General features: G+C 45.1%; 8 protein-coding genes across 19 annotated transcripts; 4 read left to right on the top strand and 4 right to left on the bottom strand.

Moving 5' to 3' along the window:
* Positions 1 to 1,872: 1,872 nt before the first annotated feature.
* LOC121458975 (aldehyde oxidase 2) lies at positions 1,873 to 72,371 on the top strand. Its single transcript, XM_041668422.1, has 36 exons — positions 1,873 to 1,929; positions 4,944 to 5,001; positions 5,947 to 6,043; positions 7,299 to 7,407; positions 9,035 to 9,161; positions 11,403 to 11,464; positions 13,811 to 13,894; positions 15,354 to 15,434; positions 17,645 to 17,789; positions 20,291 to 20,383; positions 25,061 to 25,212; positions 25,968 to 26,061; positions 28,431 to 28,540; positions 30,213 to 30,397; positions 31,476 to 31,662; positions 33,427 to 33,519; positions 34,730 to 34,899; positions 35,690 to 35,804; positions 37,390 to 37,512; positions 38,532 to 38,628; positions 39,011 to 39,135; positions 39,669 to 39,802; positions 40,450 to 40,537; positions 42,792 to 42,878; positions 43,001 to 43,192; positions 44,670 to 44,897; positions 45,597 to 45,692; positions 47,727 to 47,855; positions 48,637 to 48,711; positions 50,236 to 50,288; positions 51,632 to 51,746; positions 55,306 to 55,371; positions 55,471 to 55,659; positions 59,838 to 60,005; positions 70,188 to 70,262; positions 72,318 to 72,371. The coding sequence occupies exons 1-35, from the start codon at positions 1,873 to 1,875 to the stop codon at positions 70,239 to 70,241; spliced, it is 4,038 nt and encodes a 1,345-aa protein (XP_041524356.1). The 3' UTR covers positions 70,242 to 70,262; positions 72,318 to 72,371.
* Positions 72,372 to 85,860: 13,489 nt separating this feature from the next.
* On the top strand, positions 85,861 to 99,320 carry LOC121459010 (basic leucine zipper and W2 domain-containing protein 1). Of its 2 annotated transcripts, XM_041668469.1 has the most exons (11): positions 85,861 to 85,976; positions 86,954 to 87,027; positions 90,816 to 90,992; positions 91,600 to 91,694; positions 93,239 to 93,304; positions 94,051 to 94,186; positions 94,815 to 95,095; positions 95,977 to 96,123; positions 96,729 to 96,867; positions 97,286 to 97,408; positions 97,934 to 99,320. In XM_041668469.1, exons 2-11 carry the CDS (start codon positions 86,964 to 86,966, stop codon positions 97,963 to 97,965), a joined length of 1,260 nt encoding a protein of 419 aa, XP_041524403.1. In that variant the 5' UTR covers positions 85,861 to 85,976; positions 86,954 to 86,963; the 3' UTR covers positions 97,966 to 99,320. The 2 variants fall into 2 exon arrangements, with proteins under 2 accessions (XP_041524403.1, XP_041524404.1); XM_041668470.1 differs by lacking the exons at positions 85,861 to 85,976; positions 86,954 to 87,027; positions 91,600 to 91,694 and having other exon boundaries at positions 90,915 to 90,998.
* Positions 99,321 to 101,279: 1,959 nt separating this feature from the next.
* Positions 101,280 to 110,966, bottom strand: LOC121459026 (dual specificity protein kinase CLK1). 2 transcript variants are annotated; one of them, XM_041668512.1, is made up of 13 exons: positions 110,839 to 110,966; positions 108,861 to 109,015; positions 108,109 to 108,334; positions 107,086 to 107,176; positions 106,629 to 106,695; positions 105,914 to 106,030; positions 105,655 to 105,821; positions 103,782 to 103,876; positions 103,507 to 103,636; positions 102,681 to 102,763; positions 102,266 to 102,345; positions 101,917 to 102,007; positions 101,280 to 101,617 (listed from the first exon to the last, which is right to left on the bottom strand). In XM_041668512.1, exons 2-13 carry the CDS (start codon positions 109,013 to 109,015, stop codon positions 101,474 to 101,476), a joined length of 1,446 nt encoding a protein of 481 aa, XP_041524446.1. In that variant the 5' UTR covers positions 110,839 to 110,966; the 3' UTR covers positions 101,280 to 101,473. The 2 variants fall into 2 exon arrangements, with proteins under 2 accessions (XP_041524446.1, XP_041524447.1); XM_041668513.1 differs by lacking the exons at positions 107,086 to 107,176; positions 108,861 to 109,015; positions 110,839 to 110,966 and having other exon boundaries at positions 108,109 to 108,246.
* Positions 110,967 to 112,335: 1,369 nt separating this feature from the next.
* LOC121458968 (peptidyl-prolyl cis-trans isomerase-like 3) lies at positions 112,336 to 122,803 on the bottom strand. Its single transcript, XM_041668415.1, has 7 exons — positions 122,648 to 122,803; positions 122,236 to 122,300; positions 120,896 to 120,970; positions 119,671 to 119,764; positions 118,430 to 118,497; positions 115,409 to 115,527; positions 112,336 to 112,671 (listed from the first exon to the last, which is right to left on the bottom strand). The coding sequence occupies exons 2-7, from the start codon at positions 122,236 to 122,238 to the stop codon at positions 112,545 to 112,547; spliced, it is 486 nt and encodes a 161-aa protein (XP_041524349.1). The 5' UTR covers positions 122,239 to 122,300; positions 122,648 to 122,803; the 3' UTR covers positions 112,336 to 112,544.
* A 33-nt stretch (positions 122,804 to 122,836) lies between these two features.
* Positions 122,837 to 135,320, top strand: LOC121458871 (NIF3-like protein 1). 2 transcript variants are annotated; one of them, XM_041668208.1, is made up of 7 exons: positions 122,837 to 122,884; positions 124,748 to 125,203; positions 128,219 to 128,381; positions 129,045 to 129,171; positions 131,866 to 132,004; positions 133,020 to 133,103; positions 134,091 to 135,320. In XM_041668208.1, the coding sequence occupies exons 2-7, from the start codon at positions 124,771 to 124,773 to the stop codon at positions 134,273 to 134,275; spliced, it is 1,131 nt and encodes a 376-aa protein (XP_041524142.1). In that variant the 5' UTR covers positions 122,837 to 122,884; positions 124,748 to 124,770; the 3' UTR covers positions 134,276 to 135,320. The 2 variants fall into 2 exon arrangements, with proteins under 2 accessions (XP_041524142.1, XP_041524143.1); XM_041668209.1 differs by lacking the exon at positions 131,866 to 132,004 and having other exon boundaries at positions 134,091 to 134,170.
* Positions 135,321 to 136,848: 1,528 nt separating this feature from the next.
* Positions 136,849 to 167,656, bottom strand: LOC121458870 (origin recognition complex subunit 2-like). 4 transcript variants are annotated; one of them, XM_041668206.1, is made up of 19 exons: positions 167,503 to 167,550; positions 164,952 to 165,027; positions 163,469 to 163,517; positions 162,607 to 162,713; positions 161,513 to 161,656; positions 158,790 to 158,876; positions 155,640 to 155,732; positions 154,955 to 154,986; positions 152,379 to 152,439; positions 150,151 to 150,326; positions 149,462 to 149,560; positions 146,900 to 147,009; positions 145,998 to 146,130; positions 144,396 to 144,492; positions 143,153 to 143,299; positions 142,117 to 142,288; positions 140,033 to 140,094; positions 139,494 to 139,612; positions 136,849 to 138,142 (listed from the first exon to the last, which is right to left on the bottom strand). In XM_041668206.1, exons 4-19 carry the CDS (start codon positions 162,704 to 162,706, stop codon positions 138,056 to 138,058), a joined length of 1,719 nt encoding a protein of 572 aa, XP_041524140.1. In that variant the 5' UTR covers positions 162,707 to 162,713; positions 163,469 to 163,517; positions 164,952 to 165,027; positions 167,503 to 167,550; the 3' UTR covers positions 136,849 to 138,055. The 4 variants fall into 4 exon arrangements, with proteins under 4 accessions (XP_041524140.1, XP_041524138.1, XP_041524139.1 ...); XM_041668204.1 differs by lacking the exon at positions 164,952 to 165,027 and having other exon boundaries at positions 167,503 to 167,656; XM_041668205.1 differs by lacking the exon at positions 164,952 to 165,027 and having other exon boundaries at positions 163,469 to 163,511; positions 167,503 to 167,614.
* A 5,987-nt stretch (positions 167,657 to 173,643) lies between these two features.
* LOC121458869 (protein FAM126B-like) lies at positions 173,644 to 230,484 on the bottom strand. Of its 3 annotated transcripts, XM_041668200.1 has the most exons (13): positions 230,368 to 230,484; positions 213,985 to 214,081; positions 207,160 to 207,231; positions 205,370 to 205,471; positions 199,883 to 200,062; positions 197,286 to 197,366; positions 193,864 to 193,979; positions 192,452 to 192,547; positions 189,169 to 189,285; positions 188,510 to 188,597; positions 186,620 to 186,779; positions 185,736 to 185,897; positions 173,644 to 181,865 (listed from the first exon to the last, which is right to left on the bottom strand). In XM_041668200.1, exons 3-13 carry the CDS (start codon positions 207,208 to 207,210, stop codon positions 181,264 to 181,266), a joined length of 1,755 nt encoding a protein of 584 aa, XP_041524134.1. In that variant the 5' UTR covers positions 207,211 to 207,231; positions 213,985 to 214,081; positions 230,368 to 230,484; the 3' UTR covers positions 173,644 to 181,263. The 3 variants fall into 3 exon arrangements, with proteins under 3 accessions (XP_041524134.1, XP_041524136.1, XP_041524137.1); XM_041668202.1 differs by lacking the exon at positions 185,736 to 185,897; XM_041668203.1 differs by lacking the exons at positions 213,985 to 214,081; positions 230,368 to 230,484 and adding an exon at positions 204,674 to 204,732 and having other exon boundaries at positions 207,160 to 207,196.
* A 168-nt stretch (positions 230,485 to 230,652) lies between these two features.
* Positions 230,653 to 236,964, top strand: LOC121458872 (NADH dehydrogenase [ubiquinone] 1 beta subcomplex subunit 3-like). Of its 4 annotated transcripts, none has more exons than XM_041668213.1 (3): positions 230,653 to 230,791; positions 233,948 to 234,107; positions 236,667 to 236,964. In XM_041668213.1, the coding sequence occupies exons 2-3, from the start codon at positions 233,950 to 233,952 to the stop codon at positions 236,821 to 236,823; spliced, it is 315 nt and encodes a 104-aa protein (XP_041524147.1). In that variant the 5' UTR covers positions 230,653 to 230,791; positions 233,948 to 233,949; the 3' UTR covers positions 236,824 to 236,964. The 4 variants fall into 4 exon arrangements, with proteins under 4 accessions (XP_041524147.1, XP_041524148.1, XP_041524146.1 ...); XM_041668214.1 differs by having other exon boundaries at positions 230,671 to 230,807; XM_041668212.1 differs by having other exon boundaries at positions 230,685 to 230,823.
* The last annotated feature ends 21,978 nt before the right edge of the window (positions 236,965 to 258,942 follow it).

Below are 258,942 nucleotides of genomic sequence, written 5' to 3' on the forward strand. Positions count from 1 at the left end.
GCCGAACCCCGAGAGAGAAGTTGAGTCCAAGGGAACAAGATATACCAAGGCCCTAGGGCAGAAAAGAGTTAAGCATTCCCCATAAGCAGGAAAGGGGCCAACAGGGCAAAGAGCGTGAACGAGGGAAGGAGTGGGTTAAGAGACATTCTGAGAGGTGAGCGAGGCCAATCCACAGGCTCTCCATGACAGGTGTATGGAGTTTTGCTAAATGTAATAGGAAGCCATTAGAAGAGACTAGAGAAATTCCTCCCTAAGCAGAAAGGGGGTGAGTGCTTGGGCTGCTTGGGAGGACCCCCAATCCCCCAGAACAAGAGCATTCTGAGTACAGAAATAAAGCAGGCTGGGTGCTTAGCACACCTACTGAGTTTGGATCTTATATCCCAGGCCTCAGGGAGCTATGGGGTTTTTTGAACAGCAGGACATGACCAAACAGCCAGACTAAAGGTCCTGTCTCTCTAATTCACAGAGATCTCCAACTTCCCCTCCCAAGATCTTAGGCCAATTTGTTCAGCAAATCTTAATCCGTGTGACACACACACGCACACCCATGCATCTATGTAAACTGGGAAACTTGGGGAGCAGGCCTTTCAAACTGTGAAATGTGAGTGCTGACAGCCACATTCAATCTGGAGTGTTTTCTGGAGTGTTTTCTGTGGCTGGAGGAAGTCACACGTGAAGAGACTGAGAAGGAGGAAGTTCTCAGTCAGCTAGGCGCAGAGGAGCTGAATGCTTCTGACCTAAAGCCACGTCACACAGTCAATGTTCATCTTAGCATCGAGGTTTTACTTTAATGATGGTGCTGGGGCTCACGACCTCGTGAAGGGTGTTCTAGAATAGAGAACACTCCTCAACTCTCCCAAAACCAGACCACAGAAGCAGCTGCTTGCTTTATCCACATGCAGCAAGCCTTGGGCGTCACTTTAGCTAACCAATGAAATCAACATAATTTTATAGGTAGATGCACAGTTGGAGAGGATTTGTGTAAGCATGATATCTCCTCATCGTGGGCTGGGGGCTTCTTATTACTCGGTACTGAATGCTTCCTGATCCCCTTGTCCTTATGGGTCCTCCAACCTGCTTTTTTTTCATGGGCAGCACTCATTGTTACTGCTACTCTTCCTCTGTTTCCTCCTTTTCCTCTTCTCAACAAAATCTCACTGCATCTTAGCCTTGTCTCAAACCAGGAGGCCTTGGCTCAGTTCTGGGTCACTTCTGAGACACCGAACTGCTAGCCTTGGCTCTGCTAGCCTTGGGACATCTTCAAAGAATGTACTTTTTTTACAGAGTGAACTTGAGCAGAAAGAAGCAGCAGAAAGCATGTAGAGGGGCCAATTGGGGGGGATGGAGACACCTCACACCTTCACCTCAACTTAAGCACAGACTGAATCCAACTGCGCATTTTCCTGCGAAGTATCCTTTACCCGTAAAGAACGAGGAAGAAGCTGGGGAAAGTGGGGCATGGGGATCTTGGGAGGCCTACTGCTCACTTTCTGAGAAGGGTGGGATACATCCAGGATGGAGGCAGGGTGCCAGGTTGAGGTGGCACCTAGTGGGTTTAAGCTCAGGTGGTTGTGGATGTCACACCAAGCTCTCAGATTTCAGAGAAAGCAAACAAGAAGGGGTTGAGGCAGCCTCCTGAGCCAGCTTCAAAGCCAGGGTTGGTGGGAGGTGAGGGACTGGATTAGAGGGGGCCACACAGGGGTCTGGACTTAAAAAGCCTCAAAGCAAAAGCTCCCCACCCCCAGTTGCTCCTGCCAGGACTGTGGGCTGCCTGCTTCTACTCAGGGAGAAATTCTTTTGGTTCACTTCTGTAGCTGGCATTGGGAAGTGTTTCTGCCCAGAGCCAGGAGGCCAGACTTACTCACCAGAGTCATGCCTTGCCCATCCCAGAGCTCGGATGAACTGGTGTTCTTTGTGAATGGAAAGAAGGTAAGGGGTGGGTAGAGTGAGCGCTGCTGCTGTGGCTTGCAGTGGGGAACCCAACCTAATTTGCCTTTTCTCCTCTTGGCCAACAAGGGTCCTAGCAATGAATCGGGGGAGTGGGGAAAAGAAAGCAGGATAGTCTTGGGATTCTTTGCACAGCCCTGATACTGTCAATCAATTCACTGCCCTCTCTTGCATAACTTGACAAATGATTTCACCTCCCTGAGCTCGGAGGCCTCCTGTCTGTCATCTGCTTTACACAGCTATTGTAAAAAATGGGAAGAACGAGGGTCAGGACCTGGCATGCTGGGATTTGGAGTCCAGACCAATGCAACTCCCAGGCCAGGGGGCTAGGATGGATGCCAGGGACCACGGCTATGCACCCAACTAAAACACTATCATTGGTAGGAAACAGTACAGAAGCCATGGACCCTGTAACATGGTTCGCGGCTCAAACGCCATTTTAAATGGAAATGGATCCATCTTTGTTTTTCTATTTATCACATTAATTTCTCTAGGGCAGCCATTCTCCACCTTCCTAACGGTGCGGTCCTTTAAGACAGTTCCTCATGTTATGGTGACCCCCAACCATAACGTTATTTTCGTTGCTATTTCATAGCTGTAAGTTTGATTCTGTTTATGCATCGTAGTGTACGTATCTGTGTTTTCCGATGATTTGAGGGGATCCCTGTGAAAAGGGTCATTTGGCAAACCCTGTGGCAGATAAACTTCAACAAAAATACTACTCATCAGGGTAGGGGGCATTAGGATTTATAAATATTAGTAAAGAATATGAAGATGCGAAAATATTAAGACAAAAAAACATAGACTAGTACTGGAAGGGAGTGCCGGGGGATATTGAAATCGCCTGTGTTTAATTTCCAACTGTTTAAAATGCTCTTGACCCCAAAAGGTAGGAGTAAGACAAATAACTGTATTAACACGCACAAGGAAATGAACAGACCAATTGAAGGTTGCAGGCTGCATTCATAGTTAAGCATTCTGTTGCTAGAACAAAACAAGTCACGCTCACACCCTAGACTAAAACATTCCGTAAGCAAACCCATTCCCTGGGTGGAATCCAATGTTATCTCCTTCAGGGAACTGGAACTTAATTGGATTCTTAGACTTTTGTTTGAGGTAGAAACACATCTACTTCTCTATTCCTGAAACACAAGGTTTATTAGCCACACCTGTTGGCAAGCACCTTGAGAGAGCAGAACTCTCTGGTCTACATCTAGGTGGGACCTTTGTCTGAGGTAGAAACACAATAACTTTGAAGGACTAGAGGTAAGTTCCAACTCTTTGACAGTTGGTCAAGGTGAAAATAGGCTCACATTTTTGGGCCTCCATAAAACTCCCCCAAGGGATCACAGCCCACAGGTTCCAAACGGCTGCCCTGTGGAGTCCCCACTATACAGAAGGGTGCACATCTGAGTGCTGTCAGCCTGCAGATCACCTCCCTCCCTGGGTGGCAGCCTGTTCTGAGGGGATTTATGGACATATGAACAAGGACAGAGTCTCTCAGTTGCTAGTCTCTGAGAGCCTCCTTCCTGGCCTCACCACCCCCTCACACAGGACGCTCGTTACTTTTAAAGAGTCCAGGCCCTTCTCATCATGAGCTCCGTTCTGCCTTCCAAGAGCACATAGCTATTCTGGAGTCTTTCCACCTTCCCCCAAGAGCCTTTCAAACCTCAGACCCAGCGACCCTAACCAGGACACAATCACGCCAACTGTACCTCAGGTGCCGACCCAATGAGGCAGTCAGAGCTTCCTGCCGGGCTTCTCGCTGACCTGCACACCTTCCCTCCTGAATAGACTCCCCAGGCAGCCACACCACGTCCTTCTGCGGCTGTCACTCACGAGCTGAGTTATAAGTGGCTTTTCCATTGGCCGAGGCTTTGGAGACCCAAAGGCCAGAGGGGGTTCCTTCCTCTATCAGCCCCAGATTGAATTATGAGCCCAGAGTAACATGGTGTAGTCAGAACCAAGAATAAGAGATAGACAGACAGGAGGAGAGGGAGGAGGAAACTCTGTGTGGTAGGAGTCTGTGGATAGTTTGTATGGGGGTGGGGGTGGGTGATCACATTCTCCCTAGCTGTTTGTAAAGGGCCTGGGGTGAGAGAAAGGGCCACAGAGGAGAGGTTTTGTTGTTTTTCCATCCATGGGGCACCTTCCCCAGCTCCAGGGAAGAGTTTTCACCTTAGAAGTATCTTCCTACAAATTACTCTTCGTTGAGGTACATACTATTCTTTGAGGTGCGCAAAAGTGCTTGTCTCCCTTCTGGGGAGAAAGGAAGAAGATAGTGTTGCCCAATAAACCTTCCTTTCTGGTCCTGTGACATCCCACTCTCCTGTCACACAGCAGAGCAGAGAGAGGTGTTCCCATGGCATCCCAAGGCGAAAGCAAAGTGACCTAAATGGGAAAAAAAAAAAAAGGAAACGAGAAAGTTCCCAGGTGACTTTCCGTGTGAACTCCCCACTTTCCAAAGGAAGATATGGGGTTAATCTAGCCCCACTCTGGGACTTGAGAGGGTCTCAAGGCGGGGAACCAGCAGGCCCCAGAACCTCCCCAAGATAACAATAACTGTTCCCAGTGACTTCCTGCGGCCCCTGAGGTCATCAAATGTGTCCTACGGCTGTCCCAGAGATGGCAAAAATGTCCCACCCAGTCTTCCTCCCTGTGGGACAGTTCTAAGCAAACACAATCCAAGTTTAAAACACTTCCAAAGACTCCGTTGGGAGGTTCCATGAGGGCAGAGCAAACGTGGAAAACACAGAGTGCGCGTCCCAAGATACCGTCACACCGCAGTGAGTGGCTCCTGACGCCTGCCCCACAGGAAAGTCCATTGCTACACTGGCCGCGTGAGGCTCCTGCGCTGGGAAAGACCATGAACACCGTTTCCCCTCAGAGCAGGTCAGCTACAACCGTCTCCTACATCAAACAGATCAAACAGATGACCACAGCCGTTCCGCTGAGTCATCCACCCAACCCCATAATCCCTCCTGTTTCCAATGCAGGTGACTGAGAAGAATGTGGACCCCGAAGTCACTCTGCTGGCCTTCCTGAGGAGGAACTGGATCCTTTTGATTGACATCTCAAGCACGCCCATGCATGCCTTACAGAGTTTAAGAACTTAGCTAATATGGCTGCCAGAGGTGACTGGGCTCTCCCGAGCCTTTGACCCTGGCTTGTTATTCGCTTTTGGCAATGGCTTGAAGAATATCAGATTAATCGGGCGTGGTTTAGAGAGGAGAAAAGTTTCCCAGCATTGCTTGTGTGTGATTGAATAGCATGAAATAGAAGCTAACCGATTTGCTTTAGCTCTGCTGTGTCACAGGAGTGTTATGTAATAGAGACTACAAATTCTCGGGCTGGAGAGATGGCTCAGCCCTTAAAGGCTAGGCTCACCCAGGGCTGTCTCTCCAGTCACTTAAAAAAAAGAAAGAAAGAAACCAAATTTTCAGATCGGAGGTCTGGAGTCATCACCACTTTCAAACGCAATGCAGCCAGAGGAAGGTTGGGTGCCAACGCCTTGCTTATTACAGGACAAAACGAGCAATGTGTTATTATTAAAGATAGCTCTTCTCAGGGCTGGGGAGGTGGCTCAGGGGTTAAAAGCATTATCTGCTCTTCTAGAGGACCTGAGTTCAATTCCCAGCAACCACATGGTGGCTCACTTTCATCTGTAATGAGATCTGGTGCCCTCTTCTGGCCTGCAGGCATACATGCAGACAGAACACAGTATACATAAGAAATAAATCTTTAAGAAAAATAGTTCTTCTCCCCCCGTTACATGATTAGAACCAGAAGAAGACATAAGACTACCTCCTCCCTCTCCACAAATGGAAACAAGCCAGAACGGACTAGTATGTCCAGGGCCACACTGCTGATCTAATCTAATGGCTTCTCTGACGACGTCTCAACCCACAAGACATCTCACACTCGGGACACCCTAGGGGGGCAGATACCTCAGAGGCAAAATCTCTGCTTTGCATCTTTTCTTGACTTCTCCCTCTCCAGTGCGTCTCACAGGAGCCAAGTACGCCTGTGGCACAGGAGGCTGTGGGGCTTGCACCGTGATGGTGTCCAGGCACGACCCAGGATCCAGGAAGACAAGGTAGCTCCCCAGGTCCAGAAGCCAGAAGAGGGATCTGTCTCTGTCTGGCTTCTGATCTATCCTGTAACTATCAAAGGCCAGATCCTCAGTGTCTCCCCTTCTTAGATTCCAACGAAAATCCCCACAAATGTCGTGAGCCCTCTGCTATGATCACGTATGAACTAACAGCCCTCGGCTATGGTCATGTATGAACTAACAGCCCTCTGCTATGATCACGTATGAACTAACAGCCCTCTGCTATGATCATGTATGAACTAACAGCCCTCTGCTATGATCATGTATGAATTAACAGCCCTCGGCTATGGTCATGTATGAACTAACAGCTCTCTGCTATAATCATGTATGAACTAATAGCCCTCGGCTATGGTCATGTATGAACTAACAATCCTCTGGTATGATCATGTATGAACTAATAGTCCTCTACATATCACATGTCAGGGACTATGATCCTCCCAAGGCTCATCCATGTTCTCCAGGCTAAGAACCAAGACAAGCCAATGGTTTACTTCCTACTTAAGGAAACGAAGGCTCAAATTGAAAAGGAGATGTGTTCAAGGCCATATAACCCCGCTGATCAACAACTTGAATACATAGTTTTTCTGACCTGGAAGCTAATGCTCTCTCTCTCTTTTTTTCTTTCCTTTTTTTTTCTTTTGCTTGTTTGTTTGTTTCTGTTTTTTGTTGTTGTTTTGGACTGGGATCAGTCTTTCAAAGGAAGCATCTGAGCCATGATCTCACCCCTTAAGAGTCAGATTCTAGAACTTGGGCTCCATCCACATCATCGGTCCATACCGAGATTGCTTCAGAACATCACCCCACACTGTTAAATGATTTTACGGAGAGTATTTAAATTAATAAGGAAATGAATTAAAATGTGTTGATACGGGCAAAAGGCAAATAACCTTTGCTTGTGATAAGGTCATTGCTCTAACGAAGACTAATAGAAGCCCAGCCACCCTTCTGGTGGCCCGGGACCATTCCCACTGCTTCTAGGTGAATCTGTTTTAAGACTGTAAAGATTTCCCGAGGTTCAGAACATCTGAGTTCACACTGAGGACCCCCAGTTCTCATAGACGGCATAGAGTGAGCAGAGAGGGCTCCCACCCCTGTGGTCCCCCAAATCTGTCATTACCCTACAGTCCCCCAGTCATCCGTCAAAGACTCGGGAGGATCTCCACCGCCCTTCACAGTTCCTGGTTCTCCACAGGGCAGTACCACCTCTTCACCCGGTTTTCTTTGTGTTTCTCATACAAAGACACTTCTCTGTCACGGCATGTCTGGTGCCCCTGTGCTCCCTGCATGGGGCTGCTGTCACCACCGTGGAAGGCGTAGGAAGCATCAAAACCAGGCTCCACCCAGTGCAGGTAAGCATACATTCTAACCTCCTCGTTTCTTAGCTTCATCTTACCAAATGAGTGCAGACTGTGCCACCTCCTCCTTCGAGGCTGCGGAGTTGGGAACTCTTGATGTTCAGAGAGATGACATCCACTCAGTGACTTCAGAGAAAGCTGAGAACCCACCTACTTTTAATTAAATGCATCTCTCATTACTGTTTTCTACCTATAGAAATATAATAGTATTAATATAATATAATAGTATCAAGATTTTAAAAACGTTGCCTGATACCTATTATACTACAAAATGGAGTAGATATTGAACACAAGCTATAGCATAAATGCCTCTGAGAGGCTGGGAACATAACTGTTGATAGGGTGTGTGCCCAGCATGAAATCCTTGGGACGACATACAAACCTAGCATAAGTTACATATTTGCAACTCCAGTGCTGGGGAAGTAGAGACAGAAGGGTCAGGAGGTCCAGGTCATCTTCTACTACCCAGAGAGCGCAAGCACAGCCTGAAATACAAGAAATGTTGTATCCAAAAAGCCACACCAGGGCTGGAGAGATGGCTCAGTGGTTAAGAGCACTGGTTACTCTCCCAGAGGACCTGAGGTCAATTCCCAGCACCCCACATGGCAGCTTAATCAGCCTCTAACAGCAGTTCCTGGGACTCTTGTGCCCTCTTCTGGCCTCTATAGGTACTACACACACATGATGCACATGCTTTTACTCAGACACACACAGGCACATCAAATTTATATATATAATATATACATATGGAGAGAGGGAGAGAGACAGAGACAGACAGACAGACAGACAGAGTCACACTAAAAAGTAAGTCTCCAAGGCTAAGAGGATAAAATTTGGGAACTGTTTCCTGTAGCATAGAGGTTTTAGGAGTAAAATCAGAATTTGCATATGAGGTGGGCCAATCACTCCCCCCACCACACACACACACACACACACACACACACAAAAAAAACCCACTTAGCAGCCCAAGTGTCCCTTGGATTAACCATGTGGGATTTGATGCCAAAGAGGGCAGCTAAGATGAAGGACCCAGAAAAGTCTCCCCAAATCTGCTAGGAAGTCATATAAGACACAGCAAAGTCAACACGCTGGAATCCTGGGCATTTTACTCTAAACCTAGTGGTTCCAGACCATAGACCACACTTTAAATAACAGAGACCCAAATCCTCAGGCTTTGGAAGCTGAGCTTCCTTTGAGCCAATGCAAAAAAACATTAAAGAAGGGGACGTGGGGTCAGCAATGGTCTCCAAGTCAATCAAAACCACACAGCCTGTGTGAACTTAAGTGGTGAAAGATGCAGGTACTCGCGAAAACCAGTTTTGAAACTTACCCACACTATAGTTAGAGAACTAATGGTTCTCTCCTTCCTGGAGAACTCTTCCCACGGGGAGAGCAGGCTGCACACTGCTAACTCCCAAATAGAAGGGTCAGAGTATTTGACCCTGAAAATCAATTAAAATGATAAGATGGGGCTTCTGAGTCAATGCCTTTGGGATGCCTGAGAAAGGGGTGTACAGAAATAAACAGAGGGGAGGCACATTTGCCCAGAAGGACACAAGCTGTGGACCCTGGAGATAACTGGTGACACCAGGAACACAGGGCTGTTCTCTTACCCCTCCAGGAGAGAATCGCCAAGAGCCACGGCACCCAGTGTGGATTCTGCACCCCCGGGATGGTGATGTCCATGTACGCCCTGCTCAGGAACCACCCACAGCCCTCAGAGGAACAGCTCATGGAAGCCCTGGGGGGTAAGTCTGACCCAGGAGGCAGGCAGAAGGGAAAAGTACTTCCGGAAGGGAAAAGTACTTCCGGCTTCCCCTCCACCATCTCCAACATCGTCCCAGCTCCGCTCAAGTTCCAAACCACGGTTATTTCTAAAACAGGCCATGGAGAAACAGCAAAAGGTGTCATCTCTGCACACAGCACGGGGCCACCATGCTTCTCTCTCTCATGACACAGCACCTGCTTCCCAAGGGCCTGAATCCATTTCATGAGCTTGCCCAAAGCAGAACAAACCGGCCAACTTGAAACAGGAAATTCTCCCGCAGTTCTGGAAGCCTTAAGGCTGCGGTCAAGCTTTCCTTCCTGGCTGTGCTGGCTGTCAGCTCAGAGGAGAAGCCTTCCTTCTTCACCCCTAGCCTCAGAGGATGACGGCGACTAAACCTTGGCGCTTCTGGGCTTGTGGCTGCAAAACTCTAATCTTTCTCTCTCACCTTTCTGCCTTGGGTCTCTGTGTCACGAATCTCCCTCTTTTTCAAAGGCATCAGCCACTGGTTTAGACCCATCCCAATCCAGGACAACATCATCACAGCCTGATTCCATCGGGAAAGATCTTATTTTCCCAATAAGGTTCTGGGGATCAGAACTTTGTGTGTCTTTTGGGGGGCATATTTCAATTCATAATAAGCCTCTCATCTGAAAGAATCTTGTAGATCTGCAACAATTTTTTTAATTTGTTTATTTTTATTTTAAGGGCATTGGTGTTTTGCCTGCGTGTACATCTGTGTGAGTGTGTCAGATCTTGGAGTCACGGTTGTGAGCTGCCGTGTGAGTGCTGGGAGTTGAACCCAGGTCCTCTGGAAGCCCAGTCAGTGCTCTTAGCTGCTGAGCCACCTCTCAGATTTCTAAGTTTTAAGTTCATAAACATACTGGATTAATAAGCATCACCTTCGTGTGTGTCCCTAAACAATCGTCAGTTTGTAGGTTAAAGACAGACAGGTGAGGTGAGGGCAGATGTGTTTCTTATCTCTCTCTCTCTCTCTCTCTCTCTCTCTCTCTCTGCTTCTCCCTCTCCCCCTCTCCCTCCCTCTCTCCCTCTCTCTTTCTCTCTCTCCCTTCCCCCCTCCTTATGTGTCAGCTGCTGATGGGCATTCCTGCTCTTTCTCTCTTTTTCTCTCTTTCTCCTGCTCTTCCTCTCTCTCTCTCTCCCTTGTTCTTCCCAGTGCTCTCCTTCTATCTCTTCTTTCAAGTGGAGAAACTCAGAGCTGAGCACAAGCTCAGAGAGTGGGTGACGGCCATGTGCAAAGGCCCAGGGCTCAATCCTCAGCAAAATAATAATTAATAACGAGAATCATATTAACTCCCCTAGCCCCGCATTCCTTGGGTCCCTCTTCGGCAGCCCCTCAGTCCTAAAACATGGACAAGCCCAACTTATCATTCTTCCTGTTCTACATGACTCCTTCCAGACCAGGCTCCACTCCATCCCGAAATCCTACCGCTCTGAGAATTCTATCCGTTCTTTACTAACCCAATAGCTTTCACATCCTTTGAGCCTAAACTTCTCAGTCAGCCCACTCTAGATGAACTCTGGTCTACACTGACTGTCCTACCCCGTGACCCTCAGGCCTTCATCCTTGGAAACAGAAGGAGTCCAGACTTTGTCATTCAACAGATTGGCCCTCTGGCCTCTTCAATGTAGGGTCTCGCCTGTCTCCAGATATGCAGGCTCCAGTCATAAACATGTCCCTACCCAATCTATCCAGGTGAGCTGGAGGCAATGACTTAGCCACACCAGACAGACCATCTATCGGCACCTTCGGAATTGCCTGGATTTTCTGTTTTAGGATCTCACTGTCTTACATAATTTGAAATACAGTTATTGTCAGTAGCTAGACATCAGGGCTAGAGTCATAGCTCAGAAGCAGAATGTTATCCTAGGATGCCCAAGACCCTGAGTTCTATTCCCCAGGACTGGATCTATCTTAACTTTTAAAAGAAGCCAGTAGTGTGGCTGGAATTATGAGTCAGTCATTGAAAATGCTGACTGCTTGCTCTTCCAGAGGACCTGAGTTCAGTTCTCGGTGCCCACATGGGGTGGTTTAGAACCACCTATAACTCCAGCCCCAGGAAATCCAGCACCCTCTTCTCGCCGCCTCCAACCAAGGACATCCACACACAGACACACACACACAAATAAATAAATAAACAATAATCTAAAACACAAGCCGGTAGAAACAAGAAGCTCACAGCCATGCTTCTCCTCCAATCAGGTAACCTCTGCCGCTGCACTGGGTATCGGCCGATTCTGGACAGCGGCAGAACCTTCTGCACGGTGAGTACGCAAGAACAGGTAGGTGGAGACATGTCCTACAGAGCAAGAATGAGAAGGGCCAGTGGCCAAAGCTGGGGACGCAAGAGTGAGGTTTGTAAAGACCATCACAACCGACTATAAGACAGACAAACTCATGAGGCAGGAGGAGGAGGCTCACTGGAACATTGAATCTTCCTGAAAACCAGGTGGGCGTTACCACCACCTTTGATGTGGTCTAGATCCATAGAGGGAAGTCAGCTGGCAAAGGCATCTATCCAAGGCAGGCGACAGGATGCCTACAAACGCTTGGAGTCAATCAAAGATGTGTTTTGATGAAGAAAGTTCCTTCCAAAAAACCCAACCAACTAGGAATTCGTGAACAGATAAGGAAGCTGAAATTGCAGCGTCGAAGCCAAAATCCACTCCAACCAAGATCACAGGGTGTGGCCTCCAGAAGTGAGGGTGCTTCCCCGGTAAAAATCAAATGGGTCTCGTTTGGCAGTTAGTAAGAGTTCAACAGATAATTATTAAGGTTGATAATGCTGTCGGCAGTATGGCTAGCATTTGACAGACACTCAAGACAGGCATATCCGATGACCCTCTGCGGAGAACAGGATGGGGTGGGCAGGAAACTTTAGACAAAAGGAAAGACATCTTGGAGGAGCCCCCTGTGGTTCTTATCCAGCTATTCTCGAGAGTCCATAGGAACAGATGATAAGTTTTTTTCTGGACAATTCTCCATACAGGGCTTCGACTCCACCTTTAGGCCAGGTGCAGCCCTTTCTGAGATATCAAGGGATAATCTTAGGAGCGAGCGTCTGCACACAAGATCAGAGGGTGGTCATCAAGCAACACCTTGTGGAGAAAATAGACATTGGCATCACACAGGTATCTGAGGCCCCTGAAGAGATGTATAGGAAGATAAATCAGAAGCCACAAGTCAAGATTTCTGTTTATATTTTCCTTAATTCCACACATAATAGAGATACACCTGGAAATGCACAACAGGTTTGTCCCACGTCCCCAAAGTCAAGCAGGTATTCTAGGCATGTGTGTTCCAGATTTCTATTGCCTCAAGAGGAGACCCGATTAGACATGCTAAACAGCGAAAGGAACAGACTTTAAACCCAGCAAATCGCGGCTGTAAGTGTGAAAACATGCATGAAATACCGGGAAACAGGCTGAGTCAACTCCTTTCCCTGAAGGCGTAGCTGTCATCTGCCTCTCCCGGTACACAGATTCTGGAGAAAAAGCCAAAAATGAGTTCCAATAGCTCAGCCTGTAGCCAGACAGCCAGTCTCAGGATACTTTACTGGGTGAAGGAAATCCAGCCAGGTGGGATACCTAAGGCTTTTTATTGCCCACTGAGCCCAAAGAAGCCCAGCTTTCCTTAGCCACCACTGGCCCATGTCCATCCCAGGAACTCTGAGGGTTTAAAGGGAGCGAGAAAATGCTGCTTCCTCGGCCAACTGCTCTTATTTCTTGGGCAGAGTAAGCAAGTAGCTGCTCAAAACACCAGGGAATTCAAAGTTGGGAGGAAGTGCTTCACAAGGGGCAAGGAGGGAGAAGCTGTCCGAGGAAGAAGATGCAAGGGATGGAAGTGGAGGCGCTAAGTGGGAACCCCTTTAAAAACTGCCGTCTGCTCTTCCAAGCGATCTCCCCTTTTGCATGTTGCCTCTCTCTCTCTGGGAGGCTCCATATGAATGATAGAGAACAATGTTGCAAACCGTATATGTGCTATAGTGACTGTGCTGTGGTCATCCTGAAAAATACCATAAAAATGTATTCTACCACTAGAAATTACCCTAAAATGACTCAGATGCGAACATGGTGTTCTGATTGCAACAAACGATGTTCACCTAGTGATTACGCTATAGAAATGTAAGCTGTCAGTACACCTCAATCCCAAATACAAAATGCCAGAGGGCACTGATTGTTTAAGACTTCTGGACATTGTGTTGTTCTATAAAACTTGTTTATATGACATATAGTTTATGTTATTTTATAAAAAATAAACAAGGTGGGCTGGAGAGATGGCTCAGGGGTTAAGAGCACTGACTGTTCTTCCAGAGGTCCTGAGTTCAATTCCCAACAACCGCACGGTGACTCACAAACATCTGTAATGAGATCTGGTGCCCTCTTCTGACATGCAGGTGTACATACAGACAGAATACTGTATACATAATAAATAGATAAATCTTAAAAAAAATAAACGAACAAAGCAAAGGGAGAATTGCCTTGTGTTATCCGTCTAAGCAGAAAGTGGCTTCAGAGGCTGAAGTCTCATATATATTATTCACACCTTCAAGGAACATCCTTAATTGCCTATCAAAAGTATTGCTCATATAAAGCACTTCATGTTCTCAGGAGCCAAATGGTTGTCAGCAGAAAGGAACAGAAAAATGCTGCTTGGATCAGAAAGAAGACGATTCCCTTGGAGCCAAAAGCAACGTGAGTCCCCCAGTTTTATTCTCTCGCTGTGTGTTTCTTAAGACTGACCCAGCTCTGGGAGCGGGCGTGTGCATTCGAGGGGCCGCTCCCCTCTTTGTTTGCAGCCTTCCCAAGTACGGACAGGAACCAGGCCCTTTGCAGAGTGCTCACACAAAGACCGCAATCTGATTTTCCCCATCATAGTCTGAAAGGCTGGCACCAAAGGGAAACAGAAACCTCATGGATGGCAGAAAAGAACTTCTACTGCTTGAGGGATGAGTCGCCCCCTCAGCTAGAAACGGAGTTCTAAAGCTGTCCCTGCTCACACGGCTCTCCTCTGTCCCTGAGCTGAGGCAGAGACAGCATTGCCACCTCAGGAAGCTAAGGGCAAGATAATGCCAGCCACCCAGAAGTCCAGCTCAGTATCCCAGCTCCGGCTTTACCCTCTGAGAGGTTGCTCATTTTCACAAAGGTCCATAGCTGAGTTCTCGCAGGCATCAAGTAGAGCAGGTGATGAGCGCCTAACTGCCCACCCCACAGGCTGTGAGAGACCTCAGAGCAGCCCCGGGAAAACCGCCCCTCGTCCTCTCCCTCTGTGTTCGTGTCCTTTAGATCTGCTTGTCCACACTCACCTCTCTAAAGAAGGTGTGTGGTGGAATAAAGGGGTGTTACCCCAAGGAGGTGAGATGCGCACCCCCATAATGGCTCACAGATCAACACTTGGTAGAGCCAATACAACCCAAAAATCGACTCCCAACCTTGAAGACTTGGGCATTCAATTTGAGCATCCCACTCGGATACCACTTGGCTTACATGAAGCCCAGTGACTCTAGATGTATTTAAACGGACACCCACCTGCACCACGTCCCACAGTCCCGTTCTCTTATCTCCTCGCGAATGTTTCCTGGCAACAAGTGTCCCTCGAAGCTGAGGCAGATGTGAGTGAGGCAGGATGCCAGATGGGTCCATTTTGGTCCTGCCTTCATTTCCTGGTAGACAAAAAGGAGATTATAACTTTCTTTATACAATTATCGTGAAGATTAAATAACATAATAGGTGTAAAAAAAACATTCAGTAAACAGTGGTGCCTGTGTGTTTACACAGAAAGGTACGTTAGAGTAATTTTCCCTGAAACTGTGGGCTTTCCCCCCAGAGCGTTCTTTAGGTTGTGAAGGAGGGGACAGTAAGTACAGTGGAGGTTCCCAAGCTTCTTTAACATCTGGTCATCTTCACAGATGTCTTGGCATTTCCCAGGATGCTCTCTGCAAGAGCTAATGACCTTCCTTCTTTCCTTCAGTATCAGATGAGTGGCTAGTTAGTCTCTCCCTGGCAATCACATTCCCCCTTTAATCTGCGATTAAGCTCCCCGCTCGGAGGAAAATGAGAGACCCGTGCATCTTGTCTAATTCTGTCAAGAATTCCAGTGTTCTTTCCAGTTGAGCTGAGCCGACACAACCGTCTGCTTCTTTCTCTTTTGAAGATCTGCACAGAGCTATTTGCGAAAGAGGAGTTCCAGCCCTTGGACCCGACCCAGGAGCCCATATTTCCCCCAGAACTCCTGGTAAGACAACATGGGTATTTCACGTTTGTTTAAACACATCCGATTATAAGCCCAGTTCTGTAAATCTACTATATCAGATGGTATGTCAAATTTCTGGCTAGGATCCAGAAACCTGCTTCTTCCCAGCCCTGGCTGACCTCCCCTAGGCCTTAGCTGGGACTTTTTAAACATCATCCCACCAATATTTCCATCACTGTGTCCCTGTTGGCTGTCCAGGCTATTCGGCTTTGCTAAGCATCTGCCATGTTTTTCCAGGAACAACACTACCCTTAGTTCAAGAAGCAGCTTCCTCTCTTCTTCCCCTGCCCCCTGTTTTGAGGGCAGTTTCTTCACGGCCAGAAACAGGGGCGCCCCACTCCATGCTACCTTCATGTGTGTGTTGACCCTCCTTCTCAGGCATCCGCACCTCTTTCTATAAAATGCTTTCCTCTCTCTTATTAAATGTTGGTTTCTGATTTTAATGATGTCTTTGCCGGTGTGTCTGTGCACGAGTGTGTACACCTAAGTGTCCTTATAGAGGTGTAGATCCCTGGAGCTGGTATTACAGGCAGTTATGAGCCACTCTATATGGGTCCTAAGAACCAAAGTAAGGTCCCCAGCAAGAGCAGTGCATGTTCCTAGCCCTCTCCAGCACCCTTTTCTGGGAGAGCTCTGGCATGCTTACTCATTCATATATGTGTGTGTGTGTGTGTGTGTGTGTGTGTGTATGTATATATATATATTGCATTGCATATATTCATATATATTAATTATATATTTGTATTCCTATATATTATATAATCATACATTATATATTATACATGATATATTTATATATTTTATATGAATATATATATATTTGAATGAATATATGTATAATACAAGTGTGTGTGCGTATATCCATTCAGCTACATGCCAACACTGTCCTAAGTACCAACTATACAGCGAGAAACAAAGCTAACAAAAACACTGCCCTATGGGAGTTTATAATCTGGTAAGAGACGGGTGATACTCAAAATAAGAGGTGAAAGATAGAATTTGTAAGATGGACACAATGGCACAAGCCTTTAATCCTAGCACTCCTGAGGCAGAGAAAGGTTGATCTTTGTGAGTTCAAGGCCAGATAAATAGATAGGAGAAACGAAACATCACCGAGCAGATAACGAAGCTAGGCTACAGCTGGTCTCACTTTTCGGTGATGTGGCCATAGAAGCCACCTCTGAGGAGGCAATGTTTGAAGAAATTCTAGAAGGAAGGATGGAGCCAGTCGTGAGGAGATGAGATGGAAGTACTATCTGGGCAGTGGAGGATGAGTGTGAAGGAACCAGAAGCAAGAGAACAGCTGGCCTGATACCCAAGGACCGCGCTGAGCCAGCCAGGACAGAGCAGAGGGAGAAGGGATGGTCAGGAGCTGTTGGGGCAGGTCATGCTGGACTTCCCACTGCTTGGCTTCCTCTCTATGGAAGAGCCACTGTGAGGGAGGTTGCCTAGAGGAGGGACAAGCTCTTACAGAGACATCTTATCAGGATCCTTCAAGCTGCTGAGCCAAGAAGCACCTAAAGCAGGAGGCAAAGGAAGGGAAGAAGGGTTGTGCCCCATCAGGGGATGAACGCCATGCAGAAGGGCAGTGGCTAGACTAGGCTAGACCTCTGGTACAGGACCAGCTTGCTAGTGGATGTGACGTGATGTGGAGAAAACAGGAGTCCAGCCTGACCCCGGAGCTGTGCATAGCTAGAGGGTACCAGTTACAACAACGGATAGACCTCCAGAGTGATGGAGGTTCTTTTGGGGGTTCCATTCCACGGGCCAAGGGAAGGGCTGGGCAGGGGGACCTCGGTTTGGAGAAAATTAAATGTGGGATACCCCCGACACATCTAAGAAGGGGCAGACATCAAGAACTCACTAAGGAATGATTTGAATAGTAGAGGGAAAATCCAGACTGAGGTTAACTTAGGATCATTAGTGCAGCTGCAGTCTTAAAGTCAGGAAACTGGATGAATGCTGAATTAGCCCACGCTAGGCGGACCGTGGCAGGCGCCAGTTCACAGTGTCGCTTGTTCCTCAAAGACCATCTACTTACAAGCATCCAGGCTTTAGCCAGGGGGCACAAAGAGTGTCTTTCTGGGTAAGTGGACCCGAAACCCTGAAGTCTTCCTAAAGAGACACAACCCACCCAGGACCTGATGTGGTCCAGGGTGACTGCCATCCATTATCCTGTCATTTGTCCTCAGAGGATGGCCGAGAACCCAGAAAAACAAACCCTGACCTTTTATGGGGAGAGAATTACCTGGATCTCTCCAGGAACCCTCCAAGACCTCTTGGCGCTGAAGGCAAAGTACCCCGAAGCCCCTGTTGTTTCAGGCAGCACATCTCTGGGTAAGTGACAATGGTCTTACTTATTCCGTGGTTGAGTGGTTGAAGCCTGGCCGAGCTTCCCGGTCCCTGCTCCATCCCTGGTTGGGTAAGTGACAATGGTCCTACTTATTCCATGGTTGAGTGGTTGAAGCCTGGCCGAGCTTCCCGGTCCCTGCTCCATCCCTGGTCTACATTTTAGACATGAAAGTTTTGTCCTGTTTCATGAATCCAGTGATCTCTAAAGTTGATTGGCACATACCCTAGTTGTATTCAGGATGACCGGGGGTGGGTAACGTATAAGAGGGTTTCTCTGTGTAGTACTGGTTCTCCTGAAACTCTCTTTGTAGACCAGGCTAGCCTTGAATTCAGAAACCCATCTGCCTCTGCCTCTGCCTCCCTAGGACTGGGATTAAGGGTGTGTGCTACCACCACCCAGCTGTCCCTTGTTATCTTATTAAGGTTAAATATTGAGTAGGCATAAGAGAATGTTATAAAATACCTGTGGATGTGTTAATAAACACACTTTGAGAACACCTACATTCATTTTAATAACTTTGCTTCATATACACATCCGTAACCCAGTGGGAGAATGCTAGCCTAGCCTGTCCAAGCTCTGGGTTTGTTCCTCAGCATTCCCCACAAACTTGTAGTCCTCTGTGATAAAAAGAAGAGTACCCCACTACTCCTACTCTCTCTTCCCTCTTGATGGTGCCCTACAGCTGAACTGTTTTGGTCCATTGGCTAGTCTCTTCCTCATGTCTGAACCCCTAAACAACATGGCTACTAGTTTTGTACATACTGCATAGAGACTGTCACTATTCTCATGAAATTCGTGTTTTTAATCAATATTCTTTTTTAAAGATTTGTTTATTTATTATGTATGCAGTGTCCCATCTGCGTGCATGCCTGCAGGCCAAAAGAGAGCACCAGATTGCACATACTCATGAGCCACCATGTGGTTGCTAGGAATTGAACTCAGAACCTCTGGAAGAACAGCCAGTGCTCTTAACCTCTGAGCCATCTCTCCGGTACAATTCAACCAACATTCTTGACCTGAGACTCATCCCCTCATTTTGCACGTACCTGAGTCCTCCATTATAAAGCACAGGATGGTTTTCCCTGCCATTTTTCATGGGAAGGCAGCTATTAAAATAGCTTCAGCTATTGTCAGCCTCCCAAGGTTTTATAAACGCCATCCTTTTTTTTTAATTGATTTTATTGAGCTCTACATTTTTCTCTGCTCCCCTCCTTTCCTCTGCCCTCCCCTTCTACCCTCTCCCATGGTCCCCATGCTCCCAATTTACTCAGGAGAGCTTGTCTTTTTATACTTTCCATATAGAGTAGATCCATGTATGTCTCTCTTAGGGTCCTCATTGTTGTCTAGGTTCTCTGGGATTGAAAATTGTAGGCTGGTTTTCTTTGCTTTATGTCTAAAAGCCACTTATGAGAGAGTACATGTGATATTTGTCTTTCTGGGTCTGGGTTACCTCACTCAAAATGATGTTTTCTAGATCCATCCATTTGCCTGAAAATGTTAAGGTGTCATTATTTTTTCTGCTGTGTAGTACTCCATTGTGTAAATGTACCACATTTCCCTTATCCATTCTTTGGTCGATGGGCATTTAAGTTGTTTCCAGGTTCTGGCTCTGACAAACAAAGCTGCTATGAACATAGTTGAGCACATGTCCTTGTGGCACGATTCAGCATCCTTTGGGTATAGACCCAGCAGTGTATTGCTGGGTCTTGAGGAAGGTTGTTTCCTAATCTTCTGAGAAATCACCATACTGATATCCAAAGCAGCTGTACCAGCTTGCATTCCCACCAGCAATGCAGGAGTGTTACCTTTACCCAACATCCTCTCCAGCATAAGTTGTCATCAGTGTTTTTGATCTTGGCCATTCTTACAGGTGTAAGATGGAATCTCAGAGTTGTTTTGATTTGCATTTCTCGAATGGCTACGGATGTTGAGCATTTCCTTAAGTGTCTTTCAGCCCATAAATGCCGTTTTTTTTTTCCATGCTGGGGATCAAACCCAGAGCCTCACATAAGCTCAGCTAATTTTTACCACTGAGTCATGCAAACATTCTCTGTTTTGTTTTGATTTGGCTTTTTGATTGCCGCTTTTGAGACAGGGTCTCTCTGTGTCACCTTAGCTGGCCCGGAATTTACTATGTAGGCCAGGCTGGCCTCTCACAGATTTTGAACTCACCTAGCTTCCTCCTGAGTGCTGGGATTAAAGGTGTGCACCACCATGCCCAGTAATATTGTTATATGAAGTTCCAAATATCTTATATGCCTCTGTGAAAGAGCATTTTAAAAGCTTCCCCTTTTGGTTACAATGTAGCAAGAATATAAGTAAATGAATCCATACATTGGGCAAAGGGATATATGAGTCATTGCTTTCATATCCATAGACATTAATTATCAAAGTTTAAGCTTTATATCTGAATGTTTTTATGTTTTCAAAGTAAAAGAAAAGGCATTTTTCTCTTTCTCTAAAACTCATTTTTTTTTCCAATCAGGACCAGCCATGAAGTCTCAAGGACACTTTTACCCAATTCTCCTCTCTCCTGCTAGAGTTCCTGATCTAAGAACGGTCACTAAAAGCAGTGACGGTGAGTTCCTCATCTTCTAGTAAGAGATTAGCGCCTTGAGTCCCTCACTCGCTGAATCCGCCCGCGTGCGCATGCATCTATCTTATCTCACGAGGCCCATGTCTAACTAATCGTTCCTCCGCTAACGTGGAAGTGTATCTCCACTGCCAACCTCACTCTCAGAGCTCCAGGGAGGAGAAGAAGAGCTTTCTAATGGTTACCATTAGAAACGGGGTGCTCACTCGTAGGGTTCTGGCAAGTGCCATGGTGTCCCAGAGACGACAAAGTGCAAGAGAGGAGAGATGGAGAATATCATTTGATGCTCATATCCTCCGTGTGTTTGGCGAGGAGTCGAAGGGGACAAAGACCTACAAGCAAGCACTCCTATCTATTGATGACATCCTCAAATGCCCCCTAGTACGGAGTAAAGTCAAACCCACAAAGTAGACAGGAGTGTGTAAGATTTTAATTCAAGATACACGGCAAACCTTTGAGCAAATGGGCCTTACTCTTTTCCATTCTTCATCACCCAGAGCTTAGTCTTGGGCATGCACACTTATCCCGTGGCTAACAGATTAATTCAGGGTGGAGTAGGGGGTGGAGATGAATGAGTTGGTCAGGAATTTGAATGTGAGGAATTATAACAGTAGCGATGACACCCTTAGCTTGAGCAACAGGGACTCCATCAGAACTAACAACTCAGTCAAGAATGGCTTGTAGGTCACTGTGTGTTTATGAGGGTCTTTGGTGGACAGGGAAGGGGCTGAAGACAGCCCAGCCACTGTCACCCAGGCGTCCTACATTCTGGCTTCTCTCAACAGCCATGAAAGGCAGATTTCAGTGAAAACCATGAGCCTGCTAATCCCTGCTTCAACCTAGATATTCACAAGCTATGGGTTCCCTTCGTGAGTTTTGCCAGCTTCCATGTAGAACAACCCAGGTAGTGCGTTAGGTGGGCAGAGAGGAGACAGAAGGACACACAGACTGGGGCCCAGATAATCAGCCTAAGCCGACGACAATTACTGCAGGAGAATGCTCTCTAGCTGAGGGCTGGTTAGCCTTCCTGATCCCAGCTTTCTCTAACATCAAGAATCGAGTCTCCAAGCCTTATAAAAGAAATAATGAAAGAAAAATAGCCGTGTTAAAGGAGAGGGTCACTTTACCCACCCCTCCTGTCCCTGAGCGCCTTATATGAGTCCCCAAAGGGGCCTTAAATCTTCACTTTAACCCAATCCTTCCTCTGTAGATGAAGAACGTGAGCTGCAAAAAGAAAACGCACTCGCCCAAGGTCATCAGGTTACAAGGTCACCCACTCCCAGTTCAGAAGCCCCACTGCCCTGGCCACTCTTTTCTCCAGAGCAGGGGTGGCCTTGCCCAGTGTGGTCCCTCAGCCAAAGGAAAGCCCCACAGACTATGATGTCTGAATAACGCACTGTCCCTGCCTCGCTTAAAGCTGAACTACGACTGCCCTCCAGTGGCCATGAGGAAACTTCCTGAGGTGCAGGGTGTGCACTAAAATCAGCAGTGTCCAAACCAGCACGCCCCCTCTCCCCAACGCCGGGATCAAATCTCTGTGGCGGACAGCGCCACTTGGTGAAGGTTTCTTTAAACTACACGTGTGTCCATATCCCACCCACGGTTGGTTCGGTCTGTCTTTACTATGGACAGTCCCGGCATCGCTGTCTTTCTACCTGATGGGCCCACGCAGCACAGAGTTAAATTTTATTTTTTTTATTTCATTTTTTTATTTTTCCATTCAAAAATTTACACTTCCTCCCCTCCTCCCATTCCCCTCCTGTTTCCCACTCACCCTCCTCCTCCCTCCTTAAGAGAGGGCAGGGTACCCAGCCCTGTGGGAAGTCCAAGGCCCTCCCCCCTTCATTCAGGCCTAGGAAGGTGTGCATCCAAATAGACTGGAGTACCAAAAAGCCAGTACGTGCAGTAGAAACAGGTCCCAGTGCCATTATCGATGGCCTCTCAGTCCGCCCCCATTGGCAGCCACATTCAAAACTCTGAGAATCGAAACAAGTTGAAGAGCTTTCCAACGCCACCAGAACGCAAGTTAAGTTCTGTAACCAGAAAGAAAATCAAACAGAAATCCTGTGGAGGGGAAAGGTGTATGATAAAAATGGCCCAGACGGCCGGTCTGGCCTCAGCTGGAGTCTGAACTCTTGTGGAGACAGAGCAATAGAGAAGGCAGCTGGCATTCCACGCCCCAGTGGAGGGTTGAAAGGTCTCTTTTTCCATCTGTGTGAAAACCAGAAGCAGGGAGCAGGGTGTGGCGGCTCATGGGCTCACGCCTGTAATCCCAACACTTGAACACTTGGAACGAGGGAAAACGAGGATCATGAATTCCAGGCTACAAGCTTCAACTGACTCAAAACCAAAAACAAGCAAAAAGCCAAAAGAGGTGGTGATGATCCACTCTGGTCTCTGTGCAAAACCTCTGGCCTAAATAATAGCGAGATGTTTGTGTCTGGTTTCTTCCCCAACAAGGACCAGGGCCTTCTTAGGGACAAGTCTTTTGCTCTGCTAGGCTCCTCCAAAAGTATGGTAGGAATTTGGGGTTTGAGCTTTAGTTTATTGTTAAAAAGACTTTTTTTTTTTTTTTTTTTTTTTTTTTTTAGAGGCACAATCTCCTTAGATAGCCCAGATGGGTCTCAAAACCATGATCACATTGCCTCGGCCTCCTAAGTTCTGGGATCACAGGCATGCACCACTGTCTCTGGCTACAGAAAGTAAGGAGTAGGTGCCAGTCAAACTCATAGGGATAAGGAATCAACAGGATACTGGTGGAGGGGTCTGAGATAGGACTGGATCTCGTTAGAGCATCTTTTGATGAGAGGCTGGAACAGGAGACAGATACTTCAGGCTGACATTCTGGAAAGGAGGGACGATTTAGTGAACAGTTTTCAGGTGAGATTTGTTTGGCATGTGGATAATAATAATAATAATAAAAGCTGCTAGTCTTCTCCCCTCCGGGAAGTGAGCTGAAGTTAGTGAAACAGGGAGAGAGATGGGGTGTGTTGACAAAGACAGAGAAATACTGTGTCAAGAATATTCAATCTTGATAAAATATAGCTATGTAGGAGGGTGGGGTACCCTCAAAGATGAATCAGCAAGAGAAAAATCAAAGCCCAATCTGAAGCCTGCTATAAAAAACAGACTCGGGACTATTAGTGTCCAACGAGCGGGGTCAACTCAAACCTGTACACTAAAGTTTCATTATGAAAACTGAGAGCAGTGATGGATTCATTTTAAAAGGTCAGCTCGGGGCGGATTGGGGGTCACACAGTTTCCTGTTGGTTTGACCCCTTTCCTCCTACGGAGGAGAAGTCCTGAGGCTCTTGCTCACATCCTACCAGTCCTCATGGGTTTCATCCCAACCACCGTCAAAGCGTTGGATTACTTTCTGGTCAGTTGGCAAAAGGCATGATCCCAGTCCTCCTGGGTGCTGACCCATGGCTGCCTTCACCCCTTCCTGTGAGTCCCGCACATCCCCACACCCAACAACGCCAACCAATGGGAAGCCTGGGGCAGTCATGTCCTTGGAATATGTTGGTTTTGATTGGCCTGTGTCCCTCTTGGAGGTTACAATTATCAGAGTTGGAAGATCTGAATCCAAAACATGGCTGATTTTGATTCCTATTCAGGTCTTCTTGGACTAAATTCTTGGCTGTTAAATTTTGAGATGTCGTCATACCAGAGTATACTGAAGGAACACACGGCACGGGGGTAGTTTGCATTAAGGGGCATACACAGACTATTTCGTCTCTTGGCTTTGTGGAGACAAGTAAATAGAAACTTGGTTTGTTCGTTACTTGGGTTGAGGATTCATGTGCTTTTGGCTAGAAGGTCATCAGTTAGTAGTTCCTCTAGGGAGGTCTTGGGGTGGTGGCATCATGTCACCCCGGGACATGGCATCACCGTAAACCCTGTGAGAACAGTGAAGCTAGGGAGAGGTCACCATTTTCCCTCACTTTTGGTCTCCTCCCTCTAATTTGCGCGAAAACTCTTTCCTACCCAAAAAAATAGCTTCTGATTTATTTGAATTTGGAACCCATGACCTAGGGATTCAATCTTTGCCACTGTGTTAATGCTGTCAGATTCATTCCCCTCAATCACATAGTAATTCTGGTCACTCAGGAGAATCATGGGAGGCTCAAATAGAGTCTACCACCAGCATTTCTCTTCTATCTCTATTTCTTCACACCTGTCCAAAGATAAGTGTGGCCCCAGGTCCCCTCCCTGGCTACACAGGAGATTACCTTGGGGCCTTTAAAATCCCTGTGCCTGGGATTGGGGAACTTTTCTCTGCTATCTGGGTCTTGCAAGCATAAAGACCTAAGTTTGATCACCAGGATACACCAAGAAAATCTGGGCAAGGTAGGACACCTAGGAATCACAATATTTGGGTGGTGAAGACAGGCAGACCCCTGGGGCTCATGGGCATGGGCCCAGTCTACTTAATAGGCTCCAAGCCAGTGAGAGACTTTGGCTCAATCAATCAATCAATAAAAATAAGAGAGGGAGAAAGCCCAACTCCCAGAGACTGACTTAGCCAGTCTGGTAGCTCCTGGTGACCCCCTGAGCAGCCACAATAGAAAGCACCACTAACCAAATGGTAAATGAGACCCTACCGCAGTGATGCCGGCTCTGCTCCTTCCATATCACCGATGAAAAAAACCTGTTTTCCAGGACTGACCATTGGCGCCTGCTGCAGCCTGGCTCAGCTGAAGGACATCTTGGCTGAGAGCATCTCTGAGCTCCCAAAGGAGAAAACTCAGACTTACCAAGCTCTCCTGAAACACCTTCGGAGCCTGGCGGGGCAGCAGATCCGGAACATGGCGGTGGGTTTCCTGCCGTCCATCACTGGGCTCACACTTGTTCCTCCTTCTCATTGAGACGTCAAGATAAGCACAGGCAGAAGTAGCATGCCAAATGGGTCAAAATAACAGGCCAACTGGCAAATATTTTTAAATCAACAAATGATAGTGAAATGTTCAGTAAAATTCTGGATGAAATTCAACACCATAGCTAAGCCACAAAGGGCATCATGGTCTTGCTAATTTTCTGACAAGTCTATCAAAAAGTCTGATTTAATCTTAGGCTCCATTAACAGAAGTCTAGTATCTAAAGCAAGCTGGGCAACCTTTTACTTTGTGCTAGTCAAACCACAGCTGGAGAACCATTGTCATAAGGAGGGAAATGAGTCTTGGTTGGTTTTCCAAACACACATACGCGTCATACATCTGTTGAGCAGTGTGGTGGACATCCTTGCAGCCTGGGGAGTCTGCAGAGAACCTTGTCTTTGTGAAAAACTCTCAAGACATTCCAGATGACCATACTCACGAGAGCCTACCAAGGAGAGGGTGACAGTTGCATTTAGGGGTTGGAAGCAGAACCCAAGGAGTGGTGGGGGTCAGACAAACCAAGCCTAAGAGCTGCCTTCTAATATTCATGGATCCCCGAGTATCGATGATGGCCAAGACTCCTCTTGAGTCTTCCAACACCCTTAGAGGATCCGAGGCAGATGTCTATAATCTTAGGCTGGTAGAAGAAGGTAGAAGACCTGAGACACTAACTAAGCTGTCTCTCTCCTCAGACCTTAGGTGGACACGTTATAAGCCGGCATTGCTACTCAGACCTGAATCCTATTCTCTCTGTGGGCAAAGCCATGCTCAACCTGCTGTCAGAAGGTAAACTATGTTCTGAGAAGTTCTTAGAGAGCTTTTTGTCTCTTTTCACTACATTCCTTGGGTTTTATTTTTGTGGTTGTTGTTTGTTTTTCAAACAAGCTTTCTCTGTAGCTTTGGGGCCTCTCCTGGAACTAGCTCTTGTAGACCAGGCTGGCCTTGAACTCACAGAGATCCGCCTGCCTCTGCCTCCCGAGTGCTGGGATTAAAGGCGTGCGTCACCACCGCCCGGCTATGCTTTTACATTTTCTTAAAGAATTTTATTGAATAGTAGCCTGGATCACAGGCTCTCAGTTCTCCAGCAGGGAGTCCCTGTCATGAAGAAAATACATTGTAACAACAGGCAGAGGTACTTCCTGTTGAACACACGCGCGCGCACACACACACACACACACACACACACACGCACAACCATGTGCTCAAAGCTCATGTGCTAGTTGATGTGTTCTTGCTTGACCAGGGGTGACAAACAAGAGCTGACTTGAGCGTAGGGTTCAGAGTGCTGGCGAGATGGTTCAGAGGGTGACAGGACAGTCCGCTCTTACAGAGGACCAGAGCTCGGTTCCTAGCACCCACACGAGGTGGCTCACAACTGCCTACAACTCTGGTCCCTGGGGGACTCAACATCTCTAGCTTCTCTGGAGACCAGCACCCACGGCACAGACCCACAGAGATGGACAGTTATTTTTAAAAATAAAAACCAATCTTCTAAAGGAAAGAGGATGTGATGGAAAAATGGCTCCGTAGTTTTAAGAGCGTGTCCCGCTGTGGCGAAGGGCCTGAGTTTGCTTCCCAGCACCCATGTTGGACAGCTCACAACTGCCTGTAACCCCAACTCCAGGGAATCGGACCTCCGTGGTCACCTACATTCACACAAACATAACCACATATAGATACCTGTACATAACTAAATATAATAAAAATCAATCTTTTTGAAAAAGAGAATGAGGTGTGAGCGTGGTGGCGCACACCTTTAATCCCAGCACTCAGGAGGTAGGAGAAGCAGGATCTCTGTGAGTTCGAGGCCAGCCTGGTCTACATAGTGAGTTCCAAGACAGCTAGGATTATGTAGAAAAACCCTGTCTTGAGGGTGAACACACTAAAGGGGGACCCAGCCTGTTGCAGAGGGTGCATTCCTATAGCCTAAGGGAGCAAGACTCCTGTCTTCATTCTACATCCAATCTATGCGCGCACACACACACACACACACACACACACACAAACACACTACCCTCTATGGCACTCTTCTTCAAATACCCCTCCTCTTCCCTCTGGACTACCTGACCACCCATCCAATGTTCCACCTCTGTCCCACCCACCCCCTCAAGAGATCTGGACTACTGCCACCTCCCAGGCGCAGGGATGCAGAAGCAGCAGCCACACCTCTGCTGCTGCGAACTTCCAGGCTCGCTGCATGAGGGGGTGGGGAAAAACTTAGGGGCTGAGAGGCTGGCCAATGGCCTTCACTTGAAGACTGTTAGGAGGGAGGGCACAGAAGGTTAAGGATGCTGGCTGACCCAGGCTTTTCTCTGAGGTCATCAGGCCTGTAGTTTGGGATGACTCCAATTTAACCCACAAAATGGTCAAAAGGCCGAGACTCTGGGGATACCAGGCTGGTGAGGTCCCTGCCCAGGGCCTTCTGCTCTCGTTCTACTGGATGCTTGTAGTTACTGTTGATTTACAGTTTCTGCTCTCCCAATTCTGCCAGAGCTAACGCAGACCTCCGTCACTCCAGAGGTCTCAACTCACTGGCATAGCAGCGAGACAGGTGGACAGTGATCAGCAGGGTTTTCCACCCATTTATGACAATACTGGCATTCCAACCAACACAGTGCCAATTGTGCAGAGGTTGGGGGAGGGGTGGAAATAGAACTCAAATTATCCCTCAGCTATGGATTGATCTCTTCAGGACACATCCTGTACCCTAAAACTTGCAATCCATATGTTAAAAGCCAGAGGATAGTGCTGTGGTCTCCCAAAGGGGACTAGCTGAGCCCAGGGCAGATTTGACAAGCTGTTCTTTAAAGGTGGTGTCTGTGTCGGGAACACAAAACTGCGGCGAGCGTGATCTGAACTCTGCTAGCAGCAAAAGTAAATCCAGTGCTAGCTTAAGTTTCACCGCAGCCTCGACCTCAGTTCACATCCTTGGCTAAAGGATGAAAACCCACAGGGGTAGCAGGCACGGCGTGAGCGTTGATGGGAGAGCAAGTGCCACGCACAGTGGAGGAAAAGGGGATGCCTTAGCAGAGTCACAGACCTCTGCATCTGTCACTCTGAGCAGAGGGCACACATCTCCACTGGCAGCCAGCCTCCGAAAGTACAGATCTGGTTTGCTTTCCTCCTGACCGCAGAAATGCCGTTTCTTTCCACAGATGGCGCACGGCAGATTCCCCTTGATGGATCTTTTCTTGCTGGGTTGGCGAGTGCAGACCTGAAGCCAGAGGAGATTTTGACATCTGTGTACATCCCTCACTCTCGAAAGGTAAGAAACCGGCTGGTTTGTTTCTCCCAGTCAGACTGGATCCCGGTCACCCCTAATGTCTAAAGCCAGGTAGAAGGAAAGAAATGGTGTCCCCTGAAACTGTTTCCTGACCCACCACAAACTGGTTCAGCCACAAGCCTCTGGGACTATCCTGAACAAGTGGCTCCAGGATGTGGATTTTGGCAGTTGCCTCAACTGTGGGGTGTGACCGGCAGAAGGCTCCCTGGCTGAAGATGGAGCTTCTCTACCTGACACACAGGAAGCTGGAGTCCTAGCTTGGCTTTCCCACCCCCAAATTCCTGTCAACCCCAAGAGCTCTACAGGAACACATGGCCTCCAGATGTTCCCTGACCCAGCATACTGGGCTGCTGTGGTCACCCAGCCAACTATGGAGGTGGCCTAATGCCCTCACTCTCTGTTCCTTAGGCCTCTCTCCGAAGCTGTGCTTGACTCCAGAGGAGTAGCAATACCACACACACGCACACACACATATGCGCACACACATATGCACACACACATGCACACACGCACACATATGCACACACACACGCACATACAAAGCAGTGGCAGGTCATAATGACGTCTTAAGTTACGTCCCAGCTATGGATGGTCTTTGAGTCCTCCCTTCAGAACAGAAACTTTGACGTGCCTTCCCATCCAAAAGTGCAAAGGCAGAAGCTAGCAAACTGGTATAGCGTTGGGCTGGAGAGAAGGCTCAGCAGCTGAGAGCATTTACTGCTCTTGCAGAGGATCTAGGTTCAATTCCTAGCACCCATGTGGATTCTCACAACCATCTGTAACTCTAGTTCCAGGGATCTCACAGCCTTTCCTCGTCTTTATGGGAACCTGGTTCGCACATGGCACACAGACATCTACCTGCCTCTGCCTCCCAAGTGCTGGGACGAAAAGTGTGCGCCACCATACCCAGCTCCAACTTTCTTTTAAGGGTATCTAGAGATACTGCTCAGTTAAGAATACTTATACCCAGGGCACGTAACTGTCTGTAACTCCAGCTCTGAGGCCTTGCATGCCCTCCTCTGGCCTCCAAGGGTTCCTGGACACATGTGGAGCAAATAATTCACAAGGCTTATATACAAAAATAAAAATATAAATAAATGAATTTTTTTGGGGGGAGGGTGTTTCGAGACAGGGTTTCTCTGTGGTTTTGGAGCCTGTCCTGGAACTAGCTCTTGTAGACCAGGCTGGTCTCGAACTCACAGAGATCCACCTGCCTCTGCCTCCCGAGTGCTGGGATTAAAGACATGTGCCACCACCGCCCGGCTTTTTTTTTTTATAAATGAATTTTTTTAAAAAACATTCTCAGGGCTGGAGAGATGGCTCAGAGGTTAAGAGCACAGGCTGTTCTTCCAGAGGTCCTGAGTTCAATTCCCAGCAACCACATGGTGGCTCACAACCACCTGTAATGAGATCTGGTACCCTCCATGCCAGAATACTGTATATATAATAAATAAATAAATCTTTAAAAAAAAGAATTAAAAAAAAAAACATTCTCATTCTGCAAGGAGGCAGCCCAAGGGTCTCTCGTTTAGCCAACTGCCCTCTGTGTCCCATTACATCCGTCTAAGTGGTTAATTAGTTAGAGACACCAAGAGGGAACCCAGCTCTTTATCCTGACATATCCGATATCCCCGAACGGCTTCTGTCTCCGCAGTGGGAGTTTGTGTCTGCCTTCCGTCAGGCCCAGTGCCCTCAAAACACTTTGCCTGACGTGAATGCTGGCATGAGAGTCCTGTTCAGCGAGGGCACAGACACCATCGAGGACCTGAGCATCGCCTTTGGTGGGGTGGGGCCCACCACCGTCAGTGCACACCGATCCTGCCAGCAGCTCCTCGGCAGGTCAGTGATGAACGCTGTGCTTTAGAGGGAGCCTTGATGATGGGAAAAACGAATTGACCCTGACAGTTGTTGATAAACCCAGATTTATTGGGGAAAAATATCACTGCTTGTTCCTTCTTTAATTTTGTTGAGTTAATTGTAATTGAACGTTTCTCTCCTGCCCACCTATTCCCAAACACCTGGCAGCTACTTCCCAAATAATTGACCCAGAGGTTTATATGCATTATAAATGCTTGGCCAATAGCTCAGGTTTATTACGAATTAGCTCTTACTTTTGGGGTTTTTTGTTTGTTTGTTTGTTTGTTGTTGTTTTTTGAGACAGGATTTCTCTGTAGCTTTGGAGCCTGTCCTGGAACTAGCTCCTCTAGACCTCGAACTCACAGAGATCTACCTGCCTCTGCCTTCCCAGTGCTGGGATTAAAAGCATGCACCACCACTGTCCAGCTAGCTCTTACTTTTAAGTTAACTCATATTCCTTATTTGCGCTTAACCACGTGGCGGTACCTTTATTACCATGGCATGTTCATCTCCTGTTCCCTCTGTGTCTGGCTGGAGAGCCCGGACTCCACCCTTCCCATCATCCTAAATTTGGTCACCCTGCCTGTACTGCCTGCCTGGCTACTGGCTGATCGGTGTTTTATTAAACCAATTCAAGTGACAAATCTTTGCAGTGTACAAGAGGATTATTCCACAGCAATTAATTCCACATTATTTGGCTTCAATTAAGCCACTTTTTTGGTGAGAGACACAACAGCCCAGGCCTGAGTCCATTCAGCAAGTGATGTTTTTCTCAAATATGTCCCTTTTCTCCTGCAAATGAACACTCAGCGGCCCTCTCCAAGTAGCCCCTATTCTGTTCTAGAATATTCTGATTCTAGAACACTCTCGCAGTGGGGAAGGTTCCTTTCTCACCCAGCCACGATTCTTGTGCCTCTTGGAGCAGATTCCCAGGTTTTGATTTTTCCAAACACCTTGTTAACACGATTTCTAAGGAAAATCCTGGGAACTCTAAAATGTTGGTTTCTGTGTAATTAGACCGCCCTTTAACCGGGGTCCTTCTCGCCTCCCACGGTACCAGGCACTGGAATGCGCTCCTGCTAGACGAGGCTTGCAGGCACCTTCTGGAAGAAATCTCACTCCCGGGATCAGCTCTAGGAGGCAAAGTGGAGTTCAAGAGGACTCTGATGGTCAGCTTCCTCTTCAAGTTCTACCTGGAGGTTCTGCAGGGACTGAGGAGAAAACTAAAGCTGTCCTCGGAGTCTGCCGTAAGTGCGGTGGAGGACAGTGACGACCGTCCTCACGCGTGGTCATGGGCTCACAGTTCTGCCGCCAGACGGCCTCGCCCAAAGTGCCATCGGAAAGCAGGGTGAAGTCTCCTGACTCACCCCTGTGATCCCAGCGCGCAGGAGGCTGAGTCAGGGAGATCACAATGAGTGCAAGGCTTGCCTGAGCTGCAGAGTGAGACCTGTATCAAACTGAATAATAAATTAGAAAAGAGAGGCACCGTCAGAGTTGGTTCCTCCTGAGTGCTGTGAGGCCCTATTCCATACCTTGTGCATGGCTCCTGGTGGCACGGCCTAGCTTCTGGGGGCTTGCCGGCGACCTTGCCGGAATCAGCCTGCCATTGCCTTTACACAGAGCTGCCCCCGTGTGAGTGTTTAGGCCCAAACTTCTCCTTCCAAGAGGACGCCAGCCATAATGACAACCAATTCTAATTCTAACCCTCCCCCCCACACCCGCCATGGTCACATCCCATCCTGTTTGGAGAGGTCACACTCTGAGTTTCTAAAGGCTTGGATTTCAACATAGCGATCCAGGAAGATGAAATTCAAACCATAATACTGGCTTCTCTCAGCTCCTTGCTGCCAGGAGCTCCTAGCTTAGCGGAACCAATTATCCTGTGGGGAGCCTGTTATCATTGTCTAGAAGCCCTTGATCTGGGATAGTCTTTGTCAGCCCAGCATTCCTCCTGGGATCTGGCCCTGATGGAGCTGATAAACCACCATCAGCTCTCAGTGTTTATTGTGCCCCAGCACAGAAACGGTACCCAGTCTCTCTCTCCACTCTTTGTTTTTTTTTTCTCTTAAAAAAAACTTTATTGAGGCATAATTTACAGTAACACAGGAGACAAATAATAAATTATAATGTAACCCACCCTTTTTAACTTAGTACACAAGTGTCTACCTGTGGAGCCCAACGCTAACTAAATGTAGCACATTTTCATCAGCCTGAAGAACTCCCTCGCCCCCTCCGTGTCCTCATCCCCACCCCATCCAGACAAACACTGGTCTGGTTTGTGGACCTGAGGCTTCAATTTGCTTAGTCTAGAATTTCGTGATCAAGATGAAATATAACGTCAAATTTTTATGCTTCAAAACATACGTATATGAATACCTTGATGGCTTCGTAGATTTTCTAATTGCAACCTTCCAGAAGAAGTTAAAATATTCACGGCCACGCTTGTTCCCCCTGCCTTGCCCTCCCAGTCTCAGCCCTTCCCTGACTGCGAGCACAGGTCTCACCCTTCCCTATACTCTGTTCCTCAGCCACCCCTGCCCCATGGCCACTATCCCCAAAGATGCTGTCCCCAACCTCTGAATTTGAGATGGAGACCTGCACTTCATTTCTCTGTCAGGACACCAGAGTGGTCTTCCTGCCTCAGAAAAAAAGATCCTGGAACAAAAACATGCAGATTTTTCTTCATTTTGTGAACTATAGCTTCAAACTTATTCTGGGATGACTTATCCAGCCTAAACACACACACACACACACACACACACACACACACCACCTCTGAACTCATTGGCAGCCCTTCCATCCAGGGACATGAAGATCAGATTCAAACCAGTCAGTCATCCAAGCTCTGGCTTGGATAGGGAGTGAGAGGGTACCAGGGTCATAAAACGTGAAACCCTGAGGGGTGGAGGGTAACTAAGCCGCCCCGCGATACATTAGGAGCCGTTCTACACAATCCAAACCCAGCTCGATCCAGACTGACCAGTCTGTCTCACTGTGCTGAGTCTTTCCAGGACAGCCAGCGCTATCCAGCGATTGCAGACCGGTTCCTGAGTGCTCTGGAAGATTTCCAGGTCACACTACCCCAGGGAGTCCAAACATACCAGGTCAGTGCCTTTGAGTTCACTGAAACCCACACCAAGAGATAAGCTGATAAGAAATCACTATTCACAGGGAGTCAGGAGCCTCTGAACCCCAAGAGCTGGCGCTGGAGAAGCACAGGACTGCTCCACCAGAGGGATTCAAGGGCAGTCATCATCTCTTTAAAGAGATGTTCTGCTGGGCTTTGTTTAGTGCCTACCAGAGCCCAGGGGCTCCGTCTCTAGCCGGAACTGCAAATGTTTAATCAGTCAGTAAATAAGAGACCTGCAAGGAAGGACAACAGCTTAGAAACGAGCTGTTCTTGCTGGTACACAGCCCTCCCCTCCCTACACACACACACACACACACACACACACACACACACACACACACACCACTGAATGAAAAATTAATAAATAAAGGCATGACACTCAAAAATGTGGTTGAGGAGAAGGTTTACTGTAGCTATGAGGGAGACCTCAGCCAGAGGCATCTGGAAACATCCAGACTGAACCAGGCCATGGGGGTGGAGGGGGGAGCACTCAGAGAGAAGAGGAGAGCTGAGAGACCAAGAGCCAAGATGGCTGAGGTTATATAGGAATCAGAGAAGTTGGGGGAGGGAAGTGAAGCTTAGGGGCTGGAGGAGTTGGGGGCAGGGAGGTGCCTGCTGGGATGAAGCTGAGGGAACCTGAAGGCCAGAGCCTGCTACATTATATAGGCTCCTCAGTTAGCCATTTGTCCTGCGTTTGAGACCTAACACACACACACACACACACACACACACACACACACACCAGTGCAGCCTCAGAGAAAGGCTCCAGAACAAACTCCACATCAATCTGGGCCTGGAGAATTCCTTTCCCGTTCCCACCCTCTGCCAGAGGCCCCAGGAGTCACCACTCAGAGTTCTTACTCAGAGTTTGGTCTGTCTCTGTGGGGCACGCCATATCATGGAGGCTTCATATCCGTTGGAAGGGTGAGCAAGCAGGACAGAAAGGCCGAAATTGTCGAGCAGAGGGGAGGGATTCAGGGATACCACAGATGGAGGAAGCAGAGGGTCCATTCACCGATTTCAGAGGGGTTGCCGCACAACTGAAATGACATCATGACGAGGTCATGATGCTTGTCATCCCACCGGCTCCACCGTTTGTCCAAGGGAACTGTCCTGCTACGCCCTGAGCCACCCAGGCCAACTGAGCTGGAAGGTTCCTGGTCTAACTCTGCCTTGCTCTGTAGAGAGTGGATCCCCGCCAGCCTCTCCAAGATCCAGTTGGCCGTCCCATCATGCATCTGTCAGGTCTTAAACATGCCACAGGGGAAGCCACATTTTGTGACGACATCCCCAGAGTGGATGAAGAACTTTTCATGGCTTTGGTGACCAGTACCAGGGCTCATGCAAGAATCATGTAAGTAAAGGAAAACTTTTCAAAAACCCTTTTAAAGGATGCCTCAACTGTACCCTCTTCTGCAGTGAATGCCCTGACCCAGAAAGCCCCACAGGAGGAAGAGCGCATATCTAGAAATGACCGTCGGGGTGAGGAGAGAGCACAGGCGCTGCAGATATAGCTCAATCAGTGAACTGATGGAACAATACCATGCGCAAAGCCTGGGGTTCGATCCCAGCACCATATAAAACCAGCGCAGCTGTAAACCCTGTAATCCCAGCAGGTAGAGGCGAGAGGATCAGGGGTTCAAGATCCTCCTCACTTACATAGCTAGGTCCAGCCCCAGGTGGACTACATGCGACTGTCTCAAACACACACACACACACACACACACACACACACACACACAAAAGTTATGGTTCTTTTGTTTGCCTTCTAAGTCATAAAGCTTCATGCCCGGCAGCCCCATGCATGGCTCAGAGCCACTCTGGTAACACGGAAACACCAACTTCATTATTGAATAGGATACAAATTCTGTCCCACGCTTCCAAAGTCTTGTCTCCACGCCCCTCTTTGGCAGCTAAGTGTCACCTCCCGGCCCTGCAGCAGGTCTCCCGGATTCTACTCCGGATACATTGTTCCCTGTTTTTATTTTCAAGGATACTAGATTCTTCTCCATGACTGTCTGCGCTGGTTGTTCAGGCTGGATACATTGTTCCATGTTTTCATTTTTCAACAATACTCTATGCCTTCCCTTGACTTGGAGGGAAGTTTTCTGATGTCTCCTTCTTAATCGTCTCCTTATCTTCAGCTCCATCGATTCTTCTGAGGCCTTTACCCTACCTGGCGTGGTGGATGTGATAACAGCTGAGGACATTCCGGGTGCCAATGGTGCCGACGATGACAAGTTACTGGCTGTAGATGAGGTAGGAATGGGACACGTTTCCCCAGATGCCTGTGCAAATCGTCACCCCAGGACCCCTGGCGGTCAACTGCCCTTGTCTCCAGGCCTTTTCTACTACTGAGATGCAGAAGTACCAGGGCCCTGGCTCCTCTCTACCCTGATGCCTTTATCAACCTTGCCTTTCTGAAGTTAGGAAATAACACATTAAACAAAAACGAATCGTAAATCTGATTTAGCCACTATGTGCTTTGGGGTTTATTTACTTGATAAAGAATTGCTCCTATCAAGATAGAATGCTCTAGAAACATCTAGAAAGGAGGAAGAGGGCCCAGAGCAACACCCTCTTATTTATATGGAATTCTAACCAGGTCTCGTTCTCCTTCATTCGCTCTGTTTTTATTAAGTTGTCTTGGCTGTCGTTGGTCTTGTAATTCCAATTCAACAATCACTTACTGACCCCCCGACTTAGGGCCAGAGCACCTCGGCTTCTGTCCCAGCATTTCCAATTACCATGTACCCTTAGGGGCCATCATCTTTAAGGGAGGAATGATCATAGCACGCTTCACCATAGCACAGGAGTTAAACAAGTGGATACCAAGGTGCCTAGCACAGAGGTTGGCATAGGAAGACTCTCGCTGAGTTCTGCTTAGTCTCACACCTCAGTGAATCCCACACACTTTCTCCTCCTGTCGTGAAGATCAGTGGGGCTTTCTGTTTTGTTTGGTTAGGTTGGTTTTTGTTTTTTGGTGTTTTGTTTTTTTTTTTTTTTTTTTTTTTTTTTTTTTTTTTTTGATTTTTCGAGACAGGGTTTCTCCGTAGCTTTTGGTTCCTGTCCTGGAACTAGCTCTTGTAGACCAGGCTGGCCTCGAACTCACAGAGATCCGCCTGCCTCTGCCTCCCGAGTGCTGGGATTAAAGGCGTGCGCCACCACCGCCCGGCTGGTGTTTTGTTTTTTAATCCATCAGAAGAGGTTGACTGTCATTTATCAGTCTATTAAAGCTCCCGTAATAAAACTGTCTAAACATGGGGCTGGAGAGATGGCTCAGTTCTTAAGAGCATCAGCTGCTCTTCCAGAAGACCTGAGTTCGATTCCCAGCACCCACAAAGCAGCTCACAACCATCTGTAACTCCTGTCCCCCAGTATCCAGTGCCCTCTGCTGGCCACTGTGGGCACTACATGCATGTGATACAGACAGGCAGGCGAAATACCCACACACATAAAATAAAAATAAATAAATCTCGAAAATATCTTCCTTTATTATTATTATTATTAAATTTTTACCCAAGTACATCTGACTCCAGTGTGGCTATTTCTGTTCAACAAGGACATCGAAGATGCCAGCCCCTGGTGAGGTTGAGTCTGGCTTCTGTTCTCTTCACTTTAAAATTATTTAAATTAGTTCATTTATCATGGTTATGGTGTAGAGTGTGAGAGGCATGGAGGCCAATGTGGTGGTCAGAGGACAGCTTTATGGAGGCATGTCTCTCTCCACCTACCTTTACATGGGTTCCAGGATTGAACTCATATCCCCAAGCCTGTACGGCAATCGCCATTGCACACTGAGCCGTGTCCCTGTCCTCTCCTGCTCTACTTATGTACTTTACAGGTGCTCTGTGTGGGCCAGATCATCTGTGCCGTGGTTGCAGAGACTGATGTTCAGGCAAAACGAGCAACCGAGAAGATAAAAATCACCTACGAGGACCTGGAACCTATGATTTTCACCATCGAGGTAGGTAGGGCCGGTCAGTCTCCCTTTGGAATGGGAAAGTTGGGCTGGAGAGATGTTTCCGTGGTTAAGATGGTTCAATGATTCTCTTTCCAGCACCCACATGATGTTCCGAGACAGGGTGTATATATATGGCTGTTCTGGAACTATATAGACCAGGCTGACCTCAAACTCACAGAGATCTACCTGCCTTTGCCTCTCAAGTGCTGGCATTAAAGGCATGTGCTCCTATGTCCCACTAACTCCTTGAGTCTCAACGAGCCTCACTTAGAGTGTCCCAAGCTTCTCCACAGTGTGGCATGTATCAACGCAGAAGAAACTGCTATGTGATTTGCCACAAAGCAAACGCTCAATTAAAAAGTAGCCACTCTCACTGTAACCCATTAAAAGACTGCGAACCCTAAGGCTTTGGGGGTCCAAGAATCCAAGAGAGATTCTTTCTGAAGTACAGAAGGACATAGGGGTTCAGGGGTGTTAGCAAGATCAGCGATGGCAGATAAGTCGCTCCACAGATCCCAAGAGCTCCACGTGGGGGTCGGTTCATGCTCATGTCAGAAAGCTGGTGGGGAAAGAAGAAGGGGAGGGGGAAGAACAAAGGTCTAGAAAGGCCCTGTTGAAATATGTCACATCCCCAAAGGAATGACAATGTGACTGTCTTGCCCCTATCAGAATGCCTCAGCCTTCTCAAACTCCTGAGTGAAGAAGAGGCTCGTGCACATAGATCCCTAAGTATCTCGGGAGAAGTGGAAAAGGGGAGCCTTCCTGGCACCTCGCACTGCATCTTGCCATCCCGAGCCACCCCTCTGAGTCTAGACCTCAGTTCTGAACATGCTTCCTTCTTGATGTTTTCTTCCTCCTTCTGGACTGATTTCTGTACATGTGGAAGACATTTCCTCCGATCTCTTGTTTACTCTGGAGCTCGTCAATGCTCTTTGTCCCACAAGACAACAATACGGGGAGTATTAGCAGCCAGCAGTAAAAATAAAGGATGACAGGCTTCGTGTTTTCGTCCTTTTACGTAGGACGCCATAAAACACAATTCGTTCCTGTGCCCTGAAAAGAAGCTCGAACAAGGGAACATCGAGGAGGCGTTTGAAAACGTGGATCAGATAGTTGAAGGTAAACAGCCTGGAAGAACCATTCGGATCCAGCCATCAAGGGTGTGTATGATTGCCCCTTGGGAGGCTTGCCCTCTGAAGTCCCGGAGCTTCCCCAAACTTAGACTCCTTCTCAGAAGCCCCGTGCATCCATGCACCTGTGTATCCATGCTGTCTCTGGAGGTGAGAAACCAGTAACAGACTAAGTAGGAGAAAATTCCTAAAGTTTGATTCGTCAAGGCAGAGCTATGAGACAGGTCCCCTTGATCTTCACGAGGTAAAGCTTCCTCAGTGGGTAGCGCTGCAGGCGGGCGGTTCACATTCCACTTCCGTGATGCCATGAGGCCCCGTGATGGCAGCTTCCGACCAGCATGCACCTCCAGGCGTGTCCTCGCCCTTCCCAGGAGAGGTCCATGTTGGAGGGCAAGAACACTTCTACATGGAAACCCAGAGAGCGCTCGTTATCCCGAAGACAGAAGACCAGGAACTGGACGTGTACGTGTCCACCCAGGATCCAGCTCACGTGCAGGTAAGCTCCTGCGGAACCCCACCAGCGCCGGTCTACCGCCACCATGGCCGTCAGTCTCCGTAGCGAAGGGGCCGCCACTGCACTAACAGAAACTTAGAATCTAAATGTTGGATATCTATGATGCAGCTAAGACCCCGGAGCCGTTTTAAATTTTTCCTGTTCTCATCAACAATAAAAAGAACGATCCTGAGGCCAGGAGGTGGTGGCGCATGCCTTTAATCCTAGCACTCGGGAGGCAGAGGCAGGCGGATCTCTGTGAGTTCGAGGCCAGCCTGGTCTACAAAAGCTAGTTCCAGGACAGGCTCCAACACTACAGAGAAATCCTGTCTCGAAAAAAACAAAAAAAAATCACAGAAGAGAAAAGAGGAAGAAAGGAAGGAACAAAAGGAAAGAAAGAGGGAGAAAGAAGAAATGAGCGGACTCTCCACTCCCACACTGTAGCAGATGTGACTGGCTGCTGCCGTGTGTAGCTGTAGCTCAGAAACCGGAACACTTTGCCGTCATTTTTCTCTAAACCTCCTTGTCTCTCACAGAAAACAGTGTCCTCTACCTTAAACATCCCCAGCAACAAGATCACCTGCCACGTCAAACGCGTGGGCGGAGGTTTTGGAGGAAAGGTGGGGAGACCAGCTGTGTTTGGGGCAATTGCTGCCGTGGGGGCTGTCAAGTAAGTCTACCTCTGAGAAGCCGGAAGTGTGGGAGAGGCCAAGCTCAGAGGAAATCAACGGCCACAGGCATACCTTCAAACACTGAGTTGCAAAGCACAAAGACAGTCATAACTCAGTCGGGCGATAATTCACATCTATCATGCCTAGAAGACTTTGTGCAGATTAGTAGAGACATGTGAGGTGGATGGATGGATGGATGGGTGGATGGATGATGGATGGATGGATGGGTGCGTGGATGGATGGATGGATGGACGGGTGGGTGGACGGGTGGGTGGGTGGGTGGATAGATGATGATGGATGGGTGGGTGGGTGGATGGATGGAAAGATGATGATGGATGGATGGATGGATGGATGGATGGATGGATGGACAGATGGACAGATGGGCGGGCAGATGGATGGATGGATGGATGGATGGATGGATGGACAGATGGGCGGGCAGATGGATGTATGGAGAATTAAATAAGTGGTACAAATGGATGGGAGGGTGGACGGTGGATTAGTGGGTTTCACATGTTGTAAACAGATGAGGGTAGATGGGAAAATAAGGAGCTGAATGAACAGGTGGAAAGATGGGTAGCTTAACAGACAGATGCGTGGATGGACAGAAGAGTGGGAGTGACGAAGAATGAAAACTCGTTTTCTGCAGAACTGGCCGTCCCATTCGTCTTGTTCTGGACCGAGAAGATGACATGCTAATAACTGGGGGAAGGCATCCATTGTTTGGAAAATATAAAGTGAGTACCACCCATGAAATTGTTAACATGCCTCATTTTGTTTGCATGACTCTCCCCCTTTTCTATCATTTTGATTTTGTGAATTCTAAAAACAATCGGTATCTAAAATAGCAAATGAAGATGGTACATGTTTTGGATACCCGTGGCACTTTTAATGTATAGGTGTAAAAAAATGTAGTGATGAAAATAAAATCTTAAATAATGACTAAAAGACACTGTTTGAGGGACTGGGGCTATGGTTCAGTAGAGAGATCATTCACCATGCAAACCTGAGTACTGGAAATGGGATCCCCAAGATCCACATAAAAGCTTGAGAGAGTGGCGTTGTCCACCTGTAGCAATGCCCAGGTGGAGGAGACAGGGGATCCCTAGCCTTGCCAGATCTGTGAGGTCTAGGTTTGTCAAGAAGCCTGCCTTGGTAAGCAAATTGGAGTGCAATCAAGAAAGATATCTAAACCAGGTGGTACAGGATTAATCCCAGCACTCAGGAGGCAGAGGCAGGCAGATCTCTGTGAGTTTGAGATCAGTCTGGTCTATAGAGCAAGTTCCAGGACAGGCTCAAAGGCTATACAGAGAAATTCTGTCACAAAAAGCCAAAATAAGAGAACTGACATTATCCTTTGGCTCCACTCACATGTGGGCACACATACACATCCAAAAAAAAAAAAAAGCACTGTTATATGGAATAAGGATTTATATATTTTTTTAGTGATTACTCAAAGACAAAGAAAAAGAAAAAGAGGGATACCCAAACTATAAGAATAACACTTTAGCGGGGCAGTGGTGATGTCACACACCTTTTAATCCCAGCACTCAGGAAGCAGAGGCAGGCGGATCTCTGTGAGTTCAAGGCCATACTGGCCTACAAGAGCTAGTTCCGGGACAGCCAGGACTATTTATTACCCAGAGAAATCCTGTGGGAAGGAAGAGAGGGAGAATAACACTTTGTACTAAAAATGTTTCAAAACAATTTGACCATTTTTTGTGGCAAAATAACCTTTAACAGAAACCCAAGAACAGGCAAATTTAAATCCTACAAATCACACTCCCTCCCTTTTTCTTCAGTTGCAATAGAAAAGCCATTAAAAATGTTGCTAATAGATGATACTATTTTTCAAATTTGTGACTTAGTCCTTAGAACAGTTCTGCTGTGATACAAAGTTGCAAACACACTTTATTTAGGACTTGCTTGAGGCATGTACGTCTGATTTCCCACCCAGTTTTACCATTGCCACACCGTTCTATTACCTAGATTGCTGTTTACAAAGCACCTTGGTCGCCCAGGAAGATGAGTTCAGCTCATAAATTCTCCGACCTCTGTGCCCGAAGCTTTCCCGTAATGAGATATTATGATTCACCATCATGCGTTCTGGGATCCCAAAGGCTTTCCCACGAGGAGAAAACCACAAACTAAACTAGAAAGAAAGCTGGTACAAAATGACAGAGAATAAGCATGACAAGAGTGGCAATTACATTCTGGGAGATGAGCAAGAACTTGAGGATAGCATGCTGTGAAGGCAGAGGCTGCTTGTTCGTTTCCCAGCCGCCCAGACCCGAATAATAATAACACAGAAACTATATTAATTACAACACTGCTTGACCAATAGCTAAGGCTTCTTATTAACTAACTCTTATATCTTAAATGAACTCATTTCTATTCATCTATGTATTGCCTTGAGACTCTTGGTTGACTGGTAAAGTTCTGGCAGCTTTGGCAGCTACATGGCTCTGACTCTCCCTTCTTTTCTCCTCTATCTCTGCTTGGAATTCCCACCTTGCTCTGTTCTGCACTGCCATAGGCCAAAGCAGCTTCTTTATTAACCAATGGTAATAAAACACATTCACAGCCGGGCGGTGGTGGCGCACGCCTTTAATCCCAGCACTCGGGAGGCAGAGGCAGGCGGATCTCTGTGAGTTCGAGACCAGCCTGGTCTACAAGAGCTAGTCCCAGGACAGGAACCAAAAGCTACAGAGAAACCCTGTCTCAAAAAATCCAAAAAAAAAAAAAAACATAAAAAAAAAAACACATTCACAGCATCAAGTATGGAACCAGGGTTGTCCATTGAAAGGAAAGGGCTCACTAAGACATGGGTCAGGAAAGATCTTCCTCAATCGAACAGACAGGTCCATAGCAGGCAGGGTGCCACACCAGAGCAAACTGGGGGCACAGTCTGTCCTTGACATCAGGGGACTGTGGGGTGATGCGTACTTGGCGAGTACATTTTAAGTAAATCAGTACAATGTTTGGTGACAGGCGGGATTCATGAGCAGTGGACGAATCAAAGCCCTAGACATCGAGTGTTACATCAACGGAGGGTGTACCCTAGATGACTCGGAGCTGGTACGTGTACCCGAAACCAACTGTGCTCTTGAGAGTGGGTAAGATGGAAATTGTCTAGATGAATCTTTACGGAAAGGGAGGCGGTGGCCTCTAAAGAATGCGGGTATCTCGTTTTACTTCAGGTCACGGAATTCCTTGTGTTGAAGCTGGAAAATGCGTATAAAATCCGCAACCTCAGACTCCGAGGTCGTGCGTGCATGACCAATTTACCATCCAACACAGCCTTCCGTGGGTTTGGCTTCCCACAGGGAACCCTGGTCACAGAATCCTGTATCACAGCTGTGGCAGCTAAATGTGGGCTTCCACCAGAAAAGGTAAGATGATAACCGGGGTTATAACCAAGGCTGGTGGTAAGGAACCAGAGGAGAAAGGAATTAGCTAGTGGCCCCAGGAAACACTAGAAAACTGTACAAATTAACCCTGGCTCAGAGTTTTTTCGTTTGTCTGTTTTTTGATTTTTCAAGACAGCTGAAAACACCAAGGATATGAAGCAGATCCTGATCCAACGCAAATTTTCAAAGGTTTAGCCATATATTCTAGACGCAAAGGCTTGACGACCTGCTCTTGGCTGTTATCTGTTCTGCGACTTCTTTCTAGCAGAACGAGCCTCACCTATGAGGGTAGAGCCTGGCTTTAACTCACTCTTTACCAGCCCCATTCCAGCCTCTGAACCCTGAAGTTTGAAGAGAAAATGGTGGGCCATGGCTCAGTGGATAAAGACGATGGCTGCCAAGTTTGACAACCTGAGTTTTATCCCTGGGGACGATATGGTAGAAGGAGAGAGCTGACTCTCATGGTTGCCCTCTGACTTCCACATATATGCCATGGCATGTATACATACAGACACACACGGAGGAGGGGGGAGATGCAGGATAGATAGATAGATAGATAGATAGATAGATAGATAGATAGATAGATGATAGATAGATAGATAATTGATAGATAGATAATTGATAGATAGATAGTTTATTGATAGATGATAGATAGATAGATAGATAGATAGATAGATAGATAGATGATAGATAGATAGATAGATAGATAGATAGATAGATAGATGATTGATAGATGATAGATAGATTATAGATGGTAAGTAGATAGATGATAGGTAGAAAGATGATAGATGGATGGATAGATAGATAGATAGATAGATAGATAGATAAATGATAGATGATAGATAGATGATAGATATGTTGATAGATAGATAGATGATAGATAGATAGATATATAGATAGATAAATGGATAGATAGATGATAGATAGATAGATAGATAGATGATAGATAGATATGATTGATAGATAGATAGATGATTGATAGATGATAGATAGATATATAGATAGATAAATGGATAGATAGATGATAGATAGATAGATAGATGATAGATAGATATGATTGATAGATAGATGATTGATAGATGATAGATAGATATATAGATAGATAAATGGATAGATAGATGATAGATAGATAGATAAATGGATAGATAGATAGATGATAGATAGATAGATAGATAGATAGATAGATAGATGATAGATAGATAGCCCAACCTCCCCAGTCCTTCCATCACCTTGCCTTTTAGACTGGCTACTACCTACTGCACTCCACTTCAGACAGAGAGAGACCCTGGTTGGTATATTAATGTGGAGATGAAAACAGCCCTGTCACTCTCTCAGCTGCACAGTGGAGAAACATCTGTCCTCCCCACCAAAGCGGACTCTTCAGAGGAAAGGCTTTCTAAGCCCCCAGATGTCAATCTGTCTCACCACAGGCACTGACGGAATTTCACGCTTGTTTCAGATTAGGGAGAAAAACATGTACAAAACAATCGATAAAACCATCTACAAACAAGCTTTCAGTCCCGAGCCCCTGATCAGGTGTTGGAACGAGTGTCTGGACAAGTCTTCCTTTCACGCCAGAAGGACACAGGTGGAAGAGTTCAATCAGAAGAACTACTGGAAGAAGAGGGGTATTGCTATTATCCCCATGAAGTTTTCAGTTGGCTTTGCTGCAACAAGCTACCACCAGGTAAAATTCACACATGGCACATGCTAAATGACCCTCACATCTAACACAGTCTTGGTCTGACTGGTGTGTGCTTGTGTTCAGAGAATGCTGCATTCCCCAGAGCAAAGGCTACTTAGTCTACTTAGTAAAAGATTTTGAAGAAGGAAGAAAGGAAGAAAGAGAGGGGAGAGGAAGGGAAAAAGGAAGGAAGGAAGGAAGGAGAAAGAAAGAAGAAAGATGGGGGAAGAAGAAAGGAGGGAGGGAGGGAGGGAGGGAGGGAGGGAGGGAGGGAAAAAAAAGCCCAGGTTCCTAAGTAGGAAAGTTCTTTGCAGTCAACTTTTGCATAGAGTAGAACTAAGTCCCAAGGTCCTACTGGGAAACATGGCATCTCTGACCTCACTACTCCAGGAGTATATTTAGAAATTTATTATTTTAAAAGTTTTAAAAATATTTTGAATGTTTTGCCTGCATTCATGTCTTTGCGCCATATGCATGCACTGCACATTAAAACCAAATGAGGATGTCGTCTCTCCTGGAACTGAAGTTATAAACAGTTGCAAACTTCCATGTGGGTGCTGGGAATTGAACCTGAGTCCTCTGGAAGAGCAGCTGATGCCCCTAACCACTGAGCCATCTCTCCAGTCCCCTACCTCATCTCTGATAATGAACCTCCCTAATTGCCAGCCCGCACTGAGCCTGGCCTTCCGGATTGTCTTACAGGCTGCCGCACTGGTCCATATCTACACAGACGGGTCTGTGTTGGTCGCACACGGAGGCAATGAACTGGGACAAGGCATCCACACCAAAATGCTACAGGTAACGTAAATAAAACCCAGCCATCCGCCTCTCCACACACTGTTGACATGATTGGAATCTGGGATATTTTTAAGGCAGACGATGATGGTCCATTCAAATTAAAAAGACCTGCACGAGTTGAGAAAGCTTCTTGCATATAAACTACAATGGACAATGTGACAGAAATCCCACCCATACACAAATGCTCCAGGAACTTGGCCTGGTCTGGGAGGTGGAAGGGGTTATTAGTAAACCCACCACTTATGAGCCTGCAGAATGCCAGTATAGATCACACACACACACACATACACACACGTATACACACATACACACACACATACACACACATATACACACATACACACATACATACACACATATACACACATAAACATACATACGCGCGCACACACACACACACACACACACACACACACACACACACACACAACAGAGAATTGGAACAGGCAAAAGATGCAACTATCAACATCCTGTAACTTCTCTTTCTTTCTCTCCTTCCCACTCCCCTCACTTTTGCTTTCTCTCTCTCTCTCTCTCTCTCTCTCTCTCTCTCTCTCTCTCCCTCTCTCTCTCTCTTTCCAGTAGTTTTGGGACTTGAGTATAGGGTCCTGTGCAAACTGGGCAAGAGATTTAACACTAAGCTATAATAATAAAGAAGCTATGATCCCAGCTTCTTTTTCATTAAAAAAAAAAAAACAATCCATGTCCGGAGTACTTGCACACATCTTTAATCCCAGCACTCTGGATACAGAGGCAGGTGGATCTCTGTGAGTTCGAGGCCAGCCTGGTCTACAGAGGGAGTTCCAGGACAGAGAAACAAACAAAAGGACATATTTGCTTGTGAGTCCTTCTGTATACACACACTCACACACACACTCAGACAGAACATGGTGTGTGTAGAGGGCAGAGGACAGTTTGGGGAAGTCAGCTCTCTCCTCCCACCATGTGGGTGCTGGGTACCAAAGTCAGGTTATCAGGCTGAGTGGCAAGTACATGTATCTGCTGAGCCATCCCACCAGCCCTGGGATCTCAGAAGAAAAACATAGTCCTTTGAATTGGATACCTTGAACGTCATGATGGGCTCTTCAGATTGTTACAGTGCACGGCTGTAACTTCTCACTGCCTGGCCCCTTAGCTCCTCTTAACAACAATCAGCCGGCTTAGTCCAAGGCACAGAATTGCTGCTGGTGACCCCTGACCTCCAGCCTACTTCCTAAACAATCCCTGTGGAAAGGTTCCTTTCTCAGAGCAGCTGCCTGTCTGCTTTAGAAGCCCGTGGCCTTGCATGAGTCTTAGACTTTCTTTCCTGCAGCAGATGGGGCCCAGAATTAATTGGGCCCAGATCTTGCACGTCACCCTGGGTGAGCAAGGAGCTGGAGAGGGCTGGACTTGCCTGCATTGAGTAGGTCCTTTCGGAGCACGTGCAACGTGTGGGGAGGGGGGGTGGACAACATAGCCGTGGGTAATGGCACAGGCACTTGGGGGAGAGAAGTAAATAAATGTTGGTGAGTTCAAGGCCAGCCTAGTACAAAATGAGTTCTGGGACAGCCAGGGCTACCTGGTGAGATCCTGTTTCAAAGAAGAGGAAGGAGGAAGAAAGGAAGAAGGGAAGAGAAGAAGGAAGGAAGGAAGAAGGGAAGAGAAGAAGGAAGGAAGGAAGGAAGAAAAGGAAGGAAGACAGGAAGGAAGGAAGGAAGGAAGGAAGGAAGGAAGACAGGAAGACAGGAAGGAAGACAGGAAGGAAGACAGGAAGGATCCCAATAACGGGCAAGATGTCTCAACAGGTTAAGGGGCTTGTCACCAATCTAACTCTAACCCAGGACCCATGTGGTAGGAGGAGAGAACTGAGTCCTAAAAGCTGTCCTCCCATGTCTACAAGGATGTCACAGCACACTCGTACACTCATACACACAGTCATACAAACTAACTAAAAATATCACAAAAATTCTCTTTAATAGAGATGTTTTCAGTGTGACCAAGATGTCTTAAGTCTTTCTAGAAATGACTGGATTTGAAACGTGTCCCTTCTCACAGGTGGCCAGCCGTGAACTGAAAGTCCCCATGTCTTACATGTACATCTGTGAGACCAGCACCGCCACCGTGCCCAACACAATAGCCACAGCAGCATCCGTCGGCGCGGATGTCAACGGCAGAGCCGTGCAGGTGATTGTGGCCTCTCCTTCCCTGGTGAATTTTATCATGTCTCTGGTTTGCTTATCTGCACACAGACGCAATGTTTCTTTGTTTTTTGGGGTTTTGGTTTTTGTTTGTTTGTTGTTTTGATTTTTGGTTTTTTGAAGCAGGGTTTCTCTGTAGCTTTGGGGCCTGTCCTGGAATTTGCTCTGTAGACCAGGCTGGCCTCGAACTCACAGAGATCCACCTGTCTCTGCCTCCTGAGTGCTGGGATTAAAGGCGTGCTCTACCACCACCCAGCCTTTTAACTCTGCATTTTTAAGATTTGCGTTTTATTTTACATACATGGGTGTTTTGCCTGCGTGTGTGTCTTAAAATCAATTTTCTGAATTTTTTCACGTCAAACCCGAAATAGTGATTTCATAACAGACAGAGGAACAGTTAGACGGGTGGGTGAGAGCTGAATGCTTCAGACCCAGAAGAATAGGGGCCTGTCACTGTAACAAGCACAAATTTGAATGAAAATATGATGTTTATTCCATTTATTTTAAATAACCAAGAAATACAAAATAAAGATCAGAGATGTAATTAAACAAAGAAAAAAGAGAAGTAAAGCCTGGATATTTATGGAAGAGGATCTGAGAGTAGAAATTGGGGTATTTTCATAGGAAGTGAAGCAAGACGGGAGAGCAGGTCCTGTAGCTGATGCCAACCTCAGGGGAGTGAGCTGGGCATCATCGCTGACCTGCGGTCGCTGAAGAGCCTTCACCACGAGTCCTAACCACAGGGCTGTCTTCTTCATTCCTTCTAGAATGCCTGCCAGATCCTTCTGAAACGCCTGGAGCCCATCGTTAAGAAAAACCCAGGTGGAACATGGAGGGACTGGGTAAGCATTCCCCTTTGTCCGTTACCATAGGTGAGATACCGATCGGAAGCATCCCGAGTGCTACAGCAGGGAGCAGACACGACGCTGCGACCCTCTAATACAGTTCCTCATGTTGTGGCGACCATAAAACTGTTTCCTTGCTACTTCATGACTGCAATTTTGTTACTGTTTGAATCATAATGTAAACATCTGTGTTTTCTGATGGTCTTAGGCGACCCCTGTGAAAGGGTCATTTGACCCCTAACGGGTTGTGACCCACAGGTTAAGAACTGCTGCTTTGCCCTGCAGTGGTGGCGCATGCCTTTAATCCCAGCACTCGGGAGGCAGAGGCAGGTGGATCTCTGTGAGCTCGAGGCCAGCCTGGTCTACAAGAGCTGGTTCTAAGACAGGCTCCAAAGCTACAGAGAAACCCTGTCTAAAAAAACAAAAAAAAAAAAAAAACAAACAAACAAAAAAAGCAACCTGCTGCTTTAAGTGTCTATAAATTTGGAAAATTCTCTAAGTGAGTAGGTATCTGTTAAGGTTAAGAGGGCTGTTCCAGGGTGTGTGTGGAGAACTCACACGGGAAAGAACTTCACCCTGGGAAGAGGAGAGGGCATGTGTGAGGAGCATCAGCAGCCTTCCCTCTGCCTGTGGATGGAAGAAGAGGAAAAGGACCTCCAGAAGCCACACAAGAACTGGATGCTTTGATTAGGAAAGAGAACTGAATTTGCCTCAAAGCTAATGACTCATTTAATCCAACTTCACAATAGCCTACACTTTTTCATTAGGATAATTCTCTCTCTCTTTCTCTCTCTCTCTCTCTCTCTCTCTCTCACACACACACACACACACACGTACACACACACACACATCTAATACTGTTAACACTTAAAAATTAACTCCAAATAGCTTTTTTTTAAAAAAAACTTATTTGTTTATTGCCAGATGTAGTGGCACACATCTTTAATCCCAGCACTCGGGATACAGAGACAGGTAGATCTCTGAGTTCAAAGCCAGCCTGGTCTACAAAGTGAATTCCAAGACAGCCAAGGCTATATAGAGAAAACCCTATTGAGAGAGAGAGAGAGAGAGAGAGAGAGAGAGAGAGAGAACAATAAAGATTTATTTGTTTTTATTTTGCTTGTGTGTTTTGTCTGCACATTTATTATTTGTATGCAGTACATGTGGCGGCCAGAAGAGGGCATCAGATCCCTGGAAGTTCAGTTACAGACAGTTGTGAGCTGTCATGGGGCTGCTGGAAACTGAAGTAGGGCCCTCAACAAGAGCAGCAAACGCTGTTAACTCTAAGACGTCTCTCCAGCTACAAAAGTTAAATTTATCACCTCTACCATGGATAAATCACAGGATTTTAATTTCTAGTGTTCACGCCAGGCTTTCAGACCCAACCAGAGGAAGTTTTCAGTCAGAGCAGGGCAACCGCAGCAGAGAGCACGCGTCAAGTTTTACACATGAAATATTCTCATTTTTCACCTAACAAATGGTATGTCTATTCAATCTCTCTTAAATATGCCCGTTCCACAGATAGAAGCAGCATTTGAACAGAGAATCAGTCTTTCGGCCACTGGATACTTCAGGTAAAACTCAAACAGCATCTCGGCTTAGCTACGAGACCATAAGGTGATCGGATTACTTTGGGCCTCAGTCCTTATTCATAAGAAAGAGTGTATTATATAATTATGGGAGTTTATTCTAGTCTCAAAATTCTGTGAATACACATAGGGCTCTGCGTGGTATAGCTAAAGAAATATTGAATAATTAATAACCCATATGGGATTGAAAACACTCTGATTTGTCTAATATTATTTACAATTATTAGCTGTTTGTTCTGGTGCTGGGGATTGAACCTAGGACCTTGTACATGCAAGGCAAGTGTTCTAGCACTGACCTACATCCTCGGTCCTTACTGTTCTTTGTTGTGAATAGCGACATCATCCCCAGAACTAACTTCTCACTCAGTCTTCCCAGTCTCCCTCCTGTGTCATAAAACCCTCCTGCCCGGAGGCAGGCTTTGGGGGGTGGGGTGAAAAATCGCTTATCCTCATATAGGCAATGTTGATCATGAAGCAATGAGAAGAGTTGACTATCAAATTCAAGAAGGATACATGGCACTGTGGTTCCAATTTGGTCTACACACGCCTGCCCAAAAAGAAACGCTTGTGGGGGAAGGGAGAGGAGAGGTGACGACCAGTCCAGTGCAGCCCCAGAAAAGCCCATCCAGCCCTCGTGTGAGCACATCTTCAGGGTGGGAGTGTGGCCCAGTGAGAGAGGCCCTGGGTTCAAACTGCAGCTCTGCAAAAAGTAATACTAGGATAAAAACAAGACCTGAAGCCATCAGCCGCACCTGTAAATGAATGAATAGGATCACCGGGTCCTCTATCTGCCTTGCTATCTTGTCACCAAGTCCCCTGTGGCTTGGGTTAGCACATTCAATGGGCGCTTTCTGGGAACACAACCCCAAATTAATGGGGTTTCCCAATATGCAGATAGGACCCAAGGTCAAAAACTGTCAACGTGGGAGCAAACATCACTGTCTTCTTCGTCTTTGACATCCTTCCCACAGCTCAAGGCACATCCTCTTTAAGAAAGATAAAGAAAGGGGGCTGGAGAGATGGCTCAGAGGTTAAGAACAGCAGCTACTCTCCCAGTGGTCCTGAGTTCAATTCCTAGCAACCACAGGGTGACTTACAACCATCTATAATGAGATCTGGTGCCCTCTTCTGGCCTTCAGGCAGAACACTGTATACATAAAAAAATAAATAAATACAAATCTTTTTTTTTTTAAAAAAAAAAAAGGTAGCTGAAATGAGTATCAGCCAGCTGAAATGCTATTGTAAACTATGGTATATATATTTTTAAAGCTATGGCTATTGTTTGTGGTTTCTGCCCTCCCCTATTCTAAAAGACTTTATCCTCTCAGGGGCTACAAGGCCTTCATGGACTGGGAGAAGCAGGAGGGGGACCCTTTCCCGTACTACGTCTACGGAGCTGCCTGTTCCGAGGTTGAGATTGACTGCCTGACAGGAGCTCACAAGGTCAGTCGGGCTAACACTGCCCCTGCAAGCGAGCAGGAGCAACCAGAGAAAGTGGCCCAGAGTCCTTACCTAACCGACAGGGGAGCAGAGAATTCTTTCAACACCGTGGAGATTGCAAGAGATCCAGTCGTCTCTTGAAACTGTCACGTAAACTAACAGCATTGTAGTCAGAAAGAAGTGTCTACAACTAACTGAATGTGATTACTGCGTTAGGTATCATTTCATTCCAGACGGCAGATTTGCTTTCCCAAGTCTTCCCCAAAAGCGGGTTTTACTCCCCAAGGAAGGACAAGTCGTGATGCCCAACCGTAGCCATCAATCCCCCCAGGGCAGTACAGATGTCCCAAGGAACAGACGGGTGGAGCAGGGTGTGAAAAGGAGATTGTGCCAGCTGTTGATCGTCAAGAAGCCACCTACTAAAGACAGAAAGCGTGTCTAGACAAATTCATCGTACCACAAATGACAAGCCCTGTGACTTATACTTCGGATACCACTCTGGAAATAAAAATGGCAGAAGTATCAAATAGAATAAAATAGGACCCAAGTATAGGAAGTTGTTGCGTTAGGAAAATTATAATGGCTATATCATATCAAAATACTTCTATGTATTTATTGTTAGTTAATTTTTCTTCCACTTTAATATTATATAAGGGGAAAAAATGGTTTTGGAGACAGGGTCTCAGGTAGCCCAGGCTGGCCTTGAACTCGAATTCCCAATCTTACTGCTCCCGTCTCTGAAATGCTGGGCTTCTAAGCATGTGTAGGCATGTCCAGTTTAGGCAGGGCTAGAGACCACACTCAGAACCACGCCCCCAGCCCATGGTTTAAAGAGGCAGGGAACGAAGAGATGTCTGGAAAGAAGTGCCCTCCTAAGTTTCTTTCTGATACATTACATCACCCTGTTTTTGCGTCGCACTGGCATTTATGGAAGTCAGAAGAAGACAGCTTGTGAGAATCAGCACAGTCTTCCACAGAGTCCTAGGGATCAAACTCCCATCGCCAGCAATGGCAGCAAGCACCCTCAACTGCTGAGCCATCTTGCTGGTCTCTGTGGTTCTATTGGTTTTCTTGTTTGTTTGTCTATTTCTTTGTTTGTTGTTGTTTTTTTTTTTCCGAGACAAGGTCCAGACCTAGCTGTCCTGGAACTAGATTTGTAGACCAGGCTAACCTCGAATGCATAGAGATTCATCTACCTCTGCTTCCAGAGTGCTGGGATGAAGGGTGTGTGCCACCACTGCCCATTTTTATTTGAGATCATTTTAAAGAGAAACACTCACATGGTCACAGACTGTCTACGATTAGTTTAGGTTGTTTTCCCAGTGGTTTCCATGCAGAGGCCCACATAGATCATGGTGTTTGTGCAGCAGTCCTGGAGGTGAACCTGGGACCTGCCTCGGGCTCTCCTCAAACACCCAGATGCCAGTGTCCCTGCCTTCCTGAGACTCTGCCTGCTGGTTTGGGTGACAAGCTAGTCATCAGACCTTCCACACTGACAGGTGTGTTGCCAGGTTTAGCAAATAAAAACACGGGTTGGATAATTAAACTTGAATTCCAAGGAAACACCAAATACACTTCCAGCAGAAATATGCCCCATGCAGTCCTTGAGACGTACTTAAATCTGTCAGCTCGACCTAAAGAATCCCTAAAGAAAGGAACACAGGACTAGTCTAGAATTTATGGAGTCAGAAAGTTAAAATCTGGCCTTTTCTGTGCCTTCTAGTTTATATGTATAACTAAAGGTCCAGAAATTTCAGTGTGATGTTAAGCTCTCAAGAACAGTCTGTTCTTTGACGAGACAAAACTTCTTCCATTCACCAACAAGAAACCCTGAGACACTAAATCACCAGCCCACTGTGGTCAGTTCTGTGAGGTGCTGTCCTCTGGGGATATACGGAGTTGGTAAACACAGGTTTTCAAATGCTGAGTGGCCGTCTCCTTCCCTTGTCCCATACCCACAGCAGAAACTACAGCAAGTGTCAGGGTAAATGTACCGTGAGGAGGGCTGAGGCGTCTCCAACCTCCTTTCCTGCCCAGGCTGAGAAGGAAGGCTGGGCCTGAGAGACCAGGGTTCGAGCCAGGAGACAATTACCAACTAGGAGATGGTGGGAAACACCTGTGATCCCAGCATTGCGCAACTGAGGCCAGAAGACCACAAGTTCAAGACCAGCCTCAGTTTCAAAAACAATGAAGAGAGGGGCTGGGTATATAGTCCAGCTGAGAGGATATTCACTTAGCACGAACGAAGCCCTGGACTGCATGCTAATCCCAGTACCGTGTAAAACTAGGTGTGTTGGTCCGTGACTGTAATCGTGGCCCTGTAAAGGGACAGGCAGAAGGATCTGAAGAGGCCATTTACAGCTAGGCTCTGGGCCAACCTGCGTTATGTGAGACCCTGTTAAAGGAAGTGAGGGAGAATGGAAAGACTGAAGGGAGGGAGACAAAGAGGGAGGGAGGGACTTCCAATCCAGAGACTAGAAAGGAAGAAGCCCAGATATTAAACCGAAACAAAGAAAGTTGTTATCAGAATAAATACTTAGGGATGGTAAGCAAAGGAAAGCCCAGCGGTATTCCTGAGATAGCCCAAGGACACTTAGAAGCTTCTGAGGCCCCCAACAATTGTTTGTGTGCATGCGTGTGTGCACACACACACACAGTGCCAAAACAGATGGGCCAGGCAGCTTCACTGTCTCTCGGAGAAGGAAGCAGACCCACAAAGACTGAGAGTCAGAACTGGCCTCAGCACCTACCTTGGCCCCTTCTAAAATCTTGTCCCTAAACTTATACACACAATGTACTAGATGATTTTCTCAGTAAAATGCTGCCCACGTCCAACCCTTTCAAGGACTAGATATGCTCATGAATTCTACTAGAGCAATGAAGTCAGGTAGAGCAGGGTAGCCAAGCAGGCTCAATGATTTACCGGGTGATTCACTCACACACACCAACATGCCCTGGACTTTGGAGTCGCTTAGCAGGAGCCAAAACAATACATGCAGACCTTCCAGGTCATTGCCAGGCCTGGCAACCACATGTGAAGTTTGCCGCTTCTAACGCCGATAAGGCTCAGGGCAATGGTTCTGGACTAGCAAGAAGCTCATTGAAATTTCCTTTTGTTTGTTTGTTTGTTTATTGAAAGGGAGTTTACATGTTTGCCATAGCACACACGTAGAGGTTAGAAGATAACTTTCAGAATTCAGGTCTCTCCTTCTGCCACGTGGGTCCAGGGATTGAACTCAAGGTCACCAACCGGGACAGTAAATGCCTTTATGCTCCGAGCTAACCTAAAGACAGTATGTGTGTGTGTGTGTGTGTGTGTGTGTGTGTGTGTGTGTGCATGTGTGCATGCGTGTGTGTGTGTGTGTGTGTGTGTGTGTGTGTGTGTGTGTGTGAGAGAGAGAGAGAGAGAGAGAGAGAGAGAGAGAGAGAGATTCTAGGGATCAAGCCTCAGGCCTTGTACATACTAAACAAACACGCCAGTACTGAACTATATCCTTCACCCCTTAAAATAGTTTAATTTTAATTCAAGTTTTTATAAAGAGGTAATTTCTGTTTGGCTCAGAAAATCAGAACGGACATTGTCATGGATGCCTGTTGCAGCCTGAATCCAGCCATTGATGTCGGGCAGGTAGGTGCTGGCCCACCTGGGAGTGGTTAAAGGGGAAATAAGGAGCTTCTCACAAGGATACGTTGCCACCAGACTAAAATTCGCCATTCTCCCCTTTAGATAGAAGGCGCATTTATTCAGGGAATGGGTCTTTATACCACGGAAGAGCTGCACTATTCTCCAGAAGGCGTCTTGTACTCTCGGAGCCCGGAGGAGTACAAAATCCCGAGCGTCACTGATGTCCCTCAGCAATTCAACGTGTCCTTGTTGCCCAACTCTGAGACGCCGCTAACCATCTACTCGTCTAAGGTGAGCACATCACTTTAGGTTACCTCCACGCTGCAGCAGCCCAGGGAGCGTGGCCAGCAGAGGCCGCCAGACAAAACAAAAACTGGAGGCACATGGTTATCTGGATCAGGACCCTTGGAGACCAGTCACCTAGAAAAAACTGAGGTCCAAGAAAGAGAAATGAGTCTCCTGGAGCAATCCTGGGCCCAGGTTTCATTAATACCTTCTCTCCTTGAAATATAAATTGCATCCACAGACACATACACACACACACACACACACACACACACACACACATATTTACGTATATACATATATATATATATATATATATATATATATATATATATATGAGCTTGCACTTTTTGGGAGAATAACATTTTTATTTAAAAACTTTGTCTAGTTATTTTTCTTTCTTTCTTCCTTCCTTCCTTTCTTTTTCTTTTCTTTTCTTTCTTTTTTTTTGTTGTTATTTTGGGTATGGGAGTTGTTTTTTTTTTTTTTTTCGAGACAGGATTTCTCTGTGTAGTCCTGGTTGTCTTGGAACTCACGTTTTAGACCAGGCTGGTCTTGAACTCAGAGATCCACCTGCCTCTGCCTCCCCAGTGCTGGGATTAAAGACGTGCGCTACTACTACCCAGATGTCTATTTCTTTCTTGAGTTTTTGAGATGGATTATAGGAGACCAGAATGACCTCAAACTCACTGCATAGGCAAGGATAACCTTGAACTCTTGATCCCCCAAACTCCACCTCCCAAGAGATGACCAGTGTGGGTCACCATGCTCAACTCTCATCACAGAACGAGAATATAACATTGTGATCTTGAGGAAAGATTCCAGCTCCAATAGTAAAGTACTGGCCTTGATAACACAAGAACATGGATTCTATCCCCAGAACCCACATAAAAATTACGAGTGTGGTCGTATACTCTTATAACCCCAGCGCTGGGAAGACAGAGACAAGACAACTTTTGGTGCTCTCTGGTCAGTTGGTCTAGCCTAACTGGTGAGTTCCAGACCAGTGAGAGGTTCAACCTCAAAGGAGGTCAAGAGCATTTACAAGAATGGTAACTTGGGGATATCTTCTGTGAAAGGTCAGAAGTTGGCACAGGACACACAAAGACCAAGTTCCCAACACAGAGGGGATTCATTTGCCCCAGAGGGACAGAGGGCAGGGAATAAGAGACAGGAGACAGAGGGCAGGGAATAAGAGACAGGAGACAGAGGGCAGGGAATAAGAGACAGGAGACAGAGGATGAGGGAGAAGGGGAAGAGAACAAGTGTTGTGAGATATTTGTTCACTATGTTGCTTAATTTAATTTTTAAAAAGCTATATTGATTTGTTTAATAAAAGGTAGAATAGCCAATAACTAGGCAGGAGGTAGAGGTGGGACTTCCAGGAAGAGAGAGGAAGTAGGAGGGGATGATCAAGGCTTGCAAGAGACACAAGGGACATGGAGGAAGCAGGATGGGTGGCACTTGGCAGAACATAGATAAAATATAATACATTTTAATTTAAGTTACAAGAGCTGGTTGAGACAAGCCTAGGCTAAAGCCAAGCTTGAGTAATTAATAATAACGAGTCTCCTTGTCATTACTTGTGAGCTGGAGGCCCAAAGAAAAAGTCTGACTACAAACAAGAGGGTAGGATATTTGCCCAGAAGATGAAGGAAGGATTGTCTCTAGAAGACAGGAGACAGATGTGGCCCACAGGAAAATGGCGTTTTATAAAGGAAAGATGGAACCCCAGGTTAGGATGGATTGGTGTGTTTTGATTGGCCATGTTAATTAGGGCTGACAAAGGGGGCTTTCTGAACTTTGCATTGCTGCACTCTGATAACTAGACGTGTGCACACGCACCCACACGCATACACCCTTAAAAGGGGTGGAGGAAGAATGTAATATTGAGTTGGGTGTGGTGGCTTAAACGAGTTATCCCAGCAGAGGGCAGGTTAACGTCCCCTCGGGTTATATAGAGAGGTCTAGCACATGGTAGCCCTATCTCAAGAAAGAAACAAAACCAAAAGAATGGATGAGATTGAAGACATGATACCATAGAAACCTTAGACCTCAGGGACCTGAACATACTGTTCCTACCCCGGACCACCCTCCTTCTTTACTCTTAGCTAAACTGCCCACCTCTGAGGGATCTGGGGGTCCTCAGTCAGATCCAGAAGCAAACCTAGACTTTAGAACAGCCGGTCCCAACTGTGGTGAGAACGTCCTACCCCTGCCTGGAGACAGACAGGCTCATGCAGAGGGAGACTGATAACGTCTAGATGCTTTTCTGGTCTAAAGGAATCGAAGGATTTCACAGCAAGGCTCAGAGCTGGCTAAACGGCTTTTTCAGCGTGTTAGACAGCCCCCACACCCAAGAATCATGTGGCTTCCGATGCCAGTTGTGTCAGGAAGCAAAGACACCAGCCAGTCTTTATTAGTGACTAAAGGGAAGGGACAGAGAATTAAAGTTCAGCTTTGTGTGTGTCGCTCTGCGCAGATCACAAGCCTCGGATGGAAACGTCACCGAGGTGTGAGACGTGACGTCGTCCTTAAAATCTTCTTTGGGAAGCTTCTAGGTAGGAGTTGTTACCCAACTCCAGACAAATGGCTAACTGGGGTGCTTATTTACGATTTAACATTTAACAGGTGGACCTGGCTGCCAGGTTCCCCCAGCACCCCTCAGCCCCTACATGCTAAGGTGTATGGTTGGCATATACCACCACCCTAAACTTCTCCAGCCCAGGGTCTGGGGTGCCCTTCCTCCAGCAGCCTTTCCTATATAATCCACTCATTTTGGTTACCTGGCCTTTTGGTCTTCCCTTTACCCTCCAGGTCCCCTGGTCTTCTGACCCTGTCTTTCCCCTCCCCCTTCTCCTTACAGGGTCCAGCTCAGTCTGGTCACCTTCCCTCTGGACTCTCCTTTATCTACAACAAACCTTCTCCTCCCCCACACCTAGGAGCAGGCACGGTCTTACTTTGTAATTTCTTCTTGTTCATTCAGGAGCAAATTGATTTTCTTTTTGGAAACAAGAAAAACAACTGCAGGCCGGGCAGTGGTGGCGCACGCCTTTAATCCCAGCACTCGGGAGGCAGAGGCAGTTGGATCTCTGTGAGTTCGAGACCAGCCTGGTCTACAAGAGCTAGTGCCAGGACAGGCTCCAAAACCACAGAAAAATGCTGTCTCGAAAGACCAAAAAACAAAAAACAAAACAAAACAAAAAACAAAAACAAACAACTGCAGGAATTTCATCCGTTTCCAAACTGAATCCCTGATGCCTAGGCATCTCCTCTGGGTTCGTGAGGCCATCACAGATCCAGAGGGAGGAGCATGGACAGGGCCTTCAGACTCTTACTGGGCTGGAAGGCATCTGCAGGGGAGGGAGCCAAAGGCAGCCCAGAGGCTCCAGAGAACAACTTCAGGTTGAGAGTTCCCAGCAGGGCATGAGGATCATGAACTCAATGCCTGCCTAGGCTCCAGAACAAGATTCCTCCGGAAAAAAACAAGGACCAAGAGGGGCATGGTGACATATTCCTATAATATTAACACTCAGGAAATAAAGGCAGAAAGAACATTGGGTTGGATGTTCGTAGCCAGCCTGGTCCACTCCATAGCACACTTCACAGCCTGAGTTCCATAGCAATGCCCTTGTCTCAGAAACCAAACTTAACCCGGGAATCAGGATGAGTTCTTTCCTCTGCTCATGAAGTTGGTGAGTTCAAACCATTGACTGTTCTAATCAGGGTGCCCTTCCCTCACCACACAGAAACACACGTACACCTTGTGTGTGCACATGCATGTAAACACACATGCATTCCTTCCCCTTAGAACAAATACTTAACTCAGAGAGAATTAAAGATCCAGAAAATTCAGGGTTTTTTTTTTTTTAAAGAACTCTAGGGGCTTCACTTGCTTGGCAAGCTGAACGATAAACCTTTGAGATGTTTGAGGAATTAATTATAGGAAACTGTATGCTGGGGACTAAGTACAAACGCTGAACAATGCTGTCCCCAAAGTAGCTTGTTGTCCGCTAGAGAAACCTTTAAAACAAACGTGTTGCAACAACAGGTGCTTTCTGTGAGTTCCACCTGGTCTACAGAGTGGGTTTGGGGCCAGTCAGAGCCACAGAGTGAGACCCTGCCCGAAAACAAACAAGCAAAAATCAAAATCAATAAAAACAGACAAATGTGTTTTCTTGCAGGGCCTGGGGGAGTCTGGGATGTTCCTGGGGTCATCTGTGTTCTTCGCCATTGCCGATGCGGTGGCTGCGGCGCGAAGAGAACGAGACCTCGCGGAGGACTTCACAGTGCAGAGCCCAGCAACGCCAGAGCGGGTGCGCATGGCCTGTGCGGATCGGTTCACAGACATGGTAGGCTGGCGTTCCGTCCCCCACAAGCTCAGTTCTGCTTCCTGAGCCTTTGGCTTCTTGCATAAATCGTGACATCGCCTGTGTCTAGTTGATCGAGCTATCCAATGCCCAGTAAGTAATTCACGCAATCGAGCATGGTGGCGCGCGTTTGTCATCTCAGCAGCTGAGGCAGGAGAGTCGCCAGCAGGGGTTCAGTCATTCATCCCACTCTCCTGAATGAGGCTACAATGCTAGTCATCTGCCTCCGACCCCAGTGTCTCCTCTGTGGGCAGAGGCAGGGACCTGACCCCGGCGCCGACGCCCGTGTTCTGTTCTGATCTTTCTCGTCACGTGGCCACTGCAAGCTCGCCTTGTCTCTTACCCCAAAGCTTGGGCACATGCGACCTTCAAAGCAGTATTCTCGGTCCCGTTTTACAAGAATCAGGTTCCTTTTTCTGGAACGGAAGCATAGCAAGGAAACTAAACACACGTAATAAAGAACTCTTCAGAAACTGCCCTGCTCGTGGAGGGTCCTGTTCTCCCGGCTTCTGACAGCCTGGCTCCCGGAAAATGGGCTCCTGCATCTCCACAGATCTAGACCGTTTTTAGCACCCTGGTTGCTCGGCAAAGCCTACAGTGGGGAGAACTCAATCATGTAGATTACTCACTATTCAGGAAAAGGTGGCTAGGCTCTGAGGCCCAACTTTCTGCCAGGTCTGAGGATTCCTTGTTGAGACCTTGTCAAAATGTCCTCGTGGGCACCAGTGGTTGCCCATGTAAGAGTAGTCTCACGCAGCCTAGTCTGAACTCACATTTGCCGTGGAGTCCAGGGTAGCATGGAACTCCTGATCCTCCTGCCTCTACCTTCCAAGTGCTGGAATTACAGGCCTGTGCCACCATGCTGTTGGCCACAGTTGAAATACGGATGCTGATCTAAAACTGGGGGTGTAATTCCACAATAGCATCTGTCTTTGCCTAGCATACGCAAAGCCTTGGGCTTAGTCCCCAGCACAGAAAGAAGAGGGGGAAAAAAAAGTCAAGGGGGTATATAATGATCCACATCAACACACAATGTTATAACCCTCCCTAAAATAAATAATTTTTGTTTTCACTCAGAAGGCATGGACAGGAGGATTGTTTCAACTTCAAGCCCAGCCTAGTGTACAGAGTGAGTTCTTGGCTAGCCAGAGCTACATAGCAAGACCCTGTATTCAAAAAAAAAAAAAGAAAGAAAGAAAAGAAAAAAGGAAAGAAGAGAAAAATGAAGGCTGAGGTAGCTCAGAGGTTAAGAGTGCTTGCATTTCTAAGAAGCCACATCAGGCAACTCACAACCGCCTTAATGCCAGGTCCAAGAGACACCACACTTCCTCCTGGTTTCTGTGGGCACCTGCACTCATGCACATAGAACAGACATACTAGAGGGGTTCTTAAATTCTGAAATAAGAAAAATACAGCTTGTTCTGATGACTAAGAACGTGAGAAGGTCGGTGTACTAGAACACAGGCCGTCCTCGTTTGGTTACTTCTTCCTCGCCCTTAGAGAAACAACAGCTCACACCTGAATCTTTTTCTAAAACAGAAACGATGGATAAAACACTCAGTACTTTCCCCTTGGAATTAAATGAAATAATACACATAAAAATACCATGTAAATACAAGTTGCTCCATAAACACTAGAGTTAAGTTCTCCCCTAAATACCCGTAACGGTTAATGACCTTCTAAACATGCCTCTCCTAGAAGGCTGAAATAATACCTCCACATTTTAAACCAAGCTGACCTGCTGAGGCCAGAACAAACAGTAATTTACAAAAGAAAAAGCCACATTTTCATGGGTAAACTAGACATTTTGTTACCAAAACACAACAAAACTCCCACTGAGTAAGCTGTTACGGCAGAGAGTTTCGGTTTTCAGGGCATTTGCTTGTGTTGTGCTTTGCTACTTGCTGATTTTGGGTGTGCAGGACGGGAGTCAGGAAAACGTGCAGGACGGGAGTCAGGAAAACGTGCAGGACGGGAGTCAGGAAAACGTGCAGGACGGGAGTCAGGAAAACGTGCAGGACGGGAGTCAGGAAAACGTGCAGGACGGGAGTCAGGAAAACGTGCAGGACGGGAGTCAGGAAAACGTGCAGGACGGGAGTCAGGAAAACGTGCAGGACGGGAGTCAGGAAAACGTGCAGGAAGTCGGGCTTCCTTCACCACGTGGGTACCAGGGATCCAACTTGGGTCCCAGGCCTTGGGCGAGTGAACCTTCATCCAATGAGCCTTCCCCCCAGCCCTACGCAGAACTTTACTTGTTTGAGCATTTGGGTTTGGGGGCCTCTCTTGGAATTAACCTCTGGTGAAAAACAGCGTCAGTGATTCTGTTCTGAGCAGTTCTGAGTGACCTGGCCCAACAGGCGGCATTATCTCTCTGGGGGTGGAAGAAAGAAAAATGTGTTTTGTGTAATCATTTACAATTCCACAAGAAAAAAAAAATCCCTTAGATATATAAAATGAAAGAGACATAAAGTTTCAAATTAGTACTTCTTAGAAACAAGATTTAAAACAAAAATCTTTAAAAGTTTTAACATGAGTTTTTTAATTAACGTTCTCCCGCTCCGTGTGTGTGTGTGCGCGCACACACACATACACATGCACACACGTGCACACACACACACACACACTCTCATGCCATGGCGATTGTGTGGCAGTCGGAGGACAACTCTTAGGAGGGGAATCTCTCTCTCCGTAGGTCCCAGGGACTGACCTGCTAAACCATCTTGCCAGCTTTAACTAAAGATTTAAAAAAGAAAAGTTGTTAAAATTTTCAGACAGACAGAAAGGGTTTCATACCCTTATAAATTAGAGGAAGAAAATTTCTAGCTTGAGGAATTTGGAGATAAGATAGATTCAAAAACAAGCCTGGTTGTAGCGGTGCACATCTTTATTATCAATGCTTGGGAGGCAGAGGCAGGGGGATCTCTGTGAGTTTGAGGCCAGCCTGGTCTACAGAGAGAGTTCCAGGACAGGACAGGCCCCCAAAGTTACAGAAAAACCAAAAAAAAAAAAAAAAAAAAAACAAAAAACAAAGAAGAAAGAAAGAAAGAAAAGACGAAAGGAAGGAAGGAAGGAAGGAAGGAAGAAAAAAAAGAAAAACTTGGGAACCTCAGGGCAGAGGTGGCTCCCAGCATTTGGGAGGCAGAGGCAGGTGGATCTCTATGGGTTCCAGGATAGTCTGGTCTACAGAGCCAGTTCTAGGACAGCCAAGGCTACATAGAAAAATCCTGTCTCGAAAACAAAAAAAAAAAACAAAACAAAACAAAAAACAACAACAACAAACAAACTTGGGACTTATTATCAATAGAGGATAATAATTAAATAGCTACAACGTTGTGACCTGTATGAGGGTTCTGGGTGAGGGGTGGTGGGCTTGCCCAGACTTACAAAGCCCTAAACTCCATCCCCAGCATCAGGGAGAAGGAAAGATGAAAAGAAAGGAAGAAAAGATGAGCTCTGTGGGGTGGCGACGTGGAAACACAAGAAAGGTCAGTTAACAAGTTGTTTCCATTTCCAGGAAGCTAAAATCAACAGCCCAGCCTAGAGACAAGTTTGCAAACAGGGCTTTAGTTCATGCCACGTTCTGAAGAGCAGCCTTGGCCTTGCTGACTCATGGAGGAGCCGCCCAAGCACCGCAGACCGGGGAAGTCTTTTCCTTAGATTAGTTCTCCATTCCAAACAGCCAGGCTGGAGGAGCCATGCTGCTGTGTGAGAGACTGGCCTCGATTCTGAAGGCTCACTCTTCCCCTGCAAACCCTGGGGGGCTCTCCAGGCACCGAGTCCCCTTCCTCTTCTTCAATACGCTCTCTCTCGCCATCCCCGTATCTCATGTTCTCTGCCTGCTTTTCTCTCACGATGCCCAGACTCAGTAACAGTAAACGGGTCACCTGCTTAGTTCACTAAAGGGAGCCCCCTCCTCGCGGATGGCGGAGGAGAGGCGGGTGAGAACGTGACGTCCTCCACAATCCCCATCTACCTACGCCAGGGGCTCAAGGTGAAGGGTGCTGGGCCCTCAGACTGTACCCAGCTCAGACTCCCCTGCACTAGAGGAGTTGGCACTGCCAGTCCTGCAGGACTGCATTCCATTTCCTGGGGCGCATGTAGCGCAACAAGTAGAAACATGCAGCCTCCCGTGTGTTCTGCTACAATCTTAGCCACAGACAATCAGCAGGGCCTTAATCTCGGCCATCTGGATTCGGCGAGCCAGGAAAACCAAACAGACTGCATGACCATGTACAGACATCTCAGGGTAGAGCCTCCCTTGTACTGAAGCTACTCTCCTGAGACATGAATGGACTCATGTATGCACACAGACTCATGTGTGCCCTCAGATGCATGCATGCATACAGACTCATGTGTGCACTCAGATGCATGCATGCATACAGACTCATGTGTGCCCTCAGATGCATGCATGCACACAGACTCATGTGTGCCCTCAGATGCATGCATGCACACAGACTCATGTGTGCACTCAGATGCATGCATGCACACAGACTCATGTGTGCACTTAGATGCATGCATGCACACAGACTCATGTGTGCACTCAGATGCATGCATGCACACAGATTCATGTATGCACACAGGCTCATGTGTGCACTCAGATGCATGTATGCACACAGATTCATGTATGCACACAGAATCATGTATGCACACAGACTCATGTATGCACACAGGCTCATGTATGCACAGACTTATGTATGCACACAGACTCATGTATGCACACAGACTCATGTATGCACACAGAATCATGTATGCACACAGAATCATGTATGCACAGACTCATGTATGCACACAGACTCATGTATGCACACAGGCTCATGTATGCACACAGACTCGTGTATGCACACAGACTCGTGTATGCGCACAGGATCATGTATGCACAGACTCATGTATGCACACAGGATCATGTATGCACAGATTCATGTATACACACAGACTCATGTATGCACACAGATTCATGTATGCACAGGTTCATGTATGCACACAGGCTCATGTATGCACACAGACTCATGTATGCACACAGGCTCATGTATGCACACAGGCTCATGTATGCACACAGACTCATGTATGCACACAGACTCATGTATGCACACAGGCTCATGTATGCACACAGGATCGTGTATGCACAGGATCGTGTATGCACACAGACTCATGTATGCACACAAATTCATGTATGCACAGGTTCATGTATGCACACAGACTCATTCCTCACCACATTCTTCTCCCACCCCTTACGCCGTCTTGGAAGAGGTTGGGCATGTAGCTTGTAATACTGGTTCTGCTTTAATCACGGATATCCAGGATGCAGGGACTGGCTTTGTTCCCTGCAGTGCCTGGTGACAGAAGACGGCTTCTGAACTCTTCTAAGGAACCGTCTCCCCCGGCACTGTTCTTTCTGGTGGTCACGGCGGCGATGGTGCGGCGTGTTTCTGCAGTGCCGGCAATGGGCTGCAGGTCTTCACGCGTGTTCAGTGTGCTTTCTCCATCTGGCTGGCATCCAACCCTCTAATACTGTCATAGAATGGATTTCTCTCCCAATCTAAAAGCTGTCCTTCTGGCAGGAGAATCAGAAGGTCAAGGTCATCCTCAGCCATAAGAGTTGGAGGCAAGCCTGGACTTGACCCTGTCTCAGAGAACAAAGAAAAGTGCCCTACCCTGAGATATACATCTAAAGAACCGCTGATGTGGTCCACACCAGAGGCAGAGGCTGCAGGCTGAGTGCAGAGGTTCTTGTTAGTTCTTGCTGGCCTTGATCTTACTGAAATGACCTTGAAATTGCTGTCTGGATGGGGCAGCTGTCCTAACTCAGAAAGTTCACTCGTCCTCCTGTGCTCTGCTGATCGTCTCCCCCACAGCTTACGTCAGCATCAGCATCACGTGTGAAATAAAGCCATTCAGTGGGGAAAGTCACGTGAGGGGCTGGTGAGATGGCTTCGCAGGTACAGGCCTGTGTGCTTGTATGTCCACCTCTAACAAAGGGCTTTGCTCTCTCTTTTATTGAACAGCCCAGAAAGCGTCATTTGGGGGGAGGAATGGAAGATCTTTTACAGACACCTCTAACTGAGTTTTCACAAGACATTAAGTCGTTGACCCCAGAGGACCCCAACTGACCAAATAAGAAACATTGTTATTTATCAACGCGTTGTTTTCAATGTTTATGGTGGCTAGGCCCTTTAGAAAATCGTTTTCGACTTCTGTATCTGCTGCTTTCGGCACAGAACACGCAGGCATTGTTCTGAGTCAGGAGCATGGAAGAGTACGTGATTTAAGATTACAGCCGTGCATTAGCTTAGAGTGTAAAAATTGACTACATGGGAAATCCAAGGCAAGGTTCACTGTTACGTTGTTCTCTGAGAAGTGGGTGAAACAAACTGGCTGAGTCCATAATAAGGTCTTCAATCAGTTGTCTTCAAGAAGTATTATTAACTCTGGGTGTGAGCTCCTGCAATCATCCCAGTCTCTTAGAACTTAAGAAATATTTTTTACCATAATGCATGGCCACAGGAATATATTAAGGATGCACTAATATACTGTAGGCACTTGCCCTATTACATGTAATTCTACATACAACTTACCTATGTATTAAACGTCTCGCCAACATCTTAAATCTCCACCCGGAGCACTGAGTTGCAGTAGTATAGTGCACCGTAGATCCCCTTGGGACGTCAGGAGTGCCTCTGTAGCTGCACAGGTGGGTAGATTTACTGCAGCCTGGGTCTGTGTGGGTCCAGCCTTCCTCTTGGCTGCTTTGTTTCTCTCGCATGCTAATTTAGCATCCTTCACACATCACACAAGGCCTCTCAGACCTCGCTGTCTATCAGATTCTCTTGCCTCACTTCCCCGTGCAGATTTATTTCCACGTTTATGTATGGATGTGCATGCTTGTAGCGACCATCCTTTACCCCCCGCCCAGCCGTCTCATTAGTCCAAGTGAGTGACACAGGCAAGCAATGACTCTCATAGCTGACCTTGTTCCAGAAATATCGGGTGGGGTGTGCTGAAGACTTAGGAGTTCTCTCCAAGAAACCGCAAGGACAAAACATTTCTTTAGAATAAGTGGGTTTGGATAGCCCAGACCTACTGAGCTGATCCCTCACACAACGATGGTGATGATGAGTCCTGGGCTACAATGTCCATGAACTTAATTGACAGCAACTAGCAAAGGTGCTAGACCATTAAACAAAAGGGACTGACCCCGGACGGCAACTAAGAGGTGGACTTGAAGTATGCGTGAACTTGGCCTTGACTTCTGTAGTGAAGGTGTTGCTTTGAGCAGAGTTATCAAGGACTAGCCAAGTCCAGAGACTAGGAGAGTGCGGCTCGAGGCAGGAGGCAAAGGAGAGTTATCAGCCATGATCAACATGGGGCAATTTAAGTCCCAGACTAAGAAAGGAAGCACTCTCAGCCGAAGAAGCTAGGGGACAGGTTAGATTTCAGACAAGAGGAGGAGGGTAAGGAGTAGGTTAGACCCCAGATACGGGCAGTAGGGTAGGGAACAGGTTAGACCCCAGACAAGGGGAGGAGGGTAGGGAGTAGGTTAGACCCCAGACAAGGGGAGGGAGGGTAGGGAACAGGTTAGACCCCAGTTATGGGGAGGAGGGTAGGGAACAGGTTAGACCCTAGACAAGGGGATGAAGTTAGGGAGTAGGTTAGACCCCAGATACAGGGAGGAGGATAGGGAACAGGGTAGACCCCAGTTATGGGGAGGAGGGTAGGGGACAGGTTATACCCCAGACAAGAGGAGGAGGGTACACTGACTACTGATCTCCACCCTAGAACAAGAAGGCAGCCTAGAAGGTTGGAGAAAGTAAAAAACTGTTTTGTTGTTGTTATTGTTGTTATTGGATTGATTCTGGTTTAAAAATTTTTTTTAATTAAAATTTTTTAAATTCCTGAGTGTGGGTGGAAGTTAGAGGACACCTCAAAGGAACCGGCTCTTCCGCCACGCGCCTAGGGTTCAAATTCAGGTTCTTCTCAAGCTTGGCAACCAAGAGTCTCTATCCACCAAGTCATCTTGCCAGGTGCTCATTATAAGTCCCAGCTGGCCAGGAACTCACCATGTAGACGAGGCTGGCTTCGAACTTGTGATGACCCTCTTGCTTCTGCCTCCCAAGTGTTGGATCCAACTGGGAATTGAGTTTTGAAAATTGAATCTTTACCAGAAGAGTGGATCTACCTCAGACTAGACTGAGGACCTTTGTCTAGTGTCTAGCCCAGCTCAGGCACAAAGTTAGAGCTTGTATACACATCCTGAAAGATAAAATTGCAGCAATCTTTCTTTCTTTCCTTTCTTTCTTCCTTCTTTCCTTCCTTCCTTTCTTTTCCTGAGACAGGGTTTCTCTGTGTAGCCCTGACTGTCCTGGAACTAGCTCTTGTAGACCAGGCTGGTCTCGAACTCACAGAGATCCGCCTGCCTCTGCCTCCCCAGTGCTGGGATTAAAGGTGTGCGCCACCATCAGGCCTATTTTTGTTTGTTTGTTATTTGCAGTTCTAAGATTAAAGCCAAAGACCTTACCTATGAGCTACATTCCCAACATGAATAGAAAAATAAAATGCTCTTGGAAGTCTTTACAACTTTCCATTACTTGGAGAAATCTTTTTTTTTGTTTTGTTTTGTTTTTCGAGACAGGGTTTCTCTGTAGTTTTGGAGCCTGTCCTGGAACTAGCTCTTGTAGACCAGGCTGGTCTCGAACTCACAGAGATCCGCCTGCCTCTGCCTCCCGAGTGCTGGGATTAAAGGCGTGCGCCACCACGGCCCAGCAGAAATCTTTATTTTTAACACATTTGTAGGTTGGGAATACAGCTCAGAGAGAGAGAGCGCACGCTTAGGCTGCATAAACCTTTGATCGTCAGTGCCAGAAATTTAAAACAATGTAAAATGGATAATAAGGTCAGCCGCAGTCTCCCACAAAAGCGTGAGCACAGGAGAGGAACGAATATGTTTGCAGCCTTAGGTCAAAGCTAAGAGGATGAATACTCAGAGGAGACAGATACCAGGGGTGCAAATCAGGGAACCTGTGGCCCACGACAGTAAAGAGAGCTTGGGGTTCATTTTAGGAGCACACACCACCCAAATGTGCCTAAAGCTGCAGACATGGCTGCCGCCATTACAGTGGGAAAGAGTGTCCTCGCTGTCTTCTCATGTCTCCTCCCGGCATATAGTCCAAGGATTTGTTCCTGGGGAGGAAGGAAGGCAGGTGGCTCATGGACGTGTCCTGTTACTTAGTGTGATAGGAGAGATTACACCAATCCACTGACTTCTTCTTCTTCTTCTTCTTCCTCCTCCTCCTCCTCCTCCTCCTCCTCCTCCTTCTCCTCCTCCTTTTCCTACTCTTCTTTCTCTTCTTCCTCTTTCTCCTCCTCCTCCTTCTTCCTCTTCTTCTTTTCTTCTTTTGAGAAAGGGTGTAATAAGTGGGCTATACTAGCTCCAACCTGGACACCCTCTGCTTCAATTTCCTTAGTGTTGAGATTATATGCATGCGCCTCATACCTAACAGTGCTACCCTTTCTGTCTTTTAAAAGCTAATCCCAGCACACAGGAGGCAGAGGCAAGCCTCTTTCTGAATTCAAGGCTAACCTGGTCTACAGAGTGAATTCCAGGACAGCCAGGGCTAAACAGAGAAACCCTGTCTCAAACACACACACACATACACATACACACACACACACACACACACACACACACACACACACACACAGAGAGAGAGAGAGAGAGAGAGAGAGAGAGAGAGAGAGAGAGAAGGAGAGGTTATCTTTTGAAGCTGGCCTTTTAGCTTGGTTGTGTGGAGGAGGATGTTGATAAAAGTTATTATTTGAAAGGAATGCCAGGGTCCAGTTCCTCAGGAACCAGAAAAACCCTGCTTCTCTTATGAGAAGTTTTTGAAACCCTAAGATTTGATATAGCCAGACATGGTGATGGTTGCCTTTAATCCTTTAATCTACACTCAGGATGCAGAGGCAGGTGGATCTCTGTAGGTTCCAGGCCAACCTGATCTATATAGAGTTCCAGGACAGCACATAGTGAGAAAGAAAGAAAGAAAGAAAGAAAGAAAGAAAGAGGAAAGAAAGAAAGATTTGCTATAATTTCTCTGATCAAATATTATAATAGCATATGCATCCTAGTATATGTGTGTTACATTTTGGTCTTTTATTTCTTTTCTTCCTTAGATCCCAAGAGATGACCCGAAGACATTTAAACCTTGGTCTATACCTATAGCTTAGGCTGCCTTCGTTTCCTAAGAGGTAAGATCATTAAACTAAATGATAATCCCTCCAAGACAGGGGAAGGGGATTTTCAAACTATGTTTCACGGCACCCTGGATTTATGCAATGCTTAATCAAATCGCTGTATCTCTGCCAACATTTTAAGTTGCCACACTGTGCACTCATGGCTTTGAATATGATGAGGCCAGTCAGGAGATTATAGCCAATGCAACAGTTTTCCTTTTCCTTTTTAAATCCAGTAAAAAATGAGAATGTAGCAGATCAAGACATTTTCAACATTCTGTTCCTTGATTTGTGTGAGATACTTGCAAAACTAAAGCGCAATCCACTGGTTTCTGCCATTCTGACTACCTGCTGCCCTCTAGAAGAGTCACAGGCGTATTTGGGGACCAGGGGGTTTCAGTTACTTCAATTTTGTGTTGCTACCTGGCGGCTTTGAAGAAGTGGCACTGAGTGTTGTCCTCGTCAGAGAGTCAAACTCTGGGAGCTTAAGAAGATTGCTCCATGGATAAGATGTTTGCTAGACACGCATAGAAATCTGAGTTCAAATCCTCAGCACCCATGTAAAACTGGTGGCATCTATAAGCTTAACACTGAGAGGCTAAAATGGCAAATTCTATTCCATGAAAATTCCTGGGGGTGGGGGGGGTGGAGGTGAAAGGGATGGAGAGATGGCTCAGTGGTGTAAGAGCACTTATTGCTCTTTCTTTCTTTTTGAGATAGGGTCTCACTATGTATCCATATCCATGGTTAGTCTGGAATTCATAGAGATCTGCCTGCCTCTGCCTCCAGAGTGCTGGGATTAAAGGTGTGCACCACCATCCCAGCTCACTTATTGCATATCACACACACACACACACACACACACACACACACACACACACACAGAAGAGGGAGAGTAGCTCTAAAAGGCCTGATATCACATGGCTATCATCCTAGTAATTGAGAAGTGAGGCAGGAGGACCAGGAGCTAGTTTAGGGATAGCCTGAGCTACGTGAGATCCTGTCTTAAAAAGCAAAAGGGAGAAAAGAGGGAGGGGAAAGGAGAGAGATTTCAGTGGTTAAGAGTGTGTGCTTTTATTCCCCAGAGTCGAATTCCCAGCCCTCAATGCCTCTAACTTCAGCTCCAGGGGATCTGTAGCCTCTGGCCTCCACAGGCACATACACGCACACATAAATGCCCATGCGCAAACATATCATTAAAATCAAACCTTGAAAGAAAGAACTATGTCGTCAGTGAACTGCATCGTCAACTTTTGCGCAGTCTTGAAAGTTAGGACCATCTGCAGATGACAAGACAGATGCAGAGAAAAGTCACTGGGGTTGGAGATGTAGCTCAGGGATGAGTTCTTGGTTAGGCAGGAGGTCAAGAGAGATGGAATGGGGAAGCAGGAGGGGAGGGCAAAGAGAGAAACAAAACAAAAATAGAACCTCTCATTATTTTACCATTTACAACTATCTTTGTGTTGGGATTTTTTATACTGTGTAATTAAAATATAGCTACGCATTTCATTCTTAGTATCTCTCACCTGTAATTTCAACTCTCTGAATTCCTCAGAGTAGCTCCTGCGTTTGCTTTAAGGGCAAATATTAAACACTGGCGGTTTACCTCTCTCTGGGTGTGGCTTGTCATCCCAGCGTGTGAAAGATGGGGGACAAGAGGACCTGGAGTTCAAGACCAGCATCAGCAACATATTAAGGTCCAAGCCTGCCAGAGCTACACGAGACCCTGTCTCTAAAAACAGAGTTGGCGAGATGGCTCAGTTCCGTGGGTTAGGGTCCTGTTACGTGAGTTTGACCCCTAGGACAAACGTGGTCGGAGAACAGACTCCATCAGACTGAACCAACAGGTTGTCTTCTCACCTTGAAACCGGTCATCCGGCAAGGTGCCCCCACCACCGGAGCTGTCTCACCAGCTCGCCTCCACAACCCTCTTTTGTTTTTTGTAGACGGGGTCTCTTGTAGCCCAGGCTGGCCATGAACTGCAGCTCCTCTGGCCTCCAAGAATCTTTTCTCTTTAACTTGAGGGAGTTTTTGTGCTGTCAGTAACTATTCTCTTTTCTCCTCTTGTAGATACTTCAGTACTCAAGTGAAAAGAATCCTAACTGGACTCCAGACTGATACTCATATACTATAGGGTGGGAGGGAAGGGTGAGATTGACACAAAGTTTGAAAGTTTAGAAACACTATTCAAACCTAACTGTGTCAGCAAGATGAATCATTTCTTACAAATTAGTTACTTAGTGTCCTCAGCCTAGAGGCTGCCCCGCAAGCACCTCAACGACTGAAGCATGTTTAATGATTTATCTCTAAAAAGACTGAGTATGTGTTGCTGAAGAAGGACCAAAAAGGAGATCAGGTGTGCAGCAGCCATCTTTGCCGGGAAGACCCTCCCTGCAGATAAACAGGTGATGACGTTGGCCGGTGACGTGTTGATGCAGGAGTCACTGAGCCCTAGCAGGGTGTGGTTTCTGCAAGGTTTGGTTTGCTTTTCACCAGGGATCTGCTGTGGGTCTACATACGTACGTTCATTTAACAGAAATGTAGTGGGATTTTCTTGTGTTAGATGATCGTTCAGTAGGTGAGCATTCCCTTTGGAATTTGAAGGAGAAGAAAAAAGATAGTATATAGACTTTTGAAAGGAGTGTCACAAAGTGTTTCCTTTTATTTATTTATTTGGGTTTTTTTGTTTTGTTTTGTTTTTTTGAGGTGGGGAAGGTGTTTGTTTTGTTCTTTGCTTTTTTGCTTTTGCTTTTTTATGGGAAGCATCTGATCTGACACAAGAGCCCGAGAAATACTGGATGACTTGGTTTCCCATGCACTGATATAGGTAACAGACTAAACGGATCATAAATGGGAATCAACCTTGACCTGGGGTTTAAGATATTTGGAGTTAAAATGTAGGTAGGTGATGGGAGGGGGTGGTTGTCTAGTATGTCCTATGTCAGTCCTGAGTTTGATCCCCAGCACAACAACAACAACAAAAAAAAAAAAAAAACTAAAAACGACAAATGATAAAATACTCAGGGTCCATGGTCATCCAATCTGGGTTTTAAGAGCTTTCAAAGGAGGAGAAATAGCATCTAAATTGACCAGAGTTGAGGGGAGGCTGACAGTCAGGATTCTTAGGTCCCAGTGGGCAGTCCAGAAAGGGGCAGAGAAGGTGAGGTTGAGCTGAGAGCAAGGGGTGCGTGGTGGGTGAGAGGTGCAGGGGGCTGGGGAAGGAGGCTTCTGTCACTTAAGGCCACAGAGACTTTGGCTTGCAGGGACCAGGACATAGCTGTCCACAGGCCCATCTGCTGGCTTTAGCGGGTCCCCTGCCGCAGGAGTCCCAGGGAGAAAGCAAGCAGAAGCTCAGGAGATAGACTGAAGCAGGTCAGAGGCAGGGCAAGCTAGGCGCAAGGATACGAGGGACATTGAGATTTTTGGAGGGCTGAAGTGAAAATTCAGAATTAAGAAAACAAATGTAAGCTTTTAAAAAAACAAATACCTTAACTTAAAATCTAATGATAATTTCCAAAAATTGCTTCCTCGTTTATATTATTAAAATGGTTATCCATATAGTTGGGTGTTTGGTTTTTTTTTTTTTTTAAGCTGGTTTCTTGGGGATAAGGGTAGTTACTGGAAATGTGTTTTCTTTGTAATGGGTGAGGACTTCTAAATATTCAAATGAGTAAGATCTTCATACAAATTATTCCTATAAATTGATGTACTAGAAACTGAAGAGTATAAATCTTAATAAAGTACTTTTTAAAATTATATTTGCTTCAATGCCAACCTGGTCTACATAGTGAGTTCTAGGCCAGTTGGGGCTATTTAGTGAAATTATGTCTCAAAAAATGAAAAAAAATCACATTTGAAGTCATATACTTGAAACTTGTTCTCTGAATTTATCAGCAGCCTGGGCACAAGCTGAGACACAGCTGTACATAGCAGTCTGAGACACGGGAGACACAGCCACACACAGCTGCACAGCAACCAGAAAAAAAGCTACACACAGCAACCCAAGACACAGCCGCTCACAACAGCCAGAGACACAGCTGTACACAGTAGCCCATGCATTCTTTCCAAAGACCTCAGCTCAGGGGAAATGAGGATTCTTGATTTTTGCTTCAGAAAGCAATTTAGGATGAACAGCATGAACCAGAGTTGGAGTTTATTAAGTTTTTTTTTTCATTTATTTTTATGCATGAGTGTTTTGCCTTTCTGTATTCCTGTGTATGGCATGCATGTCTACCACACGTGGGAATCAGAAGGCGGCACTGGATCCCCTGGAAATGGGGTCACACATGCTGTGAGCCACCAAGTAAGTGGGCGTTGGGAACCGAACCTGGGTCCTCTGAGAACAGCAAGTGCTCTGAGCCACTGGGCAACCTCTCCAGCCCTATCTTTTACTCTTTGGTACCATCAGAGATCACTCACCCCAGATACCCGCAGAGTACTGTCAAGATCAGAGCACATGGGGGACATTTGCACTTTTGTCTTTCTGAGCCTAGGTTCTCAGAAAGGGTTTTCTCTGTCGAAAGAAAACAGCCTGCTCCCAGCTCCATTCCAGAATAGCAGAAATTAATACTTGATCCATCTTACATAATTGGGCAAGCAACACAAAAGATACGGCTTCCAATTTTTACGATGCCAAAAAGTCAAAGAGACTTGGCAGAAATAGTTGGAGACAGAAAATAATGTTCTTCTCACACAACCTCCGAGTCAGCGCCAAACTCTGAATACAAAACAGGAGCTCCCTTTCCTTGCCAGGGACACCACAACACGGCTCTCCTGTTCTGTTCATTTTTGATATCAGTTTTCAGCCAGTTGGCTTTGCCCCAAGACATTCTGCACATAGCTGCCTGGGTAGCCTTCTTCCAACATATATAGTCACCCACACCCATTGCTACTGGGTGAAAGAGGATGTGTGGGGTGACTTCGTCCAAAGGTGCTGGTCCTGTTGTCTGTGTAGTGGTCGCCAACACAGATGGCTACCCAAAAAGTGAGTTCTTTCCCCCAAAGAGGAGACAAGGGAAGTCACCCACGTTCCGCCCTCCGTGTTCCACTTAGGCTGTTGGGAAAGGGACAGAGGAAGCTGGCCAGGGACTCAATCCTGACAGTTTGGCTCTCGAGCAAGGTGCACAAGGCTAAAGGGAGTGTCTCAAAGGAAACCTCACAGTTCCTGCTGATGAGAGACCCTTGCTGCTGTCTGGGAGGCTCCTGGGCTCTCGTGATTTCGTCCCTGCCAGGCTCCTGTGAGCCTGCATTCATTCCCCACAACTCCCTGCTGTCACCAATGTCCATGTGCTGGGTAGCTTGAACCTTCCTCCCTCCACAGCTGGAGAGGCCAGGAGACTGCCCGCCATGGCCCCTCCCCCCCGGACTGTCAGAGAGACCTTAGGTTCCCAGGCAGCGTCTTTCCCAGCCTCTTCCGGTGGCTCCTCGCACTCCTTGGCATTCTCTTCTCGAGGTTGCATCACCGGTCTCTGTCCCCATTACCACACAGCCGTCCCAGTGTGTCTTTGTGCAATTTCCCCTCCCCCCTTTTCATAAACGCGGCATTCATTGGACTTAAGGCCCGTCCTCATCAGCATGACCTCATCTTGACCATGTCTGCAAAGACCCAGTTTCTGAATAAGGTCACACTCTAAGATTCCAGGTGTTCATTAAGTCTGGGGGTGGGGTGGGACACTTCTATACAATGTATAGACCCTGCTGAGGCCAACCAATACAAGGACAAGTGAACCTCTCTTTTGGCGAGTCTTACAGTGTTCCTGCTGATTCAGGGGCTGAGGACTGTCTGCTCATTCTTCACCAGAATGAGATTTACCATGCTTGATTAAGGAAGGCCAATTGAAGTAGTCCACTATGACACACAATGTTGGTTCAACACATGCCTTTAATCCCAGAACTTGGGAGGCAGAGGTAGGAGGATCCCCGTGAATCAGAGGCCAGCTCAGTCTACATAGTGAGTTCCAGGACAGTTAGGAATGCATAAAGAGACTGTCTCGAAAATAAAACAAAAGTTGGCTCCGGCTTGTGCAATTCACGTTCCAGCGAGCCAGGAGAGCCAAGGAAGATGAAAGGGGAGCGATGGCTGAGAGGAAGAAAACAGGCTCCGGGCAGGGAGTGTGGATTGGCTATAGAGTGCTTGTCAGCACCAAGTAAAACAAGATGTGGGGCCACAGCCTGTAACCCCAGCACCTGGGAGATGGAGGCAGGAAGTTAAGGAGTTCAAGGCTATCCTTAGCTATATAGTGAGCTTGACGCAAGGCCGGGCTACTTGAAACCCTACCTCTAAAAGAAAAAGGAAAAGAAGGAAGGAAAGGGAGGGTCCTAGAACATGTCACTATTACCTCTTCTTCACCTAGAAGGCCAGGCACAGACCCCGCTAGGGAGTTCTTACCGGTGCATTTCCCGACAACACTCAAGTCCGTTCTGTTCACCTTTTTTTTAATGTCGCTCTTCCTGGGCTTCTCAAACACTCTGAAGCCATAAAACCCCAGTGTTCTTCATTTAACAGAGGACTGTAAGTTCTTCACAGAACTCGTGTTAAAGTGTGTTGAAAGTATATGTTGAACTATAGTCTCGTACCCCATAAATATGAGCAATGATGTCTCCTGCAGAGGCGAATATGATCCGAAGTCAGAGTCATAGGCACAGAAAACTAATGGCAGATTTCACTTTAGCACTGATTAATTGCCTGGCGCTGTTCTGGGTGAGACTTACTGGGCAGTGCCCTCCAAATACACAGTTTTCTGCCCTGCTCAGGCTCTTAAAGCACGCAAGTGCCAGAAGATCTGGGAACCCTCCCAGACAGGACTTCGTCTCCGTGTGTATGTGTCTGTGTCTGTGTGTGTCTTACTGGGCATTAAACCTAGGACGGTGTGCATTCCACCCAATGAGCTACAACACCAGCCCCTAAAGACAGCTTTAATACTGCATCCGAGGACGGGAGAGATGGCTCAGACAGTAAAAACCCTGGCTAGACCTGACAAACCTGAATGACTCCCAGTAACTGTGGCGGAAAAAGAGAAGCAGCTCCTTCAAGTTGTCCTCTGACCCCCATAAACATGTCGTCGCTTGTGTGCACACAGACTCTCACATATTCTATTATCCAAACTGTTTATGGGGATGTCTTCTTCCTCCTTCTTAAGCCTTGCTTTTCCTCCTGGAAGCTGGCAGAAGACACTGGAGAAATCCCCACACAAGACTACCTTTTGCGTATAGGTCAAGACCAGGGGGGGTTAGACCATAAGGCATTTCACACCCGTGAAGCAGGAAGCAGGGCCCTGATCTGGCACTTGCCATGTTGCCTCTCCTTCCTCTGGAGAGGAATGAGGAGATCCTTTGCAAGAGGCAAGTTTTCACAAGGAGGTCTCCACCACCATAAAGGTACACATATTTTTTATTGTTGCTATTATTAGTTTGGTTAGAGACAGGGTTTCTCTGTGTAGCCCTGACTGTCGTGGAATTCACTGTGTAGACTATTATATTATTATGATTATTATTCCTATTTGGTTTTTTTGAGACAGGGTTTCTCTGTGTAGGCCTGGCTATCCTGGAACTCATTCTGTAGACCAGGCTGGCCTCAAACTCACAGAGATCTGCCTGCCTCTGCCTCCTGAATGCTGGAATTAAAGAATGCACCACCACCGCCTGGCTGACTATTATGATTTTTTAAAGCTAAAAATATTTATTAAAGGAGAGAGAGAGAGAGAGAGAGAGAGAGAGAGAGAGAGAGAGAGAGAATTATGATTTTTAAAATGAGTGGGACTTAAGCCTGTCATCCCAGCACTCCGGAGGCTGAAGCAGAGCCTGTGACTCACTGTGAGTCTGAGGCCCGCCTGGGCTACATAGTGAGACTCTGTGAACTAACAGACCCTCAAATATCTCTGTTCTTTCTCATCAGACAAATTGGCACTGAATTTACTTAATGGGAATCAAACTCCTTTCGGAACAGAAGGATGTTGATCAAGGACATTGCAGTTATTTCATTCAGGGAAAGACAGCTCTACACACAAAGTTTCATTAAAAAGTATACAATGTATTGAAGCTAATTCAGAAGTGATTGTTTTCTCTGTAGATGTAAGACCTATTGTGATTCCCTGATTACAGGGCCAAGTGGTAGCAGTGATATATACACTATAAATATGTATGTTAGTTTTCTGTTACTGTAACAAGTAGCAAGTTGAGAAGAAAGGTTTTTTTGGCCCAAGATTGTGAAGGTTTCTTTTTTGTTTTGTTTTGAAACCAGGTCTCACATTTAGCTCTTACTGTCCTGGAACTTGCTATGTAGACCTCAAACTTAGAGATCTGCCTGCCTCTCCCTCACTACACCCGGCTAATTGTAAAGGTTTCAATCAGTGGCTGATTGAGACAGTAGTAGGTAAAGAATCAGGGCAGGTGCTATAGTGAAGTTCATTTCCTGGCCACTGGAGAAAGAGAGAGGATGAGAGAGAGAGAGAAAGAAAGAGGAAGAGAGAGAGAGAGAGAGAGAATATATATGGTAGGTTTCCTGAATTTCTAAGCCCCCTCAAATTACTTCAGCCTATTTAAATTCCAAATAAAAATGTACATTTGTTTAACGGACTGTATTAACTGTGGTTGAGGAGATGGTTCTGAAGTTAAGTCTTGTTGCTCTTAAAGAGGGCCTTGGCTCAGTTCTCAGCACCCATGTAGACATTCCTAACCATCTGTAACTCCAGTTCCACGGGATCTGACGCCCTCTCCTGGCCTCTACAAGAAGCGGGCATGCACACAGTGCACATACATACACGTAGGCACATTTAGACATATAAAATAAAGATAAATCTTTTTAAAAGAGGGAATTGAGTTTTACTAGATTGTTCAAGTTATTAAGCAACATTTGGTTTTTGTTATGTCAAATCTTGATAATTATAGTAGAACTATTAGAATCTGATATGGCAAGAGAAAAAAAGGGGTATTTAACATATTTTTTCATTTACATAAAATTCAAAAGCTTGTTGTATTTTAAAGATTTGCATTACAAACATTTTGTGGAAGTGGGCTGAACTGTGACTCCGTAGATAGACTACTTGTTCAGCATACACTAAGTCCTAGGTTCAATCCCAAGCATGGAATAAAACCAGGTATAATAATGCATGTTTGTAATCCCAACCCTGGGGAGGTAGAGGCAGGAGGGTCGGAAGTTCAAAGCCATCCTTTACTCTATAACAAGTTTAAGACCAGACTGATCTCTGTGAGACTTTGTCTTAAAAAAATTTTTTTTTGATGGAGTGGAGCCACCGAATATATTTCTAGCCATAAATTCACATAAAAGTGTTCCTAGTTAGACAGTCAATGAGGCAGTTTTTAAACCAGGGCTATAAGGAATTTTACAGTCTTCCACAAAGTCCAAAATGTAAGTCCTATCCATTTCCCACATCGCAGGGAAGAAACAATGTGTTTTTCCAAAGGAGTACTTGAAGCAATCAACACTGTTACTTGCTTTTGAAAAAGAATCACTTATGTATCCATCATCCCCGCTCCCCAAGTGAAGAAGGGCCATCAGGCTCAGATGTTGCATTAGCACCTTTCATTAAGTAGTTCATAGCTTTTGATCCACGTACCATAGAGACAGCAACAACGCCGAGGGAGGCTGGAAAGCAGCAGCATGGGCGGGAGCCTGGAAACCCACCACTTCAATTTTAGGGGCTGAGGATTATTAGCTCAATGTGGAGCAGTGAGAATCCTGCAAAGAAAAAGGATTAAATCAACTAAAGACAAACAACAAACTGAGACGTGTTTATTCTTGAAATGCTACTAAGCTTAATGGAAGAGCTATGGATCTGAGCCGTTAGTGGTGGCGCATGCATTAAATCCCAGCACTCGGGAGGCAGAGGCAGGCGGATCTCTGTGAGTTCGAGGACAGCCTGGTCTACAAGAGTTAGTTTCCAGGACAGGCTCCAAAGTTACAGAGAAACCTTGTCTCAAAAAAAAAAAAGGAAAAGAGTTATGGATCTGTAGTTCTTTTGTCCAGAAAAAAAAATAAAGGTTTCCCCTTTTGGAGGTGGGAGGGAAAAAGACAAGACAGCTTTGGCTGTCCTGGAACTATATAGACCAGGCTGGCCTCGAACTCACAGAGATCCGCCTGCCTCTGCCTCCCGAGTGCTGGGATTAAAGGCATGTGCCAACACCGCCTGGCAGTATTTTAATTCTTTTTTTTTTTTTTTTTGATTTTTCGAGACAGGGTTTCTCCGTAGCTTTTTGGTTCCTGTCCTGGAACTAGCTCTTGTAGACCAGGCTGGCCTCGAACTCACAGAGATCCGCCTGCCTCTGCCTCCCGAGAGCTGGGATTAAAGGCGTGCGCCACCACCGCCCGGCAGTATTTTAATTCTTAAAATTTTTATAAAGACTGTGCCAATATTTTAAGACTAGGATTTCCATTCATTAAAATTGTATTTTAAGCAGTGGAGGCGGTCTGGCTTTCTCACAATGAAGAAGAGTTCAAGCACACCCACTAAGGATGGGGGATAGCAAGTGGTTGGGCAGGTCACAGGAAGGGACCCTGACACTAAGCAACTCCCTTCTTTTTTTTTTTTTGGTTTTTTGAGACAGGGTTTCTCTGTAGCTTTGGAGCCTGTCCTGGAACTCCCTTTGTAGACCAGGCTGGCTTCGAACTCACAGAGATCCTCCTGCCTCTGCCTCCCAAGTGCTGGGATTAAAGGCGTGCGCCACCACCGCCCGGCAGCAACTCCCTTCTTATCCTTGGCCAAAAACATAGAAGGAAGCTCTGGCTTCTTATCCATCTAAAGGAACCACAGTTGAGGCCGAATTTGAGGGTGTGACCCAATCTGCGGTCCAGACAGGTCTCCCTTCTGGTAAACAGCTTTAGAATTGGATCTGTAGGTGTTTTGTTTTATTTTTTCCCCCCATGGTGAAAAGAAACCATAGCAAAACAAAAATGTTGTGTGACGTTTGTCTTTAACCCCAGTACTTGGGGAGATGAGGTAGGTGAGTTTCTGTGAGTTTGAAAGCAGCCCAGTTACAACTCAATGGTGAATTCCAGGTCAGCTAGGGCTACACTTAGTGAGACCGTATCGCAAAAGGAAAGAGGAGGAGGAAAGGAGAATAAAGAAAAAAGAAAATAGGCTGTATCTGGTCCCTAATTTGAGCCCATCTCCTAAAAGGAAAGTTTTCCCCCAATCAAAAGAATATAATATACTTCTGGCCCTTAGTATGGATGAAACAAACCATTATTCACCTTAAGAGTGAATCCAGAGCTGAGTGTGGTGGCCCATGCCTTTAATTCCAGCGCTTCGGAGGCAGAGGCAGGTGGATCTGTTCCTGGACAGCCAGGGCTACATAAAAAGATCCTGTCTCCGTAAACAAATAAGCAACCAAACAAAGACTTAACCCTTCTGGGCCTGTCGATCCCCTGGACTATCCTTCAGGAAGGCAGCCATACTAAGGAGACTGGAGAAATAGTTATCATTATAATGAGATAGTGTCTTTTCCTTCCCAGGAACCCCACTTCCAGAGCCATTCCTGTGTAGCTCTAAACTTGCCGGCTTCTCTGAGACCAATTTCAGGAAAGTGTATCTCTCTCTCTCCCTCTCCCTCTCCCTCTCCTCTCCTCTCCTCTTCTCTCCTCTCCTCCCCTCTCCTCCCCTCTCCTCTCCTCTCCCTCTCTTTTTCTCCCCCCCCCCCCATACTCACCAGAGCCTAAGCAGGCTTTCTCTGGCATTTAGAGTTTTCTCATGACTTCTCTGAAGCTATCCCCTCTCACCGTGCAGCCAGCTGCTGGCATGCAGCTGCTTGCCCGTCTCCATTGCTGAACATGTTGGCCTAACCAAAAGGCATGGCTTTCTCTCTTCTTCATCTTTCTCCTGCCTGCAGCTGACTGTTGCAGTCTCTAGTAAAACTGTCCCCAAGCTTCCTGCTGAGTTCATTTTTCTATTATGGAGACTAAGAACCCAAAGAGAGAACGCCAGTTTTCCTGGTAACAGATGATGCCCAAAGTGGGACTCTCTAAAATTTCCAGTAACACTGTAATATACAGTTACGAATGTGGCTAATGGTTTTTATCAGAAACTGCATTATTTTCACACTGGAGTAGACGACGTTAAATGTTACAGATCTTTGTGTGCACCTTGCTGTTTTTGTAACTTGGTGCACTGCATATGTGGATATACACCAGTCACAGTGTGCATGTGGAGGCCAGGAAACAACTTCTGATGCCCCTTCCAGCATGTGCGATCTCAGGGTGGAATTCAGTCAGCCTTAGTGGCATACCGGATGAGACATCTCGCCAGATCGAGATCTTTAAATGTTTAGTTTTAAGCTCTCCTATGAGAAATTAGCTCCCCCTTAACCTTCCTTGTCACCTTGGATAAAGTCTGTGGTTGGAATAACTGCGCTGGCTTTCGAGAGAAGGTGTTGCCTGCTGTGCACTTCTGTGCACTGATTTTAACAAGTAAGACTTGGTCATGACCATCAAGACTGTCGGTTTAAGAGAAAGGCCCATTACATACATAGCTGAAATAGCAGAAAGCAAGCACAACTTTCAAAAGTTTGAGAAAGGGATGTATTCAGATTAGATGCAGCCACTAGGGAAGGGCAGGAAGAAAAGAAGTCGCCGAAATAGACAGTAAGCAGAACTTTGACAGAAACCGAGGAACAATCTATCAAGAGGAGGGGAAGATACAGTGTGTCCTGGCTGACAGGCATGGAGTGGAGCTGTTTGGGAAGGTTTTCTACCAGAATATTGTTTATAAACAATATTCCCCACGCTAGCCTTACTAGATGCATATTCCACAGATACAGCTGAAGCCATTCAGACAGGCTGCCTGCAATATCCCAATAAACCTAATCCCCTCCCAGCCTAGGAGATGCATCAGAATATTTTATAATAGGAAACATTTGGGTGTGTTCCAGTGTTTTGGATATGATGTACATGTATGATTATATGCTCCTGAGTGTATGTATGTATGTACATGGGTATGGAGGGTTGCATTCTCCTGGTTTTCCACCCTATTTTCTGATATAGGATCCTAATCTCTTTCTCCTGACAGGAGACAGGATTTCATTGTGTAACTCTGGCTGACTTGAAACTCACTATGTAGACCAGGTTGCCCTGGACCTCACAGATTACCACCTGAGTGCTGGGATAAAGGTGTGCATTACTACACTGGGCAAAGTAGGGTCTCTTAATTGAACATGGAGCCTGAATGCACGGCTTGTCTGGCTGGCCACCCTGCTCTAAGTATTCCCTTCCTCCACTTCCCTGTACTGGGATTATAGGTGGGCTGCCACGGACACCGACTTCTATGTAGTAGGTTCTGAGAGTTTGGATTTGAGTAATCATACTTTGTGGCACATTTTACATCTCCCAAGCCATGTTTTAATTTTTAGTGAACGTAACTTTTTAACTCTCATACGTGTCTTCATCAGATTGTTCCCTGCCTGGGATGATGGTTTTGACTGCTTACTGGACATCAATGGTACAGGAAGTAAGGGTGGAAAATGGTCTTTCATGAAGACATTTGGACACTGATGAGAAAGAATGCGGGCTACACTTAGGAAGATCACCCAGGAATGTAAGGAACCCACAATTAGTTAGTGGGGACAGAAACATGAATCAACCAGACTTGATGACTGGTGCCTATAATCCTAGCACCAGGAAAAGCTGATGGAGGAGGATTACCAGCTCAAGGCCAGCCTTGGCCACGTAGCAAGACCCTGTCTTAAAAATGCAAAGACAGGATGTGATTGCAATGCTACTGGGGAAGACAGAGAATCGGGAATACGGCAAACGCAGACGGAGGCTTTATGAGGATCTGGGCCTGCCTGATTGGTCATCTCTGTCTCCAGCTTTGGTGTGACCAGGCAGTTCATTACACCGGTGGAGCCAGATGGCCAGGTTCCGACTGAGAGCTAGTTCTTCCACTAACAGCTCTATATGACCCCGGGCAAGTTAACCAAACTTCCTGCCTTCTTTTCCCAACGTGGTTAGATGAACCATTGTGTTAAGGTCACGGGGCAATGCAATGGCCTTAGGGACTCAGTGTAATGGATAAAGCACTTAGGAGAATGTCTGATGATACCCAGACACGTACACACTACACACACACAGCTTTTTCATGTCTGGTACACAGACATGTACACATTACACACACACAGCTTCTTCGTGTCTGATACCCAGACATGTAGTACACACTACACACACCGCGTTTTAATTCGTGAAATATTGTAACCTTAACAAATCTGAAACAAAGATAATATGGGGAAGTGGTAGTTTATGACACAGAGCACAAAATGAGATTTCCATTTGTAACGCCAGGGGTCAGAGGGATGAACGGGGTTAGAGGATAAAGGTGCAGAGCCCTGACCCCCATCACTTTCTGCCTGTGCTCCACAGCCTTCTCAGGTTCCACCAAAGTTCAGTTCCACTGGCCCCCGGCAGCAGTACCTCCAAGGGGTTAGGCTCTTCCTGCTAGGTTATCTTCCCACCGCTGCTCCTTCAGTTTGGGGAGAAATAGCGCCTAGATCCAACTAAGAGCAGCTCAATGACTTAGAGGTGAATCCGAAACTTCTCCAAATGCAGTAAATGTTAAGTCCCCCAAGAACGTAGGCGCCTTGTATGTATGAGTAAGAAAGATTGAAGGTGTGAGACAGGAATCGTGGTAGACTATTGAGTAACCCGCATACCCAGAGCAAGGTTTTAAGGAATCCAGGAACACGTTAAATATTAAGAGACTAAGAATGACTGGATTTTTCTATAACTTTAGGAAACGACTCTAAGAAGAAAATGTCCATTCAAGTTGATAGGCAAAGGCTGCGGTCAGAGCAGTAGGAAGGCGAATAATAAATACACGCCGATTTTTATCGATATGTCTGGTAAGAACAAGAAGTTGAGACGGGGAAGGTGATTTTAAGGACAAATTCCGATTTCAGGGTTTCTCTGGCCGGAGAGCGAGGAAGCAGAAGAAAAGGGCACCCAACAGGGTGCAGGCGCACAGTTTCACCTGACGTCCCCGAGAACAAACCTCCCTAGGGTCCTCAGAGTGCAATGCCTGCATCTCGGAGACTCTGGGATGCAGGCACATCCTGGGGTCCTGCCCCAGAACCAGTGACAAAGCCCACGGGTGGGGACCTTGCCATCAGCTTTAACAAGTCTCCAGTCCGCCACGGTCAGGGGACAAGCACCGCTCGCTTGCAAGGCGGGGTGGCGGGCAGGGGTTCAGCCTCGCCCTCAGCCGTCTGCACCGCGGAGCAAGGAGGCCCAGCTCCACACGGGACCCCAGATAACCCCGACCACCTCCACGCATGCAGCCCAGCCATCGACCCCCAACCCCAGGACGGGGCGGACGGGTCCATCACACGCCCGTCGAGGGGCGTCTTCCCCCTTCCATCCCCACCCGGAGCGGAAAGGCCAGACAGAGAGAGAGAGAGAGAGAGAGAGAGAGAGAGAGAGAGAGAGAGGAAACGACCCCGATCCAAGCATCCATCAGGGCGGCGTAGAGCTGCAAAGCGGAACGGAGAATCCTAACCCCTCAGCGCCGGCCACCCGGAATGGGACCGCGTCCCTCCCCCTCCTCACGACCCCCCCACCCCCGGTGCGAACCGGCGCAGGGTCGAAATCTCGCGAGAGCGTGCGGCCGGGGCGGGGGTGGTGCCTCTTCCTCCCCTGCTGCTCGCGTTAGTTCCGGTCGCAGAGGAGACAGCGCCGTAGTCGCCGCCAGCTCGGGGGTTTCTGGCTCTTTTCTCTCCGCCTTAAATTCGGTGAGGCGAGCGCGGCGCAGGGCCGTGCGGGGAGCGGCGGCGGGCGCGGCGCGGCCCGGCGGAGGGCGAAGGGTGGGCGGCGGCGCGGTTCGGCGGGGCCCGGGGAGGCCTGGATTCGTGACCGCCGCCGGGGCGAGCGGGAGGGCGAGCGAGGCCGCGGGGTGCCGGGGTGGCGGGCGCGCCCCTGTGTGCGCCCCGGCCGGCCTGGGTAACAAAGCCACCGCGGCCTCTGTTGGGTGATGTAGGCGTGGGGGGGTTCGGCGGGCGGGGCACAGCCGCCGCCACCACCGCCGCGGCCGCCGCCTCCGCCGCTGCTTTTTTTCGCGGGAGGGCGGGCGGATGTACGGGGCGGCGGGGGCCCCGGCGCGCAGCGCCTCGGCGCCTGTGGTCCGCTCGGCGCGGCGGCCACCACCGCAGGCGACGGGGTCAGTGGAGAAGGGGGTCCCCCCCACCCCAACATGGAGCTTCCCCCCGGAGCCCCAGCCGGTTGGGGCCCTCCGAGGCGGGGAGGCACGGGAAAGGGTGTGGATACGGGGAGACACGTGCCCCGGGGAAGGAGGCGGCGGCTCGGGCCGTAGCGTTTTGCGGCCGGCTCTGGTTTTGCAGCTTGGAGAAGGGTGCAAAGCTCCAGGCGCCACTTTGGAGTGCGGGGTGGTGCGGCCGTGGTGATGGTCCTCAGAGTTCTGATTACTTAGAAAGAAGTGGGCGATCCGAAGGGAAGTGTGGGAGAGACTGAGCAATTAGGCTCGTGATAGGCGATCTGCCACCCTACAGAGTGACAGTGTCGTTCCACGACTTCGTTAAAGGGGTTCTTGGAGAGGGACGCTTCCACTGCACTGGCTCGGTTGCCCATGAACGGAAAGAAAGTGTGCACGGTTTGTTAGCTGTGGTTTTGACCTAAGGTTTGATACTTTGTTTTCGAAGTTAAAACAAAGATGGAACAGACGCTTTTTAAGGCCCTGTTTCTCTTTTCCTAGGGTGTCTTTTATGAATAATCAAAAGCAGCAAAAACCAACGCTATCAGGCCAGCGTTTTAAAACCAGAAAAAGAGGTAAATATTTACAAATCTTCCTTAAGCCTTCAGACATTTTGTATCTCGGTTTCCTCTCACAGTCAACTGCATGTTACTAAATCTCAAGAAAGTAGCAGAAACGAGCTTCTAGTTGGCTGCTTGTAGAATATGGTTCCCATTGTAATTTTTTTAAGTGTTTCATATTTTTCTTTCTTTGTTTTTTTTCATTCATTTATTTATTTATTTAATTTATTTATTTTTGTGTTTTGTTTTTCCAGACAGGGTTTCTCTGTGTTGCTTTGTAGCCAGTCCTGGAACTAGCTCTTGTAGACCAGGCTGGCCTCGAACTCACAGAGATCGGAGTGCTGGGATTAAAGGCATGTGCCACCACTGCCCTGCAAGGGTTTCAGATTGTAGCTCAGGCTGGCCTCCAAATGCTGGCATTAAAGGCATGAGCTCCTGCTGGCAATCCAATTTGAGGATTGAAGTTAGGGCTCTGTCTTTAATCCCAGCACTTAGGGGGCAGAAGCCGGCGGATCTCTTGAGTTCAAGGCCAGCCTGAGCTACAGACTGAGTTGTAGAACAGCCAGGGATAAACAGAGAAACCCTGTTTCAAAAAACCTAATCAACCAAAGGAAAAGTTGAAGTGGTGTTCTTGGAAAACCCACATTGACTAGGCATGGTGGCATACATCTTTAATTCTGGCAGTGGAGAGGCCAGTAAATGGAGATCTGTTTAGTGAGTTCTAGACCAGCTTGGGCAATGTGCTGAGACTCTGTCTCAGGGGAAAAAAATAAATAAATAAAACGAAGCACACATTAACGTGTTGAATGGTTTGGAGGAAATTGAGACTGCACTGACTACTGGTCTTAGGCGTCTGGTTTTCATAGATAGTTTGACATACACGTGACAGTATTTTTTTTTTTTTTTGTAATCTTCATACTGTCCCCCTGTGATAAAGCCAAAGTATATCTTGTTCTAGTCTTTGTAAGTATAGACATTGACTGGATACAGTGAGTGGTCTTTAAAGCAGTTTGTCAGTAATGAAGAACAGTATGTATTCTCAGAGTTTGTAGATTCCTGGCTTCCTCCTAATATAATTGATAGTAACAGATGACTTTTATTAGTAGTATCTGGGAGGTGACACTTCCTTAAGGTCAGATAAAGATCATTCATACCTGGTATGTTGTGGCATATGCCCATAAGACTGAGGCAGAAGTCACCATCAGTGACTGGACGAGCCTAGGATATAAAAGACCCTCTTTTAAGCCCTCCTCCTGCCTCCCCCCAAGAACAAAAGTAACAACAGCGAAAAAAGGGAGGGGGGGATCTTTCATGGCCTCCTGGTTCAGGGTATCTGGGACCTAAGGGAGTTTTGAAGGCAGGGCTTTTAGTAAAATCAAGAAAAAATAATTTCTTTATCTACTAGTATATAAAAAAAGTCAGCTATCTAGCCTTGGCTGGCAAATGTGAGAATTCAGATGCCATTGTCTGGCATAAATTGGCAAAACAAGACATCCCAGGGCAGGGGTCACAGTCAGTGGCAGGGTTAGAGGAGACTCACAGAAACTGAGGCACATGTTGTTTTGTAAGGGAATGTACATATTGAAAATGGCTAATTTGGGCCTGGTGCTGTCCCGGCAGTTAAGTGCACTGTTCTCGTAGAGTGTCTGGGTTTGATTGGCAGCTCATGTCCGCCTGTAACGCCAGTTCTGGGATACAGAATCCACTCCTGGCCTCCTCAGGCTCCAGGCACACGCGTGCACGTAGGTGTTTATATTTAAATGAAGAAAGTGGTTAGTTGCACAAATGCACGGGGTATAGTAGAAGTTGGGATTTCGTTCTGGGTTTTGAGGCAGGGTCTCCATGAAGCCCTGGTTGTCCTCAAGCTCACACATCCTTTTGCCTTTGTCTCCCGAGTGTTGGGGTTAAAGGTGTATGTCACCATGCCCAGCCCAACAATCAAGTGTTTTGACTTCAGGGTGCATAACTGCTCTAAATTACTAGCCAATGTGGTCTTTCAGTTGTGTAATTTCCCTTCCGGAAAGATTGACCTCTTAAGCTTATTACTAGGTTTAAAGCCAGATGAATAGTTAGATTGAAAAGAAAAGCCAAAGTGTTGTGGACACATAAAAGAAAAGGGAAAGGGCTGGAGAGATGGCTCAGCGGTTAAGAGCACTGGCTGCTCTTCCAGAGGACCCAGGTTCAATTCCCAGCCCCACATGGCAGCTCACAACTGTCTGTAACTCCATTTCAAGGGGATCTGACACCTTCACACCAGTGCACATAAAGTTAAATAAATTGTTAAAAGGGGGTGGGGAGAGAGAACCACCAAAAACTTAGAGAGTAGTATGGTCATGCATACAGCTACATAGCAAAACTTTGTCTCAGAAAACAAAGCAGCCAGGCAGTGGTGGTGCACGCCTTTAATCTCTAGTAGAGACTTAATCTGAAGGTAGAGACAGGCAGATCTCTGAGTTTAGGACTAACCTGGTCTACAGGGCGGCCAGGGCTACTAGAGACCCAGTCTGGGTAAAAACCAAAACAGAACTGGGGATGTAGTTTTGTAGAGTGCTTGTTTAGCATTTATAAGGCCCTAGAATCTACCCCAGAGCTTAAGATATGGAAGCTGAAGGATCTTAAATTGAAGGTCATAGTGAGTTTGAGGGCGTCCTGAAGCAAGTGAGATGCTGTCTCAGAAACATCCAGAAAGGGACTGAGGAGAAAACTGAGAAAAGTGCTTTCCACACAGCATGCAGACCTGCACTGCATCCATGACCCACACAGCATGCAGACCTGCACTGCATCCCTAATCACACAGCATGCAGACCTGCACTGCATCCCTGACCCACACAGCATGCAGACCTGCACTGCATCCCTAACCACACAGCATGCAGACCTGCACTGCATCCCTGACCCACACAGCATGCAGACCTGCACTGGATCCCTGACCACACAGCATGCAGACCTGCACTGCATCCCTGATCACACAACGTGCAGACCTGCACTGGATCCCTGACCACACAGCGTGCAGACCTGCACTGGGTCCCTGACCCACACAGCATGCAGACCTGCACTGCATCCCTGACCACACAGCGTGCAGACCTGCACTGGGTCCCTGACCCACATGAAAGCCTGTGACTCATCTTGGGTGAGGCAGAGACAGGAGGATCCTGGAACCTGCTGGCCAGCCACTCTGGCTAAATCAGTGAGCTCTAGGTCCAGCTAGAGACTGTCTTAATAAAATGGATACAAGTTAGGCGGATACTCTGTATCCCCTAGTAGAGCTGGGGCTGGGCTGTGGAGGTAGCTCAGTAGTATAGCAGATACAAGACTGGATTCTGTACCCACTTCTCTAGCAGGTGGAACTATAAAGTTAGGCAGATACCAGTAACCCTGTCCTGTGGAGAGAGTAGGGCGGCTGGGTGGGCACTTGAGTGCACACATTTTCAGAGGAATAAAGTCTACATGGTATAGAAAGGCTGATGTTACAGGATCTCACTAGATAGAGCAGACTGGAACACAGACCACCTGCCTCTGCCTTTCCAGTGCTGGATTAAAGGCGTGTGCCTCCATGGCTGGTACGGTTAGTGCTCAGGAGAGCAGCCTGGTGGAAGTGGAGTGGCCCCCTGGTCCTGGCAAGATGGATTGGCCTTGCAGAGGGGACACTGGGTGTGATTAATCTTTCTCCTATCAAGCTTACTTGTTTCAAGTCTTGGGATACTTACCTTTTCCAGCTATCAAGTTAAACGAAACTCAGTGATTTGGTTACCTAGCTTCATAAGGTACTGGCTGTACCATCTGTGATAACTTTGTTCTCTCTGCAGATGAAAAAGAGAGGTTTGACCCTACTCAGTTTCAAGACTGCATTATTCAAGGCTTAAGTGAAACTGGTACTGACTTGGAAGCAGTAGCTAAGTTTCTTGATGCTTCCGGAGCAAAACTTGACTACCGCCGCTATGCAGAAACACTCTTCGACATCCTGGTGGCTGGCGGAATGCTGGGTAAGTGTCTGGGAGCTGTGGGTGTGACACACAGAGGTAATGGAAAAGCCAGAGAGGGTGGGATTGGTTTCAATGTGTTCTGTTTCGTTTCTACCCCCTCTGGGCTGGGAGTTGGGAATTTTGAAATAGGGCTATTACTTATATATTTTATTTTATGTGCATTGGTGTTTTGCCTGCATGTTTTTCCATGTGAGGCGTCAGATCCCCTGGAACCAAGTTACAGACAGTTGTGATCTGCCATTAAGGTACTGGGGAATTGAGCCCAGTGTACTTAACCACTGAGCAATCTCCAGCCCAGCCCCCAAACCCAAACCTATTAAAGTATTTACTAAAGGAATTTTCTGGTGTGTGCGTGTGTGGAGGAGGAGGAGTCTTTTGATGCTTTTCCTGTGCACCCCTGGCTGACATGGTGGTCACTGTGTAGGTTAGGATGCCCTCGGGTTGACCAGACAGACTTTTCCTCTTTTTAATCCCCTTTGTTTGGGGGCATGTTTTATTTTACGTTGTTACTACTTTGTTTTACATTGGAAACCCTTATTAGTATGTAAGGCTGAAATGATCACCCATTTAAGATGAAGGCCCTGCAATTCACTGTTGGCTGTCTCAGCCCCAGGTGGTACACTGGCAGACGACATGATGCGCACAAATGTCTGCGTGTTCGCAGCACAAGAGGACCTCGAAACCATGCAAGCATTTGCTCAGGTGAGTGAGACTGTCCCTCATAGCTGCCGTCTGTCTGGGGGTGGGTAACAGGTATTAAGTTTTAAGGGTTTAGGTCTTAATAAAATATAGTAGATTAGAAACTTCAGAAGAATAAAATAGAAAAAAAATTTGAGACAAAGTCTTAGTATGTAGCCTTTGCTAGCCTTAAACTCAGATCTGCCTTCCTCAGCAATCCCAGCCTTTGTTCTTTTCTCTCTTTTGGTGGAAAAATTATTATGGTGTGTGCCATTGAGTGCAGTAGCCTTAGAGACCAGCGGCATCAGATGCTCTGAATCCATAGTAACAGGCAGTAGCGAACTTGCCTGTGGTTAGTGCTGGGAACCACACTCTCCAGCCCCAGATGTGTTTCTCTGGAATTACCCTTTAAGAAAGGCGGTAAAGGCCGGGCGGTGGTGGCGCACGCCTTTAATCCCAGCACTTGGGAGGCAGAGGCAGGCGGATCTTTGTGAGTTCGAGACCAGCCTGGTCTACAAGAGCTAGTTCCAGGACAGGCTCCAAAACCACAGAGAAACCCTGTCTCGAAAAACCAAAAAAAAAAAAAAGAAAGGCAGTAAAGTGGCTTGGATAACGCATTCCTATACTCCCAGCACTTGAGAAGTTGAGGCAGGGGCTGGAAAGATGTCTCAGTGGTTAAGAGTACTACTGACTGTTCTTCTAGAGGACCCAGGTTCAGTTTCTAGCACCCACATGGCAGCTCACAACTGTATCTCCCATTCCAGGGGGCCCCGAACCCATGACAAAACACCAATGCACATTAAAAAAGGAAAAAAAAGCCGGGCGGTGGTGGCGCACGCCTTTAATCCCAGCACTTGGGAGACAGAGGCAGGCGGATCTCTGAATTTGAGACCAGCCTGGTCTACAAGAGCTAGTTCCAGGACAGGCTCAAAAACCACAGAGAAACCCTGTCTCGAAAAAACCAAAAAAAAAGGAAAAAAAAATTGAGGCAGAAGAATGGAGGAGAATTCGAGTATACAGTGTGTTCAGTGCCAGCCTAGACAGCATGAACACCTGTTTGAGTCCCCTAGCCCACCTCCACAAGAAGATGCTGACCTGGATGTGGGCATTCGTGCCTGTGTTCCCAGACTCAGGAGACTGAGATCAAAAAAAGCTAGGATGAACAGAAAAGTCAGTTTTCTATTGGAATTGCCATATTGAGCCATTCTTTAGACCGTCTTTGCGTTTTGAAGAAAAGAGATGAGTTCATTGATGCGGATTGGACTGGACTGGAGCTTACTTTATGCCCAGCCTAGGCTTGAACTTCGGAACCCCTGGGCCTCAGCCTTCCCAGTGCATTCAGAGTCATGGTTAAATCTTTGCTGCTTGTCAGCAGAGAACTTGATGTCTCTAGCCTGGAATTTGGTGTCTGTTTAGGGAAAATAGAACTGTATTTTATGATGTTACTGTTTAACATAAAGTGATAAGCTATTGGAGTGGTTTCAAGTGTTCTTAGTTTCAGTATGTGGTGAGATTGTCCAGTAGAGAGGCCTCTTTTTGGTTCTAGAAATGACTTTGATCTCTTCTAGGTTTTTAACAAGTTAATAAGGCGCTACAAATACCTGGAGAAAGGTTTTGAGGATGAAGTTAAAAAGGTACGAGAAGGAGTTGGGTACAGTGCGGCCTGTGCTTAGCATGTGCAAGACCAAGTTCAGTCTTCTAGCCCTGGATCAGAAAGGGAAAAGGACAGATGGGGAAATGTTCCAAGTCAGCCACGTGTTGGGTATAGTTTTAGACATTTAAGTAGGCTATTATTGAAATACAATTTGGGGGAGTATATCTGTTAGTATGCTGAAATATTTGAAATTCACACATTGTCACTTAGTGTTTGAAACAAATGGGTGTTGTGTTGAAACAAATGGCAGTTAAAAAATCTATGGATTAGCTGGGGGGTGGTGGCTCACGCCTTTAATCCCAGCTCTCGGGTGAATCTCTGTGAGTCTGAGGAGAGCCAGGGTTACACAGAGAGAGACCCTATCTGAAAAAAAACTAAAGCAAATCTAGGGATGTTTAGAAGCTGGAGGGTGAAGGACCAGGGCATAAGATCTAAAGAGATTGCTTGTATTTGGGTCCTAATGCCAGATGTTTCATAATGAAGGCAGCAGGAAGAAGTCTGACAGAGTTGGTAGGCTCTGTTGTAGCTCTTCAGTGTTGATACAAACAGTGTAGGGCGAGTATGTGATGAGACCAGGACACAGACATTAAGGAATTGCCCAGGACTAGGGTTAATGAGTTGTAACAGATCCAAATCTGAATGGGTAGGCCTCAGAGCTGGTGTAGTTTCTTTTACTGCTTCTAGCAGAATGCAAGGCTTTCTAACCCTCACATTTTCCTCTTACAGTTACTGCTCTTCCTGAAGGGGTTTTCAGAGTCGGAGAGGAACAAGCTCGCCATGTTGACTGGGGTTCTTCTGGCTAATGGAACCCTTAACGCATCCATTCTTAACAGCCTTTATAATGAGAATCTGGTTAAAGAAGGTATTAGCTCCTGAGCTGCTGCGAAAGCCTGCCTTCCTGTTGGTGTGTGTGTGAGGGTCTGTGGACAGAGTGTGTGCTTGGAGCTGGGGAGGGGGCTCGCATGTTCCTTAGTTAAGATTTATTTTTATGTATGTGTGAGTCTATGTACACCACATGCATGCAGAAGTCCTGGGTGACTAGAGGAGAATGTTGGGTTTCCAGGAACTAAAGTTACGGGTGGCTATAAACTGTGTAGGTGCTGGGATTCGAATCCAGTGCTCCTAACCATTGAACGAACCAGCCATCTATCCAGTCCCTTTAAAAGAAAACGTTTTTAAGCGCTCCTTAGTGTGGGCACTTGCTTCATACCTTTGGCACCCAAGTTTGGGGTGTGTCTTTAGAATCCAGGTTGAGCTTTCTCCCAGCTGAGCCTCAATCCCTCCCCTACAGTCATTTTTTTCCTCCATACTCCAAAGTTGCTGGGAATGTGGGGTCCCTTTAATTCTAAGAGTAGCACTGGCTAGCTGAGGCGACAGAAAACGAGGCGTGGCGTGAAATGGTCACACTGGCGCAGGGGAGTGGAAGCTCTGGCTGGACTTGGAGAAACTGAGGCGGGTACTTCGATTAGATAAGCTTCTTTGTTTTACAGGGGTTTCAGCAGCATTTGCTGTAAAGCTCTTCAAATCATGGATAAATGAAAAAGACATCAATGCAGTCGCTGCAAGTCTCCGGAAAGTCAGCATGGACAACAGACTGATGGAGCTGTTCCCTGCCAATAAGCAGAGCGTGGAGCACTTCACCAAGTATTTCACCGAGGCAGGCTTGAAGGAGCTGTCGGAGTACGTCCGCAACCAGCAAACCATCGGGGCACGGAAGGAGCTCCAGAAAGAGCTCCAGGAGCAGATGTCCCGAGGGGATCCATTCAAGGACGTAAGCTACTCTGTGTAAAGTATATATGTCTGTTGTCTGCATACATGGCTGTCTGCCACGTGTGTGAGTGGGTCAGAGGAGGAGGCTTCATTCTCCTGGGACAGCAGCCAGCTCTTAACTGTTGAGCTATCCATCCGGCCCTCTTTAAGCCATCTTTTTATGGCTACATTTGAAGTTTTACTCATGACCCAGATTTTGTAATGATAAGCCAGGGGTAGACATTTTTCATTTGAGACAAGTTTTGTTATGGTTTGTACATTTATTTGGAGGGGTGGGCATTTGTATGCTGATTTCCCACCATGTGGGTCTGGGTAATTAATCTTGGGTTGTCAGGCTTGGTTACAGGCACCTTACCTGTTTGCTGCGGCCTCTCACCTGCCCGAGTCAGTTCGTATATAAAAGAGTTTGAGCCCCAAGATTCTGGCCCCGGCAATGGTTTCCTGTTTGTATGCGGTACAGGTAGAATTTGCTGCTGGTTTCGTGGAAAGGCTTTGTTTTCAGGCATGGGTTCACCATAAAGCTCTGTCTGGCCTGGGACTTCTCTGTAGGCTACATTGGTCTCAAGCTCAGAGACCCACCTGCCTCTACCTCAGTGCTGGGGTTAAAGGCACCACCACGCCTGGCTATAAAGTTTTTAATTTTATTTTCTACGTGCATTAGTGTTTTGCCATGGATATTGGGGCCCCTGGAACTAGAGTCACAAATAGTTGTAAGCTGCCATGTGGGTGCTTGGAATTGAACCTGGGCCCTCTGGAAGAACAGCCAGTGCTCTTAACTGCTGAGCCATTGCTCCAGCCCCTAAAAAGGCCTTTTAGTGCTTTTGTAAAATGTCTAAATTGGATGTGTAAAGTATGTTTATAATTTTTTGGATGATTTTGCAGATAATTTTGTATGTCAAGGAGGAGATGAAAAAAAATAACATCCCAGAGCCAGTCGTCATTGGGATAGTCTGGGCAAGTGTGATGAGCACCGTCGAGTGGAACAAAAAAGAGGAGCTTGTAGCAGAACAAGCCATCAAGCACTTGAAGGTACTGGGGTTGCTCCTTGGTAGAGCAAACTCGCACGTCAGGTGGTGGTGGGTGGTGTGGACCATCAGTGGGTGTTCATCCAAGGAGTTGGCTGTCAACATGTAGGTCATGACCTCTTTTAGGGGTGGGTCAAATGACCCTTTCAGTTATATAACAATTCATAAAAGTAGCAAAGCTACAGTTCTAAAGTAATAACAATTTTCTGGATCCTACAAGGGAGGAACAAAGGATCTCAGCAGTAGGAAGGCTGAGATCTGGTGCTCTAAAGGATTCACCACATTGATGGTGCTGGGGGTGATCCACTGTGCGTAGACATTAGTGTTGACAGTGCTTTTTAAGGCTGACCTGACTTCATTTGGTTCATAAATTAAAAGTAATTTAAGCCTGTGATTTGGTGCTGCTGAGGGAGTCAAGACACGGGAAGGTCTGGAGCACACTCACCACACACAGCTCAGTGTATTCTTCTGCTCTGCTATTTTTCAGTCCTGTCCACCAGTGAACTGATTATAATTCACTGTGGTTACAGGGAGTTGCGCTCTGTATTGTAGGGTTATGTAGTGGGTAACTGCTGTAATGAGTGAGCCGTTTTTGTTTGTTTCTCAAAGCAATACAGCCCTCTGCTCGCTGCCTTTACCACGCAGGGTCAGTCTGAGCTGACCCTGTTATTGAAGATTCAGGAGTACTGCTATGACAACATTCACTTCATGAAAGCCTTCCAGAAAATAGTGGTGCTTTTTTATAAAGGTAAGTCTTCAGTCTTGTAAAAGTTGTATTAAGTCCATAAGTACTAGAAATAAGGAGTGTCTGGACATGAGCTTCCCGTAGTCACAAAGTAAAATAGTCATCTGTACTAAAATTGAGGGTTGCTGTTCTGTTTATGTTTGAGATAGGCTATCACTGTTTTGTTGACTGGCCTGGAACTTACAGGGAGATCCACCTGCCTCTGCCTCCCCAGTGTATTGCAGCAGAATTGGGTGGTTTTATTTGCTACATTGCTATTGGAACACTTGTGAGGCTTGTGGACAAGTTAAATAATACAAGTGAAAATCTCTCCACCCCACCTGCCTTATCCCCACAGAAAAACAAGTGCCAAGCAGGCATTAGTACCTTAATGTGCTTTGGTAGAAAGATTGTGTTCCAAGTTCTATGTCGTTATTTGTAGCTGAGGTCCTGAGTGAAGAGCCCATTCTGAAGTGGTATAAAGATGCACACGTCGCAAAGGGGAAAAGTGTCTTCCTTGAGCAGATGAAGAAGTTTGTAGAATGGCTCAAAAATGCTGAAGAGGGTAAGTCATCCTCTGTAGATTGGTTGGAGCGTTTGGTTTGTGTTCTTTTTAGACAAAACTTCGTGGTGTAGCCCTGAATGGCTTTGAAGTTGTTGCTGTTCCCTTGCCTCTACCACCCAGCGGCTAAGTTACAGGTACACACAGGTTTCTTTCCTCCCCTCGCCGCTCTGTATCTGGGGAGGTTTCTGCTCTTTATATTACCCAGGGTTATCTCTTTTTCTGCCAAGAGGGGAAACTAGACTTTAACCATTGTAATATTCTTTAAATTTTTATTATATTTGTATTTAGTGTATGTGTATGAGTGTGGTCGCCACATGTGGGAACAAGTTTCCTTCTGCAGGGATCAGACTGGGGCTAGATCTTTCCATGGAGTCTTACACTAAACGGTAGAGACATAGATTTTTGAGCTGCGTAAATATACACACGTTCTCAGTTGATGTTGGTCAAGTTCTTATATGACTGCGAAGGTTTAAGTACTGGACGCTGGCCTCCTGAAATGATGTTGACTGTTTCGCTCTCTTCTAGAGTCTGAGTCTGAAGCTGAAGAAGGTGACTGAATTTTGAGACAACATCCTCAGTAAAGCAAACAGGAGTTGTAGATAAAATGTCATGTCTCATGTGTCCTGGTTCTTACATCTTCCTACCTCCCTATATCAAGCATGATATAAGGGCTTTCATGGCAATTTTTATTTTAACTTTTTATGGTTCCTGGAAACGGTGGGTTTGGTTTCTGAAGCCGTGTGTAAGGAGCTGCAGGGCTGTAGAGTTGAACCTGATGTCAGTTACCTTCTACCTCCTGTCTTTTCTACTGTAATGATGTGATGTAAGGCCTTCCGCAGTGAGTTCACTTTATTCCCTGGGTTTTCTATAGAAACAGTTTTCGAGATATGATTTGGTTAAAAATAATTTGTTACAAAAAATTCTGTTTGCAAATTAAACTGTAAAAGTATCCAAAGTCTCAAAAGGCAATGATTTGTGTGATAATTTAGTATGTGCAGAGCCCTGCTTAGTATGTGCAGATCCTGTAGACAGTTGAGTCCGTAACGTGAATCCTGAGTGTTTAGACCTTTGGTTCTATATGAACATTTTATTGTCCTTTTAGCCCAGATGTTGTGTGCCATGGAGAGCAAACCTGAGTTTGAGAACTCACACATGGCAAAGGGAGGAAGAAGGCTTAGCTTTTTCCTACAAACTTGTGTGTCCACTTGCATCTTTGCAGGTGGATAAAGTCCATCCTCTTCACGCCAGCTTTCTGCTCAGGACACAGCTGAGTACTGTGTGAGGAAAAGGACCCAAAGGAAGCGCTGGTCACTGGCCAGGATCTAAACACAACTCCTCACCTGGAGCGAAGGGGAAAGGCGTTAATAGCCATCTCCCATCTGACAGTATGGCCTGGCTTCCTTTGCTATAGTCAAACACCTAGTAACACCCTAGTTGCCATTTTTTTTTAATTGCCATGAGCCAAATACTTTCTTTAAATGATTAATTCATTTATTTTAATGGCTGCCTTTTTCACCGCTTTTCTTTTTGCTATCCATCTGTAGTTGGTAGGGGGAAAGACTAAAGGTGAACATTTTGAGTTTTTTAATTGGTAAAAGAAAATAGACTAGACTAGAATAATGTCACCAGAGACTAAGTGAAAATTGCCCATTTTTGAAGGTGCCATTCTTAGAAGCCAATAATTTGGTATTTAAAGCTTATTGAGAGAATACCATGTAATATAATTTGAAATAAAGGTATAGTAACCTTGAGAACATTGTAGCAGAATCATTGATGGTGGGGTGAATTTGTAAAATGAATGAAGTTCCATGACAGGCAAATGTATTCACTAGATTCTGTGTAGTCATCTGCTGTTCCTTTGTAATTTGTAGTCCTAAAAATTAATTTTTTTTAAATAAAGTCCATCCTTACATTTAGGTTTTATAGATCAGTCTTTTTTTTACCCCCCAGCAAATCCCACTGATCCCTAATGGTATATACTGTGTGCTGTGCTTTCCAATGTCTCCTGTGTAAGCATTAACAGTTCTTCCTGTCTCTCAGACTCCAATGTAGCTGAAACTACATTGCCCTTTCTACACCCAGATTCTTGCATGTTACTGTTCGAACGCACCGTCTATTATATACTGTGTATAGTGAAAGTGTGGAGTCTTCCAGAAGAACATTATGATCTTTGATCATAGATTTTTCCCTTCATACACAGTAGTGTTTACTTATCAACAATAGCACATGGGTAAAGCAATTTATAAAATGATTCTCATTTTGAATTTCAATGCCAACCTCTGGCCTCTAATATGTAATTCTAGTAGAGGTGTTGAAACTACTTTTAACCATGATGGGTAACTGTTAATTGACTTCCTAAGCTGGTGTCAGTTTCCTAGGCTTTCAGTGTCTTGGGATGCTGTACTGTGTATTTAGAACTGATGAGTGTCACCTCGCTAGGACTGTTGTCCTTAGAAGTACTGTTCTTATAAAACCTCCAGAGACCAATATGCCACATCTTTTACTTGACACAGTGATGGTGTAAGGGGAAATGCATGTGACCAAGGGATTAACCACAGCTGTGTGCAAGCTTTTCATTATCAGAATCCCCAGATCCCTTCCCCTGAGACCTCCCAATAAATTTTAATATACACTATGTGCCGTGTGTCTGTGCTTTATACGTAAAACGTGTAAAAGTATTTTTTGTAGCCTCTAAGAACAAACTTACCAACCTAGAGAGGTTAATGTTTATTCACTTAAGCTTGTTTTTATATCAAGGTCGCTGAAAAAGCCCCCCCCCCACACCTCTCTCCCTCTTCTCTTGACTCACAGGAGGGCCTGTGAATCACCTAACTGATCTGTACCTTGACCTTGGTGCTTTGTAAGGCTTTGCCAATCCTTGAAGCCAGAGGTGGGCACACGGGGTAAACCTAGCAATGCTACAAGTCAGTCTAGTGCTGTGCTGGCTGGCCTGAACTCTGCCTCTTAATATGCACTCACCACACTCAGCATCATCGTAGATCTGAGGATCATTTCCACCACACAAGTCCTAGTGCTTGCACAAATGCTCTTGCCCACTGAACCACTTCCCCAATCCCAAGGCAAGGACTTCAAGAATTTATTAAAGAATACCCAGGTTTACCTTTACAGGGTTGACTTCCCATGTCTTTAAAACCCCTCAAAGTATTTAAGTCACATTTTTATTCTTCTGTATCCATGTAGAAATGCCAAAGATCAAACAAACTCAGGTTGTTGAACCTGAGTTTTTATGCACCGAGTTTTTATGCACTGTGTCTGGCTAAATTTTCAATTTTTTTCCCTCAAGGCAGCTCTGTAGCTTTGGAGCCTGTCCTGGAACTCACTTGGTAGACCGGAATGGCCTCAAACTCACTCATGGAGATTCATCCACCTGTCTCTGCCTGGGATTAAAAAGCACGTGTCACTACCGCCTTACCTCAATTAAAAATAAACAAAAACCCAACACACCCAAACAAAAAAATGAATAACCACAGAGAACTGAGGCTGTGTCCCACACACATGAAGCCCAGATAAAGCAAAGCACCACCTCACATTCTCCCTGAGGCTCAACCTCCAGCGTCCACAGAATGAAGATTAAAAAAAACAAAAACTGCTTTACTACAGAAACCTTCAGAAAACACCCATATACATAAAGTATTTCCAGACTCTAGCTGCAGAAGCCGAGCAATGGTGGTGCACTTGTGAGGTAGAGGCAGGTGGATCTGAGATCCAAGGCCAGCCTGGTAATATACAGAGTGAGTTCTAGGACAGCCTTAGCCACACAAGAAACCCTGTCTTGGGGGGGGGGGGGGGGACAACACTCCAAAACAAAATGACTACAGAAAGACAGCACACCAGACTGTACAGACTTTTATAAATTCACAAACACAAAGTTTATTCCAAATTAGTCATTCTATGATTACTGAAAGATGCTTGTTTGGCTTGGCCATGTATTTAATAAATCATATAAACAATAAAAACACTAAGAACTGTACAAAGCTATACAAATAACTTAGTATATTCACAACTGGACTGATGCAGTCTAAGGTCTCTCAGAGCACTCTGACACTATGTGTGTTTCCTAAGGGGGTGAAAGAAAGGGTGTTTTAAGGCTTCCCTTAAAGTAATCCTCTGGGCTGGGTCATACTCCAACATTTTCCCAATGAGGTCAAAGAGAAGCTCATGTTCCGCATCCTGAGATAGCATAAACTCCTGAAACAGAAAACATTCTTACCATCTGCTGCACACGAAAATCAGAACCATGGATTACTAGCCTCTTTCTCTAAACCATTATTAAAATGTTTCTAGAAGAAAGGGGGCTTGGAGGATAAGCCAAGCACAGCAATGCACGGCTGTAAACCTGGACTACACATTAATAGAATAGCAAGACCCTGTCTCAGAAACCAAAACTAAGCAGAATACGAGGGCCTAGGTTCAATCTCTATACCCCCAAAGTGGGGTCAAAGTGGGCACATGCAAGCCCTGGTTACCTTATGACCATCCAAGCTTACCTTCAGAGGTTTACAGCGCCGTGAAACATATCTGCCAGCAGAACTGTGTTCATCCCAATCTAATCGATCATGATGGAAATATTTACGTTTCCTGAAACAGTTAAACATTCACATTACTATGTTACTATTTTTTTTCGAGCCTAAAAAGATATGAAGTAGCATCAACTACTAAATATTTCCAGGTTAAATACTAAATATTTCCAGGTTAAATCCTTTGAGAGATTTAAGACATTGGCCAAACAACAGAAATGCTAAATTATTCACCATCAATAATGTAATATGCTATTTAACTGAAAAAGAAATCTTTAAATAGTGGTATTAAAGATGCTATGACTCAAGTAACACATACCTGGTTTTCTGTATCATGTGCTTTGGCAGTGGGCCAAGAATCCTTTCCATCATTGCTAAATGTTCCCTGCTATCGTGAGTCTACAATAGAAACACTTGTTAACCAATAATTCATATAAACCACACCTACTCTAGTCCCAACTACTCAAGAGTCACAAAGAGTCATCAAAATGGCAGAACAAAACAGTGTCAACACCTGACGTTTGCCAGTGGTCGTCCCTATAGGACTGGAGACAACTGCTTACAATATTTGTAACACTGCCCAAGACAAATTACACAATTGTAATTTTTTTGTGCTTTTTAAGTAGTAAGAAAAAACCTATTGTGTAAATGTATTCTTTGAATTAAAGTAGCTATTTTACACAAACAGGCACTTTTTAAATGCAAAGCCACTAAAACACATCATTGCCACTCACCGGAAAAACTGTAAATCCAAGATAATACTCAATAAGGATACATCCTATACTCCAGACATCACATGGCTGAGACCACCCTAGGGCTGTAAGCAAAGCACAGTGTCAGGGGAGAAAACCTCCACATCTCTGAAAGACGTTTCTGAATATAGTGTGACGCCCTGCCCTCAAGGTGTAAGGTGCTGGATTTCATGTTACACTGACTGTTCACAACACCCCAAAGAGCATTACACTAGACCAGTACCCCTGACTTAGTCTGGCAGACAATAAGTCAGGCTCTGCGTAGTTGACCAGGATTATACACACATCACACCTGGGTTTGTCTGAGCCAATTCTAAGATGCACAATTAACAACATATTAACAATCGTTTTTAAAGGCTAAGCCACATGCTAGCTCCATGGCTGGTAAGTTGAGACTTCAAGGTTTTTGTTTTTGAAACAGGGTCTCAGTATGTGGCCCAGGCTGGTTTCTAACTCAAGAGAACTACCAGCCTCTGATTAAAGGTGTGTGCCACCATGCCTAGCAATTTGAAGACACTTAACATATTTTTTCCTTTCATTTTTTTGAGACAGCGTTTCCCAATAGTTACAGAGCCTGTCCTGGAACTCACTCTGCAGACCAAGCTCTGGCCTTGAACTCATGAAAATCCACCTGCTGGGTTAAAGGCGTGTATGGTCACTGCCCGGCTTGACATGGTTTATAATACTGTTCTTCTATTTGATAATCCTGGGTATGGCAGGTTAGACAAGAGCGGTACCACAGAGCTCCGTTCTCCAGTCTGGACCATAAACTGAAGGTTGGCTACAATAAAGCATAGTAAGCACTGACCTAAAATAACTTCGGGTGCTCGGTAGTGTCTTGTGGATACCAATGTACTGTGATGCTCATCATCATACGTTGCACTTCCAAAGTCCACAACTTTAATATCTGGATTTATGACGGTGCGTTCATCACGCTTCTGCAAACGGTAAGTGACAAATGAAAACAAACCATCGAAACAAAGCATTTACAAGCACCAGGACGATGTTACAAGCACCACCACAACGATGTTACGAGGACAACAACGATGTTACAAGCTCCATGACGGTGTTACAAAGACTTACCATTTTTGGATTATAAGCCTCCGTGTAGTCAGACTGCACAAATAAGATGTTTTCAGGCTTTAAGTCCGTGTGAGTCAATTTATTACTGTGCAAAACTGGAAAGAAGCACAGAGTCACTATAGTCTCAAAAATATGAAACTACAAGCCTGACATCATAAATTATGCTTATAATCTTAGTACTCAAAAGTTGAGGGCATAAAAATCCCAAGTCTTAGTGACAAGGCCTCTCTATATAGCCCTGGCTTTCCTAAAACTCACTTTGTAGACCAGTCTGACATTGACCTCGGGTATTCACCTGTTTTTTGAGTCCTGTGCTCAAAGATGTACACCACCCCATCTGGCTGAGACTGTAATAAACTGGGCAGTCTGGTAAGAATGTACTTGTACTGGTGAACTTCAAGACCTGGGTTCAATTCTCAGCACCCATATCAAGGAGATCTGACACCCTAGGACTGCGATTATCCACAGTCATGTGTGTTCTGCACACACGAAAATAACAAATAACAAAAAAATAACTAAGAAAAAAATCTAAACCCCAAACCTCTGGTGTCTTCCTATGTACTGTAAGACAATCTCAGTTTGTAAGAAAATTCACCAGAGGTGTGGGGAAATACACGCCTGATAATGAGTTATTTCAGCCATACATGTTTTATCTATCCACAACACTCAGGGCAGGATCCTGGACCTGAGGTTGTACAATGAGACTGAAACCCATCATTCCCCAACTCCAGTGATACTGGATGTGGTCGTAGCATATTCTTGTAATTTCAGCACTAGCAAAGGCTAGCTGGGCTGGGACTAGCCTCTCAGTAAGAAGTAGTCAGCTGAGAATGATGGCTACCATCTGTAATCTCAGCACTTAAAAGGTCAGGTCAATGGTAACGGAGTTCAAAACTATATAATGAGAAACTGTCTCAAACAGGTGTTCAGGCATGCTGGGGGAGTCTAATGACGCGGAAATTTGTTGCACTTAAAATTTCCAGAGCTCACACTAAATCAGTCTTAAATATACCTTTTTGTTGACTGAGTTTTAATGCAGTAGTCCAGGCTGACCTCAAATCAGATACAAAGTCATAAATGGCCTTTGATTCTGATATTTTTTGCCACCCACCAAGGTAAATTACAGGCATAACCACCATATTCAGTTTACACAGCGCCAGAGCAAACCCAAAATCTTGGGCACGATAAACAAGCACTCTATCGACTTAGCACACTCCCTACCTTCTCTGGAGATGGAACTAAGGATGCCTGCCGGCTTAAGTCACACCCCAGACCACACATTATATTGCTCTCTTTACAGTTAGGATGCACATTATTTTTTTGTTTCAAGACAGGGTTTCTCTGTGTAGCCCTAGCTGTCCTTCAACTTGCTCTGTAGAGCGGGCTGGCCTCAAACTGAGAAGACCCACCTGTCTCTGCCTCTAAGTGTTGGGATTAAAGGTTTACCATCACATCACCACTGGGCTCTTTTTAAGATTTTTGTTTTTTTCAAGACAGGATTTCTCTGTGCACCTTTGGAACCTATCCTAAACTGGTCTACAGACTCACAGAGACCTACCCTCCTCTCCCTACCTCCTGAGAACTGGAATTAAAGGCGTGAGCCACCACCCATCTTGAACAGGTTTTTAATAAGCTTCTATCTTTTAACCACCATCACCCCACCCCACAAATCCGTATCTATTCTCAGACTAAACGGTTAATTCCCTCGCTAGAGCTCATCTTTTAGTCTTCTGTGGTGATGGGGACAGAACAAAAAGGCATCATTTCTGTGATGAACTATAGCCTCCATCCCCACTAGGTTCTCTTTTTAAAGATCCAAATTAATCTGACATTAGTTTCACATTAAGGTTTGGAAGGCATGTCAAGAACTTACAATTAACAGATCTGCAGATCTGATATGCCATCTTCCTAATGTGATCCATTCGAAATGGCAGAAAACCATTTTCCTTAATGAAGTCATAAGTACTGAGACCCAGAAGTTCAAACACAATGCAAATGTGACCACGATGCTCAAACCACTCCAACATCTGGACACAGCGGCTATAAACACATTAAAAAAAACAAGAACCTCAACAGAGCTTTCAATTCAAGTCTACCTGAGATTATTTCCCAAGTTTTAATTTGATACTTACAAAGTGCTGTGGGGATCTGTCGTATTTAAGTGTTCCAGAACTTGTATTTCTGATCGAGCAGCTTCACAGTATCTATCCACATTTTTAACTATTTTTACTGCTACATGCCTACCTTCCCTGTTAGAAAGAATAAATTCCAAGTTAAAAAGGCGATAATCCAAGTTAGGTTTTTAATCCCAAGCACTGTGGAGAGAGAGGCAGGAGGATCTCTAAGTTTGAGACCAGCCTGGCCTATAGAGTTTCAAGAAAACCAGGGATACATAGAGGGGCCTGTTTCAAAAAGAAAAAAGCAGATACTGCAATTCAAAGTTAGGCAACAAAATAATCTTTCACTGTACCAGAATCAGTAATCTCACCATTTTCTAAATAAGAAAGACTTTAATCATATAACTACAGGCTTATCCTTTGTTCCTTCAATTAAGGAATATAGATTCTTTAATTTGTATGTATATATGTGTGTGTGTGTGTGTGTGTATGATAATACTATTTAGTTGGCTTTGTTTAAAAAATGTAAGAGACCAGGTAAAGACCTTTGACCCCAGCACTCTGAATTCCAAGCCTGCACAGTAAGACCCCGTCTCAAACATCAAAGGGAAATTATCTTTACCTATGAATTTCCTACAGCCTAAGTCAAAAGACCCAAGCTAAAAAGCCTGTATGGGTATCAGCTAAACTAACTTTCTCTACAGAAGAACCCCAAGGTTCTGAAACTTACGCTTTATGATCGATGCACTCCACTACTTTCCCAAAGGCTCCTTCACCTAGAGTATCAACAACCTCATCTAAAAAAGAGAAATACATCTCACTCATAACAAGAAGTGGAAACAACGTACTTAAAGCTATCAGTGCAGATTATTCTAGAAGATGCTACAAATTTCCTCATCTTTAATTACTTATCATCCAACACCATCCAAAAACATACAACTATTCTTACAATTGATTTCATTCTCAGGCCAATTGCATTAACTTGATTTACTGCTCTGGAATTTCTGTACAACAAATATTAAAACTCTAAAGAAAGTAAAGACACAAGCCCCTCCCACCAAAAGAAATGAAAATAAAGCAAAGCAGAACAAAACAGAAAGAAAAGATTTCCAAAACCCTGTATCTTAATCTATACATATAGATTATGTTATCTGAAAAGTGAATAAGTGTTGAAAAACATTCTATACATCTTGCACTTAGTACGTCTCCACTCTGACAGATCAGGTGACCCTCCTCATCATCCTCTACACTCCTCGATCTTTTCCTTCGGTGACTCTTCTGGAAACGTCAAGTGGGCGGCACCAAGATCATCCAGCCAATCAATATACCCGAGTGAATTCAGGGCAGAATACGAAATTCATTCAGCGGGGAGATATTCAGGCATTCAGATACACGCCAGGCCACAAACGGTTGGCAGGAGCAATTTCAAATTCAGTCCCCAGAAATTCACAGGGCACATAGTTTATGTTAACAGGAGAAAAACATGGCAAGGAACAGATTTTCAGATAAGATACTCAATATGGTAAGGCAACAAAACACAAACACAATTGTTTTTCTTTTTAAAAATACTTATCTGTAGCATTCACTGAAACATAATTTTAGGTTTCTAGTGTCCTTATTTCATGCTACATAACTGTAGGGTGTAGTATTTATTTGTAGCACACTGTGGCCAAATTAAGGTTCCCTCTCTAAAATAGGTATTAAAGCAGTAAACCACAGTGCTAATTTTGGGAGGGAAAAAAGATTTGGCACGTAACATTATAGCATTAAAATGTCATCTGCTATGATTTTCAAATACAAGAAACTAAGTTCAAATCTGTAGTTCACTTAATGAGAAAAAAATTACAAAACAGGTTAAATAAGTCAACTAACTCTCACACAAGTACCTAACTAATTAATTCTTTGTAATAAACTGAACTCATCAAAATAAAACTTTTTAATAGCATTAAGAAAAAATTTTTAAAATAATTTTTAAGTCATCCCCTCCACTAATGAAATGGCAATTAGTAACTAAGGAGTCGTCAACAAGTCTATTACTACAGAACTAAATACACTCTTTTCATGAATTCCCTATGCAGTGCACAAATCCTAAAAGAACACTCCTGGCACTCTGGAATTGTGATGTGTAATCAATCTTAACTTTTCTCAACACAAATCTGCTTCCTGTCTGTGGGAAATAAAACCTCCAGAAGGTTAAAAAGTGCGCATACCCCATGTGAGCGACGATGTGAAGAGCTGTGGTGGATCCTGTGTTTACTTTTGTAGCTGCTCCGTCCACTTCTACCAGAGGACTTGCTACTATGGTTCTGATACCGGCTTTCGTGCTCTCCATAGTAATAGCCCGGCTCACAGCCCATATAGTCGTTCCTGTACTCATCAACGTAGCGCCGGCTATGATAGGCTCTCTCGTTTATGGATCTGCTCCCCAGATAATAGCTACAAGAGAAGATTGCTTTATACACCAAAACAAAACACACAAAACCCAACACCGATTCCCAAGTTCTCGGCAGCGTAGGGGACTGAACTCAAGGCCTTTGCCCAAGCTAAGTATTCCACCACTCATCTCTGACCATGCAACTGAGTCACCGCAGTTATGTGGTCCCAGGCTTCACGCACAGCAGGCAACCTATCAACATCTGAGCTAGCTACGTTACTAGCTGCTTTTCAAGACAGGGTCTCTGTGTGGTCCTGGCTGCCCTTGAGATCCGCCTGCCTTTGCCTCTGAGATTAAAAAGGCGTGTGCCATCACTGTTCAGATGAAAAAAAAGGAATTTTCTTAATGTGCAGATGTAATTTTGATCACATGCATGCGCCTTTCTGTACAGGTATTGCCCAGGAGTGTAGGAGAGGGCACTGGTCCCGAGGAGCCGGAGTTACAGGTTATACTGAGTGTGCCTGAAGAGCTGGGACCCAACTGTCTTCTGCAAATGCTGCCAGTACTCTGACCCGCTGCCCCCCTTACCCATCAGTTGTTCTGGAGTGATCGTATCTGCATCGCTTATGCTCCCGACCACTGCTGTGTGATCTCCTTCTCTTATGGCTGCTGCTGTTCCAGGCTCCATAATCGCAATCCCTCTCATCCCAGGCATGATAGTAAGTTCTCTGTAGATGTCTCATCTACACAAGACAAATGGTCCTAATGAAATTTGATTTCTGCGACGTTCACTAGTAAAAGCTTCCTTTGCAAATTCACGCTAGTTTTGATTTGTTTTTTCTTTTCTTCCCCAAATAGTCTCCCTCTAGTGGTCCTGGAACTAAGTAAACCACGCGGGCCTTGACCTCAGATCTGCCTGCCCCTCCCTATGCAGGGCTAGGATTAAAGGCATATCATGCCCAGCGCTGGCCTTTTGTTTTAAATGTAAGTTTTGAAATTGTTGTCAATCATTTGAAATCATAAAAATTACTGCACTGGGGCTGGAGAGACGGCTCAGAGGTTAAGGGCATTGCCTGCTCTTCCAAAGGTCCTGAGTTCAATTCCCAGCAACCACATGGTGGCTCACAACCATCTGTAAAGAGATCTGACGCCCTCTTCTGGCCTTCAGGCATACACACAGACAGAATATTGTATACATAATAAATAAATATTTTTTTTTTTTTTGGTTTTTCGAGACAGGGTTTCTCTGTGGTTTTGGAGCCTGTCCTGGAACTAGCTCTGTAGACCAGGCTGGTCTCGAACTCACAGAGATCCGCCTGCCTCTGCCTCCCGAGTGCTGGGATTAAAGGCGTGCGCCACCACCGCCCGGCAATAAATAAATATTTTTTAAAAAAGTTACTGCACTGTCTCAGATTCTGGAATCTGAATTTTATTCTCACATTTTCTACCTCGTTCTCACCGTGCCCAAATTTATAAAAGTAGAAAAAGAGGTTTCTAAATAGCCCAGGTAAGATTTTTAACACTACCCTTCCAGAAGGTTCACACAATTCAATCCCCACAAAGCACCCGGAACTAACCCTAACTAACTTTTATCTGTTTAGATGTGTTTGTTACAGCTCAAAACTGCCGTTCCAATGGTGACCTCATTTTTAATGCTCCTTCAAGTAAATCTCCACCGTTAGCAGAGGGAGACAGGGAAAAAATATGGAGACGTGGTTGGGGGGGAGCCCGAGAAGGAAAATATATGTATGCCGAACTGCCTTGCCTTTCGTGCTGAGCCAGCAAACTTCAGGCTTCACTAATAAATACAACCAATTTGCCGACAGGGCAGCCACGACGATGACGGCAATGAAATTGTTTACTGAGGAGAAGGTGATTCACACTCGTAGCGCGCTCCCCTCCCGTTTCCTAAAGGTAAACAATGTCCCTTCCGAGTACGTTTTACAACTTTCGTTTACGAAGGGAAAAAAAATAATTTAACCTTTAATACTGTTGTTACAAAGTACACCCTCTGAGCCCTGTCGAAATAAGGATTTCACAATCTCTGGAGCCGCCTAAATCCTAAACTCGTCTTTACGAGCCCTGCGCCTGCGCTTTCTGCACCAGCTCAACTGGATTCCTTAGTTCTTTCTTCCCCGAGGCCGGCTTTCGCCTTGGGGGGACTCTCTAAGCTGTCCCCACAGCGCCCACACCGGCCTGCGGGGACCCCCTGGGCCCCAAAGACAGAAAATCGGCCCCGAAACCGGGTTTCCGAGAGCGAGCCGCGCGGAGGCCGCGCCCTGGCGACGCCATTCCGCGGGGCGAGCGCGGCCCGGGCGCCTCCGCCATCTTAGGCGCGGCCGCTACCGGTACCGCTGCCGCCGGGGGCCCTGGTTCCGCCCTCGCTCGGGACGCCCCGGCGGTGGCACCGTCCCCGCCACCGGGCAGATCCGGAGGCGAGGGCTCGGCGGGGCTGAGCGGAGGGAGCGGCCGCCATGGGAACGGGGAGCCGGCCCAGCACCGCGACGCTCAGCGCGGCCCTCAGAGCGCACAGCGGGGCAGCGTACGCTCGGACCCCGTGGCTTACCTTTCCGCAGGGACGCCGACCGCGGTGACAGAATTCGCAAGGCGACGGCGGGAAGGGCGAAGGCGACAGAGACAGCGACGACGACACAAACTCCAGGCACAAAATGGAGCTGACGGCGCCGGCGCAGGCTTCTTCTCCAAAACGCGGATGACGCGGAGGGGCGGGGCCAGTGTGCGCCCCGAGTGCGCAGGCGCGGGCCAGCGGTTGGGGGGAGGGGGGGCAGTGGTGCTTTTCCTAAGGCTTCCTTCTGAGGATCCCTTTCCACACTGCAATCACGGTGCTGGTCTCCTCAGCTCTCACAGAAAAACCTGATCTGACTGCACTGCAAAAGGCGAGGGAAGCAAGGTCAGAAGGAGCACGCGCCCTGATTGCAACCGTTTAAATGGTTTTTTTTTTTTTTTTTGATTTTTGTGTTTCGAGCCAGGGTTAGTTTCTGTCGTTTTTTATTAGATTCTGCAGCTGTTTGGTCTGCATTTCCTGTCTACTGCGATGACATTTACCTTCTCAGATCTCTGATGGAGTTGATGACCAGGCTGGTGGGAGTTTTGTCGGTTTAACAGCAGCAACCAAAGCTTCAGCTATGTCTTGTAAGACCCCAACTCAAAAAGCCTGCTTGCAACTGCTTTAAGCATTTGCCCTAGGTGGATGACAATCAGCAGTGGAAAAGTACAAAACTTGCAGAACAGCCCTAACTGCCACTTGCACCCTGACCACAGTTCCCTGCCCCACCCGCCTGCCAGGAAACACCTGATGGTGAGCTGAGCTGAGGTGAACTGAACTGGGGTGAGCTGGACACAAGGGACAGGGTTTGGTTTTTTTTTTTTTTAAGATTTAAAAAAAAGGGGGGGGGGGCGCTGGAAAGATGGCTCAGAGGTTAAGAGCACTGGCTGCTCTTTCAGAGGTCCTGAGTTCAATTCCCAGTAACCACATGGTGGCTCACAACCATCTGTACTGAGATCTGGCGCCCTCCTCTGGTGTGTGGACTTACATCGAGGCAGAATGTTGTATACATAATAAATAAATAAAAAAAAAGATTTATTTATTATGCATACAGTGTTCTGTCTGTCTGTATGCTTGCTAGCCAGCAGAGGGCACCAGATCTCACTACAGATGGTTGTGAGCCACCATGTGGTTGCTGGGAATTGAACTCAGGAACTCTGGAAGAGCAGCCAGTGCTCTTAACCGCTGAGCCATCTCTCCAGCCCCAATCAGCATTTTATTAAACAAGCACAAGAAACAAATGTTTCCAGGGTAAAACTGATGTTAGTTATTCAAACAGAACCAGATGAGAATACTTCACAGATGTGCATGGGGGAGATGGCTGGATGGGAGGCCATACGCTGTTAAATGAAACTAAGATTATGTGATGGCTAACATTGTTTTAAGTTTAAATTTCTCTGTTTAAGAGGCCTGTTTTTTGTTTGTTTGGTTTTTCTTTTGGCTTTTTGAGGGGCCTACCACCCAGCTCCCAAATAAATCACACAGGGAGGCTTATTCTTAGTTATGAATGTCCAGCCTTAAAAAAATAAGGCATTGCTTTGTATTTAAACACTGAATAACAGCAGTGGTACAGAATGTGCTCATGACTGGGGGTGAACACTATGGGCCCCATGACAGATGTCATTACTGGAAACACCAGAAGGATAAAGGCCAATGGGCACATCCCAGTGACGAGCTTGCCAAGTGTCTGTCTGGGCCTGCGGTAGCTACTGAGCAAATGGGTTGGCATGGATAGTTATGTCCTTGATGTGCACATCATTGAGAGGTCTGTACGTCTTCTCGTTCACTGGTAACTTCTCCAGTTCATCCAAAGTCTCCAGACCATCTATGACCCTGGAAGAGAAGCAATGTGCTATGAGAACTGTCCTCAGCTTGAAACAGAGTGTCTGCAGCAACTACAGTCTCCAGAGGGCAGTGCTCCATTCAGTGAGACAGTCTCCAGAGGGTAGTGCTCCACTCAGTGAGACAGTGTCTGCAGCAACTATAGTCTCCAGAGGGCAGTGCTCCACTCAGTGAGATACAGTGTCTGCAGCAACTACAGTCTCCAGAGGGCAGTGCTCCACTCAGTGACACAGAATGTCTGTAACAACTACAGTCTCCAGAGAGCAGTGCTCCACTCAGTGACATAGAGTGTCTGTAACAATTACAGTCTCCATGGGGCAGTGCTCCACTCAGTGAGACAGAGTGTCTGCAGCAACTACAGTCTCCAGAGGGGAGCGCTCCACCTCAGTGGGCCTTCACTTCTGATCACGTGGCCTGGCAGGATTGTAACGTCAGTCCCATCCACAGAAGTCACCAAGGAGAGTGAAGTGGCCCTGAACCCAGGGCTTTCTCATTATAACCGGGTGATCTCAAGGACATGTATACATACCTGCTGCTATGGTTTGGAACTTGAGTACCCTCAGAGGTCCACGTGCTAGCGGCTTGGTCACCAGCTTGGGACTACCGGGAGGTACGAAAGCCTTTAAGAGATAGAGTCTAGGTCCCGGGCAGATGGCCGCTGTTTGCAAGAGGATATGAGTTCAAACCCTAGGACACCTATAATCCCAGAGCTGGCTGAGTGGAGATAGGAGGGTTTCGGGGCCTTTCTGGCTAGCCAGTCTAGCTGAAGTCACTGAGAGACTAAGGAAACCACCTGGTAGAACCTCTGCCCCCCCACCCCCACACACGGAAAAGAGATGGGGTATAGCTGGAGGTCTCTGGGTCACAGATACTATGCTTTTAAAAAAGACTGTGGAACCTCATCTCTTCCCCTCTCTTGCTTCTTGGCCACGAAGTGAGGAGTTTGGTCCACCACATGCTTCCATGACGTGCTGAACAGGCCAAAGCCCTGAAGCAAATGATCATGGGCCAAACGTTCTAAAAATGTGTGTGTGTTTTTAAATATTTGTTTATTATGTATACAGTGTTTGACCTGCATGTCTGCCTGCACACCAGAACTCACTACAGATGGTTGTGAGCCACCATGTGGGTGCTGGGAATTGAACTCTGGAAGGACAGCCAGTGCTCTTAACTGCTGAGCCATCTCTCCAGCTCCTAAAAATGTGTTGTTGTTGTTGTTGTTGTTTTTGTTTGTTTGTTTTTTTTAATAAAAAAAGGCCTTTTCTTTTTTAAAAATAATTTACTTTATCTCATGTGCATTGGTGTTCTGTCTGCATACATGTCTGTGTAAGGGAGACAGATCCCCTGGAACTGAAGTTAAAGACAATTGTGAGCTGCCATGTGGGTGCTGGAAATTGAATGCAGGTCTTCTGGGAGAGTAGTCAGTGCTCTTAACTGCTGAGCCATCTCCAGCCCAAAAAAATGCCTTTCCTTAAAACAAAATGGAAGCCTATGCATTTGCGGAGGGAAATGCTTTTATATATTACAACTAAATGCAGCGCAAAGCAAGGATCGGGTTTATAGACACTTACACTTTTATTTTATGTATATGGGTGTTTTGCCCATGTACATTTGTAAATCACATGCATGCAGTGCCCAAGGAAGCCAGAAGAGGGTGTGGTGCCAAGAACTGTTGTTACAGAGGGTGCAAGCCACAATATGGGTCTTCCTCTGGAAGAGCAGCCAGAGTTTCTAACTTAGGAGCCACCTATCTCTCCAGGCCAATGAAGCATGTACTTAAATAAAAGGTGTTGCCAAGTATTTTAAGTTTTGTTACATTTGTTTCTGCTGCAGAACATTTGTTTAGTGATGCAAACATGTGTTACATTCTCTTCTGTTGCATTTTATTTCATCTGTGAAGCTGTGTTACTTTGCCTTTCCAAAACACCTGAGAACGGCCAATTGGCCAGTAGCAAGGCAGGAGAAAGGATAGGCAAGGCTGGCAGGCAGAGAGAATAAAAAGAAGGAGAAAAAGATAAAGAATCTAGGAATGAGGAAAGGGGGAGGACATCAGGGGCCAGCCACCTAACTACACAGCGAGCCACGGAGTGAAAAGCAATGAAAGGATGTACTCACTCATAGGTGGTTTTTAAACATAAAGCAAAGAAAGCCAGCCTACAAACCACAATCCCAGAGAACTTCGACAACAATACGGACACCAAGAGAGACGTACATAGTGTAGAATTTTAGGACAACTCTGAGGCCTCTCAGCAGCAGTGCTCCCCCCTCCCCTGGGAACCAAGGACCTAACAACTACACATGCACGTACTGAAATGTTGGGGATTTTCCATCTCCCTGAGTCTTTGTGAGTGTTCTCCAAATAGAACTCAGTTATTGAATAGGGGCAAGATAACCCTCAGGTGTTGACTCAGTTCCTGGTGTTTTGACTCAGTCCCTGTCACTATTTTTAGATATGTTGTTCTTAATGAAAACAAATGTGTGTGTGTGTGTGTGTGTGTGTGTGTGTGTGTATTAATTTGTTAACTTGCCTAAGCAATTCTTTGGTGGCTCTTAAACAAAATAAAGAAAACGAAGCTCAGATAGTGTATAACTTCTTCAAGGTAAGACAGCTGCTGACTGGTGGGCCTAGAGCCCAGGAACTCTAGCTGTCCACCAGTCTTTCCAGCATGAGCTATGCCATGATCACAGACGTACACGGATGCACCAAGAAGACAACTAGACCACTCACTTTCCAAACACCGTGTACTTCATGTCCAGATGCGGCTGCTTGCCGTAGGTGATGAAGAACTGAGATCCGTTGGTATTTGGGCCATTATTAGCCATAGATACAACACCTCTAACATTGTGCTGAAAAAGACAACCAAGGCATTAATTTAACTGTGCTTTATCAACCGCAAACCCCAAAGGTAGACAGGAACATTCTCAGCCTTCCCAATATTCAGGGGACCAAGAATCATTGAGCTAGTTTCTCTCTCTTAGTATGAATGCAAATGTAAAAGTTATATATTATCTTTTTGTTTGTTTGTTTGTTTTTGAGATAGGGTTTCTCTGTGTAACTTTGGAGCCTGTCCTGGAACTCACTCTGTAGACCAGGCTGGCCTCGAACTCAGAGATCCACCTTCCTCTGCCTCCTGAGTGCATGTATTATCTTTATCCTTGATAATCGTGTCTATAATTTGCTTATGTAATCATATCTTCCAATCAATTCCATTTTCACTGTGAAGAAGTAGACACAAACACTTATTTCTATCAACGTATAATACGTTTGTATTAAGGAATAGTGTGCTGGAACGAATGATCAGGAACAAACCCAAGTCCCTCAAATCTCTTCCTACACACTCGACTCTGCTTGTTCCTTGATCTGCTGCACTAGTTACACTAGTTTAGGGGTCTGCTGCACTAGTTACACTAGTTTAGGGGTCTGCTGCACTAGTTATACTAGTTTAGGGGTCTGCTGCACTAGTTACACTAGTTTAGGGGTCTGCTGCACTAGTTACACTAGTTTAGGGGTCTGCTGCACTAGTTATACTAGTTTAGGGGTCTGCTGCACTAGTTACACTAGTTTAGGGGTCTGCTGCACTAGTTACACTAGTTTAGGGGTCTGCTGCACTAGTTATACTAGTTTAGGGGTCTGCTGCACTAGTTACACTAGTTTAGGGGTCTGCTGCACTAGTTACACTAGTTTAGGGGTCTGCTGCACTAGTTACACTAGTTTAGGGGTCTGCTGCACTAGTTATACTAGTTTAGGGGTCTGCTGCACTAGTTACACTAGTTTAGGGGTCTGCTGCACTAGTTACACTAGTTTAGGGGTCTGCTGCACTAGTTATACTAGTTTAGGGGTCTGCTGCACTAGTTACACTAGTTTAGGGGTCTGCTGCACTAGTTACACTAGTTTAGGGGTCTGCTGCACTAGTTACATTAGTTTAGGGGTCTGCTGCACTAGTTACACTAGTTTAGGGGTCTGCTGCACTAGTTACACTAGTTTAGGGGTCTGTCCAAACGCTCTCAAAGGCCAAGCAGATGGCAAACTTACATTTGGGCAGGACAGAGTCCCTTGCCCGAGGGCTCTTTTCTTAATGGCCACAGAGAATGCATCTGTGGCTCTTCCCCCAGAGGGGATGATCTGAGGAAGCCTCGCCTAGCTCTAATATCAATACTACTAGTTTACAAGGTATGGTACATAAGACTTGAAAGTATCTTACCGAGGTAAATCAGTCTGAGCTGTGCCCAAGTCACCAACAGCAAAGCACAGAGCCAACCACAGATGGCTCCAGCACGAGAGGCTGAGGTACGAGGATTTCTCAGACCAGACTGAACCACACAGCACAAGGACTGAAGGAACCCTTTCATAATTAATGGCACGTGTGTCTTGGAGTGTAAGTACAAGAGCTCCTCTGGCATACAGAGCATGTGAACCTTTAATTCCCATTCTCAACTCTGCTGTGTGAGACAATGGTTTTTTTTGACAGGGTCTCATGTAGCCCAGGGTAGCCACAGATTCATTTTGTAGCTAAGACTGAACTTGGACTTCTGATCCTCCTGCCGCTACCTCTCTAGTGCTGGGGTTACAAGTGTGCACACCATGCCTTGTTCAAGGTTCCCTGCCTGCTGGCCATGCATTCTGTCAACAGTAATGTCCCAGATCAAGAGAGAGATATATCGTAGGCTGGTCTCAAGTTAGTAATCCTCCTGCCTCTTCTTCAGCATTTGCCTATTAACTGGCACTAGTTATTTCTTCTTCTTCTTCTTCTTCTTCTTCTTCTTCTTCTTCTTCTTCTTCTTCTTCTCCTCCTCCTCCTCCTCCTCCTCCTCCTCCTCCTCCTCCTCTTCTTCTTCTATTTTAATGAAAAATAGTTTCTTAGAGCTGGAGAGATGCCTGCATGTATGCTGCAAGCCAGAAGAGGGCACCAGATCTCACTACAGATGGTTGTGAGCCACCATGTGGGTGCTGGGAATTGAACTCAGGTCCTCCGGAAGAGCAGCCAGTGCTGTTAACCACTGAGCCATCTCTCCAGCCCCCACCATTTTTAATTTTTAAAATTTTATGTTTATGACTGTTTTGTCTAAGTCTATGTGTGTGTGTTGGCACATACTCCTACAGATAATTAAAAATAGTACAAATAAACCTTAAAAAAATAAAAAAGTTGGAGGTGCTGATGGCTGACAATGCATGGAGAAGTCTTCCTCCCTTTCCAGAAAGGCCAGCGAGAGGTGGGTGTGGTGCTGCAGCCTTGAATCCGGCACTGAAGGCAGAAACAGGCGGAGCACTCGAGTGGGAGGCCGGCCAGGGCTACAAAGAACTTCAGAAAGCAACCAAACAACAGAAACCCAAGATGGACGTGACTCACGTCATTTAACTCAGACTTCACGATGAGAGACTAAGCCCTTTCCTCTATTACGGGCTGGGCACTTGATGGTGGACCTAAGGACAAGCCCCTTCATGCCCTGATGCAGCTGACACAGACGCCACAGTCTATGCTGGGCTAGAACTGCCACTTACACCCTGCGTGTCACTCACTGAGGACGTGCACACAACAAAAAAGTTGATTTATTTGTTGATATATGGTCTCACCGTGTAGCCTTCGCTGGCCTGGAACTCACTGTGTAGACCAGGCTGGCTTCAAACTCAGAGATCCGCCTGCTGTTGCTTCCCAAATGGTGGGATTACAGGTGTGCGCCACGGATGTGGCACCTGGCTCACAATGACATCAGTGTGTACTGTCGTGTAAACAGGAAGCACAGGCTGTACCTTCAGATACTCGCTGTACTCGTCCTCGAACTTCCTGCCCCAGATACTGCTGCCTCCCCGTCCGGTGCCTGGATAACAAGACAAGCCAGTCAGAAGGAGCGTCTCACTAGACTTCAGCGGGCTCCATTTCCGAGCATGCTTGTTTGTTTATATGGTGTAGGGGGGTCCAACCCAGGGTAATGCACAAGCTGGGCAAGTGCAAACCACAAAGTCACATCTCCAGCCCTAGCAGAACTCTGCATGCATGTGTGCGTGCATGCGTGTGTGCACACACACGTGAAGAAGAGAGAGCTGTTAAAGTCTGCACTCAGGACTCCATGCATGCTACACAAGTATTCGACCCTACCGCTGAGTTACGTATCTCCAGCATTCCCATCTTTTTTCCTTTTAGTTGTTATTTTTAGGTAGGGTTTCCTTAGTTAACCTGTTGACCCTGAATTTACCACCCTCCTGTCTCAGCCTTCCAGGTACCTGAGGTCATAGACCTGTATGCCATCTGGCCTCTAGCACTTACCCCAAATTAACAGTACAGACAAGAAAAGTAAAATCCTCCCAACAAGGAGAAAATCCCCTCATTAATAACTGGTCATATTTTATAGTTGCAGGCTAGTACCTCCTTCTAGAAATATCTTGCTGTTAGGTGGACCTGGTCTATAGAATGAGTTCCAGGACATGTCCCAAGATCTACACAGAGAAAACCTCTCTCAAATAACTAACGAAAGAAAGAAAGAAAGAAAGAAAGAAAGAAAGAGAAAAACAAAAAACACTTAGTGTTTTACAGAGGACTCGGGTTCAGTTCCCAGCATCCACATGGTTGGCTCAAAACCATCTAAGATTCCGGTTTCAGGAAAGCTGATACCTACCTTCCTGCTGACCTAAGCAGTCACCAGATACACATGCAGTGACTTACATACATCTAGGCAAAATACTTAGAAATAAATACACATTTTTTTTTTTCGAGACAGGGTTTCTCTGAGTAGCCCTGGCTGTCTGGGAACTTCCTATGTAGACCAGGCTGGCCTCAAACTCACAGAAATCTGCCTGCCTCTGCCTCCTGAGTGCTGGGATTAAAGCCGTGTACCACCACAGCCCGGCCTAAGAATAAATTCATCTTTAAAGAAACAAAGCCTTAAACTTTACGACTGTCAAAGTAGCCTTGTTACAGTCTCCCTGTTTTATTTTTCAGTTATTGTAGATACTTTTTTTTCATATGACTAAGTTCAGCTAGAGGAAAAACTCACCTGTTGGGTCTCCTGTCTGAACCATGAAACCCTTGATGTTCCTATGAAACACACAGCCGTTGTAGTAATTACTGGCACAAAGAGCCAAGAAATTCTGAAGAGAGAAAAAGAATGACTGAGAAATAGATTTGGCAGAAACATACTTCAGATAAACGTGCAATCCTAGCCCCTGAAGATGCTATCGTGGCACATATAACTATGACTTCTAGGCGTTGGCCACTCCGTCTTCAGCAGGTCCTGGGAAGGCCTACATACTCCATATCTTAAGGAATGGACTCTTTTGCAGGTACTTGATTCCCTACTCTTGCCTTTCCCAGCTGGAGTTCCAGTACCTGAGGGCAGGCAATGTCTCTTGCTCATCATGTACCCTAGACATGGCTGGAAAGTCTTCTGACAAATAGCTGCAGTAGTGAACACTAGCTGACTCCTCTCCCTTTTACCCTTGCCATCTCAACAGGCTGAGTGTTTACAGAACAATTCTCTTACAACTTAATTACAGTTCCTGAAAAAATGAGGCGAAAGAAAAAAGATACTGGACACTTTATGGTTACAGGAAAAGTACCTACCAATTTATATATTTATTTAGTGTGGTATGCATGTAGTATGTGCATTCGTGTGTGTGTGTGTGTGTGTGTGTGTAGGTAGGTAAGCAAGTCCCTGTGCATATGCAGAAGCAAGAGAAGGAAGAGTATCCTAACCCATCACCCTCAAGCTTCTCCCTATGAGACAGGGTCTCCCACCAAACCTGGAGCTGGCTGGTGTATCAGACCCTGTAATCCTCTTCCCGCCAGCACTGGGTTACAGGTGAGCGTGACCACCCAGCATTTTCTGAGTCCTGGGAATCTGAACTCTGCCCCTCATGTTTATATAGCAAGCTCTCTTCCCTGCGGAGCCGACCCCCAACCCATCCTTCGTTCTCTTGATTTAACTCTGACATCACAAGTGGAGACTACACCTGCAACCACGGCACCCCCTCCTGATAGCGGCACCCCCTCCTGATAGCGGCACCCCCTCCTGATAGTGGGCCCACAGAGAGCTTTCTAACTTTCCAGGCTGAATAAACCAACTTCAAAGTGGCTGTCCTGTTATATCAGAGTGTTTCTGTTTAAGTACAGGTTCCACTCTATAGCTCGGCCTGGCCTGGAACTCACGACACAGACCAGGCTGGCCTCTGCGTCCTGAGTGCTGGCCTTAAAGGTGCGCGTCACCACATTACGACACTCACCTCACACGTCTTGGGTGTCCTCTCACAGAAGACTTCTATTTTGATATCTCCCACGTCTGTGTGCAACGTCACAGACTGAAAAAAAGGAGACTGTGAGAACAGGTGATATTTCTTCCAGTAACTACAGGTTCTGTCTTATTTCTGACTGGATATTTAAGAAGGCAATCTGGTTAAAGACATTAAAGACGGCTTGTTCGCATGAAGTGGCTCCAAGAGAAGTCATACTTATTTCTCCAAATTTATTTTTTTTTAATTAATTAATTTTTTTTTTTTTTAATTTTCAAGACAGGGTTTCTCTGTAGCTTTGATGCCTGTCCTGGAACTAACTCTCGTAGACCAGGCTGGCCTTGAACTCACAGAGATCCACCTGCCTCTGCCTCCCAAGTGCTGGGATTAAAGGCGTGCGCCACTACCGTCGGCCCAAATTTATTTCAAAAGGACAAAAACTCTAAAAGATTCATACAGATGAAAAACTGGCATCTCTGCTAAATTTTGGATACAACCATTGTAAATGAAATAACTATTCCTACTTTGAATTTTTATGATTTATTAAAAACAATGGCTTTTTTGTTTGTTTGTTTTTGCATTTGGAGACTTGGTTTCCTGGTGTAGCCCTGGCTGTCCTGGAACTTGCCAGGTAGGCGAGGCTGGCCTCAACCTCACGGAAAGCCACTGCGATTAAAGGCGTACACCACCACTGCACGGCTTTTATTACTGATCTTTACGTCTCAACAGCTCTAATTTAACTGGGAAAATGTTAACAAACTGATTTTTCAAAAATTGTTCCCACCAAGTCCTTTGGGTAGTTTATTTTGAAAAACAGAGTTAAGAAGCAATTCCGTAATTTACTAAAGACGACAACCCAAAATCGTCGGCATTTCCAAGTCTGCGTGCGTGCCGCTGGCCAGTGCTTTCTCCTCTGTTCTTTTCTTGTGTTGATAACTTTACATTTTTCACATCTTATTTCAGAGACAAACAAGAAACTATTTGGAGGTTTCCTTTTTTGGCTATTTGCGTCAGGTCTTGCCATGAAGCCTGGGTTGAACCCACAGTAGCAGCAATCCTCCTGCACCAGCCTCCTGCCTATCCTACTTTGTCCTGTCCAGCCTAGTACACACATCTCTCCTCTCATCCAGGTAAGCACTCCGCCACGGAGCTACACACTCAGTACCTCATTCGACTTCTTAAAAAAAAATCATAATTAAAAGACATGTAATGGGCTGCGGAGATGGCCTGGCAATTAAGAGCCCAGCACTCCCACCAGCTCCAGCTCCAGGGAATCCGACGGGGATAAAAGCAAGCAAACAATCACCCAGCTAGACGAATTCTGAAATACTTACCATCCTCTCTCTCTCGATAGTTCCAGGACGACTTGCAGAGAAAACCTGAAGGTGAGTTCCTAATCCTAAAATAAGGAGGAATTCGTTCATTTCAGCCCTATCTTTCCCGCTATGCTTGTTCATCATGACGGTAGATTTACAAGCTCAGGATAGCATCCTTTGAATAAAACTCCAAACACAGAAGTGTTGAGATCCTACCCAACGCAACAAACTTTCTTTGCTCATTTGCCTCCAAGGTTCTTTCTGCAGGCTAGGCTTATCCCCCACACCCCCACCCCCAACCCCCGTCCGGATTGTGGTCTAGCTGGGCATCGGCGCTCCCTCTACCCAGGACGCCGACTTTACCTAAGACGTGCGTGCAACAAACTTCAACTTCGCAGGTTTTTTTCCCCAAACCCCAGGTCTTACTAACCTGACGATCGTATTTAAAAGCGTCTTCCCGTACGCCCTCCCTATTTGCTTTTCCCGTAGTAGCGGGCACTAGTACTAGTTTACAACTCCGATCAAGTCCCAGGAAATAAAACGTAGGCGCAGCGGGATCCAGTGCACGAATCAAAGGAGAATGGGAAGCCAGAAACACGGGACCACTTCCGCCCACCGTACTTCCGGGCGGAGCGGAAGTGACGCACCAGAAGAGGCTCTGGGGCTGGTGAGTAGTGGGCGCGTGAAAGGGTCCCCTCGCTGCAAGGATTCTAGGGTGCCCGCGAGGAGGAGGCCAGGAGCGACCTGGGCGGACACCCCCTTGGCTGCAGGAGGGGGCGACGGCCCTGATGCTAATGTCCTGGAAAAAGCCTTGAACCATGCGTGCGTCAGAGCCAGACGCGAGTACAAAGAGAGCGCTCGTGCAGCTTGAAATTAGCAAATGGCTCTTCAGAGGGCTAAAGAGAGCCCAAGATTTCGACTCTGGGCTTGAAACAGCTCAGTCTCTCCATTGTCTCAGAAGACAGCTTTCCAGTTCTCATTCACACTAGCGCGGCTTCACTTCAAGTTCCTGGGAGTGGACGGGTGTAGGATTGGCGACGGAGTCCTCTCAGGGTCTCAGGAGAGACCCATTTTATTTCAGATAATATTTTGAATGTATCCGTATTGTGTCAGAAACACAGACGGACACATTCATGCCCTCTCACGATAGAGGTTGATTGAGTAACAATAAAATCAATCACAAGGTTCCTCAGCACTGTTGGTAGCAGCTTGATAGCTGGATGAGGCCAACACATTTCCTTTCTTCAAAGCTACTATTAACTCTCAGATTACACATCACACAGTAACTATATCTGTCTATTTTGAATTGTTTGGTTGTTTTGAGTCTCTGCCCTCCCGCTATCCAGACACAGAATATGTAGGTGAATGCCCTACATACAGCAGTTAGTGCTTGTTCGGGGGCAGCTCTGGCCTTTTCTTGTCTTGACGCTGCTCATTTGTGAAGTGACCGGTTTGCCTCCATTTCTTGCTCATGCACTCAGTATTTTAAGTTTTAAATAATGTCTGTGACAGGGTCTTATGTAACCCAGGCTGGCCCTGAACTGCCTGGATAGCTGAGGGTGACTTTGAATCTCAGATCTTGCTGTTCCTACTTCCCCAGTGTGACCACACCCAAGGGCCACCACACCCAGACATGTACCACCATAACCAGTTTACATGGTGCCGGGGGGCTGAACTCTTATGCATGCTAGGCGAGCATTCTATCAGCTGAGCCACACCTCCAGCTCCTTAAACATGTTCGTCTTAAGTATACGTGTATATATTCGTGTGTGTTTGTGAGTGTGGCGTAGAGATACAGGCTATTCGTGTGATGCAATGATGGGGAGGGCAACAAGGATGTAAGAGGTGATGAGCGATTGTATTTTATCAGGCTTTTCCAGGGGACATACTAATGCCATTGTTTCTCTAGAAGGCTGTGAGGTAGGTGATGTGGGATGTCCTTCTGTCTGTGTGTGGCTTTTATTGGTTGATGAGTCGAGTTGTTTCGGCCAGTGGCTTAGCAGGGTAAAGCCAGACAGTGAGCACCAATTTGTAAACAGAGACTGCTCATTCGTTCTCAGGCTACCCAGACCCGAATAATCACACAGAAACTATATTAGTTACAACACTGTTCAGCCTACTAGCTCAGGATTCTTATTAACTAACTCTTACATCTTAAATTAATCCAGTTCTATTAATCTACGTGTCATGTCTCCATTTTGTATATGAGAAAATAAGTTAAGCCGGGTGGTGTTGCTGCACGCCTTTAATCCCAGCACTCAGGAGGCAGAGGCTGGTGGATCTCTGTGAGTTTGAGGCCAGCCTGGTCTACAGATCAAGTCCCAGGACAGCCAGGGCTACATGGAGAAATCCTGTCTCAAAGTCAACCCCGAAGTTAAGAGGTCAAATGAGTTAGCTGAGCCCAACCTGCTGTGGATGGGCAGAGCCACCATTTGAATCTGGGTCTTGGTGACAGCTCTTACTCCAGCTTTAGCCTCATGGGGCAGAACGGAACTGTACGGAAAGACCACTTCCTGTGTTTTGACTCCAGGCACCGTTTCACCTGGTTTCTGTATGCTGCTGTCTGCACTCCGGCTCCCTACCAGCATCAGGCTCACCCCGTCCTGGGTCTGCGGTTCTTCTCGTTCCTTCATGGATCTGAAGTCCCTCCTTTCCTCCCTAAATGACTTTGCGTCCCTCTCCTTTGCCGAGAGTTGGGACAACGTGGGGTTGCTGGTGGAGCCGAGCCCGCCCCACACCGTCCGTACACTCTTCCTGACCAATGACTTGACCGAGGCGGTCATGGACGAGGCTCTCCAAAAGAAGGCAGATCTCATTCTCTCCTACCACCCGCCGATCTTCCGCGCCATGAAGTGCGTAACTTGGAAAACCTGGAAGGAGCGCCTGGTTATCCGGGCCCTGGAGAACAGGGTCGCCATCTACTCTCCCCACACGGCCTATGATGCTGCACCCCAGGGAGTCAACGCCTGGCTGGCCAAAGGGCTCGGTGAGAAAACTTATGTCCTTCCCTATTAATGATTTCCCTACAAATACTCTGAAATTTTAGACTGTCTTCCTAGTAAAGTTTTAAATTGTTTTTAGGGGAAACGGGGTTTTCTCTTTTATAGAGTACTAAAAAGTAATGTGTTGCTTAAATTTGGTAGTTAAATTTCATTTGAAAGTGTACTTATTATTTTTATATCTGTTGAGTGTTTTGTCTGCTTGTATGTAAGCGCACTACATGTGTGCAGTGCCCATGAAGGCCAGAAGAGGGTGCAAGATTCTCCAGGGTTGGAGTTACAGTCATTTGATATAGGGCTCTAGCAGGCTCGAGCCTGGCAAACATGGGGTCAGTAGGTTTTGCCTTTTACCCCCTCCCCCTTGCTGTTTGTTAAATGACATCTCTAAAGCTAGCCCTTGAAATCCAGTCCCTTATTTGGCCACTGACTTTACTCCGAAGACAAAACACCAGGGTCCAGCAATCAGAATTCATTATTTGGCTAACACGGCCAATCACGATTTACTAACTCACCCTAGCACAGACTCCCCCCTTTTCTCCCGAAAACCTACTCCTGTGCTGGGTGGTGGTGGCCCACGCTTTTAATCCCAGTACTCAGGAGGCAGAGGCAGGAGGATCTCTGAGTCTGAGGCCAGCCTGGTTTACAGAGTGAGTTCCAAGACAGCCAGGACTGTTACACAGAGAAACCGTGTCTCGAAAAACCAAAAACCAACCAAACAAACAAAAACAACAACAACAAAAAATCCATTCCTGCAAAGAACCACCTACTTTCTTGCCTGTACTGGCTGCTGCTCTTGCTGCTTTGGTGGCAACCCCGCCCAACCCCTCCAGAGTAATAAATCTCCTCTGTGCGGAGAATTTGGTGTAGGTATGTCCTGTACCGACTTCGAGAGGGCCAACCTTCCTTACAGCTGTGAGCTGCTATGTGGGTGCTGGGAATTGAACCCAGGTCCTCTGCAAAAGCAAGAAGTGCTCTCCACCACCGAACTAGCTCTCTGGTCTGAGTTTCATTTGAAAAATGAACTATTGGGGATGAAGAATTGGCTCAGCAAGTAAGAACACTGTTCGTTGCTCTTAACAGAGGACCTGGGTTCCCAGCACCCACATGGAGGCTCACAGCCATCAGTAACTTGGTCCCAGGGGAAACAACGCTCTCTTCTGAGCTCTATGGGCACACACGATATATACACATAATGCAGGTAAAACACTCATGCACATAAAATGATGAAACAAATAAATCTAAACAAAATCTTTTTAAGAAAAAGGAAAATAAACATTGTAAACTAGCCTTGGTGTGGCATAAGCCTAGACTCCAAAACCTTATACTTTAAACATTCAGGAAGCTGAATCAGGAGAGTTGATTTAAGGCCGGTCCGAGCTATTTAGCCAGACGCTGGCTGTTCATATCATCCCACCAAAACCAAAACAGAAGCAAAATGAACCGAGGAACATTTTTGTTGTTTGTACTGGGTCTCAGGGTCTCAATAGCTCAGGCTGGCCTTGAACTCTAGGTAGAGGATTGTCCTGATTGGCTTTTATAAAAGGCACCTTGAGAAGGAAAGGGTTTGTTTCCTCTTCAGTGTAACAGCCTGTCATAAAGGGAAGTCAGGGCAGGAACCTGGAGGCAGGAGCTCAAGTCGAGGCCAAAGAGGAACACTGCTGACTGGCTTGCCCCTCACAGCTTGCTTAGCCTGCTTCCTTATGGAACCCAGGACCACCTACCTACTCAGGGTCCTGGGTCTTCCTACATCAACACTTAATCAAGAAGATGCCCCTCAGACTTACCTATAGGCAATATGATGGAGGTATTTTTTTTTTCAGTTGAGGTTTCTATTTCCCAGATGACCTTGGCTTGTGTCAAGATGACAAAACCCAGCCAACACAAGGAGACTAAGACATCACTTGGGATGAGCAAGCGGAGCATGGGTCTTCGCTGCTAAATGTCTTCATGATTGTTCAGTCAGACGGCACAGAGTCCACACCCCAGCACGCGCAGGAGATGCTGGGCAAAGTCGTGTTACATGGGTTCGCTACATAGACACCCAGGCTTTGCTCTGGTTTGTTGTTGTTTTTATTTATTTATCTTTGTTATTGTGTGACTATGGGCGCACACAGTTGTGGAGGTCAGGACAACTCTCAGGAGTGGATTCTCCCCCCTCCCACCGTGGGTTTCTGGAAGTGAACTCAGGTCCTTAGACTCACGTGACAGTTACCTTTACCCAGTGAGTCTTCTGCCCTCCCCGACCTTACCTGGAGAAGGGCCTTACTTTGTCCATCACTCTGGCCTCAAACTGGAGATCCTCCTGCTTCAGTTTCCCAGTGCTAAGGAGAAGCATGCCGACCACACCCTGCACAGCGTCAGGATCTCCCCGGATGCTTGCATCCAGCACAGTCAGGATTCTGGTATTTATTTCGGGCTAAAGCAATTGTGTTGTTGTTTTGTTTTGTTTGTTGGATGTTTTTTGTTTTGTTTTTGAGACAAAACACAGTCTCCCGGGGTAGTCTTGGCTGACCAGGAACTTACTCTGTAGACCAGGCTGGCCTCCAGCTCCTGGAGATCCACCTGCCTGTGCCTCTGCCTCCCCAGTTCTGGGACTAAAGGTGTGTGCACCACACCTGGCCTTGGACTGAAGCCTTGACAACACAATGGTCTTTATAAAGTGTTCAACACATAAGGACTTGTGATCTATACTTTGGTTTGAATGACCAAACAGTGGCTAATTAAAAAAAAAAATCAGTGTTTCTGTCCTTTTTGTATGGAATTTCCTGAAATATGAATCTTTTTAGCAAATAATTGTGAAAATAGATTTTATTTTATATGTCCAGACCAAATCTTTAGATTATTGTGACTGGTAATGAGATCTAATGGTTATATATGTATGTTCACATATATACAGGAAAATGAATTCTGATACATTTCATACAGATTTTACATAGAGTAGTTTATCTCTTTAGTTCCAAAGCGCTGCGAAAGCCTTGACTTCCCCATAACTTCTTCTTCAGGAGCTTGCAGCACAAAGCCCATCCACCCTTCCAAAGCTCTCACCTGCCCCACAGAGGGAGCTCACCGACTAGAATTCACTGTGAACCACACCCAAGATCTGGACAAAGTCATGTCTGCGGTGAAAGGAATTGGAGACGTCTCTGTCACTTCTTTTCCTGCTAGGTACATTGTATATGCCTCCGTTTAAAATTGTTTTAAATTATTTATTTAGCGCGTGTGTGTTTGTATGTACATGTGCATACCGTGGCAGATGTGTGGTGGTCGGAAGATGTCTTAGGGGAAGGACATCCCCTGCATGGGCTCCTTCCCCTGCATGGGCTCCAGAGGACAAAGCCATGCTGACTTGGCAGTAAGCGTCTTTACCCACTGAACCATCTCTATCCCCATTCTCTGCTTTGTTTGCTTCAGTTTCCCTTTGAGACAAGGTCTCAGGATGTATGCGGGCTGGCCGCAAACTCCTGCCCTGGCCTCCAAGTGTTGGGTGAAAGAGAAAACCTGCTCCTGCAAAATGTCCTCTGATCGCCACACGTCCAAATGATGTCAGGGGTCCTGACACAGCTGTGGTGTGAAAACACCATTCCGTGTGATGTCAGGGAGTCCTGAGACAGCTGTGGTGTGAGAACACTGTTCCCTGTGATGTCGGGGTCCTGAGGCAGCTGTGGTTTGAGAACACCGTTCCTTCCGTGTGATGTCAGGGTCCTGAGGCAGCTGTGCTTTGATTGGCTGGGATTAAACAAGTTCTGCTGATCACATCTTGGTTTCATATAAATCTTTACAGCAGGTATAGACTGTCGGGTATTTAAAATACAGCTGGTTTTCCTCTAGGCGAGATGGTGAGGAAGAGACACGGATCAGCCTAAACTGTACTCAGAAAGCCCTGATGCAGGTGCTCACCTTTCTCTCCCAGAACCAACAACTTTATCAGAAAACGGAAATTCTGTCCTTGGAGAAGGTAAGATTTCTTTTTGTCCTCTTATCACTCTGCATTTTTAAAATTGTTTTTGTTGAGCTATACTCGTTTTCCCATTCCCTCCCTCCCGCCCCTCTCCGCTTCCATCCTCCCTCCTGCCCCCTACGCTCCCAATTTACTCAGGCAATCTTGTCTTTTTCTCCTTCCTAAGTGGATTCATGTGTGTCTTTCTTAGGTTCTCTAGGTTCCCTGGCATTGTGATTTGTGAGCTGGTTTTCTTTGCTTTATGTCTAAAAACCACTTATGAGTGAGTGCATGTGATAATTGTCTTTCTGTGTCTGGGTTACCTCACTAAGTATGGTTTTTTTCCTAGTTCCATCCATTTGCCTGCAAATTTCAAGATGTCATTTTTTTTACCACTGAGTAGTATTGTGTAAATGTATCACATTTTTCTTATCCGTTCTTTGGTCGAGGGGCATTTAGGTTGTTTCCAGGTTCTGGCTATCACAAACAATGCTACTATGAACATAGTTGAGCACATGTCCTTGTGGTATGATTGAGCATCCTTTGGGTGTATACCCAAAAGTGGTATTGTTGTGTCTTGAGGAAGGTTGTTTCCTAATTTTCTGAGAAATCGCCACACTGACATCCAAAGGGGCTGTACCTGCTTGCATTCCCACCAGCAATGCAGGAGTGTTCCCTTTACCCCACAACCTCTCCAGCATGAGTTGTCATCAGTGTCTTTGATGTTTGCCATTCTGACAGGTGTAAGATGGAATCTCAGAGTTGTTTTGATTTGCATTTCTCTGATGACTAAGGATGTTGAGCATTTCCTTAAGTGTATTTCAGCCATTTTAGATTCTTCTGTTGAGAATTCTCTGCCTAGGTCTGTGCCCCATTTTTTTAAATTGGATTATTTGGTATTTTAATGTTTAGTTTCTTGAGTTCTTTATGTATTTTGGAGATCAACCCTCTGTCAGATATGAGGTTGGTGAAGATCTTTTCCCATTCTGTAAGCTTTCATTTTGTCGTCTTGACCGTATCCTTTGCCTTACAGAAGCTTCTCATTCAGGAGGTCCCATTTAATACTTGTTTCTCTCAGAGCCTGTGCTACTGCTGTTACGTTTAGGAAGTGGTCCCTGTGCCAATGTGTTCAAGTGTACTTCCCACTTTCTCTTCAATCAGGTTCAGTGTAACTGGATTTATGTTGAGGTCTTTGATCCAGTTGGACTTGAGTTCTGTGCATGGTGATAGATATGGATCTATTTTCATTCTTCTACATGTCGACATCCAGTCATGCCAGCACCATTTGTTGAAGATGCTTTCTTTTTTCCATTGTACAATTTTGGCTTCTTTGTCAAAAATAAGGTGTTTGTATTATGGCAGAAGATATAAAATAATCCCACACTAGTTCAGTGGACAGCCTTGTCTTGTTCCTGATTTTAGTATAATCGCTTTGAGTTTCTTTGTATTGTTTTCTTTGTACCTATTTTATTGATTTCAGCTCTCAATTTGATTATTTCCTGCTGTGTACTCCTCCTGGGTGAGTTAGCTTCTTTTTGTTCTAGAGCTTTCAGGTGTGCTGTTAATTCGCTACTGTGCTATGAACTTTCCTCTTAGCACTGCTTTCATTGTGTCCCCTAAGTTTGGGATGTTGTATGGTCATTTTCATTGAATTTTAGGAAGTCTTTAATTTAAGTTCAGTTTCATGGAAACTAAACAATGCTCAACTGAATCACCACTGGGTCAGGGAAGAAATAAGAAAGAAATTAGATTTCCTATGATTCAATGAAAATGAAAACACAAAATATCTAAACTCATGGGACACTATGAAAGCAGTGCTAAGAGAAAAGTTCATAGCACTAAATGCCTATGTAAAGAATTTGAGGAACTCTTACACTGGTGACTTAATAGCACACTTGAAAGCTCTAGATCAAAAAAAGCTAACCCACCCAGGAGGAGTAGACAACAGAAAATAATCAAACTGAGGGCTGAAATCAATAAAATAGAAAAAGAGAACAATACAAAGAATCAATGAGACAAAGAGTTGGTTCGAGAAAAATAAGTAAGATAGGCAGACAGACAAAAAAATAAATCCTGTAGCTCCACGTCTGGTCTCAAAAGCCTTAAATGACTCCTCCCTATGGCTTTCCCGATTGCAACACACTTCTCTTGATTCCACCAGATGAAAATAAGACCACTACCACATATTTTTAAAAAGATTTTATTTTTTTATTCTGTATAGTGTTCTGCCTGCATATATGCCTTTATGCCAGAAGAGGGCGCCCGCTATCACTATAAATCGCCGTGAGTTACCAAGGAGGAAGATTCCTTGCCATCTTTATTAGGATACCTTTCATGATGCTAAAGCTAGAACACGTGGACAACACTGCCAAGTTCAGCGGCCCACGTGAGGTGGAGCATCCGCAGAAGCTTGGATGGTTGTTGCTTTTCAGGAAAAGAAAATGCCTTGGGAGTTTTCACAAGTTGGAAGCTTAGCCCGGTGAGGGCCTCTAACAGTAGCACCTACTTCGAATTTAAAAACTTAGTTTTGATTATGTGTTAAATACCAAGCAGGGTGTGAGCTCCCAAAAGTTAGCGTTTTTGTAGGTTTGCACCCAGGCTTCAGCTTAAGCTACCACGAGCTTCTGTACACAGACCTTACCGATTCCCGTTGTTCTATGCATCCCTTAGGACTGGGCATAGATAAAGCTTCTGACTTGTGTTTCTCTCCAGCCTCTGCTTCTGGATACTGGAATGGGACGGCTGTGCACACTGGATGAAGCCGTCTCCCTGGCAACAATGATAGAGCGGATCAAAGAACACCTAAAGTTATCTCATGTTCGCTTAGCTCTCGGAGTAGGGAAGACCTTAGGTAAACGTCTTTCATAGCTAGCAGATCCACAGTGACTTGGACAAATTTTGGTTTTGGTTATTTTTGACACCTGATCTCAGAGCATAGGATGGCTTCAGACTCCGTTGGCCTCTGTCTCCCAGAGGCTGGGGTTGCAGGTGTACTGCTTTTATTCATGTAAGTGGTAGAGAACACGTCACTCAGGGAGACAGTGGGTCTACCTTGTCAGCCAGGGTAGGCTGGGCTATAATGTGGGATACATCTCCCTAGCCTAAATGATAAAGTGTATTTCTTAGTTTTCTGTGTTCATCTCCAGTCAGCACTGGACGTCTGTGAATTATAAACGGGTCATTGTTGCAAAGGGAACAGAGGGTTTTAAATCATCAGGTAAAAGTTCTAGACCTGCTGGGCGTGACAGTCCACGCCTTTACTTCTAGCACCTGGCAGAAGCAGGCAGAGCTCTGAACTGTGTCTGTGTGAGTTCAGCTCAGGCTACTCCCAGAGAGCCTGTCTTTAAGAAAGAGGAGAGGAAGAGGTGCCTAATACATTTCTAACACCCTGGGTTTTTTTTGTTGTTGTTGTTTGTTTGTTTTGTTGTTGTTTTTTGGTTTTTCAAGACAGGGTCTCTCTGTGGCTTTGGAGCCTCTCTAGGACCTAGCTCTTGTAGACCAGGCTGGCCTCAAACTCATCCCCCTGCCTTTGCCTCCTGAGTGCTGGGATTAAAGGTTTGCACCACCACCGCCCGGCTGTTGTTTTATTTTTTAAGACAGGGTCTCACAGTGTAGCCCCTGGCTGTCCTGAAACTGTAGACCAGGCTGGCCCTGAACTCATGGAGATCCACCTGCCTCTGCCTCCTGAGCTTAAAGGGCTTAAAGGTGTGCCCCATTATACCCATCTTTAAAATCAACACAGCGTGATTCGTACCCTGGTGAAGAGACTGGTCAGTCTGCTTTAGGGTTAGGATTCAGCACAGATGGTAGCGCTGAGCTGAAAGTGAATGTCTCTCTGTAACAACGCCTCTTGTTTTGTCTTGAAGAGTCTCCAGTCAAAGTTGTGGCCCTGTGCGCTGGTTCTGGGGGCAGCGTTCTACAAGGAGTGAAGGCTGACCTTTACCTCACAGGTATGACAACTTCTGGATCTCTTCCTCAACCTGGCTTGGTTCCTTTGTTTTGTTTTGTTTTTTGTCTTTCGAGACAGGGTTTCTCTGTAGCTTTGGAGTCTGCCCTAGAACTACCTCTTATAGACCAGGCTGGTCTTGAACTCACAGAGATCCGCCTGCCTCTGCCTCCTGAGAGCTGGGATTAGAGGCGTGCACCACCACTGCCCGGCCACAATAACCAACAAGGCATTTTATTTGTTGACAGGGTTTCCTATAACCCAGGATTAGCCTCCAGCTATTAGCTGAGGCTGGCGTGGACTCTTGATCCTTCTGCCTCAGCCTCCACGTTCTAGGATTACAAGTACACTGCCATCCCTGGCAGCATTTTGCATCAATCAAAAAAATATATATATATGTGTGTGTGTGTGTGTGTGTGTGTGTGAGTAACACAAGCGTAAGAGGGAAATTCCACACCTGGACTTATGTGACACGTTACAATAAAAATGCTGGCACATTCAGAATACCGTATGATACAACCTTCAGGCCGAGAGGATGAAGTACAGTGGAATTTCATGTTTGGGCTACACGCTTGCTTTGCAAACCTGGATGATTGGCCTTCAATCCCGGATGCCACAAGGGGAGGAGAGGAGAGAACCGACTTCTGAAAGCTGGTTTCTGACCTCCATGTGCGCACGCACGCACGCACGCTCACACACCCTGTGCCATCTCTCTCCTGTCCCAGTCCTGCATACTTTCCCCTGAACATAGACTCAGTACCATAAAGTGATAAGTAGTTTGGACTTTTTCTTTATCTGTTCTGGGCAGCGCTCAAGAGGCAAGCATTCTACATCTGACTGCATCATGAGCCTGCGGTTTCTGTGCTCAGGAGCAGTGGGGCATTGCGTTCATTCATTCAGAATACAGACACAGGCTTTTCTGCTGCGGTGGTACAGGGTGCACAGATCCCATGTCTGATAGTTAAGAAGTTGCTCGTTCCTCTTTCGCCAGGTGAAATGTCCCACCATGATGTCCTGGATGCGGCTTCCAAAGGAATAAATGTCATTCTCTGTGAACACAGCAACACTGAACGAGGCTTCCTTTCCGATTTGCAGGAAATGCTGGGTGCTCATTTGGAGAATAAGATTAATATCATCCTGTCTGAGACAGACAGGGACCCTCTTTGTGTGGTTTAGAGAGCAGAGGGAGTCAGAGTCAAGCTGTGCACCATTTGGGTGGAAACAGGGATGTCCAGGGAGAGTTACGGTGCTGTCGTCCTCCTGCAGAAGCGGGCTCCAAAGACGTCGTCCAAGTTCATCAGTAAGGTTCCAGATGGTATAGCTCACAAGGTAAAGAGTGCAATAAAGACACATGCTCACTATAAACTCTTGGAAAAGGCAACTAAAGCCTGGATATCACTAGGCGCTTTTGTTTGATTGTTTAATGTGACAGAATCTATAACCCAGGATAGCCTCCAATGCACTACTTAGCTGAGGCTGGCCTTGGACTTTGGATGCTCATGTATGCACTCAACACCTCTGAAGTAGCTCTGTATACACGGGATGTCCATCTCAGTAATCTCTGCCCTCTGATTAATCTTAAACACCATTTAAAAACAGATGTGGAGGGGCTGGAGAGATGGCACAGAGGTTAAGAGCACTGACTGCTCTTCCAGAGGTTCTGAGTTCAATTCCCAGCAACCACATGGTGGCTCACAAGCATCTGTAATGAGATCTGGCGCCCTCTTCTGGCCTGTAGGTGTACATGCAGGCAGAGCACTCTATATATAAAAAAATCTTTTTTAAAAACTGGATTTGATTTTTTTTTCCTAAGTGGCATTTTTGGGTGATGAAGTAAATCTGTGTGCTAAGTTAGGCATCAGAAATTTTTTTTTTTTTTCGAGACAGGGTTTCTCTGTGGCTTTGGAGCCTCTCCTGGAACTAGCTCTGTAGACCAGGCTGGTCTCGAACTCACAGAGATCCGCCTACCTCTGCCTCCCGAGTGCTGGGATTAAAGGCGTGTGCCACCACCGCCCGGCATCAGAAATCTTTTTAAAAAATATTTAAAAACCCACTGGTGATCACTATCTATATTCGTACTTACTCCTATAATTTTGGGGTTTTTGGTGGTGAAGGGATCAAACTAAGCACCTTGTACAATTACTGCTCAAGCTGGCAGCATGAACCTGGAAGACCGGGGCCTAAAAAATGAGGCGGAATAAAGTCTCATGCAATAGGCAACTTTATTTAGAGACTCAGACAATTTAGACTTTGAAAGTTAAGCAGAGTCACCTGAGTAAAGTGTACAATCACATGGAGAAATGGCACATGGCAAAAACATTTTTTCATAGAGGCATATGAACAATAACAATAGCCAGCTGCAATAGTTTTGTGTTTTTGCAAAAAAGAAAAGAAAAAAAAAAACAAGCAAAAGAAACCCGATTCTTGTTTTATTGAAGTATTCTCACAAGCACTCAGAATTCCCCTTGTACAACTCTATTCTTATATTCTCTCTCTCTCTCTCTCTCTCTCTCTCTCTCTCTCTCTGTATAAACAATCCTAGCTGTCCTGGAACTAGCTCTTGTAGACCAGGCTGGCCTGGAACTCACAGAGATCCGCCTGCCTCTGCCTCCCGAGTGCTGGGATTAAAGGCGTGCGCCACCACCGCCTGGCTGTACAGCTGTATTCTTGAACTGTGTTCCACATTATGAATGGAAGGTCACGTGTTCTAACTGATCTCCAAAGTGACTTGTAGTTTTGTTGCTGATTAATGGTGTTCAACACTCAGAATAGAAGTAGTGATTGTCACACAGCTTCCTGCAGGTGTTCTACAAGCCAGATGCAGAAAGACACATTCTGCATGCCCTCTCTTAGAAGAACCTAGAGTGTGTGTGTGTGTGAGTGTGTGTGAGTGTATGTGTGTGCACGTGCTTGTACACATGCAGGTCATAAAACCAGAAGGGGAAGAGACAAGATGAAGAGATTTTTAAGGACAAGGAGGGTAATGGGATGCATGAGATAATAAAGCAGAAGAGGGAGAGAGGGGGGATGGCTATTGGGGATCAAGGAGGACCAAGTACAATGATTTATACATATATGGAAATGTGTGTGTATACACACATACATACATACACACGTACATACACACACGCATATACATACATACATACACGCATACACACATACATATGGAAATGCCATAAGGAATCCAACACCTCTGCATGCTAGCCTAAAAATTAAAACAAAAACAAGAAAAGAGTTCGCCTGGTGAATTACACCTCCAGCCCAGAAGCAAATCAGGCAGGAATTACAACTTCAAGTTCCTACACCTCCTAGACAGGAAGGAACAGAGCTGCTCAGGGAAATGAGTAGAGCCCACGAGAGCTGTAAGATGCACTCAGAATCCCTTTTCAAACTCTTCAAAACAACTAGCATTATAAAAGGACTATACATTCTGGTCTTTTATTTATTATTAGTAACATCTAGTAAAAAAAAGAACATGAGGACCTGAATTTGAACCCCAGCTCTGACGCAGAACTCTGGGCATGTCTACGGTGCCCTAGCTACACTGGCAGGCAGAGACAGCTGACTCATGGCAGCCCATCTAGCCTAAAAGGAGCCTCTGGTTCACTGAGACCTTGTCTCAAGGTAATAAGGCAGAAAGCAAAAGACACTTAGCATCTTACTCTGGCCTCTGCACAGAAGCACACGCACGCATGCATGCATGCACACACACACACCACAGAAAGCAAAGTGCAAACCAGCAAGTCTCATGTGATCACTGTGCATTTATTTAGCGGCTGCTGTTTTCTGAAGCAGGCATCGCTGTGGCTCAGACTGACCTAGAACTCGTGCTTCCTCCCTCCCCTTCTAGTGTTGGGATCACAAATGTGAGCTCATGTCTTGCTACTGTTGTGTGGGAAGGAAAGAAGCAGTCTGCCTGCCTCTGAGTCCTGACAGTGGGATTACAGGCGTGTGCCAGCTATGCCTGCGTGCTGTTTAAGAAAATAAAAACTGTCAATGTACAAGAATAGTGAAATGTTTTTATCTTCTGCTGTCCTGAGAACAATTATTAACGTGTAAATTGGGATTTTATTTTTAAGCCTGGCTTCCCGTTTGTATCATAAAATCAAGGTGATGGTAGATACTAACTGAACTAAATATGCTGTGTTGGTTGGCACACGCCCTATCGGTTCCTTACACTTCTCCCTCCACCTCAGTTTAACAGCCCCACCTGTCCTGGGCATGTGTAGCGGGCCATCTCAGCCCACTGGATACCTTTATCACTTCAGAGAAAGCAGGTGAAGCCCGCCCTCCTGACGAGCTCTGTGACCCCATCTTTATCACTTCAGAGAAAGCAGGTGAAGCCCGCCCTCCTGACGAGCTCTGTGACCCCATCTTTATCACTTCAGAGAAAGCAGGTGAAGCCCGCCCTCCTGACGAGCTCTGTGTGACCCCATCTTTATCACTTCAGAGAAAGCAGGTGAAGCCCGCCCTCCTGACGAGCTCTGTGTGACCCCATCTTTATCACTTCAGAGAAAGCAGGTGAAGCCCGCCCTCCTGACGAGCTCTGTCACCCCATCTTTGTGCTTCCACATCTGAAACAAGTGCACTTGTAGGAATTCAGCTCAGGGAGCGTTAAACGGCCCTCAAAAATTAGGGATAGCATTCAGTATAAAATAATCCAAAACATCCAGTTCCAAATAATCCCTGAGCACACTGTTCATCCAGCAACAAGTCTCCAGAGAGGTAATAAATTAAAGGCACATTTCCCCCCAACTCGATGACACCGCACAGTATTAGAGACAGTAATCCAGCCAGCCTAATCAAAGTTCAAAGTTGATGATCTGCCCCTTCAATAGCCTTCAATAGTCAATCTTGTGTGTTGGACAGAATGATCTAGTGCTAAACGTAAACCAGCATTCTTACTAAGAGCGGCAGCTGGGGTACAAGACTCTTCCACCTAAAGGAGGCAGTCTAAGCCTCCTCCTCTTCCTTCTCCAGGAAATCAGCCAATGTTCCGCTGTCAACAGGAATTAATAAATATTCTACACCATCAGTTCCCTACAAGATAAAAGAATACTCCATTTGTTAATCCTTGGCAAGGGAGCTATCTGGACCTTTCTATTACACATTAAACAAACCAACAAATAACAAAACCCTGGACTTGTAAATTATTAATATTTGGTTTTTCAAGACAGGGTTTCTCTGTGCAATCCTGGAAGCCCAGAAAGACACTGCGTAGGCCAGTCTGGCCCGGAACACAGAGATTCACCTGCCTCTGCCTCCTGAGTGCCGGGATTAAAGGTGTGCGCCACCACCGCCTGGTTTGAGTTTATGTTTTATGCAGTATTCTAATATCTGAATAAGTATTTAAATACCTAAGCAGAAAAATCAAGGCAGGCAAAGGGAACGTGACTGTGTCTAAACCCTGAGGTACAGTCAAGCACTCTAACTGAAGTCTGGAGGGTGGAGGGGTCACTGTTTTCTTCACTGTGCTTTCGGGCATGTCTGACCCTGCGACCCTGTCATGTGTGAAGTTCATCCGTGAACCACGCAGCACATTTACAGCTAGACCATGTTCACTGTCAGCCACAGCTGGACACACCGTGCCCTTTCCAAACCGGTCAGTACTGACTATGTTCTACCTGCCCCATTTCAACACGGTTCGTCTTACCGACCTTTGTTGTGTTTTTGAGACAGGGCTTCACTGTAGCCGTGGCTAGCCTGGAACTCACTCTGTAGACCAGGCTGGCCCCAGCTCACAGAGATCCGCCTGCCCCTCCTCTCTAGGGCTGGGATCAGCGAGTGCTCCACCACCCCCACCGTTCACTTGATTTGAATACATTCAAGGAGCTCTCACCCAAGACTATCTTTTGGGGTTGGGAAGAAGGCCCAGCAGTAAAAGCACCAACTGCTCTCCCCGAGGACTTGGTTGGATTCCCAGCACCTATATGGCAGTTCACAGTCACCTGTAACTCTGGTTCCAGGGGACCCAATGCCTGCTTCTAGTTTCTACAGACACCAGGCTTGCACACATGGTGCAGATTCGTACAGAACATACATACACATAACAAAGTCATCAGAAATAATTTATTGACTCTTTAGCACTGCCCTGCATTTCACACTTCCTCTTTTCTCACAGCAATCCGTCCACGGCACCGCAGAGCAAGTTATCTGCTTTTCCTTCCTGCCTGGTCTTCAGTCAACACCGCGCCCCACCCCTCATGGCCGAGGCTGTCTCCTGCCTGGTCCTCAGTGAACACCGCGACCCACCCCTCATGGCCGAGGCTGTCTCCTGCCTGGTCCTCAGTGAACACGGCGCCCCACCCCTCATGGCCGAGGCTGTCACAGCCGTCTCCTGCCTCCGTCCTCAGTGAACACTGCGCCCCACCCCTCATGGCAGCCGTCTTACCTTCTTAGTTCTTATAAGCTTGTGATCCCTGAACTCAGTCAGCTGGGCCCGGAGAGTGAGATCGCTGTTAACAAGGAAGGCCTCGCGACACTGCTGGTAAAAGTCCTGAAAAGAAAGTCCTGGGGAGACGGAAAGATTAAGTTAATCAATGCTTTGTTTGCTTTATTTACATTTTTAAGACAGGGTCTTATGCAGCTCTGGCCAGCCTGGAACTCAGCACATACATCAGGCTGGTATATCAGCTTTGAACTCATGGAGACCCTCCTGCCTCTGTTTCCTGAGGGCTGAGATGAAAAGTAAGGCCCACCGTGACAGCATAATCAGTATTTTTAAGAAAAGATGTACTTTATCTTTTAAGTTAGTGTGTGTAAGTGGGCCTGTCTTCCAATTCCCACCAGCAATCTTCTGAGCAGTGCATCTGGCACGACGTGAAGTTGGCTGCAAGCCTGGACAGACACAGCCACCACAGAGCAGCCACTGCTCTGCTGGGAGAGACACAGGGACAGAAAGTCACATTCAATATCACCAATATCAGATACCTGTGTAGGAGGGGCTGTCCTGGTTATCCAGCTGGAACTTTATAAGTAGCCTGAAAATTCCCCTACAAAAACAAAGACAAAAATCTGTATTAGTCAATGTGAGTAAGAATGTCAAATATGCCTTTTGTTCCTTTCTCCAGGAAATCATATCCTCACAGGAAAAAGAGCTTTTCTTACCTAGGAAAATGTGCTTGGGAATACATGCATGTGCACGTGAGTGTGTGTGCGTGTGCGTGCACACACACACACACACACACACACACACACACACACACTCTATAGTAAAACCTGAGGGGGTTGGCTGATACTTCAGAAGACGGAACGGGGTGGCTCGGGCAGTGCCAGCCTCTATCCTACACTGGGTAAGGTAGCAGAGGCCCTTACTCCCAGAACTCAGCAGCATAAATAAGCAATTAAATCACTGTTTTTTTCCAGGAAAACTGGACCCTATAAGAGGGTCCAGGGCGGCAGAGACTACACAGGGAGACACAGACTAAGAACCAAACGGAGAGCCTCTGGCGGGGCAACAGCAAGCTCGCACCTCACACACAAGAAAACAAGCACTCCGAGTGTCTCTGTGTTCACAACTCAGACATTTCTCTTCAGAAACAAAACAGCTGCCTGCACGTATGTGCATCATGTACACGCTTCCCCTGGGGCTGAGTCACCATAAGAACCCGAGGAGCTGAAGTCCAAGCATGCCTGCCCTAAACTCCAAGCAAGTCATCTCCCCAGCCACTAACAATTTGTTGAGGAAAAACTATTTTAACTTTATTGGTCAATTTCATGGGCTAATACTGAATACTTCACCTATTGTGCAAACCATTCCTGGTCACTATTTTTATTATCCTTCTTAATCCTTTATAGCAAGCAGGTAGATTTGTTTCTGCCCACTGTTAACTATCAACGTGACACAGCCGAGAGCCACCTGACAAGGGACTCCTAACTGAGGAAATCATTAGCTCACGCTGGCACAGCAATGTCTGTGGGGCAACTGCCTCTACTGCTAAGTCATGTAGGGGCCGGGACTACCGTGGGTGGCACCAGCTCAGGCAGGTGGTAGTGGTTACAACAAACCTAAGCGTGAGCCTGTGAGTGAGTCTCTGCCTGGAGCTCCTGCTTGAATTCTTTCCCTGACTTCCTTCAAAGGTGAACTGTAAGTCAAATAAACCCTGTCTCCCCGAAGCTGTTTTGAGGGTTATGTTGTTTACCACAGCCGCAGGATAAACTAAAGCAGAATCATGATAGACTTGGTAGTCCAGCCTCAGCTGAAGGTATGGACTGGACTGAGGGCTTTGTATGTGTGCGACAAGTCTGTACCACCGATCGTCACTGCCGGTCCTCAAATGGACAGGTTATTTGTTTTTGTAGTGGAGCTGGAAGCTGAATTCAGGAGATTTAGCACACTAAGCAAGTGCTTACCAGGGAGCTGCACTTCTAGCCCTAACTATGTATAGAAGGGTGTGTATCTTTATATATAACTATGTATAAATGGGTGTGTATCTGTATATATAACTATGTATAGATGAGTATGTATCTTTATATATAACTATGTATAAATGGGTATGTATCTCTATATATAACTATGTATAGATGAGTATGTATCTTTATATATAACTATGTATAGATGAGTATGTATCTTTATATATAACTATGTATAAATGGGTGTGTATCTTTATATATAACTATGTATAGATGAGTATGTATCTCTATATATAACTATGTATAGAAGGGTATGTATCTTTATATATAACTATGTATAGATGAGTATGTATCTTTATATATAACCATGTATAAATGGGTGTGTATCTTTATATATAACTATGTATAGATGAGTATGTATCTCTATATATAACTATGTATAGATGGGTGTGTATCTTTATATATAACTATGTATAGATGGGTGTGTATCTCTATATATAACTATGTATAGATGAGTATGTATCTCTATATATAACTATGTATAGATGGGTGTGTATCTTTATATATAACTATGTATAGATGAGTATGTATCTTTATATATAACTATGTATAGATGGGTGTATATCTTTATATATAATTATATTCGTAGCTTTCATTCTTACCGTGCATTGGGGGTGAGGCTTCTTAAGACATGAATCAGAGAACTCAGGGGTAGAGATCCGGACTGTTTCACCAGAAGGGAATTCTCATAGGATGTTTCTTCAGTATAAGGGTGGTATGTAGTGGTTTCATACCAAAGCCAATTATAAAGACTCTGCTTTGCATGATCCCACACTACGGAAGATGACCAAAGCAAAGAGTTACAAATTACGGTCGCGCCATCAGGCTCCGTGAGATCTCACTGCAGCAAAGAGGGAAGAAGCACTTAAAGGAAAAGCACCCAGGCCGGGGATGCAGCCAGGGGGTAGAGCGCTTGGCATAAGTGTACAAGGCTCTGTCTGGTCACACCTCAGTACTGTATTAAATAAAAGTCATGGAATATTTCATTTCTGTCCATTTTTATATGACTCTGTAACTCAAAATCTGCTTCTACTGTCAATCAATATCTTTATCTTTTTGTTTGTTTATTTGTTTTTTGAGATAAGGTCTCATTATGTAGTCCAGGCTAATATCAAATTCACAATCCTTCTGCCTCAGCCTCCCAAGTGCTAAGGTGTTAAGTACGAGGTACCTTACTTGGCTAACACCTGAATCTTTATTTGCACATTAAATACAAATGAAAATATCTCAGCATCATCAATAGTTCTTTTAAAACCTTCATAAGGCAGGCGGATGCCATGGCGCACGGCTTTTACCCCAGCACCGGGGAAGCAGAGGCAGGTGGACCTTGATTTTGAGACAGAAGTGATTTTGAGGCCATCCATGTCTACAAAGTGAGAAAACCTGTCTCGAAAAACAAAAACAAACCAACAAAAACCCCAAACAAACAAAAAAAAAAGCCAAACCGAACTGACAACATTGTAATACCACAAAGAGTGTGGGTCTGCCCTTCCTTATGGAATTTCAGGTGCAAACACACTTCTTTAGTTCTAATTACTCGGGACCACCTTTCGACAAGCTGAAAATTAACTAAAAAACAGTGAGAAAATTTTATAAGCCTAATCTCTCGAGGAAGAAAGAGAGTTACCCGTAACTTACTGAGAGGAGCATGGAGGTGGTCGATGGAAGCTATAAGGTACATGTTATGCAAAGATGACAGCTGGCCCAGAATTTGCTGGCTATTGTCTCCTCTCAACATCTGGCTATCCAAATTGTGGATAAGAAGAAAGAGTTCTAGAGAAGAATCTAAAAGGAAAGGGAACTCAGTTATTTCCAGTGAGGGTTATCACGTCCTCAGCACACACACTGCCTAGGGATTAAACGCTGTTCTATACGTGAGCAGCAAAACTTAGCACAGTCACAGACGTGTGATAAAATAACCGAACAATATCTGGAGCTGGGAAGGTGGCTCAGTTGGTAAACTGCTTATGAGGACCTGAGTCCAACCCTCAGCACCCATTCAAAGAAAGGAGGTACAAACACAGAAACCTGGGGGTAGCAACTTGCACTCGTCCCCTCAGGGGCTGAGAAGCGGAGGCTGAGAGGCGGGTCCTTCGGGTCGCTGGTCAGCCAGATGGGGCAAATCCTTAGCCTGTTATAGTGAGACCACCGCCCCACACACGCCAAGACAGACTAAGAAAGAACTGCATGCCAGCCCCTGTCTCCATATGCACAAGTACAGCCATGCATGCTCATTTCTGCCCCCACGAATGATGTGGGAGTGATTTCTTATTAATAAAGAAACTGCCTAGACCCATTTGATAGGCCAACCCTTAGGTAGGCGGAGTAAACAGAACAGAATGCTGGGAGAAAGAAGCTGAGTCAAGGAGTCGCCATGATTTTCCCACTCCATGCAGACGCAGGTTAAGATCATTCCTGGTAAGCCAGCTTGTGGAGCTACACAGATAATTAGAAATGGGCTAGTCCAGGTGCGAAAGTTAGCCTAGAAGAGGCTAGATAGAAATGGGCCAAGCAGTGTTTAAAAGAATACAGTTTCCATGTAATTATTTCGGGTAAAGCTAGCTGTGTGGGCTGCCGGATGCCGGGGACGCAGCCCGCCGCTCCTATTGCAACACACGAACAAACATATGCACACAATACTGAACAACATAAAATTGTCAGACAAAGACGTACAAAGCTGCTACAGGCACATCACACTGACAGTTAATTCATAGAACAAATCACTACAACAGGAAAGATAAATTATTTTAAAGAAATCTAAATTGACATTGACTAGAGCATCCATACTAAAATAATATTCATCTTTCTGTTCAGAATTCCACAAATACAGAAATGCAATGTAACTTCACCCTAAGTCCTACAGATGATTACTTCAGGTTACCTTCTTTAAACTTGTTTATTATCCAGTCTCGCTGATCTGGAACACTCTGGAAAGTACCCATATGACCGAGAACATCTTCAGTTATAGAATTCAGGATCTACATCACAGAAGTGCAAGAGGGACCATATCAACTGCAGTTTATTCTGTCACATATGATAAATACAATTAGCAAATTAATTTTTCACAAGTTAAAAATGATTTTGAGTTTCTCATAAAGTTTAAAAAGTACTGAAAATTCCATTGGGCATTTAAGTATATCTATTTTATTTTCTTCTCCTTTGTTTTCTTTAAATACACTAATGCTAACAGGAAAAGGAAAGAATAATAATGTGAAAAAATGATGTAAGAGGGCAGGAAAAAATAACCAGTAAAAAAGCCTGGTGGAAGTGTGAACGTGAGCCAGGGACGGTGGCGCACACCTGCCGTCCAGCACTGACACACAGGCAGCGCTCCGTAAACTCAAAGCTAGCCTGGTCTACACAGGGAGTTCCAGGACAGCCTGCTGTACAGAGAGACCCTGTTTTGAAATAACCAAAGGACAGGGAGGGGGGCAACTATCAACGTCAAAAGAAATGATACCCACACAAGGATGCTAAAAACAGGACACTATGTTGGCTAATACCCAATATCCAAAACCTTGCTATGATTCTCCTCTGACGTAAAAACGGTCCATAATAAATGTACTGTAAAACTATCTGCTGCCATCTATACTTCACATTTCTGTACCACAATGACACAAAACTACAATAAACTACAGATTCTGACTCTCAGCTGCTCCACTAGTAACCTGGTGCAGTAAACGAAGGCAACATTTCCTTGAGGCTCCAGAAAGTCAGCTTCTCTGCGAGTGTGCCAACCCGACACCTGCTAAAAGTCAGCTGAGAGGGGTGAGCCTCAAGAGAACACCTCCTTAAGATCCCTCTGGATGGAAGCCTGGAGGGCATGTTGTTAATTAGTGATTAGTGATTAGTAATTAGTCCATTGTGGATGGAGCCATCCCTAGGCTACTGGTCCTGGTTTCTATAAGAAAGCAGGCTGAGCAAGCCACGAGGAGCAGGCCAGTTAGCAGCTCCCTCCATGGCCTCTGCATCAGCTCCTGTTTGAGTTCCTGCCCTGACTTCCTTCAATGATAGACTACGACACATAAATAAGACAAATAAACCCTTTCCTCCACAATTTGCTTTTGGTCAGGTGTTTCGTTACAGCAATAGCAACCTTACCTAGGGCAGTGATTATGTATCTATGTGCTTGTATGGGTAAACATTTCTGTGTGGATACAGGGGAAGGCCATGGGAAAACGTGGGTGCTGTTCTTCAGGTGCTGTCTGCACTTATTTTTATTTATTAATTATCCTTAAAAGGATTTTCCCATTATTTTAAGTCCTAACACATGCTTTGCCCACATGAATGTAAGTGCACCATGTGCATGCAGTGCCCTAAGAGGCCAGAGCGGGTGCTAGACATTATACAGACTAACTGCTATGAAGCCCCACACAAAATCCTTTATATCCAGTGTCCAGAAACAGAAACTGCATCCTTACCACTATAGGGCCATGACTTGGCACAGGACACAATGTCATTCCATGGAAAGTCTGAAACTTACTGATTTCACACTGATCCCAGGAAAGAAGCCGTTGATGACAAGGTGAACAGAATCCTGAAGCATGGTGGTTCGAAACTTTTCTAGTAAGTCTCTCTTGGACCCCAAGCCATAAAGCACAATGTTGAACCCGAGGCTGTGAGGAAAGGGAACATCCATAAAGTTAAAGTTTAAGACTTCGGACTGCTAGCTTCGTCATCAATCAGCTCAAGGTGATTGCAGGAAGAAAAGCATAAGAGAATGAATAATGAAAGTAAAAGCCAGATATGTGGTGTCACCTATAGTCCCAGCACTTGGGAGACAGAGGCAGGAGAATTGCTGTTCTCTTGGAGTCAGCCTGGTTTACAAAACAAGTTCAGGCTAGCCAGGGCTACACATGAGACTCTGCCTCATGAAGATGAAGATAAATGGATAAAGTAAAAGTACAGAAAGTACAGGAAGAACAACTAGGACATCCACACGGTGAAATTGTGGGTTCCCAAGAACACAGCAAAGACACCACTCACTATCTATATGAGGGCTCACAGTTCCAGCTTGTTTGGCAGCTTTCTCTGCAGGTGGAGGTAAGAGTGACTATTGCCAATACTATAACATGGCTCAGCCTTTAATCCCAGCACTCGGGAAGGAGAGGCAGGTGGAGCTCTGTGAGTTCGAGGCCAGCCTGGTCTACAGAGCTAGTCCCAGGCTCCAAAGCTACAGAAAAACACTGTCTCAAAATCAAAACAACAAGAAGAAACAAACAGGTAAATGGTCACAAACCACTACCACACCTGTTGCAAATGATGTTTCAGCACAGACACATCCATACTATTCCTCACTGTGCAGGTGTGCAGGGATAACACTGTAGCATCCATTTATATACACACTATTCCTCACTGTGCAGGGTGTGTAGTAATAATACTCACTGTAGCTGGAGCATCCATTTGTGAAACAACTTCTCATGCTGTTGGTTTAACTGTTCAATTTCAGCAGAAAAGGAAGGTGAAAATTTGCTCAATAAATTACGCAGAGTTTTCTTTAAAAAAAGAGAGAGGAAGTTATTAATGAGGATACTGACTTAAATCAGGTATAGGAATTAGTAAACCAACAATATAAAAAATTCTTTAGTGGGGCGGTGGTGATGCACACCTTTAATCCCAGCACTCAGGAGGCAGAGGTAGGTGAATCTCTGTGAGTTCAAGGTGAGCCTGGTCTACAGAGTGAGTTCTAGGACAGTGTGGGCTGTTACACAGAGAAACCGTCTCAAAAAACCAAAGAAAAAAGAAAAAAAAAATCTTCAAACATAAATTCTTGTTTAATTAAAAGCTGCTTTGAAGATTTGATCACTGTTATGTGTATAACTGTCCTGCAGAGGTCAGAAGAGGGCATCTGGTATCTAGAGTTCTAAGTGTTCCTGAGCTACCAAGTGGGTGCTGGGAGCAATTTGGGTCTGTCAAAGAGGAAGTGCTCTCAATGACTGAATCATGTCTCCAAGCCCTCTTAAAGTTCTTTATTTCAAGTATATAGTAACAATAAAAAATTTTGCTAAGTTTGCCTAGAACCATTTAAATGATTATAACAAACTCCAAATATAAAGCTTTAATTTCTAAAAATATAGTTACTGCAAGATGATCAAACCTGCTTCAAATTCAGACACAAAAACCAACAGTGGCCCCTCCAAGCTGCTCTCAGTGCAGAGCGCTGGTCTGTCAAGTGTGAGGCCCTGAGCGGACCATCAGCACAGTAACTAAAACATAAAACACTGCAAACCTGTAGAGCTGAAAAACTGTAAAAAGGTTTTTGGAAAATATTCAAGTTTCTTTACCACTAGAATGAGGCACAAGTAAAACTATCAGCTTTTAGGTTTTTTTGCTTTCTTTTTTGAGACAGGGTTTCTCTGTGTTAGCCCTAACTGTCCTGGAACTCACTCTGTAGATCAGGCTGGCCTGGAACTCTGTCTCATGAGTGCTGGAATTAAAGGCACGAGCTATTTCTGCCTGCCTGACAAGTGTGCCAGTTTTAACCCTAGGCTCGAAGAGGTCATCGGCTTTCCCACTTCTTAGTCCTTCTCATCATGAGAACAGGCCAGAGAGACCTGGCTGATATTTCCTCGCTGACCCACAGCCATGGAGACAAATGCCTGTGTTCTGCCTGTAATGCTCTTCTCCACCGCCATTAACAAGGCTTCTTACGTTCTCGTAGCAATGATGCACTCAGAGTCTGCCTTTGACCTTAGAGGCACTGATGCTTTTCTCGTGTTGCTTATATAAAACAGACGGCAAATGCTAGTGTCATTTCTTTCCTGGAAAAGGTCTTTTTACTTATTTATTGCACGTGTGTGTTCATGCGTGTATATGAATGGAGGTACATTTCCATAAGCATGTGGAATCCGAACAGTGGCACCTTCCTCAAACACTCTCCACCTTTGAATGTTTATGCACCACATGTGCTCATGGTGCCCGAAGATGCCAGAATAAAACTTCAGATCCTTTGACCTAAAATACAGGTAGTTGCTAGGCAGATAATATGGGTGCTGGAAACTGACCCGGGGGCCTCTGTAACAGCAGTGCTCCAAACTGTTAGGCCATCTCTCCAGTCCCTTGTCCTTATTTTTTGATAGGAATTCTTTCATTTTCTTTTTAAAATTTCTACTTTATTATTTTAATGTGTATGTGATGTGTACGTAAGAACTGAGATACAGGGCCATCATGGCACACCTGTAAACCAGGAACATTTTCTTCTTGGCTTCAAATTATTAACCCTACTGTGCCGTTTAGATTTTTGTTGTTTCTTTATTGGGGGAGATATATCCAGGTAAGATGTACATGGGGGCTAAAAGAGGGTATTGGGTCTCCTGGAGCTAGAGTTACAGGGGGTTGTGAATCCCGTGGGTGCTGGGAACTGAACTTTGGTCCTCTATAAGAATGGTACATATGCTGGGTGGTGGTGGTGCCACCTTTAATCCCAGCATTTGGGAGGCAAAGGCAGGTGGATCTCTGTGAGTTCCAGGCCAGCCTGGTCTACAAGAGCTAGTTCCTGGACAGGCTCCAAAGCTACAGAGAAACCCTGTCTCAAAAAAAAAAAAAAACACCCATACTTTGAACTCCAGAGCCATGTTTCCAGCCCTTAAGCGCTAGTGAAAGTCTGTGGCTCAATGGTTATGTCCTATGTTAAGGGAGGCTATTGGTCCAAATGCCAACAAGGACAGACACACTGGATTTTTGTAGCATGAGCTATTGGGAAAACAGTGCAAGGCTGCCCTGCTACCTTACTGCGCTCTGCAAAGCAGCAAGGAAGACAAGCTCCATACTTGTCAAATAGAATTCTAGTTGGATTATTTACAATTTATGCAATAAATATTTAATGACCTCAACACATTAATTTGTGCTTTATTTCACCAGAGAACTAATTCTCCTGCTCGCTTCTTCTCCAAGTGTACTGCTAATGTATGTTCAGGTCACAGTAAACGAATGTCGGTGATAGCTTACCTGATCCACTTTTGCTCTCCTCAGCTTCTGCAGGGTTCTGTCAGACGTTAAAACTTTTGAACTGCTGTGGGCTTCAAAATATTCTTCTACCAAGTCACTCTGAAATAAACAAAGTAATGGCAGGTCTAAGTAATTTCACGTATGTATACTGCATAAAATTTAGATGGCAATATAGTTAAAATTGGGCTCAGGAAATCCTCCTGCCTCAGCTTCCCAAACAGCTGGGAAAGAGAGGTGTATGTTAACATGCCTAACTAAAATACCTTATCTGACAGTATTTTTTTAAAAACCAGGTCAAGAATCAAAGATATTTAATCCCAACAATAAGTTCAAGTAACTGATGAAAATATAACTTGAAAGATAGATTGATTGGAAAGGCTGTGGTGGTGGCATATGCCTTTAATCCCAGTACTTGGGAGCAGAGGTAGGCGGATATCTGAGTTCAAAGTCAGTCCAATCTCCATACAGGACAGGCAGAGATATGTAGTAGAGAGACTATGTATGTTATGGTACTAATCAAGAATAAGCACCCAGAACTGAAAAGAAAGCCCAAAGACAGAAACGAGTATGTGTGGAAATTCATGTGTAAAGCTAAGAAAATAAGGAAGGTGAGGGCTGATCTCTGCTGTAGACCTGCCCGTTTCAGGCACACAGTTCCCCTGGAGGCCCCAGGCTCCGTCTTCACTCACGGCTTTGTCTCTTTTCATCTTCTTAGGCGGCGTCCCCTTGGGAGCAAGAGCTGGGGGTCCTCTGCTCTGAGCTGGGCCCTTTTGGGACAGCCCGACGGCAGTGGTGTCCTCTTCTCCATCATCCTCCGAGCTGGAGGCGGAGTATTCACTCTCGGTGTCACAGTGAGACGCGGGCACTGCAGAAGAAGCGGAGGAATCGGGGAGACTCAGCGGTTTGAAAGGAGAGCTATTTGAGGAAAATCAAACATGTGGGCTTTCAAGTAAGGGACTATTTATTTATTTATTTTATTATGTGTGCATTGGTGATTTCCCATGGGTGCCTGGCCCTTGGAATTAGTTACAGAATTGTGAGCTGCCATGTGGGTACAGAGAATTGAACCCAGGTTCTCTGCAAGAGCAATCAGTGTTCTTAACCCCTCAGTCATCTCTCCAGGACCCAAAGTAAGAGACTTTTAATTACAATTTTGTCATTGCTTGTTCATTTTTTCACAGCTAATTATACATATTCTCTAAGCACTAGCTTCTTCAATTATCACATGAGGGTAAGCATAGCTAAATAATCTACTGGAAAATTATATATTTATACGAATCATTTGTGTGTGTGTGTAATGAATACTCCTGTGTGAACGTGTGGGGTTGGCATGTATTTGTGTAGTGTGTGTAATGAATACTCCTGTGTGAACGTGTGGGGTTGGCATGTATTTGTGTGTGTGTGTAATGAATACTCCTGTGTGAACGTGTGGGGTTGGCATGTATTTGTGTAGTGCCCATCTATGCACGTACACACAGAGGCCTGACGTTGATCAAGTGTCTTGATCCCTCACAATACAGGCAGGTTCTCCTGCTGACCCCGGAGCTTGCCAGCTTGCTCAGGGGATACTGCCTTAGCTAGCGTGCATGCTGGAGTCACAGACGGGCTCTATGCCTACCTGTTTCTCTGTGGGTCCTGTTATTAGAACTCTTATTCTCATGTGAGATACTTTCCCTAAATTATTCGTGTAGAAACGTTTCTAACACACCCTGCTCGACCCCACAGCTGATTCACAAGCCACTGTCACTCCCACCAGCCTCCCAGAAACAAGAGCTCATCTTTTACTGCCAAATAAAGGTATCGCCAGCTTTATACCCAACAATCAGCACAGAATTACGTCTGGGGGCTGAGAGATGGCTCGGTGGAGAGGAGCACAGCCTGCTGTCCCGGAGGATCTGAGCCGGAGCACCAGCACCGCGTCAGGAGGCTGACAGCTGCCTATTGTCATAACTCCTGACCCCTCTCACATCTCTGACCTCTGTGGGACTCGCATTCATGTGCACACATAATTAAAATAATAAAAATAAATCTTTAAAAAACTGTTTGACTCCCAAAATACTGGTAACTTTAACCAGGTCAGTTGTTGACTGTGAATGACAAAAGGTTTCCTAGGATTGTGCAGAGTTGGTATATAACACAAAGGCATATTAACTCTGTGGGTGTAGACACGGCCTACAGTCTAGAAAACGGGTCACTCTGTGGGTGTAGACACGGCCAAAGAGTCTGGAAAACAGGTCACTCTGTGGGTGTAGACACGGCCAAAGAGTCTGGAAAACGGGTCACTCTGTGGGTGTAGACACGGCCTACAGTCTAGAAAACGGGTCACTCTGTGGGTGTAGACACGGCCTACAGTCTAGAAAACAGGTCACTCTGTGGGTGTAGACACGGCCAAAGAGTCTGGAAGCACCAGTTTCCTTTCTCATATGAAAAGTGGTAGAAATGAGAGCAGGAACTGCTACCCTGATTACACTGGGACCAAAGGCTTAAAACACAAGCCAGAACTTGTATACTTTACCACTATTGATCCTGATTTATTTCTTTAAAGATTTATATATTTATTATGTAGAAAGTGTTCTGCCTGCATACCAGAAGAGGGCACCAGATTTCATTACAGATGGTTATGAGCCACCATGTGGCTGCTGGGAATTGAACTCATGACCTTTGGAAGAGCAGCCAGTGCTCTTAACCTCTGAGCCATCTCTCCAGCCCCTGATTTAGTTGTTAATTTTTATATACATATATTTTTTTTAAAAAAAACCCTCATATTGTTAGTTATGCCTGTAATCTTAACATTTGGATGACTAGGAGTTCAAGGCCAGTCAGATCTACAAAGTGAATATGAAGCTAGCCTGGGCTATATAGATCTTGTCTCAAAAAAACAAAGCAAGCAAAACTTCACATAAAAAGAAATACATACCTATTATTCTTTTTCTTAGACTACGAGGTGGTGTTGACAGGAATTCAGTTTTGCTATTGTTCTGTTTAAAATGTAAAAAGCACAGTAAGTAATATGAATAATAATATTTTAATGAATAATCAATCATAGAAATAAAAAGAAATTCTAAGAAAGAAAACTATGCTGAGCTAGATGAGTCTGTAGTTCCTAACACTGGACCACAATAACAAATGAATCTGCTGAAATATAAAGAGAAATATACAAGTTCTAGGGCTGGACAAGCCACCGCTGGCAGGAGACACAGAGCCTGCGTCTCTGTCTAAAACATCCTCCCCAGCCCCTTCAGCCTCCCTTGTTCTACTCTTTCTGTCTGCTCTTGCTTCCGCCCCATCATGCCACGGGAACCCTTGTTTCTGCGTCTACTTCTCAGCTGCTGTGACACAAACAGGAGAGATGATGGCTCAGTGGTTAAGAGCCCCGGCTAAGAGGTTCCAAGTTCCAGTAACCATCTAAAATGATCCAGTGCCCTCTTCTGGCACCAGAACACTGCACACATAATACATAAATAAAACTTTAGAAAGCCCCCATGTGCTCACACATTGGAACACTTGGTCACCAGGGAGTAGGGGCTCACGTGGCCTTCAAAAGGCCTCCTCTCCCACCATGTCAGAGTCTGAGGATCTCATGATCCCTATTACCCTCACAGTCACTTAGACGGAGAGGTAGAGGAGGGGATGATCAAGAGATGTCCTAATGTAAAAGAGAAGGGAAAAACCAAGAGTTTGAACAATTCCTTCTGTTTTTCTAACATCTCCCTTTGGTCTTATACCCAGACAACTATTTATCATTGGTTCAACCCACAGACATTGAAAAGAAAAGTCTGATACTTTCCTACACTTGAGCCTGGCCTAAGTTTAAACTAAAAGATAAAAAGTGACCTCACCTCCTTACCTAAATCAAAGAACAAGGCTCTTCCTCTTTGACTCTTCCTGAGAGCTGCCAAGATTTTCAACTTGCCTGTCTTTTCCTTCCTTTAAATATTACTTATTTATTTAATATGCATGTGTTTAAACATACTTGTACATGTGGAGATCAGAGAGCACCTTGCAGGGTCAACTCTCCTCTACCATGTGAGTTCCAGGGACTGAATGGACTCAGATCATCAGGTCTAGTTTGTATTTTGTGTATGGATGTTTGTCCGCATGTCTGTCTGTGCACCACATGTGTGCCAAGAGCACTCGGAAGCCAGCAGAGGGCACCAGAAATCCTCTTAATGCAGTTACAGATGGTTGCACTGCCATGGGGGTTCTGGGAACTGAACCCAGATCCTCTCTGGAAAAGCAGCCAGGCCTCTTGAATGCTGATCCATCTTCAACCCTCATGATGTTTTTCTTATAAATTCTAATAAAACAATCCTTGAGCTTCCCTCTGATTTCATTCACAAATTCTTTATTTATTTAAATTTTGTTTAGATTTATTTTATGTGCATTGGGCTTACATGTATGTATATGCACTACGTATGTGCCTGGTGACCATGGAGGTTAGAAAGAGTGTCAGATCCCCTGGGTGGTAAGCTGTCACACGGGTACTGGAAATCAAACCTGGGTATTCTACAAAAGCAACAGATGCTCTTAATTGCTAAGCCAAACTCCCAGCCCCTTAAATTCTTTTATTAACAAGGCCAAGAACCAAAAAAAAGAGTCTCAGTTCCCTAGTAACAGCACCTAACGCAGGGCACTCTGAAGTTCCTGGTATTATCAGGTGCTCCTTCCCATCTACTTACTTATAACATATATTACATATAATAAGTATTATTTATGTGTGTGTGCACCACACGGGTGCAGGAGACTGAAGAGGTCAGAAGAGGTCATCAGACAAATACCCAGGAATTGAAGCTGTGAGCAACATTATCCACGTTGTGGGCGCTGGGAACTGAACGTGGGTCTTTAGTAAGAGCAGTTGAGGGGGCTGGAGAGATGGCTCAGCAGTTAAGAGCACTGGCTGGTCTTCCAGAAGACCCAGGTTCAAATCCCAGCACCTACATGGCAGCTCACAGCTGTCTGTAACTCCAGTTCCAGGGAATCTGATACCTTCACACCAATGTACATAAAAAAATAAAGTTAAATAAATTATATAAAAAAAAAAGAGCAGTTGAGTGCTTTTACCCCCATTTCATTTTATTAAAGCACGGGTACATCTTACTACAGTTATTCTAAGGTTAAGAATTGGAATAATTGATATCTATATAGCTAACTTATCAAGTCTGAGAATTTGTAATATCCTTATCAAAATAACTTTTGAAAAATCCCAATCAAACTCACAAAATTCCTAGGCCAGTTCTACTAGTGAAAAACACCCAGGACAGCTGTGACACAGCAGAACCCACGACAGCTACGTGCAGGACACCTGGGCTGATTTTCCAGCTTTATTCCAAGTGAGATGAACTGAGTAAGTCATTTCATCTTTCTGAAACTCAAAGCCTTCATAAGTCAGGTCTACAGCTGATAAACGCCCACAACTATAACATTCAATTTATACTAAGAGAGGAAAAACTACTGCCGGTCGAGTCTCGTTTGGGCTGATCTGTCAGTGCTTACCTCCTGCTGAACTTTCTCTGAAGTAGAATGCCCTAAATGAAAGAAAAACCACATTCACTACAAACATTCCATTTTGGGTCGTGCCTCGTTCTGTCGAAAGCAAAGCAGTACTTATCACACACAGGCCACCGTACTTTACCGGTCCCACCTAACTACAGGCTGATGGTCACTAAGGATCTCGTGCCTGCCCTCCCCCGGACAGCGGTTTGTGGCATTCTTGCACGGTACCATTCTGGCAAGGAAACAAATTCCTCGTTTTGATTAAAAAGTAGACTGTCTATCTTGGTTGGAACAGGTCATTCAAAAATAGATGTTCCGTGATTTACAACAAGCTGTTCAACTAGAAACTCCCAAAGTCTCATTTCACAGTATGTGCCCAAGCCACCTGTTCCACGAGAAACTGGCTGACTCAGATAAACAAGTATGGAACTTCAGGGTGGTTTTCAGTGTCCCGGTCAATTCTCACGTCAGGTGCACAGGCGACTTTGTGCATCTGATACTGATGCTTTGTTGTTGATAAATATAGACACATTAAAATTGGTGGGATTTTAAAAATTACAATCTGTTGAATGAATGTTCAGAGAAAAGAATTTGTGAAAATTCACTAAGATTTAAGAAGAGGAGACGCAAAGATCACGCTAATGCAACTGTGAAAGCTCTTCAAAGAAACGTGACAGCGTCCTACCCTTGCTCTGCCGAGGGACGTTCTTCTTAACGTCAGGATCATTCTTTGAGTCAACCGCAACAACTTTTCTTGGCGTTTTTGCTAGTTCTAAAGCTGTAATCAGAGAGGAAAATACCTTTGTTGAATAGCACATAAAGAGGGAAGGAGCTTTTACTCACAGGGGCTCTTTAAACAAAACCTGCATGTTACTTTATCATAAAGAGAAGTAAATCTTCTTCTTAAGTATTAAGTATTAAGAGTACAGATAGCTGAGAGATGGTGGCGCACACCTTTAATCCCAGCACTCGGGAGACAGAGGCAGGCAGATCTCTGTGAGTTTGAGGTCAGCCTGGTCTACAGAGTGAGTTCCAGGACAGCAAGGGCTACATAGGGAAACCCTGTCTCAAAGAACAAAAAAAAACAAAAAACAAACAAAAAGAAAAAAGAGTACTGCTTCTTAAAAAAGCTTTAAGCTGTCTTTTTTATCTTTAAAACAATTACACTTACTCATCTGTGTGTGTGTGTGGATATATGCACCCAGTATGCACATGCACAAGTCAGAGAAGGCAGTATTCTCTTCACAAACATGGGTCCTGGAGATCAAACTCAGCCTGACACGTTTCATGACAAGTGCTTTTACCTGATGAGCCGTCTAACCCTTCCTAGCATCTAAATCTCCCAATCATGCAGAAATTTCTCATAGCATAACAGAAACGACTGCTCTATTCAGTACCAGCTGATGATATTCATCCTCCTCCTTCCTTGACGTGTTCGTTGTGATCTCCTCCCTTTTTTTTGAGACAGGGCCTCATTTTGCAGCTTTGGCTGCCCCAGAACTCGCCCTGTAGACCAGGCTGGCCTCAAACTCACAGAGATCCGCCTGCCTCTGCCTCCTGAGTGCTGGGATTAATGGTGTGCACTATGTCTGGCTTTCCTTCCTTTTCTTATATAAAGTGTAGCCATGACCTCCTAAGGTGATGCATGGGAAGGAGCTGGATCAAAAAACCAAGTAAAAACTATATACAAGTTAAAATTCTGAAATTTCTAAGAGTGGTGCTCTTGTATTTAAAGCTATACATACGGACGATTCATAAACTATAATACGATCTTGAGCAGAGTGGTGCTCTTGTATGTAAAGCTATACATGTGGAAGATTCATAAACTATAATATGGTCTTGAGCAGAGTGGTGCTCTTGTATGTAAAGCTATACATGTGGAAGATTCATAAACTATAATATGGTCTTGAGCAGAGTGGTGCTCTTGTATGTAAAGCTATACATGTGGAAGATTCATAAACTATAATATGGTCTTGAGCAGAGTGGTGCTCTTGTATGTAAAGCTATACATGTGGAAGATTCATAAACTATAATATGGTCTTGAGCAGAGTGGTGCTCTTGTATGTAAAGCTATACATGTGGAAGATTCATAAACTATAATATGGTCTTGAGCAGAGTGGTGCTCTTGTATGTAAAGCTATACATGTGGAAGATTCATAAACTATAATATGGTCTTGAGCAGAGTGGTGCTCTTGTATGTAAAGCTATACATGTGGAAGATTCATAAACTATAATATGGTCTTGAGCAGAGTGGTGCTCTTGTATGTAAAGCTATACATGTGGAAGATTCATAAACTATAATATGGTCTTGAGCAGAGTGGTGCTCTTGTATGTAAAGCTATACATGTGGAAGATTCATAAACTATAATATGGTCTTGAGCAGATGGCTGCTTCTTTGCTGCAGCACCAAATGAAACAGTTGATTTTAGGTGGCATTTTAAATAAAACATCTGTCCAATCTTTATCTCTCACCGGGACAAGCACGCGGAGAACGAGCCTACCTGAGGGAATGAATTTATCGTACTTCCTTTTCAGATGTACCATCATCACCCTTAGGTAAGCATGTGCACATGTATGTGAGTGCACATTTATCGTACTTCCTTTTCAGATGTACCGTCATCACCCTTAAGGTAAGCATGTGCACATGTATGTGAGTGCACATTTATCTTACTTCCTTTTCAGATGTACCATCATCACCCTTAGGTAAGCATGTGCACATGTATGTGAGTGCACATTTATCGTATTTCCTTTTCAGATGTACCATCACCACCCTTAGGTAAGCATGTGCACATGTATGTGAGTGCACATTTATCGTATTTCCTTTTCAGATGTACCGTCATCACCCTTAGGTAAGCATGTGCACATGTATGTGAGTGCAGACGCCCACAGCAGAGCTACAGGTAGCGTGAGTCACCTGACGGGCGTACGGAAACAACCTGGGTCCTCCACAAAGGCCGTACACACTTGTAACTCCTGAGCCACTTCTCCAACCTATTTCTTTTATTCTTTAAGTGGAGAACGTGTATCTGTATTTATTTTAGGCCATCTTACTGGCCCATATGCCCTTCCTAGCTGTTAGAATTTTCAAGATCTTCTGATCTTAAAATTTAGCTGAGATATTCCACAAGCACTTCTTTTTTAAATTTCCTGACCTTAATTTCCCATGACTTTTCAACTTATCCAAATATAAAATATAAAACATATACACCCTTGCTTAATATTCAGGCCCTCCCTTATCTCTCCCCTAAAATGTCTCCGTAGATTCGATTCTCCAATCCATGCTCATCCATCCCCGGACTGCAGAAATGTGAATGGATGTTTTCAATTCAGTACCCTGCCTCCTGTAATTTTAACAAATTTCTATCAATTCTTCAAAACTGGCATTGCCCCCTTTCATGACTCAACCCCAAAGAATACCTTTCTACTTTGAGCAACCGTAGCTTATACACAACTCTACGGAGACTGGGTAGGAATAGAACAGTCCAGGCTTTGAAATCTAAACTGGCTCTGCCATGTATCTGTGGGTTTAATATACATCATAGGCTCCCGTAAACAGACAGATAGATAGATAGATAGATAGATAGATAGATAGATAGATAGATGTATATACGGAACACGGCTCAGACCCTGGCATACAGTACTTGGTCAACAATAACTTCTACTGTTATTATGGAAATGACTTTCTTTTTAAGTAAGAGCAGCTCAGGAAGTCTTTGAACTCTCTGCCCTCTAAGAACCACTTATCCCAGCATTCTTCCAGGGAATACAGCAGAAGGTAATCACAGGAACGTGGTGCTGGCCTACCTTGACCGCAGGAAACACCAGAGTGACATACCTAATTTGGTCATTTCTTCAGAATGTTTTCTGGATTGAAAAGAATAAACTTTATTCCCATCTACAGCAGAGCCATTTTTCAAGGATTCTGTAAAAGAAAATGCAGGATGCAATGAGGAAAAAGGAAGATTGAGAAAAAAGATAAAACTTTAAATAGCTAAAAATCTAAAAGTTATACCCCCTCACTTCCTTTCATACAAGTTTACCAGCAGAAGCCAAACAGTGGTGGCGCACGCCTTCAATCCCAGCACTCGGGAGGCAGAGGCAGGCGGATCTGTGAGTTCCAGGACAGGCTCCAAAGCTACACAAAGAAACCCTGTCTTAAAAAACAAAAACAAGTTCACCAACAGATATTTACGTACAAAATACTTCTATATACACGACAAGGAAAACCGGCTAATCTTGTTTATTTAATCATTAACACAAGAAACATGCTATTTATAGATACAATGATTTTTTTCCAGACTGGAGAGCTTAAAACAAGAGGGTAAAACTGTGAGTTGAAAAGGGCTGATAATGTATGTAAGGCTATCTTCACTAGTTTTCTGTTACCCTAGTAAACAAAACCCATGGGCTGGAGAGATGAGCTTCTTCCTCTTCTAGAGGAGCCGAGTTCCCAGCACCTGCATCAGGATCCAAAGCCCTCTGCAGGCCCAAGGACACACACACATACACATAAAGTAAATCTTCAAAAAGAAAATAAAATCTCTAAAGCAAGAAACTTTATAAATACAAGGTGTTCATTTTCCTGGAGAAGGAACTAGCATGTCACACACACAGAAAGTCAGGACGCTTGTGAGCGATCCAGGAGGCGTGCTCATGTTTTTATAACCAGCTCTTTCAGAAACTGTCTTAATTCATTCTAAAGATAAGTATAGCACTGTTCAGTCTAATGCTGTGTCTCCCGAGGCAGCACACATCGGGTGACTTAACTCCTAGTAGACCTTAGCAGAGCTCAACATCACCACCTTGGATACCACACTTCCAATGCATAAACCCCTGGGGACAAACCACAGCAAGTGTTCTTATAGAACAGACTTTTTTCTTTCCTCTTCCTAAAGATTCTGTGTTAGAGCTGGATGTGGGGGCATGGACCGACAATTCTAGCCCCTGGGAGGAGACAGGGTGGTCAGTAGTTTAAAACCAGCCTATGCCACATAATATCAAGTGTCGAAATGCCCATGGAGGAAATGAAAGATCCTTGGTTAGATGCCCTGTGTTCTAAAACTCAGGCCAGTGACATGGTTCAGTGGGCCAAGAACCTGACTGATCACTGGGACCCACATGTGGGAAGGAATCGACTCCCCAAAGTTGCTGTCTGTGGTGAGCTCAAAGCCAGCGTGGGCCATGAGATACTCTGGCTCAGAAATGAATGGATAAATACATAAGGTGGGCGGGAGTTGTGGAAGATGCCCAACACTGTCCTCTGACCTTCCGACACACACATATAAATAAATATAACTAAAAAGCTGGGAGGCTGGAGAGGTGGCTCAAGGGTTAAGAGGAGAGTGTGTGCTGCATTGCACAGGACCGCACGTGGGGCTGCTCACATCATCCTGTAAGCCTAGCTTCCCGAGGGATCCAATGGTGCTGGCTTCTAGGGACACCTACACTACAGAGGTGCATGCACACAAACACTCAATTAAAAAATAATAAATCTTTGAAAATATCGACATACAAAATAATGCAAATTTATATGTGCAAATGGCAAATAGAAAGCACACACTGCAATAATTCCATCTTCTCTGAAGTGAAGTGAGCATTTATTTATTTACTTACTTTTGTGCTAGCGATTAAACCTAGAGCCTCAAGCATGGTGTTCAGTGCTCTATTACTGAACCGTACTCTCAAATCTTTCTTATTTTTTGAGACACGTCTTACCACCCCGGCTAGGTTGGCCCTGAACTCATTAGGCAGTGCAACCAGGCCGCGTGGTCCTCCCGGCTCAGGCTCCTCAGTGGCTGGGGTTAAAACTCTGTGCCACCAGTCTAAGCTAAGGAGGCATTAGCAAGGGAAATGTGAAAAAAATCCTTGGTATTACAAAATCTATGGCCTTGAAATAATCACATTACAAAAGCAGATATACAGCAACAAGGAATGCAACATTGTCACGGATGGGAACAATTGTCAGGAAACAGGGAAAGGGGAAGTAGCAGATGAGAGAAACAAAACATAAAAAATACAGGAGATAATGGACAAAGAACGAGGACATCTTCCCAAAATACAGAGAAATTAAAGACAAGGTCACATGTATTAGGCACTGATCCTCCAATCTAATCAGGACCTGTGCGGGGCAGGGGAAATTGGTTAGAGTCCTGCAGTTAAGCCTTGCCCTTAGTCTGAAACATCATCAGGACATATACCAATATTATGATCTGCAGGAAGTACTCTTACATGGAAAAAATATATAAAATAATGATCTCATTATGATATCTGTAGATCTCATTATGCCTTGCTCTTGTTCTCCATCCCTGAGTATCGTTTTCAGTCTCTGAGGCTAACACAAGCAGTCATAAATTCGACCAAGAATGCACCCCGGAAGTGTCAGCTGCTTAGTCGGGAATACTCACTAAACCTTCTGAGGGACAGAGGCTCACTGAGCTCAACTAAATTTGGGCTCCTTGAAAATCCAGAATAGAGTTGGTATTCCAGGCCTGTTTTTCCAGCTACTCAGAAGACCAAGTTGCTTTTGTACATCCTGAAAAGCAGTTCCCCGCTGAATACCTTGAATATTTCTTCCCAAAACTTCCACGTAGTTCTGATCCTTTAGGACTTCCTGGTCACTCTTCTCCAGTTCACATTCTGGCTTCTTTATTATTTTCTGAGGATTGACCAAAAGCTGAGCTTTCTCCTTTTTTATTTTAGTTCCTATAAAAATATATATAATATAAGAGTTACGAATTTTCTTTTTTCTTATTTTGTTTTGTTTGTTTTTTGAGACAGGGTTTCTCTGTAGACCAGACTGGCCTTGAACTCAGAGAGCTCTGCACACCTCCGCCTCCTGCAGAGTGCTTGTTTTTACGTCATGCGCCACCACCGCCTGGCGTGAATTACACTAGAGTCACCCAGACGGCTCCGCAGATAAAATGTGCGCCACGCCTGATGGAATGCACAGGGGCAAAGAGATCCATGTCCAGAGCGCTGTCCTCTGACCACCATGTGCATGCTACACGTCACCACGCGTGTGCTACATGTCACCACGCATGTGCTACATGTCACCACGCGTGTGCTACACGTCACCACGCGTGTGTTACATGTCACCACGTGCATGCTGCATGTCACGTGTATGCTACACACGTCACCACGTGTGTGCTACATGTCACCACGTGTATGCTACATGTCACCACGCGTGTGCTACATGTCACCACGTGCATGCTACACATGTCATCACGTGTATGCTACACATGTCATCACGTGTATGCTACATGTCACCACGTGTATACTACATGTCATCACGTGTATGCTACACACGTCACCATTGTCTGCTACATGTCATCACGTGCATGCTACACATGTCAGCAGACAAACTATACCAAATGCACGATTAATAGTATATAAGGCCTCTGGGGGAAGTTACTGTTTTATCTTCCCTTAAACGTGCGAAGTCAGCTGGGCAGTGGTGGCGCACGCCTTTAATCCCAGCACTCGGGAGGCAGAGGCAGGCGGATCTCTGTGAGTTCGAGGCCAGTCTGGTCTACAAAGTGAGTTCCAGGACAGACAGAGAGACCATCTCAAAAAACCAAAACCAAAACCAAAAAAACCCCAAACAACAAAGATGTGATCCATGAGCATCTCTTCAAGTGTGCAAACACACATACCTCCTTCTCTATCGAAAATGTGATTGAGGACATCATCATCGCCCACAAATTGAACAACCAGCACCTTAGCTTCTTCCTTCATCTGTGGGGAGCTCATCATGGCCAACCTAAACAAAGTATAAGTCAGTGTGATGAACAATTCATACCAAATAAACATCGTGGAATGAACACACAGAATTACCTAGTATTTTTAAAGGGGGGCACGTACCACGCACTCTTCCGTGAGTATGTCCTGCGGTAGAATAATTCTCTTGCACACAGTGAAGACTTGTCACTGTGAGCATTTAATAAACAAACTGGCTGGCCCAGGGCTCAACAGGACAGAGGTAGACGGGAAAGCCAAACTGAAAATTATGGGCTAAGAAAGGGCAGAGTCGGGGAGATGCCAGCCAGCCACACTAGAAAATGAGGTAACGAGCCATGGACCATGTGGCAAAGCATAGATAAAAATACAATTGACGTAAATGTAAGAGTTAGGTAGTAACAAGTCTGAGCTATCTGCCGATCGTGTATAAGTAGTATTAAGCCTCTGTGTTGGTTATTTGGGACTGGCGACCGGTGGGGAATGGGTAAAAAACATTGCCTACAACATCCCGTCCCTCAGTGGTGGCTTGTGACTGGGACACGGAGGCCAAGCCCCTTCTCTCCCAGCAGCAGAGGGGCACACTAGGGCACGCCAGCAGAAACCCCATTTCTGCCTTTTCTTCTGACAAAAAAAAAAAAAAAAAAAAAACAACCCAAACCAACAAACAGCAAAACACTAAGGACTATTTCTCTCACGCAACTTACTTATTACACAGATAGCTAAATGTTGCAAAATTTTGCTTAATAACAAGCATAATTAAGTCGCTTTTTCATTTACCTTGTAAGGTGCTATGCATTCTGCAGCTTGAAAATTCAGTCACCTGTAACTAGAAGTCAGTCAAGATCAGCTAGCAGGTAAAGGAAAGCAACCCGGGTAGCCACACCCCCAGAGTCAGGCCTTAAACAACAGGAGGTATAGATAATTGTCCCCAGAAGCTAAAGCTGCTACAGTGGAACAAAGAGGACAAAACAGTAACTGGCTGAAGAAACCGAGACTGAGAAGAGAAAAGCATTAGACTGGCAAGAGGGGAGTCAGAGGAGGAAGGAGAGCACTTTCTGAGTTACACAGACTTTCCACCACTTTTTCTCTTGTAGTGAGACAAGGGCTTCTTACGTAGCCAAGGCTAGCCTTGAACTCAGAATTCTCCGCTCTACCTCTCAAGTGCTGGAATCATAAACAAATGCCACCAAGCCCAGCTCTTTACAATTATTCTAATGTAACCCTCAGAGCTCCAAGACGTTACGCTTTGTGGAGAAAAATAACAGACATTCCACCCATGGAGTCAAGCCACATCTAGGAAAGTCCGTCCTTCTTGGGTCATTTTAAAGTCATGCTGCTTTCTAGTCTAGACTTCAAATATAGTAAACAAAATGTGTAATGCATCTATACAGTATCTGTATGAAGAAACTAATAATTTATACTTGAATGAAAAGACTTCTTTTTTTTGCAGGGACTAAGTTTGAGATACTGTATCAGGTACTTTCAGATACAGCAGAAACAGAGTCAAGTACATATCTGTGTATGTGTGCAATTACTCTACTTTATAAATAAGCTGTCAGCTAAGCAGTACATTTTTTTATAATTCACAATTAGAAATCAATTTTGACTGATTCCTAAATTCCTGATCACCTAATTAGATAGCTTGTTCCTTTCTCATTTACCTTGCAAAGCATTTCCTGTCACTGAATAAAAATTTTACTCTAAGTCAGGTAGCAATGGCTCACACCTTTAATCCCAGCACTCGGGAGACAGAGGCAAGTAGATTTCTGTGAGTTCGTGGCCAGCCTGGTCTACAAGAGCTTGTTCCAGGACAGGCTCCAAAGCTACACAGAAAACCGTGTCTCAAAAAAAAAAAATAAATAAATAAATAAATGAATATTTTAAAAATCTTACTCTAACTTGCTTGTTATGCTCTCTGAAAACTTTCCATAGATGTCATCATAAAACAAAACATGTGGTTCTGGACTTCAGGGCAATGAGCGGAGAGAAAGGGAGCAGAGAGGGGAAGACTGAGACACAATTTTCATTAGCAAAGCTAAATAATTCCTGTCAGTGAATCTTCAAGGACTTTTACAAAAATAGTCTAGGTAACTAAATATTATGACAGGCGATTTCCCCGTGGTAGTTCACTGTGTATGTGTGTGTGTGTGTGGGGGGGGGGGATCAGAAGACCACTTCTGACGTCATATTCCCTGAGCTATTCCTTTGAGAGCAGAAGCTGGTAGAGCATGCTGGTTGACCAGCAACTCCGGGAACCCACCTGGCTCTGCCGCCCCAACTGTAGGACTGCAAGCTCCCAGGCCACCAAATCTTTGGGTTTGTTGTTGCTGCTGGTGCTGTTAAATAACATGGGTTTTAGGGACTGAACTCAGGTCCTTGTGCTTCCAAGACAAGCACTTTACCAACTGAGCAGTCTCTCTAATACCTATTGCATCTTATTTTTACTGTGCGCGCGCGTGTGTGTGCGCGTGCATGTGTGTGTGTGCGTGCATGTGTGTGTGTGCGTGTGTAAGAAACAATGATCTCATGAATTCTAGACTGGCCTCCAACCAAAGATAACCTTGAACTTCTGACACAGCTTCTACCTCCCAAACGCAAGTGTTACCACGTCTGGCTTATACTATGCTATGGACGGAGACCAGGACTTTCAGCAGGCTAAGCCAAGAGCTCCAATCGTACGACATCCTTAGTCCCTTAATCTACTTCCTGTGATGTCTCACAATTTATAATACAAGCTGGCTTTGAACTTGCGATTCCGTTACCTCAGCTTCAACAGCAGTGGGATGGCAGCCACTATACCCAGATCTAGTATTTTAATCATCTCCTAGGTGAGAGGGCCCATGTGGTCAAGGATGGCCATGAATGAGGCCCAACACAAAACTGTGAAAATAAACACTGAGTTCTTTTTGCAAGTTTTCTTTTCTTTCTTTCTTTTTTTTTTTTTTTTTTTGGTAACTGGATTATGATGTTCTCAGCCATGAACTATGTGGATGACAGCAACATTGTATCCAAATGTCAAAAAAGGTCGGAAGTACCTGCCTTTGGCAACTGTTGTATCTAAATGTCAGAAGGGCTGGATATACCTGCAATCTCGTTTGTATCAAAATGCATTTATTTATACAATATATTCTGTTGGGACCAATTGAGTCCGGGCCTTCGGCTGCTCTTCCCTGTCTAGAGCCTTCTAATTGAAGTGACTAAAAGCTGTGTTTTGCCTAGAGGATCAGAGGATGGGATTTTCACCTGGTGGCCATTGACTGCAAGGTATTTAAGCCTCCAAGGTGCTACTAAAGAAGGGCTTTTTGGTACCAGTGTTGGAAGGTCTGTGTCGGTCTGTCTCTGCGTGTGTATTCTCAACCTCCAGTCCCTTGCCCAAAGCTCGTGAACTGGGTTCCAGCGCATAGAGCGCAGACGGGGGCCGCAGTGCATGACAATATCCGTTTTTGAGTTTTGAGTTTAAAATATTTTCTGTAGCACCCCGTTGAAATTTCTACCAAGACCTCATGAGAGAAGTTTCCAACAATGTCCGACAAAACACTATCTAACAAATCCACAAAATACGAATGGGGGAGGCTGAGAAGATGGCTCACTGGATAAAGCATTTGTCCCACGAGTGTCAGAATGGGAGCTGAGGTCCTTGCAGCCATTTAAAAGTTGAGCCAGTGCTCAGAACTGGGGAGGGCGGAGAAATGGGATCCCTGAGGCAAGCTGGCTAACCAAACCAGCAAAGCCCGGGTTTCAGTGAGAGCCCCAGCTTCAGTAAACATCATGAAGAGCAATCGGGAGAGACACCTAAAATTAACGTTAACCTCTGCCCTCCACATACACACTCGTGGACACACCACACCCCCACAACCAACCAATGAAATACAGATATCCACAGCGAGCGTCTAGGTGTTAAAGGGTCAGTTCTCCACGGTCAACAGGCAACCCAGCAACACCAAGCATACGTAGCAATGCGCTTCTCTCTGGGAGTAAACACATTTACAAACAGGCACTGTCCCGAGGCAACCGCAGCTTTAGGGCACCCGGCAGGGATGACAGCACAGCCTTCAGCAGCCTTCCCGACCCGCGACCTCTCAGACCACATCCCTCGCAGTTCCCTCTCCTACTTGCGTTCTGGCTCCTGATCATTCTCTACCGGGAAGCCGGCAGGCTGCGTGCAGACCTCTCGCCACGGAACAGACAGACGCGTGGCTTCCGCAGACGGCGCCTCTCACGGGGGAGGCACCGGAGAGGCTGCGCCCCCGGATTCGCCCAGCATCACCCAGCGTCGCCCACGGGGGAGGCATCGGAGAGGCTGCGTCCCCAGCATCGCCCAGCATCACTCAGAATCGCCCAGCATCACTCAGAATCGCCCAGCATCACCCAGAATCGCCCAGCGTCGCCCAGCATCACCCAGAGTCACCCAGCATCGCCCAGCATCACCCAGAGTCAACCAGTATCGCCCAGCATCCCCCAGAATCGCCCAGCATCACCCAGAATCGCCCAGCATCACCCAGAGTCACCCAGCATCGCCCAGCATCACCCAGAGTCAACCAGTATCGCCCAGCATCACCCAGAATCGCCCAGCATCACCCAGAATCGCCCAGCATCACCCAGAGTCACCCAGCATCGCCCAGCGTCAACCAGTATCGCCCAGCATCACCCAGAATCGCCCAGCATCGCCGAGCATCACCCAGCGTCGCCCAGGATCTCCCAGCGTCGCCCTCCGCGGCGGGCGAGCACCGAGGCCGGCGGCCCTGCCTGCCGGGTGCCCTGAGGGAGCGCGCAGCGAGCCGCGGCTGCAGCGGGGCCGCACCGGGACTCACCTCAGGCATCCGGAGCCGGCGGGAAGGAGGACGGGAAGGACGACGGCCGTGAAGCCTCCACGCCCCTCCAGGCAGGACTCCCGCCGCCCCGAGGACCGCCGGGACCGACCTCTCCGAGGAGCTCCGAGCGGCGCGAGCCGGACACGGGAGCCGGCAGGGCGCGAGCAGCGCGCCGCACGCCGAGTCTCCGGCCCCGCCCCCTGGCGGCGCCCTCGGCGACCAATCAGGAGCAGAAGTGGCAAGAGCGACGGCCCCGCGGGCCCGTTGACGCGAGCCAGGGGGTCCTCACTCCGCCGGAAAGGAGATCCCCCAAAAACTGGGTTCCGGGATTTCCTCGTCTCTTCCGTTTCCGTTTCCGGGGGCGGGACTGGAGCGTGGGGTCGTTGTCTGGAAGCTTTGGGTCACGGTCGCGATGGCGTGGTTATTTTCGGGCAATCTTCATGTTGTTAGCCCAGCCACCGTGGGGGAAAAGATAATGAAAACGGATTTGCATAAAGAACAACATGCTTTTTATTTAATTTTATTTTATGTGCATTGGTGTGAGGGTGTCAGATCCCCTGGAACTAGAGTTACAGACAGTTGTGAGTATCCCTGTGGGAGCTGGGAACTGGAACAACCGTTGCTCTTAACCGCTGAGCCGTCTTTCCAGCCCCGAAGCAAAGGGATCTCAAGGGTTGCGGGATGGAGGAGCCAGAGCCTGAATATGAAGATAGGATCCTACAATGAGTGAAACGAAGAGACGAAGCGGGACGGTGGTGGCGCACTCCTTTAATCCCATCACTCGGGAGGCAGAGGCAGGAGGATCTCCGTGAGTTCGAGGCCAGCCTGCTCTACAGAGCTAGTTCCAGGACAACCAGGACTGTTACACAGAGAAACCCTGTCTCCCAAAACAAAAACAAAGCAAGAAAGAAAAAGAAATGAAGAGACAAGGTGGAAACGGGGGCTTATACAGAGAAAAGGGAAAGAAAAACCTGGCTGGGATGCATAACAGTATTTGTTCACTAACAGGATTACGTCATTTCAAACAAAGCACACTTAGTACCCAGCAGTAAGGATACAATACTCGGGTAGATAAAAGATCCCTCTGTCCTCGGAATGGGAAGATACTGGCAGCGGGAGTGCTTACTAACTATGGAGAGCATGGGCCTATGAGCTGTAAGGTGCTGAAATTAAAATTGTTGCAACTAAATTAGGATCGTAGCTACGGAAGTAACACCATTTTGTACAAAGTTACCATGGCTGTCACCAGCTTGAGTTTGTTAAGTCAGTCCCAGGTTAAGCCTTTTAAAGTCGTCTAGGAGAGCTAGAGAGATGGCTCAGTGGTTAAGAGCACTACCTGCCCTTCTTAAAGGTCCTGAGTTCAATTCGCAACCACGTGGTGGCTCACAACCATCTGTAACGAAGTTTGATGCCCTCTTCTGGCCTGCAGCAGACATGCAGACAGAACACTCTACACAATAAATAAATAAACCATACAAAAAAATAATAAATAAATAAATAAAAACATTAGAGGAAGTATATATAATAAAAAAAAAGAAAAAAAATAAGCTGGTCCAGGAAATGCTGACCACTAAAAAACCCTTTGCCTTTGCCCAGAAATGTGTAACTTTTGGGAGATCATTAACTAACTGTTTATTTTGGCTTCTGTGAACATAATGTCTGCACAAGATTTCTCTTTCAGATTCGTTTGGTTTATTCACCCAAACTTTATATATTTATTTTTGTTTGTTTGTTTTCCAAGACAGTGTTTCACAGTGTAGCCCTGGCTGTCCCAGAACTCTCTCCATGGACCAGGCTGGCACTGAACTCAAAGATCCACCTACCTTTGCTTGCTGGAGTTAAAGGAAAGCATCACCACCACCCATCCACACAGACATTTCTTATGACGTCATGTTACTATAAAAGTTAAACGGACATCTCTCCAAGCTGGGAACAGTTTGGACAGAGATGCTGACGCTGGTTCCACTGGGAAATGTTCTCCAGTAAGGAGGCCCTGGAGGCTTGCAGGCTAGGAAGCTGACACTGGACACGGGTGATGATTCGGGAAGCCATTGAGAGCAGAGGCCAAGGACTGGCAATGACAGGCAGGACTGTAGGGCCCAGAGACAGTGTCGTAAGTCCAACCCATCTCTGAGGCCAGGGCAATGCAGTCTCAAGTCCTTTTGGTGATGGGGGTATCAACACCCAGGCTAGAAATGAGACGAGGTGTCTAGGGAACGGGAACATGGCAGTGTGGTCCTTAAGAATGCTCACAAAGTTTCAATCTTTGTATCATTTCACGGGGCTTGGGCTTTGGGGCACCAGGGCTCACAACTTGTGGCTGGTTGCTATCACGTCAAAGCACCTTAGGGTTAGTTGGGTTTTTGTTATTTTTTAATCATATCAAGGCCGATCCTTGGCTAGGTTAGTAGCTGGGCTGCTAAGTGGCCTGATTCTCGCTCTTATCAGAGCTCTCAGGTGGCAAACGTCTGTCTCACAGGCGTTACGTTCTTCCAAGTCACACCAAAGGGTTTCTCAGTTACAAGTTATGTCCTTAACACTGGACCACAGGAGTCTCTAATTAAAAGGCCCAAAGGAATCAGGAACACTTTCCTTAAAGGAAAGTTTAAAGTTCCCTTTAAACTGAAACCTACATCCTGAATAAGTCGAAAGAGTGAGCAGAAGTTTTCCAGGAATAGTGAAAATGGGTGGGCAAACCGTTGAGCCTCAAACCCTGGAAGAGAAGGCTGCAGCACCTTTTTAATATAGCAAAGTGGAGGCTGGTAGGGGTGGGGTGGTGCTCACCTTTGATCCCCACACTCAGGAGGCAGAGGCAGATGGATCTCAGTGTGTCTGACTGAGGCCAGCCTGGTCTTCAGAGTGAATTCCGGGACAGCTAGGACAGTTATACAGAGAAACCCTGTAGGGGAGGGCACCAAAACAAACAAAACCAAAAGGAACTTGAGAGATGGCTAAGAAATTAACACCACTGGCAGCTATTCCAAAGGTTCCGAGTTCAATTTCCAGCAACTACATCCTAGTGGCTCACAACCATCTGTAGTGAGATGGGATGCCCTCTTCAGGGCAGACAGAGCACTTGTAATCATAAAATAAATAAATCTTGTGGGAGTCCACGTGTGGACTCAGTTTCCATCTGGAGTCCATTCTGACTTCAAGAAGTCACTTGAGTTCAAGTTTGCCTGCTCTGCTTTTTCCAGTAACTTTGAGGGCTGTGAGGAATGTCTGTGTCAGTCCAGAAAATGAACATTTTTGTCCAGATGAAAGAGCACATGTTTCTATTAAGATTTGGGCTGGCATACACCATGAGGCACTCCTCACTAGAGATGAGAAGCTGCTTAGCTGGATGAGATGAGGCACCCGCTTGAGCTTCCTCCCTAGGACAGTGCAGGGAAGGGGTTAGCTGACTCCAAGTCGCTTTGTTTTGCCTTTTGCCTGGAATTAGTATATATGATGGCTGAGAAATAAACTCGGGGCTGTTTGGTATTCTCTTCAGTCCTCTAGGTTTGTCCTATGTTTCTGTCTTCATTTCTCTTAATCTGCTATTCCTATCATCTCACGCCCCCTCCCAGGTACCCCTTGCTGATTTCTGTCAGAGTGGGCTCCAACAAAATCTTAAACAACATCATCATCAACAACAACAACAACAACAAAAAAATGGAGGCTGGCTGCCAAACTCTCCCAGTATCTCTCAGTCTCTATCGATTACAGGGAAGGCACCATCTTGGCTAAGGGCAGGGCAGATAGCCTAAACACCATCTTTGCTATAAGAGTGACCATGCAAATCCTGCCATCTTGACTAAGGGCGAATAGGACAGGTAAAGTGACCTATTTGGCATCTTTACTACGAGTGTTCACATAAGAAGTCACCCTTGGGCCACTCAGCCCTTGGTGGCAACCGGGACAGGGAGGTGCTGCAGACTGTGCAACTCTGCCTCTAAGCAAGCAGCACCTGCAACAGCTGCCCCCTCCCCCACTGCCAGGGCAGTAATGTCACTACCTGTCACCAGCCGCCTTTATGCCATTAGCTATGTTTTTAAAAATGCCCACTAGGCAGAGCCAGTTCACGGTCTTTCCTTGGTCTCTAACCTTTTACACTGACTCTGTTGCATCTGACGTTGTTTGCGTGACAGTCTGCCTTGAAAGAGCCCACTGAGGCATTCATTTCACGCAGGGACTCCACCCACCCACCCGCCTGCCTGCCATCTGCTGCCTGTTGGCTCTCTCGTCTGCCCTTCTGGCTTGCAGGAACCCCACCCATCTGCCCGCTCCGCCTGCAGCTGATCTGTTCCCTTCTTCCTGCAAGGGCTCTGCTTTCTCATTCAATGGCGTCTTTGATTCTCCTCTCTCTCCCCCTCTCTCTCTGCTACCATGTGTGAGTCAGAGATAGAAAAGTCAGCTTCCTCTCTGTCAACACACACGGGTTTTCCTTTTATTTATATTTTGCTCAGCTCCTGTTTAATGTGTGTATGTGTGTGTGTGTGTGTGTGTGTGCATGTGACTTTGGATTTAACCCTGTGTGAATATAAGCTAGCTTTAGCTCTGTATGTGTGTAAGTGTGTGTGTAACTTAAATCCAACTGTGTGTTTGTGTCCATGCCCTTACTCTAAAGAAAAATGTTTTAAGCAGTCCTATTGAGCTCTGTTCATTGTACCTTCTTCCAGACTAAGAAAACAAGTCTCAGATACTTTAAATTTGTATATACCTGGGTTTTTTTTGGGGGGGGGGTTTCAAGACAGGGTTTCTCTGTAGCTTTGGTGCCTGTCCTGGAACTAGCTCTTGTAGACCAGGCTGGCCTCAAACTCACAGAGATCCGCCTGCCTCTGCCTCCCATGCTGGGACTAAAGACTGAGCCACCACCGCCCGGCTTTGTTTGTTTTTTGAGACAGGGTTTCTCTGTGTAACTGCCCAGGCTGTCCTGGAAATTTCACTGTAGACCAGGTGGCCTCAAACTCAATCTGCCTGTCTCTGCTGGCATTAAAGGTGTGTGCCACCACTGCCTGGATAATCTGTTTAATCTTAAAGCTTTGATCTCCTTACATTTGGTTATTTTAGTGTTAAATTTGTGTCCTTACAATTAGCATAAAGAAATGTATCATTATCCTATATATTTAATGAACCAATTTCACGTCTGCTTTTACAATTGAAAAACTATTCATCATGTCTGTGGGTGTGGAGGCCACAGTAAAACTTCCAGCATGTGAGTCCCAGTGGTTAGACTCAGGCCATCAGGTCTGGGGGCTTCTTTGTTGGCTCTCACCTGGCTTTGAAAGAAGCTTTCTCATTCTATAGCCCAGGCTGACCTGACAGCAATCCTCCTGCCTTAGCCTCCCAGTTTATCTGGTTATAGATATGTGCCACCACACCACAGTTTATCTCTGGTTATAGATGCGTGCCACCACACCACAGTTTATCTCTGGTTATAGATGTGTACCAACACACCACAGTTTATCTCTGGTTATAGATGTGTGCACCACACCACAGTTTATCTGGTTATAGATGTGTGCCACCACACCACAGTTTATCTCTGGTTATAGATGCGTGCCACCACACCACAGTTTATCTCTGGTTATAGACGTGTGCACCACACCACAGTTTATCTCTGGTTATAGACGTGTGCACCACACCACAGTTTATCTCTGGTTATAGATGTGTGCCAACACACCACAGTTTATCTCTGGTTATAGATATGTGCACCACCAGTTTTTGTCTGTGTCATTTCCTGGTGTCATATAACTTTAATGTATTGCCTTACTCTAATAAGATATATATTAAAAATTCAGATATACCTAGCAGGTGTGATGGTGTATGGTTTTAATGCCAGCACATGGGAGGCAGAGGTAGGTAGGTCTCCGAGTTACATGTCAGCCTGGTCTACACATAAAACAAATTCACACACACGTGAGTAAAATGGCATTTAAAATACAGCGAGAAGGACTGTGGTGAACTATAAAACTACGGTAAGATAAAATCAACTCAAGGAAATCCACTTAAAAGCCAAATAGAGCTGTATTTTTACAGCTGTACAAAAGAAAATTTACATTCTCAATGTAGCTAGATACATCAAGGGAGACATGACACATCCCTCAAGAGACACAATATTTAACATCTGAGATGTTACATTTCTGCACCGCAGATTGATACTGAATTTTTTACATCTTTATTTACAATAACTTAAAATATTCTTTCATCTCTGGCCGATATTTACAAGTTCAACAGTGACCACATTTCACAGTTCAACAACCAACAGCATGAATCCATCCGGTCAGACAGGCTAATGGCTCACATGCACCAATACATATGATTTTAGATGTGCGTTTATTTTTTTTCTTCAGCTCTGGGGGAAAAAAAAGATTTTTTTTGTCCTAGGTTGAAAGGACACTCGTCAGGAACGATCATACTTTTTATATGTCTGTCCAGTAGTTTCAGCAGCAGAATCCCACCAATGTTGGGGAAGTTTACACAAAGCTACAGATTGATGTTAGTTAAAAACAACAACAAGAAGTTGATCTAAATATCCTCTTATGAAACAAATAATAAAAGCAGGGTATTTTGTTTGCCTGTTACAGAAGTCACATTACATACAGCCAAGGCAATAAAACCCTTGCACTGCTAAGATGGTTTCTTTTAGCCAATTTTAAACAGAATTTAATAAAGCCTGCCTAATTTTAGAAGAACCTAAAGATACAATGTAAACACAGACTTCAAACATTGCTACAATGTAAACACACTGACTTCAAACATTGCTAACATCACATGGAGCATCTTTCATATCTTTGCTTCTATTTAGAAAGGATAATTAAAAACCCAAACCATTATCAGTCTGTCGTTATCTGAAAGCCAATCTTCTCGTCTGAGAAGCGACACATTCTTGTTTGTTTTTATTCAGATAGGATTTCATTAGCCCTGGCTACTCTGGAATTCACCACCAGTACCAGGCTGGCCTTGAACTCACGGACAACTGTCTGCCTCTGCCTCTGGCCTGTGCCACCATGCCCCATCCAATATTTATTAACTATAATAAAAGGACTTGTTTGGAATAGCAGTTTCAAAAAAAACTGTGTTTCATGATTTAATAAATCATTACACAGATTAAACCCTTTAGATCTTTTTGGCCTACGTCTTTTACAGATGTTTTAGCTTCCTTTAAGCCAATTATGTTTTCAAGAGTGGACATGTACAAAAATCAATGTGAATCAATCATTAGTTCAGCTAATAATAACACCAGAAACAAACGCCTCTGCCCACTCAGGAGCACCCTTCAGTAAGTTTCCCTATAATTCACCTAAACAATCCATAATAAAACTGACAAGCCAAATCCTTAATTTTAATATGTCATAAGGAATACAAGTTATTCTCTAATTGGTACTGTTATTGGAGCACTGACATCTTACTGATGTAAGGATAAACACAATCCTGTACGTCTGTTACTGTATTTGTGTCTCCCAGTTCAAATCATGTATACTTGTTCCCTTTGGTGTGAGAAAGCAATTGCATTAAAGGAGCTAAGTTACTTAATAGACATTCTGAAAATAATTTTGGTAGCATTTTCTTTGGTAAATTTTGTAACTGATGAAGACATAAAAACATCTCCTGATAAGACCAACACTGAACTGTTACACTCGAGTACAGCAAGCCACATAGCAACTCTGTGGATGGGGACAGATCATCCAATTGGGTGCAGTTCTCTCTGTACATACAAAGATCTATTAGCCTACCTTCAGGTACACAACTTTAAAAAAATATTTATTTATTTATTATGTATACATTATTCTGTCTGTGTGTATGCCTGCAGGCCAGAAGAGGGCACCGGACCTCATTGCAGATGGTTGTGAGCCACCATGTGGATGCTGGGAATTGAACTCAGGATCTTTGGAAGAGCAGGCAATGCTTTTACCCTCTGAGCCATCTCTCCAGCCCCCCAGGTACACAGTTTTTAAAACAGACTCATTTATACCTTACGATACACTTGAGTCTACTCTTTTGGTAAACCCTATTAAATGTAGTAATATGATATCAGACATATGAGTATGTCTCAGTCTGTAAACATCACAAACCCATCTTCTTCACGTTCAGAAGCAAAACCCACATAGGAACTCTCGTCTCTGAACTGTTACTCTCGTTTCTGTTTTTATTTTTTTATTTTTCGAGACAAGGTTTCTATGTGGTTTTGGAGCCTGTCCTGGAACTAGCTCTTTACTCTCGTTTCTGAACTGTTACTCTCGTCTCTGAACTGTTACTCTCGTCTCTGAACTGTTACTCTCGTCTCTGAACTGTTACTCTCGTCTCTGAACTGTTACTCTCGTTTCTGAACTGTTACTCTCGTTTCTGAATTGTTACTCTCATTTCTGAATTGTTACTCTCATTTCTGAATTGTTACTCTCATTTCTGCCCGTTACTTCATGTCCTCCTACATTTCTGCAAAACTGTATCCTGAATTTGGTCTTGTATATACTTCTCATAGGACAAATGTCTAATGTTACAAAAATACTGCCAGGAGAGGGGGCGGGGAAGAAGCAAGACTTTGTGGTGTGTGGTCAGGGTTAGACAAGGAGGCGGGGCTGTTCCTCCTCCATGACCAGTAGGTTCTCTGCAGTACAGTACCAGGGTGATGCTACCTGTTAGATTCACACAGCACAAACGATACTAAAGGTTGTCTCAACACATTAGCATGGGAAATTGTACCAGTCTGATGACTCAGGATTTTATTAATATTATTTTACACTGTATTTCATGTTTATTCAATCTGGCAAATACTCTATTTTTAAGAGGTTAAGCTGTCAATTGCTGGTTTTCAAATCACTTATTCTTGCAAACCACTTTAAGAAAATTAAAATATTTCAATAAGTGTCTCACCCAACTTGGTGATGGAACAACAGTGGGCATTCAGCTCAAAAGAGAAGAGCCTCTTGCTCCAACGGCATCGTATAACCCCAGTGCAGAAAAGCCACTCAGAGAGTCCTGTGCAGTTTCTAATCACCAGTATGACATTCTATTCTTTTTAAATGGAAAAACAATATATAATTGAAATACTAAGCTTTTTGGTTAAGAAACCCCTTTATAATATAATCCAAGTTCAGAAATGGAGTGATCCTCCTTCTCAGTGTTTTACAGTGTGCTATCCTACCCATAAAGACAAAAACTAGTATTTTTATTTATAAACATGCGGTGAATTAGATGAGACTGTCGGTTATCGACAACTGAAGTCCTCAAAAATGGACCAAAGGAACCGCACGAAACAAGGTGGGGAAGACACACCACTGCATCAGGGTGCTCACGGAAACAGTGCAAACAAAAGCAACCTGGAGAAGTTCTCCTCAGTATCCTGGTGTCTGATAAATCCAGGAAGCTTAAAGTTACTGAACGGAATTTAGACTTCAGGTTGCAGACACTGAGGTTACACAGGGCTGCTTTCATACAGTTTATGTTATTAGTGGCAGAGGCCACTGCTCATGGAATCATAAGCACAGTAAGGAACAGCGTCTCTCCGGCTTAGGACTGAATGGGATCGAGTTTCTCTTTACTTTGCTTCCCTCCAGAGTGTGTGTCCTTGGTGACTGAAAACGGGCTGATTCAAACTCACTTTCAAACTGTTACAACACTGATCAATGTCATTCCGTTGGGTTTATTTTATAACAAACAAATCCCCACAAATACAAATAACATGGCAGTATGTCACTGCTGTGTGGCAGAGAACTCATAAGGCATAAATCAGAAGAGAATAACGTGCTGCACAGGTGTCTATGTTTGAGCACTACATCCCCATCTATGTTATTTTACATTTTTTTCCCTGGAATTAATACTTTCCTTAATGTGTTCACCAACTGCTAGACCAGAAACTGAGGAATCGCAGAAACGGAAAAGTATCCGTATATACATTTACCAAGTATGGGTAACAAGAGGCATCGGGGTGTGGCTATGCTGTTGACCAGGGCCAAGGTTTGAGAATGGCTGGACCTTACTTCACAGCCTCTGACGGTGAAGGTGTGTGTATGGCCGAGAGAGCAGCTAGGTCATCCCCTGGGTTTCTCCTAATGCAGCAATTCTGATCTGCACTAGAAGGCACCGAACAGCAAGCTGGAAACCGGAGGGTGTTAGTAAAGGAACAAGACTTTATTACCTCCTTGGCTTCTTAATATATTTTCATATTTTAAAGCCTTACTTCTAAGTTACCTTTCTGCTGTACATTTTAGTTTTCTTATTAGTAGTTAAAGTCACACAGAAGAACTCCCAAACCTTCAGGTGCTCAACTCTGTAATCTGACCTGGCGCAGATGGCTCCGACCGTTTTTTCTCTTAGTGGGACGAAGCTTCATGGAAGTCGGGAAGCAGCAAAGGGAGGTTGTTAAAGATAAAGAATGGGCACTTCTGGCTGACGTGTAACGGGTGCTGTATAACTGAACAAAAACCATTTAAATCAGATGCTGGAAGCACAGCAGTTAGAAAGAGTCTTAGAAAACTTATTTCATTTGAACTATTACCTAAGACCATGGCTATAAAGTGTAAATGAGGATTTCTTTACTGAGACCAAATCACAGCTCAAAGGACAGGATTCAAATGTTACAGGGTCACATATATGCATATGTAAAATATACATAGCAATAAATGAAAGTCTTGTAAGATGAACTTTTTTTTTTCCTTTTGGTTTTGCATGACAGGGTTTTCTCTGTGTAGCCCTGGCTGTCCTGGAACTCACTCTATAGACCAGGGTGACCTTGAACTCAGAGGGCTGGGACTAAGTGCATGTGCCATCACACACTTGGAAAATATCTTAAAACCAACATTACAGTTATAATATTTCTAATTAAAAGACATTTTCTTGTATTTACTACAGTTTATGCTATGATTTCAAATTTTTTGGTATTCTTTTGTGCTTTAATTAAAATGCTTGATTTAGATGCCAACATATGTGCACTTGGGTCCACGAGCCTCTTACATAACCAAGTGCATGCTGCCGTACCGTGAGGGACACCTTCCACACGCGTGCTGCCGTACCGTGAGGGACACCTTCCACACACGTGCTGCCGTACCATGAGGGACACCTTCCACATGCGTGTTGCCGTACTGTGACCGACACCTTCCACACTCATGCTGCCGACCGTGACCGACACCTTCCACACGCGTGCTGCCGTACTGTGACCGACACCTTCCACACTCATGCTGCCGACCGTGACCGACACCTTCCACACGCGTGCTGCCATACCGTGACCGACACCTTCCACACGCGTGCTGCCGTACGGTGACCGACACCTTCCACACGCGTGCTGCCATACCGTGACCGACACCTTCCACACGCGTGCTGCCGTACCGTGACCGACACCTTCCACACGCGTGCTGCCGTACCGTGACCGACACCTTCCACACGCGTGCTGCCGTACCGTGAGGGACACCTTCCACACGCATGTTGCCGTACGGTGACGGACACCTTCCACACGCGTGCTGCCGTACCGTGACGGACACCTTCCACACGCGTGCTGCCGTACCGTGACGGACACCTTCCACACGTGTGCTGCCGTACCGTGACCGACACCTTCCACACGTGTGCTGCTGACCGTGAGGGACACCTTCCACACGCGTGCTGCCAACCGTGACCGACACCTTCCACACGCGTGCTGCCGATTGTGAAGGACACCTTCCACACGCGTGCTGCCGTACCGTGACCGACACCTTCGAAACCTTCCACACGCGTGTTGCCGTACGGTGACCGACACCTTCCACACGTGTGCTGCTGACCGTGACGGACACCTTCCACACGCGTGCTGCCGTACCGTGAAGGACACCTTCCACACGCGTGCTGCCGACCGTGAAGGACACCTTCCACACGCGTGCTGCCGACTGTGAAGGACACCATCCTTCATGCACTAGAAACCTCGTCTGTTTAGAATGTTAGGAAAAGTTTACTTCTCCAGTTTCCACTGCTTTATAATTTTCTAGTTTATACAACATCAGTGAAATGAGTAGAAACGGGACTGAAATGTGTCTGTGATAGCTGCATATCATATCGTAAAAACCAATAAATCATGGCAATGATGTGAATAACCGCTGAGGCTCTAGTTTTCCATTTTGTAGACCATCAGATCCAATCAGGGATAGTCTAACAGACACACAGACAGACGACTCTTCCAAAAGTCGTGGTGCGGAAAAAAAGAGAGGTGTTTTCCTGGTTAATTTATCAAATTCTACCGTAAACGGAGATAAAACAATTCTGTCAATTAAGAGAACACTTGCTTTCAATAAAGGCAGTATATTTTTCTTTCACAACGACACATGAAATGTCTACACGTACAAGGGTATGTGTAACTCATGGTTTTGAGATGGACAGCAGATGAAGACACAATACTGATTTTCAAAATCCCAGTACATTCCCTTCTTTTTCAAACAAAGCCTGAGACCCAGAAGAGATTGTAAGAAAGTCTTTCCCAACCAAATCACACAAAAGAACTGAGCCAATAATGCATTCTTGTAACCTCTTAGCAGTCACCAAACGCTACTGACATACATTCAACATCGAGCTTACTGGCATGATTTCAAAGTTTTATAAAAACGAGAAACTTTGCAGATAATCAGAAGATACACAAATTGCATTAAACGCAAAGGCAGTGTGGTCCTTGTGGAGAAATCAAGTCAGTACCCTCGGGTAGAAACGCTCTATAAAAATGTGTCACATTGAAGCATCAGTGTTTTCAGCCAGTTTTCTGTCCCTGATGCATGTCCTCGGAGCGTACGATCTCAGGACTTTAGGCTTCTTTATCATCCACTATCTGACTGAATTTAGGTACATCTGGGAAGCAGCTGAAAGGGATTCTCCGACAGCCTGACGTCACAGAACGTGGACCGAGAAATCCCCCTCTTTACCTGAAGACGCACGGTTCCTACTTCAGTCATCATCAGCTCACACAGGAAGAGAAGGAAACAGTTACAACCTCACCTCACTTACACTCTCACGCAAACCAAACAAAGCACCCTTCCCCCCACGAAACCCCAGCACCAAAGAAAGTGTCAATCATTCCCAGGAAATAGAGCATGCCCCTTGGAGTCTCTGATTGGCTAGTTCAAACTTTAAGGGCAGAAATGTCCCTAAGTCCTTGTGGGAAGAGGGAAGACGTGTTGTTGATGACTACAGAGCCATTGAGAAAGTGCATTAATTACACAATCAACTCGGAGCCTTCCCCTCCGGTGGAGGTGCTCACAAGCTGACTAAATGCCTCAATAACTAAACGTTTATGATCTTGGGATCGAGGAAAGGGGGCAGCTAGCCTCGTTTTAATGAAACACCGCAGTAGTCTACCACCTTCCCCGTGCTTCTCAAGACTATAACATTGCACAGACTCAGAGAAGTCTGAAGTCATAGCAGAATCTCTGAGGCACTCCTGGTTAAGAGAGAGAAAAAAAATGATCCAGTTATCTCCATAGTTCCATAGATTATGTGAACAAACCCGTTTTGTTTTTAAACAAAAGCCGAAGGATCACTTCATAGGGATCATACACCATTTCCTCTACCACCTCCTCAGTCCCGATCAGCCTACGACGGATTGCACGTTACCCAAGGAGAAAGGAAGGCGTCGAAAAGGCAAACATCTTACACAGCTTCACAAACACATTTGCAAGGAATGGGTGGAGGAAATGAAAGGGGAGAGAAAACCTTATTGCTGTTTCCATACAAAATACAGTATGAAGATGCCTAGGCTAAATCACAATGTGGGATGAAGGGTCCTGCACAATGAAATGTTCAGTTTGAAAGGTAAGCGGATGGGGGACATCAGAACTACACCTGGGATATCAGCTGCATATTGAAACTCGGGGATCGAGACTGCTTTGTTAGGGGGGCTCCTGGGCTGAGGAGCTCCTTGCCTTCACCAGCATGCCCTAGCCGGTCTTCCTGGAGGCTGATGGCTGAGTATCGATTGGCATTTGTGGCTGCCAGGTTAGTCACCCCCTCAGTGCCGACCCCGATGCTGGTACCGGCTTGACTGCCGTTTACATAGTCAAACGATTTACTCGAGGAAGCGCTGGCTGTCCGAATTAGACTTAAGCTATTGGTTTTTGGCACCACCTGGCCGGCAGGCAGACTCAGGTGTTTCTTCATCGGCGTCAGCTCCACTGAATCTAAACTAAGATCTGCTGGCTGTACAAACTGCCTGCGAACTACTGAATCGCGAGGGCTCTCACTGGATTTGCCGGCAGACGCGGTTTCCTTATCTTTGGAGGATCGACCGGTGGCTACTTTCCGTAAGCTTCCTCCCCTCTGAGACGAGGACGACGCTTTGGTCCCATGTGGCTGGCTGCTGAGGGAAGCCCCAGATGAGAAGCCCTCGTCTGCATCGTTCACGTTTAAAGAGTCCTCTCCGCCATTGAGACCCTCAGCACCTACAAGAAACCAGACAGACTCAGCAACAGCTGGATGGGCACAAAGCACTGACCTGCTCTCATCGATGTTACTACGTCTGTAATGACCTTCGGGCCACAAACCTCCACACAGAATTAACACGCTGATCATCGTCTTCATCTTTATATGTCCTGATCTTGGGAAACTACCCGCAAGCGCTAACTAGTGAACTGTCAACATCTAGACACAGAAAACTAAAACACGGCACTGTAAAACCACACTGCTACCCATCTGAAGTCACTGTATCTACAGGTTTTAAAGCAAAACTCGTTCCTCCTTTGTACAACAGGAATTCTCTTCTAACTCCAGTTATCCAGAGCTGTCCCAAGTTATTCAGGCCTACAGGCCAAGCCTTTTCAGTTACAATAAAAATGCATTATTTATTTGGTAGCTAACTGCATTTATATAGCTTTTTAATGTATTTCTTTTTATTATCTACTAAATTTGCCAACTCAACTAAAACACGACGTTGCTTTGGTAACTCTACAATCCCGTCTTGTCTCATGGACACACCTGCATACTGATTTCCGTATTTCCCAAGTCAATCAGCATAAAGGATATACTGACTGTGAGGTGGCAAAGGGGGCCAGCAGGGATATTTCTACTGTCTGTATTTTATATTTCCCAACAGTTTACTTTTTTCTTTTCTTTCGAGACAGGGTTTCACTGTTTAACAGTCTTAGCTGTCCTGGAACTTGCTCTGTAGACCAGGCTGGCCTCGAACTCACAGAGATCCACCTGCCTCTGCCTCCTGAGTTCTGCGAGATGCGGACCATGTGCAATATAATGAGGCTGCAGTTTCCAGACAGCCCCATTCTCTTACTGAAAGGTCTGATCAAATAGTCTCAAAATTAATGTTTTCTTCTTTCAAAAACTGAAAACATTTTCCCAGACTGAAAGAAAACTTGAATCTATAAAATAGATATTAACATGATAGTTAAGGTAAAATGTTAGGGAACAATCTAAATACTACTTTCAGATACAGGTTACCAAAGCAAAATGTATATATTCAAACATAATCTTCTACTTAACATAGTACCTGAGAAAATAAAAATATTTTTTAGCTACATTTCTTCACATGAATTCAAATTAGGCATCCTTAAAGCAAAAGACAATTTGTTCCATAAATGTATTTAAGTGTAAATACAGACATTAATATCTACAGCGATTTGATGTTAAATCACCATGCAAAGCCATGTGGAAATCCATTTACAGAAAAGAGAAAAGCAAGTGACATGAGTTCTCTCAGCCGCTGCGGGAGACCCGAGGACCGTGCACCTCGGAAATGGAAACTTTAGGTCAGATTTGCATCACTTCTTTTAATAACTGACTTCTAAGTAGTATAAATAATTCCAAATATTCAGAAGTATCAATATTAAACTGGATTGAGTTTATCTAAGTGGTCAGGACAGGAGACTGAGAGACTCAGTGTTGGTCTGAATTTTGCTGCATGCAGATCTGGTGCCCAAGCAATCCGGCTATGTGAGAGGGAGGATAACATAAAAGCACCATGCAGGAGACTCTGCTGCTATTCAAATACCAGAAATGCTATTGCAATTTAATACAACAGTGATCACACATAAATCACAGGCACTACCTTAAAGTCTTCCTTGAATTTAAACATATAGTAAACAAATGAATTTTTAAAATTTTATTACTATTTTTATTGTATTTGTATCAGTATCTTCTGTGTCTGTGGGTGTGGAGGTCAGAGGACTCCTGTGGGGCTGGTGTTCCCTGTCTAACTGCACACGGGTTCTACAGCACACTCAGATCCTCGGGCTTGTAGGGCAAACACCTTTAACAACTCAACAATTTTGCCTACCCTAATAAACACACTTTTATTGTAAAAACATTACTATAAATATATTTTACTTTAGAGTACATTATATATGTGATCATAAAAGCTTCAGGGTTTTAGTGAATGAACAAAATTCTCATAAATATTAATCAATTTCCTTTTCTCTGTCTTAAAAACCCTCAAAGGATGCTGCGTAGTGGCACACACTTTTAATCCCAGTACTCGGGAGGTGGTGGCAAATGGATCTCTGATGAGGCCAGCCTGGTCTACAGAGAGAATTCCAGGACACCCAGGGCTACACAGAAAAACCCATTCTCGAAAAACCAAAACCAAGACCACCACCAACAGAAACCCCCAGGGAAATAAAACGCAACTGAGTCTCAGAACATGCTTCCCGTTGTAGCTTTTCTGTAGGTGAAAACACGCATGACTCCAAGACACACAGCTGGAAAGGGCTTCACTGACCCTTCTGTCCACAGCATGTTCCCTAACTTTTGCACCTACGAACACGTGTTTAAACCCACAACTACCCCAGGTTAAGAGATAAAATTATCTTGTCCTTTTGTGAGACAGGGACTCTCTGCCTCTGTCTGCACTGGTCTGGAACGCACAAGAGAGTAGGCTGGCCTGAGTCTCCTCAGTTAGGAGCAGAGGTGTGCGCCACCACACCAGCTCCAAGTGCGCTAAAGAACTGTATCCACTGTCCTTGGTCTATACACCCTGCACACTATCTCAAACATTCAAGATGAATTACTGTTTTGGTTCCTTTTCAAAGCCTATGACTGACGAATTAGAAGTAATGCTTTAGCCTAGTGTCACACCGGCAAGAATTTCAATGTCAATATGGTGTTATTTTTAGCACAAATACTCTCAACATCCTAACAATAATTATACATAAACAGAAAATGGTTTATTTAGTCATCAATAATGAAAAATAGATTGTTGTTTAGTTTGGATCCACTCTAGGTTCCAAAAATCTACTAATTTTATATATATTTTGCATTTAGACAAGAAAGATCTAATTGCTCTAGGGGTTAGATAGAGATAGGAAATAGACCAGAAGGGAAGGCACACCTCCACAGGCACGTCAGGAAGAGTCTCTACAGCAGGACCACCTGTGGGGGCAGCGGGCCATGCACATGCACAAGTGTTACATGGAGTGAGACAATCTGGGCAAACGGGTGAGGAACCAAGGGAACATTTAGATTCTTACTGAGCATGCTCAAAGTTCTAGTACACCAAAGAGAGACATACTTCTGTAAGGTAGAAAGTAAATGTTCTGTGTTTGTTCTTTTAGTATGAAGAGCTGGTCTCTTTCAAGGGCACTCAGAGATGTATTAGTGTAGTTTTAGGGTAGTCCTCCAGGGGCTATGGGCTACAGTTCTGTCTTCCACAAAGCTAACTCCTGTGGCGTTCCATGCACAGGGCTCCTATCTGCCTACACCTACACAGGAGAGACAAAGCTCTGCTCTGCTCACGACCTGCGAACAACACACTTCATCCGTCTGGGGCTATCGTTATTCATAAACACAGGGAGGGCACAACGCTTCGGGACAGCAGTCAGAAGATGTCAGGGATTTATTAGGAACTTAGTCCAGCTGTTGAGAAGCCGGCCAGTTCCAGCGCTCTGTCAGAGAAGGGAGATACCCTAGGAACATAGCTCCACTTGGGTTTCTTAAGTGGACTTGTATTTAAAACTCTCTTCACAGACTTTTACAGAAGAAACCATCCTGTGTGCACATTAGTACGGACGATGCTGCATTAGAGTAAACATGCTCAGTAATGAAAGCCTCCAAGCGTTTGCAGACTTTTCATCCTGCCTTGTTAGTAGCCATGCCAAGCTGCCGTCTGGTGACACAGGGAAGCAGACTCCAGGCCAGCACAAATGGCAACTGAAGATCGCACCTAACCTGGTGCTAGGCACAGGGGAGGAGGGCTGCTTTGCAAAGAGGAGCTAGTACACCCAGGGCAGTGGAGACACACACTACAACGGAAAGGTCCTCCTCCAGCAACTGCCTCACTGACTCCTGCCTCCTCATCTCTGTCCTACCCTCTGTGGTGGCTGCTGCCGAGGTGGGCTCCGGCGAGCCATGCTCAGGGGTCCTGCGCACCTCCCCCTCTCGCACACGTATGATCCCTAGGTCAGTGGAGCCGTGTTGGATCGGGGAGCCGGGAATACTCGAGTCAGCCTCGTTTGAGAAGTCAAAGCCATCTGGGATTCAACATATAACATTTTAGTACTTTTGTGCTGCTCTGTCCTCTTCTGAGCATTCTGACCCAGGCATGTACATATGGATGACATCAACACAAACACTATCTCCATAGCTACATGTGTGTGCACAGCTCACACACACATAAGGCAGCAGATGAACAATGTGAGGTTCGCAAGTGAACAGGGCAGAAAAATGGGGATCGTTAAAAATGACGACGTCTCGTAAGCAAGACAGCCTGACTCTTCAGGAACATGTCCGTAAAATATTGCTGGGTTCAGTTCTTAGGGAAAAAAAGGGAAAAACAAATATAAAAATCCAAAAATAAGAACCAGTTCCTCTGTGGATAGCGTGTATCATACAGTCAGCTGGACCAGTCGTGGTTTTCCCCCACAGTGCTCATACAGGTACCTTTTCCCAGTTAACAAGCTTAAAAGCAACACTGTCCCCGATTTTCATTACTAGTTAAAAAAAAAAGACAAAATTTACCTAGGTCTTATTCTTCGTTTTAACATTAATAGAACAACCTAACATCTTTCTACTTTATAAACAGACATTTTTACATCAAAATAACTAAGCATTATCACACTGCTAGTACCATTTTTAAATGAAACTACTTTACTTTAGTCCACAGAGCATCCATTACTACCAAGCATTAGTGGGTTTTGTACAAACAGTGCTAAGTTGATTTGAATCCATGAGGAAGCCATGGATTTGCACTGACCTTCTCTTCTCCACCGATGACGCCGGATTGAAGCTGTTGTAATCGCAGTCCGAGAGATCCTCGGCACTGTCGGAGTGACTTCCACTTTGAGGACTTTCTGACCTTCTTGAGAAGAATCAGGTGCATCAAATGGTAAGGAGTTTTTCATGGCATTGGCGACCTAAAGTGATAACATCAGTCTGTACAGATTTACAACCGACATACTACTTTACCTCTTCCATATGCATGTTCCCATTATTCTGAACATCCACAGATATACAATGTAGTATAATATAAAAGCACACGTGTCAGAAATGTTTATTTTCAATATTATATATTCTTTTTATTTTTTTGTGTGGTTTTTCGAGACAGGTGTTTCTCTGTAGCTTTGAAGCCTGTCCTGGAACTCACTCTGTACTAGGCTGGCCCCGAACTCACAGAGATCCGCCTGCCTCTGCCTCCCAATTGCTGGGATTAAAGGTGTGCACCACCACCGCCCAGCTGTTATCAATATTATATATTATTTTCAGCAGGAGTGCAGAAACGTGTTACTGTTTTATCACAGGTTAAGTTCTCTGTTATTATCACATGAAAAAGCAGGAATTCTAACTTGTTTTATATCTTAGTACAAATATTGAACATTTTTGTTTGGAATACTCTTTCCTTTTGAAACTCAGCAACTTCCAAAATCCAGTGTGTTATATGAGCCTGCTGAAAAAAATATATAATGTGGGTCTGGGTACAAGTTGAGCTGGTTGGTCCAGGCCACTGGGATGGCCCCATTCTGTCAAGGGGCAGAGCGAGCTCTCCCATGCCCATGGTGAGAGGTGAGGCCATCTCTCCCAGTGCAGAGGCGGCTCTCCTGCTACAGTGTCCAGGGACAAACAGGGCCAGGGACAGGCAGGGCCGCCCAGCATGCCTCATGGATTTCAGCAACCATTGCTCCCCTCTGTGACCCCTTGTGGCCTCTGATACAGTGTCCAGCAAGGGATGGGGCCAGGGACGGGCAGGGCCGCTCAGCATGCCACACGGATTTCAGCAACCATTGCTCCCCTCTGTGATCTCTTGTGACCTCACAGGCCATGGACATCACCACAGCTTTTTTTTTTTTTTCTAGACAGTGCTTCTCTGTGTAGCCCTGGCTGTCCTGGAACTCACTCTGTAGACCAGACTGGCCTTGAATCCAGAGATCTACCTGTCTCTGCCTCTTGGGTGTTAGGATTAAAGACAGTTACCACCACTGCCCACCTCTATAACTTTTCTATATAAAGGAAATAGTTAAGAATTTACATATTTCTGTGGAGAAAAATAATCTCCTTCAGTGACTACTTCATTTCTAAACTCTCCTAGTTTTGATAATAATAACAAAATGATTTCACACAAGATTAAACAGCCTTTCTTCTTCTCTACATCCGAGTAAAACTCAGGTGGCTGTCCCCCTTTAAGATAGCTTTACTGTCTGGAATAGCCAGTAGCTCACTGTGCAGCTGAGAACCTCCCGCACTTTGTGGCAATCTCCTGGTTCCGCTGGTATTTCCAGTGTAAACTACGACGCTCATCTTGGTCTTCTCTGTTCTTAAGGATTTCAAAATGTTTCATGTTTTCAATTTATCTCAACACCGCCCTGCCCTCTGCCCCTTGACAACACTGACCACATGCTTTAAGAAGAGTCAACACATGCCAGGCCGTGGTGGCACACACCTGTAATCCCAGCACTAGGGAGGCAGAGGCAGGTGGATCTCTGTGAGTTCCAGGCCAGCCTGGTCTACAGAGTGAGTTCCAGGACAGGTTCCAAAGCTATAGAGCAATCCTGCCTCGAAAAACAGAAACAGAAGAATCAACACAACTCCAGAACTAGGACCTAAACAAACCTCTACTCATCATGGAAAACAAATATAAAAAATGACTTACCAAGAGTGGCTGAGAAAAGAGCTCTAGCTGGGCTCTATAAATGATGTCATCAAGTACTTCCTGGCCAAGGTCCCACTGTCCATTATACCTGTGGGAGGCATTATTTAGTTCTTTCTTTCTTTCTGTTTTCAAGACAGGGTTTCTCTGCATAGCCCTGGCTGGCCTGGAACTCACAGAGATCCACCTGCCTCTGCCTCTCGAGTGCTGGGATTACAGGTGTGCTCCAGCATTGCTCTGCTATTTTGTACTTTTAATAGATATCTCTGACCTTCAGCACTTTAAAAGAAAATGGTTCCAAGTTCTACTTCTTTAGTTATAAAACAAAACTTACACTTTACATTTCATTGCTGAATGTATCCTATAGTTACTTATAACAAAATGAAGATTTCAGCTCTATGTTTCAAGTAGTTTAAGTTTCTTTAAACAAACTGGATTTTATCATGTGATGATATTCAGAGTAATCTCTTTAAAGTATTCATGATAAGAATAATGAACTATATGGAAATAATACAGATTGCATATAGGAAATTAAGTAGCTATGTTAAAAGTACTAGACAGACACTGTATTAGAAAAACAAGGTGGCAGACATATCGCGGAACTAAAGTCTCTGATAAAGAAGGAAAATCCCACGTGCAGAATTTATCTTCTTCCTACTCACATGGCATAGTACACGCCTGTGAGAAGCTGCACCATGAACTCAGGATCCAGCACTATCCGGCTGCAGACTTCCTTCCACTGCTTCTCCTGCTGCCGAGGAAACCCACTCACACAAACCCTGGAAGACAGTCGTTGAGAATGGTTTCCTGGTTGGCTGATCATAGACTTAACTCATCACTCTTCAGCTATCGGTGCCTGATAAACGCCAGAGTCGTGAACTGTAGAACATGCCTCATTTTCAATTTTTTAAAGCATGCCTTTATTCATAAAGCATGTATTTCATGAAGTGACAAGTTTCTCCAAACAGCTAACAATCTCTCTCACAGATATCTTTGTACCTATTCTCAAACATATACATACATACATAGCTTTTATCCATCCAAAATTGTAGTGGAGAATTACTAGATAGCACATACATCTTAAAACAGACATAGAAGAATACTGTTGCTCATGAGACCACAATTATTTGATGTTTTACGCAACCACTATTAAATGTGCACAACTGTTATCTACTCATTTTCTTTGCTGTGTAGTCCAGCACTGGACTGGAGACTCTCATGGCAGTGGGGCTGTTCCTTCCACAATTGATCCACCATGAGTAACCTCAAAACATCAAGGTCTGTTCTCCACACCTCAGCAGCACCTGTTCCCGGGTACTGCACACCAAGGACTTCTGGTGCTGTGGGACAATGGTTTTTTATCCTGTCACTTGTATTATTTTTAATAAAATGCTGATTAGCCAGGAGCCAGGCAGGAAGACCAGGCAGGAAGAAGAGGTGGGGCAAGAGAACAGGAGAATTCTGGGAAGAGGGAAGCTCAGTCTCCAGTCGTGACCCAACCACAGAGGAAGCAAGATGTGACTGCCTCACCGAAAAAGGTACCAAGCCACGTGGCTAACATAGACAAGAATAATGGGCTAATGTAAGTTATAAGAGTTAATAAGAAGCCTGAGCTAATAGGCCAATCAGTTTATAATTAATGTAGACCTCTGTGTGATTTCTTTGGGACTGAATGACAGCAGGGCGGGACAGAAACCTCAGTCAACATTTTGGTAGCTACTTGGCAGCATGAACTGCACTTTCCTTCTTTCCTTTTGAGACCCTGGCTGTCCTGGAACTCACAGAGATCCACCTGCCTCTGTCGCTGAGTGCTGGGATTAAAGACTGGGATTACTGCTCCTATAGCCAAGCTTGCCCTTGAATCTTCTACTTGCTGTTTATATATCAGTGTGTCCTTGTCCATTATGTTTAATTTTAAGATAACAGCTGATGCTAAATGAACTCTTTGGTCCTCTTTTAAGAAGGTGTAAGAGTGGTCATGATGCCAAATAGACTATGCTATCATCTCTGTAGGCAGTGATAACAAAGACCGTCGAAGCTCCTATTAGCCAAAATATCAAAACACCTGCCTTTTGTTTCACTGACTCATATAAACAGTGCTTCCAGGAGCAATCTGGTGTGCTGATAAATGACCCTAGACTTAGTGGACGGACCCGCCCCTTGTTCAGCTAGGCAACGTTCTATTGAGTGTTAAAATAAGCTTTTTTATCATTTTAAAATGTGTATATGTGTGTGTAAATGTTGTCTGCACATGTATATCTGTGTGTCAGTGTTTTGTCTGCACGTGTGTATCTGTGTGTCAGTGTTTTGTCTGCACGTGTGTATCTGTGTGTGTTTTGTCTGCACGTGTGTATCTGTGTGTAACTGTTTTGTCTGCACGTGTGTATCTGTGTGTAACTGTTTTGTCTGCACGTGTGTATCTGTGTGTAACTGTTTTGTCTGCACGTGTGTATCTGTGTGTAACTGTTTTGTCTGCACGTGTGTATCTGTGTGTCAGTGTTTTGTCTGCACGTGTGTATCTGTGTGTCAGTGTTTTGTCTGCACGTGTGTATCTGTGTGTCAGTGTTTTGTCTGCACGTGTGTATCTGTGAGTGTTTTGTCTGCACGTGTGTATCTGTGAGTGTTTTGTCTGCACGTGTGTATCTGTGTGTCAGTGTTTTGTCTGCACGTGTGTATCTGTGTGTCAGTGTTTTGTCTGCACGTGTGTATCTGTGAGTGTTTTGTCTGCACGTGTGTATCTGTGTGTCAGTGTTTTGTCTGCACGTGTGTATCTGTGTGTCAGTGTTTTGTCTGCACGTGTGTATCTGTGTGTTTTGTCTGCACGTGTGTATCTGTGTGTCACTGTTTTGTCTGCACGTGTGTATCTGTGTGTTTTGTCTGCACGTGTGTATCTGTGAGTGTTTTGTCTGCACGTGTGTATCTGTGTGTCAGTGTTTTGTCTGCACGTGTGTATCTGTGTGTTTTGTCTGCACGTGTGTATCTGTGAGTGTTTTGTCTGCACGTGTGTATCTGTGTGTCAGTGTTTTGTCTGCACGTGTGTATCTGTGTGTCAGTGTTTTGTCTGCACGTGTGTATCTGTGTGTCAGTGTTTTGTCTGCACGTGTGTATCTGTGTGTCAGTGTTTTGTCTGCACGTGTGTATCTGTGTGTCAGTGTTTTGTCTGCACGTGTGTATCTGTGTGTCAGTGTTTTGTCTGCACGTGTGTATCTGTGTGTCAGTGTTTTGTCTGCACGTGTGTATCTGTGTGTTTTGTCTGCACGTGTGTATCTGTGAGTGTTTTGTCTGCACGTGTGTATCTGTGTGTCAGTGTTTTGTCTGCACGTGTGTATCTGTGAGTGTTTTGTCTGCACGTGTGTATCTGTGTGTCAGTGTTTTGTCTGCACGTGTGTATCTGTGTGTCAGTGTTTTGTCTGCACGTGTGTATCTGTGTGTCAGTGTTTTGTCTGCACGTGTGTATCTGTGTGTCACTGTTTTGTCTGCACGTGTGTATCTGTGAGTGTTTTGTCTGCACGTGTGTATCTGTGTGTCAGTGTTTTGTCTGCACGTGTGTATCTGTGAGTGTTTTGTCTGCACGTGTGTATCTGTGTGTCAGTGTTTTGTCTGCACGTGTGTATCTGTGTGTAACTGTTTTGTCTGCACGTGTGTATCTGTGAGTGTTTTGTCTGCACGTGTGTATGTGTGTGTATGTCAGTGCAGTACCAGCGTTCTGAAGAGGACACGGGAACCTGTGGTCTGGATAAGCAGAGCTGCAGGCCACTGTGCAGATGAAGCCAGGGCTCTACCTACTGAGCAAGCCACCTCTCCAGACCCCTAAAATCATTCTCATTCCTGAGAACGTAAGCTCCGTGAATTTCATCTACTCTGTAGCAGACGTTAAACAGCCGGGCGGACAGGGTACCTCCCGAATGACCCTGTGACTATGATGACCGTGACCACTGCCCTTACCTGGAGCCCATCTGACACAGGGACTGGTAGGAGGAGGCCGGCATATACACAATGGCTGAGTTATAGCACAGCATGAGGAAGCTCAGGACCTCGAACCTAGAGCAACAACAACAACACACAATAGTAAATGATTTACTCACTAAATGGTTTTAACATCTTCATGATTTCTTCTTAATCAGGTTACTGTAGGAACCTCCTCTACAGTTTGTTTTATTCTTATTATGAACCATAGCCCTTGCTGTCACCAGTATTTTCTTTTTCTTTAGTGTTTTTTTTAATTTATTTACATTTTTTTTTTGTACATCAGTATTTTGCCTGCATGTATGTCTGTGTGAGGGTGTCAGATCCCCTGGAACAGGAGTTATAGACAGATGTGAGCTGCCATGTGGGTGTTGGGGATGAACCCCAGTCCTCTGGAAGAGCAGTCAGTGCTCTTACCCGCTGAGCAAGCTCTCCAGTCCTGCAGCACGTATCTGACTGGTTATACTAACCTTGTTTAATAGAGTTTGCTGAACTACTCCATAAGCAGAAACCATTTCCAGTAGGGGGAGCGGGGAAGAATCTGGTTACGGATGACATGGAGACATCACAAGGGTGCTGACCGCCTGCTGGAGCCCCCGGGATGAGGAGGGTGTGGCGCTGTGTGAGGAAGAGCCAGCTTTCTCCATGGACAAGCGTTAGCTGTCCAATCCCAGTGGGCAGGGCTGGATATGTGCATATGCAAGCAAATACTCAGTAGATTACATATACACAGGCATATACACACATACATCCGTATGTATATACAAGTAACAATAATAACGAGAGATTAAGAACTTGGGAGGTGGGACACGGAAGAGCTGGGGAGATGGGGAGGAGTGGTGGAGCCTTAGTATTGATTTTCAGATTTTGTAATGTGTGCCTTCTTTGGTGGTAAGACCCAAGTCTATAGCAGAAACTCATTTATGTTTCACGTGTACCACGCACACACATGACATTCTGCTGCTTGTGCTTCACCTCTGCCCCGCCACACAGACTGTGTGCGGGTTGTCCGCCTGTGCCACTGTGCTGTGCCCACCAGGTTTCAGAACAGGGTTTCTCTATGGAACATCTCTAGCTGTCCTGGAACTAGCTCTTGTGCACCTCTACCACCCGGTGCTGTGAAGTTTTTATTTTTTTACATTTATTTATTACATGTTTTTAAAAACTTATTTTAGATTTATTTTGTGTGTGGAAATTGCCAGCATGTGTGCATGTGTACAAGCATGCCTGGTGCCCGTGGAAGCAAGAGGAAGATGTCAGATCCCCTGGAACCGAGTTGCAGATGGTTGTGAGCTACCATGTGGGTGGTGGGACTGAACCCAGGTCCTCCGGGAGAGCGGCCAGCTTGCCCCAGCGATCCCACCTGCCCCACTATGCAGTTTGACCATTACCGGTTTTGCGCAGTGAAGGTCTCTCTCTGAGGATGAAGGTCACTGTAAACAACCCTGATGAGATCATGCTGACACAACGCCCCTTCTGTTAGAGCCATGGATCCAATTGTTGAGGGCTACGAGAAATAAGGTGTAGCATGAAATAATGAAGTAAAAAACTTGTATTGTGTAATCGTATTTAATTCTGTTTAAATAAAATGAAGTTTGAAATAAGTTTTTTCTGCTCAATGACGCTTTATGTTTTCTTTTGGAATTATGTGAAGACAGAAAATTTGAAAGATATCACTGCACTTTCTGAAATATTATGGAGTTACTCTGCATTTAAGAACAAGAAAAGCTGCTAAAACACTTAGGTTTTACATTCATATTTGTTTTGTATTCCAGAACACACAATACAACTACCTATACAAAATAAACAGTATTGAGACTATGATAAAAACTTCTTTAATATTCAATTTCTCACGTCGGACTTACTGTCACTACTATTCATTTTCTTTCATAACACAATACAAATAACTTAATTAAAATCTATTTCTCAGAAACATTATTATTCTATGTTAAAATGAATCTTGGTTGAATAGGAGATATACTATCTCTTTTTTGGTTTTTCAAGACAGGGTTTCTCTGTAGCTTTGGTCCTGTCCTGGAACTCACTTTGTAGACCAGGCTGGCCTCAAACTCACAGAGATCCGCCTGCCACTGTCTCCTGAGTGCTGGGATTAAAGGTATGCGTGCGCCACCACCACCTGGCTGAGACAAACTCTTTCTAACACAATGCAAAGTCTCAGGGGAATTAATTTTAAAAATTAATAGCTTCATTGAGACACAAAATAGACAGGTTAATGTGTGTTAAAAATAGAATATGATTTTTTTTGGATAAACTTTTTAAATGCCCACAATCTGACACGTCAAATGCCACTGAAGATGGTAAATTTGATTCATCACACATTTCCTTATTGGATGTTACTAAAGAAAGCTACTCGACATCAACATTTACCTATATAATCACGAGTGTGATCACAGTCTTCTCAGAATAAACATTTACCTATATAATCACGAGTGTGATCACAGTCTTCTCAGAATAAACATTTACCTATATAATCACGAGTGTGATCACAGTCTTCTCAGAATAAACATTTACCTATATAATCACGAGTGTGATCACAGTCTTCTCAGAATAAACATTTACCTATATAATCACGAGTGTGATCACAGTCTTCTCAGAATAAACATTTACCTATATATAATCACGAGTGTGATCACAGTCTTCTCAGAATAAACATTTACCTATATAATCACGAGTGTGCCCATAGTCTTCTCAGAATAAACATTTACCTATATAATCATGAGTGTGATCACAGTCTTCACAGAATAAACATTTACCTATATAATCACGAGTGTGATCAGTCTTCACAGAATAAACATTTACGTATATAATCATGAGTGTGCCCATAGTCTTCTCAGAATAAACATTTACCTATATAATCACGAGTGTGCCCATAGTCTTCTCAGAATAAACATTTACCTATATAATCACGAGTGTGATCACAGTCTTCTCAGAATAAACATTTACCTATATATAATCACGAGTGTGATCACAGTCTTCTCAGAATAAACATTTACCTATATAATCACGAGTGTGATCACAGTCTTCTCAGAATAAACATTTACCTATATAATCACGAGTGTGCCCATAGTCTTCTCAGAATAAACATTTACCTATATAATCACGAGTGTGCCCATAGTCTTCTCAGAATAAACATTTACCTATATAATCACGAGTGTGATCACAGTCTTCTCAGAATAAACATTTACCTATATAATCACGAGTGTGCCCATAGTCTTCTCAGAATAAACATTTACCTATATAATCACGAGTGTGATCACAGTCTTCTCAGGATAAACATTTACCTATATAATCACGAGTGTGATCACAGTCTTCTCAGAATAAACATTTACCTATATAATCACGAGTGTGATCACAGTCTTCTCAGGATAAACATTTACCTATATAATCACGAGTGTGATCACAGTCTTCTCAGGATAAACATTTACCTATATAATCACGAGTGTGATCACAGTCTTCTCAGGATAAACATGAGCAAAGCAAATATGTTATCCATGAGCTAGAATGTGCATTAGAATCCTTTATACTAAAAAATAACGGAGTATCGACATCCTTCTGAGTAATTATTTTACTAAAGAAAAATAAAAATGAATCAATCTAACAAAGATCACCAGTAAACAATATGAAAAAAAAAACAATTCTTCGAAAACTCATTTCAAAAACTGATTTAAAAAGATGAAAAAGAGTGGAGTGGTGGTGGTGCATGCCTTTAATCCCAGCACTCAGGAGGCAGGGGGTCTGGCGGATCTCTGTGAGTTCCAGGATAGCCAGGGCTGTTTCACAGAGAAACTCTGACTCAGAAAACAAAATGAAAAGCTGAAAATGACCTCGACGAGGGAAAACCCAGGAATAGACAAGAACTGGAGGAGATGTTTCCACTAAGCACTAACTCCCTGAACACAAGTTTGACACCACACAGAGCTACCCTAAAAAATGTGCTCCGCGTGGGCTGGAGAGGTGGTCCAGTGGTTACAGCACTGACTGCTCTTCCAGAGGACCTGGGTTCAATTCCCAGAAACCATATGGCAGCTCACAACTGTTAGTAATTCCAAGATCTGACACCCTGACACAGACAGACACGCAGGCAAAACACCAATACACATAAAATGAAAATAAAAATTTACTCCGCTAAAATTAGTTAATTTATTTAATGTGAGTGTATGCACATATGGAAGACAGAGGCAATTTGTGAGTCAGTTCTCTCCTTAAACTGCAGAGTCCAGGGAACAAACTCAGCTGTCAGGTTTGGTGACTGGAACCTGCATCTGTCAATCATCTGTTGGCCCCTTACCTGCTTCCCTGCCTCCCTCTCTGCCTCCCTCCTTCCTTTTATTAAATGTGTATGAGCGTTTTGCCTGTATGCAGGTCTGTGTGTCAGATGCATGCCTGGTACCCAAGGAGGCCAGAAGAGGGTGTCAGAGAACCTGGAACTGGACTTACAGGTGGTTGTGACTTACCATGTGGGTGCTGGGAATTGAACATGGATCCTCTGGAGGAACAGTCAGTGTTCTTAACACTGAGCCATCTGAGCTCACAACCAAAAGGAGAGGACTATGTATTAGGGACCTTGCATGGTGGTGTAAGCATTTCACTGGGAGACAGAAGCAGGTTTAGGAGTGCAAGGTCATCCTTGACAACCTGGTGAGTTTGGAGCCAGCCTGGGCTACGAAACATCATGTTTCAAAAACAGAGACAAAACAAAAAAGTACTCACAATCTTTACCTCTGGCAAAAGCTAGTCTTTCCTCTCCCTCTCAACACAATGTGAAACACGCCAGGTTCCCAACACTACTTACTTCGTGGTATATCGAGGGCTTGGACAAGGAGGGGATGGTGAAAGACAGTACTTTATTATTTCCATCTTTATCAGCAATTTCCTACAGCAAAAGTGCAAAACAACGAAACGTTAAGTCTAGCAAAATAAATAATAGTTACTTTCTTAACTAACAGAATAGACTATTGGTAATTGCAGGGGAGTTTTAGAAACAATAGCACATGAAAATAGTATTACTCTATCACACCCTTTCAAATTTACTAGCAAACCAGTGTATGTGTGTCGGGAGCTGTTACCCACAGAGATACTGAGCACAAATTACATTACATAATATCCAACATGACAGCAAGGGCAAGAAGTGGGTGTACACAGAACAGGAAGGTCAAAAGTGACTAGATTCTAGAGGGCAAAATACTGATCAGAAATATGGGTCATTGAAACATAAATAAAACCGAGAGATGCACACTTACTGAAATAACACATTACTATTACATAATGAATTGTTTGCCGGCTTTACTGAGCTATAACTGACAGAATTTACATATATTTCTAGTGCATGTGACGTTTTGATACATTTACATTGTGAATGATTACCATCAGCAAACTTACTCAAATATCAGTGCAGCAGTTACCATTTTCATGGTGACATCTTAAGATTGAATACCGATTATAAGAAAATGATAGTAACTCAGAATGAACTACCAAATTGTGATGAGTTCCATGTTGACAATATTAGTGTAAATGGTTAAGAAATAAGACTTAGATTCAGATAATTTCTACTGAATTGTGCAAATTCTTCTGCGTTCTTGTTTGTTTGAGACAAGGTTTCATTCAGTAGCCTAGGGCGCCCTGGAACACAATACGTATTTCTGGCAGACTTCAAGTTTGCACTTCGGTTTACTGAGTAGTGAGGTCAGAAATATGTGCCGCTATACCTGCTGCCCCCACCCAAAGGGTCTCACTGTACTACTGCAGCCTGACTTGTTTCGTAGTTCAGACTGGCCTGGAAGCAGAATCTTGCCTTTGACTCCCAAGCTGGGATTAAGGTATGAGTCACCACGCCCATTCTTTTCTGTGATTTTAAAAGCTTTTCCAGACTGGGTTTCTCTGTGTAGTCCTGTCTGTCCTGGAACTCGCTCTGTAGACCATGCTGGCCTTGAACTTACTGAGATCTGTCTGCCTCTGCCTCCAAAGAGCTAGAATAAAAGGACCACCACCACCTGGCTTTTTTTTTTTTTTTTAAGAAAAAACACTTGTAGCCAGGCAAGCTGGTCTACAAAGGAAAAGCACAGGAACACAGATGTTCTTCCTCCCTCTAGTCCTCAGGTGTCAGTCCTTCTCTCCACACCAGCAGGAGGAGCTGCTGCTGCTTCACCTCATCCCACTGCCTTCTGTCTGTTCTAAGGATCACTCAGGCGGCATGGAACCCACACAGATGCTCCCATTGGACCCTATGGTAGAGGACAATCTAAGTCAGAGGACAGACAGACACGGTGCTGCAAACCTGTAGCCTGGGCTTAGGCTCACCAGAAGCTAACAGGTCAGATTCAGATACAAAAGCTTTGAAGCCAGACTAGAATACTTGAGATCCTGTCTCAAACAACAAAACCAAAACAAATCTCAAACAAAACAACAAAAAATCCCAATCGCTTGGGCATAGTGGTCCTACCCTTTGAACACCAGCACCTGACTGAGGCAGGGGAATCCCTATGAGTTTGAGACCATCCTGGTCTACATAGTAAATTCAAGGCCAGGCCCTGTCTCAAAAACAACTGGGTTAGCTTTTCACTAACAAACAAACAAGACACCTTTAAGTTTTCTGAGGTCCCATTTAAAAACAGATCTACGACGAGATCCAGTCACACCGCTCTACCAGAGACATCTGCTCACCCACGCTCACTGCTGCTCTATTCATTCTGATGTGGGAGGCCAGCCCCACCCTTCCTGGGTGATTCACCCTGGGCAGTGGTCCTCACACTGTAAGGAAGTGGGCTGAGCAAGCCCTGAGGAGCAAACCAGTAAGCAGCATGCTCCACGGCTGCTTCATCAGTTCCAGCCTCCGGCTTCCTGCCCTGACTGCCCTGGATGATGGACCACAAGACACTGTCAGGTGAAACAGACCCTGCCCTCTTCAGCACAGCCACAGAAACCCTGACTAAGACAATTATTTCTTCCTACAATCTCACCTACTCTCAGTAGAAAGTGATCAAAAGTGTTCCTTTTCAGATACCATTTCCTAAGGAAAGCTGTAGTAACTTTGGTAATATTTAATTTCTCATACTCTTTTCTATACCCACTCTGCATTATCTACGGCTACGTCTTCTCAAGTGGAGAAGTTTCCCTACAGCAGGTAGCTCACTTCAGTATTCAACTTGTTCCTTATGAAAAAGGGATTCATAAACACTGGTTCAAAAAATGCTTTGAAGTAAATCATCTGATCTAACAATAGTATCAATTATAACTTCATCAAATTTATAAAAAACATTTCTAACAAATGTTTATATTCAATGCAAAAATTATTCAACAGACATTTCAATTTGTTTTTCTCTAAACAATCTTCAAATATTTCAGAGGATTTCGACAATATTTCAAATATCCTAAACACCACTTTCAACTCACCAAATTATAAATTCCTAGGAGAAGAGCTTCAATGCAGCCATTACTCTGTCTGTCTCTGCTAACTGTAAGTCGCAAATAAACCCACATCAGCTCGGGCAGGAACTGCAGTGTGAACCTCTTGAGCCGGACTTCTGAGCTACGATAGAGCTCAAACAGCTGGTGGCAGACAGGCTCCAGGAGCTAAAGGGAAACAGAGAAGCATTATTTCCATGGCTTGAGCTGTAACTATGTTTCTTAAAAATGTACTTTTATATAGTATTTAGAAAATAAATTCTTCTTAAAATTAATTCCTCCATGTATGAGCTAATTCAAAATCGCTTTAATAGACTACATATTAAACGGCCAAACCTTGAACTAATTACTTTAGTACCAAATACTATTACTGTACTTTTGATTTACTAGGCTACTAAATTTATTAGCTAAGTAGTCTGTTTGCCAAATACTTTTATTTGGTGAGCTTCACTGTCTGTTCTTACCAAGCCCTTCTAGTCTATATTTTGTTTTTTACATTTATGTATGTAAGCATGTATGAGTGGGGTACTGTCATGCCATGGCACACTTATGGAGAACAACCCTGTGGGTCTAGTCCTCGCCTCCCGTCACATGAGTTCCAGGATCCACCTCGGCTGCAAGTGCTTTTATCCAGAGTCATCTCACTGGCTCATCTTCCATTTTAAGAAATTTCTTCTTAATTAAAATAACTTGAAATTTCAAGTAAAGCCATGATTTAGGTTATATCTCACTCATTAGATTAGATTTTATAAACAATGATACGGGCATCTAAAATCCTAGCTAACATATTTTAAATACCTACGGGGAAGAAGAAAAGATTTGAGACCTCACTAATTATACTTATTGGGCAAAGGTCCTGCTGCACAAGCACAAGGACTGGAGTTCAGATGCCCAGCGCCGATATAAAAACTGAAGCTAGCCGGGCAGTGGTGGCACACGCCTTTAATCCCAGCACTCGGGAGGCAGAGGCAGGCGGATCTCTGTGAGTTCGAGGCCAGCCTGGTCTACAAGAGCTAGTTCCAGGACAGGAACCAAAAGCTACGGAGAAACCCTGCCTCGAAAATACAAAACAAAACCAAAAAAACAAAAAAAACTGAAGCTAGCGTGGCATGGGGAGGGAGGTAAGCAGACTCCCCAGGGCTTACGGGCCACACAGCCCAGCTATGACAGCAAGCTCTAGATTCACTGAGAGGCCCTATCTCAGGAGACAGGGGGAGAGGGCTAGATGCCAGTGCTCGCTCGCTCACACACACACACACGCACACACACACAAGCACATACATGCATTCTAGATTCAGTGAGAGGCCCGACTTCAGGAGACAGGGGGAGAGTGCTAGTGGCCAGTGCTCACAATCTACTGCTGGTGTGCACACACGCACACACAAGCACAAACACACACACAGAGATAACACAGGCACACACACACAAACACACACGCAATTCTGAAAGGAAAAAAGTGCATATATAAATATGTTTTTCAATGCTAATTATTCTTGTATTACTACATGAAATGACTTGAGAGACCTCAAGATGGTAAAAACTAAATAAAATGAGCAATCCCACCCACTGCCAATTTAAAATGGTTCCACTCCTGCTAACCACAGACTGTACACACCTGGCTGACTTTTAACTACATACTGAAGACTGATAGAAACTAAACTTTTTTTTTAAGTTCTTCAAGACAGGGTTTCTCTGTGCAGCTCTGGCTGTCCTGGAACTCACTCTGTAGACCAGGCTGGCCTCAAACTTACAGAGATCCACCTGCCTCTGCCTCCCAAGTGTTGGGATTATGCAGAATATGGTGTCAAAGAAAATATAAAATGAACAGATTCAACTCAACGCCCATCAAAATCCCAGCAAAATTCTTCAAAGACCTCGAGAGAACTGTACTCAACTCCATATGGAAGAGCAAACATGCAGGATAGCCAAACAATCCTGTACAATAAAAGAACTTCTGGAAGCATCACTTCAAACTTTACTACAGAGCTACAGTACTGAAAACAGCCTGGTATTGGCATAAGAACAGACAGGAGGACCAATGGAACCAAATAGAAGACCCAGATTTCAATCCACACATCTTTGAACACCTGATTTTTGACAAAGAAGCAAAAAATATCAAATGGATAAAAGAAAGCATATTTAACAAGTGGTGCTGGCATAACTGGATATCAACATGTAGAAGAATGAAAACAGACCCATATCTATCACCATGCACAAAGCTCAAGTCCAAAAGGATCAGAGACCTCAATATAAAGCCAGCCACACTGAACCTCATAGAAGAGAAAGTGGGAAGGACACTTTGAATGCATTGACACAGGAGACCACTTCCTAAATATAACCCCAGTAGCACAAACACTGAGAGAAACAATATATGGTACCTCCTGAAACTGAGAAGCTTCTGTAAAGCAAAGAACATGGTCAACAAGACAAAACGACAGCCTACAGAATGGGAAAAGATCTTCACTAACCCCACATCAGACAGAGGTCTGCTCTCCAAAATATACAGAGAACTCAAGGAATTGGACACCAAAAGATCACATAATCAAAAAAAAAATGGTGTTCAGACCTAAACAGAGAACTCTCAACAGAGGAATCTAAAATGGCTCAAAGACACATAAGGAAATGTTCAACATCCTTAGTCATCAGAGAAATGCAAATCAAAACAACTCTGAGATTCCATCTTACACCTGAAAGAATGGCCAAGATCAAAAACACTGATGACAACTTATGCTGGAGAGGTTGTGGGGAAAGGGGAACACTTCTGCATTGCTGGTGTTGAGTGCAAGCTGGTACAGCCCCTTTGGATGTCAGTGTGGCGATTTATCAGAAAATTAGGAAACAACCTTCCTCAAGACCCAGTAATGCCACTTTTGGGTATATACCCAAAGGATGGTCAATTGTGCCACAAGGACTTGTGCTCAATTATGTTCATAGCAGCTTTGTTTGTCATAGCCGGAACCTGGAAACAACCTAAATGCCCCTAGACCGAAGAATGGATTAAAAAAAAATGTGGTACATTTACACAATGGAGTATACACAGCAGAAAAAAATAACGACATCTTGAATTTCGCAGGAAAATGGATGGAACTAGAAAACATTATTTTGAGTGAGATAACCCAGACACAGAAAGACAATCATCACATGTACTCACTCATAGGTGGTTTTAAAACATAAAGCAAAGAAAACCAGCCTACAAACCACAATCCCAGAGAACTTAGACAACAATGCGGACACTAAGAGAGACTTACATAGATCTAATCTACATGGGAAGTAGAAAGTAGAAAAAGTCAAGATATCCTGAGTAAATTGGGATCATGGGGACCTTGGGGGAGGGTTGAAGGGGGGAACAGATAAAAATGTACAGCTCAATAAATATCAAGTAAAAAAAAGAAAAAAAGATCGTTAGCCCCCCCCCCCCCCTAAAAAAAAAAAAGAAAATATAAAATGAACAGAGGGGACTTAACAGAGTGGAAGACTCAAAATGAAAGAACCACCAGGGTGACTGGGGGGTGGGGGTCCTGTTAAATTGAGAAAGAAAAAGCAGTACTGTTGGTGTACAGGTTAAGGGTTAAGTTATAATGGCCGGGCGCTGGTGGCGCACACCTGTAATCCCAGCACTCGGGAGGGACAGAGGCAGATGGATCTATGAGTTTGAGGCCAGCCTAGTCTACAGAGTGAGTTCCAGGACAGTCTCCAAACCTACAGAGAAACCCTGTCCTGAAAAACAAACAAAACAAAACAAATAAAAGTTAAGTTATAACATAGGTAGTCACAATATGCAAAATTAAACTCTAAAAGTTCATATCAACGACTTTTATTTATGTCTTTAAAGCAGCATTGCTTTTAAGACTGTCCTAAGTTCAGTTCCTATTAAATAGAGCATGGCCATTTTCTGAAATAACATCTCGGTAGCACATCTGACGATGCTTCAGGATACAATAAGATCAGGACCTAAGTCGCACCTGTCTATGACTACTGTGCACAACAGTTATGAGGTCCCTGGGTTTTCAGACGTCTGAATTAAAACCTTCTGATTTGGCAATAATAAGGGTGGAACCCAGACCTGCCCCTGCAGGTTCATAATGACAACAAATGCCAAGTCTCCAGCCTGGATTTCTCCAGCTGAGGTTTCCATTTTGACCCATGACCTTGCCTCATGTGTTATTATAAAGCACAATAACATACAATAGTCTGAAAAATTTTAAAAACGTCTTAAGTTTTTTTAAAAATGAGAACACTTTTCATATCTTTGAGTACTGAATCTAAAGATTTAGTACTAGAATCATTTTGCATTTAATTGTTTTCTGATCAATATTTACTTTTATTTACACTTAACCCCTGAACCACATCCCAAGCACACATTTACTACTTATTCATTACATACATGATAAACAGTTTATACGACCGCTGCCCATGAAGAGCTTACAATCTAAAGAGAAATGCATAAAACAAATAATTTTTAATAAGCAAAGCTTAAATGTTAGGCAGTGCAAGATGAGGGGCAGGGCGTACACATCATTATTTAGAAAATTTCAAACACTCCTGACTAAAGATGTGTGTGCCCGAGTGTGTATCCGACCAACGCACCGACACACACACAGCCCGCCTCTGAAGTTTTAACAGTTCAGTAATACATTGCAGGAGAAAAAGCAGCAGATGCAAGTCTGAGAGCCAGTCCAAACACAGGAGACGGGAAGGAGGAGGTCAGTAAGCAAGCTTTTAGTGAGAAGACAAAATAGGGATGCACTCTCAGTTAGGCTGCCGGTTAGAGACGGTTACCTGCCGGGACTTCTTCAGCTCGCTGCAGTGCACAGCAGAGGCACTCTGGGAGGCTGTATCTGGGAAGATAAGAAGCTACTTTCCTGTGTGCTCCTTTCATTTTCATGTTAAAGCATACATGAATCCAGTGGATAAATTACCTGTCACTGTGTGCATCTGGTCTAAGCTAACAGACAGACTCGGCTGCTGCACTTTCTACTGTCTACCACAGAGTGAGTCACAGTGAACTGTTATTCTAAGTTACTGATCTTCACAATTTAGGTCCCCAAAAGCACTTCCTCTGGTAACTTCCAGGAGAGCTTAATAAACAGCATAATTTTGTGTTATCGGTTCACAGCTGATCAGAATGCTTGTAAATATCTCTACAGTATTAAGAAATTAAAAGTAAATGATATTAAAATAAAGAAGGCTGAATCCGTATACCATTAAGATTTGTTTTCCAGAGAAGGAACACTCCAGAACACACACAAAAAACTATACATTAAATACACAATCATGGAGATGAGGGTGACTGCAGCTGAGAACCAACCAGGAAAAGAGACCAAGGCATCTTCAAATGTAAGAAGATGGGGCGGGGAAAGCCAAAGCAACTACCAGAGGGAGAGCGAAGAGCGGCTTTCTAGACCCACGGGGAGAGAGAAACTGGACAAAGCTTCACCTTACTATTTGGAGTTTACTGTTTCAAAGGCCTCCTACCTCATTGTTCGAGTCCTGAATGACTTTATAGAGCGCAGGGACAAGGGGCTTCTTCCGGTGTAGAGTCGCTGCATAACTGGTGATCTGAGTGTCAGGTAGTGCCTAAGATGAAACCAAGGAACAGCAACATGGATTTCACATTTAGGAAACACGTTTCTTTTACATGGGTGCTACTTGATAAAAGAAGAGACAAATAAGAAAATTTAAAGTAATATAATTAATATCAAGTAATTAACATACAAATAACTGTTTAGCCACAAAATGATTACAAGTCCCATATCTTCACTGTACCGTCATCGAGCCTAAAAGAGAGCAGGATACATGCCTTACTTGTACTCATACTTTTACAAAACACACTTCATAAGTCTACATTACATAGTTTTCTACCAAAACTACTTGACTTTAAGTCATTGGAAATCAAAGCAGAAAACAAATATTATCATTAAAACTTGAAGACTTCAGTCATCTACTGGACATATTTTAATCACAACTATTTTTATTTCTATGTAATTCTTTTGACCTTATTCATATTAGTTATACTCGAAAAGAGCACCAATAAAGAAGCACAATTCCACACTCTGCAACTTCTACTTAGAAGCACATTGCAGGACCCCGATGGGCGGATCAGTGCCATTAACCCTGGACACGGTACCACTGGACACGGTACCCTGGACACGGTACCCCTGGGACATGGTACCCCCGAACACGGTACCCTTAGACACAGTATCCTGGACACAGTACCCCCAGGACACAATACCCTGGACACAGTACCCCTGGACATGGTACCCTTAGACACGGTACCCTGGACACAGTACCCCCAGGACACAGTACCCTGGACACGGTACCCTGGACACGGGACCCCTGGGACATGCTACCTCCGGGACATGGTACCCTTAGACATGGTACCCTTAGACATGGTACCCCTGGACATGGTACCCTTAAACATGGTACCCCTGGACACGGTACCCCTGGACATGGTACCCTTAGACATGGTACCCCTGGACATGGTACCCTTAGACATGGTACCCCTGGACATGGTACCCCTGGACATGGTATCCTTAGACACGGTACCCCTGGACACGGTACCCCTGGACATGTTACCCTTAGACATGATACCCCTGGACACGGTACCCCTGGACATGGTACCCCTGGACATGTTACCCTTAGACATGGTACCCTTAGACATGGTACCCCTGGACACGGTACCCCTGGACATGGTACCCCTGGACACGGTACCCCTGGACATGGTACCCCTGGACATGGTACCCCTGGACATGTTACCCTTAGACATGGTACCCTTAGACATGGTACCCCTGGACACGGTACCCCTGGACATGGTACCCCTGGACACGGTACCCCTGGACATGGTACCCCTGGACATGGTACCCTTAGACATGGTACCCTTAGACATGGTACCCTTAGACATGGTACCCCTGGACACGGTACCCCTGGACATGGTACCCTTAGACACGGTACCGCTGGACATGGTACCCTTAGACATGGTACCCCTGGACATGGTACCCTTAGACATGGTACCCCTGGACACGGTACCCCTGGACATGGTACCCTTAGACATGGTACCCCTGGACATGGTACCCTTAGACATGGTACCGCTGGACACAGTACCCTGGACATGGTACCCTTAGACATGGTACCCCTGGACACGGTACCCCTGGACATGGTACCCCTGGACACGGTACCCTTAGACATGGTACCCCTGGACATGGTACCCTTAGACATGGTACCCCTGGACATGGTACCCTTAGACATGGTACCGCTGGACACGCTACCTTGAACTCTGACAGCCACTCTTCCACCACAGCTCGCTCGGACCCCAGCATCTTTCTCTAGTCTTCTGTTATCTGAAATGTAAGACAGTATTACCTACAGAGATTACCAAAGGTCTGTAATATATCCATCTCACTAACCAAGACACTCAGCTGTATTTCAGAGAGAGGCTTCTACTCGGTTTGAAGTGCAATTAAATTTTTTCAAAAATAAATCCTACTTTTAAATGATAGGACCAGAACCCATTGTCTTCCCGCCTTCACTCTCCACACTCCAACGTGGCAAAGGAGGTGTTCTTAAATCAGATATATCTACAATCTCAGTAATGAGAGACCGAGGCAGGAGGACTGCAAAGTGGAGGTCAGCTCAGGTTCTGAACAAGCCTGAGCTACAGGGCAAGACGCTGTATCAACAAAACAAACTGAAAACTGCAGTGGCCAAGTGAAATCCAATAACACCATGGAAGACAAACATACAGAGCAAGTTACACACAACAGAACCAACCTAGTAACAAAATATAAATATCAAGTCTAGAAAGAGCAAGGGTTGGGGCTGAAGAGATGGCTCAGAGGCTGAGAGCACTGGCTGCTCTTCCAGAGGTCCTGAGTTCAATTCCCAGCACCCACATAGAAGCTTACAACCATCTGTAATGAGATCTGGTGCCCTCTTCTGGCCTGCAGGCAAACACGCAGAGTACCACACACTAAATACACACACACATACATACATACATCTTAAAAAGAAAAGAAAAAGCAGCCAAGTGGTTGTGGCGCACGCCTTTAATCCCAGTACTTGGGAGGCAGAGGCAGGCGGATCTCTGTGAGTTCGAGGCCAGCCTGGTCTACAAGAGCTAGTTCTAGGACAGGCTCCAAAGCTACAGAGAAACCTTGTCTCGAAAAACAAACAAACAAACTGGAAAACTGATAACAATATATGCATTATGCAAAATAAATCAGATTCTTAAATTTTCTAAGACAAAAAATGCCTTATTAGCAAAATCAAATTGAATAATAGTCTGTAAATTATAATTCTAATTAAAGTTTACATTTTTTAAAAGCTTGGAAACAAGCATATGCTCAACTCTTAAGTGCTTGCCATTGAGGGTAGTCTAACACATTTAACTTGATAAAAATGAGACACGTTGAACTTTCAAATGAAAACGAAGCAAAACCCCAAAGCTTTCTTCACTCAAAAGGAAGAAGTAAGGAAAAATAGGACACTAAGAACAGACCCCAAGGACGTGGAGCTGTCTGTGAGAGCGCAGAGAAGCGCTTCTGTGTTTGCCACACCTCATGCCACTCAAAAGATTTTTTATTTTTTTTGGTTTCCTGTCCTGGAACTAGCTCTGTCTCGAACTCACAGAGAACCGCCTGCCTCTGCCTCGAGTGCTGGGGTTAAAGGCATGCACCACCACCGCCCAGCTCACTCAAAAGATTAACCAGAGCAACTTGTAGACGTGTGTGTGTGTGTGTGTGTGTGTGTGTGTGTGTGTGTGTGTGAGAGAGAGAGAGAGAGAGAGAGAGAGAAAGAAAGAGAGAGAGAAGAGAGAGAGAGAACCTTAACCACATTTTCCCCACACTGTTCGCTGCTACTCCCCTAAATACAAGATCTCTGATTTAAGATTCCACAAGGACCTTAGAATATGTGTACGATGGAGCATTGCATCAAGTGCTGAAATAAAGAACAGGAAAAAAGAAAAAGAGTTGCCATGGTGATAGTGTGTCTTCTTAGCAATAAAACCCTACTTAAGACACTGGGTGCTAAGGATGTTGTGTATTACGTGTTTGTGTTGTCAACTCAATTCACACAGGAGGGAACCTCAACTGAAGAAAAGCTTCTGACAAAATGGTCTGTGGGCTGTTGTCTGTGGGACATTTTCTTGACTGTTAATTGGTGGAGATTTCAGGCCCCTGTTGGAGGTAGGTACCATCCCTACTCAGGTGGGCCCTGCATGTGTAAGAAAAGTAGCTAGCTGTGAGAGACACTTCACGCAGGCTAGGAAGCCGCTTCCTCTGTTGGTTTCTGCTTCAAGCTCCTGCCTTGAATTCCTACCTCGCTTCCCCCAATGATGATAAAGTTTAAGATGAAATAAAACCTTTCCTTCCCAGGTTGCTTTTAGTCATGGTGTTAATGAAAGCAACCCAAACCAAACTAGTCCAGCCTCACCGAGACCATGTTTCGATACAGACATATAAAAAAAGGGGGCAGAGGAAAGCAGAAGAGTAAATCAGATGCAAATATTTAAACATACATCCACATGATTTGTCTCTGTATGGGCTATGTTCACGTGTGCACATGTACCCTAGGGGGTCAAGAGAGGGCGTCAGATCCCTGGGGCTGGAATTACAGGTGGCTGTGAGCACCAGATGTGGGAGCCAGGAACCAAACTCAGGCCTCCTGCAAGAGCGGTGTGCACACTTAACCACGGAGTCACCTCTCCAGCCCCTTGCACTGAATATAACTAAAATATGACTGACCGGCCGGGCGGTGGTGGCACATGCCTTTAATCCCAGCACTCGGGAGGCAGAAGCAGGCGGATCTCTGGGAGTTCGAGGCCAGCCTGGTCTACATAGAGCTAGTTCCAGGACAGACTCCAAAGCCACAGAGAAACCCTGTCTCGAAAAAACAAAAAAACAAAAAAACAAAACAAAAAAAAATATGACTGACCTTAAGTTGATAGCCATTTTGTTTAGTAAACAATACACAAAGTTCATTATATTATTCTATCTACTTTGTTACAACCTGGAATTTCTTACAATGAATAAAAACTGAAATACTGATAAATGGAATCTACAAATATACAATTCTGATGTAAGAGATAGAAAACAAGGCTCTTACAGTTATTTTCTTACTTATTTTTGTGGATGGGGCTATGGATTGTACATTCAGAGCAAAACTACGAATCCCTGCTTCAGGAAAAAAGAACTAGGGCTCAGGACACAGCTCTGTTGCTAGAGTGCTTGCCTAGCATGATCCAGCACAGACTGGTAAGAGACGTGTTCTGGCCTATACAACGTACATGTTTGGAAGAGTTACTTCTCTGTCACCTCAAACTCCTTGTTTGAGGACAATGAAGGTATCTATGATAAAAGGTTTTTTAGTTTTTACTTGTTTTTGAGACGTGGTCTCAACTGTGAAGCCTAGTTGGCCTGAAACTCTGTGTTGACTAGGTTGACCTTGAATGAGAAATCCTCCTGTTTTTACTTCTCCAGTGCTGGGATCAAAGGCATGTTGCCAGTATATTCAACTGTCAAGAGATTTTTTATTTTTAACATAATAAATAGCACACAAGGTCTTAGAACAGTGTTTGGCACATATCCTTATGTTAGCTGTTACAATTATTTAAGTTCTTGACAACTCAAGAAGCATTTTTATTTTGTGCATAATAATTATTGATTTATTATTAGAAATATTGTTGAATAAAATGCTAAGGATTAAAAGAAAATAAGAACTCTCAAGAGATTCAAGGGAATCAAAATTATAAATAAACAAGGCTACAGAATTACCAGTTTAACATGAGACAGTAATAAATGTTACTGCAAATTCTTAAGCTTGGTTAAAAAAATATTGGGGGCCAGGCATGGTGGCGCACAGCTTTAGGTCCAGGCATGGTGATGCACACCTTTAATCCCAGCATTCAAGAGGGAGAGGTAGGCAGCTCTCTGAGGTGAAGGCCAGCCTGGTCTACAGAGACAGTTCCAAGATAGACAGGCTACACAGAGAAACCCTGTACTGAACCCTCCCAAACTCCCCACAAAACAGGAAAAAAAAATATGAAGATATTTCAAAGTGTATGTCTAAATCTTAGATTAAGGCAGTTGTTATTAAATTCTCTAAGGCCAAACTCAAAACTGTACTATATGATATAGTAGATCTAAGCTGAAAATGGCTATTTAAATTAATTCAAAATTTATTTTCCTACTTTCTGGGAAAGACAGAAATTAGACCTATTCTATGTTACAATAAAATGTGGGCTCAGGGGACTGGAGAGATGGCTCAGAAGTCACACGAGCACACCCCACTCTGGTAGAAGACTTGAGTTTGGTTCCTAGCACCCATGTCAAGTGGCTCATAACCACCTCTGACCCTAGCTCTAGAGGATCTGTCGCCTGTGGTCTCCTCAGGAACCTGCAGTACACAGTTAAAAAGGATCTTCTTTAAAACGTAGATCTAGTTATTTTACGAAGGAAGCTGAGACCAATTATCCTCCGGAATGACCTTTATTCAGAGAGAATTCTCATGACCACAGATCTCATGACCTTAACGTCAGGAGTAATTAGGAGAGGAGCATCAGAGACAAATGGCAGGGTCTTGGAGGAGAGGGAGGCCTCCTTTCAAACACGGGGGAGTGCCAGAGAGGTTTACGGTAAAGTGGGTAAAAGCATTTGCTGCTGAGCCTGAAGACCTGAGTTCAATCTTCAAAACCCGCATGGTGGAAGGAAGAGAACTAACTCCCTAAGGTTGTGTTATGACTGTCACATAAGTACATAATGTGCACCCCTTGCCCTGCCAGGAAATGAATTAATATATATTTTTAAAAGACATAGAAAAGAGCTTCATTAAGAAAGACAGGGTAGTAGAAAAGTGAGAGGTGATAAATGTGGGGTGGCGATGTGGGGTTCCCCTCTGCATGCTGTGACTAGCATTGGTGAGTACAGAAACTGTCTTCAGCCTGTGATAGAACAGAATAGAGGCAGGTGGGAGAAAGGAGGAGGAGTCAGGAGATGTTGGGAACGAACAAGCCGGAACCTTGCTGGTAAACCACAGGCACGTGGCAATACTCAGATTAATAGAAATGGGTTAAATTAAGATGTAAGGGCTAGCCAGTAAGAAGCTAGAGCTAATAAGCCAAGCAGTGATTTAATTAATAAAGGTTCTGTGTGGTTATTTCAGGGCTGAGCAGACAGGAACAAGCAAGCAGCCTTCCTACAACAAGGTAGGATGGGGTGGGGTGTGGATGTGTAGGGGAGCTGAAGGAGAAAGACAGCCTTCAGACATATGCCCTGAACAATGGAGATTTCCTGACCTTTCTAGGGTTTTCAGGGATGATCAGAAGTTTTAGCATGTTTAGTCTGACAGACCTATGTGCTATAATGGTTGGGTACTGGGTGAATTTTCCTTGTAGCTTCAAGGGGGAGGGTGGGCTTACTTATCTCCTCCTCTGTTCCCCAAGACTTCATAGCAGGGGCCTGCCAGCTGCAAGGGGCTGAGGCCTGATTTCTAAGGGTCTGTGATCTGACAAATGTACCTTGGACAGTTCACTGTCTTTACTGATGACTTCACTTCATAAGACAACCTGTTGTGTACGCCATAAAAACAGTACTTCCTGGGGCTGGAGAGATGGCTCAGAGGTTAAGAGCATTGCCTGCTCTTCCAAAGGTCCTGAGTTCAATTCCCAGCAACCACATGGTGGCTCACAACCATCTGTAATGAGGTCTTGTGCCCTCTTCTGGCCTTTGGGCATACAGACAGAATATTGTATACATAATAAATAAATAAAAAACAGTACTTCCTGTGGTGCTAGAGAACCTAATGTTGGTTATCCCGCCCTCCTGATGTGGATTCATTCAGATACAGAACTGCAACTCAGGACACCATCCCAGCCGAGCTCATTAGTCCTCATGGGAGGAGACAGTAAAGGAATACACACACAGCCAGAGTGCCGGTCCTCAACCAGGCTGAATTCCGAAACCTACGTGTCTGCTCCCCACAGCACCCACTCCTGAGTCTGCAGCATGTGACTGCTAGGTTCTGGGACGGCAAGCCTGTGTCTGTGCTGACTCACAGCTGGCAGGGGTGTAAGGTTGGTGGCACTGAGCCCCCTTGCCTGCAGTCACGCTGGAGTCTTCGTAAAGCTGGCTTTTTATCGGGATGCTGGGTCTGGCTCAGACTCCATGCAGCACAAGCACTGTCTTTCCGAGTCTTCTTCTTCCTTCTCCCTACTCTGAGCACTGTCAATACGAGGCTTTCCGAGTCGTCTTCTTCCTTCTCCCTACTCTGAGCACTGTCAATACGAGGCTTTCCGAGTCGTCTTCTTCCTTCTCCCTACTCTGAGCACTGTCAATACGAGGCTTTCCGAGTCGTCTTCTTCCTTCTCCCTACTCTGAGCACTGTCAATGAGGCTCTCACTTACACATCCCTGCCAGCATTCCTGAATTCCAACCGTCTTCCCAGGTAGATTCATTCCCCGTTCTCTTCCTGACCTGACTTGGCATGAGTTTTCCATGAAAACTGTGGAATTGTTGAGGTGTGTGCAGGATCTTAGATTAAAGCAAAACAGATTTGGGAATGAGTATTTTTTTGGGTTCTCTCTTCTCTTCCAGTCCCCTCTCTGTCTAGCTAAAAATGACCTTTGACCTCTGAATCCTCCCAAGTGGAATTACAGGCAAACAAAACAACACTGGCTTTGATTTTATGTATTTTGCACATCATTAATAAACACTGGAAAGGCAGATTATTTGCTCTAGCTACAGGCTGACTACTCAGAAGCTGCATGTCGTTATTTCCCCATATCATACAGAACAGAAAAAGAACACAGCCATGGTTACAAAAGTCGCTTCAGACAATAGTGATCCAGATGTACCCTGATAGCACAACTGTGCCCAATAAATTAACTAAATAGAAGTAAAATTCAGACAATACATTTGTTAAGTGCAATTGCTAAAATAATTCAAAAATTGAATTTAAAGGTAGTTAAGGTGTGATCATTTCAGGTAAAATTGTATAATAAATAATGCTACTCACCAAAGATTACCAAAAATTCCTAACATGTTTAATCATACGGGAAATTTATTCTTAATTTTTAGAAGTCAAGGTCATAATTTTACCTGTCTCAGGTCAGTTTTCTAAAGGAGGAGGTGACACAGGAATGCGGCTGAGTTCAAGCGTGGAATTCATTTGTTGAGAGTTAAATATTTTCCAACTCTATAAAAAAAATTAAAATAGTAAGAGAATATTTTCAAGAACATTTCACAAATGTTTTAAAAGACACACTCACAAAACAGTTTGTGTTTGTGTGTCTGCTGAGCTGATGGTGCACGTGTACATATGCGTGAGGCTTCGTGCCCCGCACATGACCGTGGGGAAGACACCGAGTCTATGCCTTGATTGCTCCCACCTTCCCCTCTCCACACAGCACTGAGTATGGAACTCTCCAGAGGCCTGCCTGCCAACAGACCAGCATGAGATACATAGTTCCCCATCAGCACGGAGATCACACACAGGCAGCACTGATCTCACACACATAACAGGCTTTTTACATCGAGCTCAGGTCCTTGACACCTGTGCAGTAAGCATGTTTACCAGCTCACTGTAGCTCAGCTGACCCTAAAACATCCTACAATAGCTACCATACGCGTATACCTTTATCATATCCAAGAAAAAAATATTTTGGAGACAAAAAGTCTCAAATTTTAGCATCAAGTATTCCATTAATTACCTTTAAGATGTTGGGTAGGTTATTTAAATCGCTGGAGATTCACCTCAAGAGAAATCTAAAATCCTTACAGAAACGTGGACTCCACCCAGCCTCACCATGCCACCCAGCCCCACTCCCAAACTAAATACATAACCAACAGAAAACGGAGTCTACAAACAGCCTTGTTAACTGCAATGCAATTGGAAAAGAAGAGTCTTAAAAAGATGTTAGGTGACTAGGGGATCTCTATGGAAAACAATGTACCGTGACCCTTAACCCCACGCTCTTCACAAAAGTAAATTCCAGGGATCAGCAAGATGATTCTCTGGGTTAGGGCACTTGCTGCCGAGTCTGAGGGGCACTGAGGCAAGAAACAGCGCGAGTCGGGAACCTTACACAAAGGCTGAGGTTGGCACATCAAGAAACCGGCTGAAAGAGAGGGAGCTGGAAAAGCTCCCCAGCCAAGACTGCAGGGAAACGGCAAAGCACGAACCAAACAAGCCTATGGGTGCTATGCAGATGGCGCACAAAGGGCACCGCCTTCCTTAGTACTGGCCTGCTGTCTTCTATTACAACACACACTAGCTGCCCAACTCCTCGTTCTAACACGGGAACCCAGGGAGCTCTGCCAACAACTGCATCACAGGTGACGGCAGTAAAGACAGCAGAGTGATGACCGACTTCAGAAAACCTGCCCGCCGGGGGCTGGAGAGATGGCTCAGAGGTTAAGAGCATTGCCTGCTCTTCCAAAGGTCCTGAGTTCAATTCCCGGCAACCACATGGTGGCTCACAACCATCTGGAATGAGGTCTGGTGCCCTCTTCTGGCCTGCAGGCATACAGACAGACAGAATATTATGTATACAATACAGAATATTGTATACATAATAAGTAAATAAATAAATATTTAAAAAAAAAAAGAAAACCTGCCCGCCATCAAGCAATGAAGCGGACTAAAGCTCTCCACAAACTCTGGGGGTTAATCAGAAGTATAAAGCAAACCGGGAAGTGTGTACTCAAGAGAAGCCGCTGTGGAGATGGCTGAATGAATCGGGCACTTGCCACGCAAGCCCAAGGACCAGAGTTCAGAGTCAGGACCTCCACACTCAAGCAGAGCAGACAGCAGTGTGCTTATAATTTCAACACTCCTACAGAAAGACGGGCAGTAGGGACAGGAAAATCCTAGGAAGCTCAAGGGCCTGAAGTAGAAACTGAACAAGAGACCCTGCTTTGAACAATGTGGAAGGTGAGGACCAGCAGTCTCACAAATCATACATTCTGTGCACACACATACCAAATCCATATCCCCACACACGGGGCCAGGGTTAAGAACACAGAGCTTTAATCCCACACTCGGGAGGCAGAGGTAGGCAGATCTCTGTGAGTTCGAGGCCAGCCTGGTCTGCAGAGCTAGTTCCAGGACAGGCTCCAAAGCCACAGAGAAACCCTGTCTCGAAAAACAAAAACAAAAACAAAAACAAACAAAGAACAGAGAGCTTTGTAGAGTTTTAATCTGTCCTATCCCCACGCTCCACAACAGCTCTGAGAGCAATCAGTGAAAACCGTAGGGACAGCAGCTGGAGGACGGGCTGGTTAAAGTGTGCCTTCAAGGCTTCACTCCCAGAGAAAAGTAATTTCCTGGAAGATCCCACCCACAAAGCTCTATCACTGCTTGACACCAAACAAAAGTCATTCCCTAGAGGCAATTGTTGAAAACAAGGGACATTTTCTTTTCTCAAAAACATCGAAGTTCCTTGAGGTAACAGGACAACAAATGGAACAAATATTTGGGCAACAAAAAGATGAAAAATCTGTAGATTTGATTGCATCTTAACCTCCAAAAATTCCCATCCTTACCTAGTTAACAGACCCAATTCAAAACAAGCTTTCCTAAGGTAAAATTACGTAAGCTAGCTGACATTTTCCTCTTTGTGTTTCCCTTCCATTCGTACTGTAGGGTGATACATGTATAAAATTTCCCACCGTATCTGAGTGTACAGTCTGGGGCTGTTAACATGCATCCCTACGGTTGTAGGATCGCTGAGTGACACTCCTCTGTTGTCTCTGCCCCAGTCATCCTATTGTAGTCTTGGTCTTGAGCACTCTCAGCGCCTCCTACAGGTAGTGTCAGGATTCTGTGACTAGCTAATGTCTCCAAGTATAACATCTCCAAACTCCATACCTGTTCAAGAACACTTCAGACTGTCCTTCCTTGTTAAGGCTAGACAATATTTCAGGGTACGCATAGGGCATTTTATGTTCTGCTAGTCAATTCATCTGTTAATGGGTCTTGGACCGCTTCCAAGTTTTAGGTATTGTGAATGATGTTGAAATGAACATGGGTATACATACATTTCTTCAAGACCCTGACCGTAATTCTTCTCAAACAATCTCAAAAAGAGAAAGAAGGAAACCTAATAGAGGAGACTAAGTGTACTTGAGGCTGAGACAGGAAGATGCCCAGTCTAAAAAAGTCAGTCTGGGGTACATCATGCGACCATTTCAAAAAAAACAAATCAAACAAAAAGAATTGAGGGGGTGAAACAGGAGCAGGCATCTCAGCACCAACACATTTCTCCCCTTCTAACAACGATTACTATCAACTCTTAAATAAATAAGAAAAGTTTTAACGTACATTTTCTTTTTTTTCTTTTTTTTAAATATTTATTTATTTATTATGTATACAATATTCTGTTTGTGTGTATGCTAGCAGACCAGAAGAGGGCACTAGACCCCATCACAGATGGTTGTGAGCCACCATGTGGTTGCTGGGAATTGAACTCAGGACCCTTGGAAGAGCAGGCAATGCTCTTAACCTCTGAGCCATCTCTCCAGCCCTAACGTACATTTTCTAACTTTAAATATAATTAAATGTATATGAAGCATTTATGTTTAAAATCCATAACAACAAATTAAGAAAATAGCTAATCAAATCTGAAAATCCTCTTACAGCATCTTTTAATGAATTTCTTTCCTATACTGTGGTCTTAGATTTATTATTTTTCTTTTTTAAGAGTATAAGCATTTTGTCCTTGTCTGTGTGCAGTGCCAGCAGAGGCCAGAAGAAAGCAGTAGAGTCCCTCTGGAACTAGAGTTACAGACAGCTGTGAGCTGCCACGTGGGTGCTGGGAACTGAACCTGGGTCCTTTGGTCCTCATAGAGCATTTTCTTTTAAAGATTTGTTTATTTATTATGTATACAGCGTTCTGCCTACAGGCCAGAAGAGGGCGCCAGATCTCATTACAGATGACTGCGAGCCACCATGTAGTTGCTGAGAATTGAACTCAGGACCTTCGGAAGAGCAGCTAGTGCTCTTAACCTCTGAGCCACCTCTCCATTGTAGGGCATTTTTTAGGTTAGTGATTGATGTGGGAGGGCCTGGCCCACTGTGGGTGGTCCTGGGTTTTATACGCAGGCTAAGTAAGCTGCATGAAGTAAGCCAATGAATAGCACTGCTCTATGCCTCTGCATCAGCTCCTGCCTCCAGATCCCTGTCCTGCTTGAGTTCCTGTCCTGACGTCTTCAGTGATGAACAGTGAAGTGGATGTGTGAGCCAAACAAACCCTTTCCTCCGCAAGCTGCTTTGTCACGGTGTCTCATCACAGCAACAGTAACCCTAAGACAGCCAGTATCGTACATGCTATAAAGTGTCAGCTAGTAAGAAATACGCCCTACCGTAATGTACAAATCTTTAAGGAGAAAATTTAGGCTGGGTATATATAAAACCTTAGAAGCTAGAGAAGTGGCTCACGGGTTGAGAGCACTGGCTGCTCTTCCAGAGGTCCTGAGTTCAATTCCCAGCAACCACATGATGGCTCACAACCATCTGTAATAAGATCTGGCGCCATCTTCTGGCCTGCAGCATACAGAATACTGTATACATAATAAATAAATCTAAAAAAAAAACTAGCCAACATACTGGGGCTATTTCAGACATTTTACACAATTTACCTATATACAGTAATCCTATGTAACTGTTACCATCCCAATTTTACAGATGAGGAAACAGGCCCTGAGAGATTAAATCATTTCCTGAGGTCAAATAATCAGTAAGTAGTGAGATCAACTCTCTGTCAAGCTAGAATCTAAGAACTGTTTTTCCTCCCTAGTCAGGGTCTTGCAATACCTAGATTAGGCTGGCCTCAAACCTGCATGCCTGCTCTAACAGTGCTTACAGTGCAGGCATACACTACCAAACTGAAGACCTCACCCTAGACACCACACACACTGACTATGCTAAGAACATCGTGTTTATTTCACCTGGTCAGCAAGGTCCTTAAGTAGAAGTCACATTACACCACATATTAGAACTGTATAACTTAGAGTTCTCTATATTAATGATACTCTTGGGGGTATACCAAAATACACCCTTCGAATGAACGGCTCAGCTAGCCCTTACCACTTGGAAAGAAGCAGTTCTGGCTAATGGAACTGCCAGCTTGACTGGACTTGGAATCACCATACAAATACCCCTGTGCATGTGTCTGAGGGCAATTCCCAGAAAGGGTTAGCTGAAGCAGAAAGACACTGATTTGGAAGGTGTCAAGTCACGAGTTAGGGTCCAGGACTGAGCGAAAGAGGGGAAATGAACTGACCACCGTTCGTCTCTCTTTACTCCTGAGAACAGTGTGAGCAGCTGCCCGACATTCCGGCCAGTACGATGGCAGGCATTCTGTGCCAATAAAGAAAGAGTAAGACAGAACTATCTGACAGGCGTGCTTAAATCCTGAAATAACATAAAGCACATCAGTATGCTGCTTCATCAAATCCCCCAGTAACCCAGAAGGCTGCCAGTTTTAAATGAGCCCAAGGCAGGAGCAGGCAGCAAACCAAGGTGGCAGTGCAGTCGTGTGTTTGCCCTTATATCCCGCCAACGGTGTTCAAAGTGTCTACAACAGAAGACAAGTAGTGATAAAGCTATCGGCCTGTCCTGTAGACGTCACAACATCGGACGAATAGCAAGGGTTCTCAGCCTTGGCACAACTTGCGTTTGGTCATTCCTGACGTGAGAGACTGTTCTGTTCGTGCATGATAGAGCATCTCAGGCCACAAGCTGCCGCTCACATTCTCTGTGAGTCCGACATCTCCAAATACCATCAAATATCTCCAAATACCCCCTCAGAGCAAAACTGCCCTGGTGGAGAACGACCCCTTTAAGAGAAAGAACTATGGCTCCTTCTGACGATGCTCGTTCTCCTTTCTAGAACCAGCTCCTTGCCTAGCTTTTGTACCCTGGAAGAAAGGATTCATAGTGACCATGGAATCTACCCCATCTTCAAGAACACAAGTCCCAGGCGAAAGTGCTGGCAGCGTCCCATCAATAACGGAAGTGACAGACACACTTAGCTCTTTTCCCTCCTCACTGTGCAAGAGAGGACCTCCACTTCTCTTCTTCTAGTTAGACATGACTTAATGACTTTTTTAATTTTTAGAGAGAGGCTTTCTCTGTGTAGTTTTGGAGATTGTCTTGGACTCACTCTGTAGATCAGGCTGGCCTCGAACTCACAGAGATCCATCTGCTGGGATTAAAGGCGTGCGCCACCACCACCTGGCTTAATGACCTCTTGGAATCGAAAAGTCAAAACGAGTTCCACAAACCATTTCACGACAGAAAGCAGTGTCTAGCATACCCGCTCCTTCCCGTAGCATCCCTGATAGAGTCCGAGGGATGCTCTGCCGACCACCACGTGAAGACAGCTTGCTGTATCACCCAAATTTGTAAGGTCACAGAGATTTTACAAGGCAATAAATACACCTTTTTCTTTAAAGGACAAACAGAGCCCAGGTACTCTCTGAAGATTGTCTGTAACTACTGTGGCCACATTGCTGCTAACTTTGACTGGAGCAGTTATACAATGAGACTGCAGCAGGCCACAAAAGCCAAGTAAGAGGAAAGAAATGGTTCTAGATCTAGGGCTTTTACTCTTACAAAATGTCACCTCCACCTTATTCTGTGGCCTTGTAAAATTCCCTACAACACAAAGAAAGGAAAAAAAATTGATTTTGGTTTCCATGTGGTTTCATATAATAAGCTGGCATTTCTACAACAAAGAAGCATCCCGCTAGGAGACGGAAAGGGAAATACCTCAGTAGGCTCAGCTTTACGTGACGTCTAAGATATAAAAATACCTAAAAGAGAGGGGACCAGTTATGGATATAATGGCTTGGCTAAGTGGTTTTTTGAATTAGTGCTTGCTCACTAGACTTAGAACAAATGGCCCTGTTAGCAGGGATTGAGACATAAATTAAACACTGAGTTCCAACCCTTCTTTCCTTCCCTCTTCCCTCTTTCTGGAAACAGGTCTTATTAGGCAAGCCAGGCTGGCACTGAACTTGTAATCAATCCTCTGGCCTGAGTGCAGGAACGACAGGCATGCACCCCACATGCATGCCCCCCACATGCAGCCTAAGAGGACTGACTGCAGGAACAACAGGCACGAACCCCACACACAGCCTAAGCGGAGTGGATCGAGTGCAGGAACGACAGGCATGCACCCCACACTCAGCACTCCATCACCCATACTGATCTGCACGTCCATGAGAACCCAGGCTGTCTCACTTCTCCAAGCATTACTGTCTTCAGCTGCTCTCCTCTTGGCGATACCCCGAACTATGTGCTAACTCCAGCTCTTAACTCTCACACGCTTTTCCCTCCATTGAAGCAGCCTTCCCCTCCCACCCCAACAGGCTGTCAACCTAGGCCAGGGATGCGAACATAACGCTTCAAAAAGAACAAAGTTCTAAGTCCTTTATTAGTCTATAACTAGGACTTACACTCTCACTAGATTACGAATGTACATGCGGGCACAAAGATTTTGTGATTTGTGAATAGAATTTACAGCTATTTTCATTGTCAAGTTAATAGTTATTAGAGACATTAAAATATCATTGTTTATATTCATTACTGTTTATGATATATTTGTGTTCCACCCTGGATAAAAATATCTCTTATCTCATTTACCTATGTATTTAGATAAACATCACCCTAGGTGCTATTTGAGGATATTATGGATGACAGTCAACTATCTGCAGACTGACAGACACAGATTCCCTTTACTGGGGTGGGGGTCACACAATCTGCCGAAGGCCCAAACAGAACAGTGCTAACCCTTCCAAGCAGGAGGACTCTTCCTGCCCACGCATGCCTTCCCTAGGACCAAACCTCTGCCCTTCCTGGGGTAGGCTAACTACATCACCTCTGGCTTCCAAGCATCTGGACACAGAAAGGAGCTACACCACTAACTCTATTGTGCTGCTTACCAACTACCTTGCAGTTTTGAGACGGGTTAACTCGTCATATGAGCCTTCTAACCAATCTCATATGATACGCAAGCATCCTTTCTTGGCGGTTCTTCTGGATAACACTGACAAACACACCTCAGAGATGAACTATGTGCTGAAGCCATCTCTTGAGCCTCCTGGAACGAGGATACTTATACCAGGTGGTGCATCAGTACACATTCTTCAGGAAAGGGGCATCTAAGAGCAGCTGACGTGGGTCTCAAATCAGAGGACAAACGTTGGTGGCACATAAAATACATGAGAGTGACTCTTAGGACCCCTTCCTCTTGGGTTTGGGAACAGCCTTTTTCTTCTGCCTTAGAACATGGGAAAGCTCTTTGCACTCCATTTACTAATACCCCTCCAAAAGGTCTCCTCCTCCTCTCCCTCTTACACCTTGTAAAAACTGATGTGGTAGACAAAGGCATAGTGATAGCCATTCCCAATAGATCTTAAAACTCAGTAACCTTCTTGTCAGAAACTCATCCTGTCAGGTGATGGAGGCGCACGACTTTAACCCCAGCACTCGGGAGGCAGAGGCAGTCAGATCTCTGTGAGTTCGAGGCCAGCCTGGTCTACAGAGTGAATTCCAGGACAGGCTCTAAAGCTACAGAGAAACTGTGTTTCAAAAAACAAAGCAAAACACAAAAACAAAAAAGTTTATAAATCCTACTATTAAACCCCAGCTTCTCTGGAGCAGAGCACGTTCTCTGTAGGATTCGCATCTCTAGATTAAACTCCAGCTTCTCTGTAGGATTCGCATCTCTAGATTAAACCCCAGCTTCTCTGGAGCAGAGCACCTTCTCTGTAGGATTCGCATCTCTAGATTAAACTCCAGCTTCTCTGTAGGATTTGCATCTCTAGATTAAACTCCAGCTTCTCTGGAGCAGAGCACGTCCTCTGTAGGATTCGCATCTCTAGATTAAACTCCAGCTTCTCTGGAGCAGAACACCTTCTCTGTAGGATTTGCATCTCTAGATTAAACTCCAGCTTCTCTGGAGGAGAACACGTTCTCTGTAGGATTCGCATCTCTAGATTAAGCCCCAGCTTCTCTGGAGCAGAACACCTTCTCTGTAGGATTCGCATCTCTAGATTAAACCCTAGCTTCTCTGGAGCAAAGCACATTCTCTGTAGGATTTGCATCTCTAGATTAAACTCCAGCTTCTCTGGAGGAGAACACCTTCTCTGTAGGATTTGCATCTCTAGATTAAACCCCAGCTTCTCTGGAGCAGAACACGTTCTCTGTAGGATTCGCATCTCTAGATTAAACCCCAGCTTCTCTGGAGCAGAACACCTTCTCAGTAGGATTCACATCTCTAGATTAAACCCCAGCTTCTCTGGAGCAGAGCACCTTCTCTGTAGGATTCGCATCTCTAGATTAAACTCCAGTTTCTCTGTAGGATTCGCATCTCTAGATTAAACCCCAGCTTCTCTGGAGCAGAGCACCTTCTCTGTAGGATTCGCATCTCTAGCTCTTCAGCTCATAGCGAATGAACGGCTCAATGGCAGGCAGTGACCCGACACAGCAGAGGAGAAGCAGCAAGTGTGAAAAGGATTACTAGTTTACAGACGGCACAGAGCCCTGTCCCCAAGCCCACAGATCGAGTCTACACATGCTGGGCAATGGCCATTTTCCAGCTTTATTTGCAATTATGTGTAACAAAAGACCCAGTTTCACTTGCTATAAATCAAACAACTCCTGCATAGGGTTTCTGAAGATGTTTCCTAAAAGATGAAGGAGTGCTGCTTTTCTTTCTTCTGCCTAGAACTGGTCAGCTGGTGTCACTGGGGGACCTTGAGAATGGAAAACACAAACTAAGGAGGACAAAGGGGAAATGAGGAGCCTGGGCCCCTGACAGCTCTGAGGTGCGTCAGCCCTACACTATTTACTTCTGATTCTTAAGAATTTAAATAAAGAAGTGATTTTTTTTTCAAGACAGGGTTTCTCTGTGTAGCTGTGGCTGTAGACCAGGCTGTCCTTGAACTCAGAGATTCGCTGGCCTCTGCCTCCCGAGTCCTGGGATTAAAGGTGTGCGCCACCACACCTGGCTAGGCAGAGGTTATTTATCTGTTTTTAGCAATCAAAATACAATTCCCAACTGTAAGGAAGAAAGTGACTTTAGCAACAAACTTGTGGTTCTCCAGCCACTTTAGAGGTCCCTCAAGGTAATGCAGACAAGGAGGCAGATATCTCTGCTGTGCGGAAGGGGCGAGCGAGGAGGGAGCAAGACTGACTGAAGAGCCTTGGCTCACTAGGGGCACAGCACAGCCACAATGCAGCTGCATGGGGAAGGCGTCCAGAGCACTGACAACCACTTTGCTACAGCACTGCAGTCTCTTGTCAACACCACAGGTTACAGTGCAGAACAGTAACAAAACTGTTACCAGAAGAACAAACTGCAAGAAAATCAGAATTAGGAAATAAAACATTTTATTGAAAAGAAGATGTTCAAAAGTTGTACTAATTCTTCTTGAAAAGGAGAGAAATTGACTCAGATTTATAGCAGAAATTAAGGCTGATTCTCACTATCCCATTTCTATAATTCATAAAAATCTTGAGCAAATCCTTCATGCTTTCCACTCTGTCTTTTGCACGTGCATCTGAAGCCATTTCTACAACGATCTATTTGTGTGTGGCATGTGCATGGTGCATGGCACACATGCCACCGTGTATCTGCTCCTCTCCGTCCACGCTGATGTGGGTGCTGGGGACTGGGCTCAGATCAACAGGCTTGGAGGTGAAAGCCTTTACCACTGAGCCATTGTGCCCGCCCAATGACTTTAAATTTTTATTTGATGTCTTAGCAAAGCTCGAGGGTGATGTCACTTACGGATTTGTCTTTTGTTCACACTGTTTGCATAGTGAACACGCTAATGCTCTACTACCAAACTACATCCCTAGCCTCTGGAATGGAAAATAACCTGGCCACTCTGAGGCTTACTCCACAGACCCACACAAAAGATTACATCATACAACATTATAAGATACAAAGATCAGCTGTACTGGAATGGGAATTCCATTCCAAGGGAATGGAAATCTGTATTGAGAGACACTGGTTTCCCGTGTACTATTCACAAAAGCCAAAAAAATAAAATCAGCTTAATTTCTACCAACTGCTGAATGAACAAAGAAAATGGGTCAAATACATAATAGAGTATTGAGTTAAAGGATGAAATTTTGACAACATGGATAGACCTACTGTACATTATGTTAAATGTTAGTTACAGAAAGACAGCTATCACATGTCCTCGCTCTTCTACAGAGACAGAATGAAGCAGTGGTCACCAGAGGTTACCTGATGGGTGCTGTCAGCAGAGTTAGGGTACAAACTCTGGTGCTCTGCTGTAGTGGGAGGAGCACAGAGAACCGCAGTCACCTCTATCTCAAAGCAACTCAGGTGTGAATCTTCTCACCACATACACACAAAAGATAAACAATGGAGGAGCTGAGAAAGGTCACCCTGATTTGAACGTTACATAATGTATGCTATCCAATGTATGTACATAGTAAAACACCATATAGTACCCCATAAGTGTCTGTAACTATGTGCCAACCGAAATACAAATGAGGCGGGTGAGATGGCTCAGTGGGTAAAGGTGCTGCTGACCTCTAAGTCTGACAAACTAAAAATCCTCAGAACCCACATGTTAAGAAGTGGCCTCTGAGCTCCACACATGTGAGCCTCACATGCAAACACACACATACACACTAAATAAATGAAGCACCTTTTTGTTTGCTTGTTTTTTGAGATAAGGAGACAGGGTTTCTCTATGTAGCCCTGGCTGTCCTGGAACTTACTCTGTAGACCAGGCTGGTTTGAACTCACAGAGATCCTCCTGCCTCTGCCTTCCAAGTGCTGGGATGAAAGGTGTGTCCCACTACCGTCTGGCTAATGAAATACTTTTCAAAAAAGATAAAGTAGTTGGGTTTGATGGCGCGTAGCAGCAATTCCAGTTCCTGAGGCAGTATCAGGAGTTCAAGGCCAGTATTCAGGACAGGAGATCCTGACTCAAAACAAAACTAAGTAAATGATAAAAATAAAAAGCCACTAGAACCAAGGATATCTAGCTCAGAGATGAGATGGCTCACAGGGTAAAAAGTGCTTGTCGAGCAAGTCTGAGTTTGATCCCCCAAAACCCACAGGGGAACACGAGAACCTCAAAGTTGTCCTCTGATCACACATGCATTCCCACAAAAGCATGCGTGCATACACAATAACAAATCGTTTTTCCAAGAACCAAGGACTACTTAGATAAGAAATATGTAAACAAAATCTCCGTTGTTTTGTCTTTTGTGTTTGAGACCTCAGACTTGCTATACAGTTAAGCTCTGGGATCACAGGTGTACACTACCATGTCTGGTTTAAGACCTCCCAGGGATGAAGCACGCTTGCAATCTCACCATTCAGAAGGCAGAGGCAAATCATCCGACTTGGATTACTAGTGGATCCCCATCTCAAAATACCCCAGAGCAAAAGCAAACAGCGAAAAAGATACCATCAGGATTCTAGCTTCAGTACATTAAAAAGATGATAAAAGAGAAAAATACAGCCAGGTGGTTAGTGCCACCCGTGAGCCCAGCACCTTGGAGAGAGGAAGACGTTTATGAATTCATAACTAGCCAGAGCCACACAGCAATACTTGTCTCAAAAAAAGGAAAAAGAAAGCCATGTGATATATGATAAATTAACATTTAAATTTTTTGAAGGCTACAGTTACTCTGCAACAAAATGACTATTTGGTGACCCATCTTCACCAGCCAGTGTCAGCGCCCTTTACCATATTCTGTGACTGTTATTTTGTTTGGCAGTTAATCCTCAAATCTAAAAATTATTATAATTTTATGAACACTTAAACCATACCACTTTATATATTACACATCTAATTTATACTCCTTCCCATTTACTCCTTCTTTTCATACTTGTCTCCAAACAGCCAAACCCCTAAACATTAGGTCTAAAGTCCATGAATTTCTAAACTTAACCCATGTTAAGGTCAAAAGATTTGTAATTTTACGTTTACTACCTATTATTGAGCAAACACCTGTTCATATATCAATCTACATATTACATCAAAGTTTCACTGAAAACTGTTTAATCAAGTAAACTTGCAATTCTTTTTTAAATTAAGTTTACTTTTTTTTTAGGTTTCTCTGTGCAGCCGTGGCTGTCCCAGAACTCGCACTGTAGACCAGGCTGGCCTCTAAACTCAATCCACCTGCTGCTGCCGCCTCCCAGGGCCTGGATTAAAGGCTGCACTGCCACCAGCACGTTATTTCTCAATTTTAGCTTAACTCAAGGACAGTACAGCTGTCTGACACATCAGGAAACAAGGTGAGGAGGCATCTGTGCAAACTAATTCGTATAGGGCCAACTTGTGAAAGAAAATGGCTTGGATTATGGAAAGCAGTGACGTGCCAAGTGAAAACCAACTCAGCCCAAAACGTTCAGCACATCCTTTGTTTTGGCAACTTCAACTTCTGGCTAGAAAAGCTGCCCTAGCTATGACATGAAATGGAAACAGTTTATTGACTATAAAATGCTGGCAGATTTGGCAGCTGGCTCACAGTTAACACTGCTGTTACTGGTTCACAGCGCTGTGTGACAGAAGCTGGATTGGATCAGACTCTAAAGTAAAGGCCAGATATAAACCAAATCAGTCATCTCCTTCCTTCATCCCCTCCCTGCACTAAGACTCTAAAGGGAAGCGCAGATACAACATATGCGTGTCCCCTTTTTTAAAAACTAAAAAAACCTCCTGGATATTTTGAGATATCGCCATCTTCATAGAGGATTCTCAAAGTAGGTCCAACTCCTGTGTGTGTGCTGTGTGCATGTATGCGATGTGTGGGCGCACATATGTGCATGAGAGCGCATGTGAAGGCAGAGAGTGACGCCAGCGGCTTCTTCATCCACGCTCCACTTCATGTGCACTGCAGCATGCTCAGCTGAGCCCAGAGCATGCCAGTCTGACTAGTCCAGCTTGCCAGCTGCACTGGGGATTCCGTCTCTGCCCCCCAAGTGCCGGAATTATAAACTGGCCACCAATGCCCATGTGGCATTTATGTGGGTCCTGGAGACCCAAACTCTAGTCCTCACGCCTGCATGGCAGGGGCTATACCTGCCTGGCCAGCTCACCAGTCCCTAAGCCTCCCTCCTTTTTGGAAGCACTGTATTCATAGCGAGCATAGGAACAGAGCTAGACAGGGGGCTCATCAGATGGCTGCACAGCAAAGGACTGTATCAACAGTCAGTGTAAACCGTTTTCACAGATTTGACATTTTAGACACCGAGAAGTATTCCGTTCCTGTCATGGGAAAAGGAAGTGGTCTACTAGCCAGGTAAAGAGGTAGAGGAAACAATGCTGTTGTCCTGGCATTAAAAGAACAGCAAAATACTGTTTTGTTGCGTTGACAATACAACTGGGTTGAAACTTCCACCCATATTTTATCATATTATTTAGTTTTTAATTATGTAGTGCTTTTCTATAATAACTCTCGGTCAGGCTGAAGATTATTCTCGAACTTCATACACTACAAGATGTCAAAGCTGTGTACTAACAATGAAACAAACCTATACTATCCACTAGGACAGCTTGTGGGCCTGGCTGTGGTGGCGCACGTCTTTAACCCCTGTACTTGGAAGGCAGAGGTGGATGGATCTCTGTGAGTTCAAGGCCAGCCTAGTCTACAGAGTGAGACTGGGGGGGGGGGATTAAAAAAAACAATTTTTTCAAGATCCATTTTGAAGCAAGCACTAATATTTCCTTACAACCAATGTTTCAATTTATTTACCAATGGCTTTGACATGGAAATATTTCAGAAAACAAAATCTCTATGATTTATAACCGTCCAGATTCTAGTAAATGATAATTTGGGATAGTGTTTTTTAAACTATTTGGTAATTCCCTACTGCCTGTTCGATTTACGGCAGTCTACAATGACACCTACTGGCCACTAGAAATCAGCCATTAGTTCTCTTAGATAGCTAGAGGAGGCTGGTTACATAAGAGAAACAGAGACACACACACACTCTCTTAAATCAACCCACCTAAAGACAAAAATTTGTTCACAGGTATGGAAAGCACGAGAGTATTTCACCTAAGGCAAAAATATGTCTTCTTCAGGGCTAAGGTAACATCATTCTTGTAAAAAGATAAGACGAGGAATGAAACACCAGCATCATTTTAAAACTGTATTTAAGGCGCTAACAAATACCTCAGTTCACTGGACATTTCAAAACAAATCCTAATCAACCATTTCGTTTCAGAAGATATTCTGAGAGAGAAAAAACAAAAAATCTAATTTTATATGTACGAACACAAATGACCAAGAGTAGGAAAAAAAAATCAGATCTTAGAAAGTTGTCCTAACATATAGTTCAAAAACAAGCCCAGAAAGAGACACTTCCCGATACTACGTTAATCCTCATCTTCTGACTTGAAGGCAGCATGTCAAGAGCCTACCCTTCAGCAATTTATAGCGCTGCTTTTAAAATTGTATCCCAGTCTTAGAGGAGTTTTCCAATGAGCTATACAAGCAAAAGCTCTTCCACAACATACGCTGAGACGGGAGTTTGTTTGGGTACTGTATCCCACCATTCAGACCGTGAATTTACAACTCACAACTAGTTCCTCAGACTTAACGAAGCAAATCACTCAAAAGGTGGCTCTCCCCTGTTTAGAGTACCGTCTTATTTTCACCATCCTTAGTGTCCATATATTGGGGGCAAGTTGTCGACCAACTAACTTACTGTCCGTTTTCTAATCTGAGTTTACCTTCCTCTCTGGATTTAGAAGGCTCTCCACTTTGCTGGAGGTTAAACACTCTATCCGTTCCTGCGCTGCAAAGCAGCCAATGCGTGTACTACAAAACATTTCGCCCATCTCGAGCTTAAACGTCGTGTCTTGTCTTGTCTCAAGCCAAGTCCTTATTTGGGATAAGCGCTTCGTGACTACTCTGCCTTCACGCTGTCCTCCTCCTCCAGAGCCTGCCTGGGTAGGAAAACACGGGAGCCAGCGACAACAAGAAAGTGATCACGTCTATCAACGGCTTGCAAGAGCTCCTCTTCCATGACGCTGGGTCGAGTTGTTCGGGGGGGAGAAAAAAAATAACTGCCAGGGGTTACATAATGTACCAGCCGCTAGTTTCTAGCTCCGACCACCAAGAAACCTCTTCCTCCTCCGCACCCTGACAACAACCCCGAGAATTTCACTCAGGTGTCTGCAAACGCCGCGTCCTTCTCTAGCCTGAGGCTTCCTGCAAGAAATCCCTTCAGCCCTCACCGCCCGCGCCCTGCTCCTGCCTCCTTCCCCACCCACACCCTCGTCGCCCTCTCTAGGCCCCCCAAGTCGCCCCCACGACACGCACTGAGCCCCAAGCCGCCTCCTCCTCACGACCCTCCCAGGCTGGCTACCGGGTGTGCAGGGCTCGGGATCCGCCCCCCCCGCCGGCTCCCGCGACCGCAGCCGGGTTTGACACCTCCTCCTCCGGCACCGTGCGGGTCCCCCACCTACCTGTCACCCCGCAGCAGCCTCGGGCTTCCCACCGCCACCGCCTCCCGCAGCAGCCTGCCAACTGCAGCATAACAACCGGCCCTCTCATTGAGTGGGCCGGCGCGCTCAATAACAGCCGCTCCCATTGGCCGCGCCGCCGCATCGGCCCGCCCTCCGGTGCGCCGCCTAAAAGAGTCCGTCCGGGAACAAGGAAAACGCGCTTTTTTTACCCGTCTCCTCAGAGTCCCCGAGCTCAGTCGGATGCTGGCAGCGGAGTGTGGCAAACGGTCTCGATGTCCAGTTTTTCTTACGCCGTCGTCTTTCTCCCTCGTCTGGGAGCCTTGCGCCGGGGTCGGAACGCTTATCGACTCCTCCGCTTTCCTGCGGTGAGGAACGCCCGTCGACAACGTCCGTTTCCGGTTGGCTCCGTCTGGAAGGTTGAATAGTGAGTGTCCTGAGAGGTCAGATTGCTGTCAGGTAATTTAGGGAGCTGGTGGGCGACCTCTGGGTTAGGAATTATCCAAACTGGGTCCAGGGGGAGTGCAGAAGTGATGAGAGGGACCGGGAGGAGGGGAGCGCTGCGGCCGAGTGCGCCCGAGCTGAGCGGAGGCGGATGGAGGAGGCCCCGATGGTTATTATAGCGCTTCAACCCCAGACACCCCGACCTCCACTCCCGCCGCTGTCACCCGCAGTTTCCTCCTCGCCTCCTGGCTTTTTTGCGGGGTAAAGAACAGTACCCGATCCGAAAATGCTTAACCTAGAAAAATTCCACCAGATGCCTCACAAAATCACGTCCATTGCATATTCCTACGGTAAAGGATTGGCTGCCAAAGTAATAGCATTTCATTCGGCTTTTCTTATATTTTTATGGTCATCTCAGTATTTGGATGAGGGAAATTTCAGTTCTATACCTGAAAGCCCTGTGAAATTACACGGAGTGGAAGAAGCATCCCGTAGGGAAAGTAAACCAACACGTCCTTTATTAGAACAAGCCACCTTGGGTGGAGGTTGATCATCACCTAACTTCTAAGTTGGCTTCTGACATAAGCAGGTAGCGTTTCAGTTTTCCATAATTACACGTTCGGTCTTTGTTGAGTTTATTTCTTTACTGTCCTTAAATGAGCGGTCCTGCAAGGGAAATGATTTCCCGCTGTTGAGTGCTCAGTGCAGTGTAACTCACCTTTCCCGTGATGTGGTTCCTTTAAGGTGTCCTCTGACCTTTATATGGACGTGTGCACACACAAATCAATGAGGCTTTAAATAAAGATTCCTTTGAAAGTAGGAGCCAGGCATATGCACAAGTCTGCACTTGTAGCACTTGGGAGAAATAGAGACAGAAGAATTGAGAGTTCAAAGTCATCCCTGAATACATATCAAGTTTGTGGTCAGACAGAGTTAGGTAAGACTGTCTCAAGTAAATAAAACAGTGTTCCTGTAAGATGGGGTGGCGCCTACCCCATTGATAAAGTTATGTGTGCTTCGTTCTGAAAAAAGTCTGATAAAACATATTCCTTGTCATATACATACAGAAATTTCTCTCAAGTAGCAATGTCCAATAGGAACGTAATGGAAGCCATGCATGTAGTATTAAATTTTCTAGTAGATGCTAAAAGTAAGACAAAAGTCATCTAATATATTAAATGTAGTCTCATTTAAAGATATAGTCTGAAGCCAACCATGGTAGCACACGCCTTTAATCGTAGCTCTTGGGAGGCAGGGGCAGGTGGATTTCTGAGTTCAACACCAGCCTGGTCTACAGATCGAGTTCCAGTACAGCCAGGGCTACACAGCAAAACCCTGTCTTGGGGATATATATATATATTCACACACGCGGACACACATATATATATACACTCTGTATTATTACTGAACTGTTCTACATTTCATACTGTCTTAAAATTTTTTGTACGTTATGTATACAGTATATCCATATTATTTACATAAATGTATATACTTGGTCTGTGCTTGTATTTTATAAGGTTGAAAAGTATATTCATACACCAGATAATTCCAAAGACACTTTAGTATTTTCTTATAATTGAATTTGCTTTGGTACTTGGTCCTCTCCCAGGGGACCTGAGTTTAGTTCCTAGTACCCACACCAGACAGCTCATGACCACCTATTATTCAGATTTAGGGGATGCAATACCTTCTCTGGCCTCCCTCCCATGCATGCATGTCTCTCTCTCTCTCTCTCTCTCTCTCTCTCTCTCTCTCTCTCTCTCTCTCACACACACACACACACACACACACCACACAAATAAGGTCTTTTTAAAAAGTTAAAATTCCAGGTTTCTTAGCTGCATAACCACATTCCAGAGGTTAGTGGCTACCTAACAAGACAGCACAGATCCAGGAGAGGAATTGGTGGCCATAGGTATCCAAATGTTCTTTTTGTTGTTTGTTTACGTTTTGATTTTCCAGGCTGGCCTGGAACTCAAGAAATTCACCTGCCTCTGCCTCCCGAGTGCAAGGATTGATGGCGGGTGCCCGCACACCCAGCAAATGTCCCAATTTTCTGGGTCATGACAGTTTTTCCAGAACAGTAGTGCTCAGTCATAGTCTCACCACTTGGATGTGAAAATGGAAGGCACACTACAGTGTGTTCTCCGCATTTCCCAATCTTGGAAGGTAGATTTTTATCCTTGTTATGTGAGGCAATAGAAGTCCAGAAAGCTTCAGGGATTTTCTTGCATTTTATAGCTATTAGTGATTCAAAAAAAGATGGTTTTAAACTCTTCCTTCGAACATTTGAGATTTTCTTGTTTAATTTATGGCTATTTTGAAATAACAGTAACCCCAACACTCCAGAGGCAGAGCAGGCAGGTAGGTCGCTGGAACTTCAAGGCCAGCCTGGCTTCAGGACAAAAGCCAGAGCTCTCCAGAGAAATCACATCTTGAAAAATGGATGACAGAGAGAGAGAGAGAGAGAGACTAGTTATAGCATTGACTTACTGCTTAGAGTCTCATTGTCTTCATCTATAAAAAGTGTTTGGTTATTTTTATTTTGTTTTGGTTGGGTTTGTTTGTTTGTTTTTGTGAGACAGAGTCTCTCTACACAAAGCCCTGACGGTCCTGAAATTCACTATAGACCAGGCTGGCCTGGAAGAACTCAGAGATCTGCTTGCCTCTGCCTCCCAAGTGCTGGGATTAAATTTGTGAGTCACCAGGTCTGGGAAGGCAGGGGGAGAAATCTGTATTTTTAATTTAAATTCAAAGTTGTTTTAGAAGCAGTACAGTTACTGCCTATAAAGTCCCATGTGCCGGGCACGTGAAGACTACGGAAGTGTTACTGTTAGCATATGTAGTGAGTGGGTATCTGAGTGGTAGGGCTACTCACTGTTTTCAGTTCCATATATTGTGTATGTATTTCCTAGCTGTGAGCATACACTAAGTACGTAATAGTACACTTTTTTTGGTTGATTTTCTGGCCTGGAAATACAGTACACCACTTGCCACTTCCTCCCAAGTAATCCTAGTATATTTTTATAAAAGCTCTCTACTCAGAATTGTCAGGTATTTATCTTTTTAAAAGCATTTCACTTGACACATCCTCATCAACTTTGGCTCTCTCTCTCCCTTCTTTTCCTTTTTCCCGTAGACATGGCTGCTGGGCATGGACACGAGCACGGGCACGGGCATGGGCATGGTCACGATAAACTGGTCCTTCCAGATCACACACAGTGGAAAACAGAAGGGACACCGCTAGAGACAGTGCAGAAGAAGCTGGCTTCCCGGGGGCTGAGGGACCCGTGGGCTCGGTAAGATGAGTCTAGGCGTGTCCTTCTTGCTCTGGGTACCGGGACGGGAAGACTGGTGTGCATCTGCCAGAGCGCTTGGAACCTGCTGGTAGAAACGACTCAGCGGAGGCCCCTCCTTCCACCCTGTGGGTCCTGGGGGAAATGGCTCTGTTTTTGTTTTTTCTTTTGAGACTGGATTTCTCTGTGTAGCCCTGTCTCTGTCTCTTAGAACTCTGTACACCAGGCTGGCCTTGAACTCACAGAGACCCACCTGTCTCTGCCTCCCCAAGTGCCCAGCGAAAAATGGCTTCTTAGCTTTAGTTGGGATCTTCCTATTTCATAAAACTTACAGTGTGAATCTTTTCCATGTGTCTATTGAACTCACATCAGTCTTGAGGTAATTTATGCCTTTATAATGATGAATCTTTTAGAACACATGGGATTTATGACTTTTTGAATTTTCAAGCATTATTTCCTTACTTTTTATACATATCCTGAACATTTTGTTGAATTTATTTATATTTCTGGTACTATCATAGGTGGTATTTTAAATCACTATTTGTAGCTCTGTTATTGACAATTAAGATTGTAATTAATTTTCACATACTGACTTTATATCCCATTTATTATTTAGCTAAATTTTTGCCCTAGTAAACTTTTTTTTTGTTTGTTTGTTTTTTTTGAGACAGGGTTTCTCTGTAGCTTTGGTGCCTGTCCTGGCCTAGTAAACTTTTTTTTTTTTTTTTTTTGGTTTTTCGAGACAGGGTTTCTCTGGGGTTTTGGAGCCTGTCCTGGAACTAGCTCTTGTAGACCAGGCTGGTCTCGAACTCACAGAGATCCGCCTGCCTCTGCCTCCCGAGTGCTGAGATTAAAGGCGTGCGCCACCACCACCCGGCATGAACTTTTTTTTTTATGTCCTTTAATTTTTTCTTTTAATAATGATCATTTTGTCTACAGAGACAACATCACTTTGTCTTTCTCAGACTGTAAACTTCCCTTTATTCTTGCGTGATTGCAATGGGTAACATGGAAAAAGAAACCAAAGAATTTTAACTTCTTTTGTTTTGTTTTTTTCCCCTGGTGGCTTTGCAGCAGATCTCACCAAGTCCCTCAGGCTGATGTGAAGAGTAGTCGTGTCTTTCAGCCTCTGAGTGCTGGGCTGGAGGTCTGGGCTGTCACTCCAGCTTCTCCTTCCTGTTGTAAAGTCAGTCGCCCCATTGTCCCTGCGTGTTCCTGCTCCTAGTTCAGCCAGCATTCTGACCTCAGCCTCCTCGCTGGCTGGACTGGAAGGACTTAGCACACCCCTCTCCTGAGAGCGTCTCTTTTCTGTTAATGTGCTGAGTTATCTGTACAAACTTCCAGATACTAAACCATTGCTTTTCTGGGCTGAGCCCTGTTTCTTTGTGATAAATTATTTTTGTTTTGTACATTGCTGGTTTTAATCTTCTAAGATTTTGCTCAGAACATGCAACAGGCCCAATGTGGTGGCGCACGCCTTTAATCCCGGCACTCAGGCAGGTGGATTTCTGCAAGTTCCAGGCCAGCCTGATCTAGTTCCTGAGCTCCACAGCCAGAGCTACTTCTAACGTCTTTGTGTAATTCTGGCATCTAAACTAGTTTGATTTGTTTCCATATTTTCTAGTGAGGCAGATTTTTTTGTCCTCTATAAGGCGTCCCCCCCCCCCACGTCCCCTGCTAATGTAGGTTATCTATACAAGAAGACATTTCTTCCTGTAGCTCTTGGCTTTCTGTTCAGAGTAGTCAGAGCAGGAGCTCAGTCTCCTGAAGCTCAGGCTGTACGACAGGGAACGGCTGTGAGCCCTTGAGTGATAATGCCAGCTGCGCATCCTTCTGTGCCAAAATAGATTAGACATCGGCATGCCTAATATTTATGACAATAATGTTGGGTAGGTAGTAGTCAACTTTGAACAGAAGGTCAACTTCATATTTTATATGTGAAACTTGGTCATATATTCTTAATTCTACTCTGCCCAGAAATATTCCCACTATGACTTACATTATTAAGTAGTCTAGCTTTGGAGCAGGTGTGGTGGTGCGTGCCTGGAGCTTTACAGCTCAGGAGACTGGAGCAGGATTGCCACAGCTTGGCCTGTATAGAGAGATCCTGTTTAAAAAACAATGCTGGGCCGGGCGGTGGTGGCTCACGCCTTTAATCCCAGCACTCGGGAGGCAGAGGCAGGTGGATCTCTGTGAGTTCGAGGCCAGTCTGGTCTACAAGAGCTAGTTCCAGGACAGGAACCAAAAGCTACGGAGAAACCCTGTCTCGAAAAATCAAAAAAAAATAAAAATAAATAAAAATAAATAAAAATAAAAAACAATGCTGGGCACAGTGGCTCACGCCTTTAATCCCAGCACTTGGGACACAGAGGCAGGGAGATCACTGTGAAGCCAGCCTGGCCTACAGAGTTCCAAGAAGCCAGGGCTGCACAATGAGACTCTGTCTCAAAACAAACAAACAAAAACAAAACAAAACCAAAAAAACCCAAAAGATACTAATGTAGCATTTCAGTATTTTGGCTCGGAGAATTGCACGATTGTCATTTTTCTCCTCTCTTCCAGCAATGAGGCCTGGCGATACATGGGCGGCTTCACAGAGAACGTCTCCTTCATGAGTGTGCTGTTCAAAGGGTTCAAGTGGGGGTTTGCTGCCTTTGTGGTCGCGGCAGGGGCTGAGTACTTCTTGGCCTCCCCGAATGGTGATAAGAAGCATCACTGAAGGCAGCACCTGGGCTTATCTCCTGACTTCTCTCTCTAGCGTCCTTGGCTTAGTTAAGTTAAGAAAGAATGGCTTAGTTAAGTAAAGAAAAACTTTGTTTTGTCTTGTAATGCTTAAATAAAGTTGGAAAGAAAAATGTAATGTATGTACCTGTAATTCCAGCTCTTGGAAAGCTGAGGCAGGAGGATCATGAATTCAAAGTCAGCTTAAGCTACATAGTGAGGCTGTCACAATAAATAAATAAATATGCATGTGTCCACGCACGTGTGTGTATTGGACTTTGTTTGGAATGGTGGGTGTTGGGGGACCAGCAGCAGTGCATTCTGCATGCAGCCTCCTAATTCAACTTAACAAATGTATTCCAAGAGTTACCTACTGAATCCACTGAGCCTGCGTGTGCGTAGGTGTGGAGCTGTCCATTGGGGCTTAGATAACAGAGGCGCAGAACCCCACCACCACCACCACCAATAAAAAAACAAAAAACTGGCCGGGTGGTGGTGGCGCACGTCTTTAATCCCAGCACTCGGGAAGCAGAGGCAGGTGGATCTCTGTGAGTTCGAGGCCAGCCTGGTCTACAAGAGCTAGTTCTAGGACAGGCTCCAAAGCTACAGAGAAACCCTGTCTTGAAAAACCAAAAAAAGAGGAAGAAGAAGAAACTGGAGAGATGGCCTAGCAGTTAAGATCCTTGGCTGCTCTTCAGAGGACCTGGGTTTGAGTCCCGGCACCCCGTGGTTGCTCACAACCTGCGACTTCAGTCCCAGGAGGTTTGACATCCTCTGCTGGCCTCTCTGGGCTCCAAGCATCCACAGACATATATGTCAGCAGAATACCTACACGTTAAAAAAAAAATCATTTTAAAAAAGATTTTAGGGGACTGGAGAGGTAGCCCAGGAGTTAGGAGCACTGGCTGTTCTTCCAGAGGACCCAGGTTCAATTCCCAGCACTCACATGACCGCTAACAACTGTCTGTAACTCCAGTTCCAGGATCTGATACCTTCACACCAATGCACATAAAATAAATATTTTTTTTAAAAAAAAGATTTTAAAGAGTTTATTGAGAAGATGTATTCTTTTCTTGAGTACCTCAAGCCAATTAAAGTCAGAATTAGCAATCCTAAATGAGGCAGAATTTCTAATAAAACTCAAGTGGTAAAATGGAATCATTAGAAACTTAAGGGAGCCGGAGAGATGGCTCAGCAGTTAAAGAGTATGCGCTGCTCTTCCAAGGGACCTGGGTTCAATTCCCAGCACACACATGGCAGCTCACAACTGTCTGTGACTCCAGTTCCAAGGGATCTGACACCCTCACACAGACATACATGCACGCAAAAACACCAATGCACATGAATAATAAATAGTTGGAAGAAAGAAACCGCAGTTAATGGCCAGCTCAGTTGGTTTGTTAGTGAGCACTGTCTTTCTTGTGTACAGTAGCTGGATTCTTGCACTGGGGTGTGGGGAATTAATTCACTCTGGCCTTTTCTTAATAAGGAACTAAATTCATTCATGATGGCTCTGACCTCATCATCTCATCTCCCAAAGGCCTCTACCTCTAAATACTGAATAAAAAAAAAAAAGAAAGAAAGAAAAAAGAGGCAACATGATTGGTCCCAGGTTTTGGCACCAGATGAATGAAAAAAATAAAGAGGAAATCTGCACATGACGGCTCCTAGGTGTGGTGGAGGAGAAAGTTTATTGTCGATAAAAGGGGGAACATAGCCAGAGACAGGGACATCTGGGAGAGTCCAGAGTGGACATGCCCAGATGTCTTTGCTTCTGACTGTTCTCTCCCATTTTCCCAGGGTTTGAGATTTAACAAATACCATCACAGTGGAATTAAGTGTCAACATATTTTAGGGGAACACAAACGACCCACTGCATATCGATTAGAATAACTAACAGCATTGATTATTTTCAAGAAACCAGCTTTCGTCTTTGAAGCCCTGTGGAGACCCGGAAATAGGAGCCTATTTCCACGTTGACCAAAGGTCGGAGAGTTGGAACTTACCTCTAGTTCCTCCAAGGTTATAGTGTTACCACCTCAAACAAAGGTCCCACCTAGATATAGACCAGAGAGTTCTGCTCTTTCAAGATTGTTGTCAATAGGTGTGCCTAATAACCAGACCTTGTGCTGCAGGAATAGAGAAATAGACTATTCCTACCTCAAACAAAAGTCTAAGTATACAACTAAGTTCCATTTCCCTTTGTGGAGATAACTTGGGATTCCACCCAGGGAGTGGTTTGCCTATAGAATTATTTGGTCTAATACGTGAGTATGACTTGTTTTGTTCTAGCAACAGAATGTTTAACTATGAATGCAGCCCGCGACCTTCGATTGGTCTGTTCATTTTCTTGTATCATGTTAAAGCAGTCTTTTGTCTTACTCCTACCTTTTGGGGTCAGGGGTATTTTAAGCAGTTGGAAATTTAACGCAGGTGAATTTCAGTACTCACTGACACTCCCTCCTGATACTATCCTATATGTTTCTCCGTTTTATTATTTTCATTCGCGTCTTCATATTCTTTACTATATTTCTAAATCCCCATGCCTCTACCCTGGCAAGAGGTATTTTTGTTGAGGCTGGTCCCTGTCAAAGCCCTTGTTTCTGTAATGTTTGAGTTTGACTTGACGGCCAGCAAGGCCCAGGATCTGGTCTGATCCTGGCCTATTTTAACCATCTTTCCAAGAACAATAGATTGGATTTATTTAAGAAAATATATTTATTGATTTAATAGTCTAATTATTAATATAGTCTGCTATGATGGGTTGATTTTGATAATTGCATCATTGAGAAAAGGCAACTACAAGACAAGAAATATAAATTTGCATTCTATTGTCTGAAGGTTAATGAATCACTTTACATGATGAGTATGTCACAATTGGAGATGAAGTAATGAAATGTTATTTTACTTAATGAAACTGTGTAATGTCTAAACATTAGACAATGCAAATGTATCAAAACGTATCACACACATAAATTTGTATAATGATGTTTTAGCACTTAAACTTATAATTTAATTAAAAAGTTACATTAAAAGGAAAGATACAGTGCAGAGAAACAAACACTGAGGTCACTAGAAATAAGACGATTAACTCATTAATAACTACATTGAGAGTATGTAGTCCAAAATTAATTGATTAAGACAAGGATTCACTATGTAGTCCAGGCTAGCCTCAGACGCACAGAGATTTGCCTGCTTCTGTCTCCCTGTGCTGGAATTGGTCCAAAGTTTAAAACATGCCGATTAAAAGATAAATTTTGAGCCAGGTGGTGGTCTTAATCCCAGCACTTGGGAGGCAGAGGCAGGTGGACCTCTGTGAGTTTGAGGCCAGCCTGGTCTACAGAGTGAGTTCCAGGACACCCAGGACTGTTTCACAGAGAAACCTTGTCTCAGAAAACCAATAAATAAATAAAATAAAAGATAAATTTTGGACTGGGTGATGAGTCAGTCGGTGAAGTGCTTGCTGTACAATCATGAGGGCCTGAGTTTGGATCTAGCACCCAAGAGAAAATGGGCACAGGGGTGCGTGTTTGTTACCCCAGTTCCGGGGGATGGAACGGATCCTGGGGCTTTGCTGACCAGCCAGTCAGGTAAGCTCCAGGTTCCATAAGAGACCCTGTCTCAAAAAATACATAAATAAGGTATAGCGATAGTGGAAGGCACCCAGCACTGGCCTCTGCTTGTGCGTGTATGGGTACATGCGTGACCACACACGCATGCATACATAAGACAAGTAGACCTGAGCACAGGGCGGTGTGCCTGTAGATCTAGCTACATGAGAGGCAGAAGCAGGAAGATAGCAGGTTGGAAGCCAGCCCTGGTAACGCAACAAAACCCTGCCTTAAAACCTACTAGTCCCTCTCTAATCTTAAATATCTAAGCAGAGCTTCAAAACAGCTGAAGCAAACAGAGCTAAAGGGAGAGAGCCGCAGCTGCAGCTCGCAACGCTGTTTCCCGTAATTGATAGGACGAGTGGGAAACAAGGCTGCAGGAGTCTTGAGCAACGCTATCACCCAGCTTGATGCAATATTTATAGAATGCTGGAACAAAGGCAGAACACATTCCCAGAGTATGAGGGACATTTACCATGACTGATTAGATTTCAGGCTCCGTAGAGTTAAGACAACTGGAATCGTCGTACATGCAGCTCTGCAAAAACAAACGAAACGCCACAACTGAAATCATACAACATGTACTCTCTCTCACAGGACATAGGAATTGGACAAATCATTAACCTCTGAAAAATTTCTCTTTATTTGGCAGCACAATTATAACAATAAATGGCTCACCAAAAGGAGCAGTTTTAGGTAGCGTCTTTGGTACTGTGTCAGAACACTGACCAAAGCAACTTGGGCAGGAAAGGGTTTGTTTCATCTTAACTGTTCGTCAATGAAGGAAATCAGGTCAGGAACTCAAGGGAGGAACCGGAGGCAGAAAGTGAAGCAGAGACCACGGAGAGACATGGGTTGGGTTGCTGGCTTGCTCCCTATAGGTTACTCAACTGGTTTTCTTATTCAGCCAAGGACCACCAGCCCAGGGTGGCATCGCCCACAGAGAATGGGCCCTCCCCTGCCAGTCAACCAAGAAAATGCAGCAAGGCTCACCTAAAGGCCAATCTGGTGGGGGTGATTCTTCAACTGAGGTTCCCTCTTCTCAAACGATTCTAGTTTGGGTCAGGTTGACAAATCTAATCAGCACGGACTCTAGGGAAGGTAAAAAATAGCAGAAGAGAAATGAGATAATCAAAACCCAAGTTCAAGAACCACTAAGAAGACTAATGTTTAGGGGTGAGCAGGAGGGGAAGACACAAATGAGCAATATGAGGAGAGAGGAGGGAGAGAGAGTCATAGAAGTATAGAAGTCCCGGAGAATTAAACAAAAACATTTTATACACATCTTTAAGACAAATTTGGTAGCTTTGGTGAAATTGACCCTGTTTTCTTTGTTCATTTTGTTTTCTTATGCTTAAGGTCTTGTACTTTTGGCCATCTTCCTGCCCCTGCCTCCTGAGTCCTGGGATCACAGGAGTTTGCCCCCACACCCCGAATACTATCATTTTGTAAGACAAATCACCAGGCTGGGGGTGGAAGCATAGCCAAGTCCGTACGCAGTCCACGAGATCCAATCCTCAACGTCACTAAAAACCAAAGCTGCAGACGTTCATGCAAGGAGATAGCCCGAATGGCTTTGCATCTATTAAAAATGTTTGCATTTCGGGGTAATTGTACATTCGCTGGCTGGGTCAGGTAGAGGAAAATGAAGCAAGTGCTTGGCGTATTGAAAGTGAGAATGACAGCATTTTGGTCTTTTGTTTTTTGCTTTTCGAGACAGGGCTTTTTTTGTGTGTGTCATTTTTATAACTTCTTTTCGATCTGCCGTAATTTTTGCTGAAAGTAAAGAGTGAAACTTTCCATCTGTTTCCGGAATTTGGAAATTATTACTTGAATCCCCTAGCACCTACGAAGCGTTGATTGCATTGTTATCTCACGCGTGGCCATTATCTAAACTGGTGCGCATTTCATGTGGGTTTTGTTTCTCGAACAGGACCCAAAAGCATTCAAATAATGCTAATTACCCGAGCATGAATAAGCACCTCATGACTATGCACCACACATGATAACATGTAATGGTGTTATTAGACTACTTTGTATGTGGGACAAGTCCAGGGAATGAAGGTAACAAAACCCAAAATGATTTGGCTACTAAGTTTCAAGTTAGATTTTTGAATACGGGTCTAATTTGAGAGCCCATAGAAACAATGTGTTACCTTGTCTATCACAGTATACAGGACAAGCAAAACCATGCACTGTGGAAGGAGCAGGCTTTTAAGCTTCTAATTATACTTATCTTCGTGTTTATTGCTGATGAATTAAATCTGGCTGGTTTTCTTTACAGCACTGGGGACTGAGCCCAGTGCCTCATATTCTCTCTCTCTCTCTCTCTCTCTTATTTAAAGTAGTGCCTCGACGGTTGCACAGACTGGCCCTGAACTCCTGTCACCTGGGCTGGTGGTGTGTTCCTCTGCCACAGTCTCCCAAGTACCTGGGATTACAACCCTGTGCCACCAGACTGAGATTATTAAATAAACTCAAAATGGGGTACTCGCTCACAAACCGGATACGGAATTTAGGAAGAGGCCTCCTGAGGGAGAGGTGTCCTGACTGCCTAAGGAGAGTACAAAGGTCATTCAGAAAACTGCCACAGGCTGCACTTTGTACGTGCTAGGTTTGTGGGATTCACAATCCACGGGTCTGAAATAACTCACGTCCATTGGGGACCTGAGCAGCTTCAGGAGAGTTTCACAAGGAACCCAGTGACCGAAGCCAATACCCATGATACAAGAACAAGCAAACAAAGCTAACACAGCCATAGACTCTGCCCGCAGCATTGCCTGTGTGACCTCATCACAGGAAAGCCATCTCCTCCCCTCCAGAGTACCAAGAAGACAGAAATATGGACTTGGACCAGGTGTCAGTGCAGGGAACCTTGCCCCAGGAGTGGACTGGCTTGGTAACTTAGTTCACAGCCGTACAGAATCAGCACAATTAGAACGACCTTAAACACGATACTCCACCTGTGTCTTGCCTTCTATTTCTACATGTATGTGTTTTCCTGTACGGTTATTAACATATAAAATATGAAGTCATGTAAAGATTGCTTTAGACTCCATTAGAATGAATTGGCTTTGCTGCGTATGAGCAATGGTAAACAGGGCCTTAATAATAAAAGAAATCCCTGTGCTTCGAGATCTGTGTGCCTTTCTGTTTAATCTCCCTCACGTGCAACGACATGAAGTAATTCTTGTGAAATGTCCCACAAGTTACAAAACGAACTGGAAAGAATTTTAGTTGTTACTAAAGACTTAAGTTTCTGGGAATGTGGTTGCAAAATAAGAACACTGTGTGCACTTACCAGGGAAACCAGGTCTTGTGTCATTTGAAATACCATACTTTATCATGTTTTTGCTTTAAAACTGAAGGAAGGACAGGCAGTGGTGCACGCCTTTAATTCCAGCACTCGGGAGGCAGAGGCAGGCAGATCTCTGTGAGTTCGAGGTCAGCCTGGTCTACAGAGTGAGTTCCAGGACAGCCAGGGTACACAGAGAAATTATGCCTAGAAAGGAATACTGTGCTCTTATAAGTAAGTGATACTGTTTGTAAATTATTAATTTGAAACACTGTAATAAAAGGGGTTTGATAATCACTGTAAAGTATTACCTACTTTAATTACACAGTTGCAACTGAATTTCGAAAAAGAAAAGTATCTGACAGCCCGGCGATGGTGGCGCACGCCTTTAATCCCAGCACTTGGGAGGCAGAGGCAGGCGGATCTCTGTGAGTTCGAGACCAGCCTGGTCTACAAGAGCTAGTTCCAGGACAGGCTCCAAAACCACAGAGAAACCCTGTCTCGAAAAAAAAAAAAAAAGTATCTGATGCTTCCTGCTGACTGTATGATTAAAGTCCTATTATGAAACATATACATAAATATTTTAATTTCACATGTTATCTTGTTTCAAAATTTCCATGTCAAAGACTAACTGTTGAGGGACGTAATCCCGAAGGCCAGCTCCAGTAACTATAGCAACAACAGTCCTAAAAATAAAGAGTGCTTCTGTCAGTAGCGATGAAGTCACCCTGCTAAGGAAGGGTCGGGGTTACAGGCTGTGGTGTCATCTGGACCTGAGACCCCCATGTGATAGTCTCCAACACTACAGCAGGAGACCTGATTAGGACAGCCAGGCTTAAGATTGGCCACTATAATCAGACAAGATACGATTAGAGACTAAAATCTAACCTGTAAACACTACATAATTTTCTTTCTTTCTTTTTTTTTTTTGGTTTTTTGAGACAGGGTTTCTCTGTAGCTTTGGAGCCTGTCCTAGAACTAGCTCTTGTGGACCAGGCTGGCCTCAAACTCACAGAGATCCTCCTGCCTCTGCCTTCCGGCTTGCCAGCATTATTTATTGCACTTGGAACACATCAATGAGCAAAACTGATTTCTTGTCTCTGGATACTTACATTCCAGTACAGACTCTCTCTCTCTCTCTCTCTCTCTCTCTCTCTCTCTCTCTCCATATACTATTAGTGGGATTTGCACTACCTAGTAAACCTCAGAGAAATTATTTGCACACAAAGGATGTTTTGCCAACCTGTCTTTTCCAGGAATATAAATCTGAAATTGTGGTTTGAATCGGGGAAGCCTGATTATTCTTCCGCTCCCTCCTCTTCCCTTCCACCTTTCCCTCTTCCCAGTTTTCCCCATGCTTCTCTTCTTCCCCCCATTCTCCTTTTTCTTCCTTCTTCCTTCTCTTTCATCCTTCCTGTGAAACAGGGTCTAGACTTGTCTCAAACTCCATTGTCTCAGCTGCCCGAGTTCTAGGGTGATAGGCATGAGGCACGGATTGGGCTTTGAGGTTCAGTTGTTTGTGGGGAGGGATGGAAGACTAAGACAAGATGTAGCCCAGCTGGCCTCAGACTTACTATATAGCCAAGGATGACCCTAAATGTGACCCTCCTGCTTCTACCTCCCAACAGCTGGGTTTATAGGTGAGCAATGCCAAGCCCAGGTTCTGAGATTTGGTTTTTGACTATCATCCAGTCCTACAAATTGCACCTAACATTGTTCTATGCTAAGAAAACACACCGTGCCTTGTCTTATAGGTTGGCTGTTTCCATATTTGTCCTACCAGATTATGAATCTTAAAAACCTCACCCTATTTAGCCTTTAATCTGCTACATACTAAATTGAACACATTAAATTATCAACCAATGTCTAATGTAAACTTAATTTAATTACTTAATGAATTTAATCACATTTTTTTGAGACAATCTCACCTTGCAGTCTTGAGTGCCAGGATTACAGGCATAAACTACCTTGCCTGGCCCCTAATTTTTATGATTATAAATTCTCATTGAAAAAGTGATAGGTAGTTGCGCTAATATTTTTACAATGCTTTGTGAAAAGGAGATCCTTCATAAATGTTTAGTAAACTCAACCAAAAATGTTTGAAATGATTTGACTCTCTTAATGTTCAAATCAGCTTTTACAGGAGTATAAATTTCTCTTATACTCGATGGCCAAAATCAGTCCAAGAAAGAAAGGCAGACAGCAGCAGCATCTGAGTTTCAAAATACAATGTTTCCTTTCCATCCTTTTCCTGTGGGTTTTTATTTTATCAGACAAGCTGAATTTGAACTCACCACCTTCCTTCCTTGGCCTCCCAGTTGGTGAGAATGCAGGCCTGGGCTACCACACCTGGTTCAGAAAATTCCATCTGGTCAAACTGGATCCAATTACCCAATAATATCATATCATAAAATGATATCACACAGATATCATTTTTTTCTCCCCTTCCATTATCTTTTCAGGTCAATCTATTCCTAGTAGTAAGAATAAAGAAGAACATAATGGAATGTATAATTCTAAACCATACAAAACCCAATTAGCCATCTATGCAGATGGTTGAGAAACGCATGGCTGGCTGACTGGCAATGCGGTACAGATGCCCTGGTCATGCAGATTTCCTGGCAACGCTGTCTGTCATTGCTCAAGGGCCTATGGCCTCCATAGGTTACAAGAGGTAGCGAGACACCTGCTTGCTAAACCAGAAACCACATAGACGTAACTACCGCACCACGGAGTGCCCACGCTCAACATCTGGAGACCGGTTGAAATTCCAGGCTCTCTCCCCACCCCCTTCACTGTAGTGGTACCGGATTCCTGACATGAATATTTAAGTCCCGCCTCTTCTAGCCCTAGTTGTGATGCCTGGACTTAACAATTTATGATTACTCTCATTTTTCTATGCTTGATGGTTCTCTCCCCGCTAGACTGCAAACTCCCTGAGGCTAAGGCCAGAGAGTTTCCTGTCCATTTCTCAGCCCTTCCTTCTCCCTCACCCTGGGTAGTGAAGCTCACCAAGTCAGAGTAAAAATCTGTCTGAGGCTTTTCTCGACTGTGGCTTCCTTTGTGACTACTACTCAGGCAGCGATGCCATGGTTCATGTCTGGGTTATACACACAGGCTCAATGCAGGGCTTTCTACAGATGTGCACACGTGGCTGGCATATACCTGAGTGCGTTTAGTAAAGAGTAATATGATCATAAACCAAAGTGTGTGGAAGGATTATTTTTATTGACAATACTAGAAGAAAGCATTCAAAGATGACCAAAGGAGCCCCAAAAGACTTTATTTAGCTTGCACAAAATGCCCCGTTTCTCTTCATTCCTGCTTCCTGTTGACTGGCAACAAGCTTACATACATACTCAGTCCTCAGAAGTCATATATGATGTGAGAGGATCTGTATTTCAATTCAGGCTTCTAATCTGTAAGTCAAACGCAACTGAAATTCTCAGCCTTTATCTTGATGAGCCTAGCGTATCAGTCAAGTGGAGCTCGGTGTTATTTAGAATAATGACACATGGTCTGAATTTTTATGTCATTTTTGAAATCTTTCACAGGAAAACTAGCAGAAAAGGTGAATGGTAGATTCTGTTGGCAGGGAGTGTAGAGATCTGGGACAAGGGGTTCTTATCAAATCGTTGTCAAGAGAAAGGGCTGAGAGCCAAGGCTAGCAAACCCTGTCCGCATGGATTGTAAAAAGCTGGTTGTGCAAGGATGTAAGTACGGGTTACAACTCAAGAGATCAATTGTAGTGCCGGGAAGGCAAAGCAAACATCCCCAGAGCAGTCAATGGCAGGCCATCCCGTGGGAAGCTGGGGTCAGCGGCTGCAGCCTCTAGCTGAAAGGCAGGTGATGGAACTCAAAAGGCTGTCTTCCAGAGTCTGTGATGGAGTGGACACGAAACTTCATGTGTTGACAAAGTTCCAGAGCTACCATGTCTTAGTTTAGCCAGGCTTTGGCCAAAGGGAAAATTCCAAGACCGACTGATAGGTCGGGCTTGCCCAGGGATGTATTGCGGCAATACATCGTGATAAAAATACCCCCTATATTCTAAGAGACTGGAACATTTTCTGGAACTCACAGCTAGCGTTAAAAATACACCTTAAGGTCAGCTAAGGCCCAAGACTGCTGTGCCTATCATGTATTCAGCCTGTTTGTTTAGCCTGCTTTTAAGAGAACACCGTAATAAACAACCTTGCTTGCCTTAGATTTCCCTTGGAACCGAAGTTTCTGACCAAAGACAATGCAGAGAGTTGTCACCTTACCTATCCTTCCATGCCGCTGATCCAAGAGTAATGGATGCACGTGTGTTTGTGTGCGTGTTAGCCTATCATTTGCGGGAAACAGCAAACAGGCTGAAAGCGGCCTAAAAAATGAGCACCCACCATAAATGACGAGATCAGTCTATGTATATGGCTTGATAATCGATGATGTTTGTTGTTCTGTTTGTTATCTGGGTCGGTTGGAGCCAGTGACTTAATCCCTTATAAAATTCTGTCAAAGATTTCTTTAAAATATCCCTCACGCCTTCCCCATGTGTTGATGTCTGTGCTGTTCAGTAAAGAGAGCCCTTTGTTAGGGACAGACATACACACGGATACAATCGCACAGACAGGCGCCAGGACAGACAGACAAGACAGCTCTCAGGCAGGTGCAGATACGGGCTCAAACAGCACACAGACAGGAAAGGACGGAGGACACATGAAAAGCAAGGCGGGAGAATTTAAATCTGGGCTCACTCTTGGTTAAAAGGCACTGAGGTGAAGCGTTTTTGGTTCCTTTCCTGAATGGGACAGGGACACACCATGGGTGACCCAGAGTTTATTACTCATGTGCTTACTTTGCTCAGCAGTCAACATCACCTAGCAGTTGATTGCCATGGTTTTTGGTGGGCTTTAATTTATGGCTTTTGCACTGGGCGTTCGTTGGGCTTCTTTGATCTATGGGTTTACGGTTTCCAACAGATTCATAAACTTTCAAACATTCTTTGCTCAAGCATTTATTTCGTCCCTTCCTGCCCTCCTCTGGGAACTTTAACTATACAGTCATCAGCCTATTAAAGCTGCATGGCCGCTTTTCTGGTAGTGTGCCTCTTTTGTTCTGGGTTTCACTTTGAATGGTCTCTACTCAGGTTTAGTAATACTTTCTTCCTCAATTTCCAATCTGCTCTTAAGTTCATGCAATGCGGTTTCATATCAAGCATGCTAATTGCACCTAGAATTTTAGTTCATTTTACTGTGTGTAGGAGGCACGCATGTGTATACGCGCACATGTGCGTATAAAAGCCGAGACAGAGGTTGATGTCTCCACTCCATGATGTCATGCATGAGTCTTCCTCTACTGTTCTCCACATTATTTACTTTCTAGTGCAATTTCCCTTTTTTAGTTACATCTATCTATCTATCTATCTATCTTCCTCCATGCCTCTAAGGAACCCCCCTTTCCTACCCGTTTGAATATTTCTATATACTAATTTTATTGTCTGTGGAATTTCTAAGCCTAATTCTATTGGTTGGTTGCTTTCTTTATTATGAATCATATTTTCCTTACTCTTTATATTTTCATTTTAAATTAAATGCTCAACATTGTAAATTTATCTTATGTGCCATATTTTTCGTATTTCTATAGATTTTTCTTTTAGCCTTGTTCTGAAATGCGGCAAAATTTCTTATAAACAGTTTCATCTTTTCTGCATGCTCGGTCTTTGCTATCTGCACCAGAATCCGCTTTCACCTGGGGCAAGGTCCGTGAGAGCAAGGGTTCTCCATTCTGCTCAGCACAGGACTTAGACCATCTCCGGGTGAGCTTTGAAGACTGTGCCTCTCTCCCAGAGGGTGGTTCTCTTAGTCACAGGCACTGATTAGCCCTCAGCTGATATGTGGGGGTGACTTGCAGATTCCTGGCCTTATCTCCTTCACAGTGCTGTCCCCTCTGGTACTTTGTCCGGCAAACTCCAGCCACCTTGGCCTCCCTGGACTTTGTCTTTTCCAGCGAGGAAGACACTCAGACTTAGCCCTACTTCTTCCTCCTCAACGTGACCTAGAAACTCTTTCCAGACACCAGGCTGGGGTGACTGCTGGTCTCTGTCAAGATCACTACCCCTCGCTGCCTGATATCCAATGGCTGAACCTTGCTTATGAGATTCTGCTGCAGTCTGGATTTTAGTGATGTCTGTTAGAAGGGCGTGGTGGTCCCTTTCCTGCTGCTGTGATTAAAAAAAAAAACACCCCTGACCGAAGCAACTTAAGGGAGGAAGGGGTCCATGTGGCTCGCAGTTCCAGAGGGACGCTGTGAAGGATTAAAAGGAGAGAAGAGAGAGGGGGGAGGTGAGAGAGAGGGAGAGGGAGAGGGAGAGGGAGAGGGAGAGAGAGAGAGAGAGAGAGAGAGAGAGAGAGAGAGGAGATCAAAGCTGCCTTTTTGAGAGGGAGACGAAAAAGAAAGAGGCTCAGACGGCAAACAGGAAAGATCTGCCTGCCTCAGCCGACAGGGGAGGGAGTGGGCGTGGCTTGTCTCTTAAAGAGACAGGACAGATCATTACAGACGCGGGTGATTGTGGTAAGGAAGACAGGCAGCAGGGAGAGTAAGAATAGAAGCAACAGAGAGAGGCTTGCTGGTCGCATTGCATCCACACGGAGGAAGCAAAGGGGGAACAGGACATAGAGCCAGCTGTAAAGTTTCAAAGTTTGGTTCCAGTGAGAAAATTTTTCTACAGCAGGACGTGTCCTCCTCGGATGCTGCAACCTTCCCAAGAGGGCTCCAGCTGAATAGCAAGGTTTCAAATATACGAGCCTATGACGACGTTTCACATCCAAACTGCAACACCCCAGCCTTTACCTTGATAGGCTCGCAGCCATTTCTTCTTGCGAAATGCATCTTGTCCAGTTTCCAAAGTCCCGACACTGTTTAAAACTCAAACTTTCAGAGTCTGTTCTGAGATGCATGACAACCTTTTAACTGTGACGCCCTGTAAACCCCCAAACCAAACTGTGTACTTCCAACACACTCAGAGCACACATTCACATTCCCCAAAGATTGGCTCAAAGAAAGACCAAACCCTGGCAGGGCAGACACCAAATCCCGTGGTTCCGCATTTGGCAGCTGAGACTTGCAACGGGTTCATCTCTGTCCCAAAGGGTTCAGGTAACCCTGACACTTCGGTGTTTCCACCTATAACACACAGTCTCTCTCTTGGACAGGCTCCAATGTGCGCAGCTTTCCTGGGTGGACAGGCCATGATTCCTACCTATCTAGTGTCCTGGGCTCTCCACTGCAACTTAGGCGTCACTTTCACGGTATCGTACAGTGACCTCTCAGGACCTCTGGGCAAGGATTCTGACTCTGCTAGATATTGCTTGGCTTCAGGTGGCCAGGCCGGCAGAGGACACACTGCTCCCTGGTACTCCCCGCTTGCTGTACGCTAAGATACATACCAACAGAGTCGCCAGTGATTGTGTGGGCTGGATACAAGCTCCACTCCCTGAGATGTACATGCTGTTACATGTATAAAGAACTGGGAAGCCGCAGAGACATTCTTCATGTGCCGTGCACCGCTGCCCCGTCTGCGCTCTGTGCGCTAGACCCCAGTTCCCGAGCTTCGGGCAAGGGGCTGAAGGCTGAGAATACAGACGCAGAGACAGACCGACTCGCAGACCTTCAAACACTGATACAAAAGCCCCTCTTTATTAGCTCCATGTAGGCTTAAATACATTGCAGTCAATGGCCAACAGGAGAAAATCCCATCCTCTGATCCTCTAAGCTATTCACAGCTTCTAGTAACTTCAATTAGAAGGTTCTAGCAGGGAAGAGCAGCTGAAGGCCAGGACTCATTAACCCCAATATCCAGCTGAAGGCCAGGACTCATTAGTCCCAACATTCATTCATATACATACAGTAAGTGTGTACGCACTGGGAGAGAGACAGCCAATTGCCCGCTAATATCTGCTCACTTTCCATTCAGAGTGACTTTGGGAAGTAGCTGTTAAGTCAGAGACCACACTCTTCCAGCCTGTGGTTGAATGACTCGTTCTCACCAGTGAGCCGCAGGTGGAGGTGTATTGTGTCCTTTGAAGGCACAGCCTTCAAGAAGCAGGTGTACTTTCTTCACACATTTCTCATTTGGTGGCTGACCCCTGAGAGGGACAAATGCCTTGGGAATGGTGAAAGCCAGGCTAGGTAGAGTCTCAGTTCCTCAGACTGTTGCATGAGTGGAAGATGCTAGAAACCCTCACACCGAATATCCAGGTAAAGAAAAAATAAACTTCTACATCAAGACACAACAGTTTGGGGATTGTGTTCTTATATCAGGCACTATGGCCCAACTGACAGAGAAACTCCTATAGGTCAGATACTATCCTAGGTGCCAAATTCACAACAAGAACCAAAAGAGTCACAGTCTCTGCTCTTGGGAATCTCGCTCAGGATTAAACCCAGGCCTTTATTGCATGCTAGACAAGACTCTACCCCTGGGCAATACCCCAACCCTGGCCTTCTATACTAAAGATTAATCAAGAAAGACACAAAGGAGACAAGAAAAGAAGCAGAAACATAATTACGCCTTTCCAAACACTTCTCTGGTTCATGTCTTCTCAGTTTACTGGTTGGCTAGACTGGCTGACAGGGTTCTGTCTGCCTCTGCTCCTTCCAGTGCTAGGATTATAGATGTATGTGACCCCACACGGCTGTCATGTGGGTGCTTGGGATCCAAATTCAGGCTCCCATGCTGACATGGCAGGCGCTTTGCCAACCGAACCATCTTTCCGGCCCCTCCGCTGCATCTTAAACATGCCCAGGAATAATAACCGACTTAGGGAGACCATGCTTTTGTTCAAGCCGCTCCCAAAGCCACCATCCGTTCCACCCCCTCCCACGGTCACTTGGCTTTCTCTTCTGTTCTTGCCTTCAACTTATAAATAGAACGTTTTATTATATATAATTTTTTTAACTGAGGAATTTAGTGTTATTATGTGTTAGTTATAATCAAAAGTGATATTTTCCCAGTTGTTTGATGTCATCATTTAAGTGGATTCTCCAAATAGCCCAACTCCACAGAGCTGAAACTTGCTTTTGCATTGGGATCGTTTTGCACAGAAAGCCTTCTGAAATGCATTCAATAATTTTCTTCCCCTCTTGAAATAGCACACGCACAGAACATCCTTTAACCTTTGTCTGACTCAGACACTGACTGAAAGCATCTGTTCTTCTACTGGTCCACGGCACAGCAATGCCCAGATACTAGATGGCTCCAGATGCTTCTTCTGCCATGGTCATCATCTATTTCTCTGCCTCATCCGCAGCCAGCCGCCACTGCTTGCTCCTGATCCAACGCTTCCCCAACCCCCTTGATTCGCAGCTCCTAATAATCTAGGAAGTCAGCCAAAGAACTTGTTAGCATTTGTGACAAAAATAACTAGACCCCAAGGATCTTAAAAATAAACTGAATTAATTTAATGGTACCTTTTTTGCACACTTCAGTGCCTCTTTTATCCCCAGGCTCTGTTTGCTAAAAATTATTTCTTGACAAGGCATTGCCATCTATGTATACCCCATATGCACTGTCAGTAAAATAATATGCATTATGCATAAATATATACAAATACATTCATAGTGCACCATCCAGTAAGGATTTTTTTGTTTCTTTGTTTGTTTTTTCTTTCTTTTCTTGTGGTTTTTCAAGACAGTGTTTCTCTGTAGCTTTGGAGCCTGTCCTGGAACTCACTCTTGTAGACCAGGCTGGCCTCGAACTCACAGAGATCCGCCTGCCTCTGCCTCCCTAGTGCTGGGATTAAAGACATGCACCATCACCGCCCGGCTGTTTTGGTTTTTTTTCAAGATAGGATTTCTTTTTGTGTAGCCTTGGCTGTCCTGGAACTGGCTTTTTCCTGAGTGTTGGGATTAAAGGCATGCACCACCACTGCCCAGTCAACCAGTAGGTTTTTTTGTCTTTATGTTCTCCTTAGGGATTCATTGAGGACATAACTGATTTTTTTTTTTTTTACAAAGTACCTGAAACACTGCAGGAGCTCAACAATGTTTTTCAATGAATTAACAAGTTTTATAGTATAGCTTCTTGGTCTGGTAGAAAATTTTAAACATTTATTTGCTGTCTGTCTGTCTCTGTCTCCTTCATCAGTCCAGGGCTCCAGACCATGGACTGATGCCACCCACATTCTGGGTGGGCCTTTTCTACTCATTTAAAACCTCTGGAAATGTTTTCCCAGGCGCTCCAGAGATAATGTCTCCTGTGGTTCTAAACCCTGTCAAGTTGAGCCAAGGTGACCATCACGGAGGCTTTTACCTTTTCTGAAGCGTGGAAGAAGCAAGGACATTTCCTACCCGGGGGTGGGGGCAGTCAAGGGAAGGCTTGCAGGGAGTATAGAAGTCTGGGACCACCAAACAGAAGGAAGGCTGGGCCGATCAGAAGAAGAGAAATTCCTGGCTGAGATTAAAGCCTAATGAGATAGGACTCTGCCGAGTCTTTCTAGAGTGTGAGCAGCCGAGATGGCAGATGGTTTAATTCCTTCGAGTTGCAATGTTCTCAGCAGGATAGGAACCGGTAATGAAAGGATAATTCAAGAGCTGGTCCTGAATTCTAAGGGTCAAAAAGAAGGGACCTATGAGAAAGCGAGGGAATGCGGTGACGTGGGAAGCTGAATATTTACGAAAAGAGCATGTTCCAGAGCCAATTCAAAAAGCTCCTGATGCAGCTATGCTGGGTTTATCTCTGAAAATGACTGAATTGCTAATTTCTGCATTATTTCTGCTTGGCATCCAGTGGTTCAAGTCTGAAGTTGCCCTCTTGTATGGACACCCGGCATATTGCATTAGGGATTAGTCTGTCCTTGTGTCTAAAGTTCCAGAATGTCAATCACAGAGTGTACGATCAGGGAGAGAACACAAGACGTGAAGTCTTCACTGGGGTCACTGCTTCCCCACTTCTCAAACCTCTATGACAAGTGAACAGTTGCTGGCAGCCCTGGGGTCTTGTTCTAGTTCTAACATTAGCTATATGTGACTACTTCGTATGTGTATGTGTGTTCATGTTGTTACAGGTTCACGTGCACACGTATGCACAATGCATGTAGAGGTCAACTTCAGGTGTTTTGTCTCAGGAATCATCCACCTTCTTTTTTGAGATAAATTCTTTCCTTGGCCTGGAGCAGTCTTGGGTGTCTAGATCGGGTGTCTAGATTGACTACATTTAGCTCTTCAGGACTGGGATCACAAGAGCACACTACCGTCCACTTTGACTTTTTCTTTTTATTCTTTATTAGCTGTGGAGAAAGACAGCCTTGAGAACAAGAAAACTCTCGGCCCTGATCCAATGGGGCTGCTCCAGCTTTTCCCAGGTGGTATCTTCCTTCCAAGGTGGTGAGAGATGAGGAGAGTCTGTGGGACCCTGGGGACGGTCCACCCCAAAGCTAGAACTATGTACCCAAGAACCGCAGTCTTATGATCAAAGACCCTCGGACTGGCTCTCTCCCTCTTCCCCAAGTCTGTAAATCAAGAGCAAATTGCACTTCACGCATAAGTTTAAGGGATGCATGTTTCTGGGGGAGCATGGATGGAGAGTGGCTTACAGGCTGGAGTGTTCCCAGATGGCTACCCAGTTAGTGTCTGAGGACTCCTCGAGACACTGTTCAAAATGGTACAGGGGTCAGGGAATTAAACACCTGGCTTTATTTTCCTGTCAAAGGGGTAGGCAATTCTGTCTGTTATTTTGAACATGACATTAAGGTCAGTCAGATGGCTTGATTATTTAGCCTGTCTGACCGCACACTGGAAATAACGGTACTTTGTGAAGATTACAAGAGATAATTGTATAGAAAGCACACAGTAATGTGTCCAAGACATAATAGCTACCGTTTATCACACAGTTGCCTTCAAATGGTCCTCCTCTAATAAAAGTAGCTTTGTAAGTCCCAGGAGGGGCTGTGTCCATGAGCCGCTCCCCTGGGGCTCGAGCCTGCACCGTGGAGGAAAGAGCACTATTTTTAACCTCAGTATTAGGCACTGAGGCGGTGCCTTTGTGCTTAGCTTCTTTCACTTGCCGTTCTATTTTCTTCCCAACCATTTTGTTACATAGCTTTCCTTTTTAAATAAAAGAAAAAGAGACCAGGGTGCCTAAGCTTTCTCTTTGTGTTCGGAAAGGACTCTGTGGTGGAGCAGAGCGGAACAGCGGGATGGAATTAGGTCATTACAAGCCCAGGGAAGCAGTACGAAACCAAGATGCTGTCTCTGTACTCAGTCTCCATCTGCGTCAGCATCGCCCTCCGAGCCTGTGACGTGGCGGGACCAGCTGGTGGCCACCAGGCTCTGCTGATTTTGTCTTCTCTGACCTTGACTCCCTGTCTTGAATTCTGTAGTCGTGATCTCTTAGTGCTACCTAAAGGAAGGCAGGAGAGAGACAGCCCCTTAACCGGAAGTGGCAGAGCTTTTGGGGTGGGGGGTACAGAAATTGGGGGAACACGGCCAAAGAAGCATGGCTGTGGAAACATGGAAAGAATCTGAGCCTCGGAAGAGGTAAAATTGTTCAAAAGCAGAGCCTGTCCTTTTGGTTTCTAAATCTATTCCTTCTCCACGTGCCTGTAATTTTCCTGTGCCAGACTTTTAAATTAATGGTGTTTTTTTTTTCTTGATCAGATACTCTGCTAGAGAAATGGTTTCCAACGGTGGCTGATTTGAGAATTGTTGGGGAAGTTAAAAAAAAAAAATCCCTGGGGTGGAGTTCAGGCTTTGATAGTTTTTAAAACTGCCCAGTGTTGAGAAAGGCATTTAGAGAGTTGAGAAATATACATACTGAAGACGTCACAGGCTTTCAGTAGTTTGATAATATTCTTTTGTTTGTTTGTTTTTATTTGCATGAAGATGGGATTTAATGCCACAGTCACTGTGTTGTGCTCTTTTGGATCCTGAAGCTGCCTTATAGAGGTTTAGAACTGTGGCTGAGTCTTTTAGAGTTTTGAGGAGGGTGGGCATGGGAACTTGAGGGATCGGGTTGGGGGTGGGTGGGCGGACCCGAACAGTGCTGAGAGACAGGACCAGAAAGTGAGCCCTCCCCTCCCAGCTGGATAGGAGCCTTATGCAAGGGAAGCTTCCAGGAGTCTATAAAGATGGTGCCACCTAGCCAGGAGGTGGTGGCACACGCCTTTAATCCCAATACTTGGGAGGCAGAGGTAAGCGGATCTTTGTGAGTTCGAGGCCAGCCTGGTCTTCAAGAGCTAGTTCCAGGACAGGCTCCAGAACTGGTCCTCTGCTGTGATTGGATTGGTTACTACCCCGGTTGTCATGCGAGCACATACAGATTCTGAACCTTGGCTTCTAAATACCAAATGCTTGACTAGAAAGAATAAAACCTGAAGAAACAACGCCTCCAGTACTGGACCATGGAAGCAGCAAGGTGTACGTGGAACATTCAGATATGAAACCTATCAAGAAAGAGTTCAGGGCTGGAGAGATGGAGCATTGCCTGCTCTTCCAAAGGTCCTGAGTTCAATTCCCAGCAACCACATGGTGGCTCACAACCATCTATAATGAGGTCTGGTGCCCTCTTCTGGCCATACACACAGACAGAATATTGTATACATAATAAATAAATATTTAAAAAAAAAAAAGAAAGAAAGAGTTCAGGCCGGGCGGTGGTGGCGCACGCCTTTAATCCCAGCACTCGGGAGGCAGAGGCAGGCGGATCTCTGTGAGTTCGAGACCAGCCTGGTCTACAAGAGCTAGTTCCAGGACAGGCTCCAAAACCACAGAGAAACCCTGTCTCGAAAAACAAACAAACAAAAAAAAAAAAAAGAAAGAAAGAAAGAAAGAGTTCAAAACCCAAAGGAACACGAAGTCAACGTGAAGGATGTTCTTTGGGCCAAACAGGAGATGAGCTGACTATCAAAAGAAGTATCGATTGACACAGATTTTCACCCACAGATGAAAGTATGAATTCATAAATCAATAGTAATGTATATGGGTGAAGGCAGGTGGCAAATTGCCCCATCTTCCATTCCTCGCCCTGATGAAAGCTTCCTGAGGCTTCTGGGACACTGAGTACTCCCGAGAAAATAGCCTGTGATAGATTCATTGGTTTAGGAAAAGCTTCTGCTTTTTAATGCTGCTGCCCAAAGACTTATGTCTGAAGAATGGAGAGGAGCAGTGTGGTTGGCAGCTGAGAGAAATATTAAATCAAACCTGTCAAACAGTCTAAGAGAAAATGTAGCAGGCTCTGGTCTAGGAGCTTTATGGAGTTTGGGATGGCTTTTGAAGCCTCAGGCACTCTCTCTCTCTACCTCGTTTGAGAGATGGGGGCTGTGGATCGGGGTAAACTTCTACAGATGGATGCTCACCTCCGTATCATTAAGTTAAGATGAGAAGATGCTTCTGATGGAGAACATATTACTCTAAGTTTAGATACTTTCAGAATTGGCAGATTGTTTCTTGGCGTCTACAGCTTGAGCTTTCTAGTTTTGTGTCAACTTGAGATAAGCTATAGTCATCTGAGAGAAGGGGACCTCAGCTGGGACCTCAGCTCCATAGGACTGGGCTGTAGGCAGGCTTGTAGGACATTTTCTTAATTAGCGATGTAGGTAGGCCTAGCCCGTTGTGGGTGGTGCCTTTCCTGGGTTGGCAGTCCTGGGAACTATAAGAAAGCAGGTTGAATGGGTGCAAACCTTTAACCCCAGCACTCTGGAGGCAGAGGCTGGCGGATCTCTGTGAGTTCGAGACCAGCCTGGTCCACAAGAGCTAGTTCCAGGATAGGCTCCAAAACCACAGAGAAACCCTGTCTTGAAAAACAAAACAAAACAAAAACAAACAAACAAACAAACAAAAAAAAAAAAAAGAAACCCTGCCTTGAAAAACCAATTAAAAAAAAATAAAAACAGAGCAAGCCACGGAGAACAAGCCAATAAGCAGCACCCCTCACGGTCCGTATATCAGCTGCTGCTTCCAGGTTACCACCCAGTTTGGGTTCCTGTGTTGATCTCCCTTAGCGATCTGTAGTTGCTTTAGGTGGTGTTGCTTCATCCCAGCAATGGTAACCCTAACCTAGGCACGGCTCCATGGTCTGTTTCTTCAACACCATGGGGCTTCCTAATAAGCATTCCTAGTCAGCTTTTTTTTTTTTTAAATATTTTCAGCACCAAAATCATTTAAAGTATTTTTGGATGTTATGGAATAAATGGATGAGATCTGGATACTTCAGCTAGAAAAACTCAAAGTACAA

Source organism: Microtus oregoni, unplaced genomic scaffold, assembly GCF_018167655.1.
Source record: "Microtus oregoni isolate MIOR12 unplaced genomic scaffold, Mior012 000018F_ref0000195, whole genome shotgun sequence".
NCBI classification, from domain to species: Eukaryota; Metazoa; Chordata; class Mammalia; order Rodentia; family Cricetidae; genus Microtus; species Microtus oregoni.

Bases quoted from the DNA above. Each gene is read 5' to 3' on its own strand.
- LOC121458975 (XM_041668422.1), top strand. From the start codon at position 1,873: ATGCCTTGCCCATCCCAGAGCTCGGATGAACTGGTGTTCTTTGTGAAT. The intron at 26,062-28,430 runs GTAAACTATGTT...TTCTTTCCACAG, and splicing joins GCTCAACCTGCTGTCAGAAG to ATGGCGCACGGCAGATTCCC. The intron at 55,372-55,470 runs GTAGGTGCTGGC...TCTCCCCTTTAG, and splicing joins CAGCCATTGATGTCGGGCAG to ATAGAAGGCGCATTTATTCA.
- LOC121459010 (XM_041668469.1), top strand. From the start codon at position 86,964: ATGAATAATCAAAAGCAGCAAAAACCAACGCTATCAGGCCAGCGTTTT. The intron at 90,993-91,599 runs GTAAGTGTCTGG...TGGCTGTCTCAG, and splicing joins GGTGGCTGGCGGAATGCTGG to CCCCAGGTGGTACACTGGCA. The intron at 91,695-93,238 runs GTGAGTGAGACT...GATCTCTTCTAG, and splicing joins CCATGCAAGCATTTGCTCAG to GTTTTTAACAAGTTAATAAG.
- LOC121459026 (XM_041668512.1), bottom strand. From the start codon at position 109,015: ATGAGACATCTACAGAGAACTTACTATCATGCCTGGGATGAGAGGGAT. The intron at 103,877-105,654 runs GTAAGTTCTTGA...GCTTCTTTCCAG, and splicing joins GATCTGCAGATCTGTTAATT to TTTTGCACAGTAATAAATTG. The intron at 101,618-101,916 runs GTAAGCTTGGAT...TTTCTGTTTCAG, and splicing joins GGCGCTGTAAACCTCTGAAG to GAGTTTATGCTATCTCAGGA.
- LOC121458968 (XM_041668415.1), bottom strand. The intron at 118,498-119,670 runs GTGAGTTTTTCC...CTTGTTATCCAG, and splicing joins TCAGACAGGAGACCCAACAG to GCACCGGACGGGGAGGCAGC. The intron at 112,672-115,408 runs GTGAGTGGTCTA...CTTCTCTTCCAG, and splicing joins AAGTACACGGTGTTTGGAAA to GGTCATAGATGGTCTGGAGA.
- LOC121458871 (XM_041668208.1), top strand. From the start codon at position 124,771: ATGCTGCTGTCTGCACTCCGGCTCCCTACCAGCATCAGGCTCACCCCG. The intron at 129,172-131,865 runs GTAAGATTTCTT...GTTTCTCTCCAG, and splicing joins AAATTCTGTCCTTGGAGAAG to CCTCTGCTTCTGGATACTGG. The intron at 133,104-134,090 runs GTATGACAACTT...CTCTTTCGCCAG, and splicing joins GGCTGACCTTTACCTCACAG to GTGAAATGTCCCACCATGAT.
- LOC121458870 (XM_041668204.1), bottom strand. From the start codon at position 162,706: ATGATGAGCTCCCCACAGATGAAGGAAGAAGCTAAGGTGCTGGTTGTT. The intron at 144,493-145,997 runs GTAAGTTTCAGA...TCTGTGATGTAG, and splicing joins CTGGGATCAGTGTGAAATCA to ATCCTGAATTCTATAACTGA. The intron at 138,143-139,493 runs GTAAGACGGCTG...TTTATCTTGTAG, and splicing joins AGCTTATAAGAACTAAGAAG to GGAACTGATGGTGTAGAATA.
- LOC121458869 (XM_041668200.1), bottom strand. From the start codon at position 207,210: ATGCTGGGGTCCGAGCGAGCTGTGGTGGAAGAGTGGCTGTCAGAGTTC. The intron at 197,367-199,882 runs GTGAGTTGAAAG...CTTTTGCTGTAG, and splicing joins TCCTAGGAATTTATAATTTG to GAAATTGCTGATAAAGATGG. The intron at 186,780-188,509 runs GTAAGTCATTTT...TTATCACTTTAG, and splicing joins TCTTTTCTCAGCCACTCTTG to GTCGCCAATGCCATGAAAAA.
- LOC121458872 (XM_041668213.1), top strand. From the start codon at position 233,950: ATGGCTGCTGGGCATGGACACGAGCACGGGCACGGGCATGGGCATGGT. The intron at 234,108-236,666 runs GTAAGATGAGTC...CCTCTCTTCCAG, and splicing joins CTGAGGGACCCGTGGGCTCG to CAATGAGGCCTGGCGATACA.